We start from the raw sequence: 288,358 nt of genomic DNA on the forward strand, positions 1-288,358 counted from the left end.
ACAGCCACAATACATTGATAACATAGCTGAATACAATATTGAAATAAATGTTACAAAAGCGTGGCAAGTTTTAAAATGTCAGCTCTGAGTGATGGTGCATTTCCCATATATTTGCATCTGTACCCCCAAATTTCACAACTCGGTCTGTGTTTATCCTCACCAGGTTAAGGTGTATGTCTCACTTAGGTCAGGGCAGGAGCTGTTGTGCCTTTTTTTTTTTTTTTTGCGGTACGCGGGCCTCTCTCTCACTGTTGTGGCCTCTCCCGCTGCGTAGCACAGGCTCCAGACGCGCAGGCCCAGCGGCCACGGCCCACAGGCCCAGCCACTCCGCGGCATGTGGGATCCTCCCGGACCGGGGCACGAACCCGTGTCCCCTGCATCGGCAGGCGGACCCTCAACCACTGCGCCACCAGGGAAGCCCTGTTGTGCCTTTTTGCAGACCCAGACTTTCAAGAGCAAGTGTTGAACCCAGGCATTCCACGGAGCATGTTGGCAACACCAGACTTTGCTTTGGTTCCTATTACTTGTGTGAGCTACCTGATCTCCCAGGGTTTGGGCTAGCACAAGGGGTATTTTGATATCCCTGCATGAGACCAGCAGGCAGTTTCTGTACATGTTTCCTTGGGGAGGGGGTTGGGGGAGATTCTAGAACTGATGTGCAGTCTTCCGACACACTGTCTGACAGAGCTGGAACCAAGATGGGATTCATAGTAACTTTTTTTCATCAAAGGTATTAACCGTCCAAGCAACAACCTGAATGCCTTTAGTTGACCACTTCTTCAAGTAGTTTGGGGATACAAAATCCTTTTGCATGAGGAAACCTGAAATTCCACACAGGTACCATAAGATATTACGTATGCTCCAAGCAAATGAAACATCTATTACCGCAAACATGGATTGTATCCAGAGAGTATCATAGTCCCATCTGCTGTATGGCTAAGGTTCCAAGGTCTGTGAGTTAAAGCCATTACTACACTGTCATCTGTTTGTCTCATAGATAACTTCTGGCAAGAAAGAGCAAATACTACTACTATTGTATAGTTGAGGAAATTCCGTACACATTTTCTTTAGAACATCAGTAGCCATATTTGCATGGCCTTTGACATCAAGGAAGACTGTGATGTTATGGTTCAGGCACTCTGCTCCAGCTTCCCTCAGGGCAGGGATCTTCTCATCAGGGAAATTATTCCTGAATCTGTGATCTACTGCAGGATTAAACTTTCTAATTTGTTCAAGTGTCAAATCACACATCGACCAGTCCCATCAGTCTACTTGTGCTATTGTATCTACTTGTATGTACTATTGTGCATTAAGATAGCAATCTCATCAGAAGTAAATGCAACATCCAACTGTTCTCTGACTCATTGTGACTGCCACTGCCAATGGCAGAAACTCGGTCCTGGGGCTTGAGCACCAGCAGAGCCCTGTGGGAGGGCACATGCTCAAGGCTGAAGAGGCGCAGCAGGAGATAGAGGCTGCCGGTGAAGAAGCAAGCAGTGAAGGGCTGCACGTCACCAGCCACAGCAGCAGCAGCGGGAAGAAGGACTCCTGGTCCTCTCACAGCCACATGCCTGTGACTATACCGGTGAGGATAGGAGTCCTGGATCCACTGGGCTCCTTGGACAGGCCAGAGCACAGGGATAAAGCACAAGACACTCACTGCAGCTTGCCCATTTACATTTTATTCCAGGATTTTTTTGATAAATCAAAAGTGTATAGGATTTTATAGAATTCATTGAGTATTACTTTTTAAAAGCTTACCTGTACTTTGATTTCAATTTACTAGTCATAAATGAAATATGCCCAGATTTCCCATTAAATTAATAAGAAGGCCACACATTAAAAAATTATTTCTATTTTAATAATAAAGTATATAATATGGACATGAAATGTAAATGCATACAAATTAAATAGATTATTATGTACATCAGTTAAATTGATTAGCATTTTGTTGATCAACAAATAATAGACTAAACTTGAAATAATTCTTCTTAGTTTGATAGGCTCAAGCAAAATTATTTCCTAAAAACAGTGTTTAAGATATAAGGGAATACACACAATAATATATCCATTCTTGTCGTTCATTCAGAGGCATTACATGTTGACAAACCTGCATATAAAAATAGAAAGCCTTTACCTTCCTTTTATATACTGTAATTTGGGGCTAATTTTTCAATAGGACAACATTTCTAGAACCTATGTAAAAAATATCTCTGTGCAGATAAAATTCTTTAATATTTATCCTTAGCAGGGACCTGCAATCTACGATATGATGTCTAACAGGATAATCCAGCCTAAATTCTACGTAATATAGTATTTGGTAGTTGGTATTTGTCAATGTGGGTAAAGAGGAGTGGTAGAAAGGGAAGTAAATATTCTTTCCTCACTAAGCCTAGAACATTAAAAAAAAAACATGATTGGGATAACAGAAAAGATAAACTCTTCTTATCCTGTTTTAGCATGTTTTAGGATTTCACTGACAGTATGGAGAAAAAAAGGGAAAGAATAGAAAGTTTTTTCCTTTTTCCATTGACTAAACTAGTTTCAGGGTCTACTGATCTCTCCCTGCCTTTGAACTCCTGGCTAAATCAGAAACCCAGAGTTCTGCTAACACCAGAACTTCAGCTATTCCTAGCTCTTGACTTAGTTGGTTATCTAAAACTCACAGGCATTTTCTCTTTTAGGTTACCTCAGAAAATCTTAATAATGTAGATAAAAATATTTTGAGTTATCAAAAGTCCTATTACTATTAACACTACTTTGTATTTCTATATAATATTCAATAGTGCTTTCACATATATCATTATATTTTTATCTTTACATTAATTTTGTGAAGTACCTAAAACTGGTGACATTACATTAATTTTATACTTAAAGAGACTGAAACAAACAAAAAAGAGACTGAAACAGAGAAGTTAAGTGAATGTCCCATAATCACTGAACCAAATAGTGAGAACTGGATTAGAACCAGTCTCCTATCTCGTAGTACAGGATGGTACTAATACAAATATCATACTTAAAATAATTTTCTACTTTATTTCATATCTACATATTTATCCATAACATTAATAGCAAAAATGTTTTTTTCAAATTGATAAAACAAAAGGCTTTAATTAGAAAACAATGCATTACCATTGTAGATTTTGGTGCCACTTCTACTGCAAATATGTCAAGTCCTCTGTTGTTTACACAGTTTTTACTCAGCTCGTTGTTGATGTGAATAATCACTTTATTATCTGACTATAAAAAAAAGATTTTATAAGTTGCTAGTCCTTTCTTTACTAAATACATACAAACAAAATGATAATTGCAAAACACTTTGCAAGTCTTGTGATAGAGATATTCACAGGGTTCTATAGAAACAAAGAAGACATTATAGAAACACAGAAACATTAGCTCAGACTGGGGTATCATGGAAGACCTTATGGAAGAAGTGATACTGGAGATAATATATCATTAATAACGATAGCCTCTAGGATGGATAGCAAACAAGAGAAAGCAGAATGAAGCTGATAAATAAGAGAAATGTAGGAGTCAAAGTATTCCCCTGCTAAAGAACCTGTAATCATTCTCTAATGACTACAAAGGGGCAATATAACATTAGACTACTTGGATTCATCTCTCATCTCTTCTACTACTTAGCTCTGCGACCTTCTGTAAATTATTTAACATCCCTGTGCACAAGTTTAACATCCCTGTGCACAAGTTTCCTTGTGTGTAAAATAGGAATAGTATAATACTTAGGAATAGGAAAATAGGAATAGTATAATACTTACGTCATTGGATTGTTGTGAGAAGTAAAAGCGTTAAAGTGCCTGGCACATGGTAAGCTCTAAAATATTATTATTACCTCATTTTGGTGAAGGGAAATTTAACTTTCCTTGAGGGAAAAGGAGGTGGAGGGTTGAGAAATGAAGGTAATAGAGCAGAGGAATTGGGGTAAAGTAGTGGCTCTCTTCCACCCTTTTAATTCTAATGAAACATAGAGGGCTCACACACACACAACCAAAACCAAACAAACAAGAAAACATAGAGGGCAGAAACAGAAACATGCTGGATCTTAGGAACCACTCTACAAAGTGTTATGATCCATTTGAAGACTGCAATCTACTGGCTGGGGAACCTATCTTATTTCATCAAGTCTAAACTCTTCTATCTTGTTTTCAAGATAACATATATAATCTGGACCCATTCAACCTATGTTATTTACCTTTCAAATACTTCTCCAAATAAAGCTCTCTGTTTCTGCAAAGGAGATATTCTCACTTTTTCGTCTATAGTTCACATTAACTCTTACTCATATTTCTCCTTACACTGTTTCTCCTGCTTCTAAAGGCTGCCTCTCTGCGTATCTAAATCCGAGTTATCCTTCAAATCCTATACACATGTTTAAATCCCACATCAGTTCCCTTCCCCCTAATCACAAACCCTTCCCCAACTTCTATAGTCCAAACTAACATCAAGTACAAGAGATACAAATACAGTTGAATTCCTATTGCACATACAAACAGTATTACGTAATTTAACACTTAACTGTTATTTCGAGAGTATTAATTTTGCCTTTACAACTAGCCCATAAACTCCTTGACAGCAGAGACCATGTTATACTTTCTAGTGGCCCCTATGGTGACCATGAGAGTTACATAATATATATTCACATTGACTCAATACTCAGCCAAATCTTAAGCACTTTAAGAAATTTATGACAGGCATAAAAATAATGTAAATCTCACCCAGGAACTAAAAGAAATAAGCCAACAGTTCTAAAAACCTAGCCATTTTGAGTAAGATTTTATAAAAATTTATAATTTCTAGAAAACTCAGTATATCTGACTTTAAGAATTTATGCGTGTATTCTCTTGACCAGCAATATCAATAGTAGCAAAGAAGATGGCCAAAAGCCAGAAATAATTGGCTTGATAAAAACAGGTCCTGGACAGTAGAATATATTTAATTAGATAAAATGATGATAATCTGTAGGATTTCTGATACTGCAAAGTTTGTATAAAACAGTTGGGCTAAATTCTTTTCTTTACTTTGTTTATATTTCTTTAACACATGATGTCCATTGTTTAAAATAGCTATGTATGTGTGAAGACTTTTAGTAACAAACTAAATAAAATACTTTGTACTCAGATTATGCTCTATCTTCACAGATCTCCAAATATTTAATTTTCATAATATTTTAATAGAAAAACAATTGTCTCATAAAGAAACACAAAAAATAAATATCTAATAAATAAAGTAAATATATACCTTAAAAATATATAAAAATTATCATGCCCAGTTTGAGTTAGAAACTCAAAAAGAGAAAAGAATAAATTGACTATTATAGATATTATTAATGTAATGGGGTATTTAATTACTATGCAAGAATAGGGTGAGAAAGAAGATGGAACATAGTAGCAAACATTGCTGTTATGAGGAGAACCACCTCATAACTGATACCTTGTTTTCAATAACTGATGTTATCCAGGTGTCACACTTATAAGTATGTACAATTATATTTTCATAGCCATCCATTACTTTGGCGTCGCCTTTGTTAAGAACAGATTTACAAATGGCCTTCTCAAGTTGCCCACTGCATGCCTCCATATGGACAGTTTTAATTCTTGGCTTGCATTTGTCTGCATAGATATCGATGACAAATGGGCATGCCTGAAATGAAAAATAAATCAAACCTTGTTTTAGCCTTTTGATAGAATTTAAATTATTTATTATTAATATGTTTATCATATGACTTAAGAACATACTTTCTAGCTTGTCCTTCTGATACACATTTATGAGGAAAATTTTAGTACTATGAATTGATTAATAAAAAAGCATGAAATTCTGATTTTTTGGTTGCATATTAACTGATAATGTTCATAGAAAAGGAAAGAAACCTCCTTTACGCCAACCCCTCCATTTGCTCTAAAGCTAACTCATGTCATGTTAGTTACTTATTTTCCTTTCCTAACTACAGAAAGACTACAGAAAGAATTCATCAACAGGCTCCAAAGAAATTTTGTGAAACTCAATACACGAATATACAGCACCAAAAATAACTAAGTGTAGAAAAATTAATTCACACAGTTTATAGTTAGTGTAAAAGCACCTTTAAAAATCTGAGATCTAAAGAGATTTTCTGCATTTGGAAATAGATTTTTCTAATGTCTACTCTTTAGTCTCTACCATAGCCTACAAGATACTGCACACGGTAGCCTCTCTATACAGCCCAGTCCCCTGCCTTGCAGGACATGTTCCAGTTACTCTGCTTTTTCATATCCTAGAACAAATAAAGCTCTTTCCTGTGTCAGGGATTTCATATGTAGTATTCTCACTGCTTAGAAGATTCATACCTTTTCACATATATATCTCATCCTCCTCTTTCAAGTTTAAGCTTAAGTGTCACTTCTGCAGAGAGAGTGGCTCTGGTCCCCCAATCTCCTTCACTCCCCCACTGTTCTCTACTTTGGCCACTGGCTTGTTCCCTTCAAAACACTTTTGAAATGATTTTATTAATTTTGCATTTAATCAGTCATCTTCCTTCATGGAATGTCCATGAGGGCAGAATTTTTGACTATTTTATTCATCACTGTGCCTCTTTATTACAAGCTTACTTTATGTAGGCATTAAAGTGTATTCGTTGAGTAAATGAATGAATTCACACACATTGATGATCAACTTTTTATTATGGGGACAAAAGATAAAAGTCTGAACTTAGTAGAACAATATACATTTTTATTTTTTTAAAAAAAGTTTAAAAACATTTAATGACTCCAACCTTTGGCAATAATAAAGTCACCTTTTTAAGAGATAGTAGTCTGAAAAATCACTGGAAAAGAAAGCAGAAGATCTGAGTTTGTAATTGGGTTTTGCCATTTACTAGCTTCGTGATCTGGGGAAGTCACTTCACTTCTATGAGGCTGGGTTTCTTCATTGAGAAGGTGGGGATAAACAGTATATATCCTGCCAAGAGTTGCTAGAAATATCTAATAGTAATATGTGTCAAAATATTTCACAATATAGAATTCTAAAAAAAATTGTAATAATTATGATTATGGCATTTTAAAGGTTTAATTTATTTTTTCAGTACTGAATAGATTCTGGTATTATTCTACCATTTTTCAAGTCTTGCTTATTTGTCTTATTCAACCAAAGAGTATCAATATTACATTCAGATATCACTGACTGTAAACATCTTAAAGTCTTTGTTAAAGACATATTCCCTAAAATTTTTAAATAAAATCTTACCTACTCTAAAAATGGTGCCCTTTAACCGTATTACTTTTTTCTGTTCATGGACTTGATCTTTTATTTACTTATCTTTTTTATCCTACTAAGTTAATATAGGAAGCATATAATAAGGAAGAAAACAATTCATTGTAAATTGGTAATTGTAAAAATATTAACAATATATAATAAGGAAGACGGGGAAGATTGTAATAAAAAAAACCTAGATTAAGGCATGCTACTAAAATTTTACACAAAGTGTGGCTCTTAGCTACCTGTTAGCCAAGATAAAAGTGAAAGAGAGTGTATTACATAGCTCTCAATATCTAAAAAAACGAAGGAAATTTTTCCCAGTTGTGAATTCCAAAAGGAATTTATACCATGAAATTCTTTTTTTAAAAAGAGAAGGAAAAAAAGGAAAATAACTAGGCATACGTTTTGCTTATCAACGTCCAATAAAGAACAAATGATTGTTATGGTGACATAGGGGCAATGCTCTTGCAGGAGGAATAATAAAGAAGTTATGCAGCTCTTTGAAAGAGGATCTGCCTTTATAAGTTGATAGAGACAGTGGATAACCTATAATTCTAAAACCGAATTAGGGGGTTTCATAAGAAAAAATAAAGTAAAAGTGACTGGCTGTGCCTGATTGTAGAGGAAAAAAATAAGACAAACTGAGAGTATATAGTAACTTATAGAATGCTTAAAATAAACTTTGGTTTACTAAAACCATTCAATTAATGAGATTTCAAAAAAACCTAAGCCCTTTCCTAAATCCTAACCTGTAACTGATACTTTGGTTAGTCTTTGTGACACAATACCTACTAATTTAATAGGTGGGATCAAAATATAGCTCATTTAGACGTTAGATTACTTACATAATATACGACTCAAGAAATTGCCAAAAAAACGGTTCCTGAATCCTTACGGGCAAAAGACTCTACAGACATATTCAAACCAATTAGAACACAGCTCATAAGATTTTAAATGGATTCTTCCTAGATTATCATAAATTTTTTTTTTTTTTACAAACATGAAAATGTTAGGTCATGCTCTAGGTATATTAACTCAGTAACATAGCACACATCAAAGAACCATTGCCTATCAAAGCTAATACCTTAACTGAACAAGCTCATTGTCTCAGAGCACTTACAGGTATCAGTCAAAACTAAATCAGTCCAAATACCTTCAGATTTTGTATGAATCCTTTAAATAAAATGTTATCACATGTGTATATCCCTATCATTAATGGAAGTATTCAATATTTTTATACCAATTAATTAATTATGAATTATTACTTTCTCCCTCTATTACCATCTGCTGATTCAATACTTTCAACCCAACAACTCTATAACCCTTACTGAATGAGGAGAATCTCCTCATTATGATTCTGTAAATCAAGAAGTATCCATACCCAGAAAAAAATTTTGGATGCTTCAATACCAAATCCTGACTTAATATTGTTTGTTGATGGGGTTATATTAAAAAAAATTAAAAGGACAATACCAGGCTTGACATAATAAGTAGCCTAGTCTCTTTTGTAAAATCTATTTCCTTACCATGAAATAGCTTAGCTCAAATGATTAAATTATGGCTCTCTCTAAGGCATATCAAATCACTAGAAGAAGAGAGTAAAATACACATACTAGCTAACAGCTAGTATGCTTTTAGAATAATTGACTTTTAAAAAATGTTATAGAAAAAAACAAGGTTTTTTTTGCACTTTCTCAAGTACTCTTTAAAAATGAACAACAAATACATGATTTGATACCTAAAGTAATTGCTATCATAAAGGAAGAGACAGTAAAAGAAGTTCTATAGAAGCTAATATCTATACTATAGATACCACAGAAATACTTTAGAAGTACTATACAAATACTTTTAACAGACCATTATATTAAACACACTACTCTGACTAAAGTCCTTATGTAAAAGCATTGTAAGAATAATAAAATAAAATCCATGGAAAAGTTCAAGGATTGCATTGTAGATATACAAACTTTGGCCTCCCAAATTCTGAAAAGAAACAATGGGTACAATCAGGGTATAAGAACAACGAGGATTAAGATCTGACAAAACCAAAATAGCCACCTGGACTACAAAAATAAAGGATAAAATCCTCTGTGAAACAATTCATTCCAATAGGGACAAACTGGCTATAATATCAAACACTAAGGAAAGAACCTTCCTAGGATGATGAAGGATAAAGTCGGTCCATGCTTTATTTGTAACTAAATTAACCTAAAAAAATTGAGGGACATGAACTGAGACTATGCTCTAAGACTCTGGGCATGTCCAAATTGAATTTATACAGTTGCCTCTCCTGCCATGGTTTCTGAATATGTCGTACTAATAATAGCACCTTTCTTTTCAGAATGGATCAAAATATTTCCCTGTTGAAAGGTCACAACCATCATGACTGCCTAGGACATTCCAAATTACTGATCCCGTGACAAGGGACACATTTAACTGGAACAATTATTCATAAATTTGGATTATGTACTCAAAAACATTTTTGTCTTTATCGTTCCCAAATCTCTGGGAAAACGATAAGGGCCTTAACAGAATTAGAAAGACACATCCTTTAAAGATCCTAAAGTGAGGTTTGCCAGAGAACCTCCAGAAGCCAGCAGTACACAGAATTAACTGCTAACCCAGAAACCTTTCAATAAGCACATGACCATATGAAGTAAGAAGCTTCCTCTTGAGACCACTGGAGCAAGATTCTTCTATAGGTTACAGTCTTCTTTGAACACTCTTGTTTATTCATAGCTTTCCTCTTTACTGATTTAAGGGTATATATGTCTGACTTAGCCTATCATGTTCTCCTTATTAGTAATACTGACTTTCCTAAGTCTAGGCTTTAAGGAAAATATGTTTGAACTATGAGAAATAAAAATGCAATATTTATTATTAGTCACAGCACCAAGAAACACCAAGAAACAATATACCTACAATCCCACAAAGGATGATTACATGACTTGTGCAGCTTCTATGTGGAAATCAGACTATTTAATGCCAACCCAGAACCAAGGTAAATTATTTTGTACAGCTATTAGTTAGGCCATTACAAGGGTATGACTCTCCAATACCCTCAGTGGGTTATATTTCCTGACATACACCCCAAAATAATAAAACCCTTTCTGCAAAAGACTTCTGAAGATAGTAAGCCGATTCGCAGCAGTTATGCCACTCCACATGATCATCAAAACATTGCTCCTTCATTTTGGTTGACACAGTAATTAATATAGCCTAAGCCCTGGGGGCACAACAAGCCAGTTGAGTTAAATTCTTTAACACAAACGGGTATAGATAATAAAAAAGCCTCGACTTTCTTTTGAACTATCAGGGAGGAGTCTGCACTAATGTTAATACTTCAGGTTGTACCTGGATTAACACTAGAAGTAAAACTAACTAAAACTACAAAAGGCTATAAAAAATAGACTTAAGGAGTCCTTGGGACTTTTCTTGGCCAAGTCTGGAAAATCTGGGGTCATGATTCTGGAGTGCCCTTCAGCCCTTTCTTATAATACTTCTAGTTGTACTTGTCTCAGAGTTTAACTGTTGTCCAGAATCTTAAAATGCTTCAGTAACTTAAAAAGTTACTTTCCCAACAGATGACTTAAAGGCAAAAACAGGATGAAATCATGATACATGCACAAACTGAAAATTAGATCTCCACAGAGGAAACCTCTTCAAAGAGAATCAACATCAGTGGTTGAGTGAATCGTTGATGGTTTTTTCTGCAGCCTTAGCTGGATGAAAATCAAAAGGAAAGACTGGGAATAAAAAAGTGCCCATAAACTTATGAAAAAACTGACTATTCTGTCATTATGGTAATGAGCAGTCATCAGAACTTGGTTTTTTCTTTAATATATATTTAATTTTTATAAGTAAAATAGTTAATATACAATGTTGTGCTAGATTCTTGTGTACAGCAAAGTGATTCAGTTATATACGTATGTATATATATAAACCCACAGATATGTACGTATATATTATATATATTTTTTTCATATTCTTTTCCGTTATAGTTTATTACAAGATATTGAATAGAATTCTTTGTTCTATACAGTAGGACCTTGCTGTTTATCTATTTTATATGCAGTGGTTTATCTATTTTATATATATAGTAGTTTGCTAACCCCAAACTCCTAATAATTTATCCCTACCCCCCTTTCCCCTTTGGTAACCGTAAGTTTTTGTTCTATGTCTGTGAATCTGTTTCTGTTTTGTAAATAAGTTCATTTGCATCATATTTTAGATTCCACATATAAGTGATATCATATAATATTTGTCTTTCTCTGTCTGACTTACTACACTTACTATGATAATCTATAGGTCCATCCACGTTGCTGCAAATGGCATTATTTCATTCTTTTTTATGGTTGAGTAGCATTCCATTGTGTGTGTGTGTGTGTGTGTGTGTGTGTGTGTATTCCATTGTGTGTATGTATGTATATACCACATCTTCTTCATTCATTCCTCTGTTGATGGATTTTTAGGTTTGCTTCCATGTCTTCGCTATTATAAACAGCACTGCTATGAACACTGGGGTGCATGTATCTTTTTGAATTAGAGTTTTCTCTGGATATGTGCCCAGGAGCACGATTGCTGGATCATATGGTAACTCTATTTTTAGTTTTTTAAGGAACCTCCACAGTTCTCCATAGTGTATGCACCAATTTACATTCCCACCAACAGTGTAGGAGGGTCCCTTTTCTCCACACGCTCTCCAGCGTTTATTATTTGCAGACTTTCTGATGATGGCCATTCTGACCAGTGTGAGGTGGTACCTCATTGTAGTTTTGATTTGCATTTCTCTAATAATTAGTGATGTGGAGCATCTTTTCATGTGTGTGTTGGCCATCTATATGTCTTCTTTGGAGAAATGTCTATTTAGGTCTCCTGTTTTTTGATTGCATTGCTTTTTTTTTTTTTTTGATATTGAGCTATATGAGCTGTTTGATATTTTGGAGATTAATCCCTTGTTGGTCACATCATTTGAAAATGTTTTATCCCAGTCCATAGGTTGTCTTTTCACTTTGTTTATGGCTTCCTTTGCTGTGCAAAGCTTTTAAGTTTAATTATGTCCCATTTATTAATTTTTGCTTTTGTCTCCATTACTCTAAGAGACGAATCAAAAAAAATATTGCTTCAATTTATGTCAAAGACTGTTCTGCCTATGTTTTCCTCTAGGAGTTTTATGGTGTCATGTCTTATATTTAAGTCTTTAAGCCATTTTGAGTTTATTTTTGTGTATGGTGTGAGGGAGTGCTCTAACTTCACTGATTTACATGCAGCTGTCCAGCTTTCCCAACACCACTTGCTGAAGAGACTGTCTTTTCTCCATTGTATATCCTTGTCTCCTTTGTCAAAGATTAATAGTCTGTAGGTGTGTTTGTTTATTTCTGGGCTTTCTATTCTGTTCCATTGATCCATATGTCTGTTTCTGTGCCAACACCATACTCTTTTGATTACTGTACCCTTGTAGTATTGTCAGAAGTCTGGGAGGATTATGCTTCCAGCTTTGTTTTTTCCTCAGGATTGTTTTGGCAATTCTGGGTCTTTTGTGATTCCATATAAATTTTAGGGTTATTTGTTCTATTTCTGTGAAAAATGTCATGAAAGGGATCTCATTAAGTCTACAGATTGCTTTGGGAAGTATGGCCATTTAAACAATATTAATTCTTCCAATCCAAGAGCATGGAATATCTTTCCATTTCTTTGAATCATCTTCACTTTCCTTTACCAATGTTTTATAGTTCTCAGCATATAAGTCTTTTACCTCCTTGGTCAGGTTTATTGCTAAGTATTTAATTATTTGATGTGATTTTAAAAGGGATTTTTTTTCACTTTCCTTTCTTATATTTCATTGTCAGTGTAAAGAAATGCAACAGATTTCTGTATGTTAATCTTGTATCCTGATACCTTGCTGAATTTGTTATCAGTTCTAGTAGTTTTTGCGTGGAGTCTTTAGGATTTTCTACATATAGTATCATGTCATCTACATATAATGACAATTTTACCTCTTCCCTTCCAATTTGGATACCTTTTGTTTCATTTTCTTGTCTGATTGCTGTGGCTAGGACTTCCAATACTATGCTGAAGAGAAGTGGTGAGAGTGGGCATCCTTGTCTTGTTCCAGATTTTAGTGGGAAGGCTTTCAGCTTTTATCATTGAATATTATGTTGGCTGTGGGTTTGTCATAAATAGCTTTTACAATGTTGAGATATGTTCCCTCTAACCACATTTTGGTAAGAGTTTTTTTATCATGAATGGATGTTGAATTTTATCAAATGCTTTTTCTGCATCTATTGTAATGATCACGTGCTTTGTCTTTGCTTTTGTTGATGTGGTGTACCACATTGATTGATTTGCGTATGTTGAACCATCCCTGTCGCCCTGGGATGAATATATTTGATCACAGTGTATGATCTTTTTTATGTGTTGTTAGAATTTTTGCCTCTATATTCATCAAAGATATTGGCCTGTAATTTTCTTTCTTGGTAGTGTCTGGTTTTGGTATCAGGGTGATGGTGGCTTCATAGAATGACTTTGGGAGTGTCCCTTCCTCTTCAACTTTTTGGAAGAGTTTGAGAAGGTTTGGTATAAGTTCTTCTTTGTATGTTTGGTAGAATTCCCCAGTGAAGCCATTGATTCTGGACTTTCGTTTGCAGGGAGTTTTTTTGTTTTTTTTTTTATAGATTCTATTTCACTTCTAGTGATTGGTCTGTTCAAATTACCTATTTCTTTTTGATTCAGTTTTGGTGGGCTTTATGCTTCTAAAAACTTGTCCATTTCTTCTTGGTTGTCCAATTTGTTGGCAAATAATTGTTCATAGTATACTCTTATGGTTTTTTGTATTTCTGCAGTATCAGCTGTTATTTCTCCTTTTTCATTTCTTATTTTGTTTACTTGGGTCCTCTCTCTTTTCTTCTTGGTTAGCCTGGCCAGAGGTTTGTTGATTTTTCTTACCCTTGCAAAAAGCCAGCTCTTCGTTTTATTGATTTTTCCTAATGTGTTTTGTCTCTATTTTATTTATTTACTCTCTGATCTTTATTATTTCCTTCCTTGTGTTGACCTTAATTTTTGTTTGTTCTTCTTTTTCTAAGAAGGTGGTAGGTGATAGGTTAAGTTGTTTATTTAATTCATTGTTGACCCATTGGTTTTTCAGTAGCATGTTGTTTAGTCTCCATGTAATCATTTTTTTCTCATTTCTCTTTCTGTGGTTGATTTCTAGTTTCATGCCATTGTGGTCAGAATAGATGCTTGAAATAATTTCTGTCCTCTTAAATTTGCTGAGACTTGTGTCCTAGTATACGGTCTATCCTAAAGAATGTTCCATATGCACTTGAAAAGAATGTGTATTCTGTTTTTTGGATGTAATGTCCTGAAAATAGCAATTAAGTCTAACTGGTCTATTATATCATTTAGGATCTCTGTTGCCTTATTGATTTTCTGTCTGGATGATCTGTTCATTGATATCAGTAGGGTGTTAAAGTCTTCTACAATTATTGTATTCCCATCAATTTTTCCCTTTATGTCTGTTAGTATTTGTTTTATGTATTTAGGTGCTCCTATATTGGGTGCATATATGTTAAAGGGTGTTATGTCCTCTTCTTGTATTGATCCTTTTATCATTATATAGTGTCCTTCTTTATCTTTCTTTATGGCCTTTATTTTACAGTCTCTTTCGTCTGAATATTGCTATCTACCCCTGCTTTCTTGTCATTTCAGTTTGCATGAAATATCTTTTTCCATCCCCTCACTTTCAATCTGTGTGCGTACTTCACCCTAAAGTGGGTCTCTTGTAGGCAGCATATTGTAGGCTCTTGTTTTATTATCCAACCTGCCACTCTATGTCTTTTGACTGGTGCATTTAGTCCATTGACATTTAAGGTAATTATTGATAGATATGCATTTACTGCCATTGTAAACCTTGTTTTCCAGTAGATTTTCAATTTCTTCTTTGTTCCTTTCTTTCTCTTTTTGCTTCTCCTTTGGTGGTTTGATGGTTTTCTTTTGTGTTATGCTTGAGTTCTTTTGTTTTTGTTTTTTGTGAATCTATTATATGTTTTTTGATTTGTGGTTACCCTGTTTTTCAAGTATGTTAACCCATTAGTATATCTAATTGCTTTAGACTGGTAGTCATATAGGCTCCAACACATTCTTAAAAAAAACCCCTAAATTTTCTTACTCCTCTCTGCCACATTTTATTTTGATGTCCTCTTTTTCATATTCATGTTTATGCTTTTGCTGTTCATTGTAGTTATCACTGCTTTCACAAAGAAACTGTTTTTCTGTGTAATGCCTGATTTGACTGTGATTTTCTCTTTCCTATAGATTCTTGTTTCTTTTCTATTTAGAGAAGACCATTCAATATTTCTTTTAGGATAGGTTTAGTATTGCTGTATTCTTTTAGTTTTTGCTTATCTGAAAAATTCATTATCTCTCCTTCTATTCTAAATGATAATTTTTCTGGGTAGAGTATCCTAGGTTGCAGGTTTTTCCCTTTCAGGACTTGGAATATGTCTTGCCACTCCCTTCTGGCCTGCAATGTTTCTGTAGAGAAATCAGCCTTTTGGGGCCTCCCTTGTAACTAACTCTTTATTTTTATCTTGCTGTTTTTAGAATCCGCTCTTTGTCTTTGAGGTTTGCCATTTTAATTATATAATATGTCTTGATATAGTTCTGTTTGGGCTTATCCTGTTTGGGACCCTCTGTGCTTCCTGTACCTGGATATGTTTCTTTCTTTAGGTTTGGGAATTTTTCAGCCAAAATTTCCTCAAATACATTTTCAATCTCTTTTTCTCTTTCTTTTTCTCCTGGGATCCCTATTATGCATAGATTGGCTTGCTTTATATTATCCTATAGGTCTCATATATTGCTTTCTTTCTTTCTTTTTTTTTTTTTTTTTTTGCTGTTTAGCTTTCTGTCTGCTGTTCTGGTTGGGTGATTTCCATTATTCTGTCTTCCAGATAACTTATTCGTTCTTCTGCATTACTTAGTTTGCTATTTACTGCCTTTACCTTGGCTTTCATCTCAGCAAGTGAGTTTTCTAATTTTAATTGGCTCCTCTTTTATAGTTTCTAGTTCCTTGTCACAGTGATCTGCATTTCTACCAATAGGCTTTCTTAATTCCTTCAGTGTTTGTTGTTGCTTTGTTTTGTTTATTTTGGCTGCACCATGAGGCTTGCAGGATCTCGGTTCCCTAACCAGGGATTGAACCCAGGCCGTGGCAGTGAAGTGCTGAATCCTAACCGCTAGACCACCAGGGAACTCCCCCTTCAGTGCTGTTATTACCTCCTCTTTGAACTTGGGATCTAGTAGACTGGAGAGGTCCGTTTCATTGTTTGTCCTTTCAGGGACTTTCTCTTGTTCTTTTCATTGGGAGTCGTTCCTCTGATTCTTCATTCTACTTATATTTCTCTGACTCTGAATTTAGGAGAAACAGGTATCTACTGTGGTCATGAAGGGCTGTTTTTATGTGGGAGTATTCCTGTGTAGCCTACATGAGTCTAATAGTTTTGGTGCGAGGGATGTTTTTAGTATGGATGCCTGCCACATTTTTCCTCAGTGTGTGCTGGCTGTTATCCCCTTGATAGGGGGTGTGATTGGACTTGTGGTGACCAAAGCCTTCACTGGTTGTTGAGCAGGGCCTCCTCTTTGCTCTGTGGCTGTCATAGCCCTGTCAGGGTCAAGGTCTGCTCTTCAGTTGTTGAAGTTAGAAGTCCCCAGATCCATTTCTGAGCTGTGGTGTGGGGTAGGTGGGGTTGAAGTACCTCTGCTGGGAGAGCCACTGAGTATTCCTCTGTGGGAGCTGTCCACAAGGTAGTGTGCTCTGGTGTCGTGTGTCAGTTGTTGTGTGCTCACAAAGTACACTGTTGTTGGCACTGCCCTCTGCCCCACCTCAGCCATGGGATTGCAGGCAATCAACCCGGATGTCCCTCAGGTACTGTGTTCATAGGCACCAGGACCCACAGTAGTCACATATAGTCGTGCCTCTGAACCCACTGTGGGGACTAGGGAATCAGCGCAGACCCTGGCCCTGCCTTCGCATGTGCGTGCCTGCAAAGCCCACAGCTGCTAACTCCAGACCTGCCCCAGCCATGGGAGCACCAGTAATCCTCACAGATGTCCCACAGGTGCTGAGCTTACAAAGGTGCTGGCAGCATACACCCACCAAAGTTGCAAAGCCTCTGGACAAGGCTCAGATTTCAGCCCGGCTTCTGAAGTCGAGCAGCCCCTGGAGATTGGCTCAGATTTCAGCTCTGCCTCTGCATGTGGGCAACTGCAGCTTGGTGCTCCCAGAGCTCATGGAGGTGGGGCTGCGCCTGCTGTGAGGTCACTGGAGAATGAGGCTGCTAGTGTAGGGCCCTGCCCCTCCCTTTGCATGCATTAACAACGGGGCTTCTATGGCGGACCTAGGCTTCATCCCGTGCACACCCCCATTTGCGGCCCAGGCCACACTCCAGCCCCTTTGGGCTGTCTCCATGCAGCCAACCCCAGTCCCCTCCCCAGGTCTGTCCACTGAAGCCCAAGTTTCAGCACCCAGTCACTGTGCACACCAACAGGTGCGCATCTCAGACTGGAGTGTTCAGCAAGGTGGCCAGGACCATCTGTGCTGTTCTCTTTCTGCTCTGCCTACTGCAAGCCTATTGCTGCACTCTCCTCTGAGCCTCTGAATCTCCCTTTCTGTCCCGGCTGATCTCCCAGCTGGTGAAGGGGGTTCCCAGGGTGAGGGAACCTTTTCTCTCTCACAGCTCCCTCCCAGGGGTACAGGTCCCATCCTGATTCCTTTTTATTTTTTCTTTCATCCTACCCAGTTACGTGGTGATCTTTCTTGGTTGTATGAGATCTGCCAGTGTCCAGTAGGTATTCTGTGAGAATTGCCCACATGTAAATGTATTTTTGATGTATTTGTGGGAGGAGGTGAGATCCACGTCCTTCTATTCTGCCATCTTGATCTCTCTCCCCAGAAACTTGTTTTAAAACTGTTCAGTTGATCTGCAACAACTCACTTCAATAAACACACTTTTGTAAGTCAGCCAGTGTTGGCTCCTTACTTTTGAAAGTCAAGCAATCACAGACAGACTCATGTAAATAAATATACCACTGAGTGCCAACCAGTCAACAGTCTCACCTGAGTAACCATGCTTCCCCAAAACACTTTATAAATAAGATGAACATTCTGCTTTGCATAGAGAAACTACACCTGACCAGATAGCTCTCCCTTGTAGTAAGCAATCAATTCATTTTTGTCCTTTTATTCCAGCTACTGAGTGGTGGTCTCATCATCCTTTGACATTTTCACTGTATAAATTTTTTTTTAAGCTTTGGAACGTTCAGTGATATGAATATATTACCTATTCAATAAAAAAAATAAAATTTAAATAAAAAGATCTTTATCTCAGAAATCCTTCTTGCCTATGACTTCAGAAGTCAATGACATCAGCAAATGTTATAAAATGTCTTAATTTGCTCTTAACTAATTCCTTTGTTAAGTGAAAGCATGTGTAGCAGACACAATATTATTCACAGATTAGATGCTGATTTTGCACCATGCTTAAAAATGTGATATTCACTAAATGTTAGGTTAAAGTAGGATGTAAAAAGTTACTGGAACTATTCACCTCTTATTAATAGAAATGGCAAAAAAAATTATAGAGAACTTCTTAGAAAACAAATTTATGAGGAATGTTAAATGATGTCAAAACTAGGAACTAAACCAAAGACTCAATACACCCAAAACTTAAAATTTGTTGGTGGTAGTGTTACCCTCTGAGGTTGATTTATTTATAGAAAGGACAGATACTATTTTTAATTTATAAACAAACGTATTGTTATCTAATTGTGTGGTCTAAAACTATTAAATCCTTTATTCTAAACTTTATTAAAGGACACAAAAAGATAAAATTTAAGAAATAGGCCTAATTTTTATTATTCCTCTGGTTTATTGTGAGTCTTATTCAACTTTTATACCTTACCATGTTAATAAATAATAATAATGAGAGCTAATACATACACAGTGCTTTCTATGAGCCAAGTGCTGCTCCAAGTGTTTTACAAATATTAACCCAAGGAGTACCTCTGTAAAAAGATCAGAATTCCAGTTCTCATCCAGACATATTCTCCTTATTATATGAGAGCCTTTATTCTATTAGGACAAAGAGTCTCTGAATAGAAATGAAATTTTAGCAACTCAAATAGCCATCGCCAATTAAGAAATATAATTTTTTATATTACCAGTCTTTTTCCTGCATATCATATGCTCAAACTCCTGTTGTTCCTGAATTACTTAAATGTTGGCAGTAACTAAATTTCAGGTAAGAACTTGTATAAACTAGCAGAAACATACTGTTGTACCCAGGATTCATTCACGTATTGAAGTTCAAGGATTTTAGAGCCCAACTCAAAAGTCCTGTGTCAGGAAAATGCTCATGGGGTAAAATATTATGTACATTAAACCCACTGAAAAACTTCAAGATTGTTTTACCTCTGTCAGTTCCAGAGCTTTATTGTAGCCCATTGAGTGTAGAGTTACCCAAAGGTCACGAGGATCTCCTTCTCCATCATTGGCTTCCATTAGATTCAGATCCATAAAGCCCTGTCTTGTTAGTTCATTCTTCTTTGTATCGAAATTCTCTGTCAAAACAACCAGAAGTTTCTTTCTTACATAATTTAAAAATTCATACACTTACTAAAATGTCTATTATATATTAGTATTCACAAATGTTTATTTTAAAGGAGCACTGTGAGCACTACAAAAGTGAAATAAGAATAACTCAAAACATGTTTGAGAGATACTGTTCTAATTTTCCACAACTCAGCATAAGCACTGTCACAGTGCATGATTTAGTTTTTCAACAAGATCTGAAGTCAAAAATAGTGCAAATATATTCCAAAATCAGAGGAAACTTTAATTTTTCTGGGTAAATTCCAACCTGCCTGCTTATCTAAAGTATATACTGACATATATTTCAAAAATTAGTATATGTGCTGCCAAAGCCAGTGCTGTATTTCAAAAATTAAAATGCTTCTTATATATTTGCTACTTAAACCCAAATGAATTTGATGTAATAGCCCCCAAACTACTGGTGTTTCAAAAGGGAAATGTGGATGGTGCCAGGTTTAAGGAGACTGCTATATTCTTAATTGCTTTAATTTTAACTGAATTGTCCACTGGTCCTTAAAAAACTGTTAGATAATGGGAACACTTTGAAGTCCACGAATGTCCCAGACAAATCTAAGTACCCATTTTAACATTGTTTATAAGCATAAATTCATGAAGAAATATCTAGATATATATAATTCCTGAATGTTTCTATAATATAGACAATAAACAGCTACTCATTTTAGATTACATTCTGTTAATTGTCCTACAACAAAGAAAGATCTTATTTTCCAACTCCCATCTGTAATATACCCAAGGAAAATGGGTACTCTTATTTGAGATATCTCTTTTGTACACATTACTGTGAGAAAAGAGGCAGAGACATAACTGCTTAAAACTGGTTGACTGATTAATAGTTTAAAATGTTTAGAGTTTGGAAAGTGACTCATAACTTTTGTAAGGAAAAAAAGTAAATGTAGATTAAATTAGATCATAGAAAGACATGGTAGCCACTAAAATGGAAGCTGGAGCTACTAAGTAGAAAAGCAAGATGAAAAAAATTAATATTTGATATATAATACAAAGAAATTATTACTTTCAAGAAAAATGTACCTAGATACTATGCTATAGAGACTATCAATAGTCTACTTTTAAAACTTAAAATGATCAATTCTCCATTAAGTTTTTAAAGTTTATTAAAACCCAACTTCAAGAATTACATTAAAGCTACAGTAAGCAAGACAGTGTGGTACTGGTGACAGATGAGACAAACAGATCAGTGGAATAGAGAACTCAGAAAATACTCATACAAATATATTCAACTGATATATGACAAGGGAACAAAGAGAATCAAAATATTATATCATTAAAGTTACAGGATGATTACATCCTCCTAAAAATAATACTCTATTATGGGTGTTATCAATCTTGTTAATTGAAGTATACTATTATAAATCAATATACATTTCTTGTTACTGATTACAGTATATAAACTGTCAGTTAAAAAGAGATGTATTTTTAAAAACCTTTATATTAATAATATTTCTACCTTACTTGCTGTTTAGATAAACAGACTTATCAGACTCCTCTCTGGCTCACTGACTGCCAAGCTTAGACCATTTCAAGAACCAGAGGATTAGGACACATTACTACCCCAGTGACAGCAACATGTGAGTTAATCTCTCTCCTGACTGCATTCTAGCCTCCTCAACTTCTTGTTCTGTGATCTATAGTTGGCTGTGGCTTTCTGGCTTTCCCCTTTGACCTTTTAGTCCTTGGCTTAAATATACAAGCTCTACCCTCTTCCCAGACTCCTCGCAAGTGACAACTGACTTCGCCTCGCTCTCAGTATTTTTCTTTGCCTATCTTAGCATTTTTGGCTTTTATACGTCCATCGATGGACTTTCTTAATTCAACTCAAATACAAAAAACAAAAGAATTCTTAACATATATAAACGACTTCCTGGAAACCTCTTAATTTTTAGTAAAACTCTAGCCTATTAGCTCTTTGCTGCCCTCTCCTGGGCACAGTTTGCATCTCTCAACCACTTCAGTCCCTTTGCTATCAGAGGTAAGACAAAGTTTTTTACATTCTAAGCTCCAAAGAACATAGAAATTATGATTAATTAATTCACATTTTCTTTTAACTTGAGTACTACACCAACTACCAATTTAAGGAAAATAAATGTTTAATTTTTTATGGTCTACAAACAATACTACTACTTTTAAACTGTCCCAATTGCTACAATATTCCATGGAGAAATTTGACATTTCACTTCTTAAGGATGAAAGGGTGTGTGTATGTATATATATATATGTTTTACATAACCATTAAGAAAACGAAAAGTGCTTACCTCTGCAGACAGCCCAAGCATCTTCATCACATTTCTCACCACTTGTTCTCAGTTCAAAAAAATTATATTCTTCAAGGCTGAGAAGACCATTTCCATCTAAATCAATTACTTCAAATATATCTGATAAAGTTGACCTAAAATTACAAAAAATAGCAAATTATTTGTCTCTAAGGCAACTAGACTGAAAAAGGTTTCTATGAGGATAACTTTCAAAAGGAAGTAATATAAAGGCATTAAACAATATTTGTAATGATCTTATCTACGAAACAGAAACAGATTCACAGACACAGAGAACAGACTTATGGTTGTCAAGGGAGAGGGAGAGTGGGGGAGGGTTGGATTGGGAGTTTGGGACTAGCAGATGCAAACTATTACATATAGAATGGATAAACAACAAGGTCCTATTGTATAGCACAGGGAACTATATTCAATATCCTATAATAAACCATAATGCAAAAGAATAAAATAAAAAACAATATTTGTGAATGATAAAATTAATGTATCCAAATATATATGTTACTCAGTCTAGTATTACATGACATAAACAAGTTTCCAAAGCAACCCCAGCATGTCAACATGTAGTAGGAACTCAGAGAGAAGTTCCCTTCTTCTTTTCTCCTTTGTCCATCTACTTTCTTCTTCCTCTCTACCTGCAGCCAGATCTTACTGTGTACATGTATGGTATGGGAGAACTACCCTATTTGGATTTCATATTTGATAGCTATCTAAGTTAATAGTGCAACTAGCAGGACCTATTTCTAGTGGATGAGAAATCAGTAGATACGCAACTAAAGTTGACTTGCCAAATGTATGGAACCCAGAAATGAATGGCAATCCCAGACCTATGAGTAGAAGGTCACTTTCAGATGCCTAGTGGATGAGTTGAGCTATTGATTAGAATGTGGGGTTGGGATTTGCAGCTAGCCAAAGGAAAGGATGGAAGACAGGCTACTGATATATATACAGTCTAGATGTTATAGCTCTTAACTTTAATAAACAAAACTTACCTAAATTCCTTTGTGAGAAATAATTCCCCTGTTTCATCTCTATGTACAAGTTGGGCTTCTTCTGTTATTGGTTTTATTTCTTTCTTTAGCCTGCAGCCAGTTGTGGAAGGAATTAACCAGTAAATTCCAGGTCCTAGTTCACCAGTCCACCCAAACATCTTTTCCAAAAGAATTTTAAAAACAAACAAACAAACAACCACCATGAGTCTTAATGACTTTTAATCTTTCTTATGAAAGGGAGCATTAGAAACAGTTTCTCTTTATACCAATATTCACCAATTCTATTATGGTTCTATCAATGTTTTATAGGCTTCAAAATCTTTTTGTTAATGGTAAGGCTAATAATATTAGATGTATTACTTTATATATTTTAAAAACAAATGCCTAAAACTGTAACAGGTTAGAAGTTATATAACTTCTAAATCTTCCCAATAATTCTCAAAAATGTTTTTTATGCAAATATTTCAACAGGAAGCAAAGAGAAAAATCTTAGAGGAATTTTTCTGGGTTATAGTTGCCTAATTTGATTCAAATATAAACATATGATTTGTAATTCAGATTGCTATGACACAACATAAAAATTAAATATATTTTAAAAGAGTTCACTATTTGTATGAATTAACCATATTTGTAAAAATACAATTATGTGGACAAAAGCACTGGAATTTTACTACTATTTATGTAATATGGACTATAAAACAAGAAGGCAGAGTCCCAGATAAACCTACCTTATACAAAATTCTTTTCCATCACAGGATATTTATAATGAGTGCCAAGACATTTGTATAGGAAAACATTTTATTCTCCTGTTCTATAAGAAAAAGCAAAATGGCATCCCTCTATGAACCTTCTAGGTGCTTTCTGGAGCCCAATGTCTTCCTATAAAACCTAGGGATTGTCTCTGTCCAATATATTAAACCTAAGCATTTCCTAGTCGTGTATAATATCTAAGCAAGTAGCCATTTGCCCTTCAGCACAGAATAACCCTAGGGAATTCTGTCTGGTATTGTGTCTAAAACTCCTTTCAAATCCCAGGTTTATTTTAGGTCATCCTGGGGACTCATATACAAAACAAAGTTGCTCATCCAAATTCTGGGTTCGGCCCTATTTCTACCCTCACAAGTCAGAGGAACCATAATCATCCTAAAGTGACCATGTCCTATTTTGATAAAAGAAGCAATCCTATAAAAGTGAGGGCCATTTTGAAAACTAAAGATTGACCAAACCCATCTTTTGGAAATCATAATCTTTTAGATTGGCCAGATGTTGACTGATATCCAGGAATGAAAAGCAGTTCTTGCTGTTTCCTAATATATGTTATCCCTTGAACCTCCCTTATCTCTACATATAAACTTGAACTGCCACAGTGGTTGGCAAATGGAAAGTCTTTCGTGGGCACAAAACTCTTCTTAAAGAAAATAATTGTGAAACTAAAACTAAAAATCCTTTGTAAATATGACATATTAAAGATAAACAGAGGCCTATAGGAAAGAGGTAAATAGAAACTCATTCAAATTTTATTATAGGCTTGCTATGTACTAACATTTTTATACATGTAATCTCGTAAGAAAGTAATTTTAAGCAAAACAAAGTGGGAAAGCTATTGTTTTAGACAATGCTTTATCTTGAATTTAACTTTGTAGTCAGTTTTGAAGAAGAGTTTAATCAAAACATTAACTGCTGTCATTTTATTTGTTTCTTGCCTATAACTATTCTTGTCTGTTGGAAGCCAACAATAAAGACTTTTATATAACATTCCATCAGGGAAATGTTTGTCTGTCGTTGGGCCTATATAAAGATTAAATATGATATTGCAGTAAGCCCTTGAATAGTATTATTCCTGTTATTGTGTAGCAGATATATTTTGTAGTCCTCATAAAACAAATAGCCACATTTATGTATCTGCCTCACATATTTGGCCTCTGAGTAAATATATAATTAGAAAAGATCAGAACAACCCCATGGGCAACATATAAAATCATTTGAAAGCATTTCTTCAGATCAATCTATTTTTGGACACTATGAGTCAAGCCTGAGGATAGTAATCTTGAAGTTTTTCTTTTTTGCAATAGTAGTATAAGTAAGACAAACATCTAGAGGAACTTTTTCAAAGCCTTGAATTGCTTGTATTTAGGGGAAAAAAATCCACTGGCATCAATCATTTTTATTGAGTATAACAAAAAAATATTCACATGTGCGGTATCAGGGCATTAGAAAAGAGGAAAGTGAAGTACAATGTCACACAACTTATAAGTTATGAAGCCAAAATGGCCAATCAATCCTCAATTTTTAAATCTCAGCAAATAAGAAAAAGTCCTTCACAATTAATAAAACATATGTAATATGAACAGTGATTACTGTATATACCTTAATTGGAAGGGAAGATAAAAAGTTTTAAAATATATAGAAAAACGATTATTTCCCTCAAACTTGAGGTCATACTATATTTTTAACTAAACATTAGAAAATAAATATGCATACCTCTCTATTTCGTAGTTCAGTAAAACACATGAGCTGTAGATTTGCTTGACTCTCATTTTCCTTAAGAATATACAAGGCAGTATCAACTGATAACCAAGGGGATGGTTTTCCTATAAACAAAAAAACCCAAACATCTTAAAATAAGCAATCACTACTTACTCTTTCCTATTTAAAAAAGTGGTGGTTTCTTTCCCATTCGGATTTCTTTTTTAGAAATACACATCCATTTTTATAAACATCATAGCATTTGCAATAAGGCATATACCTATACACAATGAAATTGTTAGAAACATTCTCTATATACACACTTTCTAAAAATCATAACTTTTCTTAAACTCATCAGAAAGCTAAGGTTGCAAGGCAACCATGTAGGCTGAAATCCAAGGACAAAAAACCCTTTCAAGAAGAGAGAAGATGCAAGCACTGGCTTACCTGTAAAGGAGCATAGGAGGAAGAGATGTTAGACATCATCTATATGCTGTTAACTCCAAAATTTGTATCTCCTGCTAGGACCTTTCCTCTGAACATTAGACCCATATACCCAACTGCCTATTTGACATTTCCACTTGGATTTCTATGTCTAAAACTGGCTTTCCCAAACATCTGAAAAAAAAAAAAAACTGTCCATCTATACTCTTTTCTATCTCAGATAAGAGTAACTCATTCCTTCCAGTTGCTAAAACCCCAAATCCTTGAATCATCTTTAACTTTTCCCTTCTCTCACGTATCATAACGAAGCCTCAGGAAATGCTATGGTTTGACCTTCAAAATATATCCAGAATCTCTACTTCTTATACCCTCTACAACCCAGTTCAAAGCAACACCAGTCCCCTCTTAGAATTCTGCAATAGAGTCCTAGCTGGACCCCTTGCTTTCTGTACCTTCAATCTGTTTTCAATACAGCAACCTGACTGCTCTTGTTAAAATATGTCAGATTATGTTCCATCTCTATTTAAAAATCCTCTAATGCAGTTGAAAGTTGGAAGAATGTTGCTTCCACCCTAACAATGAGAAAAAATGCATGAAATACAAAATTATAACATTTCTTGAACCTGTCAGAGCTGAGGTCACAGGACAACCAAGCAGCCTGAAATCCAAGGAAAGACAGACCCCTCCAAGAAGAGATGAGATGCAAGCACTGGCTTATTGGTGGTGGCGCACAGGAGAACGAGATGTCAGGTGTATAAGTGGAAGAAAAGAGAGAGCAGAAGAGATAAAGATGGAAAATTATCTAAAAATAATGAGACAACAAGCCATACATCTAAGAAACTCAGAGAGCCGTTAGTAGGATAAATACCAAAAAGATAAACACAAACAAACAAACAACCAAAAAATAAAAAACCTCCCCAAAAGTCAAAAACAGCATCAACAACAACAACAAAAAAAACCCCAAAACACCAAGACACATATTCAAGCTACTGAAAATCAAAGATGAAGAGAAAATCTTGATGGCAGCCTCCTAAGGGTTCCTCTTTTCTCTCAGAGTAAAAGTCCAAGTTCTCATTATGGCAAAAAACAAAACAAAACTGTACCTGATTTTTGTCTTTGTTTCTCCCTGTCTTCAGCCCCTACACTCTCTCCTTACTTACTTCAATATACCAAGTCTAGCCACCTTGTTCTTCTAACACCAAGCACACTCTCATCTCAGAGCCTCTGAACAGGATTCCCTCTACCTGTCACTTCCTCCACTCTTCACCCATCCCCTTCCACCAGCCCTACATCCACAAAACTTACTCCCTTGCCTCCTGTGGAAGACAGCAAAAATGGCCATCCCTCTCTGTATCCACAACCCCTTGCAATGTGACTTTGTAGCTCTTCCATCAAGATATCAAATCTATTTCTCCACCTTGTAAATCTGTACTTGCCTTTTGACTTGCTGTGCACAACAGAATGTAACAGAAGTAATGAGCTGGTTCTGAGCCCAGGCCTATGGTGCTTCTGCTTTCTCTCTTAGAGTCCTGTTATACCATAAGAACAAGTCCTTACTAACTTACTAGAGGGTAAGAGACTATAACTTACTAGAGGGTAAGAGACTATAAAAGGCTGAATCAAGTTGTCTCAGCTGAAACCCATACAAAGGAAAGGGCCCAGCCAAGATCAGTTAAAGCCAGCCACCAGCTAACCTGCAGCTGACCAAAGATGCATGAGTAAGCCCTATAGAGAAAAGCCAAGCCCAGCTCAGACCAAAAGAACTGCTCATAAGCAAACAAACGTTTAATTGTTTTAAGTCACTGAGTTTTGGGGTAGTTTGTTACACAGCAGTTGATAATTAATACACCTCTTTCAAAGTCTGCTCAAATGTCAACCTCTAATGAAGCATACACTAATACGCCCTTTCAATGGCAACTCATATTCCCTCGTATTCACAATGCCCCTTTTCCTCTACGTTTTTCCCATAGCACTTATCACTTTCTAACACACCATGTCATTTACTATTTATTATGGGGTTTTTTTTGTTTGTTTGTTTTGTTTTTTTGCGGTAGGCGGGCCTCTCACTGTTCTGGCCTCTCCCGTTGAAGAGCACAGGCTCCGGACACACAGGCTCAGCGGCCATGGCTCATGGGCCCAGCCGCTCCGCAGCATGTGGGATCTTCCCAGACCGGGGCACGAACCCGTGTCCCCTGCATCAGCAGGCGGACTCTCAACCACTGCGCCACCAGGGAATCCCCTACTATTTATTACGTTTATTATTTATTGTTTATTTCCTCCACTAGAATGTAAGTTCATAAGGGCAGGGATTTTGTATTTTTTGTACTCTGATGTATCTGTATCTTAAGCACCTAAAATGATACTTGGTTTATAAGGTCTTCAATAAATATTTGATAAATAAATGAAAAAAAATCTTCTTCATAAGAATACAGAGAATAAACAACTACATTGAATTTGCAGACCTATCTTGATACTTCTATCTGAAAAATGACTATTGTAATTGTCATTTAGAAGTATCAATTACCAGGGCTTCCCTGGTGGCGCAGTGGTTAAGAATCCACCTGCCAATGCAGGGGACATGGGTTCGAGCTCTGGTCCGGGAAGATCCCACATGCAGCAGAGCGATTAAGCCTGGGTGCCACAACTACTGAGTCTGCGCTCTAGAGCCCATGAGCCACAACTACTGAGCCCGCGTGCCATATCTACTGAAGTCCGCGCACCTAGAGCCCGTGCTTGGCAACAAGAGAAGCCACCGCAATGAGAAGCCAACGCACCTCAACGAAGAGTAGCTCCCGCTCGCCACACACCTAGAGCCTGTGCTCGGCAACAAGAGAAGCCACCACAATGAGAAGCCCACGCACCTCAACGAAGAGTAGCTCCCACTCGCCACAACTAGAGAAAGCCCGTGTGCAGCAACAAAGACCCAATGCAGCCATAAATAAATAAATTTATAAAAAAATTAAAAAATTATAAGTATCATTAATCAAATGTTGTAAGTGTCCTACAATATATACAGTGAAAACTTTCAGAATCTCTACTTTAAGATGGAAAAGTAATGTAAGTGGGGAAGAATCCTCTAGTAAGTAGATGTTTATATGTAAACATAATAAAAGAAAAATAAAGATTGATACTTAGAACAATAACATTAAAAGGATATCTAGGGAAAGCACCCATATAGCCATTTTCCACTAATTAAAAATTATGTAATAACCACTGTAGACACTAGGAAATTATTAATTTTTATCTAGCATTGATGTATAGAAAAAGAATATTACCACGGATATGAAAATTATTAATAAGGATTGTCTAAGTCATATGACATGGCACTTTGAAGGTATTCAAAAATACCTGCAGTTCATATTTGTCCCAAATTATGCTCCTATAGAAGTTGTCTCATGCATATTAATTTAAAAAATTGATAAATGGAAAAAGCTAAGGACTTATTAGCAGATAAAAAGTTAATTCTATGTCAAAAGGAAACCAGGTAACATTTTGTTCTCATTTTTAAATAAATTAAAAGAAAAATACTTTAAACATGTCCAAAACAATTTACTTTCTTTGCATAATATGACAACACAGTCAATGTACAAACGACTTTCTTTAAGTGTATTGCAATATGTAACCACATGTTTCTTAGGCAGATCATTTCCTTCACTAATTAGAACCACCAAATACATAAGTATTTTCAAAGTGGGCATAAATTGATATTTTTTAAAAAATACAGAAAATTTAAACTTGCCTTCAGCTTGACTCAGGTTTAATGGCTTAATTGTTAGATAAACCAGGGATCTCTGAGCTATTTGCATCCTATATTGATGACTAATGATTTCACCATCTTCTTCTAAGAAAAAGCAACCTTTTGATTGTACACATTGCCACTCCTGAAATGAAGGAAAACTTTTTTCAAACAATATTTATTACAAGTTTCCAGCATGCAGAGCAATGAGAAAAAACCTAGGGAACATATCAAAGAAATGTCAACTAGAGCCAGTGCCCTCCAGGAATTTGCAACATCATTAAGAGGCAGCATTTAGATTACAAAAAGTTAGGAAAAGATATAATGGAGAGGAGAAATATGAAAAATACAGGTCATGAGAGCTGGAAAAGTACTGAAACAAAGTAATAAATGAACATGCTGCTGCAATAATCAGGGTGAGATTAGTGCTTAGAGCATACTAAGAATGAAGAAGTAAAGATTGTTAAAACTGACATGTTGAAAGAAAAAGTGAAAGGACTTTATATTTAAAAGATAAAGTATAATAAACCAGAATAATTGTTTCAAGTCTAGGTAACTAAAGACTGAATTCATTTCACAGCTATAGCAAAATGCTGATAAATACCAGTTTTGAGAAAGACATCTCTATAAAATTAGCTCTACTATCTCTTGGTCTCAAATTCCTTCTCCTAGTTCCAAACCAACATGCTTACATGTGATCTCATAACTAGAACTTCATAACAGGTTTTACTTGAAGATGGCACTTTCTGCAGAAAGTAAAGGATTCTTTGTTGAAGGTATGAGAAATTGTTCCATTACCATAGATGTGAGCAAAAATATGCTTTCCACTTTATCATTAGTAGGCTTGCCTACCTATAAGACATATTTCTGTTCCACTCGTAATGGCTTCCAAAAATAGAATATTAATGAGGTTTTGAAGTGACTATATAAAGGATGATTTTGAAAAATTATCTGTTAGTATATTTAAATAATAAGCTCAAGGCTTTAATAATATTAAGATAACTGAAAAGGCATGCATTAGCTATGTAACAATAATATCAAAAATATTATTAATCCTGGGACTTCCCTGGTGGCACAGTAATTAAGACTCCACTCTCCCAATGCAGGGCACCTGGGTTCGATCTCTGGCCAGGGAACTGGATCCCACATGCATGCTGCAACTAAAAGTTCATGTGCCACAACTAAGGAGCCCACGTGCCGCAACTAAGGAGCCAGTGAGCTGCAACTAAAAGGAGCCCACCTGCTGCAACTAAGACCTGGCACAACCAAATAAATAAATATTTTTTTAAAAAATATTATTAATCCATTTTAGAAGGATTTACTATGGCACTGAAGAGTCAAGAACAAACATTATTTACATTGATATTGATATCTTACTCACATTTTTAAAGGCTAAACTATCTTATATACTTACACACCATTTTTCTACTATGTAAATTATAATTACATTTATATTTTATATTATTTTACTGGTACCAAAATACATTTAAAATTAGAAATTTAAAAATAAGGAAAAAAAGTCCCCATAGTTCTACCACCCTAGTTTGATTCTTATGTAATCATTCCTAATACTGACTTTATATAAAAACCTATTTTTTTACATTCTAATTAATATTATTTTATGTCCTGCCTTTTTCATTTAATGTTATATCTGAAACATTGTGCTATTGAAAAGGAACAAAGTTGAAGAACTCACATTTCCTGATTTTACTACAAAGCTACATTAATCAACACAGTGTGATACTGGCATAAAGACAAACATGTAGACCAATGGAACAGAAAAGATAAACCAGAAATAAACTCTCACAAATATGGTCAAATGATTTTCAACAAGGGTGCCAAGGCAATTCAAATTTCAACAAACGGGGCTGCGAAAACTGGATATCCCTGTGCAAAATAATCACTTTGAACCCTTACCTTATACCATAAACTAAAATTAACACAAAATGGATCTAAGACTTAAATGTAAGTACTAAAATTACAAAACTCTGAGAAGAAAACATAGGGCGAAAGCTTCATGACATAGATTTGGCAATGATTTCTTGGATATGACACTCCAAAAGCACAGGCAACAACAAAAATATATAGATAAACTGAATTCATCAAAATTAAAAAACCCGGGCTTCCCTGGTGGCACAGTCATTGAGAGTCTGCCTGCTGATGCAGGGGACGTGGGTTCGTGCCCCGGTCCAGGAAGATCCCACGTGCCGTGGAGCGGCTAGGCCCATGAGCCATGGCCGCTGAGCCTGCGCGTCCAGAGCCTGTGCTCTGCAACAGGAGAGGCCACAACAGTGAAAGGCCCGCGTAGCGCAAAAAAAAAAAAAAAAAAAATTAAAAACCTTTTGTGCATCAAAGGACACTATCAACACAGTGAAAAGGCAACCCACATAGTGGGAGAAAATATCTGCAAATCATATATCTGAAATGGAGTATTATCCAGATTATACTAAAAACTCCTGCAACTCAACAACAAGAAACCAAAAAAAAGAAACCAACTAAAAAATGACCATAGGGCTTGAACAGATATTTCTCCGAAGAAGATACACAGATGGCCAATAAGCATATGAAAAGATGCTCAGCATTATCATTAGAGAAATGCAAATCAGAACCACAATGAGTTACCACCTCATACCCCCTAGGATGTCTATTAAAAAAAAAACAGATAATAACAAGTGCTGACAAGGACGTGGAGAAATTGGAACACTTGTGCATTGCTCATAGGAATGTAAAGTGAAGAAGCCACTGTGGAAAAGGTTTGACAGTTCCTCCCCAAAAATTAAACATAGAATTACCATATGATCTAGCAATTCTACTTCTGGGTACATATCCAAAAGAACTGAAAGCAAAGACTCAAATATATAAAATGTCCATTGACAAATGAATGGATAAACAAAATATGGTATATACCTACAATGGGATATCATTCAGCTTTAAAAAGGAATGAAATTCTGACACATGCTACACATGGATGAACCTTGAGGACATATGCTAAGTGATGTATGCCAAAACAAAAGCAGAAGGACAAATATTGTATGCTTTCACTGATATGAGGTAGCTAGGATGGTTAAATTCAGAGACAGAAAGTAGAACGGCATTTGCCAGGAGCTGAGGGCAGGAGGAAATGAGGAGTTATTGTTTAATGGGTACAGTTTCAAGTGGAGATGATGAAAAAGTTCTGGACATGGATGGTGGTAGTAGTCTTACAACAACACAAATGTATTTAAGGCCACAGACTCATACATTTAAAAATGGTTAAAATGGTAAATTTTATGTTATGTGTATTTTAGCACGATAAAAGAAATTTTGCTAAGCAATATTCAAAATTTCAATTTAGCTGGTTCTTTTATTACCCATTGAGTTTGTATACCATTACTTACTTAACTATTTCTAAAGTGTTGGACATGTAGGTTATCAGTATAGATAATGCTAAAATGAATACTATTTTGTCTAAATGCTTTTCTTCTGATGAATATCCTTTAGAAGAATTTCTAAGCAAGAAGTATGTGGGGACTTCCCTGGTGGTGCAGTGGTTGGGATTCCGCCTGCCAATGCAGGGGACACAGGTTCAAGCCCTGGTCCGGGAAGATCCCACATGCCGTGGAGCAACTAAGCCCATGTGCCACAACTACTGAGCCTGCGCTCTGGAGCCCACGAGCCACAGCTGCTGAGCCCATGTGCCACAACTACTGAGGCCCACATGCCTAGAGCCTGTGCTCCGCAACAGGAGAGACCAGGGCAATGAGAGGCCTGTGCACCCCAGGGAAAAGTAGCCCCCACTTGCCACAACTAGAGGAAGTCCATGTGCAGCAACGAAGACCCAACGCAGCCAAAAATAAATAAAATAAAAATAAACAAACTTTTTAAAAAGTATGTGTATTTTTAAGGCTAATGACATATGTTCATACCGCTTTATAAAAGTGATGCAACTTTACAGTTGTGATAATTTGATAATTTGTTATTACCATAACTTGGTCAGTAGTGTTACCATTAAAAAATTGGTTAGTGGTTGGGGATGCTTTCTTAAGCTAGGTGTGAGTACATAAAATATTCATTATAGTATTCCATATATTTTTGTATATGGTATTGTTAATGATTTTTTACAATAATTTATATTAATGTAATAAAATATAATAAATTAAAATGGTATTGTAATGATTTTTGCATTAATTTCCCTAATTACTAGCAAGGTTGAACATTTCCCCATGTGTTTATAATTTTGTCTCCTTCTGTGTGAACTGCCTATTTATCCCTTATTGTCATAGATCTATTGTGGACTTGGTATTTTTCTTACATATTTTAATAAGTTATTTTGATTATTTTAGATATTAATCACCTTTGTAAACTTTGTTGCATGTATTTTCTCTATTTCCTTTAATTTTAGTTTTGGTTATTTTTCAATTATGTAAGTTTACCATTTTTATATTCATCTTTTCTTTAGAGATTTCTTCTTAAACTGAATTTTAAGAAATTATCATTATTGCTAAACTATTACTCAAGCTTTTAGTCAGTCATTAGTCACATGCACTGTCACACCTTTGGGGTCTAAAAGATATGTGTATTGGGCTTCCCTGGTGGTGCAGTGGTTGGGAGTCCACCTGCCGATGCAGGGGACACGGGTTCGTGCCCCGGTCCGGGAAGATCCCACATGCCGCGGAGCAGCTGGGCCCGTAAGCCATGCCTGCTGAGCGCGTCCGGACCCTGCGCTCCGCAACGGGAGAGGCCACAATAGTGAGAGGCCCACGTACCGCAAAAAAAAAAAAAAAAAAAAAAAGATATGTGTACTTTTAATTCTGAGAAATTAAAATGTGACCTTAAATTATTGGAATTCATCTTCACAAGTATATTGCCCATGACAGAAACAAGTCATTATACATGATATTTCAACAACATCCCTATAAGACAATATGGGGTAGATATAAATTAGTCATTTTAATAAACAGACAAATTGAGATACCCATAGATTATATGGGTTCAGAGTTATACAAGGAGTTTGTAGAAATATTAGGTGTAGAGTCTAAGACTTCTGGATCAAAGCTTTACCATTAAATCATGTTTCTAAAAGAAAATATACTCAAGGTACTAAATTCAAAATTTTTATAACACAATGAGGTTCAAAGTTGGGCTTGAGTCAAAAGTTCAACTGTTAATGATGAGTAAGAGTATGTACAGACTTTCATTTAGCCTCCCTGTAAATCTCTTGGATGGGAATGTATTATTGACTAACAACAGATGCTGGCATTATTTCAAAGCCAATTGTCCTGAACATAATCAACATGACCTTGGATGATGATGACTGCCACAGATAAGAAAGGAAAGATACAATCATATGGAATTTTGAGACAGTTTGAACTAAGATTCTGACATCAAACGGAAAACACTTAAACTGTTTTCCTTTCAATCAATTTTTAAAAAATAATTATTTATTTATTTATTTGGTTGCACCAGGTCTCAGTTGCAGCAGGCAGGCTCCTTAGTTGCAGCACGCATGGAATTTAATCTAATATAACTTATGAATATATTTTTTACATTTACCCAACTGGAATGGTAAAAGATACTAGTTTAGAATTACAGAATATTAAAGGTAGAAGTCTAAAAAGCAATTCAGTCAGACTTCTCTTTTGACTGATGAAACTCTGAAAAATAAAATGATATGCTTAATTCACAATCCTCGTTGATTGCAGAACCAGACCTGAACCTAAGTATCCTTACTTTCTCTCCAAACTACCAGCTATATTCAAAATTCTTTTTTTCCCCACATTTAAATATCTGCCATGATTTTTCTAAAGCTAATATTTTTAAAACTTCATGTTTATAAAATTATCATAAGTATGATAACTCATTATCATTCAGAATTATACATATACTGAAGTGTTAAGATAAACATAATTATTTGGTTTTCTTACTAAAAAAATGTAGATTTTAGTATCTAAAAAATTTCTTAAATTTGTATTGGAACCATGGGTATAGCAGCCTCCTACTCTCCGGTTAAAAAATGTTTAAATGAAACTAAAAAACAATGCATTTTGCCTGGTACACATAGTGAAAAGTACTTGTGGCATTTGGGAAACTCAAAAATGGAAGAGTTTCTCCATGTGCTTATGGTATCTCTGGATGATAGGAGATGCTTTATAAAATTTAGCTGGGGAGCGAATTAAGTATTTTTATTAGACGTCTTTCCTAAGTTCCAATTTTAGAAAAGGTACAGGTAGAAGGGAATTTACAAGTTTCTTTGAAAGACAATCACTCTGAGTACAACACATGGTTAATAAGGCTGGAAAATGGTAAGAAAACAGCTATTATTAAATAGAAGAAAACCTATATATTATATATATCAACCAAACTTCAATGTGATAATCAGTTTACTTTGAATATTAAATAACACCACTAGGAGAATTTGTAGCTCTCTTGTTTGAAAGGAAGAATTCAAATTCTTAAGATCTGTCAGAGTTATTAAACACACAATGCTTATTCAACCCCAAATTTACTTTAAAACAAATAGACTTTCAATCACACAGAGCTTTTTCTCTAGGACCTAGACTAAAATGTTATGAATTAAAAGGAAAAAAGTACTGACAAATTGGCTGGCTCATTCAAATAAATCAACTTGAAAGGATTATAGATTAAGTTGACAGTTTGAGTATTATGAGAAAAATGGAAGAAGGTTGAGTTTTTTAAAAATTCTTAGAATGATAGAGTAAGAAATTCCATGTATGATATAATTTTTGACAATATAAAGCAGAAATAAAATAGTAGCTTGTAATTCTTATATAGGGCATAAGGTGGTGCTATATTCTACCAATTCAAGTAAATTCATATAAAAGGAAAAAACTGTTAATTCATTTGTCATATACAAATATTATTTATTTTCATTCACAATGCATAAGGAAATGCTTAAAAGCATAAATTAAAAATAGTAAAGTTGAAAATTCTAGCTCTCAAAACTTAAATATATCAGTAAAGTTACATTTTTCTTAGAACACTGTAGAGAACATGATTTGTTTGACACACAACTCTGTATTATTAAAGTTTTAGGTGAGGTAGAATTATTAAGCAGTAGATCTGCCATAGACTTAGTCAAAGGAGGAACTTCTATGTCATCATTATCATCATCGTCATCACGTTGTTTTCTATAAAGATACCGTATGTCACGCTATTAGAAGGCTATTTACTTTTTGTTAAGTAGGTAAACAGACTGCTATTGAACTTTTTGTTATTAAAGAATTATAAACTGTACATACTTAAAAACTGTACATACTTAAAAACAGGAGGTAAAATAGATGATTTATAAGGGGAAAATTTGATATAGATTGCTCACCTAATTGACAATTTGAATTGATCAACATTTTGAAAATGAGAGACTTTTATAAGAAAATTACTATTTGGAGCCTTCACAAAAATTAAGTTAGACAACCATCTCAAGTCTAAAATGTTTATATTTGTATTGTTTTACATATATAGACATATATAACCTACATGTTACACAACATATTCACATATAACACATATGTTGTATTATATATATGTTACACAACACATATATATGTAAAATATATGTAGACATACTCTAACTAGGAATCTGGATATAGTATTGCATCTCTGGAGCTTACAACTCATGGCTTTCTCTAATTTTAGTCATGACTGGCAACTGAAGCTATATTTCTCTCAAAGAAAAATTTCTGACACTCCTTGTACATTATGAAACCTAAGTCAATAGAGAAAATTCAGGATTAAAAAAAGAATAGTGATACAGTACCTACATATGGTATACAGAAAGTAACACATGTATAATCCCTGTGAAGGTCGTACTTTCCTCTCATAATTCAGGTCTTTTACCATTTGTATAGATTTATGATTTAAAATCTGGCTTATGTGTACCCCATTACAATAATTTTCTAATTTCTGAAAAGACCTTTCTTTTCTGTCCCAATTCCATACTTCTCCACTCCACATGAAACTGAGGTACCCAAACTTGTTTAAAATAGATATAAAGTATTTGAAGAAAATTAATTTAATAATTCTTTTAGTAACTTATTCTATCAATCTCAATTAAAACAAATTATACAATAATTGTATTCCTAACCAAATACTTCTTAGAGTTGTTGTGAAACTTAAGAAATATATAAAATTTAAGAAATTTTAAAAAATAACTTCAAGGTAAAATGCAAACAAAGAACTGAACCCTGCTGAATAGCAAAAGGATCACAGATTTTTAAAAAAAATCATTTCAGCTCATCTAAGAAATATCAGCGAGTACAAACAGTGGGCAATATCAAGATCAGAAAAAGGACATAAAAAGGTAAGTAATACGAAAGCTATGAAGTATTTCTAAAAGACGTTAAATTTTATATGAAAGTCACAGAATTTACGAGTTGACAGTACACCATCTTCTTTTAATCATTAAATTCTCCTACTATCTTTTACCTAATTCCTAATTATCATCAGTACCCTTCCTTGCTCTTGATGTCTTAGATGCAAAACTTTAGTCTTTTGTTATACAATCACTATGGCCTACAGATTAATTTTGGTGTTGTCTATTAGAGTTGTCCCTTCCTTACTATGTTCAGGTACTACCCTTGGCCTAGCTGTACTTACTTTATATCTGAATAACTCTATCAGCCTCTCTATAGTCTCCCTAATTTGAAGTCTCCATATACAATATACAACAGTATAATAACTTTTCTTAAACTATACTTTCATCATGTTATTCCCACATAAAGATCTACAGTAATTTCTTAGTTCCATAATAATATTAATAACAACATTATTTATTAAAGTAAAACTATGTCCCTGGCATTGTGCTAAATTATTTATATATGTTAGATGATTTAAATCTTTCAAAAACACACTAAATATAATTATTCCCAATTTATAGATAAGGAAACTAAAACTCAGAGGGGCTGCTGACTAACTTACCAAAGGTCACACAGTTATTAAGTGATAAAGCTAAAAGTTAAACACAGGTCTGTCTATTCAAAGGTTTTAATCAGCACCTTAGAACAGTGCTTTGCACAAAGTAGTCATTCAATAAATATTTGTTGGTGTGGGAATTCCCTGGTGGTCCAGTGGTTAGGACTTCACGTTTTCACTGCTGAGGGCCCGAGTTCAATTCCTGGTCGGGGAACTAAGATCCCACAAGCCACACTGCTTGGTGCGGCCTAAATAAATAAATAAATATTTGTTGAATAAATGAAATGCTATACTAACTTGGTATATTGTTAATAATGAAATGAAAATTTTTATTTTTTTAATTCAGGGCCCATTACACTAAGCAAAATAGCTCGCATATGTTACCTTTTTAATGAATATTTGTTGAGCTGAACTAAATTAAAGGAACTGTACTGGTATGTACCCAATTAATAAGAGCATGAAACAGAGAAAAAGTTTTATTATGGCTTTAATATAACCCATATTAATATTCATTTATATTTTATAAAATTATATTTATTTACACTTTTGAATCGGGTAAGCAACAATTATTTAAGTTGATTTTATTAGTTAGCATTTAATTTAGTTGCAAAATACAGAAAGTTTCCACTGGTGGAAAATAATATTGTTGGAACACTAAATATTGTGTGTGAACATGTTGGACATGCACACCAAATTGCTTAGGGTGTATAGATTCCTAAACAGTCTGAACAAAATTCCTTGGAGATAATGTTTTAAAATTTTAATATAGAACAAATGTCACTGTCTAGCAATTTAAAGATATAAGGGACTTCAGAGTTCAATATCAAATACAGAGTTGTTATTTGAAACAAAAATGTAGCTCTTGAGAAAAATCAGTTCAGTTTTCTAACAGCAGTTATAGTATGTGGTCATAACCATTTTTCCCCCTAGGTACACATTTTTAATGTATCCTAGCAGTTTCCAGTTGATGTTTTATATGTCTGTAGCTATTATTTTCTGTTGAAAGAAAACTAGTAAAGGTTGAGTCTAGAAAGGGAAAACAAAGGAAGATCAATATTAACACTCTACAAATATTGACTTAGCAAAGTGACTTTGTTGTCTTTCTCTCAAAGGAACTGATATTGAATGAATGATTTATTTATAAGAAACACCTATGAAAAGTATTTGTTAAACAAAACCAAAAAATTGCTTGGCAAAGTACATAATTGCATAATCTATTCATCAAGTTCAAAAACTGAAGAGTCATCATTTTTAAACTGAAGACCATTTAATAATATTCTTATCCATCATTTTCACTTTAAATTTATTAAAACTGGCTTATAGGTAGAAATGCTACAATCCACAGAAAACCTCAAAGAATTACTTCATAAACTTTACTTGTTCTCTGTAAACACCAAAAAGTTATTAATAAACTTAATGTCAAATTTGTTTTCAGAAAAAGTCATACCTATTCATTTAAAATACTATACCTTTATTGAGTTTGGCTCAGTTAACTTTGAGTTTTGCTTACTACTAGCACCCATGGTAATTGTGAAAGAAACAGATGTTCTGAACTCTCTAGTTGTTGTCAGTGAAGAACTCCTGGTGTCTCCTGTAACAAGTAATAGTTATTCAGTCTCACATTATGAAAAGCTGTCAATAAGAAGTCTGTTTCTGAACACAGTGTAGTATGAAAGGACTATGTATTAATTTCATTCTCTTTGTTCTTCCTATTGAAATAAACTCAAAAGTTTTATATTTATCAGACTTTAATGGCTCCTAATTTCTGATCTACTAATAAGATTCTTTATTTCAATCTGTCATCTTTTAGCCTGAAATTTTACTTTTAATAAAATATAATGAGCAAAGCCAAGTCAAGTTCCATAATAAAATTTTACTTCAATAGATTTTTATAGCTAAGTGAGTCTAGAAACAGTAGCTAACAAAAGTTTGTTTTATCACTGATAAGCTAAGATGGAAAGAAAAATTTATCTGAATATGATCCTTAATTCTTGAACAAGAAAAGTAAATACCTTTATTTGAGAATGATTCCTGATCAGTTTTTCTTATGATGTTGGGTGATGGTTTTGGTACTGGTGATGGGTCCCTTTCAGGGGACCCTTCCATGTGGCTTCCAAACTGTTGACGCCTCAGTTTACTGTCAACCTCCAATTTTTCTAGCGTAGTTTTGAGACATTGTTCATTGGTTGTCATATATAATTTACAAAACTATAGGAAACAAGTACTCCAGTGGGTAAAACATTCAATCATACATTTGGGAGGAGAAAGAAAATGCACATTAGTAGGCAAGGGATAGACTGATAGATGAAATATATTTCCTATTGAACTAGGTTACTCATTTTATTTTCTTGAATCAGATTGACCACCCTCAAGTGACCTAGTGAAATGCAGCCATGATTCAATAAGGAGGCCATACCCTGAGTGAAAATAAAATGTTACACAAAGAAAGGTGATTTATTATTATTTTTTTACAAGACATGTGTAGACTTGCGTTTGTTCTAAATAATTTTTATGATTCTTCCACTCCAGAAGAGGCATATTCAAAGAGGAGTGTGTGTGTGTGTGTGTGTGTGTGTGTGTGTGTGTGTGTATGTGTGAGCACATGCATGTATTTTAACTTGGTTACATTATTTTTCAGGTAGTCATTCAGATTACAATTGTGGGACTGGAGAGATTAAATTTCAAGTACAATTAGTACTTAATATATAAATATATCATTGTCAATATTTAAAAGATGTGTGCGTTTAAAAATACTTCTATACAGTAAACAAATTTACATCAGTATGAGCTTATGTACCTTGATGTAGTCAAATTTGCCATCAGCATTTACGTCAGCCAAATTTATTATGGCATTTACCTCTTCTCGAGTCATCTTCTCACCTCTCTGGAAAAAAAAGATTTATTTTAAAGCAACATGTCTATCACTTTGTTATGCACGGGGAGAGTGGAAATTAATTTTAATCTTTTCTACAAGTAAATTTGAATATATGATTTCATTAAAAATCTCAGAATGAGTATTATGTCAAGCAAAAATGAACTTATTATATGAAATAAAATTTCACAATTTTCACAATTAAATTGTATAAAAGTGTGCTGAATTTCAGTTTACTAAATTTCAACAATATATATCATAGCTTCAGTAATAACTACTATTAAATTCAGAGTAACAATACTTTCTCATGCTGTACCAAGAAACAGAATGGTTTCTGAATCTCATTTATACTTTAGTTCTCTTTTACTTATCACATATGAACCTATCACTGATTTACAAAGAGTTCTGGCAGGAAAGAATTGCAAAGGAGCACAACACAGGCTCAATTTTATACTTTATCTTTTATTTATAAAGCACCTTTCATCCAGAAGGATCCTTAAGTACTTTACAAACAACATATATGTGATTCATTTCACTTGCCAGTGAAATAGTTATTTCTGATGTGGACTTTGGTAGCCAAAGCTCGATTCCAAGTTGTTCTGCAAAACATGCATATTACAAAACTGTTTCACAGATCTTACCTTTGTTAGAAGTTTATAAAGATCAGTGTGTAAAATAGAGCCATCATCATTTACATCTAATTGCTTAAATGATTTTAGCAATTCTGCTTTTGAAGTAGGTTTTTCCTTTCTTAAAATTAAACAAAAATCATCAAAATTCAGTTTGGCAGTTTGAGGAGTCCAATACTTATTAATGGTCTTTTGGGATGGATTTCTTCCTGCATGCTGAAGAGCTGCCCAATAAAACAAGTATTATTTGTTACAGTAACATTTGGAATTGGTATTTAAGTGCATTTTTAAAAAAATCATTATGTACTACAATATTATACGAAAGTACACACATACCAATACATTACCTTTGATGTTGATAATCTAGCGCTATCAATGTATGCCTAACTTTCAAAAATGACAATATACATATATGTTACCAGCTAAAGATTCTCAAATATATTAAAATGCCAGAATTAAATAGATTTTTCCTATTCTGAGAGTTGGTTCTCAACTTACATAGTTTAATTAACTGACAATATCTGAGTTACTTCATAAGAGTGCCTGGAGAAAAAAAAAGATCTAATAACAACCATTCACTTAATTGTTTTGAGGACATAGGAATAAAAAAAAGCATAAATTATTACTTTTTCTGGCTCAACAAATATCTTAATGAAATGAGTAAATCATTAGTTTGAGAATATCACTGACAACAAGTCATGATATTTAAAATGTTCATCACTGCCAGCTATTAGTTTCAAGAACATGAATCATGTCCCAAATGTCAAATACATGCACAAAATGTATCCTACTTGCAGTTACAGCCCTGCTAAAAATCAAGAATGTCAACAAACTTTGAGAGAACTCTATTATAGAGATGCAATGCTCAAATTACTTTTCATTTTTAACCAGAACATTTAAAAATAGTCCTATAACCAGTTATTTATAAGACATTCCTATTTTAAAAGCTATGCCCTTATAACTATGAGAAGCAAAGAATTACAATGTGAGAAAGGCTTTGTATATTTGCAGGTCATATCACACTAAAATATAATGGTTTTAAACAATTGTAGATATTCTGTACAGTTGAATAGGAGTAACTTGGTAATTTGCAAATAGACTAATCTCTTCATATTAAGGCTTTAATATCTTAACACTATCTAAAATGATGCAATAGTAAGTTTCCTAAGCACCACAGACAAAATTAACAGAATTTTAAAAGGTGTAACTGTCCTGAATTATACTACAAACTTCTATTATAAAACTTTATGTTGGATATTTCCAACTATCTTAGGTGAGATTTCACAAGATCTATGCATTGTCAATCACCATTAAAAACTGATAATCTAGATATTCTACAATTTAATGTAATAAGGAATAATATATAAAAAACAATTTAACTAAAGAAATATCCTCAAGGAAATAGAAACCAGATCAAGGCAATAAAATGCAGACATTTGTGAGTCCATTATATTGAACATTCATTGTACACAAGAATAATATGAGGTGACTTTTTATTTTTAAAGATATAAGCTTCTTGGTTCCTAAGAAGTTTTATAATCTAAATAGTAAGTCCACACCTTAAGTGTAAAGTTGCTACTGGTGGTCAAGATTTATGGTTAATAACATATTAGAAGTTAACTGACTAAGATGAATGTTCCCATCTTCCACATTATGCCAGTGCATTGTACCTAGATAACATAAACTTTGGCAAAGAAACAGAAACAAGATCATCAACTAGAGGTGACTCTCAGAGTTACCAAAAGTTACAGCTATAGCAATTGCCATCTTCCATTCACCTAGAAAGCCTTTGTGGAAATTTGTAACAGTGGAGATAACATGGCTTCTTAAATTTCCACACGTTTATTTTGGAAGTAAACAAAAGCCCTAATTACCATGTTGCCCAGGAATAAAAGATAAGTACTCTGCCTAGTGTATAAGTGGACAATTCCTTAATTCATCTATCAAGATAATCACAAAAAGGGCATATGTGTTTTAGGATTCCATCCCCAGTCAGCCTCCTCCCTTTAAAATCTGGGAATACAAGTAGGACCTAAATGAAGTTGTGATTTAAAGTCAAAAGTCCATGTGAAAAAAATGGTATTTTCTGTCCAGCTCTGGAAAAACAGATATGTAACTCTTTCCCACAAGTGGCAGCTCAAATGCTTGTTGCTATCTTCAATAACAAAATTTTTTAAACTATTTTTTAAATTACTGTTGTCTAAAAGAACAACTTTCTCAGAATAAAATTATTTTCCCCAAAACATGGTATTAACTAAACATTCCCATATCTAAGAAATAGGTACAATACTAACCAAACTTTAATCTTTAGTTTTAGAATTAGTTGGAGCCCATTATTAAGTCCAATAACAGTGAAAACACAATGTAATTGTAGATGTTTAAAGGTTTACACCAAAATACTGATCTTCTGCCAGGGTTTACTTTAAGCTTTGACATGAGTTTATAATACCTGTATTATTTGTAAGCTGGGAAAAAAAGGAACTCTAAAGTTCTCTTTGACTTTCCATTTCCAAATAAGCTAAAGTACTGCTTTATCCTATTTCAAAATGGAATGTCAAAGCACATGTATGTGCATAAGTGGCAGAAGGTTATAGATGAAAGGCATAAAAGTTTAAGAAAGAGAATCACTGGTTCACACAACCAGTTTTTTAAAATCTAGATTATCTGAAATCAATCATTACAATTTTACAAAGAATATTCCACCATAAAATCAAAAGTTGAAGAGATGAACACTGCATTATTGTCTTCCCAGATAATTCTATACGACTGATAACACCTTAGTAATACATACTCATTGATTTAAACTAAATGCCATAGTAGCAGAAAACATGCTAAACTTTTACACTTAGTAGATTCATGATCTCAACCAATATCCAAAAGAATAGAGAGAAAAAACTAAAATTATAGTTTATAATAAAATATAAATTTTAATCTTTTCAATTTTTATATTTCCCAAAATGGGTTTCCTCAAATAGATATCTTATTGCATACAAATCCAAGACACTGTTGCAAGAATATGTCAGATTTTTTATTTCAGGAAACTGCTTCTAAAGTTGGCAAAAAAACTCAGTTTTTCTACTCATAAAGTTATTAGCCTTGATGAAACCGACATGAGTATAGTATTATCTGGTATTGTTGTTTCCCACTTTCTTAAGACTAAAGACCTCTAAGTCATTTGACACACCTAGTAAGGACCAAATTCACTGGTTTGGGGGATATTTGCACCAGAAGGTTTAAAATATAATGGAAAACACAACCATACAAAATCTATGGGATGCAGAAAAAGCAGTTATTAGAGTAAAGTTCATAGCGATACAGGCCTTCCTCAAAAAAAAAGAAAAATCTCAAATAAACAACCTAAACTACCACTTAAAAGGATTAGAAAAAGAACAAACAAAACCTAAAGTCAGCAGAAGGAAGGAAGGAAGAAAGATCAGACAGGAAATAAATAAAACAGAGCTTAAAAAAAAAACAATAGAAAAAGTCGATAAAACCAAAAGCTGGTTTTTGAAAGGATAAACAAGACTGACAAACCTCTGGCCAGGCTCACCAGGAAGAGAGAACACAAATAAACAAAGTAAGAAATGAAAAAGGAGACATAAGAACTGATGCCACAGAAAAACAAAAATACCACACGGGAATAGTATGAAAAATCATATGCCAACAAATTTGCCAACCTAGAAGAAATGGACAAGTTTCTAGAAACATACAGCCCACCAAAATTAAATCAAGAAGAAATAGATAATTTGAACAGATGGATCACTAGAACTGAAATAGAATCTGTAATTTAAAAACTCCCTACCAACAAAAGTCCAGGACCAGATGGTTTCACAGGCAAATTCTACCAAACATACAAAGAAGAACTTATACTGATCCTTCTCAAACTCTTTCAAAACGTTGAAGAGGAGGGAACACTCCCAAGGTCATTCAATGAAGCCACCATCACCCTGATACCAAAACCAGACAAAGACACCACGAAATAAGAAAATTGCAGGCCAATACCTTTGATGAATATAGATGCAAAAATTCTCAACAAAATATTAGCAAACCAAATCCAACAATGCATAAAAAAGATCATACACCACAACCAAGTGGGATTCATCCCAAGTTCACAAGGATGGCTCAACATATGCAAATCAATCAATTTTGTTTATGATACACCACATAAACAAAAGAAAACTCAAAAACCACATCATCATCTCAATAGATGCAAAAAAAGCACTTGACAAAATCCAACATCCATTCATGATAAAAACTCTTACCAAAGTGGGTATAGAGGGAACATATCTCAAAATAGTAAAAGCTATATATGACAAACCCACAGCCAATATAATACTCAATGGTGAAAAATTAAAAGGCTTTCTGCTAAAATCTGGAACAAGACAAGGATGCCCACTCTCACAATTTCTCTCAACATAGTATTGGGAGTCCTAGCCACAGCAATCAGACAAGAAAAAGAAACAAAAGGTGTCCAAGTTGGAAGGGAAGAGGTAAAATTGTCATTATACGCAGATGATATGACACTATAGATAGAACACCCTAAAGACTCCACACAAAAACTACTAGAACTGATAAACAAATTCAGCAAGATAGCAGGATACAAGTTTAACATACAGAAACTGGTTGCATTTCTTTACACCAACAATGAAATATCAGAAAGGGAATGTAAAAAACAATACCTTTTAAAATCACAACTCAAAAAATAAAATATTAGGAATAAACCTCACCAAGGAGGTGAAAGATTTATATGTGATAAGTATAAAGCATTAATGAAGGAAATTGAAGATGATTCAAAGAAATGGAAGATATCCCATGCTCTCAGATTGCAAGAATTAACATTGTTAAAATGGCTATACTACCCAAAGCAATCTACAGATTTAATGTGATCCCTATCAAATTCCCATGACCTTTTCCACAGAACTAGAAAAAATAATCCTAAAATTCATATGGAACCATAAAAGACCCAGAATTGCCAAAGCAATGCTGAAGAAAAAAAACAAAGCAGGAGACATAGCCATCCCAGACCTCAGACAGAATACAAAGCTACAGTAATCAAAACAGTGTGGTACTGGTACAGAAACAGACATATGGACCAATGGAACAGAATGGAGAGCCCAAAAATAAACCCACACACCTATGGTCAATGAATCTTTGGCAAAGGAGGCAAGAATACACAATAGGAAAAAGATAGTCTCTTCAGCAAGTGGTGTTGGGAAAGTTGGACAGGTGCATGTAAATCAATGAAGTTAACACACCCTCTCACCATACACAAAAATAAACTCAAAATGGCTTAAAGACTTAAACATAAGACATGACTCCATAAAACTCCTAGAAGAGAACACAGGCAAAACATTCTCTGACATAAATTGTACCAATGTTTCCTTAGGTCAGTCTCCCAAGGCAATAGAAATAAAAACAAAAATAAACAAATGGGACCTAATCAAATTTACAAGCTTTTGCACAGCAAAGGAAACCACAAACAAAATGAAAAGACAACTCACAGAATAGGAGAAAATATTTGCAAATGATGCGACTGACAAGGGCTTAATTTCCAAAATATACAAACAGCTCATACAACTCAACAACGAAAAAACAAACCACCCAGGCTTCCCTGGTGGCGCAGTGGTTGAGAGTCCGCCTGCCGATGCAGGGGACACAGGTTCGTGACCCAGTCCAGGAAGATCCCACATGCCACTGATCGGCTGGGCCCGTGAGCCATGGCTGCTGAGCCTGCGCGTCCAGAGCCTGTGCTCCGCAACGGGAGAGGCCACAACAGTGAGAGGCCCGCGTACCGCAAAACAAAACAAAACAAAACAAACCACCCAATTGAGAAATGGGAAGAAGACCTAAAGAGACATTTCTACAAAGAAGAAATACAAATGGCCAATAGGCACATGAAAAGATGCTTCACATCACTAATTATTAGAGAACTTCAAATCAAAACTACAATGAGGTACCACCTCAGGCTGGTCAGAATGGCCATCATTAAACAAATAATAAATGTTGGAGAGGGTGTGGAGAAAAGGGAACCCTCCTACACTGTTGGTGGCAGTGTAAAGTTTGTGCAGCCACTGTGGAAAACAGTATGGAGGTTCCTCAGAGAACTAAAAATAGGGCTTCCCTGGTGGTGCAGTGGTTAAGAATCAACCTGCCAATGCACGAAACATGGGTTCAAGCCCTGGTCCAGGAAGATCCCACATGCCACAGAGCAACTAAGCCCGTGCGCCTAACTACTGGGCCTGTGCTCTAGAGCCTGCAAGCCACAACTACTGAGCCCACGTGCCACAACTACTGAAGCCTGCGCACCTAGAGCCCATACTCCGCAACAAGAGAAGCCACTGCAATGAGATGCACGCACAGTGCAACGAAGGGTAGCTCCCACTCACTGCAACCAGACAAAGCCTGTGTGCAGCAACAAAGACCCAACGCAGACAAAAATAAATAAATAAAATAAATAAATTTATTTTAAAAAAAGAAAACTGAGCTTCCCTGGTGTGGCAGTGGTTGAGAGTCCGCCTGCCGATGCAGGGGACCCGGGTTCGTGCCCCGGTCCGGGAAGATCCCACATGCCGCGGAGCGGCTGGGCGAGTGAGCCATGGCCACTGTGCCTGTGCGTCCGGAGCCTGTGCTCTGCAACGGGAGAGGCCACAACAGTGAGAGGCCCACGTACAGCCAAAAAAAAAAAAAAAAAAAGAAAACTAAAAATAGAATTACCATGTGATCCAGTAATCCCACTTCTGGGCATATATCTAGACAAAAACTATAATTCAAAAAGATACATGCACGCCTATGTTCATAGCAGCACTATTCACAGCAGCCAAGATATGAAACAACCTAAATGTTCATCGAAAGATGAATGGATAAAGAAGATGTGGTACATATAAACAATGGAATACTACTCAACCATAAAAAGAACAAAATAATGCCATTTGCAGCAACATGGATGCAACTAGAGATTATCATACTAAATGAGAAAGACAAATATATTATATCACTTATATATCATTATATGAATCTAAAATATGATACAAATGAACCTACTTATGAAACAGAAACAGAATCACAGACATAGAGAATAGACTGGTGCTTGCTAAGGGGGAGGAGGGTGGGAGAGGGTTGGATTGGGAGTTTGAGATTAGCAGTTGCAAACTGGTATATATAGAATAGATAGACAACAAGGTCCTACTGTATAGGGCAGGGAACTATATTCAATATCCTGTGATAAACCATAATGGAAAAGAATATGAAAAAGAATGTACATATATAACGGAGTCACTTAGCTGTACGGCAGTAATAAACACAACATTGTAATTCAACTCTACCTCAATAAAAAATAAAATAAAAAAATATAATGGAAAGAAGCAAAAAAAGATCAACTCTCTCGAGCCCTCACCCCTAAAGAACAGGACAAAACCCAAAATTCTTAATTTTCTTTTAAAGTTTCACTTATTTTCTAATACTACTCTTTTATAATCATTCAACTATATATATATATATATATATATATATATATATATATATATATATATATATATATATATTCCCTTTACATTTTCCCCAGTGTAGGTCAAATTCAGACTAGTAATTCAGTTGCCAGAAGTGTTTTAATTCTATCATTATAAATCTTAAAGTACCAACATAAGAATTTATGAATCTTAAAGTACCAAGATAAGAATTTTAAAAATAATTTTAAGCAAGTAATTGATGGAAGCTTTAAAAATACTAATCTAGTCTATTTGAACACTGAAAGTTTTATTTTGAACCTCTTAGACTATGTAGCTATATAAAATGGCACAATAGCATAAGGTAGTTCCACTGCTCAAGCTTAACTAAGAAATTGGAATGATTCAACAATGTAATTCTAATTGCAGTCTTTCTGATCTATTAACTTTCAACAAATAAGGCAAGCTACTTAAGTTAAAAAAAATTACCTAAGCAAAGTTGATCTTTAGAAATAATGTTATCTAAGCTGCTTTTGAAAACAGTTAAGTAGGCAGCTCTACAATTCATATAAAATATCTCCTCTTCAGTTAGTGGAAATTTCTTTGATCGAGGACTCTCTGAAAGCGTTGATTTCTGACTGGAGAAAGCTGCATCACTTCCTGGACTGATGGCCATTCTATTAGAAAATAATTTAAAATTTTATTTTAGTCAGTGTTAATCCTAAAATTCAAGTGTCACTTTACCTTTCAAACTGGGGCAAGGGGGAATCAAGACATCAAGGTTTTTATATGTGGAAAAAATATGTACATTATAATATGCATACAGTTATATTATCATATGTTAAGCTAGAATAAGCCTTTGGCAGTTGCTTTCTAAATATATATATAAGAGAGTCAAAAGAACAAAGCCAAAACAAAGGTGTAACATAAATACAAAAGAAGAATCACAGGGCAAAGGAAAAGCATTCATCTATTTTCTCAAAATTAGAGGACAGTCAGTTAAGACTCTTCATAGGATTGTAATGAGGATTAAGTAAATTAACACATGGGAAGCATATAGAACAGTGCCTGGCACATAATAAGTGCTAAATAAACTGTAGATAGAGTGAATCGCCACCATAATGAGAATTTGACTATAATGTGATTGGCAGTTGGCGTCCATCTCCACAGCAGCATCAACCAGGTCATTTCACTAACATCTCAGTAATTCAGCCCCACATTTTAAATGACTGAATTTAAAAAATCCAGTCATTTATAGCATTATCCTGAGGTTTTACTGTGTTCCATTACTACCAATAATAATGTTAATAATAATAATTTGGGGGGTTTATATAGCACCTCTGCTCATAAGAGCTTAAAAAACTGTCATACATCTTGATTTATACCTACTACAGTGGTCAGATATTTTTTGCCCATTTTACAGATAAGGAAATTGAGAGACAGAGAGTCATCCAGCTAATAGTAAGTAGCAAAAGGCAGCAAATTTCGATAACAGTTTCTTCGTTTTTTAATGTGAATGAAGGCTTCTTGTACAACAGTTACTATGAGGCCCTAAATTGTGCTGGAGGTCTAACAGCTTCCAACATTATTTTACCCAGCTCTGATTTCCAAAAATACATTCCAACCTAATAAATTGAATATTTCAAGTTTAACAATAAGACAACACAGGTAGGGTCCCCTTCAGGACTCATTGGATTCTTACTCAGGAGGCCTAAATCACTTGCACCTTCTTGAATTATATAGGTCTTTTACACTTGGGAAAAAAAGATAATAATCGCTTATCATGGATGAAGTACCCTATTTATAATACACAGACGGCCTGCCTGACACTTTCATCTTACACCACATTTAGAAGGACCCCGAAGGGATGTGGTGTCACAGTCTGGTTACTGCATATTGGTATCACTATAATTAAGCATCACAGTTTTAAACACATACGCATGCACACATCTCCTCACAAATGTGAAAGAAAACTGTTCCAATAAGTAAGGGAGAATGAACGTTCGTTTTGCAGCCAGCAATTTAAAAATGTAAATTTTTTTTTAAGAGTGTCCTCAAATGCTCTTTCCAAATAAGGTGACTCCCTCACGTGGAAATCCCATGGTTGAAATGTTCCAGAATGCTATTTTTTCCCTCTCTGTAACGAGAGACTAAACTGAAGCTTAAATATATAATTAAATATATAATTGCGCCCCTCAGGCTTGGAAACCTCCTGCATCTAAAACTCCAGCCCAAGACCAAGACAAGGGCCTAGAGAGTACATTGCAGCGAACCGCTCCATAAATAAGCAGTCGCACAATAGCAAGAAAAATAAACTGTTTACAAGCACCTAAGGCTTCTAAAGGGCCAAGGGAAAACAGCCATCCAGTCACCGTCCCTACATAGTAAAATACCTTCACAGCTTATCTCCGGCAACATCTATTTTTTTGTATTCCTCTGGGAATAAAACTGCATTTATATTTACATTTTTAAGTACAGACATGGAGCAAGTGTACGTATGACAGAGAGATAAAAGATGCAGGTGGCGAAAGGGAAGCCGAACAGTGACGAACGGAGCGGGCGAAGAGACAGACAGCGAGCTGCTTGCTACCTAACTGCAGGTCACAAACGAGGAAGCGCAGCCAATTCTCCTCACGGATTCCGCAACCCTCTCACAGCGGCCGGAAGGTCCTTGGCCTTCTTTTAATTACCATGGCAACTGCACCTCTCCGCTACCGGAAAGAAGATACGGAGTACCTACCCAAATGGTCCGGCTAGAAACCTAGGGATAGTTACTCCAGAGCTAACGGAGATGGCTCTGCCTCTCATCTATCGGGGGCCTTCTGGTCAGAGTCGTGAGAGAGTGTCCTGCATTGCCCTGGCAGGGCTGAGAGCTGTCCTAGGCGTAGACTCTCCTCCCCCCTTCCCGGCATACACTGGGATCCCTTGTAGCTGGGGGAGTGTTTCCGGCGGGCCGCGTGGAGTGTGGCACAGCGTCGAGTGACCGTTCGCCCGCGCTTTTCAGGCTTCAGTGTTTCTCTCCGAAGGTTCTCTGTTTTCGTAAGAGGTTGCTCAGTGGTTTTATCCAGCGACAGGGGTGCGTCCCTGAATGTCGAAATGCCGTAAGTATCTCCTCCCCGGGTGTTGCTGTGTTTGGGCCCCTCTGTGAGCAAGAAGAATAGATATTATGTAGCCCAATAACCTTTTCTCTTTTCCTAGTTTTTGTACTTTTTCTTTATCTTTTCCTCCGACAGTTCCTAGTGCTTGGTTCCCTCAACCTACGTCTGCTTCCCTTCCAGCCTTACTTATCCAGTAGTATTTCTCCACTTTAATTCTGATTCCACAAGGCTTCTGACAGATTTTATAGGCTGTGAGTTATATTTAGTGATGTATTGCTTGAAATAATTTCAAATATGGTTAACATACCGAGAATAGGACAGAGTAGACTGCATCACGCCGTATAATTTGATAAAGCCATTTAATGCCTAGATTAGTGTCGTGAGCTCATATAAACTTGTGGCAGAACTCATGGACCGGGTCCCAAGAGACCTGAACTCCAGCTCTCAAATGAGGCAGCATAGCCCATTCTGTAAAGAGCTATCCAACGTTGAGCGAATCGCTTAATTACCTCCGGGCTTCAGTTTTCTTGCTTATCACTGCCCAATAGAGACTTTTTTTTTTTTAAGCTCTGTAAAGAACTTTTTCTTTGGGGTGGGGGTGGGGATAATATATAACACATGAAATTCTCTGGCTGCCTCTTGTCCCCAGGCTGATTTAGGTACCCTCTCTTGCGTGCTTCTAGAGTAACTTATTTCTCCGTTACATTCAGGTTTGAGCAAATGCAAAGTAACACAGGGTGGGAGGAGGGACATCTGTATCAAATAGGAACTGACATGAAAGTGGAAAGATTTGCAGAAATAATAACCTACATTTGTTGAATGTTTAATTATGATTTGGGTACTGTGTTTAGCAATTTCCCTACATTTTCTCATTGAATCCTAAAAAGGACCTTGGGAGGTAGGCGCTGCTGTTATCTCTACTTTCCAGATTAGGGAACTCAGCACCTAATAACCTGTCCTACACATAGGTATCAATAAATATATGTTTCACTTATACCCTTAAAAGGTATGGATTATTAAAGAGGTTTTCCTTTCCCCAAAATGAAGCTAAAAGACTTGCCTCACTACTCTTGCACTAGAAAAATAACCCAGTTAGCACTTATACAAAGCTGTGAGGAAAGTGTAACAAAGTCCCTGCCAAATAGGAATACAATGGAAACTCATGTGTGTTTGCTTAACAAGTAGTGATACTTTCTGAACTATGCTCCTGTTCTGCTGTAGATAGTAGGGAACCCAAAAAAAACTGTTAAATGGGGACCTTTTGGACAACTGTTTTCTTAACATATTAACAGACACATGTTATATTAGGAGTGTCTGCAGTAATTTTGGCAATAAATACATAACTTTAAAGTTGAGGTTGACATCTTAAATATATAGCAACTTCACTGAGTTTATTTTGGCAAAGTGATATAAGACCAAATTAATGGTTAAATAATGCAAAAGTATTTTAGTAGAGGATCTCCACAATTGTTAGTAAACTTTTATTTTTCAATGTGGTTAAACTGCAGGGTCACAAATGGTGGTGCAAAAAGTCATCTTGGCAAGTTACATGTGAAAGTCGTATGGTTTTTAAGTGATGTTGAGATGTTGGCTTTTTGGTACTTGGTATTTTGGGTATTGGATTGTGTGATATATCTCTTTTCTAATTTCTTTAAACCTTGACAGGAAAAAAATATAATAAGTAACTGTGAAAATATACATGGCCTAAATTAATCTAAAATGAATAATAAACAACAAATGTCCAATACCAATAGAGTGGATGGATGAATCTTAAAAATATACTGGGTGAAAGAACCAATTTGTAGAAAACTACATATAGCATATTATCTTTATAAAGCTTAAGAACAAGCAAGAAAAACTTTAATTTGGGATTCTGTATGTATATGATAAGATTATTAAGGGCAGAAAAACAGGGAAATGATAAATACAAAATTTTGTTTAATGGTTGCCTTCTCGGGAAAGCAGACATAATAGAGAAGGAGCATACAGGTGTACCCATCCATATTGGTAATGATCTAGTTCTTAAATTGTGTGGTGAGTTTATGGGTGTTTATTTTCTTATTATGCTTCATAACTTGATCATTATACATGTATTCTTTAGTATGCATCAAATACTACCTAAAATGTTTTTAAAGGATTTAGAGATTACTTATCTTGAATTAAATTCTCAATAAGTATAGTTTTCTCTGCCTTCTCTTTGGTTCTGTAAGGCAGATGCTATCTTGGAACTGGGAAAACAAATGAATTGGATAAATGCTCTTCCTGGTTTCATTAGGCTAATCATCATCCCTTTCAAATTTGCTCCTCCTCTGTGTACATTATAAAATTAGTGGCATCATCATTTCTCTATCTAGGTTGAAACCTTAATTAAAAATTTTTTTATTTATTTTTTGCATTTTAAGACTTTGAAATGAGACAAACCAGGGTTTGAATCTTGGTTCTGCTACTTTACTAGCTGTGTGACCCTTAGATTGTTACTCAGTGAGTTCGTGGATTAGTGTAGTTACTCATTAAATAGTAATTGAATTATAAATTTGCTGCTTGTAAGAGATTTCATCTTTATAGACAAATTTCACACCATGTTTATATTTGCATAATACTAAAGTGAAACATACTTTTGTGATAGCTGTTTCTGTAAATAATCAAATCCCCTTCTAGTGCTTTTCCCCCCTTATATTTTTTCCTTTATAAAGATTCCTCGTATCACTTGCTTAATCTTTCTAATTAGTGTGAATTATCATGCTAATTCAGCCAAGGACATTCCATCTATTCCTGTAAGAGTTAATTTTATTCTGTTCCAAGCTATAGACTGAGTTAAGGTTATAAAGTTGGAATAGCTTTAGTGTTGGAGGAAACGGCTAACCGTATTCCTGTGGGGTCCATTCTGATGATGTATTCATAAAAATCTGGGAGTTTTCTGAGAGAACTTTAAAATACGTTTTATTTTCCTTGATAAAAGAAAATGAATATAAGAATATTCTGGGTCTGATAAGCTATTTTATTGCACCTATTTGGGTTTGTAGTCATGCTGATGATAGCGCCAAGTGCAATGATTTTTATTGTTGTGGGGGGTGAAGTGATGTGTCAGGTTAAGTAAAAGTTAACCATTTAATAAACACCCTTTGAATCATAGTAGATATTCAAAGTTCTATTAATTCATTTACTTTAAAATTATAAGTACATTTTAAAAGAAGATTGAAGTTGTTAGTACTTGCTATAAGTATGAAAAACATGAATTTTAAATACAATTCTTTCCTGCTTGTAAAAGTCAGCCGAAAATGTAAGGACAGAAATGAGGAAGCTATAATACAGCCTGGTAATAGTGACATGAAGGACTCCCCGCATATGGCAGACAAGAATCTCTCAGACTCTATCAGTCAAAAGCAACTTGAGGGCTTCCCTGGTGGCGCAGTGGTTGAGAGTACGCCTGCCGATGCAGGGGACGCGGGTTCGTGCCCTGGTCCGGGAAGATCCCACATGCTGCAGAGCGGCTGGACCCGTGAGCCATGGCCGGTGAGCCTGCGCGTCCGGAGCCAATGGGAGAGGCCACAACAGTGAGAGGCCCGCGTACTGCAAAAAAAAAAAAAAAAAAAAGCAACTTGAGCCTGCATAAATCATATTTTTTATTGCCTCCTTGGACTTGGAGGAAGTTAAATCTCAAGAGGTGAAACAAAAATAGCCAAAACCAGATCCGTAATCAGTAAGCACAGATGAAAGGCAGAGTACCCTGAATATAAATACTGATATCCATGTTGTGCTTGATAGACTAAGCCTTGGGCTATAGGCAAGGTAAGGAAGTTAAACTTGAGACTACATTTAAGCTGGGAAGGGAGCTGAAATGATCTCTAGTTGGTATGGATCCCTTGGCTAGTAGTGAAATTAAATGTACATCTTTGGAGGAAGCATCCTCTGTTTAGGCCCCTACTTTTTCACAGGTTAAGATCAACCGAATATCCAAAATCTAGATAAACAAGCATAAAAGGAAACAAACTACCATGAGTGAAAGTTAAAACACATAGTAATCAATGGATTTAGATCCCAAAGACTTTACAAAATGGAATTATCTGAGATACAATATGAAATAATTGAACAGAATACTTAAATAAAAAGTTGAATCACAAAAATTAGCAAGTAATGAGACTACCCAAAATGACCAGGCAAATTTTAAACTAGGATGATTAAAATGTTTAGAAACAAAAAATATATAATTGTTGAAATAAAAGCTCAGTAGATGGACTTACATGTCATAGTAGATTGTGTTGAACTGAACCTTCCATAGATAACAATTTTAAACTCTGGGCAAGATATTAAAAGTAACTTCTTGAAGGCACTGGAAAGCAACCATACTAGGCAGAAATTGGAGGGGAGTTGACCCTTGAAAGAAGAGAACTACAATGTGCAAAGTTTGCATTTATATTGTTTTACCCAAGGGCAGTCCATATGATGTAGTACAGCTAAACTCAACGAGAAAGCTCCAGTTTTACTTGTTTGAAGAGCTGGGTTAAGAGCTTGGGATTACCAGAATTGCTGGCAAGTAAAGGGAAAATCTTAAAAAGAGGGTAGCCCCAAAATCTGGTTATAAACTGCCAGAATCTTTGATGGATTCCTTAACTGCACATGGATTAGGGATTCTCCATGAAGCCTGGCAAGAAGCAACAGCTGGGATGCTGAAAGAATTGAACAGTGATTTCAGCTGCTGTCCATCACTGGGGAGACAGATTTTAGAGTCTGAGTTTATTCAAGTTAAATGCCTGCTAGAACAAAACAACACTGTTAAGAGTAAGAAAGCAGAATTCAGAGTCTCGATGTCACATCATCTACAATGTACAAGGTGCAATAAAATAATACCAGACAAGCAAAGAAACAAAATATGACTCGTTGAGAGAGAGTCAATTGAAATTGACCCCAAGATGACCTAGATTTTAGAATTAGCAGACAAAGACTTTAAAGCACCCACTATAAATATGTTCAAGAACTTAAAGGGAAAAAAATGGTCATAATGAAAGGACACATGGGGAATCTCAGAAGAGAAAAAGACGCAATGGAAATTCTGTATTTGAAAAGTACAATACGTAGAATGAAAATATTTACTGTGTGGGCTTTATAGTGCAAGAAAAGAACTTGAAGATAGAATAATAGAAATGATCTAATTGAAAAAATAAAATACAGAGCCTTAGTGACTTTTGGGACAATATCAAGTGGTCTAATATATGTAAGTGAGTCCTAGAAATAGAAGAGAATGGGAATGAAAAAATATATGTATTTTAAGAAATAATGGCTCCTAAATTTCTCACTTTTGCTGAAAAACATAAAGTACAGATCCAAGAAGCTCAGCAAACTCCAGTCGAGATAAAAAATATGTGTTTGTCTATGCACATGTACATATACATGCCATAGTCAAACTGATAAAAATTAAAAATGAAGTGAAAATCTTCAAAGCAGCCAGAGAAAATTGATGCTTTACCTGTAGGGGAAACTATTCAAATGAAAGCTGACTTCTCATCAGAAACCATGGAGGTCAGAAGACAGTAGAATGACATTTTAAGGTGCTAAAAGGAAAAAAACCTCAACCCAGAATTCTATATGTAGACACTTATCCTTCAAAATGAAGGTAAAATAAAGATATTATCAGATAAAAACAATATTTGTCACCAGCAGACCTGCATAGAAGAAATGCTAAAAAAAAAATTCTTTGAGCTGAAGGGAAATGATATCAAGTACAAATTTACATCTATTTGAAGAATACTGGGAATGGTAGATATGTGATAAGATATAAAAGACTATAGTTGTCCATCAGTATCTGTGGAGGATTGGTTCCAGGAGGCCCCACTTATACTAAAATCACACAGATTTTATGCTCAAGTCCCTTATATAAAATGGTATAGTACAATGAAAACAGTTGGTCCTCCGTATCCGAGGGTTTTCTCTCCACAGAGTCAACCAACCATGGATGGAAATCTTGATCCACAGATGTGAAACCCATGAATATGGAGGGTTGACTGTATATTTATCGAAAAAAAAATCTGTGTGTAAGTAGACCAGCACAGTTCAAACGCATGTTGTTCAAGGATCAACTGTGTATATTTTTTGCTTGTAACTTCTTGAATAGATGTGAGTGTTTAAAGCAAAACTTATAACACTTATTGTGGGTTTTATAACATGTATATGTATAACAGTATAGCACAAAGGACAGAGGAAATGGACAGTAACATTGTAAGATTCTTATATTTATGTAAAGTAGTATTGTATTAACTCTAAATGAACTGTGATGGGTTAAAAAGGCATGTTGTAATGCCCCAGAGTAACTAATAAAAAATACAAAGAAAAATAATACATAACCCCCAAAATACATAAAAAACAACAGAAGAATTGAGGTGCTATACTAAAAAATGTTTAATCAAAAGAAAGCAGGAAAGGAAGATCAGAGGACTAAAAAACAAATGAGACAGATAGAAAACAAGTAGCAAAATGTAGACCCAACTGTATAATGATTACATTAAGTTTAAGTGCAATAAAGACACCAACGAAAAGGTACAGAATATCAGACTGGATTTAAATATATATAGATTGACATATATATATGTTTATATGTATATATGTATATATCCCAACTCATTTAATCCTCATAACACTGATACCACCCTAACTGGATACCAAAATACAATAAAAGAATTATAAGAACATTGCTGACCAATGTATTTCATGAACATAGAATCAAAAATCCTCAGCAGAAGATTAGCAAATCTAATTCAGCAGTTGTAAAAGAGACAATACATCATGTCCAAGTAGGATTTATCCCAAGAACGCAGTTTTTTCAATATTTGAAAATCAATTATTGTTTTTAAAAGAATAAAAGATGGTCCTAATCGAAGATGCAGCTGCTTCTACATAACTGCTCTGGTCAAAAAGGATTCCAAAGTGACAGTTTTCCTTGATGATCACTGTTCTGTTTGCTGTAACTGATCTACAGCATTTCAGGAAAAGACAGTTCCCATTGTACCTGTCATTTCTCAGCTGTGCCAGCTGAAGATTGAGCTTTCTGGTGAGTGAGGACTCTGGGATCATGACAGTGATGGAACACAACAGCCTCAGGACCTGGTTGCCCCAAAGTTTTCCTGGCAGTGTCTGAACTGAAGAATCTTGAAGATACCAGCTTGTTGCTGGAGCCGTGCTTTAGAATAAGATTTGTCTTAAACTGTGATTGTGGCTCTACAGAGTTGGGAAAGAATCGCTATGGGAAGAGGCAAGCTAGGAGAGTACAGGCTCTGTTAGATGGAAACATTGACCTTTGTTGGGGTTTTTTTGCTAATATTGGTACTTGACATATAAATGACCAATAAAAGACTCCTGGTTGGGTGGATTGATAGATAGATAGGTGGATAGATAGGTACATACTAAAGAAGATCATATTAATAGTTCTACGAAGAACACACCCATTTATGATAAAATAAAAACTTAGCAAACTAGGATAGAAGGGAACTCCTTCCTATGAAAAACCTACAAATATCATACTCAGTATTGAACACTTTTTCTAAGATTAGGAACAAGGCAAGAATGCGCCCACTCACAACTTCTATTCAACAAAGCACTAAAAAAAAAGGAAATGCATAAATGTTGGAAAGGAGAAAGTAAAATTGATGATCTGCTGATGATATGATCATGAACATAGAATATCCTAAGGAAGCTGCAAAACAGTTATTAGAACTATTTAGCAAAGATGCAGAGCACAAAGTCAGTGTACAAAAATCAATTCTATTTCTACATGTTAGCAATGAACACCTGGAAAATGAAGCTTAAGTTTTTCCATTTATAATTATGTAAAAAAAAATATAATAAGTTTAACAGAAGACATGGAAGATTTCTACTGTGAAAATTACAAAATGTTGCTTAGAGAACATAAAGATTTAAATAAATAGGGGCATGTATGGATTGGAAGACTCTATATTAAAATGTTGGTTCTCTCCAATTGATATTTATTTTTTTAATAAATTTATTTATTTATTTATTTTTGGCTGCATTGGGTCTTTGTTGCTGCTTGTGGGCTTTCTCTACTTGCCGCGAGTGGGGGCTACTCTTCATTGCAGTGCGCAGGCTTCTGATTGGAATGGCTTCTCTTGTTGCAGAGCATGGGCTCTAGGCACACGGGTTTCAGTAGTTGTGGAACGTGGGCTCAGTAGTTGTGGCTTGCAAGCTCTAGAGCGCAGGCTCAGTAGTTGTAGTGCACGGGCTTAGTTGCTCTGCAGCATGTGGGATCTTCCTGGACCAGGGCTTGAACCTGTGTCCCCTGCAATGGCAGGCAGATTCTAAACCACTGCGCCACCAGGGAAGCCCTCCAATTGATCTTCAGATTCAATGCAATTCCTGTCAATCCTGGCAAACATTTTAAAGGAATAGAAAAACTGATTTCAAAAATTTTATAGAAAGGCTGAGGACTTACAGTAGTCCAAACAATCTTAAAAAAGAAGAATGAAGTTGGAGTACATAGACTAACTAGACTTAGTGTATGTACAAAGTATGTACACTACCTAGACTTAACTATACTATGTAAAGTGGCAATGAAATCAATGTGGTTTGGGCCTAATGGCAAATAGACAAAATGGAAAAGAATAAAAAGCCCAGAAGTAGAACCAAACCAAGTACCAAAGTAATTCAGTTGGGGAAAGAGAAATCTTTCCAACTGGTTCTGGAACACCATGTGGAAAAACAAACCAAACAACCTTGACTTCCACCTTATACCATATACAAAACTTAATTTGAGATGTAGCATAGTCTTAAATGTAACCAGTAAAATTTCTGGAAGGAAATACATGAGAATATTGTTACAACATGGGGTAGATAAAATTTCAGGCAAGGTACATAAAGCAACCATAAAGGAATAAAATTGATAAATCAGACTACATCTAATTTATATATTCTAAATATAAGTTTAGAATATATAAAGAACACTTGGGACTTTCCTGGTGGTCCAGTGATTAAGACTCTGTGCTTCCACTGCATGGGGCACAGATTCGATCTCTGGTCAGGGAACTAAGATCCCACATGCCGCGTGGAGTAGCCAAAAAAAAAAAAAAGAATATATGAAGAACTCTTACAACTCAACAGTAAAAAGATTAAAACCTTATTAAAATAGTGGTCCAAAGACTTGATCCAATACTTAATAAAAGAAGTTACGTGAATGGCAAATAAGCATTTTGTTAGACATCAGGGAAATACAAGTTAAAATTAAATTGAAATACTATATAACACCCAGTAAAATAGCTGTACAGTTGACCCTTGAACAACATGGATTTGAACTGTGAGTGTTCACTTACATGCCCACTCTTTTCAGTAAATGTGTCCTACAGTACTGCATAATCTGTGGTTGATTGAATCTGTGGATGTGGAACCAAAGATATAGAAGACCGAGTATAAAGTTGTGCATGGATTTTTTTTTTTTTGATGTGGACCATTTTTAAAGTCTTTATTGAATTTGTTACAATATTGCTTCTGTTTTATGTTTTGGCCTTTTGGCCACGAGGCATGAGGGATCCTAGCTTCCCAACCGGGGATCGAACCCACCCCGCTGCCCTCCGCCCACCCCCACCCCCACCCCAGCCCCACACCGGAAGGCAAAGTCCTAACCACTCGACCGCCAGGGAAGTCCCTATACGTGGATTTTTGACTGCAGGGGGTTCAGCACCCCTAACCCTCCACATTGTTCAAGAGTCAACTGTGTATTCATTATACATTTTGAGAATACTAGGTGAATAATGAATCTTAGTAAATAGATTTGCTTTGCACAGAAGTATGGGTTAGCACTTCTTCAACTAGTTTCTGTGTGCTCTACGCTTGAGAGAATAAGTTTATTGCAGATAACGTGAGCTAGGCTTTCACTGTAGGCTGAGGAATTTAAAATATGTTGCCTTTGCATTGGAGGTATCAATATGAAATCATGGATTTTTAAATATATGTATTAAACTCCAGGTAGATAGAAAAGTATGTGTGTGTGTTTTCTGTTCTAGCTCTGTCCCTTGCCTTTAAGCAATGACATAAGTATCAATGAACACACCTAGTGCTGAGATTTTGATTTATAAATGCCATTGTCCACTAAAAAGAACCAAGTTTCTTTAAAGCAAAAGCTAATTCCAGTGCTGGAGCAGAGAACATTTTGTGTGAGTGAGTGTGCATGTGCAAATAAGGAAATATAATGAAGTGCTCAAAGAATTACAGGTACATAAGGTACATTGGAGGCAGTGTGAAAGGGGAATGATCCAATTGCCAAATCTGGGACAATTAAGATCAACATAAATGGTAGGAATTGATTATAATCCATTGGATTAAATAAAATTCCATGATTCTATAGTGATATAAATAAATGAATAAAGAGGAGAGAAAGGAAAGCTATTCCTTGGAGTGGAATGCTAATTAATAAATATAAGTGATAGGATTAGAAAATCATCAATGGTTCTTTAAAAGTATTAGGACAAAGTTTGATAGGAAACAAGATATTTACATATAAGATTTCTTATATATTACATTGGAGAAAACTGGCAGATAACATCTTAATCAATGATCAAAATACATATCACTGATATTGTGAGAAACCAACATCATGTGCCTCAAGTTATCATGCTCTCAAAAGGATACAGCATCATTTTTGTAATACTTATGGCAAAAAACCCACATAGCCTCATCATGAGAAAATGTCAGATAAACCCAAATTGACAGATATTTCTACAAAGATAACTAGCCTGTGCTCTTGAAAAATGTCAAGGTCAAACAAAAGAAAGGTTGAGGAGGAGCTGTTCTAGGTAAGGGAGACTAAAGAGATGGGACAATAAAATGCAATGAGTGATCCAGGATTGGATCCTAGACTTGGCGGCAGGGGTGGGGGGATTGGCTATAAGGGGCATTTTTGGAGCAAGTTGTAAAATTTGAATATGGTCTCTTGATAGTAGTATTGTATCAATGATAAATTTCCTGATTTCGATCAATATGCAGAAATCAGTTGCATTTCTTTAGTAACCAACTACCAGAAAAACAAATTAAGAAAACAATTTTCTTTACAATTGCATCAAAAAAGAATAACATTCCTAGGAATAAATTTAACCAAGGAGGCAAAAGATCTGTACACTGAAGACTATAAGACATTGATAAAAGAAAATGAAGAAGACAGAAATAAACACAAAGATATTCCATTTTTATGGATTGGAAGGATTAACATTGTTAAAATGTCCATACTACCCAAAGCAGTCTATAGATTCAATGCAGTCCTTATCAAAATTCCAACAGTATTTTTCACAGAAATAGAACAAACAATCCTAAAATTTGTATGAAACCACAAAAGACCCTGAATAGCCAAAGCAGTCTTGAGAAAGAGCAAAGCAAAGTTTGAAAGCATCGTGCTGATTTCACACTATATTACAAAGTATAAAAAATCAAAACAGTATGGTATTCACATAAAAACAGGCACATAGATTAATGGAACAGAATAGTGACTCCAAAAATAAACCCACACATATTTGTCAATTAATTTACAACAAAGGAGCCAAGAATATACAATACAATATGAAGGACAGTCTCTTCAATAAATGGTGTTGGGAAAACTGACAGGCCAATGTAAAAGAATGAAACTGGACCCCTATCTTACACCATACACAAAAAATCAACTCAAAATGGATTAAAGACTTGAAGGTAATACCTAAGATCATAAACCTCTTGAAGAAAACATAAGCCATAAGCTCCTTAACACTGGTCTTGGCAATGATTTTTTGGATCTGACATCAAAAGCAAAGGCCATAGCAGCAAAAATAAGTGGGACTACATCAAAGCAAAAAGCTTCTGCACAGCAAAGGAAATCAACAAAATGAAAAGGCAGTCTACAGAATGGGAGAAAGTAATTGCAAATCGTGTATCTGATAAGGGATTAATACACAAAGAACTCATACAACTCAATAGCAAAAAAAAACCCCAAACAATCCAATTTAAAAACTGGGCAGAGCTGCTTGTAAATTTTGGAGATTAATCCTTTGTCAATTTAATCTGCAAAATTTACAAGCAGCTCATGCAGCTCAATATCAAAAAAACAAACAACCCAATCCAAAAATGGGCAGAAGACCTAAATAGACAGTTCTCCAAAGAGGATATACAGATTGCCAACAAACACATGAAAGAATGCTCAACATCATTAATCATTAGAGAAATGCAAATCAAAACTACAGTGAGATATCATCTCACACCAGTCAGAATGGCCATCATCAAAAAATCTACAAACAATAAATGCTGGCGAGGGTGTGGAAAGGGAACCCTCTTGCACTGTTGGTGGGAGTGTAAATTGATACAGCCACTGTGGAGAACAGTATGGAGGTTTCTTAAAAAACTAAAAATAGAGCTACCATACGACCCAGCAATCCCACTACTGGGCATATACCCTGAGAAAACCGTAATTCAAAAACAGTCATGTACCACAATGTTCATTGCAGCTCTATTTACAATAATCAGGACATGGAAGCAACCTAAGTGTCCATAGACAGATGAATGGATAAAGAAGATGTGGCACATATATATAGTGGAATATTACTCAGCCATAAAAAGAAATGAAATTGAGTTATTTGTAGTGAGGTGGATGGAGCTAGAGTCTGTCATACAAAGTGAAGTAAGTCAGAAAGAGAAAAACAAATACCGTATGGTAACGCATATATATGGAATCTAAAAAAAAAAAATAGTCATGAAGAACCTAGGGGCAAGACGGGAAAAAAGACGCAGAGAGTGGCATGGACATATATACACTACCAAATGTAAAATAGCTGGTGGAAAGCAGCCACATAGCACAGGGAGATCAGCTCGGTGCTTTGTGACCACCTAGAGGGGTAGGATAGGGAGGGTGGGAGGGAGGGAGATGCAAGAGGGAAGAGATATGAGGATATATGTATATGTATAGCTGATTCAGTTTGTTATAAAGCAGAGACTAACACACCATTGTAAAGCAATTATACTCCAATAAAAGTGTTAAAAAACCCCAAAAAACTGGGCAGAGGACCTGAATAGACATTTTTTCCAGAGAAGACATACAGATGGCTAACAGGTACGTGAAAAGGTGCTCAACGTCACTAATCAGCAAGGAAATGCAAATCAAAACCACAATGAGATGTCACCTCACACCTGTTAGAATGGCTCTTATCAAAAAAACAAGAGATAGCAAGTTCTGGTAAGGATATGGAGAAAGGGGAAGCCTGTGCAGTGTTGGTGGGAATGTAAACGGGTGCAGCCACTATGGAAAACAATAAGGAGGTTCCTCAAAATACAGAACTTCTATATGATCCAGAAACTCCACTTCTGGGTATTTATCTGAAGGAAATCAAAACATTAACAAAAGATACATGCACTCCCATGTTCATTACAGTATTATTTACAATAGCCAAATATCCACCAATGGATGAATGGATAAAGAAATATATATATATATATGTATACATACATATGGAATATTATTCAGCTATAACAAAGAAGAAAATCCTTCCATTTGCAATATGGATGGACCTTGAGGGTATTATGCTAAATGAAATAAGTCAGAAAGAAAAAGGTGAATACCATATGATCTCACTTATATTTGGAATCTTTAAAAAGAACAAACTCATAGAAAAGGAGATCAGACTTGTGTTTACCAGTGATGGGGGATAGGGAAGGAGGAATTAGAGGAAGGTGGCCAAAAGGTACAAACTTCTAGTTATGTAATAAATTAAGTCCTGGGGATGTAATGTACAGCAGGGTTACTATAGTTAATAATACTATATTGTATGTTTGAAAGTTGCTAAGAGATTAGATCTCAAAAGTTCTTATCACAAGAGAAAGAATCATAACTATGTGTGGTGATTGATGGATTTTACCTAGACTTACTATGATGATCATTTCACAATATATACATATATTGAATCATGTAGTACATCTGAAATTAATATTATATTTCAAAAACTTTTCCTGATTTTGATGATTGTATTGTGATTATGTAAGAGAATATCCTTGTTCTTAGAAAAACACACAAATATTTGTGGATAAAGGTATACAGTGTCTCCAACTTATTTTCAATGGATCATAAAAAAGATTTTGCATTGTATATGTATGTGTGTGTGTATGTTTCTATAGAGAATGATAGAGCAACTGGGACAAAATGTAAACAGGTATTAAGTCTGGGTAAAGGTTATCAAAAACTGTTATTCCTAGAATATTTTTTAACTTTAAAAATATGTAAAAATTAAAAGTTCCCCCAAAATACCCATCAAATTGTTTTAAAAAATGCTAATGGATGGATTAAACAGTAAATTACACACAATTAAAGAAAGAATTACACAACTAAAGATAGACCTGAAGAAATTGCCTGACAGCATAGAGATCAATGATAAGAAATAGATGTTTAGAGATGTGGAAAATGGAATAGAAAATCTAAAATTTCTTCTAGAGGGAGTCTCAGAAAGGTAGAATCAAGGAGAGCCAATATTTGGAGAAATTATGGCTTAGATTTTTCCAGAACTGATAAAACACAAATCCATATAAGAGACTGCCTTAGAGATAAGACAGTGTTAATATGACATCCTTTGGGAACTTGCATTTAAAGCACCTTAAATAGAATTGAAGGATTATAAAAAACGTAAGGAATTAAATATGTTCTTGAATTTAAGAGTTCAAGTTCTTGAATTCAAGAGTTCAAATATGTTCTTGAATTTAAGACTGATGTTTTAAGTAAAAAAAAATTAAATTGATTATTAATTTATATAATATAACACCTTTGTGCCAATCACTGTGTCGGGCTTTGGGGATTCAAATATGAACAGATGTTACACTCTCTAGTTTGCATTTTAGTGGGAGAGATAGTTCAACAAGTATTTTTAGAACTAATAATTTACCAGTTAACAGACAAGATGCTAATGATATAAATACATTAGTCTAGGGAGGAAATATACTATTGCAACTTGATAAGTTTAATGAGAAGAACATGTACAAGTATTATAGGTGTGGAATGGAAAAACCCTTAGTGCAATCTGGACAGTGTCAGGGAAAAATTAAATATGACTCTGCTGGAATCTCAGAGAAAAGGTCGACATCAGTGTTAGTTTATTATTGTTAATTTTTATGTTGTAAAATATTATACATACAAAAAGGTATATAAAATATCACCAGTCTACCACATTTAATTCTGATAAACCTGTTTAGCCCCTTTTAATAGAATCTTTTAAAAGACTTATTCATGTCCTTTATATATGTATGTGTGATGATACACATATGTATATGTTTCTCACAGAAGGTAATAGTAATGAATGTTTTATTAATGTTCATTTTTGAGAGTACCCATTTAAGAATGAAATGATCTTATGGCATTTCTCATTTTATTCAACCCAAAGAACATCTCACCTCCATCCATATATCTTCTGGGTTCAGTATTCCCAAATATATCCCTTTAGGTCTGTAAAAATTCTTTAGCTAATTCTTTATTAATCTTTTGATAAAGCAACTTTTGACACCATAAACGTGTTGCCCAATAACTGGTTAAGGTTTTGGCTAGTTTTATCATGAAGAATAACAAGATTAATCTTTTATTTAGTTGCTTTCACGTGGTGACCATATTTCTCCATGCAGTGGAGTAATAATCCCACTTACCCATGCTGTGTTAGTGAATTATTATGTGACCTCTGTCAGTGTTGAACACAAAAAAGCATAGGCTTGAATGAAAGGGAGAATGCAAAAGGATATAGGAGATTCTTCTCCCTTCTTTGCTCATTCCCATACATGGAATGGAAAATGTATCATTTTAGATTTCTCAATTTGTACCTAAAGAGTCACATGGGATGTGAATTTGGCCATTGCCTTTCATCAAAGGATTTCTAAGCATCTCATAAGCATATTCCATAATCCTCTAAAAACTGTTTGTGTAGTTGTAGCTGGCAATATTATTATCTCCATTATAGAGAGAAGTAAATGGAAGCACTGATATACTAAGTGATATTTTTATCTTCCATTCAGAAATTTACCACTGGTTTACAGGCCAGTATTATTTATCACCTTTATGAAGCTTAGTGAGATTATGTGATTTGCCCAACCTTAGGGGAAGATTTTGGCATAACATCAAGGCTCCTGAGTCTTATATGCCTTACTAATTTTATCTCCTCCCCACACACATACACTCTTACCCTCAGCTCTATTGAAAATCATATTTAATCCAATGTTTTAAAAGTCCTGTAAGGGATGAGGTATTACTATTAGTCATGATTGTGGTTACTTATGTGGGAGAAAGGAGGGGTGAACAAGATGGGACAAATGGAAGGTTTTGGGGGAGAGCTGGCAAACTTCTATTTCTTGATCCTGGGTGATGGTTACAAGGGTGGTTGCCGTATAATAATCCATTAAGCAATATATTTTTTAATATAAAAAAAAAAAGTCCTCTAAGGGAACCTCAAATCATGTTGCTTCATGAGTCTTGGAGGTGTCATTCCTGGTTCTTAATTAGGAATCAAATGATAGTTTATTTTTTGTAAAATAGTTTTTTTAATATTGTAACTGCTGTTATTAATGTTACATACTAAAACTCATGCACTTGTTCTGTTCTGATGAGTTAGAGAATCCTATTCAGGATACTACCATGTGGTAAGCTAAATAAAATAGTGGAAGATGGTCTTAGAGAGTAATATGGCTAATTCTACATGGTTACTTTCTTTTCTTTTCCTGTTGATATAAAACTACATATCTTTATCTTTCTTAAATTCTCACTAGCAATAATGCTGGTAGCAACCAGAATTTTGATCCCAGTGAAGCTAAACCTAGTACACCTAAGTGTACTAGGGGTACTGTAGTATTCAAATTGTGGGCACTGGTGTAAATTTGGGTTAAGTTGAAAGTGAGAAGTAACCTGTAGAGCAGCGGTCCCCAACCTTTTTGGCACCAGGAACCGGTTTCGTGGAAGACAGTTTTTCCACGGACCAGGGTGAGGGTGTGTGTGGGGGGATATGATGGTTCAGGCAGTAATGCAAGCGATGGGAAGCGGCAGATGAAGCTTCACTCACTTGCCCGCCACTGCCCACTTGTGCAGCCCAGTTCCTAACAGGCCTCAGACTGGTACCGGTCCATGGCCTGGGGGTTGGAGACCCCTGCCATAGAGATTATAAGGTTACCCATAAGAGGGAGGTAATTAGGTTATAATAGGTAGGTGCCCATTTAAAATTTATTTATTTATTTTTAATTGTGAAATATACATAGCATAAAATTTACCATTTTAAAGTATACAGTTCTGTGGCACTTAAGTTCAGGTAACCCTTGAGTAAATTGGGGATTTACTCTAGTTATAGTCCACCTATAACTTTACAGTCAGCATTCTGTATCCCTGGTACCGCATCCACGGATCCAACCAACTGCAGGTTGTGTAGTACTGTAGTATGTATTTCTTGAAAAAAAAAAACTCGAGAATAGGTGGACCCTTGCAGTTCAAATTCGTGTTGTTCAAGGGTCAACTGTACATTCACATCGTTGTACAACAATTACCATCGTCCAACTCCAAAACTTTTTTCATCTTGCAAAACTGAAACTTCCTATCCATTGAACAGTAACTCCCTATTCACCCCTCCTCCTAGCCCCTGGCAACTATCTTTCTATTTTCTTTTCTATAATATATATATACTTTTAATTTTTATTGGAGTATAGTTGCTTTACAATGTGTTAGTTTATACTGTACAGCAAAGTGAATCAGCTATACGTATACATATATCCCCTCTTTTTTGGATTTCCTTCTCATTTAGGTCACCACAGAGCACTGAGTTCCCTGTGCTATACAGTAGGTTCTCATTAGTTATCTATTTTATACATAGTATCAGTAATGTATATATGTCAGTCCCAATCTCCCAATTCATTCCACCACCCCCCCCCCGCTTCCCCCTTGGTATCCATACATAAATGTCTGTGTCTCTATTTCTGCTTTGTAAATAAGATCGTCTATACCAGTTTATTCAGATTCCATGTATACGCGTTAATATACAATATTTGTTTTTCCCTTTCTGACTTACTTCACTCTGTATGACAGTCCCTAGGTCCATCCATGTCTCTACAAATGACCCAATTTCGTTCCTTTTATGGCTGAGTAATATTCCACTGTATATGTGTACCACATCTTCTTTATCCATTCCTTTGTTGATGGACAGGTTGCTTCCATGTCCTGGCTATTGTAAATAGTACTGCAATGAACACTGGGGTGCATGACTGCTTTAAGCACCTCATTTGAGTGGAATTATATAGTATTTGTCCTTTTTTGCTTGGCTTATTTCACTTAGCATAATGTCTTCAAGGTTTATCCATGTTGTAGCATGTGGACTTTCTTTCCTTTGAAGGCTGAATAATATTCTCTTGTATGTGTATATACCAAATTTATTACTTATTCCTCTGTCCACAGACACTTGCATTGCTTTCACCTTTTGGCTATTGTGAATACTGCTGTTATGAACATGGGTGTACAAATATCTGTTTGTGTCCCTACTTTCAGTTCTTTTGGGTATATATATATTCATAAGCGGGATTACTGGATTATATGTTCATTCTAGGTTTAATTTTTTGAGGAACTGCCAAACTATTTCCATAGCAGCTGTACCATTTTACAGTCCCACAGGACAAGAGTTCCAGTTTCTCTATCCTGGCCAACACTTATTTTCTGGATTTTTTGATAGTAGCCATCCTGATGGTTGTAAAGTGGTATCTTGTGGTTCTGATTTGTGTGTCTGTGGTTCTGATTTGCATTTCCCTAATACTAGCGATGTTGAGCATCGTTTCTTGTGTTTACCAGCCATTTGTATATCTTCTTTGGAGAACTGTCAATTTGAGTTCTTTGCCTATTTGGGGGTGCCCATTTTTTTAAAATCAAGGTAGTAACCACAAGAGCTGCTATTACTTTACAGAACTACCAGAGATATATCACTTTTAATTGCTAACTAATACTGGTAGCAAATAAGTAAGAACTTTAGGAAAATATTTGTCCCACATATCTAATCAAGTTTTGCCTGTCCTTCCTTTGTGTGTTTCATCCGTCTCTTTCTCTCTGTTTCTGTTAACATCATCCTAATCCACTTAGCATCATCTATGCTACAGTTGTTTGTGAGTTTTTTAAAAAGGGTAAAAGCATTTAGTAGGTGCTTAATTTAATAACTGATATCTTGACACTGGGCCCAGTTCTACCAGAATGGTAAGAATAGATGGTCATAAATTTCTAGTAGGTTTGTTTTTCTTTACCTCTTTAGCTCCTCCCCCTCAATTCAACAAGGATTTATTATGAACAGGGTGTAAAATCTGAGTTTCTCTCACTCAAACTGTGTGATAGGGGGCAAATCACACTAAACTCTTCTCTATTGGATGACCTAAGTAATCTCTTAGGTTTCTCCTAGTCTTGTCTAGTAAATGTCTTTATGATTCTTGTAACTATTACCAGCTTTTGGATATTAGATGCCTGAATTATCTGAGAACCACATTACCCACAATAAATCATGTTTTTAGATTCTCACTAAACTGTTAGAGTGAGAGATAACAGTCTAACTCAGATCACTTTCTTATTTACTTTTACATATCTCCTTGGGCTTCTTAGATCAACCTAGGACCTAAACTGGAAACCTTTTAAATACAAATATTTAGTTTCTCTACGAATTAGCCATCACTAATAAAGCAAGAATATTTTGAATGGTTAATATCGGGGGTGGGGGTTATTTACTTCTAAAAAGTAGTATTGCATCTTAACAGCATTTAAAAACAAAGGCTGAAAAATGCTGTACTGTGTACTTTTAGTTTTTGATTTCTACTTTTGAAGTTTTATAAATACAAAAAACATCTCACACACCTGAATAGGGTAATATATATTCCAAAGCTAAATATAGTACTTTTTTTGATTAGCTGCCATTTTTGTTCATAACCTCTGTTCTCTTCTTGCTTCATTGAGAATTCACATTAAATTGATTTCAAGTGGACTTCTAAAAGATATGAGTAATTCTTTAAACCAATTTAGTTAATTTTAAGAAATAATGTTATGTGATAGGCTAATGTAGATATAATAGCAAAATTAAGTGAACTATTTTAGATAGATTAAATTTTTGTATTTAATATTTATTGCTGAGTAATTTTTATAAATTGTCCATCTCTTCTATTCCTGCTTCTGTCACTTGTTTGAAAGTCAGTAGTCACTTATTTATGTATAGTCATTTTCTAGGATCTATAAATTTTGTTTTGTTTTTTGTAGTACAACCTTTATAATAAAATTTGTTTGCTTTATGCTCAAATTTTCTAATATTTTAAATAACTTAATTTCTTTTTCTCAGAGATCGAGAAAGTACTTTTAACGTTGCATTTGTCACTGGGAAAACTAGTTTTAATTTATATTGACCTTTTTCTCCTTTGAGCATTTAGTCTGTGTTCAATAAAATGTTGATGACTGCTCTTTAGACGACAGCTGTACGAAATAAAGTATTATAAATATTCAGCTTTCCTTTCTAAGCATTGTCACCAACAGCTGGGCATCCAGTTTAGCAGAACAGATTTTGCACAGAGAGAGCCTGGCATGTTCCTGAATCAGTTTAGTGAAGGAGACAAAAAATAGTTTCTTATGGATTGGGGACTTATAAAGACATAGAGCATCTGTTCCTCAGTTAAGTCATAGTCTGGTAGCACTGAATCATGTTTAAAGCTAGAATAAGGTGCAAAACTTTTTCACCTTGCTCATACTTTTATTTTAATAGCTAGTGTATTATTTCTGCAAATAATATACTTTCAACATCTCCATTGAAGGTATGTAAATTATTTTCCTTTTATGTATAATTTTTGTTAGTGGTATTTTAAAACACACAAATATATTAATTTTTTACTAAGATTATTTTATAATATAACTTTAGTGTTTGAATTGTATAATGGTGCATATATATAAAACTACATATATAAAAATCCATCTAAATATTTAATTATGATTTCATCTTGATATATGCTATCAAAAAATCAGTTTCATCATTGTGAAAATTGCTTTCTTCATAGGTATTCTACTTTAGTTGGTGAAAGTAACTTAGAATCTTTGTTTATATAGATTACTCTTAAATACTTGGCTACTTAAAGCATATTAAATCTAAGATGTCTTTAACTATTTTGTTTGCAGTGTTAAAAGATCACTGAAATTGGATGATCTGTTAAAACCAAATGTAAGTATTTACTTATGAGTTTGTAATTGCATAATAAGATTGTGTTTTTAATTTTTTGACAGCTAATTTACCCTTATACTAAATGTAAAAAGTATCAAAAAAACCCACTGTGACATAATTGTTATTGGTACACCATTTTCTACATATAAAATTTGTAATCTAATATATGGAAATTCCTGGCCAGCTTGAGGTTTTTATTTAAAGGGCAAATTATTTGAAGCCTTAATGAAATAATTTAGTAGAAATTAATTCACTATTTGTAGAAAAAAAATGCTCTGCCACTTAAATGCAGATAAATAAAGATGGAACAGTGGCAGTGCTTTAATCTGCATTCTCTAATCTGCTAAAATGAAATAAAAGCATTAACAACATTTTTATATCAAAAAGGTAATTACCCCCTCAGCTACGCTGGCATGAATAAACAATTAAATACTAACACTGTAATAAATTTCACTGTGGTTGTCACAACAAGAATAAAATTGTACTGTTGCTATTACTTTTTGTAAATCTCATCATAGCACATTACCAATACCAGCATATCATGACATATGCTAGTTTATTATCTTTTCATTACCAATATTGGATCTAGATACAGACACTAATACTGGGATACTTATGGCCTTAGTAATCTTAAATGCAAGTAAATTGGTGAGAAAGTAAATTAAAACAAATAGCTAGTCAGTAAATGGGATCCTATGTGAGAATGCCATTTCAAGAAATGGGTTTTATATGGAATTTCTCTTCAGAAGACTCACTGGTATTTAACAATTTACCATTTTTAAAAATTCCTAGATGCTTTTTTTAAAAATTTAAACAAAGGTGGCAGAATACTGCAATGCCACTAAAAAAATCATTAGCAGTGTAATTAGCAATTTAGAACACTATTATCCAACTTGTTCTGTACAGAATGCAGCTGTGACTGTAATTTTGCATCTGTTTCTTTGGTCAGAATGGTATTTTGGTAGATGAGTAGTCCAGCTTGAAATGAAATACTGTTCTTTCCTGCCCCAAAACTGTTCTTTGGGAGGTGGTAACATCATTTGAATGGAAGAGAATGGCCATTTAGGAATTCATCCTTTTCATAAAGTACAGTTGTCGTCATGGCAAGCTTTCTATCCATTTTTTCTCCAGATTAGGATGTGTCAAGGTAGCCAGTGACACAGCTAATATCCTGTATTAGAAAAATACATTGTTATGTTTGGCCCAATTCTGTACCTTTAAACCAGTTGACTTAGCTTGGTACCACATGGCCACCAACTGCTAAATGCAGGTTCCTAGCATCCTAGCCTGGGCCTTCAACATTTCTGTTTTCTAACCTATTTCTAATATTTATTATTATTTCTGATATTTTCAGCTTTTGTATCTTGCCTCATAATTTGTTTGCAGCTCTTAGATCTGACAGCTTTGGCTCTGGTGCTAAATCTAGGCTTCTCTCTTTAGCTACATTTATGCTTCTATCCATTCCCAGTAACAGCTAAGCCCTGAAGCAGCCTGGTTCCCAAGAATCTGCCTACATGCCAGTGATCCCACTGAGGCTGCCTTAGTCCGTACAAAGGAAAATTACCTATAACTCTAAGAGCACCTAATTGCTGTGAAGCTATAGAGGAACTAGTAGTAACTTTGTGGTCATTTTGCCTTACCCATATGATGCTGAAGGAAGAAGGCTCTGGTGTCCAAGGAAAGGAGATGGCTTTTATATGCCAGTTGGTTGAAGTGGAGCCTGTTCATTCTAAACAACTGGTGTTTTCTCTCCCAGCAATAATTAGAACTACCAAATACCAGTGTTCCCAATGTGGCTACAGACCTTCATGGAGATTAATGCTCCATGATGTTAGGGCAAGTCTGCAAAAGTAATTTTCCTTATGATTCCCCTAATAGGGAAAACAGGGGTATGGATCATTCCCTGTTATCTTCCTTTAATATATATAGAGTATATACTATGAGTACCACTACTTGCTGAACCTCTCAAATTGTTGGGGGGTAATGAGTGATGAAGGTTTTGATTTATCATTACCTGCAATATTGGGGTTGCTGAAGTTATTGCCCTCCAAGCACTGTTTCTAGATGAATTTTCAGAAACAAAGTTGAATTATTTATTACAAACTGTTGCCAATGGCAGTCCAGATGAATTTATAGGGACAGCTGGCTACCTGGTTATATACCTAGCCAGCTTGACCTAATCTCTTTCAGGCTACTTCAGAGAAGGAATGGGAGAAGCAGATGCTGCAGATTGGGAAGGGAAGGAGCATATTTCCTACCAAGGCCAACTCAATAGGCATGCTGCTAGAATGAATGCAGTGCAAGTTTGGGGGAGGTTTGCTGATTTGGACATACATACCCAGTCGAAATTATTCCCTTACCGTTAGTAGGATAGTTCTAAGTCTGATTATTCCCATGGCCTAACCTTATCTCTCTGAGATAAGGCTTTTACTGACTCCTGAAATTAGAAAGAACTTGGGACTTCAGGGCATTAGGAAATATTATAGCTCATATTCTGTAGGCTTACTTATTGATTTGGCTCATCTGCTCCTTTTTCTCCCCCTCCCTCCCTCTTCTTCCCTTGCTTCCTTACCTTTTTATTATGGAAACTTTCAAACATACACAAAAGTAGAGACAATAATACAGTGAACTACCATGTAACCATCACCCAGCTTCAAAAATTATTAACATTTTGCTTCATCTATTTATATATATATATGTACACATATATTAATGTATATATGTGTGTATGTATCTGTATTTTTTTTCCTGGAATTTAGCAAATCCCAGACATGTTATTTCATCAGAATATTCTTCAGTATGCATTTCTAACAGATAATGACTTCTTTCATAACTATAGAGCCATTATCATACCTTACAAAATAAGAAGTAATTCCTTAATAAAATCTTTTTAAAATTATTATTTATTTATTTGGTTGTGCCAGGTCTTAGTTGTGGCTCATGGGCTCCTTAGTTGCAGTGCATGGGCTCCTTAGTTGTGGCATGCAAACTCTTAGTTGCGACATACGTGTGGGATCTAGTTCCCCGGCCAGGATCGAACCCGGGCCCCCTGCATTGGGAGCACAGAGTCTTTACCACTGCACCACCAGGGAAGTCCCAATAATATCTTTCACCCAGTTTATATTCACATTTCTATAGTTGCTTCAAAATGTCCTTTTACAGTTGGCTTATTAAAATCAGGATCCAAACAAGGTTTACACATTGTAGTGGTTCTTAAGAACCTTGAGAGTTTTTTTTCCCCCAACTCCTTTTAAATCTTTTAAAATCTCACTCTTTTTCTTGTAATTTATTTTTTGGAAAAAACTGAAATATTTTTTCCGTATTTCACATTCTAGATTTGGTTGATTGTTTTCTTGTGGTGTCCTTTAAGTGATTTCTCTAATCTTCATATTTCCTATAAAACTCATAGTTAAAACTAGAGGCTTGGTTAGATTGTGGTTCATATTTTGATAAGAATGCCTCATAGGTAGTCTGTGTAGTTCCTGTCTCATCACCTCAGGAGGCACAAAATGGTCTTGGTTTTACCAGCCTGATCCACCCATAATAAAATTCTCCGTCAATCTTTCTCCTAATTTTTTTTAAATGCCTTGATGATTATTTTATAGATTCCTTATTTCACTACAGTTATCAAATATTGATTCCTTTTTTTTTTACCTTTTGATTTTGGAGAATTTTGATTATGGAGAATGCACTGCCCATTACCCAGCTTCAGTAATTATCAACACAAGTCTAATCTTATTTCATTTATATTCCCACGCATACTTCAGTATCCCCCATACTAGATGATTTGAAGCAAATCTCAAACATCATCCATATCATCCTAAATACTTCAGTAATTATTTCTAAAAGATAGACTTTAAAAAAACTATAATAGTATTATCAGGGCTTCCCTGGTGGCGCAGTGGTTGAGAATCTGCCTGCCAATGCAGGGGACATGGGTTTGAGCCCTGGTCTGGGAAGATCCCACATGCCGCGGAGCAACTAGGCCCGTGAGCCACAACTACTGAGCCTGTGCATCTGGAGTTTGTGCTCCGCAACAAGAGAGGCCGCGACAGTGAGAGTCCTGCACACCGTGATGAAGAGTGGCCCCCGCTCGCCTCAACGAGAGAAAGCCCACACACGGAAACGAAGACCCAACACAGCCAAAAATAAATAAATAAATTTTTTTTTAAAAAAAGTATTATATCTCTCAGAATGAATTCCTTAATCATCAAATGGACATCTTTGTTCAAATTCCCAATTATCTCATACACTTTTTGACAGTTCAGTTCTCTTTTTTTAATTTTAGCGTTTTTTATTGAGATATAATTCATGTAATATAAAATTCATAATTTTAAAGTATACACCCGTGGTTTATTATATACTCATTACATTGTGCAGCCATCACCACTATCTGATTTTAGAACATTTCCATCACCCCAAAAAGAAATCCATACCTATTAGCAGTTAGTCTCAATTTCCTCCTCCCTACCCCCCCAGTCCCTGGCAACTAATAATTTACTTGCTGTCCTTATGGATTTGCCTATTCTGTACATATTATATAAATGGAATGGTACAATATGTGACTGACTTTCATTTAGCATAACATTTTCAGGGTTTATCCATGTTGTCACATGTAACAGTACTTTATTCCTTTTTATGGCTGAATCATATTCTTTTTATGGGTATATCACCTTCTGTTTATCCATTCCTCAGCTGAAGGACATTTGGGTTGTTTCCACTTTTTAACTATTATGAATAATGTTGTATATAACATTCTTGTACAATGTTTTGTATGAACATGTTTTCAGTTTTCTTGATTACATACCTAGGGGTGGAATTGGTGGGTCATACGGTAATTCTAACTTTTTGCAAAATTGCCAAACTCTTTTCTACAGCAGCTACACCATTTTACATTCCCACTATCAGTGTATGAGAGTTCCACTTTCTCCACATCCTCAACAACACTTGTTATTTTCTGAATTTTTGATTCTAGCCACCCTACTGGATGTGAAGTGCTATCTTATTGTGGTTTTAATTTGCATTTCCCTGATGATGTTGAACATCTTTCCATGTACTTATTGGCCATCTGTATATTTTTTTTGGAGAAATATCTGTTCACAACTTTTGCCCATATTTTAATTGGGTTGTCTTTTTACTGTTGAATTGTAAGAATTCTTTATACTGTTACCTTGTCAGATATATGTTTGCATATACTTTCATCAATTCTGTGTGTTGTCTTTTCACTTTCTTGATAGTATCCTTTGATACACAAAAGTCTTAAATTTTGATGAAGTCCAATTTACTTTTTCTTTGATTGCTTGTGCTTTTGGTGTCATATCTAAGAAACTGTTGTGCAGTCTATGGTAATGCAAACTTTCACTATGTTTCTTTCTAAGAGTTTTATAGTTTTAGCACTTACGTTACATTTAAGACCTTATTGAGTTCATTTTTGAACATGGTATGAGGTTAGGGGCATGTGGATAATCATTTGTCCTAGCATTGTTGAAAAGCTATTATTTCCCCCGTTGAATGGCCTTAGAACCCTTGTTGAAGATCAGTTGATTATAAATTCATGGATTTATTTCTGGACTGTCAAATCTATTCCATTTGGTTGTAGATCTGAACTTTTGCCACTACCATGCTGTGTTGATTACTATAAGTTTTCAAAAAGAAAGTTTTTAATTACTATAAATTTGAAATTAGGAAGTGTGAGTCCTCCAACTTTGTTCTTTTTCAAGATTGCTTCTGTTGTTCCATATGCCTTGCAATTCCTGGTGAATTTTAGGGTCACCTTCTCATTTCTGAAAAAGAAAAATTTATACTTTTGATAGGAATTACACTGAATCTGCCATTTTAAAATTAGTAATTCTTCTGAACCATGAACACAGGATCTATTTCTATTTATTTTGATTTTCTTTAATTTTTTTCAACAATGTTTTGTAGTTTTCAGTATACAAGTCTTATACTTTTGGGTTATATTTATTCCTCAGTGTTTTATTGTTTTTGGTGATAATGTAAATGGTTTTTTGTTTTTTTGTGTGTGGTACGTGGGCCTCTCACTCTTGTGGCCTCTCCCATTGCGGAGCACAAGCTCCGGACGCACAGGCTCAGCAGCTATGGCTCACGGGCCTAGCCGCTCCGCGGCATGTGGGATCTTCCCAGACCGGGGCACAAACCCGTGTCCCCTGCATTGGCAGGCGGACTCTCAACCACTGTGCCGCCAGGGAAGCCCTGTAAATGTTTTTATAATTTCCCTTTAGATCAGTCATTGCTAGTGTATAGATACACAGCTAATTTTTGTATATTGATCATGTATTGTGTAACTTTGCTGAACTCGTGTATTAGCTCTAATACTTTCTTATAGATTTTTTAGGGTATTCTATATATCAGATCATGTCATTTTTCTTTCCCATCGGATGCATTTTTTTCTTATTCTTGCTTATTGCCCTGGCTTGAACCTCCAGAACAATGTTGAGTAGAGTGGCAAGAACAGATATCATTGCCTTGTTCCTGATCTTAGGGGGAAAGCATCCAGTCTTTTACCATTAAATATGATGTTAGCTGTGAGTTTTTCCTAAATGCCCTCTGTCAGATTGAGACACTTCCCTTCTATTCCTAGTTTGATGATTATTTTTTATTATGAAAGAATTGTATTTTTGTCAAATGCTTTTTTGCATCTATTGAGATGATCGTGTGGGTTTTTTTCCTTTATTCTATTAATATGATGTATTATATTGATTGGTTTTTATATATTGAACCAACCTTGCTTTCACAGGATAAATCCCACTTGGTTGCAATATATAATTCTTATTTTTCTCTGGTTTCAGTTTGCAGGAATGTTGAGGATTTTTGCATCTGTATTCATAAGGGAGATTAGTCTGTAGTTTTCTTTTAAGGTGTTTGTCTGGTTCTGGTATCAGAGTAATGTGGTCTCATAGAATGCGTTAGGAAGTGTTCCCTGTTTTTGATAGAGTCTGAGAAGAATTGGTGTCAATTCTTCTTTAAATGTTGGTAGGATTCACCAGTGAAGCTCTCCAGTCCCACGCTTTTCTTTTTGACAAGTTTTCTGAATTGATCTAATCTCTTTACTTGCTATTGATGGATTCCAATTTTCCATTTCTTCATGATTCAGTCCTGGTAGGCTGTGTATTTTGGGGAATTTGTCCATTTCATCTAGATTATCTAATTTGTTGGTATACAGTTGTTCATAGTATCCCCTTATAATACCTTTTATCTCTCCAAGGTCAGCTGTAATATCCGCCCCCCATTCCTGATTTTAGTAATTTGATTCTCATTTCTTTCTTAGTCAGTCTAGATAAAGGTTTGTCAATTTTCTTTTCAAAGAAGCAACTTTTAGATTCATTGATCTTCTCTATTTTCTTATTTTACATTTCATTTGTTTTCTCTTTAATATTAGTATTTATTATTTCTTTTCTTCTGCTTCCTTTGGTTTTAGTTTGCTCTGGTTTCTTAAGGTGGAAGGATAAGTTATTGATTTGAGAGCTTTCTTCTTTCTTAATGTAAGTGTTTAACTTTCTCTCTGAGTACTGCTTTCTCTTCATCCCGTAAGTTTTTACATGTGTTGTGTTTCATTTTCATTCTCCTCAGAGTATTTCTAATTTCCCTTTTGATTGGTTATCTAGGAGTTTGTTAATTTCCATGTATTTTTGTATTTTCCAAATGTCCTTCTTTCTTTAATTTCTGATTTTATTCCATTGTGATTAGAAAACATTCTTTACATGATCCAAATCTTTTTAAATTTACTGAGATTTGTTTTATGGCCTAACATACCTTCTATCCTGGCTAATGTTACATATGTACTTGAAAAGAATGTGTATTCTGCTTTCGTTGGGTGGAGGGTTCGATAGATGTCTATTAGGTCTTATTGGTATATAGTGTTGTTCAAGTCTTCTGTTTCCTTGCTGATTTTCTGTCTAGTTGGTCTATCCATTGTTGAAAGTGGGACACTGAAGTTTCCAACTATTATGGTTGAATTTTCTATTTTTTCCCTCAATTCTGCCTGTTTTTGCTCCTTGTATTTTGGGGCTGTCTTGTTAGATGTGTATGTGTGTGTGTGTGTTTATAATTGTTATATCTTCTTTTTTTCAGTATCAGTAAGTCTTTATTCATTGTGTTTTCTTGGAGAAAAGAAGAGGAAGGGGAAAGGATCAGCATATAGCAGAAGTATATAGCAAAAGTATAGCAGAAAGGGAAGCAAGTATCCATTAAAACCATAAACACACACTGGTGATAGATTCACCAAAGCCCAAGGGAGCTCAGTCTTCTGTAGTTCAGGAATGAGAGGAGGGTATCAGGGAAAGAACAAACAGGTTCATGCTATCTTTCCCTCCTTATAAATTCAACAGTTAGCACAAAGCTTTGGTTTCTAGTGGTAAACATGGAGTTACATTTGTCCATCTCTTATTAAACATAAGTTTTGACTTAATTTTTTTGCATCTGCATAAAAGCTCCCGAGTGACTTGGATATATACATTCATCTTCCCTCTCTTGGTTTCCTACCCCATCTTTCTACATGAAAGCCCCCCATTGCTTCTCTCAATCTGTAATAGGAGATTAAGTAGGTTTGGTCCATCCATATGCCAGTGTAAGTGTTTTGCATGAATCTTATCAAGGAATAGTCTTGACTCACAAGGTTTGGCACAAGGGATGACATCTTCCTAACTTCTTCAGGTTTTTTTATACAAATCATTCAGGAGTTATGGAGACACTCAAGAATCTAATGAGTATGTCTGTGTAGTGTAGGAGTCAAGTTTTTAGGACAGAAGATCTGGTCTAAAATAGGAAATAGGGAAAGGAGAACAAAAAAAAAAAAGGATGATCTAAGTCTTTCCCTTTTTTTCAGCTTTATTGAGTTATAATTGACCAAAATATAAGATATTTAAAATGTACAATGTGATGATTTGATGTATATATTGTGAATACACACACACACACACACACACACACACACATCGTAAAAGGATTCCTCCCATCAAATTAATTAATGCATCCATCACTTCAAATTTTTCTTTTTTTCTTTTTCTTTTTTGGTGAGAACGTTTAAGTTCTACCCTTTTAGCAAATTTCAGTTACTGTATGATACAGTGTTATCAGTTATAGTCACCATGTTATACATTAGATTCTCAGATGTATTCATCTTATAACTGAAAGTTTGTACCCTTTATCAACCTCTTTTTATTTCCCCCATCCCCCAGCCACTAACAACCACTTTTTTACTCTCTATTTCTGTGAGTTGGACTTTATTTTTTTCCCCTATTAAGTGATACCATGCAGTGTTTGTCTTTCTGTCTCTGTCTTATTTCACTCAGCATAATGTCCTCCAGGTTCATCCATGTTGTCACTAATAACAGGATTTCCCACTTTAAGAAGAGTGGCCCTAAGATGATATTCCAGATCCCTTTGGCTGGTATACAGTCCTCTGAAAGATACTTTGTCTTTTTTGCTTTCAATACAAAAAGAAATTTGTAAACAATTAAAAACCCAGAAGAACATTTAGAAAGATCAATACATTGTATTTACATAGTCTGAGTGACCTAACGATCACCAAATCAGCAACTGTCCAGCTTTATAAATCTAAGACAAATAAAATGTTTAAATGGAAAATTAGCACATGAAAAAATGTTCAACATCATTAGTCATTGGAAATACAAATTAAAACCACAAAGGAATACCATTCCCACTCACTTGAATAGCTAAATAACAACAACAAAACAGAATGGCTTTAAAAATCAACCCTGGAATGTCTAAAACAACCTAAGGGTTGGTGAGGATGTGCAGCATTTGGAACTCTCATTTATTGATTGTAATTTAAAATGATACAAACACTTTAGAGAACTATTTAGCCTTTATTTTATATATAGAAAATAAATCTGTATCCATCCTATAGTCTGGCAATTCCATTCCTGGGCTTCCTAAATAAATAAAATCATATATCCACAAAAGACATATACAAAAATGTTCTTTAGCCCCTTAATTCGTAATAGCCCCAAACTGGAAATAACCCAAATGTCCTTCAACAGGAGATTAGAAAAACAAATTCTGGTACATTTATACAAAGGAATAGTAAAATTAAAAGGAACACAATCTTACCACTCACAACAACATAGATGATCTCAAAAACACATTGAAAAGAAGAAGCCAAACACAAGAGTTATGTATTTAATTTATATGAAGTTCAAGAATAGGCAAAAATAGCTATGGTTATAGGAATTAGAAAGTGGTTGCTTCTGGGCTGCAGAGTGGGAATTGAGTGGAAATGGGTACAAGGGAATCTTCTGGGATGACAGAAATGTTCTTCATCTTGGGTGGTGGTGGCATCAGTGTATATATACAGTTATCAGAACTCAGCAAGCCAGACAACTTAAGATCTGTGTATTTTATTGTAAGTAAATCATACTTCAATAAACAAAAATATATTTGAGGTAGGATTCACTTTCTATTCTGAAAAAATAGAAGGACATATGAAGGAATGATAATAGCCATGAAAATATATCTTTAAAAACTTATTGAAGACTACAGTGCAAGAGAGTAACAAAATGGTCATGTCTTTAATATTAAAATTAATATTTTAATGTCTTAAAATTGTGGAACAGTAGTGTGCACAAATAGAAACACCAGTGTATCAACTTTTTAGCCAATGTTTTATTTTTCCTGTTAAAATATTTTTATCAAAGTAAAATTTATAGATTGTGAAATTCACAGATCTTGAGTGTACAGTTCAATGAGTTTTAACAAATGTATATCCCTGGGTATCAAACACCCAATCAAGAAATAGAACATTGTCATCAGCACAGATCTAATATATTGGTTATATCCTTTCCCTGATGTCCCTGTAAGATCACGGGATAAGTGCAAAATGCTTTTGTTCTCTATAACTACCATTAGAAATAACAAAACCTAAATATTATTAGAGTCATTAAGGGTGATAATTGTGGCAACTGATAAAAAGTTAGTTGATATTTAGGACTCTTCTAGGAACCTTAGGCCCAAATCGTGACAAATCCCTGAGACAGCTAGTATTTAAAATTTTCTAATGTAAATTCTATAATAAGTACTAGTGATGTATAATACTGCCTTAGGTGAAACATTCCAATAACCTAATTAACCAGTATAAGATTATAAAGAATTGTCTCCCTTTAGCTACCCTAATTTTTCTTTTGCTTCTGGTTGTCCAAATACCTACAGTACCTGTATTTTTAAATATTTCAGTGTTAGCATAGTCTAGTAGTTCATAATAATAATAGCAGATCCATTATATCCCACATTTCATCCTGAAAGAACCCTTAGTTAGTACTTTCTAGACTATAATAGGTAAAAATATATAAAATACAGGTACCTTTTTGGTAGAATATGCTTTAAACAAGGTGATGAAGCAAGCTACAATTTGTGAAACATATTGAAGGAGAATGTCACATATATTTGAAATTTTGGAGAGAACATTGATTTCTTTTTTTCTGGGCAGAAAAATCAATGACCAAATTTTAGTTTTGCTAATGTACAAGGTTTGACCTTACAGAAAGTACAGTGGCATTTGGACTGATCCTAGACAGAATCTTTTTTTTTTTTTTAGTGTGGTATTAAATAATGTTGTCAATAAATATTACAAGCAGTTGTAAATTATTATAGAAAGTAGTTGTGACTTATCTGATTTCTATATCCTTATATTTTGTTTGCATCCTGAATTCTTTCCTTTCTCTAGCCAAATCTGTTCTTCTCACTTTTTCTTCCTCTATTTTTCTAAAGGACCTGGTAGGTAGCACTCATCATTGCTGAATGGAAAGAGTTCCAGACTTCTCAATTAGTAGCTCAGTCTTCTCTCAAATCCCAGTCTTCTTAACTCTTCCTTTTGTAGGAGACTAATAAGAAGACCAAGTCCTTCAACGTTTGGGCGTTGGCAGAATGGAAATTCTTAGGATTCTAGGATCACTTTTAAGCATCTTCAGAGTTTAAAAATTAGAGGACCTTGGTTAAACTTTGAGAGAAAAAGAACTTAAAGAAGTAAGACTATGCATTTGTGTGTATCAGTAGGCAGACATATAAAAATGCATTATTTACTGAAGAATATTTAGTGGGATAGTAGGAAAAGGTAGATTTTCTTTTTTCCCTCTAAGTACATTACGATTGTAGACATATATTTTCCTTTTTAATCAACACAGATAACCAAAAAAAAAAAAAGAAAGAAAGCAAAAGAGAAGACAGTATTTTTAAGGTGAGGGGGAAAAATTTATATATATATATATATATATATATATATATATACACACATATATATATATATACACACACACACACACACACACACACACACACGCGCGTGCGCACACACACACCAAGACTTATTTTACAAAAGCTAGAAAATTGTTTTCAAGGAGAAATGTATGATCTGCAGTTGCAATATTTAGATATTTGGCAATTGGAAAAATAATTTTTGGTGAAAATAGGAAAACAGATTGACATAAATGTACATTAGGGTAGTGACTTTCATTTCTTGTACATACACAGTGAAATATTTCTGGGCAATAAATTCTTAGAAAAGTGGGGTTGGATTGGATAAATGTCCAATAGTTTATGACTGAATACTTATAAGCAGCTGAAAACTCAAGATGGAGAGGTAATAATAACCACCTGTTAAAGAGACTTAAAACCCTTTCACCTTACAAAAAAGATTACTTTGAAGCTATAACTTGATATTGTAGTTTGATTTTTTTTAAATATTGGTTATATTTGTGGCTACTGTGGATACATAAAATAAAAAATATAATGCCTTTTTTCCCCCAATACAAAGAAGTATCTATCATTTAAAATCTTACCTGTAAAAAAAAAAAATTGATGCTATAGATTCTGGAACTAATACCAAGATTATTGAAAAAGGTGACATAGCCACTATTTCTGCCATGGTGTCTTGAAAATAAAGAATAGGTGACAATGGAGAATTATATAACTATTTCAAGTCAGCAGCCAAGCTAAAGTTTAATTCTACAGTGTTGGCAACATATCCTGAACCTTCAGACCTTTCCTTTATCCCTAAATCCACCCTGTGCTGTCTGTTTCACCTCTAGATTTCAGGTTTTTCATACCTTTTATTTTCAGTTATCTAAGCCTTACCCTTCCTCTTCACAAGAATCCTTCTGTGAGATTACTGCAGCCCACTTTGGTTTTCCCTCTTCTCTGAATTTCTGTAACAAGCATACTACCTTTAGCCCTGTCCTCTGCTGTTTATGAGGCCAGAGCAATTTGTTCTCTTCCTGTATACACATTAGTTAGCAAATGCTGGGTGATTAGTAAGCATTATAGAAAATACGTTTAAAAAGAATTCAGAAGAGCAAGCAATTAATAGTGTGATAATGGGTGTTTGGAGGAAGTGGATTATGAATGAGGCCCCAAACCAAAGAAAGACTAGCTGAGACCCAAATGTGCATAACCTAAGTGACTGGGACTAAAGGCGTCAGTTAATAATAGATGAATGAACCAGTGAACAAATGAGTATATTCTTTTTTTTTTTTTTTTTTTTTTTTTTTTGGGTATAAGGCCTCTCCCGTTGCGGAGCACAGGCTCTGAATGTGCAGGCTCAGTGGCCATGGCTCACGGGCCCAGCCGCTTCACGGCATGTGGGATCTTCCCGGACCGGGGCACGAACCCATGTCCCCTGCATCGGCAGGTGGACCCTCAACCACTGCGCCACCAGGGAAGCCCCAAATGAGTGTATTCTGAATAGAGTGGCCTGGCTAAGTTTACTGGGCTGTTTCTTTTAAATCATTCATTCATCATACATTTTTGAGTTCTATAGTACAAGGATGAAGTAATATGTATTTTCAGAAACTTAAATACTAATGGGGTATACAGAAATGTAATAAATTATTAGAATTTACTAACTCCAGTAAGAGGTATGAACAAGGTCTATGGGAACACAGAGGAGGAAGCTGCAGAGAGAATTGTGTAGAATAGATCAAATTCTCAAAGGCCTTAAATGCCATACTCAATTGTTTGAACATTCTTTTTGTTTTATCATTAAGATACTGTGTCAGAGCAACTTTGTGAAGGTTAAGGACACCACTAATCCTTCCTAGGGTTTCCCTGTGGGTCTTACTAAGAGACACTTCTGAGATTTTCTCTGGTCTAGGCCCATAATTATACTTCACGTTCAGCTAACAACAAATGTCAGGATGTAATTGGGAGAGTCAGCTATCTCTACTTGTTTGGAAATACCATCTCAGAATGTAGTAACCATTTAATGTTAAAATTTCATAAAATCAAATTGAGATGCCCTAATCAGTATGGAGACCAGGAAAATGTACATACCTTGAAATAACAGTGTTCACTTTGAAGATAATAATTGTGTATATTTAAAATCCGAAAAGAAAGATCAAGGAAAAGAGTATTAGTTTGAATTTTGCGAGTTTTTCAAATGTATTTCCAAAGATCTGTAACTAAACATAAGTATTTTTGTCCCAAATTAATATTTATTTCTAGTCATTTGATTCTTCAAAAATCACAAGGAAGATAAGTGTTACAGCCTATTCTCCAACAACTGGAACCTGTCAAATTAGCCCATTTGCTTCTCCCACAAGCTCTAAAGAACAAGAGAACAAAAATGGACCATCAGATGGTTAGTTGAAAATTCTTTTCCATTTATTGTGAGATTTTTCTAGTTATTGGTTAAATCAGAATTTTGATTTAATAATATGTGGATCTTGCTGCAGCTGATTTTTCTCTTTTTTCTTAAAGAATTCAACATAGAAAAGACTAGAATATAGGTAACACTTGGGACATAAATGTAAACTTTATAGGCAGTTATTTTAAAATGCTACTGCAGACTTTGTTCTCTTACTATCCCATCCATTAAATAGAAATTATGGCCTGACTGCCTTCAGCCACTATCAATTATAATGGTATAGCCCCTTAACAAGCTATCCATCATGTGCATAAATTAAAGGGCACATAATTCAGGTAATGCTACACTACAATTTAAGAATGATACTTCTGAATGTTATTTTTATCCATGTTATCCGTTTAGTTTTTCCACATTTCCTGTGTCTTTATAGCTTGCTTTTATTTATTATATTTCATCCTCTTTACTATTTTAAATGCATTTGCAAAAGGTTTTTAGAATTTTCCATTAGAGAGTAACCTAATTTTAATATGAAATTCTTTATTCTAAAATACTGTTAGTTTAATTTTGACCACACATATTTCTTATTCTCTGGTAGTTTATTTCTAAAATATTCATTTAAAAGATAGAAATCTAGGCGTGTCTCCTTCCTGACTGTCCTCTGTAGTTTGTCTGTGAGAACTGCTGATAGCAATATGTCTTCAGGAAATGCCAAAATTGGGCACCGTGCCCCCCAGTTCAAAGCAACTTCTGTAATGCCAGATGGTCAGTTCAAAGATATCAGCCTATCTGACTACAAAGGAAAATATGCTGTGTTCTTCTTTTACCCTCTTGACTTCACCTTTGTGTGCCCCACGGAGATCATTGCTTTCAATGATAGGGCAGAAGAATTTAAGAAACTCAACTGCCAAGTGATTCGTGCTTCTGTGGATTCGCACTTCTGAAACCTGGCATGGATCAACACACCCAAGAAACAAGGAGGACTAGGACCCATGAACATTCCCTTGATACCAGACCCCAAGCGCACCATTGCTTAGGACTATGGGGTCTTAAAAGCCGATAGAGGCATCTCATTCAGGGGCCTTTTTATTATTGATGATAAAGGTATCCTTCGACAGATCACCATAAATGACCTTCCTGTTGGCCGTTCTGTGGATGAGACACTGAGACTAGATCAGGCTTTCCAGTTTATTGACAAACATGGGAAAGTGTGCCCAGCTGGCTGGAAGCCTGGCAGTGATACCATCCAGCCTGATGTCCAGAAAAGCAAAGGATATTTCTCTAAGCAGAAGTGAGCACTGGGCCATTTTAGGGCCAGGCTGAAGTAGATGGCCATGAGAACAAAACCTCTTTTGTACTATTGTCATGCTAAAACACAAGATCTTACACTCAGCCCAGATGTGGTGTGGGACAGGACAGGCCTTTCCTGCAGCGGTTGGGGAGGCCAGCCTTTCTTCCTCTGGAGGGAATGGCCTGAGCTGTATTATGGGGCAGGCAAACTGATGTGTATAGTAGTAGGGTATCACTTTTGGTCTTCTGTAGTTTTATTAAACTTGAGCTGAGAAAAATAAAGATATAGAAATCTAGATTTCATAGGTTTAATTTTTAATATTGTAAAAGGTCATGAATCAGTGACATGTCAAGTTTTTATAATATAAAATATTAAATAGGTTTAAATTTAATAAAACACATTTTAGATATGCTGTGATTAGCCTGATTCATATTTACTATTTAATATTTGAGTGCTAAGCATGTACTAGAAACTACAGAGAAACAAAGAAGTCTCCTCATTTTACCTAATTTGTTGTAATGAAACCTATAATGAGATCTTAAACTTTTGAATGACTTTTATTTTACTTTAATCAGGTGCTTTTAATCTTAAAGCTATCACTACTAGGTTTGCTTTCACAAAAATATATGAAGATTTATGTGTTTTCTTCAAGCTCTATATAGTTCTGGGGGTTTTTTCATTTGCTTGATATATCTTTTGTTTAAAATTAAAAATTAGTGCCTTAGAGATAGAACATCTCTATCCTGGAATGTGAACAGATTTCAAGTGGATACATACTCAATTTCCATATTGAAATTAAATATGGACTTAAGGGAACATTTCTTTTGCCCATAAAAAGATTGGTCACGTGATCTCGGTTGACATTTAAGTGGATAATTATCACAGATTATAGTACTAGGTAAGCTCTTTTTTAAAAAGTCATATAGCAAGGGTTCCTGGGGTGCTGGTAATATTCTATTTCTATGTGATGGTTATGCGAGTTCACGCTATAATTATTCATTAAACTGCACATACGTGTTTTATGTACTCTTTGATATATAGATCACACATACAGAAATCTCAAAATAGAATTCTGTCTAGAATCTTATATCGGATTATGTCATTTGTAATCATTACATTGCTTTTCCTAATATGTCATCTTATATATGTTTTAGAAATAGGAAAGCCTGGGTCTTATAAAGTAATTTAAGTTCCAAATGAAGTCATAACTTCTGTTAACAATTCTCACTTTTTGAATATTGTACAAAACATAAGGTACAATTTAAATAAGCACTTTTACTTAAATAGCATTTTCAAGGACATTTTAGGTGCTACTCACTTCCCATCACACTTAGGATATATAAGTCAAAACTTTATCATGACTTTCAGGGCTATATGTCATCTAATACCTGACTACCTCACCTGCCTCATTTTCTGCTGCCCTTCCGATGTTTACAGTACTTTAGCCACTCTTACTTTCTGGCTATTTGTCAATCGTGCTGAGCCTGTTGCCTTCACAAGAACTGCACTTGCACTTTTCTCAATCTCGAATATTCTTCCTCCAGGTATTTATATGTACTTTCTATATTCATTTGAATCACATACTATGTGAACAGGTGACAATATTAACTTTAAATCTATTTATAATTATAAAAGGAAGAAAATGTGGTTCTAAGTCTTCCCTCTACTTAGACTCTACATGGCCCACAAATGGCGTGAATGCTTCCAGTTTATACATTTAATATACACACATACGGGGCATCTGCGCAGACAAATGGAAGTGTAGGTGACGGTCTGAGACAGCACCGCCAAGCTGGGAACCCGGGAGATGGCAGAGGCTGAGCCCAAGACCATGCAGGATCTCACCTCGGTGGTGCAGACATTCCTGCAACAGATGCAAGATAAATTTCAGACCATGTCTGACCAGATCATTGGAAGCATTGATGACATGAGCAGTCACATTGATGGCCTGGAGAAAAACATCGCAGACCTCATGACACAGGCCGGGATGGAAAAGCTGGACGGGGAAAGCAGGATTGCTGCCACACAGAAGACTTGAAGGTTGCTCATCTGCTCTGGAATCTGGAACACCCTTTTTACAAACCAAGAGAAGCCGGATAGCTTTTTGCAACTAACTACTCTGTGTAGACAGGTTTTATATTATAAAGTGTGCATTCTTCTTACCACATACTATAGAGTTGGTTTATAGAGTAATTTCCCTCCCCTGCCCCCCATGTTTCCTGAACATGGTAACTTCACGTCTTGGACCTTGGTCAGTTGTGCTATTAAACACTAAAACTTTGGCAGTTCCTGCACACAATTGTCAAATTTTTTAGTGTATTTTTGTGAAGTCATTTTTTTCCTATCATTCCCTTTGTAGTAGTTGCTGTTTGATAAAAGTTGCTGTGTAATTTTTTTATTGGACATAGGGTAGATCCTTGGTTATAATAAGATTTTGTGAAGTAAGGCATTGATAGTTAAGGTTCTTTGATCCTCAGAGTGACTGAGTAAACACCAAATAGTGTGTTGGTGATACTTTCCAAGTGGTTAAAAACATTTAACATTGTGTATTCAGAAATATCTGGCACTACTCTGTCGCCAAAACTCGGAATGGAACCACGATTTTATGTCTGAGTCCCTGAGGTCAGATGCTACAGTAACAAAGAGTGACCACAAGCCACTTTACGGTTAGCATTTTTAAATACAGACAATGACAGAGTTGTCTGATGTGATGAGGTTTTCAGCAGTTAGAGTTTTGCATGAGGTTTGAACCTTCAGTAGGACCTTACCTTGTCCATCTACAGCAGTTACCATAGGAAATCTGGCAGGACTTTACAACTAAGCTACTCCATCTTTTGAGCTAGTGGCTGGGAAGAGAAACAAAAAAAGAAAACAGACCATGTTAAATCCATGCCTACTAAATAACTAGCAGTAGGCTTGGGTTTTTAAGAAATACTGTTTCTTTAAACTGTTTCTTACCTAAATTCGAGGAGAGTAGTGGCTTTATAATTGATGATGGAAGACAGGGAAAATAACTCCTACGGCTCAGCCGTACAGTGTCAGGAGTGCTGAGCCCAGAGGCAGTGTTGATGGGAAGGAGACCCATGCAACTGTCACAGCAGGATGATTTTGTATAGAGAATATGGAAGAAGCTGAGGAATGGAACAGTGCTTTGGAGAGGGAAACCTGTAGTCAACACAGCATGATTTTTTCAAAGTTTCCTATGTCACTAGTCTTTATTGTTTGTACTGCAAATATATAATAATATTAAGGAATAATTTGTCCTATTTATAAATTATATGGGGAACACAGAGGAGTCGATTTCTTCTGGGATAAAATGAATTCCCCACTGTTATCACCGAGCTGCAGAAACTCCCTCACTGGGCCGGTAGGTTGTGCTGCAAGGTGTGGCCCTGAAAGCCCAGAGCCAGCTGGACTCAGGGACTGGGTGGAACCGCGTGCAAGATGCTTCCAAGCCTGGGAAATGGCAAGTGGACCATCAGGATGTAAGCAGTTGTCTTCCTTAAGTAACAGGAAGGTTTCAGAGAAAGCTCCCCTGACCAAAAATACCTGCCGTGAATAAAGGTGCCTGAAATCCTGCTTAAAAAAAAAAAAAAAAAAAAAAAAAGATACACACACACACACACTCTTATTTATTTATCATCATATATATTGATTACATTTATGTATGTTTGTGTGTGTGTATCATTATATTGCTATCCCCTCCCCTACCCCTTAGCAAATTTTTCCAAACTAGTATCCTTTTCAGAGGAGAGGAAAGATGGTAAAATTTTCTGTTCTTTTACTCCCAAGATTGCATCAGACTTATTTTTTAATAGTTGGGGTAGAAGGATAAACAACAAATTTGCATAGTCAAAGAGAGTACTTGTAAATTAGACAATAGATCTGTAAAGATCACCCAGACTGTAGCAGTGTAACAGCACAGAGAGATAAAGAGATGGAGTATATGATAAAACAGTAAAGAGAAATAATGGATAGAGTAAGATCCAACATATGTCAAATAGGAGTTCTACAAGGAGGAAATAGAATGGAGCAGAGGCAATAGCTAAGATATATGGACTATCGGCTTTTCATAATTGAGGAAAGACAGGAATTTCCAGATCAGACTGGCATGCTTCATCTGAGCAGGATGAAATAAAACAAATTAAAACAAATTCACACCTAATCGTATCATGGTAAAAATGCAGAACATCAAAGACAAAGAGAAAATTTTAATGACAGCTTGACAGTAGACTTCTCATCAGTATCTATGGGCTGCAGCAGGAAATGGAGTAATAATACCAACTGAAAGTCACAGCTGAACTTTTTATTCAGGAAGTAAGAATGAAGTAAAGGTATTTTCAGACAGTCTGAGAGAATTTACCATTCACAGATATTCCCTGAAAGGATTACTAAAGAATGTACTTCTGTAAGTACATGCTCATAATTGAGCCTCAAATAAAGGAATGAAATGCAAAGAGCAATGGTAAAACAAAGTAAATTAGCAAACATGTTGGTAGATCTATAAATCTAGTTATAAAACTGTGATTACAAATCTTGCTGACTATAAAGCAAAACAAAAACAACTTGATAGGGGGTTGAAAACAAATACTAATAGACCATAATAGCATGGGAGATATATGAGGAAGCAGAAAGGAATTAAAAATTTTAAGGTCCTTATAATTTTCAGGGAGCAGATGGAATATCTGTCACTTGACTTTTTAATGGTATTTTTGTTTACTTGCCTGTAAAATGGGAAAAATAATAATATCTACCTCAGGATTGTTGTGAGAATTAAAAGAATTAATGTACAAAAAAGACTTAGAACAGTGCCTGGCATATAGTAAGTGTTCAATACATATTTTAGCTATACTTTAAAATATTATTATTATACTTTAAGAAAAGACGTCAGATGATTTAATGTAAAAGGATAAAAAAACAGTGAATATTAGCTTTTTAAAAAAGCTAAGAGTTGTTACAAGAATATTAATATTAATATAGACCAAAATAGACTTTAAGACAAAAAGGCTTTATTGAAGGTAATACGAATTTTTACATAATGAGAGAAGGAAAGATTCACTACCAGAAAAAGGATCCTGACCTTTGTGCATCAAAAATAAAAACTCAAAACATGACGAAATAAGACAGGATTGCAAGGAGAAACTCACAAATCCCTAATCATCATAGGAGATTTTAAACTACCTCTTTCAGAAACTGATAAAATGGATAAAAAAAAATTAGGAAAGATACAGACAGTTTGTTTTTTATTGTCATTCAACCAATTTCTTTTCTTCCAGTTTTATTGAGCTATAATTGACATATAGCACTGTTTAAGTTTAAGGTGTGCAGCATAATGATTTGACTTACATACATCATGAAATGATTACCACAATAAGTTTAGTGAACATCCATCATTTCATATGGAAGCAAAATAAAAGAAAAAGGAAAAAAATTTTTTCCCTGTGATGGGAACTCTTAGGATTTCTCTCTTAACAATTTTCATATATAACATATCACAGTATTAATTATATTTATTGTGTTGTACATTACATCCCTAGCATTTATTTATCTTATAACTGAAGTTTGTACCTTTTGACTACCTTCATCTCATTCCTCCTCCCCGCTACCCTGTGCCTCTAGTAACCACAAATCTGATCTCTTTTTCTATGTGTTTGTTTGGTTTGGAGGTATAATTGACATACAACACTATGTTAGTTCCTGGTGTACAACATAGAGATTCGATATTTCTATACATCACATAATGATCACCACCATGAGTCTAGTTACGATCTATCACCATAAAAAAATATCACATTACTATTGATTATATTCCCAAAATGTACATTTCATGCCTGGGACTTACTTATTTTATAACTGGAAGTTTTTACTCTTAATCTCCCTCACCATTTTCTCTCATCCCTCCATTTCCCTCCCCTCTGGCAACCACCTGTTTGTTCTCTGTATCTATGACAGTTTCTGTTTTGTTACATTTGTTCATTTATTTGGTTTTTTAGATCCCACATATAAAAGAAATCATGACACTTGTCTTTCTTTCTCTGACTTAATTCACTTAGCATAATACCCTCTAGGTCCATTAATGTTGTCACAAGTGGCAGTTTCATTCTTTTTTAATGACTGAGTAATATTCCATTGTATATATATATACCACATTATCTGTTGATGAGCACTTATGTTGCTTTTCATATCTTGGCTATCATAAATAATGCTGCAGTGAACGTAGGGATGCATATATCCTTTCTAATTAGTGTTTTCATTTTCTTTGGATAAATACCCAGGAGTGGAATTGCTGGGTCATATGGTAGTTCTATTTTTACATTTTTGAGGAACCTTCACACTGTATTCCATAGTGGCTGCACCAATTTACATTCCCACTAACAGTGCACAAGGATTCTCTTTTCTCTACATCCTTGCCAACACTTGTTATTTCTTGTCTTTTTGATAATAGCCATTCTGACATGTATGAGGTGATTTTGATTTGCATTTCCCTGATGATTAGTCATGTTGAGCATCTTTTCATGTGCCTGCTGGCCATCTGTATGTCTTCTTTGGAAAAATGTCTGTTGAGATCCTCTGCCCATTTTTTAATCAGGTTGTTTGGTTTTTTGATGTTGAGTTGTATAAGTTCTTTATATATTTTGGATATTAACTCCTTACCAGGCATATCATTTGTAAATATCTTCTCCCATTCAGTAGGTGGCCTTTTTGTTGTGTTGATAGTTTGCTTCGCTATGCAAAACTTTTTTGGTTTGATGTAGTCCTGTTTATTTTTGCTTTTGTTTTCCTTGCCTGAGGAGATAATATCAAAAAAATATTACTTTTTTTTGTTTTGTTTTGCATATACATTCATTTGTATTATTTTTTTAGATTTGACTTATAAGTGATACCATACAGTATTTGAAATATTTTCATAGGCACTAAAGATCTTTCCAAGAATTTACTAAATCAGTATGCATTTAAACAGTCAGGTACTTTTACCTCTAAAATCGTATTTATTTTACTGTGATATCCTGAGGAACTCACTATTTTCTAGATATTAGTATCAACAATCCCTTGTTGTCAACTCTGAGACAAAAAAATAGGGGTTAAATAATGCAAGCTGGAAACTTTAATATACTTTGATTTTAAATATATATATATATATATATATATTTTTTTTTTTTTTTTTTTAAGGAACCAGTTGGTTGCTCTCGTGAAATCCCTTTTTTTTTTCAGCATCTTTATTGGAGTATAATTGCTTTACAATTGTGTTAGTTTCTGCTGTATAACAAAGTGAATCAGTTATACATATACATATATCCCCATATCCCCTCCCTCTTAAGTCTCCCTCCCACCCTCCCTATTCCACCCCACTAGGTGGTCACAAAGCACGGAGCTGATCTCCCTGTGCTATGCGGCTGCTTCCCACTAGCTGTCCGTTTTACATTTGGTAGTGTATATATGTCCATGCTACTCTCTCACTTCGTCCCAGCTTACCCTTCCCCCTCCCCACGTCCTCAAGTCCATTTTCTACGTCTGCATCTTTATTCCTGTCCTGCCCCTAGGTTCGTTAGAACCTTTTTTTTTTTTTTAGATTCCATATATATGTGTTAGCATACGATATTTGTTTTTCTCTTTCTGACTTACTTCACTGTATGACAGACTCTAGGTCCATCCACCTCACTACAAATAACTCAATTTTGTTTCTTTTTATGACTGAGTAATATTCCATTGTGTATATGTGCCACATCTTCTTTATCCATTCATCTGTCGATGGACACTTAGCTTGCTTCCATGTCCTGGCTGTTGTAAATAGTGCTGCAATATACATTGTGGTACATGACTCTTTTGTGTGTGTGTTGGCAGAGCCAGCTGAAGCTTTACTCTTGGATTGGCTTTTAGTTGGGGGTGTGAGCAAGATAGGGAGCCCCAGGCAGTTGACTTCCCCCGGGGTGGGCTAAGGACGGGGCTGAGCCTCAGGTCTCTGGTTCTGACACTCCCCCGCACAGCTCCTTCTTGCAGGAACAAGTGAGTGGGGAGGCTGAGAGGGATCGCAGGAGGCTTTCACTTGGTCAGGACGTCAGAGGACTCAGACACCAGCTTCCCATCATGGGTCTCAATCTTCTTCACAACCACAGTCTTAGAACTGGTACAGCTGAAGGAGCCAGAGCCCCCTCCAGAGCCCAAGCTGGACTGGTAGGAGCTCAGGCTGTAGTTGAGGCGAGGGGTCCCGTAGGCTGAGGTCAGTCCACCTGAATACCCACTGGTGGTCTTGGTGTGGATACTCATGTTCTGCATCCCAGACTCCAGCCGGCTCGCCTTGCCCTCCAGCAGCTTGTGGTAGGTGGCAATCTCCACGTCCAGGGCCAGCTTGATGTTCATCAGCTCCTGGTACTCACACAGCTGCTGTGCCATGTCCTGCGTGGCAGTTCTCACAGCAGCCTCCAGCTCAGCCAGCTTGGCCTGAGCATCCTTGATGGCCGGCTCACCACACTGCTCAGCATCAGCAATGGCAGCCTCCAGGGAAGCCCTCTGGCCTTTGAGGCCCTCAGTCTCAGCCTGGAGTCGGTTGATGTTCCGGTTCATCTCAGAAATCTCTGTCTTCGTGTGACGGAGGTCATCCCCGTGCTTCCCAGCCAATGTCTGCAGCTCCTCATACTTGATCTGGTACATGGTCTCAGCCTCGGCCTGGCTGCAGTTGGTGATATCCTCATACTGGGTCTTGACCTCGGCGATGATGCCGTCCAGGTCCAGAGAGTGGCTGTTGTCCATGGACAGCACCACGGAGGTGTCAGAAATCTGCGGCTGCATCTCCTCTCCATACAGTTGCCTGTAGAAGTTGATCTATTCAGTCAGCCCTTCCAGGTGGGACTCCAGCTCTACCTTGTTCATGTAAGCTTCATCCACATCCTTCTTGGTGATGACACATTCATTCTCCATGTCTGTGTGCTTTTGGATCTCTTCCTTGTACTTGGTCTTGAAGTCCTCCACCAGCCCCTGCATTTTGCCAAAATCCACCTCCAGCTTCAGCTTCACCTGGGCCACGGTTTCCAACTGATGCCAGAGGTTGTTGATGTAGCTTTCAAACACGTTGTCTGTGTTGCTCCGGGCTGTCTTCTGCTGCTGCAGGAGGTTCCATTTGGTCTCCAAAATCTTATTCTGCTGCTCCAGGTGTCGCACCTTGTCGATGAAGGAGGCAGATTTGTTGTTCAGAGTCTTGATCTGCTCCTTCTCCTGGGTGCGCATGGCCTAGATGTTAGGGTCCACCTCCAGCTTGAGGGGGCTCAGCAGGCCCTGGTTCACTGTGGCAGCTGTGATGCCCCCCAAACCCAGGGCCCCGCCATAACCTCGAGCCAGACTCATGCTGGTGCCCAGGCCACCCCGGAAGTTGCTGCTGCTGCCCACCCGGGAGAAGGCCGAGGAGCTGATGTGGGCACCGACCCACTGGTATAGGAGCGGCTGCTGAAGGACCGGGGGCTGGAGGTGGACACCTTGTAGAACTTCTGGGTCACCCTGATGGACATGGTGGAGGCTGGAGAGGAGGCGAGGAGGCCGAAGCAGACAGAGACTCGAGGAGTTGAGAAGCTGCTTCTCCCATGACTCTTTTTGAATTATGGTTTTCTCCAGGTATATGCCCAGTAGTGGGATTGCTGGGTCATATGGTAGTTCTATTTATAGTTTTTTAAGGAACCTCCACTGTTCTCCATAGTGACTGTATCAATTTACATTCCCACCAACAGTGCAAGAGGGTTCCCTTTTCTCCACACCCTCTCCAGCATTTATTGTTTGTAGATTTTTTGATGACAGCCATTCTGACTAGTGTGAGGTGATACCTCATTGTAGTTTTAATTTGCATTTCTCTAATGATTAGTGATGTTGAGCATCCTTTCATGTGTTTGTTGACAATCTGATATCTTCTTTGGAGAAGTGTCTGTTTAGGTCTTCTGCCCATTTTTGGATTGGGTTGTTTCTATTTTTGATATTGAGCTGCATAAGCTGCTTGTATATTTTGGAGATTAATCCTTTGTCAGTTGCTTCATTTGCAAATATTTTCTCCCATTCTGAGGGTTGTCTTTTCATCTTGTTTATGGTTTCCTTTGCTGTGCAAAAGCTTTGAAGTTTCATTAGGTCGCATTTGTTTATTTTTATTTCCATTTCTCTAGGAGTTGGGTCAAATAGGATGTTGCTGTGATTTATGTCATAGAGTGTTCTGCCTATATTTTCCTCTAAGAGTTTGATAGTGTCTGGCCTTACATTTAGGTCTTCAATCCATTTTGAGTTTATTTTTGTGTATGGTGTTAGGGAGTGTTCTAATTTTATTCTTTTACATGTAGCTGTCCAGTTTTCCCAGCACCACTGACTGAAGAGGCTGTCTTTTCTCCATTGTATATTCTTGCCTCCTTTATCAAAGATAAGGTGACCATGTGTGCATGGGTTTATCTCTGGGCTTTCTGTCCTGTTCCATTGATCTATATTTCTGTTTTTTGTGCCAGTACCATACTGTCTTGATTACTGTGCTTTGTAGTATAGTCTGAAGTCAGGGAGCCTGATTCCTCCAGCTCTGATTTTCTTTCTCAAGATTGCTTTGGCTATTTGGGGTCTTTTGTGTTTCCATACAAATTGTGAAATTTTTTATTCTAGTTCTGTGAAAAATGGTTTTGGTAGTTTGATAGGGATTGCATTGAAACTGTAGATTGCTTTGGGTAGTATAGTCATTTTCACAATGTTGATTCTTCCAGTCAAGTGGTATATCTCTTCATCTGTTTGTATCATCTTTAACTTATTTCATCAGTGTCTTACAGTTTTCTGAGTATAGGTCTTTTACCTTCTTAGGTAGGTTTATTCCTAGTTATTTTATTCTTTTTGTTGCAATGGTAAATGGGAGTGTTTCCTTAATTTCTCTTTCATATTTTTCATCATTAGTGTATAGGAATACAAGAGATTTCTGTGCATTAATTTTGTATCCTGCTCCTTTACCAAATCATTGATTAACTCTAGTAGTTTTCTGGTAGCATCTTTAGGATTCTCCATGTATAGTATCATGTCATCTGCAAACAGTGACAGTTTTACTTCTTCCTTTCCAATTTGGATTCCTTTTATTTCTTTTTCTTCTCTGATTGCTGTGGCTAAAACTTCCAAAACTGTGTTGTATAATAGAGGTAAGATTGGGCAACCTTGTCTTGTTCCTGATCTTAGTGGAAGTGGTTTCAGATTTACACCACTGAGAATGATGTTGGCCATGGATTTGTCATATATGGCCTTTGTTTTGTTGAGGTAAGTTCCCTCTATGCTTACTTTCTGGAGAGTTTTTATCATAAATGGGTGATGAATTTTGTAGAAAGCTTTTTCTATATCTATTGAGATTATCATATGGTTTTATCCTTCAATTTGTTAATATTGTGTATCACATTGATTGATTGGCCTATATTGAAGAATCCTTGCATTCCTGGGATAAACCCCACTTGATCATGGTGTATGATCCTTATACTGTGCTGTTGGATTCTCTTTGCTAGTATTTTATTGAGGATTTTTGCATCTATGTTTATCAGTGATATTGGCCTGTAGTTTTCTTTGTTTGTGAGATCTTTGTCTGGTTTTGGTATCAGGGTGATGGTGGCCTGGTAGAATTTGTTGGGGAGTGTTCCTCCCTTTGCTATATTTTGGAAGAGTTTGAGAAGGATAGGTGTTAGCTCTTCTCTAAACGTTTGATAGAATTTGCCTGTGAAGCCATCTGGTCCTGGGCTTTTGTTTGTTGGAAGATTTTTAATCACAGTTTCAATTTCAGTGATTGTGACTGGTCTGTTTATACTTTCTGTTTCTTCCTGATTCAGTCTCAGAAGGTTGTGGTTTTGTAAGAAATTGTCCATTTCTTCCAGGTCGTCCCTTTTATTGGCATATAGTTGCTTGTAGTAATCTCTCATGATCCTTTGTATTTCTGCAGTGTCAGTTGTTACTTCTCCTTTTTCATTTCTAATTCTGTTGATTTGAGTCTTCGCACTTTTCTTTTTGATGAGTCTGGCTAATGGTTTATCAATTTTGTTTATCTTCTCAAAGAACCAGCTCTTAGTTTTATTTATCTTTGCCATTGTTTCCTTCATTTCTTTTTCATTTATTTCGAATCTGATCTTTATGATTTCTTTCCTTCTAATAACTTTGGGGTTTTATTGTTCTTGTTTCTCTCATTGCTTTAGGTGTAAGGTTATATTGTTTATTTGAGATTTTTCTTGTTTCTTGAGGGAGGATTGTGCTGCTCTAAACTTCCCTATTAGAACTGCTTTTGCTGCATCCCATAGGTTTTGGATCATTGTGTTTTCATTGTCATTTGTTTCTAGATTTTTTTGTTTAGAACTTCATGTTTGTTAAAACCTTTTTTAAAAAATTTATTTTATTTTATTTATTTTAGGCTGTGTTGGGTCTTCGTTGCTACACGTGGGCTTTCTCTGGTTGCGACAAGCAGGATCTACTCTTCGTTGTGGTGTATGGGCTTCTCACTGCGGTGGCTTCTCTTGTTGCGGAGCACAGGCTCTAGTTGCACAGGCATCAGTAGCTGTGGCTCATGGGCTCAGTAGTTGTGGCTCGTGGGCTGTAGAGCACAGGCTCAGTAGTTGTGGAACACAGCACAGGCTTAGTTGCTCCACAGCATGTGGGATCTTCCCAGACCAGGGCTTGAACCCATGTCCCCTGCATTGGCAGGTGGATTCTTAACCACTGCACCACCAGGGAAGCCCTGTTTCTGGGTATTTTTTTATTTCCTCTTTGATTTCTTCAGTGATCTCTTGGTTATTTAGTAGTGTATTGTTTAGCCTCCATGTGTTTGTATTTTTTACCATTTTTTTCCTGTACTTGATATCTAGTCTCATAGCATTGTGGTTGGAAAATATACTTGATATGATTTCAATTTTCTTAAATTTACCAAGGCTTGATTTGTGACCCAAGATATCATCTATCCTGGAGAATGTTCCATGAGCACTTGAGAAGAAAGTGTATTCTGTTGGTTTTGGATGGAATGTCCTATAAATAAAAATAAAGTCCATCTTGTTTACTGTGTTATTTAAAGCTTGTGTTTCCGTATTTATTTTCATTTTGGATGATCTGTCCATTGGTGAAAGTGGGGTGTTATAGTCCCCCAGTATGATTGTGTTACTGTCGATTTCCCCTTCTGTAGCTGTTAGCATTTGCCTTATGTATTGAGGTGCTCCTATGTTGGGTGCATAAGTATTTACAATTGTTATATCATCTTCTTGGATTGATCCCTTGATCATTATGTAGTGTCCTTCTTTGTCTCTTCTAATAGTCTTTATTTTAAAGTCTATTTTGTCTGATATGAGAATTGCTGCTCCAGCTTTCTTTTGATTTCCATTTGCATGGAATATCTTTTTCCATTCCCTCACTTTCAGTCTGTATGTGTCCCTAGGTCTGAAGTGGGTCTCTTGTAGACAGCATGTATACAGGTCTTGTTTTTGTATCCATTCAGCCAGTCTGTGTCTTTTTGGTTAGAGCATTTAATCCATATACATTTATGGTAATTATCAATAAGTATGTTCCTATTACCATTTTCTTAATTGTTTGGGGTTTGTTATTGTAGGTCTTTTCCTTCTCTTGTGTTTCCTGCCTAGAGAAGTTCTTTTAGCATTTGTTGTAAAGCTGGTTGCTGGTGCTGAATTCTCTTAGCTTTTGCTTGTCTGTAAAGTTTTAATTTCTCCGTCAAATCTGAGATCCTTGCTGGGTAGAGTAATCTTGGTTGTAGGTTTTTCCCTTCCATCACTTTAAATATGTCCTGCCACTCCCTTCTGGCTTGTAGAGTTTCTGCTGGAAGATCAGCTGTTAACGTTATGCGGATTCCCTTGTATGTTATTTGTTGCTTTTCCCTTGCTGCTTTTAATAGTTTTTCTTTGTATTTAATTTTTGTTTTGTTTTGTTTATGCGGTATGTGGGCCTGTCACTGTTGTGGCCTCTCCCATTGCAGAGCACAGGCTCCGGACGCGCAGACTCAGCGCCCATGGCTCACGGTCCTAGCCGCTCCATGGCATGTGGGATCTTCCCGAACTGGGGCACGAACCCGTGTCCCCTGCATCAGCAGGCAGACTATCAACCACTGCGCCACCAGGGAAGCCCTGTATTTAATTTTTGATAACTTGATTAATAGGTGTTTTGGTGTGTTTCTCCTTGGATTTATCCTGTATGGGACTCTCTGTTTTCAACTATAATCTCTCTCAGTCCCTTTCTTTTTCCCTTCTTCTTCTGGGACCCCTAGAATTCGAATGTTTGTGCGTTTAATGTTGTCCCAGAGGTCTCTGACACTGTCCTCAATTCTTTTCATTTTTTTTCTTTATTCTGCTCTGCAGTAGTTATTTCTACTATTTTATCTTCCTGGTCACTTATCCATTCTTTTGCCTCAGTTATTCTGCTATTGATTCCTTCTAGAGAATTTTTAATTTCATTTATTTTGTTGTTCATCATTGTTTGTTTGCTCTTTAGTTCTTCTAGGTCCTTGTTAAACGTTTCTTGTATTTTCTCCATTCTATTTCCAAGATTTTGGTTCATCTTTACTATCATTACTCTGGATTCTTTTTCAGGTAGACTGCCTATTTCCTCTTCATTTGTTTGGTCTGGTGGATTTTTACCTTGCTCCTTCATCTGTGTATTTATTTTTCTGTCTTCTCATTTTGCTTAACTTACTGTGTTTGGGGTCTCCATTTTGCAGGCTTCAGGTTCTTAGTTCCCATTGTTTTTGGTGTCTGCCCCCAGTGGGTAAGGTTGGTTCAGTGGGTTGTGTAGGCTTCCTGGTGGAGGGGACTGGTTCTGGTGGATGAGGCTGGATCTTGTCTTTCTGGTGAGTAGGACTGCATCCAGTGGTATGTTTTGGAGTATCTGTGAACTTATTATGAGTTTAGGCAGCCTCTCTGCTAATGGGTGGGGTTGTGTTCCTGTCTTGCTAGTTGTTTGGCATGGGGTGTCCAGCACTGTAGCTTGCTGGTCATTGAGTGGAGCTGGGTCTTAGTGTTGAGATGGAGATCTCTGGGAGAGCTCTTGCCGATTGATATTATGTGTGGCTATGAGGTCTCTGATGGTCCAATGCCGTGAACTCGGCTCTCCCACCTCAGGGCTCGGGCCTGACACCCGGCCAGAGCACCAAGACCCTGTCATCAACATAGCTCAGAAGAAAGGGGAGGAAAAAAAAGAAAGTAAGAAAAAATAATTTTTTTAATGAAATAAAATAAAGTTACTAAAATTAAAATTTTTTTTAATTATTAAAATAAGAAAGGTAATTAAGAAAAAAGAAGAGAGCAGCAAAATCAGTAAACAAATCTACCAAAGATAACAAGTGCTGAAAACTAAGATAAACATAAAAATCAGAAACTAGTCAGTCACATACAGCAAACCCCAAGTCTGTAGTTGCTTCCAAAGTCCACTGCCTCAATTTTGGGATGATTTGTTGTCTATTCAGGTATTCCACAGAGGCAGGGTACATCAAGTTGATTGTGGAGATTTAATCCGCTACTCCTGAGGCTGAACAGAGAAATTTCCCTTTCTCTTCTTTGTTCGCACAGCTCCTAGGGTTCAGCTTTGGATTTGGCCCTGCCTCTGCATGTATGTCGCCCTCTGGCATCTGTTCTTTGCCCAGAAAGGAGGGGGTTAAAGGAGCAGCTGATTTGGGGGCTCTGGCTCACTCAGGCTGTGGGGAGGGAAGGGTACAGAATGTGTGGTGAGCCTGGGGTGGCAGAGGCCAGCATGACGCTGCAACAGCCCGAGGCATGCCATGTGTTCTCCTGGGGAAGTTGTCCCTGGATCATGGGATCCTGGCAGTGGTGGGCTGCACAGGCTCCCTGGGGCATGGGTGTGGATATTGACCTGTGCTTGCACATAGGATTCTTGGTGACTGCAGCAGCAGCGTTAGTGTCCGGGCTGTCCCTGGTGTCCGGGCTGATAGCCGTGGCTTGCACCTGTCTCTGAAGTTCATTTAGTCAGTGCTCCGAATCTCCTCTCCTTGCACACCCCGAAACAATGGTCTTTTGACTCTTAGGCAGTTCCAGACTTTTCCTGGACTCCCAGCTAGCTGTGTTGCACTAGCCCCCCTCAGGCTGTGTTCACACAGCCAACCCCAGTCCTCTCCCTGGGATCTGACCTCTGAAGCCGAAGCCGAAGGTCCCAGCCCCACCTGCCCTGGTGGGTGAGCAGACAAACCTCTTGGGCTGGTGAGTGCTGTCGGCATTGACCCTCTGTGCGGGAATCTCTCTGCTTTGCCCTCTGCACCCCTGTTGCTGTGCTCTCCTCCGTGGCTCCGAAGCTTACCCCTGGCACGCCCTGTCTCCGCCAGTGAAGGGGCTTCCTAGTGTGTGGAAACTTTTCCTCTTTCACAGCTCCCTGCCAGAGGTGCAGGTCTCGTCCCTATTCTTTTGTCTCTGTTTTTCCTTTTGCCCTACGCAGGTACGTGGGGAATTTCTTGCCTTTTGGGAAACTTGAGGTCTTCTGCCAGCGTTCAGTAGGTGTTCTGTAGGAGTTGTTCCACGTGTAGATGTATTTCTGATGTATTTGTGGGTAGAAAGATGATCTCCATGTCTTACTCCTCTACCATCTTGAGGGTCCCTCCTCATGAAAATATTTGATGAAAAACTAATGTATTTTAAACTAATTATATTATCAAAGTGGATTTATCTAGTTTTTCTTTTTAATATACCAAGCCTCAGTGGAAATTTTATTCAAAAGATTATTTCTTCTATATAATGTAATGATGAATAAAACATTAGGAGACTGGCAAATTTAAAAAAAACCTACCTATTGAAAAGTTATCCACAATAGTGAAAAAATTTTCTCGTAACAAATTTCAGGATACTTTTTCTTTACCTACTCTTCTTTCATTTGTCAACCCTTTTATTTTCTGTTGAAAAGTTGGTGATTTAAATTCTATTTAAAATTTGACAGTTTTTGCCTTAACTTTACGTTCTTTTTATTGCACACATATAGGAAAGAGGAAAAACTGGAATCACCTCAGTATAACCGAAAGAAAGGAATCTACTACAGAAGACAATGATGAGTAAGTTCGTTGTTGCTGAAATAATATACTCGTGTGTCTTAAAAGAAAAAGGTCATATTTGTTAAAGTGATGATTTAAGATAAATCATTTCTTTGCAGAAATGAATAGTTTATACCTGAGTAGAAGTATTTTTTCTTAAAGAAGTAAAATTCTTTATTTATGATGTGTTTTGCCATGTTCATATGATGGTGATATATGATACCTTTATTTTAATACCCATTTAGCCCAGTTTCCCCAGCCTATGCTTAAGAGACTAGCTTAGGGTAAAACTGAGGGAAACACCCTCTTTGGATTTACATGGATGGACAAGTAATACATTGTCTTGGAACATAATTGCTGGTTCAAGAGCTAGGAACACAGTGAAGCCAGCAGAGTAAGGAATCTAGAGGAACCTAGAAGGCTTATTGGCCATCAGTTATTTTCATATTGGCCTGTCAAGGGTGCCTTGAATGAAGTCATTATGTGTAAAAAGCTACTGCCTATGTATTCTGGGAAGAATATTTATATCTATCCACTGAGGCTGAAAAAATTGAAATAAGCAGAACAGGGGGTTCAAGTTTTAAAGTACTTCATATGTTCAGCTCATTTACCTTTCCAGCTGTATCTTCTGTGTGCCATACAATATGATGGATGGATGGGTAAAGATGAGGAAAATAAAACATCTACCCATTGGGAGCTTATGGTCTCATGTTGTAAGTTAATATGTCTACTCTAACTTAGAAATGGGTTATGGGTTATGTTTCGAAATGTTATTTATTTATTTATTTAAATTGAAGTATAGTTGATTTACAATGTTGTGTTAGTTTCAGGTGTACAGCAAAGCAATTGAATTTTACATACATATGTGTGTGTGTGTGTGTGTGTGTGTGTGTGTGTATATGTTATTACAACCTATAGGTTATTACAAGATATTGAATATAGTTCCCTGTGCTATACAGTAGGCCCTTGTTGTTTATTTTATATTGAGTAATGTGAATCTGTTAATCCCAAACTGCTAACTTATCCCTCCCTTCCCCCCACTTTTCTCTTGGTATCCATAAGTTTGTTTTCTATGTCTGTGAGTCTGTTTCTGTTTTGTAAGCAAGTTCATTTGTATCATGTTTTTTTAGATTCCACATATAAGTCATATCATATGATATTTGTATTTCTCTGTCTGACTTACTTTACTTAGTATCATCTCTAGGTCCTTTCATGTTGCTGCAAATGGCATTATTTCATTCTTTTTATGGCTGAGTAATATCCCATTGTGTATATACACCACACCTTTTTTATCCATTCATCTGTCAATGGACATTTAGGTTGCTTTGGTGTCTTGGCTATTGTAAATAGCACTGCAATGAACATTGGGGCGCATGTATCCTTTCAAACCATGTTTTTATCTGTATATATCTCCAGGAATGGGATTGCTAGATCATATGGTAGCTCCATTTTTAGTTTTTTAAGGAACCTCCATACTGTTCTCCATAGCAGCTATACCACTTTACATTCCCACCAACAGTGTAGGAGGGTCCCTTTTCTCCACACCCTCTCCAGCATTTATTACTTGTAGACTTTCTGATGATGGCCATTCTGACCGATGTGAGGTGCTTTCTCATTGTAGTTTTGATGTGCATTTCTCTAGTAATTAGCGATGTTGAGCATCTTTTCATGTGCCTCTTCGTCATCTGTATGTCTTCTTTGGAGAAATGTCTATTTAAGTCTTCTGCCCATTTTTTGATTGGGTTGTTTGTTTTTTTGTTATTGAGCCACATGAGCTCTTTGCAAATTTTGGAGACTAATCCCTTGTTGGTCGCATTGTTTGCAAATATTTTCTCCCATTCTGTGGGTTGTCTTTTCGTATTGCTTATGGTTTCCTTTGCTGTGCAAAAGCTTTTAGGTTTAATTAGGTCCCATTTGTTTAATTTAGTTTTTATTACCATTACACTAGGAGTCAGCTTGAAAAAGATACTGCTGCGATTTATGTCAAAGAGTGTTCTGCCTGTGTTTTCCTCTGTGAGTTTTATAGTATCCAGTCTTACATTTAGATCTTAAATACATTTTAGTTTTGTATATGGTGTTAGAGAATGTCCTAATTTCATCTTTTTACATGTAGTTGTTCGGTTTTCTCATCACCACTCATTGAAGAGACTGTCTTTTCTCCATTGTATATTCTTGCCTCCTTTGTTGTAGATTAATTGATCATAAGTGCGTGGGTTTATTTCTGGCCTCTCCTGTTCCATTGATCTGTGTGTCTGTTTTTGTGCCGGTACTATACTGTTTTGATGACTGTAGCTTTACAGTATAGCCTGAAGTCAGGGAGCCTGCTTCCTCCAGCTCCATTCTTTCTCAGGATTGTTTTGGCTCTTCAGAGTCTTTTGTGTTTCCATACAAATTTTTAAATTACTTGTTCTAGTTCTGTGAAAAATGCTATTGGTAATTTGATAGGGATTGCTCTGAATCTGTAGATTTCCTTGGGTAGTATGGTCATTTTAGCAATATTGAGTCTTCCAATCCAGGTGTACAGTATGTGTTTCTGTTTGTGTCATCTTCAGTTTCTTTCATCAGGGTCTTATTGTTTTTGGAGTACAGGTCTTTTTCCTCCTTTGGTAGGTTTATTCCTGGGTATTTTATTCTGTTGGATGTGCTGGTAAATGGGATTGTTTAATTTCTCTTTCGTTGTTAGTGTATAGAAATGCAACAAATTTCTGTATATTAATTTTGTATCCTGCAACTTTACCAATTTATTGATGAGCTCTAGTAGTTTTATGGTGGCATCTTTAGAATTTTCTAGGTATAGTATCATGTCATCTGTAAACAGTGACAGTTTTACTTCTTTTACTTCATTTCCAATTTGGATTACTTTTATTTGTTTTTCTTCTCTGATTGCTGTGGCTAGGACTTCCAAAATTATGTTGAATAAAAGTGGCAAGAGAGGGCATCCTTGTCTTCTTCCTGATCTTAGAGGAAATGCTTCCAGCTTTTCACTGTTGAGTATGATATTAGCTGTGGGTTTGTCATATGTGGCCTGTATTATGTTGAGGTATATTCCCTCTACGCCCACTTTCTGGAGAGTTTTTATCATAAATGGATGTTGAATTTTATCAAAAGCTTTTTCTGCATCTATTGAGATGATCACATGCTTTTTATTATTCATTTGTTAATGTGCTTCATGTTGATTGATTTGCTGATATTGAAAAATCCTTACATCCCTGGGATAAATTCCACTTGATCATGATGTATGATCCTTTTAATGTATCATTGGATTTGGTTTGCTCATATTTTGTTGAAGATATTTACATGTGTGTATTGGCATGTAATTTTCTTTTTTTGTGATATGTTTGTCTGGTTTTGGTATCAGAGTTACATTGACTTCATAGAATGAGTTCAGTAGTGTTCCTTCCTCTGCAATTTTTTGAATGGTTTCAAAAGGGTCAGTTTTAACTCTTGTCCAGATGTTTGGTAGAATTTGCCTATGAAGCCATCTGATCCTGGACTTTTGTTTTTTGGTAGTTTTTAAATTACTGTTTCAATTTCAGTAGTTGTGATTGGTCTGTTCATATTTTCTATTTCTTTCTGGTTCAATCTTGGGTCTGAGTGTTTTTTAAATCATTTGAGTGAACCTTAGAATGCATTTTCCATACAAATTGTGTTGTTATTTGAGGTTATAACCTCAAGTCAGGGCTACAAGTCTATTTTTTTCATAATGTAGGTGAAGTATAGTATTAATCAGTAGTAGTCTAGATAAAAAGATATGGAGAGTGCCACTTAGAGTACAGTAGGGACAAAGGGAAGAGTTTTCTCAAAGAGGTGTCCTTCTTTGACAGCTTCATCTATCACCTGTACCCCTTTATCTGTTTTTATAGCTGCTTTCCCTAGCCATACTCCCCCCAGTTCCAAATATTTTCATGTGCCCTATCCCACAGATATTTTTGTTGTCAATTACCATTCCTCCTTCCTCTAACCGAAGTTCCAGTTTCCTTGGTGAAACCAATCTCAACTAGATATTAAGTGAGAAGCATTATTTTTTTGTTTAACTCATTTAATATATTTTGAAAGAGACAGTAGATGTACATAATAAGAACTCAAACTGTACAAAGGGATATATAGAAAGCAAGTGGCAAGTAACAATTTTTGAATCACATATATAATCTTGTGTTTGAAAGCAGTTACCTGCTAAACCAAATTAATCTCTGATACAGTTATATGAAGTATAACAAACTTAGAAGTAAAAGTAGACAGGAAATGAGAAAGTATTTTTGGACAGTAGTGATACCATGTAAGCAAACCAGACTTACCTGTTGCTTTCCCCTGAATCAGCTCCACTCAAGCTATCCTAAGCTTTCATAGTGTTTTTCCTTTTTTCTTCTGAACCCATCAATCTGCTTACAGCTTGACATTTTTTTTAACTTTTTATTTTATATTGGAGTATAGTTGATTAACAATGCTGTGTTAGTACAACAGAGTGATTCAGTTATACATATACACAGTAGCTCCCATAGCAGTGAGCTTTCAAGTAGCAAGGGAGGAGCAAGAAACTTTGTTATGGGTCACTTAGGAATTTGCCAGTATTTATTTAATTTCCCTCAATATTTGTTTCTAAAGATCCCTGTTATTTATGTATATCACTCCATGACTTGGTGTTAGAATTAATGAATTTAAGTACAAGCCAAGATATCTTACAATGTATAAAAATTATGTGTTTCTGATTGTTTTTTTCCACCCATCATAAAATTACTCAGACCTAGTCAATAGAGCTGTTTTATTAGCTTTAGTAATAAGCTCTTTATTTATTCCATTTGTTTAGATTTGTTTTATTATTTTGTAAAACCATTCCAAAGACTTGGATTTTCTAAAACCTGAAATTAAACCGAACATTTTGTACTTTCAGATCAATTTTAAATGATTATAACATTTTATGTTTTGTTTTGGCAATTGCATTAGGTTGTGGTTTTCCAGAGAAACAGAACCAACAGCAAATGTACATACATATAGTAATATAATAATAACAATAAAAATTATTAATGATGTAATAATTATTAATTAATAATAGATTAATAATGAATTATATATACAATTACCTATATAGATAGATTTATTATGAGGAATTGACTCATACAATTATGGAGGTTAAGTCCTACCATGTACCATCAGCAAGCTGGAGGTCCAGGAAAGCCAGTGGTATAATTTCAGTCTAAGACTAAAGGCCTGATGACCAGGGAAGCCAATGGTGTAAAATCTCAGTTCAAGGGCAGAAGAGCAATATCCCAGCTAAAGCAGGCAAGCAGGGAACCCATCCTCCCTTCCTCTGCTTTTTCTTCTATTCAGACCCTCAGTGGATTGTATGATGCCCACCCACATTGGGGAAGGCAATTTACTGAGCCAGTATTAATTACTAAGACGGTTGCATAGCAGTGATTTTCTAATCCCATCATTCTTTTCAGTTAGCTGGCCTTTTTGAAAGTCATGAGTTCATAGTGATATAGTGTCTTTCCTTGCCTTCCCCCTTTCCATATTTGCACTCCTTTTCAAACAGTAGATCTCTGGCTTCTATTAGCAGCAGTCCATTTGCACACTTGCTTATTCCTACAGTATATACAAAATGGTTTCAAAATTCCTGCACTGATAAAAACAAACCTGCAAAAGCATTTTTGTTTGCATTCTTTTTTGTCTTTAGTTTGAAGGTATATAGTCAAATTACTGTGTTCAGAACTACTTGGATTAGTTCTCCATATGAACTACTTCCATATGAAGTAGTAAGGTTAGCTTGTTGATGTTTATATGCAATTTTGATATTTTTTTCTCATCCTTTTTTATTTTTGTTTTTTGACTGTGTAAAACAACTGATATGGTTCCAAAAGTCAAAACTTTACAAAACCTATACATAGAGATGTGTTACTATTCCCTGCTGCATTCCTTCTGTGTAGTCCCTATAAGTAACCAAATTAATTAGTTTCTGGTTTACCTTTCATATGTTTATTTTTATAAAATTAAGCCATTTCATTTATTTTATCTCATTTCTCTTCTTATACAAAGATGGCATACAATTTATACTCTTTCATACTTCGCTCTTTCCACTTACAAATATGTCCTGAAATCACTGCCTGTTAATCGACTTGGCAAGTTTTAAATGTAAGAATTCTCCAGCAGGAAAATATAGTTCCATGTTTTAAAATTTCCATGTAAATTTTTTTTCCCAGAAAACAAGCAATTAGTGACGTGTCAATAAAGCTCAATATGTCAATAAAATTTGTTTATAAATTAAACAAACACCTACACATTAATATTTCATGTGAACTTCTATATTCTTTATTCTCTAAAAGGAAAATATATAATTCACTGCCATTGGTTTTTCTTCCTCTTTGCAATTTTTGCTGCTGCTGGCACTGCTACAAAAAATGCAGTAATGGTGACTGTCCTTCTATAAAGTTTGTTTTCATATAATTGTAGGTTTGTCATTTTGAGAAGTAAAACATAGATCATGTGTACCTTTTTCCCACTTTCCTGACATGATAACATCTTCCAAAGCTGTAGTACAATATCAGAACCAGGAAATTGATGTTGATACAATGCACCAATCTTTGTTCAGTTTTCTAAATTTTACAATACATATTCATTTGTATATGTGTGTATATGTTCTGTGCAATTTTATCACATATGTAGGTTCACGTATCCACCACCACAGTCAAGATACAGAATAGTCCTGTCACCACAAGGATCCCTCCTGCTGTATAAAGTGTATTTTTAATCACTTTTATTTTATTTAATAAAATATTTTATTTATTTTATTTTATTCTCTTATAGGCAGAAGAGTAACTTTTATTTCTATACTAATCCAAATAAGACCTTTTTAAAAGTAATGTTACACCAGAAATGGGTTTTGTTTTTTGTTTTTTATCTATACAATTTAATTGTGGCAAGTAACCACATTTCAGAATTCTAATTTTCTCTTTACTGTATTTTAAGTATTTAATCAAAGAGCAAGAATACTGACTTATGGATCATTTTCTGCTTAAATGAGGGTCTCTGGGGGTAAGTTAGTTGAAAATGTTTATCAAAAGCTTAGGATGAAGATATAGTTATGCCTATATTCTGTAGGTGATCAAAGACTAAGAGGAAACCAGTATTTACTTTTATTTTCAACTGTTTAAAATTCTTGAAAGGAAAGAATGAAAACTTTCCTCCAAACATCAGTAACAAGACAACCATGGTCACTTTCCCCACTGGTATTCAATATTTTACTGAAAATTCTAGCCAGAGCAATTAGATAAGAAAAAGAATGAAAAGGCATCCAACTGGAAAAGAAGAAATAAAACTATCTCTATTTGCAGATGACATGATCCTATAGAGAGAGACTCCCGAAGAATGCACAAGAAACTGCTAGTATTAATAAACAAATTCAGCAAAATTACAGGGTATATGATCAACACACAAAAATCAATTGTGTTTCTATACACCTGCAGTAAACAATTTGAAAAGGAAATGAAGGAGGCAATTCTATTTACAGTAGCATTTAAAAGAATAAAATACCTAGGAATAAGTTTAACCAAAGAGGTGAAAGACTTGTACACTGGAAACTGCAAAGTATTGCTGAGAGAAATTAAAGAAGACCTAAATAAATGGAAAGACAGCCTGTGTTCATGGGCAGAAGATTTAATTTGTTAAGATGTCAATACCTCTACCCAAAGTGATCTACAGATTCAGTGTAATGCCTATCAAAATTCTACACCATGTACAAAAATTATTCAGTCATAAAAAGCAATGAGGTTCTGATACATGCTACAAACACAATGAACCTTGAAAGCATATTGTAAGTGAAATAAGCCAAATGCAAAAGGACAAACATTATACAATTCCAAGTATATGCAATATCTAGAATAGACAACTTCAAAGAGACAGAAAGTAGATCAGAGATTACCAGAGGCTAAGGGTTATTGCTTAATGTTACAGAGTTTCTGTTTGTGGTAATAGAATAGTTTTGAAAATAGATAGTAGTGATGGTTGTACGATGTTGTGAATGTAACTAGTACCACTGAATTGTACACTTTAAAATGATGAAAATGGCAAATCTTATATATATTTTGCCACAATAAGAAAAAAATTTTTCCATTTAAAACCAGCTACAGGGACTACTTGAATATGCATTGTCTGGCAAGAAAGCAGAGTAGAAGGATGTGAACTCACGCCTTCTTACAAAAACATCAAAATCACAACTAACTGCTGAACAACCATCAACAAAAAATGCTAGAACCTACCAAAAAAGATACCGTACATCCAAAGACAAAGAATATGCCACAACAAGATGGTAGGAAGGGCACAATCACGATAAAATCAAATTCTAAACCTTCCTGGTGGGTGACCCACAAACTGGAAAATAATTATACCACAGAAGTTCTCCCACAGGAGTGGAAGTCCTGAGCCCCACGTCAGGCTTCCCAGCCTGGGGGTCTGGCAACGGGAGGAGAATCTGGCTTTGAAGACCAGTGGGTTTTGATCGCAGGAATTCCACAGGACTGGGGGAAACAGAAATTCCACTCTTGGAGGGCACACACAAGGTCTCATGCACCAGGAGCCAGGGAAAAAAAGCAGTAACCTCATAAGAGACTGGGCCAGACCTACCTGCTAGTGTTGGAGTGTCTCCCGCCAAGGCGGGGGGTGACTGTAGCTCACTGCAGGGACAAAGACACTGGCAGCAGCAGTTCTGGCAAGTACATATTACCATGCGCCCTCCTGGAGGTCGCCATTTCCTCCCCAAGACCTAGCCCCACCCAACAGCCCATAGGTTCTAGTGCTGGGACACACTAGGCCATACAACCAACAGGGCAGGAACGTAGCCCCACCCACCAGCAGTCAGGCTGCTTAAAGTCTTCCTGAGCACGGCCCTGCCCACAAGAGGGCAAGAACCAATAAACCTACCTAAGGAGACAAAAGACATGTAGTCTGAAAGCTATAAGAAGCTGATGAAAGAAATCAAAGGTGGCATAAACAGATGGAAATATATACCACGTACTTGGATTGGAAGAATCGATATTGTCAAAATGATTATACTATCCAAGGCAATCTACAGATTCAGTGCAATCCCTATCAAATTACCAATAGCATTTTTCACAGAACTAGAATCAAAAAATCTTAAAATTTGTATGGAGACACAAAAGACCCTGAATAGCCAAAGCAATCTTTTTTTTTTTTTTTGTGGTACGTGGGCCTCTCACTGTTGTGGCCTCTCCCGTTGCGGAGCACAGGCTCCGGACGCGCAGGCCCAGCGGCCATGGCTCATGGGCCCAGCCGCTCCGCGGCATGTGGGATCCTCCCGGACCGGGGCACGAACCCGCGCCCCTCGCATCGGCAGGCGGACTCTCAACCACTGCACCACCAGGGAAGCCCCAAAGCAATCTTGAGAAAGAAAAACAGAGCTGGAGGAATCAGTCTCCCAGACTTCAGACTATACTACAAAGGTACAGTCATCAAAGCAGTATAGTACTAGCACAAAAACAGAAATATAGGTCAATGGAACAGGATAGAAAGCCCAGAAATAAACCACACACTTATAGTCGATTAATCTATGACAGAGGAGGCAAAACTATACAATGGAGGAAAGATAGTCTCTTCAATAAATGGTGCTGGGAAAACTGGACAGCAACATATAAAAAAATGAAATTAGGACATTCTCCAACACCATATACAAAAATAAACTCAAAATGAATTAAAGACCTAAATGTAAGACTGGGTACTATAAAACTCTTAGAGGAAAACATAGGCAGAACACTCTTTGACATAAATTGCAGCAATATCTTTTTTGAGCTGACTCCTAGTGTAATGGAAATAAAAACTAAAATAAACAAATGGGACCTAATTAAACCTAAAAGCTTTTTCACAGCAAAGGAAACCATAAACAATACGAAAAGACAACCCACAGAATGGGAGAAAATATTTGCAAACAATGCGACCAACAAAAGATTGTCTCCAAAATTTACAAAGAGCTCATGTGGCTCAATAACAAAACAAACAACCCAATCAAAAAATGGGCAGAAGACCTAAATAGACATTTCTTCAAAGAAGACATACAGATGACCAAGAGACACATTAAAAGATGCTCAACATCGCTAATACTAGAGAAATGCACATCAAAACTACAATGAGAAATCACCTCACACTGGTCAGAATGGCCATCATCAGAAAGTCTACAAGTAATAAATGCTGGAGAGGGTGTGGAGAAAAGGAACCCTCCTACACTGTTGGTGGGAATGTAAAGTGGTACAGCTGCTATGGAGAACAGTATAGAGGTTCCTTAAAAAACTAAAAATAGAGCTACCATATGATCTAGCAATCCCACTCCTGGGCATATATCCAGAGAAGAACATGGTTTGAAAGGATACATGCGCCACAGTGTTCATTGCAGTGCTATTTACAATAGCCAAGACACGGAAGCAACCTAAATGTCCATTGACAGATGAATGGATAAAGTAGGTGTGGTACATATATACAATGGAATATTACTCAGCCATTAAAAAGAATGAAATAATGCCATTTGCAGCAACATGGATGGACCTGGAGATTATCATACTAAGTGAAGTAAGTCAGACAGAGAAAGACAAGTATCATATGAAATTGCTGATATGCAGAAACTAAAAAAAAATGATACAAATGAACTTATTTATAAAACAGAAACAGACTCACAGACCTAGAGAGAGAACTTATGGTTACCAGGGCAGAAGGATAGGAGGGAGGGATAGATTGGGAATTTGAGACTGACATGTACACACTGCTATATTTAAAATGGATAACCTTGGTCAGCTAATCTATGACAGAGTAGGCAAGGATATACAATGGAGAAAAGACAGTCTCTTCAGTAAGTGGTGCTGGGAAAACTGGATGGCTACATGTAAAAGAATGAAATTAGAACACTCCCTAACACCATACACAAAAATAAACTCAAAATGGATTAGAGAACTAAATGTAAGACCAGACACTATATGTAAGACACTAAATGTAAGACCAGACACTAAATGTAAGACACTAAATGTAAGACCAGACACTATAAAACTCTTAGAGGAAAATATAGGAAGAATACTCTTTGACATAAATCACAGCAAGATATTTTTGGATCCACCTCCTAGAGTAATGGAAATAAAAACAAAAATAAACAAATGGGACCTAATGAAACTTCAAAGCTTTTGCACAGCAAAGGAAACCATAAACAAGACGAAAAGACAGCCCTCAGAATGGGAGAAAATATTTGCAATCGAATCAATGGACAAAGGATTAATCTTCAAAATATATAAATAGCTCATGCAGCTCAATATTAAAAAAACAAACAACCCAATCCAAAAATGGGCAGAAGACCTAAATAGACGTTTCTCCAAAGCAGACAGCACATGAAAAGCTGCTCAACATCACTAATTATTAGAGAAATGCAAATCAAAACTACAGTGAGGGGCTTCCCTGGTGGCTCAGTGGTTGAGAGTCCTCCTGCTGATGAAGGGGACACGGGTTCGTTCCCCGGTCCGGGAGGATCCCACGTGCCACAGAGTGGCTGGGCCCGTGAGCCATGGCCGCTGAGCCTGCACGTCCAGAGCCTGTGCTCCGCAATGGGAGAGGCCACAGCAGTGAGAGGCCCACGTACCAAAAAAAAAAAAAAAAAAAAATCTACAGTGAGGTAGGCTTCCCTGGTGGTGCAATGGTTAAGAATCCACCTGCCAATGCAGGGGACATGGGTTCAAGCCCTAGTCTGGGAAGATCCCACATGCCGCGGAGCAACTAAGCCCAGGCGCCACAACTCCTGAGCCTGCACTCTAGAGCCCGCGAGCCACAGCTACTGAAGCCCACACGCCTAGAGCCTGTGCTCCGCAACAAGAGAAGCCACCACAATGAGAAGCCTGTGCATGGCAACAAAGAGTAGCCCCCGCTCGCCGCAACTAGAGAAAACCCACGCACAGCAACAAAGACCCAAAGCAGCCAAAAATAAATTAAATAAATAAATAAATTTATAAAAAACAAACAAAACTACAATGAGGTATCACCTCACACCAGTTAGAATGGGCATCATCAGAAAATCTACAAACAACAAATGCTGGAGAGGGTGTGGAGAAAAGGGAACCATCTTGCACTGTTGGTGGGAATGTAAATTGATACAGCCACTATGAAGAACAGTATGGAGGTTCCTTAAAAAACTAAAAATAGAATGACCATATGACCCAGCAATCCCACTACTGGGCATATACCCAGAGAAAACCATAATTCAAAAAGACACATGCACCCCAATGTTTATTGCAGCACTGTTTACAATAGCCAGGTCGTGGAAGCAACCTAAATGCCCATTGACAGACGAATGGATAAAGATGATGTGGTACATATATACAGTGGAATATTACTCAGCCATAAAAAGGAACGAAATTGGGTCATTTGTTGCGACATGGTTGGATCTAGAGACCGTCATACAGAGTGAAGTAAGTCAGAAAGAGAAAAACAAATATTGTATATTAGCACATATATGTGGAACCTAGAAAAATGGTACAGGTGAATTGGCTTGCAGGGCAGAAATTGAGACACAGATGTAGAGAACAAACAAACGTATGGACACCAAGGGGGGAAAGCGGTGGGGGTGGGGGTGTGATGAATTGGGCGATTGGGATTGACATGTATACACTGATGTGTATAAAGTGGATGACTAATAAGAACCTGCTGTATAAAAATGTAAATAAAATTTAAAAATTAAAAATAAAATAGATAACCCACCAGGACCTACTGTATAGCACAGGGAACTCTGCTCAGTATTCTGTAATAACCTAAATGGGAAAAGAATTTGAAAAAGAATAGATGCATGTGTATGTATAACTGAATCACTTTGCTGTAAACCTGAAACTAACACAACATTGTTAATCAACTATACTCCAAAATAAAATTTAAAAAGAGAAAAACAGCTACAGGAACAGCTAAAGAAAACCTTCCTGAGAAAGCTTTTGCGAATATAATGGAATAAATAGACCTAAATACAGGAAAAAAATTCTTTTGATAAGAAATGTCCAATTTTTTATATTGTCTAGATTTTTTATTTAACCAGTCTTTCTTCAGAGAAAAATGCCATTAATTAATTTTGATGTGCATAAGAATCTCCTGGAAAACGTATTTCTAGGCCCCATCTAGTGATATTCTTGATTAGTAGATCTTGAATGCAGCCTATTTTTTAAAAAGTTGTATCTTTACCAGTCTCACCAAGGAATTTTGATGCCAGTGGTGAGTTACACTTTGGGAAATATTATTATAAACATAGGTCAGAAACACCTCAGTTCAGCATCTTTTCATGTGCCAGTTGGACATCTGTGTCTTCTTTGAAAAAATGTCTATTCAGCTTCTCTGCTCATTTTTTAATCAGTTTTTTGTTGTTATTGAGTTATATGCATTCTTTATATATTTTGGATATTAACCCCTTATTGAATATATGATTTACAAATATCTTCTCACATTCAGTAGGCTGCATTTTCATTTTGTTGATGGTTTCCTTTGGTGTGCAGAAGCTTTTTAGTTTGATGTAGTCCCATTGATGTATTTTTGCTTTTGTTTCCCTTGCCAGAGAAGATATATCTAGAAAGATATTGCTAAGACCGATGTCAAAAGAGTATACTGTCTAATACACAGTTGGTGGGAATGTAAATTGGTGTAGCCACTTTGGAAAACAGTATGGCGATTCCTCAGAAAATTAAGAATAGGACTACCATAGGATCCAGTTATCCCATTTCTGAGTATTTAACCAAAGAATACAAAAATACTAGTTAAAAAAAATATATGCACCCTTATGTTCATTACAGCATTATTTTACAGTAGCCAAGCTATAGAAATAACTTAAGTGCCCATCAGTGGATGAATGGATAAAGAAGATGTGGCATAGCATATATATATATATACAATGGAATACTACTCAGCCATAAAATAAAAAGATGAAGTCTTGCCATTTGTGATAACATGGATGGACCTTGAGGGTATATGGTAAGTGAAATAAGTCAGAGAAAGACAAATACAACATGATTTCACTCATATGTGGAATATAAAAGACAGAGAAACAAAAAACCAGAATAAATGAACTAAACAAAACAAACATGTAGATACAGAGAACAGAGTAGTGGTTACCAGAAGGGAGGGACAGAGGGAGGGCAAAATGGATAAAGGGAATCAACTGTATGGTGACAGATGGAAACTAAATTTTTGGTGGTAAGCACACTGTAGTGAATACAGAAGTGGAAGTATAAGGTTGTACACATGAAACATATAATTTTATAAACCAATATTACCTCAAAATAAAGAGAAAAAAAACCACCTGGGTTCAAGTCCTGACTGTGCTCCTTATTGTGTACCCTTGAATAATTAAATAATTTATTTGTGCTTCAGTTTCCATACCAATAAAATGGAGATAATATTTACCACAGAGAGTTGCTTTTTTGTTATTGTTGTTTTAATTTATTTACTTTTATTTATTTTTGGCTGTGTTGGGTCTTCGTTGCTACGCGTGGGCTTTCTCTAGTTAGGGTGAGCAGGGGCTACTTTTCGTTGCAGTTTGAGGGCTTCTCATTGCAGTGGCTTCTCGTTGCGGAGCATGGGCTCTAGGCGTGCTGGCTTCAGTAGTTGTGGCTTGTGGACTCTATAGTTGTGGCTCGCGGGCTCTAGAGCACAGGCTTAGTAGTTGTGGTGCACGGGCTTAGTTGCTCCACGGCATGTGGGATCTTCCCGGACCAGAGTTCGAACCCGTGTCCCCTGCATTGGCAGGCGGATTCTTAACCACTGCACCACCAGGGAAGTCCCCAGAGAGTTGTTTTAAAGATTAAACAGGATACAGCTTGTAAAGTAATAAATACAATGCCTTGTATTTGGAAAGAACTCAAAAAATGTTAGCAATATATTTCATTTTTATAATCCAGCTATCATCATCCAAAATAATTTAGATGAATAGAGTTAGGTAAGTAGAGGTTCAGTGATGGATTAACCTTTTTCTGTATAAGACATTTTTTTAACATCTTTATTGGAGTATAATTGCTTTACAATGGTGTGTTAGTTTCTGCTTTATAACAAAGTGAATCAGCTATACATATATCCCCACATCTCCTCCCTCTTGCGTCTCCCTCCCACCCTCCCTATCCCACCCCTCTAGGTGGTCACAAAGCACCCACCTGATCTCCCTGTGCTATTCAGCTGCTTCCCACTAGTTATCTATTTTACATTTGGTAGTGTATATATAATATTGTGAGAATGAAGAAAAACTTGTTCATTAAACTTATTGTGGTAATCGTTTCATTATGTAGGAAGGTCAAATCATTATGCTGTACACCTTATACTTAAATAGTGCTGCATGTCAGTTATATCTCAATAAAATTGAAAGAAAAATTAAAATAAATTTTATAAAAAGAAAATCTTGAGGATTTTATCCCTGTTATGTACATGCAGTTCTCAGGTTTCTTGAGATTTTATAAAAATACAGTCTCTTATGGGTAGTGACTTTCAGTTAAGTTTTTAGTAATGGAATTAATTAAGAGTTCACTTGTGGCCTTTGAGAGTATAGTGTTAGTAGAGGAGTAAGGCAGAAATCTGAATATTTGAATTTAATTTCAGGATGGAGGAAGTGGAGATTGATCTAGACCATTATTTTGAGCAATGGTTTGTAAAAGAGAGAATATTCATTAAGTAAAAGAGTTAAAAGCATCAGGGGCCCAGCAAAATCATATATGTACTTGTAATATTGACCAACAGTAGTGCTGTAAGTTTTCTCTAGCACTCACAGCTTGGGCCAGGAATGAAGAAAACAAATAGGTAGGAAATCCAGGATTACATATTAGACACCCATGTGTGTGGCAGAAGGTTAAGGGATTGAGAAAATTTTCTTATTCTTCAAGTTTTTTCCAGCTTAATTGAAGTATAATTGGCAAATAAAATATATATATTTAAAGTGTATAACATGATGATTTGATATATGTATACATTGTGAAATAATTATGACAGTAAGGTTAATTAACATATTTACCATCTCACATAGTTACCTTGTTTTCTTGGTGGTGAGAATGCTTAAGATCTACTCTTCTTATCAATTTGAAGTATACAATATAGTATTTTTTAACTATAGCTACCGTGCTGTACATGAGATCCCCAGAACTTATTCATCTTATAAATGAAGACTTGTACACTTTGACCAGCATCTCCCTGTTTCCGCCACCCAGCTTTCTCAGTGATGCAACAAACATGAACTATGAAGTCTATGATTAGAAGGACGTAAAAGAAAGAAAAAAATAAAAGATGAGCATATTTCACTTGGATCTAGGAATGGATCTTTAATGGACTAGGTCTTTTTTATTTTATTCATTGATCCATCAGATAATATCTACCATACTACAGACACCATGCTAGGTAACTTGGTTTATAACGTAAACAAGTAGAGCCTGTCCTTGCCTTCATGGAACTTACAGTCTGGTGAGGAAGACAGATGCCAAACAATTGGAAGTTACAGAAAGGGGGAAATCAGGATCTTTAAAGACCATTATGGCTTTTAGACGTTTCTCCTCTTCTCTCACTACACCCACAGTGCCTGCACAGTTAATACAGTAGGCACCATGAGTCGCATGCCAGGGAATCTTGAAGACATTAGTGGGCTCCTTTCCTATCTCCTTTGCCTCCCTTCTTCCACATCTAGAATGGCACAGCAACAGCTGAGTTAATGCTTGCTAACCACCTGTATCAGCAATTTTTAGTCAGACCCACCAATTTAACGATAGTTTCTCCTTATTCTTTTAGTTCTCCCCTCAGAATATATCTGAGGAACTTTATGGAGAAAAGGAAAATGATGAAGCTAAATTTGAAGGTAAGAATGGAAAATAATTGAAAGCAGTCAAGATGGGAAAAAAACAGAATTGGAGCAGAATGATAGTTTTGAAAGTTACATTACATATGACTTGCTTGAAACTGAAGAAATTTCTGTGGAAGAAATTTAAAGTATAATTAATGGATACATCCCTCCATGGATTTTATGTGGTCGAAGCATCTAATTTCAGTTGTTCTTCAGAATAATAAGACTTTCTCTTTGGGGAAAATGAGAGAACTCTGAATTTCACAGTGAGACTTTTCTAGGCAAACTGGAAAAGGCACCGAAAACCCTGAGTTTTTGGCATGTGGCTTTCTCAAGAGAAAAAGAGATATTCATAGTGAACATACCATAAGGATCTGCCCTGACGTAAGGCAGTCTGGCAAAAACATGTCAAAACGTGAACAACTTTCTGTTGTGCAGGAGCAACTGGATCATAGTTTCTTTTTAAAGGTATCTTAGAGGACTAACCCAGACACTTTAAAAATACCCGTTGGTAAAAAAAGATGATGCTGGACTTTTACTCTATTGACAAACAAAAAAAGATTCATTCAAGGAGGACCAAGATTTCAGATTTCTCAAGTTGTACTACAGTGGTCTTTGGCCATAATATAGGATGTGATCAAATCTTATAAGGATGCCATGAAGCTGGCAGCAGTCACTAGATATCGGGATGCAGTACCCATCAACATCTGCATAGCTTGCAATGGTCATTATAAGATGAAGGATTTGATCCAATTTAGTCCAGCCAGAGGTAAATCTGTTTAAGAAAGGAGTAGTGTTCTATAAAATCTGAACGGCACCTACTGATGACACTTTCACTCACCAACTTGAAAGAGGGAGCAACAATAACTTGGAAATTTTGTAACAAATGTATTCTGCAGGCAGGAATAAAAGATGGTTGGTTTTCAGAAATAAGTAAATTAGTGAAGGGACATCGAGATGATATTAAAGCAAACAGTGATGCTGTCTTAAGGCAACAAAGTACAGTTTGAACCATCCATTGAAAATATAGAAAATGCTATTAGCAGCAATAAAAATCCAGTCTCCAGCACAAATGGGATTAAATATAAAAATTGCCGTTTTGTCTAGGATGAAGACAGTGGCAACCATTTTTCTCCCAAAAGCTGCTCAGCAAGTAGTTTATCTCCAAAGATTATGAAGCCGTGTCCACTGAGTCAGAAGATGTAGAAATGGAGAACACACTTCCTGAATTTCTCAAAATTTAACAGTTGGATGACAGTTTTAAAACCGTTCTGTGAATTTGTTTGCAACCGAGATGGGAAAAGGAGTTGATTTCACCTAGGAAGAAGTAAAAGGACGAGGAGGAGGAAAGGAAAGGAAATTAAAATAAAAATTACAAGGGTGATGGAGTGTCCACTACTCTACTTGGTCCTGCAGTGGAGGCAAGTTTCCCTGCAAAAGTAGCTTAGGCATGTGAAGAATATCTTGATAGTCAGAGAATTGATACTCAGTCCAAAAACTCCAAGGTTACAAACAGTTTGCTTAGCTGCTGGATAACTATCTTAACTTGGGAGAGAGATTTACTAATAGGATTGTTGGGGATGCTACATAGCACAGCTCCTGGGGGCACCATTCACATCTTACTCTATCTGAACAGAGCTCCTTTGAGTTATTCAAGATGGCAATCCTGCAGGACCCAGCCCTTCCCACACAATTCCCTGAGGGTAGACAGGGAACAGCATCAGTTCCTTAAGGTATGATAAGACAGTGTGGAGAGGCTCTGCCCCTCCAATCCTCCCAGGAAAGGGATGCAAGGAAAAGAGCCCCTAGGACTCCTCCTCATAGCAGAGTAGCTTAATTGCCTCAGCTTTGCACTTCTGAAGCACTTAGTAGGCTTACGTATAATATAGGGGAAGCTGGAGGTTCCCAGCCCTGGGTGGGAGTCACTTAAGTCGTCTTGCTCCTTCAGGCTTTTGGAGCTCAACTGGAGGAGCTGGAATCCTTTTATGATACTCTGTCACAAACTGAGGTTCCAGTGGTGAGCAGTTGAGGCCTCAGACAGATAGATGACTTCTAATTTAAAATGCGTAATAATAAAGGAAAATTTTTAAGGAAAGAATATGACCTGTAATTCCACTGTCCTCACATAATTTTTAGCTTTTGCATAATGCTTTCTCTCCATTCCTTGTTGTATACTTAGATATATATTTTACTTAGTTGAAACATACTGTTCAAGGACTTCCCTGGTGGCACAGTGGTTAAGAATCCGCCTTCCAATGCAGGGGACACGGGTTTGAGCCCTCGGCCAGGAAGATCCCACATGCCACGGGGCAACTAAGCCCGTGCACCACAACTACTGAGCCTGTGCTCTAGAGCCTGCGAGCCACAACTACTGAGCCCTCATGCCACAACTACTGAAGCCTGTGCGCCTAGAGCCCGTGCTCCGCAACAAGAGAAGCCACTGCAATGAGAAGCCCGCACACCGCAACGAAGAGCAGCCCCCGCTTGCCGCAACTAGAGAAAGCCCACGTGCAGCAACGAAGGCCCAATGCAGCAAAAAATTAATTAAAAAAAGAAAAACATACTGTTCATATTCATTGTGTATGTACATTTAACATCACATTTGTCTTATTTTTTAATAGCACACAAATGTTAATGGATAACACTGATGTGATTTTGAAAAGCATTTAAAGAGAATATCTAGTTTTTCTCATAAAATCGATAGTATAGATTTGTGCTCTCCGAAACAGTAGTCACTAGCCAGCCACACATGGCTAATGAGCATTTGAAATGTGACTATTCTGAAATGAGCTGTGCTATGCGTGTAAAGTATACACTGAATTTTGAAAAAAAAAAGTAAGTATAAAATATCTCGAATAATTTTTATACTGATTACATGTTGAAATGGTAATACCTTGGATATATTGAGTTAAATATATCATTAAAATTAAGTTCACCTATTTCTTTTTACTTCTTTTAATGTGGCTACTAGAAAATTTTTAATTACATATGTGGCTTGCATATATTTTTGTTAGACTGCACTGGTATAGATTATCATACACAGCTATGAGATCTTAAAATTGAAAAAGAAACTAAAATTGCAGCCATAAGGAAATGGTTAAATCATCTTTGGTGTATTCACTAGATACAATATTGTGCAGCTTTTAAAATTATAGACACATGAATATGTGTGTGTTTGTGTGTGTGTAATGTTATATTAAGGCAAGAAAGTGTGGTATAAAGTTATAAAAATATTTTAAAAACCTAAGATTTTTCCAGAATGCTAATATGCTAACTAGAGATATGTTTAGAAGGAAGGTAGAATTACAAAGTGAAGTTTTCTTTGTTTTCAAATTTAAAAGAGTGCCTTTGTGTCTTTGTCACATTGAGATATATTAAAGCTAAAACACTTGGTTTTTTATTAAAGAAGATCACTGGGTAACACTGATTCATAGGCTTAGATCTAGGTCAATAAGGAGATGGGGGTGTATTAGTTTTCTCAAAGTGGTATGGGGGAGAAAGGACAAGCCAGCTATATCTTCTCTCCCACTGCAAAGTGGGAATGAGAAAGTGAAACACCAAAGGACAGGATGGTTGGTAAAATATACTGTTTGTAAAGGAATGAAAGCATGAAGGAGGAGCATTTACATCTTTTACCACTTTGAAAAATATAAAGAAAAGGATTAGAAAACTGAATCAAAGATGCTTTCAAAAGAATTAAAGCTCTGAAAGTGCCTGATCTTGCTGAATACTTTTTTCTTCATTCATAGATTCATGGTGTTGCTATCTAAAGTTGAGAAATCATCAGACGAATTCATGGAAATAATGCAAAATTTAAGTAATATACAGGTTTGCTTTTTTTGGCATATAATTTTTCATATTCTATTACCCTATTTGAAAAAGAATAGGAGAATCCAGTCCCAGAAAGAACTTACAGGGGATATGTTCAATTTACTTTTCATGGGAACTTCTTTTCATGTATGAACATTAATTAACCATAATATTTTAGTAATATCTGGCTTCTTCACATTTAAAAGTAAATTTATTAATTATGTTTAGTCTTTTTAGTTAATGAATTGTTTTTATTCAGGTATTTTAAGGCTTGCAGTAGTTAACCTAACAGAAAAAGTTAAATTTCATTATCATAGAGTTTAAGTTTTTCATATGAAGGAAGCAGTATACTGTATTTTCACTAGACTTGTCAGTAGTATTATATTTGTAGAGAACTTAACTCATTTAAGATGACTTTCTTTTAGGCTTTGGAGGACAGTAGAGAGCTTGAAAATCTCATTGGTATCTCCCATACATCAGGTGTCTTAAAAAGAGAAATGCAGAAAACAAAAGACCTACGTAAGAGAAATTTATGAGTTTTTGATCGTGTCTCTCTATTACTTGTTTGCAAACTTAGAACAGGAAGCCACATATCTTTTGCCAGGATATGTTATTTCAGTGATTCTTCTTGAATGTGAAGGGAAAGAATGTACCTTGGTAACTGGTATTAGGCTTTTTTTTAATGCAGTTCTCATTCTTTACAAAAGATATAAGGTATTGCATTTTATACTTGATATTTATAAGTATGTATTGCTTGAAATTATTTCTTATGAAGTTTCTTCCAAAATGAGAAATTATTTAATATTCTGTATTAATTTTTAATGTGAGATTTTTTTTCCTTTAGTGACAAAAGTAACAAAACAAAAACTATTTGAAAAGAAGAATTCAGGACTTCCCAACAAAGGTGAGAGTTGTGTTTTAATTTATTACATAAAGAGATCCTTTCATCTCATTTTACCATTTCAACCAATTATCATGGGCCCTTTTTTTAAAAGACCACGAATCTCATTTGAAAAACATTATATTGCATTTAGCAAAAGACCGTGTCTGGTAAGATCAGCTTCCCTGATGACTGAACTTTTGAAATACAATTTCCAGTTCAAGAGTTAAATTTTTTCTTCTATTAAAAGTTCTTTTTGAGAATACAGACAAATGGGACAACAATGCATTAATATATGGCAGCTTTTAATGGTGAATTAGAAAGATCCACAAAACATAAAAAGTTACTTTGTAACCAGTGTTCTGAAAACTTTCAGATTATTAATGACATTTGATCTACTGTGAACTCACACCTTGGGGCATTTCACAGTATGGGAAACTAAATTAGCAGATTTTAAGTTCTCATAACACATGCACATTCATACCTCAGTAAGCAAAATACTATAAAATATTAAAACCATTAGACCAACTTAAGAGGGATGATTTTAATATTACTGACATGAGTGCCATTTGGCAATCTCTGCAGATAGAGGTAGCCCTGAAGTGGATAGCCATGTTTTAGTCTACCATTTTTGAGTACCAATGACTACCATTTGTTGAGGACTAATAATTACTGTGTTCCCAATACTAGAATCAGCAGATCATGACAACAACCCTGCAAGATAGCTATTATTGTCATTATAGGTAAGCAGCAAAGACACAGAAAAATATTAAGTAACTTGCCCAAAGACACTGCTACTTAAGTGTCAGAGCAGGGATTCCAACTAAAGACCAGTCTTACTCAAAAAGTATGGTCTTTGCATTTTTCCATGTTGTCTCTTCCTAAAACAAATGAATCATCCAGTCATCCCTGCTCTCAGATTCAAACATAAGGCATAACTGAAACTGGTTCAACCATTCTAGTATGTTAGTCTGTGTTTAGGATCTTTAACAAAGCCAGCAATGAGTTTGCAGTGGAAAGAGCTAGATTCCCTGCTGGTCAGTTCCAAAGGCCAACTGGGTCATGGCAGGGCAGCAGCCATGGAAAAACTCCTCCAAAACTCATGTGGGAAAGGAACTGAGCAGGCTTCCTGAGCCATTCAGTTGGGCAGCTAACTCCCATTAGGGTCCATAGAATTTAAGAGCATGAAGGCAGCTCTTTCCTTAGAAAAGGCTTGAGATCTCTTCTGATGCTGTGTAACTGGATTATAATGTGTAACTGGTTTTCAGTGGTTTTAATCTCTACTAACTTGACAAGTTTTAGAGGATCATAATGGGAAATTGGAATATTTATTATTTCCCAACTAGAGGAAATCTTTCTTCTATATATTCTGTGGCAATGGTGTAATTTTTTTTTAATCTGTAATTTCCTAGAATTAATTAGAATTAGGCTTTACATTAGGCTTGTGAGGAAGGGAAAATTGTAGAACAAATAGGTGAACTGTCACTGCTAATAATTAATGGGAAAAAATTTCCCAAAAGTATTGTTTCCTTCCCTAAACATTGATTAAGACATTAAAGTTATTTCCACATGTTAAAACAGTCATCTCCTTTCAGTTATCCAGTACATACTGATTCTTTGTGTGTGTCTGCATGATCGCCTTAAAACCATTTTCTAGTATTTTAGGCATTAAAACTGACTTGCCCATTACCAGGTGTTCCCTAAGAACTGAGTGTTCATGCATAGAGGAGATTCTATCACTAAATCATGCTTTAAAGTTTCTAATAAGCATTGATTATTTGTTGTGGTTTAAATGAAAACTGAGCTAAGATATATTAAATATATAATATTTATATAAATTATATAGAAATATATATATGAAAATATATGTCATTTTCCATTTCTGTTTCTTGGCAAGAGCTACATTAGCTCTTAATATTTACTGAGGTATTCAAATCTTCATTAGTGTATCAACTTATTTTTTAAAGTAATATTGCCTGAAAAATAGATTGAATTTTTTAATTTGAATTTGAGCTAAATATTTTTACGGAATACTTTTCCCTGTTTTTTTCTCTGGTTCCTAATATGTGTATTTTTTAATATTAGTGGGATTTTTTTTTTTCGGTTAAAGGTGATGGACACCAAACACATGCATGTTATATGTAAATTTCTTTGCTAAGTTAACTTTCACCCCCTTCTATTCATACATTTATAATTTAAGAGGGCTTTGTTAGTTTTTTTGACAGTTCAAACTATTTGCTTTATATATTCCTTATTTGGGGATCTAGCCTTCATCTTTTTATAAAAATTTCTAATTAATCTTTTCTTTTACTATGCTGTTACCCAGAATTATTTAAATTTTAAAATGTTTTGAGAATCTCCATAATATTAGAAACTATATAGTCACAAATTACATAATATAAAAATCAGCCCTATGTTTTGGATTTGTTTTATTAGGTAATTATGAAAATGAAAATAAACAGATTACTTGTTTCACTATCAAAAGAATGTCCTTCAGGGCTTCCCTGGTGGCACAGTGGTTGAGAGTCCGCCTGCTGATGCAGGGGACATGGGTTCATGCCCCGGTCCAGGAAGATCCCACATGCTGCGGAGCGGCTGGGCCCGTGAGCCATGGCCGCTGGGCCTGCGCTTCCGGAGCCTGTGCTCCGCGGGAGAGGCCACGGCAGTAAGAGGCCCACGTACTGCAAAAAAAAAAAAAAAAAAAAAAAAAGAATGTCCTTCAGATTCTTATCAAATTTTCCCAGAATAGTTAAAATACACAATAACAGAAGAATTCCAACATTTATGCTGTCATTGCACCTTTGAATTGGTCCTTTAGTTCTGTTTATTTTATTTCATTTCAGTGCTTGTTTGTTTAGCATCAGTTGCAGTCTTTATTACAGGCAGAGAAGTATAATTGTAAAGATAAGACTCTAGTGTTTTAATTAAATAGACATCTGACACACATTCTAAGGCTTTATATAAACTATTCCAGGGAAATTTAAAATATACACAGTAACATGAAAAGGTACACTGAGATTTTCATAGTTTTCAGAACTGGACCTTACACATTAGGGAATGCCTTGATAGAGCATATGAATAAAGAGGACCTCCTTTGCTAACTACAAATTTCCTAAACAAAGGAAGGCTTCTTTCTTTTTTCAGTTACTTAGGAAGTAAGCCTAACTTCACTTTCCTTAATAATATTGGCTTTATGACTATTAGAAAAATAATGAAATGAAAGGTTCTTTTTCTGTTATATTTGGATGTGAATTTTCAAAATTATTTTTAATTTGTTATACTGAAGATTTAAAACATATGACCATTCAATGGGTTGATACAGATGGAATGTCACATTATCATCACATGGGAAGGCATGAAATTTATTTACTTTGCATAATCAACCCCTACATAAAACAACTTGATACAAATATTCCTGAGACAATAGATGGCATTATATTGTACTTGGTATTTTCATTTTTTCTGGAGATATTAGAAAATACCAGCATTGTTTGTCTGTGACTAGTACTTCCAGTAAACAAAATGTTTTTTAAAAGAATGTAAGCAAATTATAGAGCAGTTGCCAAGATATGAAATCTAGACACTTAAGATATGAAATCTAGACACTTAGCTTCAGTCCAAAACATATTTTATCTGTTTTGAGAATAATTGTGTAGGTTGAAGTATGCATAATTTAAATGAAATGTAACCATCTGAACTTTACATTGTTCAAAAAAGTTGATTGTTTCAGCTGTTTATAATACAAAATATTTCAGAATTTCTAGCTCTGGCCTTAAAAAGAAAAAAGCACAAACTATCATGTTCTGGCTTTCTTTAGCTAACTTACTGTCTTCTTGCATTGTAAAATTCATCTTGGTTATAGGATTTTGAAGTTTTCAAATTCTTGGACCACAGGACAAATTTTAAACTCCTTCTGTTCTAAGACTATAAAATAGTTTGATATTGCCTTTTCATTCTAACCACCCACTGAAGTATTTTTTAGCTTAAAAATATGTTGTTCTTTCCCCCACTCAGTCTTGAAAAAGTATTCATCATATTAGCTAAATAATTTTACTCCTAGAAAACTTCTACCCTTTTTTTTCTGTTATATCTTAACATTAAGCAATATCTTTTTTCAAACAAATACTCCAATATTAAAAGCACTGAGGTTTAGACATGATGAATTTTAGGAGAAACAACAAAAATTCCCCTATGCTTTAACATTCTTATGTTTATGTTAACACTCTTATGTTTATCACCAGATAAACATTAGTTTATCTGGAGATAAAAAATAGAGATGTTAGTTTTGGTGACACAAATACACATTAATGTACAACTGTAGTCCTCAGCTCTTTATAAGGATTCAGTTGTCACATATGCTGTATGTGGGTCATACCTTTTCCTATTAATAAATGTTCATGCTTTTGCTTTACACTATTCATCACTTTTAGAGCTACATTTCGACTGCTTACTTGAGATTTGTCTAGGATTTAAGGAAAAACAAACTGGTTTATTACTTTTCAAAGCCTTTTAAATAATTTCTTCCAAGATTTAATTTTTTTTATACTTTACTAGAAGTATGATGCTTTTATCTTTTAAATAATTAGGTAAAATAATTTAAACCATAGATTTTAACTCATTTAATAGCAATTATGTGTTTAAGAGGTGTAAATATAGTAAATAACTTGCTATCAGGCATTACAAATATCCGGGTGCTCTGTATGTGCTGATGACAACAAAATTGAAACGAAAGACAGTAATAATTCTGACTGGTTTTCTCTGCAGAAGATATTGATTATTTGTGTGTGGTGAGAGATTTGGAAAATTCAATTAAAGGAGTTGTGCAAAGGTTTCATAAATTTTCCTTCTACAGCGTGTACACAGACATTGTTGCGTATTAAATCAATGCAGCACTTCACAATATATTTTCTTTGAAACATAAAAATAAATAACATTTAAACAGTTCTGCTTACTACAGAAACAAATTTTATTTTCTGTGAAGCATTTAGTCATGTGCTATCACTGACTCATACACATTTGCCAGCTGTAACAAATTTTATAGACATTTTCTCCAGAGACATATTTCATATACTATGAATTTTTAAATGAGCAAATGGTGAAGAAGGGATGTCAGCAATATAAAAATTGATCAGTTAAAAGATAAAAGCATAAGTAAAGAGATTTGTATGGTAGTCTTAATAGGTTTTATTAAATAAAAATACTATAAAAAGACAGTAATGAACAGACTGAAGACTAACTGTTCTTGAGGTGGAGAAAAATTATTCTGGCACATTTAGTAGGAATCGGTTTTATGTCACCTGACAGGTGAACATTTTTTTCCCATTTTAACTCTTAGGGTAGTCAGAAAAGCTCCTCAAAGTGTTAGATAAATTCTCTAAGTGGTTTTTGTATTTTAAACACATGTATATAATAATAAAGCAGATATTTATAGTGTTATATAACTAATTATGTAGTTAAAAGCAGGACTTGGGCAATCAGTACATATTAGGTGTTTTTCTTACTCCAGCTCAGACCTCACATAGGCAGAAAGTAGTCTTTTTCATTCACACTGTTCATACCATATGCTTCAGTCCTCTGGAATCTCTCTCTCTCTCAGGACGCCAGGCTTCTCTACTACTTCTCTCTCTGCCTGGATTGTACTTGCTTCCTTCTTTGTCTAGCAAACTCCTGCTCATTCCTTAAGGTCAGCCTTCAGTGTCACATCATTTGAAACTCTCCCCAGCTCGCCTAGGTAAAAGGCTAAGTTGCTTCATCTTCTAGGCTTCTACAACACTTGTCTGAATGATTATAAATGTATCATGTGATAGTGTATTGTAATTGTCTGGTTACAGGGCTCTCTCTGGGCTTCTCCTTGGCAAACAAACAAAAGTCTTATCTCTATACTATAGTCCCGGAGTTTAGTATAGAACCTGGATAGAAGGTCCATAATGCATATTCAGTGAATGAATAAAAACAAATGGCCACTCTTAAGAATTTTTTAAAGGAATTATTTAGATATTTTCAAATACTTATAAATTGCTATTTCCTTACATGCCTCATTCATTTAATATTTATTGAATGCCTACTAGGAGCCAGGCACTATTCTAGCACTGGGGATACACTAATAAACAAGACAGACATAGTCCTGCCCTCAGGATTATAGAACCTAGCACAAAAGATGAATAATTATAATAAAACATAAGCACACATTATAATAATGTTTCTTGGCAGTTTTCATCCTAAATTTTTAAATGTACGTTCTGAAACAGAATCAGGCAAATCTGTAGGCTGTTGAAACAAGAATTTATAGCCCCAAAGCTGTTATTTATAATGTAAAATAAAACTTTATGTGTAGGTTCTTTAATTTCATTCTAAGCATTTATTCTGCATCATTACTATGACAACTTACTTTGCACTGTTTTCTGAAAAAAAAAGTCTTTTTTCTTTCATATAGAATTAATTATATGATCTTGATAGCTATGAATTCCTTAAAACCATTTTAAACCGAGGTACTGTTTCACCTTTATAATTAGGTTTAGCCTTGTTAGATTTCACTGTTTATTTTCCAGGTGGAAACATTTTAATTATATTATCAAACTTGGTATTGTCTGTCTGTAAAGAAAATAGGGACATTAGTTGAAAGTATATTTTATCTATTCTTATAAATAATAGGAAGGCAGTCTAACAAGATCTGTGAGTTAGGGGCTGTTGAAAGAGAACACTGTTGAGCTTACCGGGCTAGCTTTCAGAGAGGGCATATTTTTTAGTGAATATAAAGAGGGCCCTTAATTGAGTACCTTTAGTAAAAATAGCTAACTAAATAGTGAGAGGTAGGTTATAGTTTCTATAGGGCACATCTGACTGAACAAAGACATAACAAGTCAGTGAATTTGGAAATGTGCTGAATTAAGTAAATAATTACATATTAATTAGTTGTACCTTTCCTTCAAAACAATTCCTGTGGATTCAGCAATACAAGTAAAAATGATATATTTATAAATAGCTTACTATAACATATTAGCTAGAAGCATTATGAGTCATGATGTAACATTAGTGTTTAGTGTACCTGCAACTGAAGGTTCACAGTAAAAACTAGCATTATCCCAGACTTAGTGGCATCAATATTAAGATTCTTAGAAGCTAACCAGATGTTGCCTGTTTTCTCTCAGAAAAAAATTAATGCAAAAAAAGAATTCTATACTGAAAATACGTTTCTTTGGAAATGGTATCTCAAGTGATTAATATTATCTTCTTAACTAGCTGTTTTTAAAATATTTGCAAAGCATCTTCTACAGAAAATTGTATCACTTTCACTCCTTAAAATGTTCATTCTGTATTATACAATAAATAATAGCTTATAATAATAGCTAACATTTATTGAGCACTTTCAATGACGGACACTGTTATAAGCACTTTATACGCATCCCATTTAACCTTCACAACAACTTATGTGAAGTAGATAGTTATTATCTTTATTTTACAGGTAAGGAAGCTGAGACACAGAGGTTAAGTACCTTGTACGAGAATCACTTAAGGGACAGAGCCAGTATACTAACCAGAGTAGTCTGGTGCCAGAGCCTGTGCTCTTGCCCACTACGTGGTAGTAATCAGTGAATGTCAGGTTTCATGACTGCTCAAAGGTTTTAGATCCTATTAAGCTTTACGTATACAATATATATACAAATGCATACATTCATTCATTATAGGGTAAAATGTTTTATACAATTTCTGACCTATGGAAATCCAGCAGCAAACTATTAGATCGTTGTCATAAATACACAGTTATATACACACATAAATATTCACAGTCATACATTTGGCAAATGAATATACACATTTAATATATGACAGTCTCATTAATGAACTTTTGGGAAACTTAAGAGTACTGAGAATAGCTTTGTGTTCATGGATTCTAGTAAACATCATCACATGTTAGGGATGTTTTTCAGTCTTTATTTTGAGTAGTACCTTCAAAAAACTTGAAAGAATTAAGGTTGACCTACTAGTCAACTTCCCTTTTAGTGGGAAGCAACAGAGAGAAATAACAGTGAAATGTACTTGACTACCTTTGAGACATTTCCCTGGGTTTTTGATCATGTTTTCTTCTCACCTTGGGTGCTTTCCTCATGATCTCATCCATTCCTTGACTTTAGTTCTCACCTTAGTGTATAAGTCACCCTCCTCCTGAGCTGTAAACAATCTCAGCTCCCATACATTATTCCCCTAATATGCTGATTTCATCCCCCCCTCATATTATCCCTCATTTTATCTTTCTAGGGATTACATTCATCCAGTGATAAGGCTGAAAACCTTACAATTCTGTCTGATCCAGTTGTCCCCACATCCAAACTGCTGCCAAGGCATATCACTTCCCAAAACGTTTACTTCTTCCCATGTCCACTGCGCTGGTTTATTCCTTCGTTACCTCTCATCCAGGTTATCTGCATCCTCACTGTAACCTGCCTCTCTGCTCTTTGATCTCGTTTCCCTACAGCCTGTCCTGCTCCTGAACAAATTATGCTTTCGAAGGTATCACTCCACCATATTCATAGTAAAATCCAAATGTATACCATCATTCAGAACTCTTCCCTGATCTGACCCCAGCTTACCTTTCTAATTTGTCTTTGTGCCTCAGTCACTCCAGATTATTTGCCATTCATACCTAGACACATTCCTCAGAAAGCACCTTTCTCATTTCCTTATCTTTGTTCTTGTCTCCTCTACTTGGCATACCTTTTCCCCCATCATCAAAATGTTACCTGTCTTTCAAAACCTGCTTATAACTTACCTTACACAAGGCTTCCTTAGATCCCTCTCTTCCATGTTCTTTTATACATTTGTCACAGCTGCCTAACTGGTATGACTAAGGGAGGATATTAAACTCCCTGATCTTGTCCTATGCCCTAGAAACCTCTGACAGTCACAATGCCCCTGACACCACTGTGGCCAGATTCCCTGTCTGCACATCACTTCTGCCCTCTGTCACACTTCAGTTATTATTCCTCCTGACCTATATTATTCATTGGGGGTAAGCACCCCATATGCATTCGCTCCCAGAGCCTTTAGAAAATGGAGCCTTTATAAAATAATGTTACAATAAGAGAGACTGCATAAGGGAGACAGCAACCCATAGGCCACAGACAGTATGAAGACCAGCAAAAGAGGCGGAGAAAGCATGATTTGGGCTAATGTCGACGAGCGATATTGAGATACATTTCCTAGAAACAGGGTAAATAAATCACTTGGTTAACAAAAGTGTGAGGGTTAGTATAAACAAAGCACTTTGCTTAATGCCAACCTAGTATTCAAGCTAAGGATATAAGATTCATATTATATACATGAAATAATAATAATATAAGGCAAGCTATGATAAGTGATACAAGTTCAGACCCTTCTTCTTTCTAGGATTCTGTACAATAGCAAGTACAAAAAAAGATTATGAATCCAACGAGGATCAAAGTGTCAACTTGATTAGTGGAGGAATTAACCTCCAACATGGCAGGCCCTCTGGTAGAAGGTTGGGGTAACTAATGTGGACTAAGGCAGAAGTGGAACCTCCCCTCTCCCATACTGAATCTAGATCTTGAATCCCATATGCTCTCCTGAACCTGAGGAGAAAGCTGGATCCTTGAAATAGACGCAAGTCCACGTGTGTCTATAACAGTAAAGACCACAGACCTACCTTACATGCTTGGTTGCAGAAGAGAGAGAGAAAATGGGCTGGTCTCCTTACAACATGAAATTACAAAGCATGAAGGCCAGCTGGACTTGAGAGTAGACAGACGGTGAAGGGGAAGCTGAATAGTGGGGAAGAAGAGTGTGTGTAAGAATAGTGGCCGAATATGACTGGTAAAATGTGGACTACTGTTCGGGACTTCAGTCAAATTTGTCACTTTTCCATGGGCTGTAGGGAGCAGAATAGTTGACAGAAATTTCTTCCTCTTCAGACTGAGGAGAGTAAACATTCTTTCCCACTCTAAGTACGAAATGAAGAATAAGCAGTAGTATAGGAATACACAACATAGACCGCCTTTAGGATAGAGTGATTAGGTCATTATTTAAGGGTTCATGATTTTAAAATCAGTTTTAGTTATTCCACTGTACATAATCTCTAACAGAGGGCCATCCAAGACCCTAGTAATAGAAATGTTTGTATTTTACTAGGAAGCTGGAATTTGAAAAATGGGTAATGTTGATGGGCTGTGTAAACATACTAGGCAGAGATAACAGCATGAAGAAAAAAGGCAGAGAAGCAGAATGATTGAACAGTAGATTCCAGATATATCATTGACAGTTATGATCACCAGGCTAATAAATTAGCTCAGACTTTATTCATTAGGCGGAAATGGACCAGTGAAGATTATTAAGGAAGTAACAATCCAAAATATGCTTTAGAAAGAATATAATTGCTATATAAAGGATGAATTCTGTCAAAATACTACTCATGAACTGCATCAGTGTATGTAAATTTCTTTTCATTTGTGTTCTGAGATCTTCATCTCCAGAACCAGTAAGACAGTGTAGAGAAAACAAACATGCTGCTGTTCCTTACTCTTGTGCTATGATATACATCACATTGATCGAAGTACTGATTTTTGCTGGATCCTAAATTTGGCCTCAGAATCTTTCTCAACACAACTGTCCTGGCAGCCATGATCAACTGATGAGACTTCTTTGCAGGGCCTGGCATTGTAACAGAGAATGGGATTTGGATTAGATGCCCAGCACCAGCTCTACTACCTACTTTAGCTAGTGGCCTTAAACAAGGCACTCGGTTCCCAAAACCTTAATTATAAAATGGGACCGATGCTGTTTACCTTGTGGATTATATAAAATAGCTTAGGGAATTCCCTGGTGGTCCTGTGGTTAGGACTTGGCACTTTCACTGCCAGGGCCCCGGTTCAGTCCCTGGTCAGGGAACTAAGATCCTGCAAGCTGCGCGGTGTGGCAAAAAAAACAAAAATAAAATAAAAGTCAAATTAATTAATTAGCTTAATTAGTACCTTTCCCACAGTAACTTTTTAATAAATGGCAGTCTTCCTTTCCTCCACAGTATTATCATTAGTTCTGATAACTGTGTATCAATAACCTATAAGGATATTAAGTGAACCCTAGGATGCTTAAAATCTTCTACTAGTATTCAGATCAGACTCAGCTCATGAGTTGGCAAAAGTTGGTTGTCAAGTTGGCAACCTATCTACTTGTAGGACAAGAAGAATATAGGTGGACTGTCATGAATAGGGAAATATAGGGGCCCACCATGTATTACTTATTCATAGCTGCCAATATAAGCAAGGAAGGGATATTTAAGGAAGTAAAGGGTCCACATGCCCTATGGGAATATATGCCATCAGTTGCCATTGGGTGCTTTTTTCAAAGGCTTCCTTCCTCTCACACAAGTGTCCTAAGGCCAAATAGACAAGAACTTCTATCACCACTAGGAGTCCCCAGAGGGACATACTCTGAATAGGAATGTCAGTAAAGACTCTTTTTTGCGGGGGCAGCTGTTGGAGGAAACACCTGCTGAAAGGCACTGAAGGCTTATAGACAAAAGGCATGTAAAATTTGGTGTTTTCATTAGGTCATGTTGGAGTTTTAGAACCCTCTCGAAGTATCTCAAATCCATCTTCACATAAAGTGAAGAGTGCTATGTCAGAGTAGTCATATTGACAATTATTTGTGAAGGTGAATCTCGCTTTGAAGACTCAAAAATAAGTAAATGAGAGATGACCAGTACCTAACTAAACTAGGTACCAAATTACATAGTAAACGGGTGTTTAAATCATTTCTTAAATCATGTATGAGATGCATGTTAATTTGGAAACTAATTCTTGATGATTTAATAAGCATCTTTTTTATCCTGCAGGCATTTAGAAGAAATGCACTCACTATGAAAACGCCAACTTCTGTATCTGCCTGATCATATTTAAAGGAACAGAAGAAATGTTTGTAATTAATCTGCCCAATAAATACCAGATCATAGCACAGGCAGGTGCATGTCTAGATAAAATTTCTTGCAGCTAATTTAAACTTTCTACACGCACCAGTAGATAATCTCAACGTAAATAATACATTTCTTCTTGACCCTTTAAAGTAAGCCAACACGTAGAAGAGGATCTTGACTTATATTTTGTATCTCATATGCTTCTATATACTTTTAGCATTTGTGGATAGACTTAATAAAGCATTAATAAAAATGGCAGAGCTTTGGTAGAGCTATATATTTTAAAACTCAGATTAAATCTAATAGTGGTATTAGGTACCAGTTTTCCCATTTAAAGCTCCAGATGTGTATTTATTAGATTCTTTTGAAAGCTTTTAAAATTTGTAAGTTTATTTTAGCTATCTCAGGGATGAGTCTTCATTATATTCTAGTTATTCTTATGCTTGTAGAGAAAAAGTATTTTCAAACTTTTAAAATTTCCACATCTCCTTTTATAAAATATTGGAATGTATTTTTCAGTATAGACTTTTAAATATGAAGTTGTTTTTAAACTGAACTACACAGACTCTACTGAATTTAAAGAAAAGACATATCTCATGGAGCAATATGAGATCCCCTCCAAATTACTTTGAAGCATTATTTTAAATTTTTAATTTTCTAGTTTTTTTTTGTATCATTTGTGCTGTCACAAAATAAAGGGGAAGAGAGAATCACAGAATTGATAGCACGTTTTTTTAAACCTTATATACTTTTCTTTGACCATTTCCACAGGGAAAAAAAATGCTATTCCCTTGTATAATATCTTATACAAACTGTCTTGACAAAATTTGTGTAAGGTATTACCATGTCATTTAATTCACTGTATCATGAAAATAAAAATACTATGAAAAATTTGAAACAAAATTTTTAACAAATTAAGGTTGAAAATAACTAATTTTCCATTTACAGAAATTTCAGATTCACCTCTTAAAATGAAAATGAGTTATTTTTTAAAAACTATTCATTGAAATGATACTAAACAGTAACTCAATAAAACTAATTGCCTTCACTAGTGATTTTATTGGTACTACTTAAATAAGGTTTTTAGAGAATCTGCTAAATATTAAGGATACTTTGTGATACAGTGCTAATAGAACATTGCCTAAAATATACCAAAAAGGATAATTCCTTTGTGCTCTACCATTGAAAACTTACCTTAGAATGTAAGCCAAAACATATAAAGAAACCTACATTAGTCAGGAAATAAAGGGTTAAGAAGTAGATTGGTTTCATATGTAATCCAAGTTATGTAGCTATTTGCTTAATGCTATTAAATCAGTTACTGTATGTTTGACCTCTTGATATACTAAGCTTTTGCCTTTCAGAACAGCTGGGTCGGCTAAGAATCCCTTCCCAGTTCTGTTCATTGTAGATCAGATGACTCTCGCTTTATCACCCTTGGAGGCCACATGAAGGACAAAGCAGAAAGATCCACACACAAAACTAATGTTTATATGGGCAGGGGGACGGGGGGGGGGGGGGGGGGGGGGGGCAGAAGGCGTGGGATACACTTGGCCCTGATCTTCCAATGAACATAACAGAAGAGAGAGACCAATTGAGACTTGAAACCATTGTGTTACTCCAACCATTATTTAGTTACATCCTATCCATCTCTTACTCTCTTTCCCTTGAACAGAGAGGCTCCTTTGGCTGCCTTGACTTTTGTAAATGTTTCACTCACTTAGTTGTGTTTTATCATTTGGACAGAATGCTACATCGGGGATTTTTCTCCCCTCCCTAAGGCTTCAAGACAAAATGACTTCTGTTGCCTCATATTTGATACATGAACATACACCCTGTTCTCTTCATTTTAAGACGCATACCTAAGTTTATTGGCAACAAAGAAAACTGCATTTTTCAGAAACAGCCCTTCCCTCTAAAATGAACTGGAAAATAACAGATCATTTTTTGACAGGTATATCAGTGAATAAAGTGAGAAGTCTTTAATTTTTTTGTATAAGCTAAATATCTTTATATTAAAATACCCCTGTAATCCTGAATATAGCTGAGAGAAATGCTTTGGAATTGCCTATTTCTGATCTTAATTCATCACTGGACATTTTTGTTATTTTGGTACTTAATCCCTCAAAGTTCAAAGTGGACTGTTCTTAAACCGGTTTCTAATAGATATGAGATCCTTGACTTATGAGATAATTGCTACAAGTCTCCATTAAAGCTACAGTGTAACTCCATATGACTAGATTAAATCATCTGGAAATGTATTTTTATTTAGAATTCACCTATAAGATACCTTGAATATGGGTGCATTCCATTTTACTAATGTTTAAATAATACTTTCATTTTCAAATAATGTTTCTCTACTCCAGCTATTTAGAAGTTGTCAGAACTTCCTCATCATTGAATTAAATCAACATCCTGTATTAAATGCAAGTTTTCTATTACAAAAAATAAAAAAGACGACACCAGCCAGCCAAGATGCTGACATTTGGGCACAGTGATTACAGATGGTGACCATGGACAGCGATGTTCCTGCTGATTCGGCAGCGATTCAAGGCTGCTTTTCTGTGCTGACCTGCCCTTTGAGTCTTTATGCACATTTGCTTTGAGAAGGAAATACTTCTTGATTTTTTGCTTTGTCTAAACCCACTTCCTTTATCAGACTTAAAAACATATACCTTGTTGCATCAGCCTGTAGGTGTCCGTGTCTAGAACCAAATTTTCTTTGAGTATATGTGTTTGGCTTGCATTGTTTTAAAATATACCACCACTTAGTTATTATGCTTTAATGGCTTATTAAAGAAATATATTCATTAAAAACATGGGTTGATGGGGAAATGGTTATTTTTATTACAGAGACTGAAGAAAACATATCTTTACATGAGAATCTACAACATGGCTACAATAAATTATTTTTACCAACTGAATACTATAGTAAAGATGGGCTTCTTCTAATATAGAGTGATATATAGTTATTAACAGGGCTACGTTAACATGAAGCATGATATGGATCAATGCATATGGCATTGGTAACCTTGAACCATGTCATAACAAAGAAAAACAGAAGGATGAACCCAGTATAAGGCCACTTAACTTAAACAGAATGATCCTGAAAGTTTAGAACTAATGATCATAAGTAATTAAAAAGACTTCATTCAAACCACTTAGATTTAAATTTAGGAAAATTCATTGTTTAATTGCATTCAGGGAAATCAAGAGTTCTTGGAAATAAATAAGAACACAGTTTAATCTCTGCCTTGCTAAAAAAATTCAAATTTGCACAGGTAATGAGGCATGTTCAAACTTTAAATAGTTTAAATTGCCTTCTCATAGTAATATAAAAGATTATCACAAATTTAATCCCTGAGATATAATTTCTAAAGCATTCTAAACTGTAAAGAAAACTAAATCTGAATACCAAAATTAGTGATTTCCTTCAAAAATAAGGGGCTAAATTCTCCCATTAAACTCACTATATTTGCAGATTTTTTTCAAGACAACAAATTACAGAGTACATTTCCTAAGTAAACACTGAGATTAAGGACATGTTTCTCTTATTTTCCCATTTGAATAATAACTGTGAATTTAATAAAACTACAATATTTCTTGGCCACCCAGTAGTTAGAAAATAAAAGCCTCCATTGCTCTGGTCCCCATATACATTTATTTTGTGTAGACAACAATGACTTTTCACCATCTCCTTTCCTATAATTCCATGATTCTCAAAATGATCATTTCTTTTTATACACGGCAAAAATTTCACAAAAGCTTGTAGCACTATTAACATTTTCACATTTCTTTGGGCATATAGCTAGTTGATTTTCTTCTGATTTCTTCCGTTTTTGGAATCCCACATGATTATAATGTTGAAGTATACCAAGAAGAACAGGAAGTTTAAGCAGGATACAAAACACACCAATACAGAAAATAAGTCCGGTAGTTTCTGAGGAGGATCCAGTGTGACAGTCATCAGTGTCAGAAGGACCATAGTGATTACTGAGATAAGAAACTATAAGGAGGGAAAAAAAATGTTACTGCATAGGATAAAAGATAACATTTAAGTGTACTGGTAACATTGATTTATAGTTGTAAATGAGCAGAATTGAAGGGGAGAGCTGGGGGTTCAGTCTCTTCTACTAATGAATCTCAACCTCGGCTGTATGGAAGAGTCATCTGGGGGTTTTAAAAAAATCTCAATCCTCAGACCACATCCCAGACCAATTAAATCAGAGCTTCTGGGGTAGGCTCTCCAAGTGATTCCCATGTGTAGCCAAAACCTGAGAACCCCTATCTAATACTTCTTATCACCCAAGCACTGAAAAAAGGTATCTGAAATAGATAATATTGCTAGTCAGGGTTAAATTCATGGCATGCTCCAGGGTCCTACAGGATCTAAAATTCTAAGTTAATCTAAGAATTCATCTATGAAAAAGTTTTCTACAGAAAATGCAAAATTACATTTCATATTCACTGAACACACTCAGTGAGCCAGTGCTATAGTAAAGCATGGTGGGGCACGTGAAAGAAAATGTCCTCTGGCCTCGAAGAGCTTCCAATTTAGGGGAATGAATGAAATAAAATCACAGAGTCACAGTTTATTAAATGCCAAGATGAGCAGTAGACATAATTACTGCATTTACTGTAATTGTGCAGCAGTCAGTTTCCTTCTCTAGACCAGCACACCGCACCATAGAACTTTCTACAATGATGGAAATGTTCTATATCTGTGTACTCCAAAAGAGTAGCTGCTAACCACATAACGGCTACTGAGCATTTGAAATATGCCTGCTGTAACTGAGGAGCTGAATTTTTAACTTTACTAAGCTTAAATCCACGTGTGTCTAGTGTCTACCATATTGGACAATATAGCTGTAGACTGTGAAACAAGGACCAGCCAGACAAGGACATGGAAGCTGCTTAAGTAAATGTAGAAAACAAGCAGTGAGAAACAGTAGTGACTTCCATGAAGGAAGTGGGACATAAATGGAACCCTGAAAGATGCTTTAATGGCTAGATTATGACAGAATTGGTAAGACCTGTAAAGAGAGTAATGCAGTGATCATTCCAGATGGAAGAATGGGAAGGATGGAAGCCAAAAAGGCTTACAAACAGGTATAAATAGGCTGCAAATATCCTCCAAAGGGAAAATATGAGTCAATCTTAGTGAGGAATGAAAATGTCTGAAGTGAAATCATCAAAAGTTTCAAACTTAAGAAATATGGGACTGAATGAAATGTCATGATACTATGATCCTGAATCAGTGTCAAACTCCAGCCATTACCCCATTTGTCTGCTCCTGTTTAGAAAAAAGTTTCCTAAAAGAGTTAACTATAACTTGCTGTGTCCAATTCTCCCTTTCATTAGTGAACCTGCACCAACTAGGCTTTCACTCCAATCACTCCAATGAAAGATCCATGATGACCTCCACTAAACTAAACCCAGTGGTCAATTCTTATTGCCTTATTTGATCTCTCAGCAGCATTTGAAATAATACATCACTGCCATCTTGAAACCCTTCCTTTGGCTTCCATGACATCATACTCTCCTGGTTTCCTCCCACCTCACTAGTTAATCTTTCTCAGACAACTTCGCTGGTTCCTTCTCAATGTATGATCACACCTTTGGTGAGCTCATCCAGTGATGACTTTAGTCACAGTGACTTTAGTCACCGTCTATATACTGAAGACTCAAATTACTGTCTCCAGCCTGGACCTCTCCCCTAAACTCCAGACTCATATATCCAAGTTCTCCTTAAAATCTCCACTTGGGTATCTAATAAGCACCTAAAAGTAAGTGTGTATGTGTGTGTGTGTGTATATATATATATATATATATATATATATATGTATGTATGTATATAAACTATCCTCAATAAGATTAACAATTGACTTATCAGAAAATATGGATGCCACAAGACAGTAGGATGGACGATATTCAAATTGCTAAAAGAAATACCCTTCAAAACTGAAGGGGAAATTAACAAAACAAAGTCAATACATTTGAAAATACTGAAATAATACAAAGTATGTTCTCTAAGTACATTAGAATTAAATTAGAATAGAAAAACATGAAGTAGTCAAGGAAATTCCCAAATATTTGGAAACTGAACAACAAATGCCTAAATAATTCATGAGCCAAAGAAGAAATCAGAAGAAATGGACTATATTTTTAACTAAATTAAAAAACATATATTTCAAAGTTTATGGAATACTGCTTAAGAATGGCACAGGGGTTATATATGGGTTTGAATGACTATATAAAAATGGAAGAAAGGTCTAAAATCAACCACCTGAACTTTAAGAAACTAGATAAAAAAGTAAACCAGGGACTTCCCTGGTGGTCCGCCGGTTGAGACTCTGCACTCCCAATGCAGGGGACCCAGGTTCGATCCCTGGTCAGGGAACTAGATCCCACGTGCCACAACTAAGAGTCCACATGTTGCAACTGAAGATCCTGCATGCCGCAACTAAAGATCCCACATACCCCACACACCACAACAAAGATCCCACGTGCCACAGCTAAGACCCAGCGCAGGCAAATACATAAATATTTTTTTAAAAAAGAGTAAACCAAACCCAAGCATGAAAAAGGGTATATAAAAAAGGGTATATAAAAGGGTATATAAAAAGGGTATATAAAATCAGTGACATAGAAAACAGAAAAACGAGAGAAAATCAATGACCAAAAGTTGGTTCTGCAAAAATATCAATGAAACTATCAAAATTTAGCTAGACTAACCAAGGCCAAGAGAGAAGGTACAAATTTCCCAAGTCAGGAATGAAAAAGGAACATCACTCCTTACCATACATAAAAATAAAAAGGATTATAAGGGAATATTATGAACAACTGTATGCCAACAAATTAGATAACATAGATGAAATGGACAAATTCTTAGACACACCACTGAAATTGTGTCAAGAAATACAGAAAGTCTGAATAGACCTATAACAAGAGATTGAATTAATCATTTTTAATTGAAGTACAGTTGATTTACAATATTGTTAGTTTCAGGTGTAGAGCAAAGAGATTCAGTTATATATATTTTTTTCAGATTCTTTTCCATTATAGGTTATTACAAGACATTGAATATAGCTCCCTGTGCTGTACAGTAAATCCTTGTTGCTCCTCTATTTTATGTATGGTAGTTTGTATCTGTTAATGCCATACTCCTATTTTATCCCTCTCTCCTGAATTAGTCATCTTTAAGATCCCACGAAGAAAGGTCCAGGAACAGGCGGATGGCTTCGCTGGTAAATTATACCAAATGTTTCTAGAACTAATACCAGTCCTTCGTAAACTCTTCCAAAAAGTAGAAAAGGAACACTTCCTAACTCATTCAATGAGGCAAGTACTAAGCCTGATTTACAAAACCATACGAAGACATCACAAAAAGAAAACTACAGACCAATATCCCCTATGAATATAAGATGCAAACGTCTTCTACAAAATACTAGCAAACCCGAGCAAGTGGCATATAAGTAAGGTTATATACCATGATCAAGTGCAACTTATCCCAAGAATGCAAGGTTAGTTCAATATACAAAAATCAATCAATGTAATATACCATATTGATAGAATAAAGGAAAACAACACATAATATCGTTAGACACAGGAAAAGCATTTGACAAAATCCAACAGCTTTTCATGAAAAAACATTCAAACTAGGAACAGAAGAGAACTCCCTAACCAAATAAAGGCCATCTATAAAAATCCCACAACTACATCATAGTTAATGTTGAAAGACTGGATGATTTCCCCTAAAATCTGAAGAAACGAAGATATCCACTCTTGCCAGTTGTAGTCAACACTGTACTGGAGCTGTCTAGCCAGGTAATTAAGCAAGGAAAAGAAATAAAAGGCATCCAGTTTTAAAGGGAAGACATAAAACTATCATGATTTACAGATGACATGATCTTGTATATAGAAGATCATAAGGAATTCACTAAAAACTTATAGTACAGAATACAAGTTCAGAATAAAAAAATCAATTGTATTTTTATGCAGTAGCAATGAACATTATGAAAACAAAATTAAGAAAATTCCACTTACAAAAGCATCGTAAAGAATAAAATACTTAGAAATGAATTTAACAAAAGAAGTGCGAGACCTGTACATTGAAAACTACAGAACATTGTTGAAGGAAATTAAAGAATAAATAAATGGAAATACATCCTATGTTCATAGGTTTGGAAGACTAAATCTTGCTAAGATGGCAATACTCCACAAATTTAAATACATATTCAAAGCAACCCCTATCAAAATCTCAGCTTGTTTTTCGGAGAAATTGATGAGCTGATCCTAAAAAGAATATGGAAATGCAAGGGACACAATAGCTAAAACAATCTTGAAAATGAATTAGTTAGAGGACTAATTTTTTAGAGGACTAAGAGGACTCAATTTTCAATCCCAAAACTAACTATAAAACCACAGTAATCAAGACTGTGGTAGCAGCATAAGGATAATATAGATCAGTGAAATAGAATTGAGAGTCCAGAAATAAACCCTTACGTTTAGGATCTGTTGATTTTCTACAAGGGTGCAAACACAATTCATTGGTGCTGGAACAACTGAATAAAGTTGGACTCCTACCTCATACCATACACAAAAATTAATTCGAAATGAATCAATGTCCTAAAGAGAATTAAAATTATAAAACTCTTAAAAAAAACATCAGAGTAAATCTTCATGACCTTTGGTTATATACAGATTCTGAGATATGACACCAAAAGCACAAACAACAAAAGAAATACTAGATATATTAAACTTCATAAAAATGAAAACGTTTGTGCTACAAACAATACCATCAAGAAAGTCAAAGAGCAACCCACAGAATGGGGGACAATATTTGCAATTTAGTAAGAGACCTGTATCAAGAATGTATAGAGAACTCTTACAATTCAAAAAAAAAAAAGACAACTAAAAATGAACAAAGGATGGGAATTCCCTGGCATCCCAGTGGTTAGGACTCCATGCTCTCAATGCCAAGGGCCTGGGTTCAATCCCTGGTTGGGGAGGTAAGGTGCTACCACCCGTGCAGTGTGGCCAAAAAAAAAAAAAAAAAAAAAAATGGGAGACGGACTTGAATAGGCATTTCTCCGAAGAAATTACAAAAAGATACTCAAAAAAAAAAAAAAAAGATACTCAATATCATTAGTCACTAGGGAGTCACTAGGGAAATGCAAAAACCACAATGAGATACCATTTCACACCCACTTTGTATGGCTATAATAATGGAGGGGTATAATAAAAAAAAAGCCAATAACCAGTGCTGTCAAGGATGTGGAGAAATTGGAATCCTCATATATTGCTGGGGGGAATGTAGAATCATGCAGCACTTTGGAAGACAGGCAGTTTCTCAAAATGTTAAACACAGAATTACCACTCCTAGGTATATACTTGAAGGAAATGAAAACATATGTGCACTGGTAAACTTAATACACAAATCTTCAGGGCAGCATTATTTATAACAGCCAAACAGTGGAAGCAAGCATCTACTGAAGAACAGATAAACAAAATGTGGTATATCCATATAATGGAATTGGCAATAAAAGGAATGAAGTATTGATACGTGCTACCACACAGATGAAAATCAAAAATGTGCTAAGTGGAAGAGGCCAGTCATCAAAGACAACATTGTGTATGATTCCATGTTACAGACTGAACTGTGTCCCCACAAAATTCATATGTTGAAGCCCTAAGCCCCAATGTGACTGCATTTAGAGATGAGATTAAATTAAGGTTAAATGAAGTCCTAAGGCTGGGGCCCTAATCTGATAGGACTGATGTCCTTATAAGAAGAGAAAAAGACACCAAAGAATTCTCTCTCTCTACACACACACACACACACACACACACACACACACACACACACAAGGCCATATGAGGAGACGGCAAGGTCACCTACAAATCAGGAAGACAGGCCTCACCAGAAACCAATGCTGATGTCACCCTGATCTTGGACTTCTAGCCTCCAGAATTGTGAGAAAATAAATTTCTGTTGTTTAAGCTATCTGATGTGGTATTTTGCTATATCAGCCCTAAGGGACTAATGCATTCCATTTATAAGAAATGTCCAAATAGGCAAATCTATGGAGACTGAAAGTAATTGGGTGGCTGTCCAAGGCTGAGGTTAGGGGTGAGGGTGGAATGGGAAATGACTGCTAAAGGACACAGGGTTTCTTTTTGGGGTGATGGAAAATAATCTAAAACTAGGTTAGGAGGATGGTTGTAAAACTCTGTGTACATACTTAAAACACGGAGTTGCATGCTTTAAATGGGTGAATTTTATGGGAATTATATCTCAAAAATGCTATAAAAGAAAAAAGATATTATAATAACTTTTTTAAAATAGTATCTTAAAAACTGAACAACTTACCAAATGTTGTATAATTCTGGGAAGAAATGTAAAACATGGAAAATATTTCCTAACAGAAATGGAAAAGGATTTCAACTGCAGTTCTTCTTCAGAAGTCTTTTCAAATATTGAAAAGGAGGTTGCACAAGCTATGAAAAATGCTATCACTGTCACAACTGAGGGCATTAGGAGTTCATCCTTCAATAGAAGAGGCAGCATACTATATGGGAAAACAGAAAAAACGTTAAAAAGAGAATTGTCAATTCAAACCATAATCACTTTGTAAAAAAGTTTTAAATGAGTTTATAAGTACTACACTGAAAATATTATACTGGAAATTGGTTTGACTCACCTAAATGTTGACACAAGTAAAAACCAAGTAGACATAAAAGGAATTTCCCTTAAAACTAAGCAGACTGGTCTAAAATGACAAAGAAAAATATGTTAATCTTAGAGAATATAATTTCAGTGCTTACATGTAAAAATATGAATACATTTTACCTGTCTGATTTTTGAGGTAGTAAGAAAAACACACATACACACACACACACACACACACAAAATACTCCATAGGGACTACTGATTCAGTTTTTTATAACTATCAATGCCAACTAAATGAATCTAGACACAGAGAAGGTGTCAACTCCTCATAATAACTGGAAAACTTCCAGTATCCATTAATGAAACATTTTTTCCCTATCATACAAACGCAGCTCAAAGAAAGGATCAAACAGAACTGAACATTCAGAGAAAAAGAGCTTTTTCACATATTTCATCCTACTTGGTAAACATGAATATCCTACTTGGTACAGTGGTTTTCAAACTTCTTTTTTATGATCTTCCATATGACATAATGCTCAGCTAAGTTAAAAACTAAAAGACAGGATCATCATCTGCCACTGCAGAGAGGACAACAGAGGCAAGGAAGAATTATAAACGGTTGATGATGGTAGAATAAAAGAAAAAAGGACAAAATGAGTAGGAAGAGGCTACATGAAAAGAACAATAGTGTAGGAAGAGGAAGCATAACACCAGTAGATGGAACCACTGGCTTTATCAGAAAGCTGTGTAGGGTCATAGGTCCAAGCTCTGTGACCTCCTTGGTACTACCCCAGGTTGCATTACCTTCTGGATTCAACTGTGGCAATGCTCCAAAAGAAGGGTCTAGTCAGAAGACTTAAGTCCTACCTAGTCCCATCCCTGCCACTTACTTACTGTTTGACTTTGAACAAATGATTAATTTAACCTTTTTCTTATGTGTAAATGGAAATAATAACAATACCTTGGATTGTTAAGTAGTTGAAAGAACTCTTCTGTGAGTATTATCTAGTGTTTATTTTTTAGTAAAACAAGAATAAAATGGTGGTAGTTGTTGAATAATTATTTTTGTTGTTATTATTATTGGTCTCCTTATTTTAAAAGGTTTAAGTATTCTCCTTTCTTAGAAGGATGACTCTTCCTCATGTCAGCTAGAGTACGAGATGGGAGGCCTAGGTTTATAAACTGATTGAAAACTACTGCACTAAAAGAAAATACTAGAGGACTTTCAATTTCATTGCTTTATGCTTTTATAATTGGAATGTATTTTTGTTAATTACAAGCACACAGTAGGTGTTCAATAAACATTATTTTCTGTTTCTAGGTCTTAATTCTTTCCCACTTAATCATTCGGTATTCATTTACTGAACATAAGCATTTATTGAAAATGTAGTATGTAAAAGCACTGCTCTGAAAGGAATGCAGTGATGAATGTAACTCAGCCCTTAACTTCTAGGTACTTAATATTTATAATCAAGCTGCAAAATCGCCTACAACCTCAACCTCTTCTCTGAACCCTTCCTTTCACCACCTTGTTCAAAACAAATCCTGGTTCTCTCCCGCTAAGGAAAATGCTGCCCCTCTGCCCTGTCCATTGTGCCTGTTCTGCTATTGTTTCCACAGCCTTCAAACAATTTAAAGGCCCTGAGAAGGGACATAACCTCTTTGCTCTTCATCAGTACTTCCACACTACTCTCCCTCTCCCCACCTTAACAATTTCCAGCTTTGAATCTCCTGTCATCTGGCTGTATATCCCCTATTATTCCTCATCTTTGTTATCATCCACCAGCCTCAAGGATCACTTCACTCATTACTCAATAATTTCAACTTCTTACACACTGTCACTGTCTACAACCCTACTCATCTCAATTCTTGGCAATTTTAACGTACACATAGATGATCTTCCAACACCCAGACCTCTCATTTGCTGGAACTCTTCTCTTCTAGTGATCTCATCTTCAGTCCTGCACTTAGGGTAATATGCTAGACTGTAAGCCCTCCATAATCACAACTCATCAGTTGCATTCTGACTACTATCTCCTACCTTTTCAGTACTCCAACAATCCCCCCCAAGACCTTCGATCCACTGTTCCTAGCACATTTTCACTTTGCCTATTTTAATGGCCTTTTCCCTTCTTACCCAGGTTAAATTCTAAGATCAATCATAATCACTCCCATGTATTCAATCTCAAATCCCAAGCAAATGAGTTATCCTCACTAGACAAAACCATAAACCTGGAAATACCCAACTCTCCACCTGCACTTACTCTGGCCTTACTGAGCAACTGCTCTGGAGGAAAACATTTACCCGCACTAACTATTCTCACTTTAAATACATGATCATGATATTCAAGTGTCCAGCAATTAGTATATATTTCCCTAGTCTGTTCATACTCTGTGTCTCCTTACAAAGATAATTCCACCTTCTCCTCTCTTCTCATATTCCGAACAGCTCTAACCCACTCTTTCCTAATGACTTTGTCCTCCATTTCAATAAGAAAACTAAAGCAATTAAAAGAGAACTTTCACAGATGTCACCATCACATCTACTCTCTTCCCAGCATCTGTACTGATACAGTGTGTTCCCTCTTTTTATTAAGATGAATGATTCATGCATCTGTCCACAGCCAATCCTTCCATTTGTGCTCTAGATCCTACTCCACCTCTGTCTCTGAAGGACACTGCTCCAGCAACTCTTACCTCTCCTGTATCATCAATGTTCCCTCTTACTGACCATTCCCATGCCATTATCTCTCCTATCTGAAAACAAATAACAAACCTCTTTGACCCCACTTTCTCTACCAGTTATTGCTTAATTTCTCTGCTCTCCTTTTTGGCAAAACTCATCTAAAGAACTGCCTACCTATCTCACACCATATACAAAACAACTCAAAATGGATCAAAAACCTAAATATAAGAGTTAAATCCATAAGTTCTTAGAAGAAATATGAGGGTAAATATTACCTTGGATTTGGCAATAGTTTGTTAGATACAACATCAAAAGCACAAGCAACAAAAGAAAGAATAAATTGGATTTCATCAAATTAAAAATTCTGTGCATCAAAGAACACTATCAAGAAAATCCAAAGAATGGAAGAAAGTATTTGTTAATCATATATCTGATAAAGGTTTAATATTCAGAATATATAAAGAACTTCTAAAACTCAACAAGAAAGAGAAACAACCACTTAAAAATTGGACAAAGGATTTAAGTATTAGGCATTTCTCTGAAGAAGATATACATATTGCCAACAAGGACATAAAAAGATGCTCAACATCATTAGTCTTTAGAGAAACGCAAATGAGAACCAGAATGAGATACTACTTCACACCTACTAGGATGGCAAAAACAATAACAGACAATAACAAGTGCTGACAAGGATGCAGAGAAATTGGAACACTTATAATTACTGGTGACAATATAAAATGGGATAGCTACTGTGGAAATTAGTTTGGTGGTTCCACAGTAAGTTTACAGAATTATTATATGACCCAGAAATTCCACTCCTGGAGACCCAAGAGAACTGAAAACAAGTGTTCAAACAAAAACGTATACATGAATGTTCATAGTGGCACTATTCCCAATAGCCAAAAGGTGAAAACAACTCAAAATGTCCATCAACTGATGCATGGACAAACAAAATGTAGTATATCCATATGATGCAATATTATTCAGGCATAAAAATGAAGTACCAATACATAGTACAACATGGATGAACTCTGAAAATATTATGCTAAGTGAAACAGGTCAGAAACAAAAGGCCACATATTTTATGAGTCCATTTATATGAAATATCCAAATCAGGCAAATCCACAGAGACAAAGTAGATTAGTGGTTACAAGGATTAGGGGAAGGGGAGAACGGGGAATGACTGCTTACTGGGTACGGGGTTTCCTTCTAGGGTGACGAAAATATTCTGTAAGTAGACAGTGGTGGTGGTTATACAACATTGTGAATGTACTAATAGTGTATTTCACCATTTTATATATATATATAATATACTTAAATATATATATATATATATATATATTTTAAAGAATCATCTATACTTATCTTCAATTCTTCTCTTCTCATTATGTCTTAAACCCACCCCAGTCAGGCTCTTCCCTGCATCACTCTACCAACACTAGCCTTTTCTAAGTGACCTAGAAAAGTCACTTTTCATCAGTGACTTCCATTTCACTATGGCAAATAGTCTATTCTTAACCCTCATCTTATTTGACCTATTAACAGCATCTGATACAACTGATCACATCATGTCCTTTTTTCCCCAGTTTTATTGAGATGTAACTGACGTATAACATTGCACAATGTGAACAAAGTGTACAATGTGATGATATAGGTATATATTGCAAAATGATTACCACAATAAGGTTCATTAACACATCCATCAACTTAAAGTTACCTTTTGTGTGTGTGTGTGCCCTTGTGTGTGTCTGTGGTGACAACTTTTAAGATCTACTCTCCTGGCAACTTTCAAGTATACAATACAGTAAGTCCCCTACATACGAACAAGTTCCACAGTGAGAGCGCGTTTGTAGTCCGATTTGTTTGTTAGGTCCAACAAAGTTAGCCTAGGTACCCAACTAACACAATCGGCTATATAGTACCATACTATAATAGGTTTATAATACTTTTCACACAAATAATACATTAAAAAAACACAAAAAATAAGGAAAATATTTTTAATCTTACAGTACAGTACCTTGAAAAGTACAGTAGTACAGTACAACAGCCGGCATCCAGGGGCTGGCATCGAGTGAACAGGCAAGAAGAGTTACTGACTGGAGGAGGGAGAAAAGGTGGGAGATGGTAGAGCTGAAGGATCGTCAGCAACAGGAGACAGAGGGCAAGCTGCAATTTCACTCACACGTGACGCTGAAGGAATGCACATTCGCATCCTTGAAAGTTCGCAACTTGAAGGTTCGTATGTAGGGGACTTGTTAACTTTTGCTAACTACAGCCAGCTACAGTGTATGCTGCACATTAGATCCCCAGAACTTATTCATCTCATAACTGTAAGTTTGTACTCTTTAACCACCTTCACCCATTTCCCCGCCACCCCAACTCAGGCAACCACCAACTTACTCTGTTCCTGTGAGTTTAGTTTCGATGCTTCTATGTCTTAACATTCCTCATTTAAGTGAGCTCATACAGTATTTGTCTTTCTCTCTGTCTGACTTACTTCATTTAGCATAATGCCCTCAAGGTTCATCCATGTTGTTGCAAATGTCCTTCCATTTTTTTTCTTTGGCCGCGCCACAGCATGGCAGTGGGATCTTGCTTCCCCAACCAGGGATTGGAACTGTGCCCCCTGCAGTGGAACCGTGGAGTCTTAACCACTGGAGGAAGGAAGTCCCCAGGATTTCCTTCCTTTTCTATGGCTGAATCATATTCCTTTGTGTGTGTTGGAGGGGGGAGTAATACGCCACTTTCTGTATTCATCTGTTGACAGGCACTTCCATGTTTCCATGTCTCAGCTGTTGCAAGTAATGCTGTGAAGAACTAGGGGGTAAAGATGTCTCTTCAAGACAGTAATTTCATTTACTTCAGAAACATTGCTGGGTCATATGGTAGCTCTATTTTTAATTTTCTGAAAAACCTCCATACTGTTTTCCATAGTGACTGCGCCAATTTACATTCCCACCAGTAGTGCACAGGGTTCTCTTTTCTCCACATCCTCATCAGCACTTGTTATCTCTTGTCTTTTTTTTTTATAAATTTATTGATTGATTGATTGATTTTTGGCTGCGTTGGGTCTTTGTTGCTGTGTGTGGGCTTTCTCTAGTTGCGCGAGTGGGGGCTACTCTTCGTTGCGGTATGCGGGCTTCTCATTGCGGTGGCTTCTCTTGTTGCAGAGCACGGGCTTTAGGCATGCAGGCTTCAGTAGCTGTGGCACTTGGGCTCAGCAGTTGTGGCTCACAGGCTCTAGAGCACAGGCTTAGTAGTTGTGGCGCACGGGCTTAGTTGCTCCGTGGCATGTGGGATCTTCTCAGATCAGCGCTTGAACCCATGTCCTCTGTATTGGCAGGCAGATTCTTAACCACTGCACCACCAGGGAAGTCCCTCTTGTCCTTTTGATAAGAGCCATTCTAACAGGTGTGAGGTGATATCTCACTGTGGTTTTGATTTGCATTTCCCCAATGATTAGTGATGTTGAGCACCTTCTCATGTACCTGTTGGCCATCTGTATGCCTTCTTTAGAAAAATATCTATTCAGGTCCTTTGGATTATTTGTTTTTTCTACTACTGAGTTGTGTAAGTTCATTATATATTTTGGATAATTAACCCTTTATCAGATACATGATTTACAAATATTTTCTGCCATTCCACAGGTTGCCTTTTCTTTTTTTTTTTCCTTTTTTTTTTTTTTTTTTTTTGCGTTATGCGGGCCTCTCACTGTGGTGGCCTCTCCCATTGCGGAGCACAGGCTCCGGACACACAGGCTCAGGGGCCATGGCTCACGGGCCCAGCCACTCCGCAGCATGTGGGATCCTCCCGGACCGGGGCACGAACCCGTGTCCCCTGTATCGGCAGGTGGACTCTCAACCACTGCACCACCAGGGAAGCCCGCCTCTTAATATTGTGTGGCCCAGAACTCAGTCTCTGGTATTCTTCTCTGTCTATACTCACTTCCTTGGTTATCTCATCTAGTCTCATGACTTTAAATGTCATCTCTACTGAGAAATTACTAATTTTATGTCTCTGGCTCAGTCTCTCTCTGGACTCCACTCATATATCCAACCCAGACTTGTATTTAAATACTAACTCAACACCTCCACTTGATGTCCAAAGACACGTCCAACACTGAACTTGGGAACCTCCCACCTTGTTCACATCTAGTGTAATCCTGCTCCACTTGCAGTCTTCCCCATTTCAGTCAATGGCCACTCCATCCTTCCCGTTCCAGGCCAAAATCCATGAACACACCTTTGATTTTTCTCTTTCTCTCACATGCTGTATCCAAATCATTGGGAAACATTCAGGCTCTAGTGACCACTTCTCACCTCTTCCACTATTACGATCTTGGTCCCCATCGCCACCATCTCTCAACCTGGATAATGGTGATTGCCTTCTAAATGGTCTCTGTGTTTTCTACCCTTGCTCTGTACAATCTGTTCTTGACCTGCCACCAGAATGATCATTTTATTTTTTAACAGCTTTATTGAGGTATAACTGATATACAATTAACTATACATATTTAACATGGATAATTTGATAAGCAAAGTGATCCTTTTAAAACATCAAGTCACGGGACTTCCTTGGTGGTGCAGTGGTTCAGAATCCGCCTGCCAATGCAGGGGACACACGTTTCAATCCCTGGTCCAGGAAGATCCCACATGCTGTGGAGCTACTAAGCCCGCACGCCACAACTACTGAGCCCACGTGACACAACTACTGAAGCCCGCGCACCCTGGAGCCCGTGCTCTGCAACAAAGAGAAGCCACCTTAATGAGAAGTCCATGCACCGCAACAAAGAGTAGCCCCTGCTCGCTGCAACTAGAGAGAAATCCTGTGTGCAGCAACAAAGACCCAACGCAGCCAAAAATAAAAAATAAACAAACAAAAAAAAAAATACATCAAGTCAGATCATGCGTCTTCCTCAAAATCCTTCCATGGCTCCCCGTTTCCTTCAGAATAAAAGCCAAAGTTCCCAATATGGCCTACAAGATCCTATATAATTTACATGCCTGTTACCTCTTTAACTTCACCTCCTATTACTTCCTACATTGACCACTGCACTCTGGCCACACTGGCCATTCTGTTGTTCCCTAAACATATCAGTCATACTCCCATCTTAGGGCCTTGGCACTGGCTGTCTAGAATGTTATTCTCCCAGATATCTACTTGGCTAACCCTCACCTCCTCCAGTCCACTCAAGTATCTCCTCAACAAGGCCTACCTTGACATCCTTGTTTAAAACTGCAACCTGCACTTACTCCTGTAACCCCAGCTCCAGTACTCCCAACTTCCCTTATCCTCTTTTATGTATCCTTCATGACTTTTATTACCTGCTAACACATTATTTAATTTCTTATTTTTATTTAATTATTAGTGTCTGATCTTGAGAATGAAAGCTAAGAAAGTAGGGATTTTTGTCTGTTTTGTTCACAGATATATCCCAGGTGCATAGAACAGTATCTGGCAAATAGTAGGCCCTCAATAAATATTTATTGGGTGAAATATTTGTTTAATGATAGCTTAGCTGGAACCAGGTCAAGAGGAACTTTAAAATATTTGATCAAAATTATATTAAAGTCATGCACTGTTATGAATAATCTAGGTACAGTTGTAGAGTATGAACTTCCAGAAATTCAGGGCCCACGAGCTAATCTGAATGGTCAGATTATAGGTCACTCACTGATCGAGCTCCTTTCTCTGGAGTAGGAATCCTGGGGAAGATTATACATGTTTGAAAGCAATACCTCTCCACAGTTCCATCCCCTGGCACTAGGGATTTGCATAGGGTCAGCCTAGCCTCACATAACAGTGGTCAGATCTAACTCAAGTTTAGACTTCAGGGGATGAAATTAAGCTGCCCTCCCAGTCTGCAATGGTACGAGACTATTTTTTTCGGAGGAAAGAAGGCTTCCCCATAGGCCAGCCCCACCTACTATAAAGCTCTGCACTAAGGTTTTAGTTCAAAGCTCCACCTAATAAAAGCAATACACCCTTCCATTTGTCATTAGTCATTTCATACATGCATCTTCCACAGGAACCTAGCAAACACAGGGTGAGGGGTGTGGCAGGCATGGGTGGGACTGATCTTGGGCAGGATTCAAGTATTCCAATGTGTTCTGGGCAAATACTATTTTAATATTGGGATAATATACCCCCAACTGCCACTCAATTTCTATGAAGAACAGGAAAAAATTTTAATGCTCCTAAAAAAAAGGAGTGTGGTTAGGGATTGCCAATAGGGTCTAAACAAAGGTTTTGACAGAAGAACTAAAAAGGAGGCAACATATAAAAGCCTCTAAAGAGGTTGATGGAGAGAACAGGCCATTGAATAGATGTGGAAATGAATGAAATGAAAAAGGCAAAGAAGACACACAGGCTCCAACCTAAGTAGAGCCTCTTTGGAAGACAGTTTTTATTAGCATATAGAAAATATAAATGAAAAAAATAGGAAGAAATAAGATATCAGAAATTATTCCATAAAATTTCATCAGTTTAAAATATATCATAAAGAAGTAAAATTGTAAGAGATCATCATTCTGGAAAACATGTGATTTTATGAAATAATTTTATGAAATTATGTAACATTTGCATAGTTTTGATTTGCACTTAGGTGATTAAATGTAAGTAATAAATCTATTTACATATTATAAACACATCACAATAAACAAATAAAATATACTTGAAACATTTTTACTTACAATGATACCAAAAGAATGGACTTTTCATGTACTTGGAAAGAAAATAGAAAGAATGACAGTGCACAGCTAACCTTAAGGAAAAAGGGGACAAAATCAGATATAACAACTTACAAAATATAATATCAATTTAATTATGAATCTGACTAAAAATCATTTCAAGTAAAATTTTAAAGTTTAATATAGCTTGTAGCTAGAAGGAAAATATATACACAACTCTAATGTGCATAATATTTTATTCAAATTTAATAATCAAAATATTTTGAAAAATAATTATTATAAGGCTATACCTAACCATCTACAACAAGTTCATTGAGTCTCAGTTATTAATAACAAAACTACTATATAATCCAGACACGACAATCATACCTTCATCCTCCCTTGGAAACTCTGACAATTTAAATTAAAAAGCATGAAGGACAAGTAAGTCAAAATCTAAAACTGGCAAAGTAAATCCATTTTAGTGTTTTTAAAATGTGCACTTCAATAAAATATATTCAATGTTCTATAAAGTAATCACTTGCTATTTGGGATTTTAAATTAATAATGACTTAGATCTATTTTCAGGAGTTTATATTCTGCATATTAGACATTTATCTATATACATCCAATCTAGTTAGTTGCTCAAACAAAAAACCTGGATCACTATCTTGTACATGCTATACATCCAATCCATCAGCAAACCCTATCTACACCGTCTCCCAAATACAATATCCACTGACTTCTCTCCACTCCCCTCTGCTGATGGTGGCAGAGGAGTGGTCTAAGCCACGCCCACCTTTCTGCTGGGCCACTGCAATAACCTCCCAACTGGTAACGCTCCTGCCCCCGACAATCCATTCTCCATTTAGCCACCATATCAGATCATGTAATTTCCCTGTTTAAAATCCTCCAATAGCTTCCCATTACACTTAGAATAAAATCCAAACTCCTACATAATCTGGGTCCCGCCTTCCTCTTCCAGTCTTTCTTACTGTCTCCCTCACTCATTTCACACCAGCCACTTCATATTTGTCCCTTTAATGCTTTGAACATGCCAAATGTGTTCCTGCCTGGAGAAAAAACTTGCTTTTGTCAAGTCAGAGCCCAAATCTTCTTGTAATTGGTTCCTTCTGATCAATCAATCATTCAGTTCCAGGATGAAATGTCACTTCCCTAGAGAGGCTTTCCCTTACTCAATCTGAAGTAGTACCCCCCTAACCAAACCCCACCAGCCCTCTTTTCACATAATACTATTTTCTTCATAATCCTCATCACTCCCAGATATTTTCCTGTTAACGGATTTATTTTGTTTATTGTTCTTCTCCTGCCACTAGCATGAATGTCCCCCAATTAAGAGAGCAGGGATATTAGCTGTCATTCATTTATATGCCAATTCCTAGAAGAGGACCTGACACATTAGAGGGCACTTAATAAATACTACTTGAAAAGATATAGATAAAAGTAACTTTGCTGCTATAGATATATTAGTATTCATACTATCAATTACCTTAATTATAGACCTATATTAAGAAATAATTCAATCTAAATTGAAAGGAAAAAAAAACTTTAAAATAATTACAATGGGAAATGTTTTAAAGCTCTCAGAAGTATTCAATAAGAATTTAAAACATTATCAACAAAAATAAGTCATTAATATGTCTTTTCTATTTTTTAAACACAATGTCTGGTATTAAAACACAACAAACTAAATAAAATTAGGAAGTTAAGAGAAAGAAAATGCTTTTTCTGCTTTAGAATCCTAAAAGTAATCATCTCTAACACTGCTAGTTACCGAAACTCTGAAATTCCATTCCATCATCTTTGAAATATACCTTTATTTAGCATGATAAATAACCATTTTACATAAGCTTGCAAATATTTCAAGTTAGGGCTACTGAAGACGTCAAAATATTACTAACCACATCCCTCCTATTCTAAACATTCTACAGAATATTAACTATAGATGACTTACTATGCTCAGAGTTCATTCACAGAATGAAACAACAGACATCATCAATAAAAAGGTAACTTTAAAAAAGAGGAACATGAATCTTTTTGCACTGTGGAACCGATAAGCACTTTTGAAATATTTGACTGACATGCTCTGTTCTGGCTTGTTTTTAGAATGCAATATAAATAAGTGGCAGTCCCAGAATTGAAACCCCAATTTCTAAAATGTTGTCCCTTTAGGGAATTTCCTGGCAGTTCAGTGATTAGGACTCCGTACTTTCACTGCCGAGGGCCTGGGTTCAATCCCTGGTGAGGGGAACTAAGATCTCGCAAGCTGCGTGGCATGGCCAAAAATTTTTTTTAAATAATAAAAAATAAAAGGTTGTCCCTTTATAAGTCCACTAAGACTGACTGTTTTCATAAACTAACTCTTCTTGATATTTTAAAAGGATATCCTTTAAATGTCATTTTATAGACCAAGGTACACAGGAACAAATTCTAAATACCACAGAAATACAACCAGGAGGAATCTGTAAACCCACGCAGAGAAACCCTAAAATATAAAATATATACCCGATCCATGTTCCAACTGATGCAAGTCATGTTCCTAAAACAGAGATCTGTTCCCGCTCCTTCTCCAAAATCTTTTTTGCTCCTCTAGCACACAAATCAGACTCCAAATTTTTCAGCCCAGCATCCAAGCTCTTACATAATTTGATTCTTTCTGACTCTTCTCTCTCACTATATCCTCTCCTAACCTCAACACACACATACCCACGTAAAAGTTACACAAATTTCATTGGTTAATAGCTGTTCCCAGATCATTCCCTATCCCCTCCCACATCTGTACCTTCAAGCTCTTCCTCCTGTCTCGAACTCTCCTGTTACATAACCACCTATTCCAAATCTTGCCCAGCTTTCAAAATTTGGCTCTGATCCCACTTGCTTTAAGAAATAGGCTAAAATCTGCCCTCAAAGCAATATCTCCTTTTCCCACACTATCACAGCACTCCATTGTACCTGACAGAACTTAATACCGTCTGCTTTAGAGCATAATAATTTAAACATGTCTATCACCACTGTTTTCTTCTTTGTATTCCCTCACTGACCACCACAAAGAAATTAAATAGTTGTTGAATTAAACTGAAAGATTCTGATTGCTCAGCCTAGTGCAAAACAGCACCTAAGTATGTCAGACACTCAGTGTTTGCCAAATAAATGAATGTCTTATGTCTCAATCCAATAATCCTGTTCAAAGCAGGAAAATAATTATCTGTATTTTTAAAGGATCAATTGCAGCAAGAATTAAGTATCTAAAGTAATGAGAAACTTACCAGAGTAAATCTGAATCCTCTGGGAGAGGGGTGAAGTGTCAATTTTATACATGCAGGAAGCAGGCTCAAAAATGTAAAACAAAAGCTAAAAAATTAATAAAAATTAGACATTTGTTTTCTTTATAAAGGTATATAGCTAAAACAAAGAAACAATTTTTTAATGTAAGGGTCACATTACTTATCAACTTAAGCTGATTTCAAATTAAAGTTTTTTATGTATTAAATAATAAATTCAAGACCAAATAACATTTTAATAAAATCCATACACTGAAATATGTACACACTTTAATATATACATGATTATATAAAATAGAACAAAATATTATAGAACTAAATATTGCTTATGTTTTTTTAGTATTTAGTATCAATTATGGAAAAGATACAAAGATAGTTAAAAGTCAATTATCAAACAAGAAAACATAACCAGGTATAAAGAGACAATGCTATATTTGTAACACAAACATTCATAAAAGTTACTCACAAGAGAACCTCTCTGGCCCTCAATTTCACAAAAGTTGATTATCTGATTTTCAAGCCCATGACAAATCAGAAAGAACAAGCTAGAAAGAGAGTGGGAAGCTGCTAGAGCTTCTCCTTGTGATGGTTGATGGGCAAGGAGGAAAAAAGAACTCAACGAGCAGAGGAGTCTGGAGCCACTTAGTACCAAGGCAAACAGTCTTTGAAAGCCCTGAAAACAAGTATTATAATGCAAAACAATAACTAATTTTCCCACTTGAGGAGGCTTTGTGGCTTCAGCTCGACTAGTCTGCTTCCTGTTACGGTGGGCTACAAAGGATACTCTCCAACCAAAAGAACTGGAGGAAAGAGAAAGGCAGCACACACACACATACACACACCTCCCAGTTATTCAAACACTAATGTTGGTGCTGCTGTGAAGAGATCTGCAGATGTAATTAAAGTCCCTATTCAATTGATTTTAAGTTAATCAAAAGGGTGTGGCCTTGGGTGGTGCCTGAATCACCTGGAAGCCCTTTAAAAGGCTTAGGCCTTCCCTGAGATCAGACTCCAAACAGCAGTGGGGTCAGTACAGCTCTTCCTTCCCTCTAGATTGCCCCTCCTGAATGTCTGTCTTATGGACTGGCATTCAGTTTGCTTAGCCAGTCCCCCACAATTGTATAAGCCAATTCCTCATAATAAATTCACACACACATACACACACACAGTGATCTCCTACTCATTCTCCTTCTCTGGTCGACCCTGACTGATACAGTGCTGAAAATTATGACTCTTCAATGTTATGTTAAATCATGTTTAATATACTGTTTAAGGAAGACGGAAGTAGGTAACAGTAACTTTCACATAAAATGTTTCAAATAAAAAAGTTCTGTTATACAGAGCAATGAGTTTACATTATGTGGAATATTCACTAATGAAGACTACCTTACTCCCTATGATGCCAGATAAATGAGGTATTGCCACGACACTTTTAGAGTAGCTTATAAAACACTATATACAAACTTGGTGTCTCTTACCTGATCATTAACTGGATGTGATGTGGCAAAATATCCCTGATCTTCAGAAAGACACTGAAGGTGCACCAAATATTGGCTACTTTATCCTTAAAAGAAATTTGTTAGTTTTACATTCTAGTATAATTGAAAGAAATATTAAACTCCATGAAGTACAGCCCATAATTTCTAAATAGGTAAACTTTGGGGTCATGAGAAGCACTTGTTCACAATTTCATAACTAAGTTGATTAAACTCTCTAAGGAACACATACACACACATTTTTCGCAATAGGAGGTGATCTAGCCAACCATAATTTAGATGCGCCCAAGAAATACTTAATATTTTTCGAAGAGCAGCACATTATTCCTAAATACTGAAGTTATTCATCTTTGGAAATTAGTTTCTAAGAAATCTTTACTTCATTTAATGTAGAACACATATTGTTTGACCCATTTTACCACACACCTGAAATCAGAGTAATCTATTAGCTAATCTCCAAAATATACAAACAGCTCATGGAGCTCAATATCAAAAAAACAAACAACCCAATTAAAAAATGGGCAGAAGACCTAAACAGACATTTCACCAAAGAAGACATACAGATGGCCAAGAGGCACATGAAAAGATGCTCAACATCACTAATTATTACAGAAATGCAAATCAAAACTACAATGAGGTTATCACCTCACACCAGTCAGAATGGCCATCATCAAGAAACCTAAAAACAGTAAATGCTAGAGAGGGTGTGGAGAAAAGGGAAACCTCTTGCACTGTTGGTGGGAATGTAAATTGATACAGCCACTGCGGAGAACAGTATGGAGGTTCCTTAAAAAACTAAAAGTAGAACTACCATATGACCCAGCAATCCCACTACTGGGCATATACCCAGAGAAGACCATAATTCAAAAGAACACATGTGCCGCGGAGCGGCTGGGCCCGTGAGCCATGGCCGCTGAGCCTGCGTGTCTGGAGCCTGTGCTTTGCAACGGGAGAGGCGCCAGCAGTGAGAGGCCCACGTACCGCAAAAAAAGAACACATGTACCCCAATGTTCATTGCAGCACTATTTACAGTAGCCAGGACATGGAAACAACCTAAATATCCAATGACAGATGAATGGATAAAGAAGATACATATATACAATGGAGTATTACTCAGCTATAAAAAGGAATGAAGTTGCATCATTTGTAAAGATGTGGATGGACCTAGAGTCTGTCATACAGAGTGAAGTAAGCCAGAAAGAAAAACAAATACTGTATATTAACACATATATGTGGAATCTAGAAAAATGGTACAGATGAAACTATTTGCAGGGCAGGAATAGAGACACAGACATAGAGAATGGACATGTGGACACAGAGGGGAAGGGGAGGGACAAATTGGGAGATTAGGATTGACATATATACACTACCATGGGTAAAACAGATAGCTAGTGGGAATATGCTATAAAGCACAGGAAGCTCAGCTCAGTGCTCTGTGACGACCCAGATAGGTGGGATTGTGGGGAGAGTGGGAAAGAGGTACAAGAGGGAGGGGATACAGGTATACATATAGCTGACTCACTTCATTGTGCAACAGAAACTAACACAACATTGTAAAGCAATTATACTCCAATTAAAAACAAATAAATAAAAAGAAAGTAACTATCACCGGCAACTGTACCATCCTACTTCCCTCTGTCGGGCCAATGAAATTGCTCTTCAGATTTTGAGGGCAACAAGTGAGTGAAGGTAACCAACAGCACCATCAAAAGTGTATGACACTCATTTTTATACTTATCATGATAAATACCATTTCTGAAATACTAGGTTAGCCAAAAAGTTCGTTTGGCTTTTCTGTAAAATATTATGGAAAACCCTGAACAAACTTTTTGGCCAACCCAAAAGAAGGCAAGGCAAATAACCAGGCAGCTTACATGGAGAACTAAACTCTTCTTTATATAGGTATTAAGGTGAGAGGATATATAAAGAAGTTAGGAGCACAATTCTCAAAGTTCAAATTACAGCTCTGCCATGCAAAAGCTATATGAATCTCTGACCTCAGTTTTCTGATCTGTAAAGTGGGTATAACAGCTACTTCAGCACTATGGTTAAGGATCAAATAAAATTACATGTGAAGTGCCTGGTACCTAGTAAGAAAGTGGTGGTGATAGCAATAGTGGTTATTTATGATTATCAGTACTATCACTATCATCATCCCCATTGACATACACGGCACACATTTCTGTTCCTTCACAACACCAAATTCTTTCTTAGCCTCTTTCAAAATGCTGGTTCCATCCTCCCACAGATCCACTGAAAGATACTCTATAGCATTTCATATACTCAAAAACTAGAAAGATATATATGCTTTTCCAATTCTTTTTAAAAGAAATATTTATTCAAAAGCAAATTATCTATAAATATGTTGTCTCTGTCTAACTTTATTAAAAGACCTTTTTGTTTCAGAAAAATGGTTTAATTTAATTACTAACTCTAAATCAAATTATCCATGCAATAAAAATTTAACAAGAGTGATTAAGCTGGCATTAAATGAAATGAAATGAATGATTCTCATTAAAAATTACTATGGATGAAAGCTATATACCTCATAAGGAATTATGAGATCTTTCTGAAGCAAACATGATTATTAGTTTAATAAATAATTTCCTAGGACTAAAAAAAGAATATAAACCAAAAAAACCCCACAAAGCTGTTACCTTTGTAGCTGCAACTTCTCATGCTGTCTTTCATTATGAACCCTATTCATTAGAAAAATGTATAACTGAATTATGGATCTCAGGATGACATAAATATTACCTATTTGTACAATGTACTGGAAAATGCCAGATGAGCTACAGCTTATGTACCAGATTAAATAACTGGCAAGGAATGACTGCAGGAGAGCAGCTGAAGTGCTTCTACATGAAATCCCCAAAGGTCACAGGGAAGGTACTGTAACAGAAAGGAGCGAGAGAAGTTTTTAAACATGCCTCAAATAATCCACGATCAACTGGGAAGAGTCTTCTTAGAACTTGCAGGGTTTGTTCCCTTTCTGTAAAGAATGGCAGCCAGCAGAGAATGAAGGAAGCCACAACAGTACAAGCCAGTTTAATCAACAACACAAACCTAGAACAAAAACAAAGGGAACTGGTAAGATAGGGAGAGGTTAGTAATTCTGAGAAATCAATCTGCATCTCATTACTATAAATATAATAAATGCAAATGTATAGTAATGCATAGTAAAAATGTATAGTAAAAATCTATGCCACCGATACGGGTTTAAGATGAGAGTCTACTTAAATCAGAGTTAAGAAATTCACAGCTATTAAGATGTGCAATTCCCCAACAAGAAGACTATCACCATCCTTCTTAACATTTAACTTAGATGCCATTCCTATGCAGCTATGAAGAAAAATGTCAAATTGGGATGTATTTCTAATAAGTATATAATGTAATATGCTCTAAAGGGATGAAATCCTACAGCAATGTTCTAACAAGCCAATTCACATTACCTCCAGTAAATATACATCGGTCAAAATATTTCTCTAGTTAGGAAGATTTAAAATACAATAATATAGAACATGACTTGATCTCTCTTTCCATTTACTCCATAGCCACCAACACATTAATGAGAAATCACCAGAAGGCAAAGGTAAGTATGCCAAATAAATTATCTGAAGTAATTTTTTGAATTCTGTTGTTTAAAAGACACTCACCCTTTTCCTTTGAGGCCTTTCTTAAAACACTTGCCAAGTAAAAAACAAAAAAATGGCAAGGAGTGGTAAAGTTCCATCTGCTTATAATTTATAGCTAAGCAAAACGCCAGGGACCCCAGCAGGTCCCAGTCGTAAGATACTCCAAGAACACCCCACAAGGCAAAGCCAAGACTCACAGAATTATATATGTTCCTGTGTCAAGGAATTATCTCAATAATTAAAAGAGATAGATTTTGCATTTTATAGAACATTTTTCTTATGTGATTTTGTAATGATACATTATAATGAAAACGATTTCTAAATAAAAGCTGAAAAGTATTGAATTGATAAACAAATTTGAAATTATATGTAGTGCCTTCAAATACATTAAATCTACTACTAAACAGAGCAACTGATTTGTTTAGGTTTAAAAGAGCTCTAAATAGTTAACACATAGCTTTGTTTTCTGCTAGGCTATTTCACAATATTACTATAACACATACCGAAATCAATGCTCCAAAAGTTAAAAAAAAAAAAACACCAAACTTACTGATATCACTATTTTTCCTCTATAATATGCATCAATAATATAAATTAATATATGTGCTTGATTAGAAACTAATAACACTTATATGAAAACAATATCACAACTAGATTTTCAGTTGAAACCGGTGAGCTGAGTACTCATGTTTACCTCCTCTCCTTCCTGAGACCCCCTTAAAATGATAGGGAATTTTTTTAAGTATAAATTCACAGCCATAAAGGGAACAGGAAGACGCATTACAAGAGATGAAGATTTCAACACATTTCTAGAAGATGGAAAGAGGACAGAGAAGTGGCAACAAATAAACTAGAAGAAGCCACAGCTCAGTGAATACACAGAGGAAGCTCAGGCTAGCAAGGAGCCAATCCACCCTACAAGCCCCAGAGAACTGTGGAAACAAGCAGGTTGGAGTGCTTGAGTATGTTGAAGAGAAAACAAGAGGATGCACTGAAAACTCCTAGATGGAGATGTCAAATCCCACCTCACTCCTTTGCAAAGATTATCTGGCAGCCAAAACATTTAGGTTTAAAAGGAGGAATACAAAAGAAGGAACAAAAGAAGGAATATTTCTCCAAAGAAATGGAATAAACTATCTGAGCAACTAGTGTAGAAGTCAACACTATAGTGCAAATTCCTCCACATTGTGACATTTAAGGATCCCAGAGTACTGGCCAGAATCCTGCCATGTACCCTATAGTGGACCAAATGTATAGAAAGCTCACATGCAGCTTTCTCTTCTGCCTTATTCTTAGAATAAATACACCAGGATCAAATAGACATATAAGGAACACCTATGACAGCAAAAGGACCAAAGTGAAGAGGAGAAAAGACTGACCCCTAGAAGAATGGAAATAATTCAGGGAACAGTGCGGGAAAAAAAGAGTAAACTGAAATTTAAGATATTAAATGCTTAACAGAACAAATGAAATTTAATAGAAGTGTTACTCATAAAGCAAGACAATCTTCAAAACTATAAAACAAAATGACAAAGAGATGCTCAAGATGGAGCTGAAAGATCTAATATCTGTCTAATAAGCTCAAGAAAGAAGGGAGAGAATTATCAAAAAAAATAATTTATGAGAATTTCCCAGAACTGAAGAACATGAGTCTTCAAAATGAATGACCCATAGTTTCCAAAACAACTGTCAAAAATACCTTTGCCCAAACAAATCGTTATAAAACTTCAGAGCCCGAAAAGTAACAAATAGGAACAACAAAAGCAGCAGCAGCAGTAACAGTTAGTAATAGCGATAAATACTTATGTAGTGCTTAGTACCTCCCAAGTATTCCTTTAAATGCTTTACAAATATGAATTCATTTAATTCTCAAAAAGCTTAAAAAGTAAGGGTTAATATCATCTCCATTTTACAAATGAGGAAAGTAAAGTAAACAGTGGTTAAAAAAAGGTGTCCCTACAAAATGACATAATCCCCAAAGCTTCCAGAGTTTGATTCAAATCACAGAGAAGATACCACTACGAATTTACCAGAATGGTTAAAAGGAAAATAACTGACAACTGGTGAAGGTGAACACCTGGGACTCCTACACCATTGCTAACAGGAGTATTAACTGGTAGATCATGCTTAAAAACCATATGGGAATATCTAAAATTAAGCAAGTGCACACCCTATAATTCAGCAATTCCACTCATAAGAAATATATTTACATGTGTACAAAGAGATATTTACAAGAAAGGTCAAAGCAACATAGTCATCATAGCCAAAACCTGGAAACACTCCAATGTCTATCTAATAAAATCATGTGTATTCATGCAATAGAATATTATAAAGCAATGAAAGAGAACGAACTACAGCTACATATAACTACACGAATAACTCACAAACAGAATGTTGAACCAAAACAACCAAGCACAAAGGAATACCTACTGTGTTGTCTTTTTTTTTTTTTTTTTTTTTTGCGGTACGCAGGCCTCTCACTGTTGTGGACTCTCCCGTTGCGGAGCACAGGCTCTGGACGCGCAGGCTCAGCGGCCATGGCTCACGGGCCCAGCCGCTCCGCGGCATGTGGGATCTTCCCGGACCGGGGCACGAACCCGTGTCCCCTGCATCGGCAGGCGGACTCTCAACCACTGCGCCACCAGGGAAGCCCTGTGTTGTCTTTTTCATAGAAAGGTCAAAAAAGGGGGAGAACCAAACTATAGTACTAGCAGTCAGTTACGTGGCTATCTTTGAGAAAGGAGGAGGGAGAACTACTTGGGATGCGTACAGGTGTGGTTTTGGATACTGGCAATGTTCTATTTCTCGACATAGGTAATAGCCAATTCATTTACATTTTGTGTACTTCTCTGTATGAGAATATTTCAAAGTAAACATAGTATTAAAAAAATCTTGTAGGGCTTCCCTGGTGGCGCAGTGGCTGGGAGTCCGCCTGCCGATGCAGGGGACACGGTTTCGTGCCCCGGTCCGGGAAGATCCCACATGCCGTGGAGCGGCTGGGCCCGTGAGCCATGGCCGCTGAGCCTGCGCATCCGGAGCCTGTGCTCCGCAACGGGAGAGGCCACAACAGTGAGAGGCCCGCGTACCGCAAAAAATAAAAAAAAAAACTTGTAAACAACTTTTTTCTTTTCTTTATTATCAGTGTTCTTGATATTATCAAACTATCTAAAAGCCATGATCCTATAATGCCAAAAAAAAGGTCTCAATTAGGAAAGAGGACTGAATAAAAAATATGATGGAAGTAACTACCTATTTGAATATTTTTGCAAGTCCTTTGACAGATACACATTTTAATTTTATAAGTAAAACAGATTGGCACCAAAAGGAAAAAATATTAATTAAGCAATCATGGTGTGGATTATTTATTTTCCTTTGGGACAGATAGTAATATTTAATACATTAGAAGACAAACTGGAGAGCCATGTACAGATTTTATCAACTTTCCTCTATAATTTGTTTATTTGAATGTTCCTTATTTTAGGTATCAAAAATTACGCACATAAAATCCACATAGATTTATTCAATTTTAGTTTCCTAAAGCTCCCAGCTACCACTATCTGTTAGAGAAACATTTTGTTTTAAAACTCAAAAACTGGAAGACTGTTTTTGTCAGCAGCAGAAAACATTTACAAAAGATAGAAAATGTTTCACCTTTTCAGAATTAGCTCCAGAACAGCTGATCAGTTACCAACATTCTGTTCCCAATCCAAACAGTTGTGAAAAAACATTGCTACTTTTAATTTGTACTTTACCCTTCAACTAAACCCTTGCTGAAGAGATTCTTTTACCATTTTAAAAATGGTTTATATAAGCAAGAACCCTAGTAAATAAGACATAACTAGATGACAACATTATACAAACTGAGCCTAGATTTCATGATATGCATCTGACTTCATTTCTAAATTAGTAAAGGATACTGAAAATGTCCATAGTCGATAAGAATAAGGCCTGGATACAGCAATATGCATAATGCATTAGCAATCTGTAAAGAAAATTATTGTGAAATAAGAAAGTAATCTGTTACTTGAATCAAACCGGGTAAAAGTGTAGTTTCATTTAACACAGTAGCAAATGTTCCCCTCTTACCTTCTATTTATCAAAATACTCCATTTTTATAAAGCAACTCTTTAAACACTAAAGTCTTCATGGAAGTGACATAGTATACTTCAGTAAAAAGGAAAAAAATCCCTAAAAGGTGTTTGTCTGAGAAAGCACTTTTAGATATATAAATCAGATAAATTAATCTAATGATTAATCTATATAAAATGACCAAAGAGAATAGTCATGGGACTTCCGTGGTGGCTCAGTGTTTAAGAATCAGCCTGCCAGTGCAGGGGACACGGCTTCGAGCCCTGGTGCAGGAAGATCCCACATGCTGCGGAGCAACTAAGCCCGTGCGCCACAACTCCCGAGCTTACACTCTAGAGCCCACAAGCCACAACTGCTGAGCCCATGAGCCACAACTATACTGAGCCTGCACACTTAGAGCCCAAGAGCCACAACTACTGAGCCTGCACACCTAGAGCCCGTGCTCTGCAACAAAGTGAAGCCACCACAATGAGAAGCCCGCACACTGCAACGAAGAGTAGCCCCCGCTCACCGCAACTAGAGAAAGCCTGCACGCAGCAACAAAGACCCAACGCAGCCAATAAATAATAAATAAATAAAATTCTAACACAAACCGTTTGATTTTTTTTAAAAAAAGAGCATATTTGTTAACTGTGAATATGAGAATATATCGCAACTTTTCAAAATGACTTTCAGTTGTCATTCTCACAAGCCAACTCAAAATTCAGATTTACCAGTTAAGCAATAAATTTAGCATGCTGTGCAATTCAGCAGTATATAACTTCTAAAATTCAGTGCATCTTATTACTATATTTGGACATTAAAATAATTACTCTAAGATAAGTTAATGTTTCTAAATGAAAATTGACAGAAGATATACTGTTCCCTATTATCTATTCCCAAAAGCATGACTTCCTTAAGCTCTACACTTAATAGTTAAGGCAATAAAACATTTCAGAGATGAAATGTCAGGTTACTTCAAAACATACCTTTTTCTTAGTTGAGATTTCTTTTAAACAACAGCAGTACAAAACCACTGCAGGTATGTAAATCAGCAAATCAGCAATTAACACTGAAAAAACAAGCAAATGATTTTATGCGTTGAGTCCATCAGGGTCTACTATAACCTATTAACAGCCTTCCTCCAACCCGGAGTGGGAATTCTATTAACACGAGGTTCCTACCCACGCTGGACAAGTCCTTTCCATGTTGAGCACTTTCCATTCCCTTCACCTGTGCCTAACTTCAACTGATACAGTACTAGAGTCTCTTAATTTTCTCTAACAAATTCACATATTAAATCAATTAGCTGTATCTAAAACCAGTTCTCTCTTTGCTCTGACTTGGACATAAAAATTAAGAATACTCAAAGCAAGGGAAGGAAACTTTTATTTTCCCCTCAATATCTGTATACTCCAAATTTTCTGATGTGAACAATACCTCAAATGTGGAGATGCATAGGAGAATCTTTTTTAATGTGAATATTTATAAAAATTCATAAATTTTTACTAATTAATGCCTACAAAGAGCTTGATAGGTCCAGGTGAGGAGGAAACTGAAAAAAAGTGGGGAAAAAAATAAAGCAATTCATAATTCTGAATGTTCAGTCCTTTTAGAACAAAGAAAAACTAATATATTAAGTTCTTCAACAGTACAACATAGCTATCCAAAAAGCCTATTTTTTTCTTGTACCACACATATATATTTGTGCACAATAAGATAAGTGATAGTAAACTGTCAGTGTTAGATGCATGCAATCCTATTTTCAGCTCCAGATGCCACATTTTAGATGACACTGACAAACTGTAACATATTTGAAGGAGCACAACCGGAGGCCTCAAAACCATAATCACATTCAAGAAACTGGTCGTCTAAGAAACAGCTAAAGTATTTACGAATGTTCAACCTCGAGAAGGGATGACTTCAAATGTCTGGAGGGTGTTAGATATATAAAGGATCGGACTTGTTCTATGTAGCCCAAGGAAACAGAACCTAAAATGACTAGTGAAGGTTCAATATAAGAAGGAAATTTCTAATGACTGGGGCTCTCTGAAAATAGAATAGGGTCTCTAAAGGCTGTAAGTTCCCTGCAGATACAGGTATTGGCTCAGAAGCTAAATATCATGTGGTGAGTATGTGGTTCAAAAAGGATTAAAGCATTGGGAAGAGGGAGTGGTGTGGGAGAGGGAAAGACAGGCAATACAGGTTATCTCTTGGGCCTGATATTCCATGACTTGATGAATAGTAAAGAGAAGAAACCCTGACTAGATTTAGACTAATTAAAGAAAAGACCCAGGCTAGCATTAAAGCCTAAGTCTTGTAAAGCTTTTAAAGAAATTTAAGCTTATTACTTTCAACTTTTAAACGGCACACAATAAATGCTCAATAAACATTTGTTGTAAGGATTAATTTAGCAACACTGCAAAGCAATACAATATATGACATACAGCTGTAATTCACTGTAAAAGTGAAAGGGATTTATTAAAGCAACAGCCTAAACAAATAAAACTTTAATTTAGAGCTAACCAACTTCAGGTGAGCTATTAATATTAGCCTCACTTTACTAGGCCTCAGTTTCCTCAGCTTAAAGTAAGGATAACAACAGTATTTACCTCATTTGCGTGTCCAAATTATTAAGAGAGATAATAGTAAATGTAAAGCACCCAGAATTATTAGTTTCTACCCTTTCGTTTTTTAGCTTACATATACATTTGCTCACATATTATACATATATATGCATATTTCTAGTTACACAACTATAAAAGTAAGGACAATAATAGAAACTGTCATCAGTTCAAAAAAAATTTTAATCAAATTTTACACTCAATGCCTATTGCTCTTTTACCTGTTGCACGCATGAAGAGCTTATGTGCCTGACTCTCATATCCACGTGATGTATGGAGAGCAATCCAGTCTGGATTTATAAACTTTGCCCTGCAAATCAAACATATGTACATGCACTTTATTCCCCATTACTTTTAGCAATAAGGACATCTGAGGACATATGAATCTATTTTGAGAAGTTGCCATTGCTCCTATAAAGCAATGGAGTTAAGGCTTAAGCTTTACTCTTTGTATTTAACCATGTGAAACTGACTAACGCTATCAGAATCTGCCATGCTTATCTTCCAACAAACCCATGTAGCGTGTTAACTAAAAGCCCTACCTTCATGATTCTTCCAGTGTGAAAACAATCTGATGTCACATTTCATTTATTAAACATATACTTTGTAAAGAGCAATACACTAATATTGACAAGAGGATCATAGTTTTATAATCTTTTCAGTTATCATAATAGGCTACAATAAATAGCTATTAATCATAAATCATTGCATAAAACTGAACATAATTATTAAAGATAAATTAAGTTTTCAATCATATTACATTCTCCAGAACACTGCAAAGTATATCTGATTATCCTGAAGTTTGGAAACTTATTTTTAATCCAGGATGCTAATTTTTACAAAATAGAACAAATAAAATGAGTTCAGAAGATAATGTGAAGAAGTTCCTCAAATTTCTGCTGATACACTTCAAGTCTGAATTGGAATACCAGGACAGAGTAGAACTGGTTCTCCACTAAATAGAAGCACCTAATCTTCCATAAACCATTCCAGTTCTGTAAAAGAAAAAGGAATTCCAATCCCGATCTTAAATCATAAGTGAAACACTACGGTACTTCTGGTTTCTTACTTGACAGGTTAGTCAGAATACCATTTAGACCTTTATTTCTCATTTACTTTGGGTCATTCCAGGAAAAAAGCTTTTCTATGCACAACTAACCATATTAGATGTATTTCTCAGTAATCCATGCGTAGTTGGTAACATCTCTACTTCAAAACAAAGCTAGATTTTTGCATCTCTTTCTAGACTTTCCTCCAAAAAAATTATGAAAATAGTCAAACTCTGATAAACTTTCCTATAATCCAATTATAAAGGTATGGTGCTCTACAAACCATAATACAATAATAGCTACAAACGATTTCTTCTCTATTCAACAAACTCTTCCTTACTACATCTGCTAAGGGCATAAATATTTAAAGTTATGTTAAGGAAGAAAAACTTACACATATGCACATAAAAGACTATGATAAGCTGTAAGAGGTGGATAGTCCAATCCCCAATACTGTAAGTTGTTATCACTGCCGTTAAAATACCTGAAGAAAAAGGAAAAAGAAAGCACCATTCCAACAATCAATATTCAAGAAATACTTATATTTAACATCTCACTTCATTTAACTTAATTAACATGAAAAAATGTTATACAAGGTTAAAAAAAATTCATCTAAACTTCTCCCCTCTCCTAAAAATTTTTGTGAACTCACAATTAAAAGTTGTTATTGAGTAGTGTGACTAAATAATTTATTGTCTAAACCAAGGTACTCTTAAGAAAGAAGCTGTAAATAATTAAGCCATAACAATAGAGGCAAACCAAGATTCTCACAGGCAAACCGGAACTTGTTATCACTCTACTATTAGTAAACTTAATGACCAACACTTATACAAAAGAAAATATGCAACAGAAAGAGAATTTGCTTCTGACAGTCTAAAAAATTAAAGAAACAATATGAAATAACAATTTAAATAAAAAATCAATGTCAAAGACGACGTAAAGATTTGGTTTACAAAGAAAGAAATATTGCATGAAACAGGTATGCTTTTCTGAATAACACTTTGAACACAATTCAACCAACATGTAATGAGAGCCTATTACATGCAAAATTCTGTGAATTAAGGAAGAAAGCTAGATCTAATGTTCATAACTTAACAGACTCCTCTAACTGCTCAGAATGGGAAGGAACGAAATTATATTCAAGAGTGTTATCATTAACTTCAAAATGTAATTTTTTCTAACATATCATGGGTATTTTTGCTTTTTACAAAAAAAAAACTTTAATTTAAAATAGTTCCAGGACTTCCCTGGTGGCACAGTGGTTAAGAATCCACCTGCCAATGCAGGGGACATGGGTTCGAGCCCTGGTCCAGGAAGATCCCACATGCCATGGAGCAACTAAGCCTGTGCACCACAACTACTGAGCCTGCGCTCTAGAGCCCACGAGCCACAACTATTGAGTCTGCGTGCCACAACTACTGAAGCCTGCGCGCCTAGAAACCGTGCTCCGCAACGAGAAGCCACTGCAATCAGAAGCGCACACACTGCAACGAAGAGAAGCCCTCGCCCATCACAACTAGAGAAAGCCCGTGCGCAGCAATGAAGACCCAACACAGCCAAAAAAAATTTTTATTAATAATAAATAAAATTTAAAAATAAATAAATAGCTCCAAACTTAAAAGTTTCAAGAACAGTTCAAAGAGCTTCTGTACATCAAATGTAAAAATTTATTTAACAAAAGACACCATAAGAAAAATTCAAAGACAAGAACAGGAAGAAGCTATTTATTTTATACATATACACACACCAAAAACTGATTAAAATATAGAATACTATTGTATACTGTTGAATACTGTGGCAGACAGACTTTAAGGTCATTCCCATGAACCCATCTCCTGGTGTTCCTGCCTTAAGTGTGTACAATCAATCCCCTCCCCTCAAGTGTGGGCAAGACCTGTGACTTGCTTGTAAACAACAAAATACAACAAACGTGATAGGATGGTCACGCCTGTGCTTATGTTTTATGTATATGTAAGATTCCATCTTGCTGGCTAAGCTACAGAGACTCCCTTTCACTGACTTGGAAGAATCAAGCTGTCATGTTTTAGTAAGTGGGCATACTGGAGAAGCCACATGGCAAGAAACTGCAAGTAGACCCTAGGAAATAAGGGTAGCTTCCAACAAGAAACCAAAGCCCTTAGTCTTGTAAATGCAAGGAAATTAATTCTGCCAATAACTTGAGGGAACTTGGAAACAGTTCCTTCCCCAGTTGAGCCTCTGATAAGACTGCAGCCTCAGATGACAACTAGACTGCAACCTCCTGAGACCCTCCCTGATCATAATATTGAACTAAGCTGTGCCCAGACTTCTAACCTAAAGAAACTACAATAATAAATGTGTGTTTAAGTAAGTACCATTTATGGTCACTTGTTAACACAGCATAGAAAATTAATGTAATTGTTTATTTTAAAATCATATAAATCATTACAAAAAAGATCAGCAATCCATCAGAAACATGGGGGAAATATATAAATATGCAAATTTGAGAAAAAATATGATGGTCAGTAAATATATTAAAAGATAACAACACAAGTACTCAAGGAAATGGAAATTTTAGAAGTCTAGTGTTAATTGTTATTATTAAATATTGGTAAGGATATATGGAAAGAGATATTCTTGTGTTGGTATCCATTAAAACTGGCTACTTTAGAGATTCCACTTCTAGGAATCTACCTAGGAAAAACACGTACACATGTACACAGGAGAAATGTACTTTATCATTCACCTACTAAAAGATATTTAGAGTGTTTCAGGCTTCTCATAATTATAAACAATGCTGAAATAAAGTCATTCCCACAATTCCTGACTTATAAACCTGTGATTTTTTTTAAAAAGCAACATGCTCGGGCTTCCCTGGTGGCGCAGTGGTTGAGAGTCCACCTGCCGATGCAGGGGACACGGGTTTGTGCCCCGGTCCGGGAGGATCCCACATGCCACGGAGCGGCTGGGCCTGTGAGCCATGGCCGCTGAGCCTGCGCGTCCGGAGCCTGTGCTCCGCAATGGCAGAGGCCACAACAGTGAGAGGCCCGCGTACTGCAAAAAAAATAAAAATAAAAAAAATAAGGTATTCCTATTATTCCTGCCTTGAATATGGTTGTACAAAGTCACAGTGCTGATAGCCCTGGCAGTCATCTATTGATCATGGGGTGAAAAGCCTCAGGCTGAAAAGCCAACATGCCAAGAAGAATGAATGAAAGAGAAGAAAAATGGAAAAGCCTGAGTCTTTGATTGCTATTATTTTTTAAATATTTATTTGGCTGTGCTGAGTCTTAGTTGCAGCACGCAGGATCTTCGTTGAGGCATGTAGGCTCTAGTTCCCTGACCAGGGATCGAACCCAGGCCCCCTGCATTGGGAGTGCGGAGTCTTGACCACTGGACCACCAGGGAAGTCCCTTAATTGCTATCATTGAGCCAGTTTACCAGGCCTGCAAAGACCTACTTATTAAGTTAATTATTTTATTGCTTAAACTACTATTACTTAGGCTTTCTACTACTTGATGCCAAAAGTACTCCTGACTTCACACATAAGGAATTGTCATTATAAAATTAAAGAAAAAAAGTTCAACTTTCCTCTATTACTTATAGCTATGTGTATTGACATGGAATAAATGTTTAAATTTAGAATTATAAAACTGACTTTTTTTTTTACAAATTTATTTATTTATTTATTTTTGGTGCATTGTGTCTTCGTTGCAGTGCACAGGCTTCTCACTGCGGTGGCTTCTCTTGTTGTGGAGCACAGTCTCTAGGCACGTGGGCTTCAGTAGTTGTGGCAGATGGGCTCAGTAGTTGTGGCTCTCAGGCTCTAGAGTGCAGGCTCAATAGTTGTGGTGCATGGGCTTAGCTGCTCCGCAGCATGTGGGATCTTCCCGGACCAGGGCTCGAACCTGTGTCCCCTGCGTTGGCAGGCAGATTCTTAACCACTGTGCCCCCAGTAAAGTCCCAAAACTGACATTTTAAAAGTTTACCTCATAGATCCTGATTTCACATTTTAGACAACTTTGTCACTTGAAAGTTTTGAGTACACTATGGCTAACTTTCTAGATGAAGACAGAAAGATTTCACTCTTCGAAAAAAAAATTTTTAATATTAATTTATTTGGCTGCGCGGCATTTTAAGTTGCCGCATGCGGTATCTTTAGTTGCGGCATGCAGGATTTTTAGTTGTGGCATGTGGGCTCTTAGTTGCATCATGTGGGATCTAGTTCCCTGACCAGGGATTGAACCGGGGCCCCCTGCATTGGGAGCACGGAGTCTTAACCAGTGGACCACCAGGGAAGTCCCCACTCTTGGAAAACTGAAGTTAAATGAGAAACCATTCCTCAGCCACATTGCTAGGTAACAATAATGGTAAACTAACCAAGTTTGACAAAATTAGCCAAAAAATTCAGAATATTAGAAATGTTATTTCCAATATAGATTTATATCCACTGTTGATAACAGTGAACCTGTCCCAAGGATATATTTTCTGTTTTATAAACTGTGTCATTGAGATATATCTTTTTCAATGATAGTCATTATCAATCATACAGCAATGAACTTCAAACTAGGGGGAAAAAAAGAAATCACACCATTTAAACATTAGAACTTGGCACTTTCACTGCCATGGCCTAGGTTCAGTACCGGATCAGGGAACTAAGACCCCACAAGCTGCGCAGTGAGGTCAAGTAAATAAATAAACAAACATGCACACACCTATTAAAAAAAAAGAATAGTATCAAATATTCAGCTGACCTCTATTTTAAATACTCCAAACTTGGACTAGGGTACAGCCAACCTATTAATAGAGAGTTTAATATGAAGTTCTTGTATGTAACTCTCTCAGAAAGGAGTTATATAAAAGCAGTGACCAGGGCTTCCCTGGTGGCGCAGTGGTTGAGAGTCCGCCTGCCGACGCAGGGGACGCGGGTTCGTGCCCCAGGGGTCCCGCATGCCGCGGAGTGGCTGGGCCCGTGAGCCATGGCCGCTGGGCCTGTGTGTCTGGAACCTGTGCTCCACGGCGGGAGAGGCCACGGCGGTGAGAGGCCCACGTGCCGCAAAAAAAAAAAAAGCAGTGACCAAAGCAATCAACAGAACAATATAAACAGTTTGTATAGCCAGGTTTAATCAATAATCTACCAGGCACCTAATAAGTAAAAAAATACTGTCATCAATTGTTATCAGAATGTGTTCAACAAAAATGACAGTGCATGGATTTCTGTGAGATATAACTACAGCTAACATTTATTGAGAACTCATTACACTTCAGGCACTGATCTAAAGTGCTTTAAATGAATCATTTTAGTCAATCCTCACAATAACCCAGTGAAATATGTATTCTATTATTTCCATTCTATGAGTGATAAAACTGTGGCAGAGATAGTTAAATAACTTGCAAAAGCTCACACTGCTAGTAAAGGGTACAAGCCTTGATCTGAAGTCTGGCAGTCTGACTCTAGCCCTACACTCTTCACCACTAAGCTACTGCTTTTTTTTCATCTCATACATTCCTTACAGGAGGAAGCTTTGCGAAACCTCCAGAAGAAATACTCTTAGTCCATAAACTTCCACCGTTTATGTCCTGAGGAGCTTCCATGGCATACAGTGTCCTATCCTCAAAGTTCTAGTTCAGCACCAGATTCCAGCTGGTAACTAAATATATGGGTAACTTTCAGGAGGATGAAATTTCAAAATGAACCGACAATACACAGGGTAATATATGTGACATCAGTATACAGGAAGATGAGGATTCTGAAGATGAAGAAATAGCATATTTTCCTTTTAAGTATCTTCAAATAATCTACATTAACTGACCGATAAACAATAAAATCAAGTTAAAATTATCCATACCATTGTTTGATCGGTAAATTAATAGTAATCTCCTGCCAGTGTCTCTGAGCTTCATAATCACCAAACATAGGGGGCTTTCCAGCACCTAAGATGAAAGGTAAAAAAAGCAAAATAAAAATACACTTTAGTATATCAGTGATTTTATTTCCTTATGAAATAAAATCCTTATGAAATTTTTCTAAATTATAGAGATAGTATAGGTGGAGGAAAAGAACACAGAAGTTACCTAAAAAGTCAGAGAGATGAGGTCTGAATCCTAGCACTGCTAGCACACTGAGTGACTGTGTAACCCTGAGCAAATGACTTAACCTCCCTAAGCCTCAGTACATTAAAAACAGAATCAATACTGTCACCTAAAGGACTGTTGGAATAAAGAAAATAATGAACATAAAATAACCTGTATAGTACCTGGCACACATAAACATTCAATAAAGATTGTTAACATTAATTAGTTATTAACATCAGTTTTTTTTTTTTTTTGGCCATGCCACGTGGCACGTGGGATCTTAGTTCCCCAACCAGGGATCAGACCTGCACCCCCTGCATTGCAAGCACAGAGTCTTAACCACTGGACCACCAGGGAAGTCCCTTAATTAGTTTTTAATTAATTAGTTGATAATACTAATCATAAGATATCCAAGTTTATTTTTACTTCATGAGAAAGACTGTCAACTATACTGTCCAATAAGTATCATAAAACAATAATAATAACAAATGTCTATACTTTACCAAGGACTTTTACAAGCTAAATATAAATAACTTAAGGTCAAGTACAGAACCAAAAACGGACTATATATTGCAAAGACATTGGTTAGGTCAGGCTTTGATGTCAAATGAGTTATATAAAAACTACCACGGGCTTCCCTGGTGGCACAGTGGCTGAGAGTCCGCCTGCCGATGCAGGGGACACGGGTTCGTGCCCCGATCTGGGAAGATCCCACGTGCCGCGGAGCGGCTGGGACCGTGAGCCATGGCCACTGAGGCTGCGCGTCCGGAATCTGTGCTCCGCAACGGGAGAGGCCACAACAGTGAGAGGCCCGCGTACCGCAAAAAAAAAAAAACAAAAACAAAAATCAAACAAAAACTGCCACTTTATAGTTTTTTTTTTACTTCAAAATTACAAATAAGGGATAATGGATCTTTAATAACTAACAATTGACAGTGTCTACTACATACCAAATACAACAATGGAGCAGTTATTATTATCATCCCCACTTTACAGCTAGCAAAACAGAGGCAATGGTCACCCAGGTAATGAATAGCAGAGTCTGGACTGGAACCCAGGCAGACTGGCTCCATAATCCATGTTCTGGGCTCCTACTGTGTATTGCCTCACAACTTGGTTAAGGTAGGTTGTTAACCTTAAATCATTTTAAATGATATAAAGGTAATTCCATTTAGTAAATAGTAAACAACCACTATTTAGCTAGCAGTTGACTACAAAACTGTGAGAAGGCCCAAATAGGTACACTACAGACACAGGTTTCTTAATGAGCAAGTGAAAATCACATATAGTCAAATATATTCATTAATCCATTGGGAAGGTGTGCCACATTGGTGAATGATATGTTATCAATCACCGAACTCTAACCCAGACGTCCTCCAGCGTTAGAACACTACATTAAGTAGATTTTTTGCATTTAACAGCTGTATTATTCCACTATTCTTTAAATGCTAGCATCTCCACCCAAGGAGATACTCCCAAGTATGAGATAATCATGGGAAAAGCAGATTAACATCTCCAAAGCACATACACATTGAGTGACTGCCGCAAAACATTACCCACAGTACAGGCACATGTATACACACACACAAACCTACCGCTGTCTCTCTCTTAGAAAGTACCATATCTTATTCATTTTTGCATTCTCAGGATGTAACTGTACCTAGCAGATTCTCAGTGAATGATGATGTAGGAAGGATGTCAATATTATCAGTATGATATAGCAAGGATTTTTAGTTCAAAAAGATTTGAATTTTTGAGTCCCTGATTTTCCACTTACTGAATGTGCAACACTAAGCAGTTTGTGATGGCAGACCAATTAATTATGCGAAGGCTACTTTAACACAATGCCCATATACTGGTTCTTGTCTCAAAACATCTTTAAGTTACTATCTGGCATTTTGAAATTCCAAGCCTCTGCTCATGCTGCTTACTTCCTCTCCCTATTCAGACACCTCTTTTATCAACTCGTATCCAACCTTTAAGAACCATCCCAACTGCCAAATTCTCCACAAAACCTTCCCTTGTAAATTAAAAACATACTGATCATTAATTATTGACTTCTTAGAACTAATCTTTATTAAGGGCAAACTACAGACATCATATTTATACATATTATTTTATTATTCATTACAGTAAGTCTAACAAGCAAGTGTTGAAATACTTATTTTCTTCATATTAGGCTAGGGATTGTCAGAGTGATTAAGGAAAAAGAATTATTAGCAACTGCAGTAGTGAAAACTTTATTAAGTACTTAAGAGCAAAATAAAATGCCAAGAGCTTTAGATGTAACTCATTTGATCTGCAACCTATGATTTTACCAGCATTTTACTGATGAGGAGACTGAGACCCTGAAATTTTAAAATAACTTGCCCAGTGTCACACAGCCAATAAGACACAGCTAGTAACATTCAAACCCACCGGCGTTAAATCTCAATACCTGTGTCCTTGTCAGAGAGTAAACAGTAGAGCCATGATTTGAATAGGAAAAAGAAGACAATAGCCATAACAAGAAATAAATACCAAACTTGAAATATATCAATTGTTTAGTGAATTGAAAACCCATTACCACAGTATCTCAGAGCTATATCTCCTCCTTCTGTTTAATAAACAGCATGTGAAAAAATGTAGAAATCAAAATAGTTAAGTCAAGTAGATTTTAAAAAGGAAAAAAAAATTATTGACTTCTCATAATACTTATATTTTCAGTATCATATATTTTGTCACATGATTATACTATTTTCTAATAGCTACCCAAATAAGAATTTTAATTCCAGTGGACATAGAATGTGATTTTTCCAGAGTTCACAGGAAACATATTGCTAGGCATATAGTACATACTTTCAGTTAAAACTTGCTCAGTTAACTGAACAGGAGGGGGGGATTAACTTACAATTTTTTTAAAGAAGGAAAATAATTTCCCACTGAATTAACTGCATCTTTACGCGTGCACTTCATAGATGTGTGTGTGCTGTGGGGGTAGTTTCTCTTTTCGGTGATACAGCTGCTATCTACAGGGAGAAAGGAATTGATTTTTATTTTTTTTCTTTTGCTTTTGTTTGCTTTTTTAGCCCACTGGGATAGCCCACTGGGATAATACCTATACAGTGGGCACAGGAAACTACTTAAGTCATAGAGGATCTTAAGTAGTTTTTAGCCCACTGGGATAATACCTATACAGTGGGCACAGGAAACTACTTAAGTCATAGAGGATCTTAAGTAGTTTCCTACACCTGAAAAAATCCAACTATCTGGATTTTCTGAAATTGCTCTAGACTTGGGGTCAGTGTGGAAGAATTTATTACCATTCTCTAACAAAGAGAAGAGTGGATAATGACTCTCTTCAGGGTTGAGAAACTAAGTTTCTATCCAGAGTCTGACCTACTTCAGTAAATGCAGCTGACACTGGCTATGAAATTAGTACTTAAGTTTTTAAAACTGCTAAAGTGCCCTTAAAGCAACCCAGAAGACCAACCCAACTGTACCTATGGGAGCTTCACTTGGGAAGGGCAAAATGGATTCCTTCTACTGTGATTAATTCTACAAATTCATTTACATGAGATTCAGAATTACATAAAGAAAACGTATTAATGTACATTTACAAAGCTTCAATTTTGTCTCATTCTTAGGAAAATGGGCTTAAGCACCACTTAAATGTTCATTTTATTAATTGCTGAACTATTCAGAACTATGTTAGAATTTAAAAAACAAGTAGTTTCTTTGATAACAATACACACTAATTGCCTTTACATTGAAACTTTAAACATTCTAAGGGAAGAGAATTTGGTTAAAATTTTCCATAATAATCCCCCTTTTATATATTCTTAGTGAGTGAGAAGAAACATTACAAATAACAATGGGTAAGCTGAGAAACTATACAGTATGTGCATTTCAAAAGAAGAAATAACGGACTAATACTAACCAAGCTCACCTGAGCTTCCTCACTCCAGTGCTTCCTAATTACAATCTTAAAACAAGAAAAACAGAAAGCAAACTAAAATAAGCATGTTAAAAGCAAATTATAACCAAAATAAGTATTTTAATTAATAGAGGGAAAAAAATCTCAACGGAGTCACAGATGTTACACTCATTCAGTAATCCTCCCAGCCTCCTCTGATATAGTAGAAGTTCGTCACACGTGAACACTAAATGTCACACTGTTTACGATGGAGTTGAGAACTCTGACAGAATCACCATTTTTCTTAGTATTTAGCATTTTTATTTTTCTTATCTGAAAAATGACAAAAATATGTAACAACCACCTACAAAAGATGCTACAAATATTTTAATATGCAATAACAATACTCCTCTTACATAGTGATCCAAAAATACTCTTGTTCTGTTGACTTTCTTAGAAGACAATTTAAGGGTTAAGGTTTAACTTTTTTGTTTTTGAAGTATAGTTGATCTACAATGAGGTGTTAGTTTCAGGTATACAGCAAAGTGATTCACTTATACATACATATATATCTATGCTTTTAAAAATTCTTTTCCCTTATAGATTATTACAAGATATTTAGTATAGGTCCCTGTGCTATACAGTACATCCTTGTTGGTTATCTATTTTATATATATATAGTAGTGTGTATGTTAATCCCAAACTCCTAATTTATCCCTCCTCTCCCTTTCCCCTTTGGTAACCACAAATTTGTTTTCTATGTCTGTGAGTCTATTTCTGTTTTATAAGTAAGTTCATTTGTATCATTTTTTTTAGATTCCATATACAAGCAATATCATGATATTTGTCTGTCAGGCTTACTTCACTTAGTACGATAATCTCTAGGTCCATCCATATTGCTACAAACAGCATTATTTCATTCTTTTTTTGACTGAGTAATAGTCTATTGTACATATTCTTTAACCATTCATCTGTCAATGGACATTTAGGTTCCTTCCATCGTATATACTACTGCAATGAACACTGCAGTGCATGTATCTTTTCAAATTATAGTTTTCGCCAGATATATGCCCAGGAGTGGGATCGCTGGATCATACAGTAACTCTATTTTTAGTTTTTTAAGTAAACTCTATACTGTTAAGAGTAAGGTCTAAAATAAGTAACAGGACTTTCCTGGTGGCGCAGTGGTTAAGAATCCGCCTGCCAATGCAGGGGACACAGGTTTGAGCCCTGCTCCGGGAAGATCTCATATGCCACAGAGCAACTAAGCCCGTGTGCCACAACTACTGAGCCTGCACTCTAGAGTCCATGAGCCACAACTACTGAGCCTGCATGTCACAACTACTGAAGCCCGTGCACCTAGAGCCCACGCTCTGCAACAAGAGAAGCCACCGCAAGGAGAAGCCCGCACACCATAACGAAGAGTAGACCCCGCTCGCAGCAACTAGAGAAAGCCCGCAGCAGCAACGAAGACCCAACACAGCCAAAAATAAATAAATAAATAAATAAATAAAATAAGTAACAGGAGTCCTGTTTTCAGATGAGGGAAGTAACTGAGTAAACTCAGACTTCAGGAGAGAAATGTTAGAATAAGTAATGTATGTAAGCCACAGGGATAGAAAAGTATTATATATGCATGCTGTCCTCTACTTGATTCCCATTAAGCATTTGATTATGTACACTAGTAATACTGAAATGGTGTGATTTTTTTAAATTATTTAACTCTATACCCTGATATTAATTTAACTTTCTCTTGAGATAAAGAGTGCAAAAAAATAATATATCTGTCAAAATTAGAAGACTAAAGGAAAATTAGAAGACATGGGATTGCAAACTAAATAATGATCAGGAGTAATACAGCCTGAAGTAAGAAAAGGGTATTTGTCTCTCTCTTTCTGACTTACTTCACTCTGTATGACAGACTCTAGGTCTATCCACCTCACTACAAATAGCTCAATTTCGTCTCTTTTTATGGCTGCATAATATTCCATTGTATATATGTCCCACATCTTCTTTATCCATTCATCCGATGATGGACACTTAGGTTGTTTCCATCTCTGGGCTATTGTAAATAGAGCTGCAATGGAATGACTATCCAAAGGACCAGTTATGGATTGAAAGCAAAGGTAACACAAATTCCATATTTCATATGACAACTTTTAACTGGGCTTTTCCTCAGCACTCCTTTATCCCATTCCAGCTACCAATTAACTCCCTCCTTCCATTCACTAACAACTTCCTAAAAGTTGCTATGTCCACTTATTAACTCCCATTTAGTCCATTATGGTCTGGTAGTTAGGAAGCTCACAATGGCATCCTAGTGATCCTTTGTCTATTTTAAATTTTCATTCTACTTGACATGTCTAGAACTTGACACTGTTGGCCAGTCCTTATTTCTTAAAATTCTCTAATTCCCCAGCTTCCAGGATAATAACTTCTCTGGGCTCTAATGTTACATGATTTCTTCTCAGTCTCCGTTAATCATTACCCCTTCTCCGTGAAGATGATCAGTGGTTAAACCCGTTTTCTTCTGTACTACAGATGCTCCCAACTCTGTGGCTTCAACCATCATCTCTATCAACCTTTTGTAAAAATCAGAATAACCTGTGGAGCTTTAAGAAATACAGATGAAACTAGTTTCCAGCAACATGGCACACTCAGAAGGTCAGAAAAACACCTCCAATACAGGAAAAGTATGTATTTTTTAATTATTTATTTTATATATTATACATGTACAATTTTAATATATGGCTGAATCAGCAGCAAAATAAGAGAATTCCTTAGAGGCCAGAAACAACAAAAAAAGCATAGACCCAGAAGAGTAAGCATTTGTCCTGAGGGAATCCAGTGATCTTTGGTGGCCTATACCCTAGGTACTGAAAAGCTCTATGCCATAAGTAAGGAGGCAAAGCCTGAGTACTTGAACAAGTAGGAATTCAATGTCAGAAAAATCTCTACTAGGATTAAAAATATGAAGCCTCTGAGGAGATGGTGAAGATAGTATTTATCTCTGCCTTGGCTCTTGGTATTACAGGAAAAAAGAAGTCTCCCAAAAATTCCTAACCATAAGCCTGCACTCACCCAGTTTGGGGCCTGAATTTACATCAAGTATTTGCCAAAGGAATCTTAAGATGAGAATTCACTTTGACTTTTGTTAAAAGTGCCCCAGGTGCCTGGGAGGAGGCAACCCAAACCCTCTGTGGAGAAATACACAGTAAACTGAGGCCTCAAAGAATTCCCACAGATAAAAGTTCTAAGTCACATGAGCTCACAATTTTAAAAAATCACTAAACTCATGAAGAAACAAAATAACATAAGCAAGAGTCAACAACAAACTATGAAATCAGACTGCAGGTATTAGAATTTTCTGATAGGTAATATAAAATAAGCATGTTTAGTATGTTTAAAGATATAAGAGAAGACATTAAGAGTATGTTGAAGAACAAGAGATCTTCAGAAATGATCAAAAAGATCTGAAAAGGAAACAGGTAGAAGTTCTGGAAATTAAAAATATAATAGTTGAAATTTGAAAACTCAATAGACAGGTTAAAAAAAAACAGATTAAACACAGCTAAAGAGAAAAGTAATGAACAGGAAGACAGATCTGATGATTATACAGAAAGCAGTATGAAGAAACTATGAGAAGGGAAAGACAAGCAATTATGAGGTATAGAGAGAATGAAAAGACCCAACATAGTTTGAACAAGGAGAATAGAAATGAGAGAGATGCAATATCTGAAGAGATAACAAAATTATGAAGTCAATGAGGTGAAGAAACTGTTGTCTATTTTATTCTCTGCTATATCACCTACCCTTGGCATAAAGTGAGTGTCCTACACACACCTGCTGAATGGTTAAAAGAACAAAGATATAACATATATCTAACCAGAGTTCTACAAGGAAGAAAAAGTATGAAAAGAGACGGTTGGCTGAGCAGTTTCTAAACAGACACAAGGTACCATTCCTTAGAGCCAGAAATCCCAAAAAATCCTAAGATAAAATTTTTAATATTCACATGTAGATATACCATAGTGAAATTGCAGCAAGAGAGAAAAGACAAATCACCTACTAAGGAATAACAATTAAAATGACAGCTGATGTCTGAACATAAGCAACAGAAACTAAAAAACAATGAGAGAAGATTTTCAAAGTATTAACAGAAAATAACTGTCAATACAGAATTCCATACCCAGAAAAACTTAACAAAGAGCAAAATAAAGGTATTTTCAGACAAAAATGGAGTTTGCCAGCAACAGACTCTCACTAAAAAAAAAAATACCTCCCAAAAAATACCTCCCAGGAAGAAAGAAAATGATCTCAAAGGAAGATGTACTATGTAAGAAGGAAGGGTAAAAAGAAAATGAGGGTAAAACTGGGTAACTATAAATTGTATAAAATAACAGTGACTAACATCTAAAATCATGAAAGAACTGAAATCCTAGGCAATAATACCGTTTTAATTTGAGGCAGGAGGTGAAGATCTGTAACTAGAGTTAAAACATTCTAAGGTCCTAGTGTTGTTCAAAAAGAGGATATAAATACAAATTTTAGGTTTTGTTAAGTTAAATATGTATGTGAAAATCTCCAGAGTAAGCCCTGAAAGAACAAAATAAAGTATAGCTTCCAAATCAGTAGGGGAGAGAAAATGGAATTAGGGAGGGGAATTGGTTAGACATATTTAAATCACAGGGATTCAGAGGTAGAGGGTAAGAGAACAGATATACCAAGCAAAAATTAACCTAAAGAAAACTAGTAAAGCTATATTAATTTTACAGGAAATAGACTTTAAGACAAAAGCATTACTGTAAATAAACAGGGACATGACAATGTCATGAAATTCAAGTCACAAGGAAAAATATTCTAAATCACCTAATAATATAGATTCAAAATATTCCAACAAAAATTGACAGAACTACAAAAAGAAACTGCAGCTCTCTCAATAACTGGTAGATCAAATGGGCAAAAATCAGTAAGAATATAAAAAATTTGAATCAAAACAACTGATATTAAGTAAATGGATATATGCAGACTATTAAACTGGAGAATATATATTTTAAACCAAAAACAATTCCAGTCTTGAGTACTATTCCAGATTTTAGGAAAGAGGGTATACTCCCTAATTCATTTTATGTGGCTAGCACACCCTTGATAACAAATCTGACAAAGGCATTTTAAGGAAGTAAAATTGCAGGCCAATTTTATTTGTAAGCATGGATGCTAAAATCATAAAAAATTAATAAGCCAAATCTATCAATATACTTTAAAAAAAGATAATATAACACAAATAGAGTTATTCTAGGAATGCAAGGTTGGTGCAATGCTAGAAAGAACAAAAACATACTCAATGGTATATTAAAAGCATCTATTAAAATTAGGAACAAGAGAAAGAAGCCAGAATCACTACTTCTATTCAACACTGTAATAAGGTCCTAGAATTAAGAAGACAAGAAAAAGGAAATAAAAAGGGTAGGAAGTAGAAAAGAAGAAATAATACTGTCATTATTCATAGATCACTTTATTTTACACAGAAGATCCAAAAAATACTTCAGAGAAATTATTAGAATTACAAGTTTAGGAAAGTTACCAAATATTAAAAAATAAACCACATTTTTATACCCCTGGAAAAAGCATTTAGAAAAGCAATTTTTTAAAAGATACCATCTACAATGGTGAGGAAGAAAAGATATTTAAGACACCTAGGAATACATCTAAGAAAGGATGTATAAGACTTTCATGTAGAAAATATAAAATTTTGTTGAAAGACATTAAAGAAGACAAATAAATGGAGAAGCATACCATCTTAATGAATCAGAAGCCCTACCTACTATGGTAATGATTGTCAATTCCACCCAAATTAATCAATAGTATAGAATATAATTCCAGTCAAAATCCCAACAGGGACTAACACACCATTGTAAAGCAATTATACCCCAATAAAGATGTTAAAAAAAAAAAAAAAAAAAAAATCCCAACAGGGTTTTTCATAGGACTTTAACAATCTGATTTTTAAAAAAGACATATATGGGGAATTCCCTGATGGTCCAGTGGTTGTGACTTGGCGCTTTCACTGCCATTCAATCCCTGGTCAGGGAACTAAGATCCCATCAGCCCAAAAAAAGGACACGTGTGTACTAGCTTTCTATTGCTGCATAACAATTATTACAAAATTAGCAGCTTAAAACAATATTCTTTTGTAAACTAATAGTTCTACAGGTCAGAAGTCTGGGTGGGCATAACTTGGTTCTCTGTTCAGGGCTCACAAGGCCAAAATACGGTGTCAGCCAGTCTAGACGCTTACCTGGAGGCCTGGGGAAAGAATTCAGTTCCAAGTTCATTCAGGCGATTGGCTGCAGGTCTGAGGTCGCTGAATCTTGCTGGGGGCTACTCTCTGCAACTAGAGGTCACTCCTATTCCTTATCACATGGCCCCCTCCATTGTCAAACCAGAAAAAGTGCTGAGTCCTTACGATCTGAATCTCTCCAGGGTTCTCTTCTACTGTCAACTGGAGCAAGTTCTCTGCTTTTAAGGTCTCATGTGATTACAGTGGGCAAACCTGGATAATCCAATGCAATCTATCTTAAAGTCAATTATGTCATATGACATAACATAATCACTCCCAAATAGATCTCATCATTTTCACAGGTTCTGGGGATTAAGGCAGAACATCTTTGGGGGACCATTTAAGAAATTCTTCCTACTACAATATGAAAGAGAAAAGCCCAGAATAGCTCAGACACCAGTGAAGTGGAACTATCAGGTGGGAGAACTTGCCTCACAACATATCAAGACAAGGTAAAATTATAGTAATAAGACATGGCAGTGATGAAACAATGGATCAGAATGGAGAGCCAGAAACAGACCCTTGTGTGTATGAAAACCTGATATAGACAGAGCTGGTAGTGCAGATTTATGGGAAAGGATGGACTATTCAATAAACGAGCTGAAACAACTGTTTTTATCCATGTGAAAAAAAAAATTTTTAATGGTTCCCTAACTCACATGTTATACATAAAGTTCAGTTCTAAGGAGATAAAGACTTAAACAGGAAGGACAAATCTTACTTTTTTTTTTTTTTTTTTTGTGGGCCACTTAACACGGCTTGCAGGATCTTAGTTCCCTGACCAGGGATTGAACCCACGCCCTCAGCATTGAAAGCGCAGAGTCCTAACCACTGGACCGCCAGGGAATTTCCAAATCTTACAATTTTTAGAAGAAAATTTTAGAAAAATATCTTTGTGACCCAGAAGTAGGGAAGGATTTCTTAAAGATACAAAAGCACAAATCGTAAAGGAAAAAGATTGGTAAATTTCATTATTTTAAAGTCAAAAATTCTTGTTCACCAAAAGACACTGTAAAGTGTGAAAAGATAAGCCATTACCTGGGAGAAGATATCTGCAACTTGTACAAAGGTTAGCTTCCAGAATACAGAACACATAGGAAAAAAACAAAAGACAAAATATAGAATACATAAGAAGAAAACTAATATAAATGTACAAATGACATAAGCAAATATCACAGAGAAGGAAATACAAATGACTAATAAACACAAAAGTATGCTCAATCTTTTAGAAATGAAATTCAAAATAAATAAATGAATTCAGCAATGAAGGAAATTAAAATTAAAATCACAATAAAATATCATTTCACACACTCCAGCCTGGCAAAAATTCAGAAGTTTAACACTACCAAATGCTGTGAAGAATGTGGAGTAATAGGAACCCTCCCACTTGGGAAGTGCCTCAATACTAGAAAGGCTCAGAATGGACCATCTACATAAAATTGACTCTAGGAATTGGCACAAATGATTTCTGGTTCATCTCTTGCACTTGCTTTGTTCTAGCTCTGAGGTTAGGCATGAGCTTAAAGAGAAATTGGACAAAATACGATCTGTCTACTTTGATTCTAGCCAAGAAAAAGAAGTCCTGCTATTGGCCCTGCCAAGGTCACCACCAGGCTGCATTTGGAGTATGAAGCTAGAAACTAACTCTAATAACAAAGTGTTCTCTGTGACCAGCTGAAGATGGATTTATGTGTTCCTGTGCCCCCAGACAAAGTGCATCTCCCAAAATTCCCGCTTTTTTATATGACTAAAATGCACCCAAATCTTAACATAACCAAAAGAGAATTCATTACCTTCCCCCACTGAATCTGCCCTACCTCTCAGTTTTCAGTCTCAGTATCTCTAAACTTAGAAACCAGACTCATTCTCAAACTCTTCCTTCTTATTTATCCTTGCATACAATTAGTCATTAAATTTTGCTGATTTTTACCTAATATGGCTCTCAAATTTAGTCACTTAGTCCAGGCCCTCATCATCCCTTTCCAAGACCACTGAAACCAGCTATGCATAACAACTTCAAATAAGCATTATAAACATACATGAGGCCACTGCACATAGATGCTACCATCAGTCTCTACACGTTCTACTCCAAACACCATGCTGCCTCTAAAGCTGTCTTCGTAAAAAACAAATCTGATTATGTGAATTCCCGGCTTAAAAACCTCTATTGCCCAAAAGATAAATCCCTCACACGTTACTTCAGCTCACAGTCTGCCTCAAATTTATTTCTGCCACCCCATCTCTTACTGTTCCACTTACCGTGCACCCTGTATTCCAGTCACACCTACATCCTCACCAAACCTCAAAGAACTCTAATCCCTTGGTCATGCTATTTCCTCTTACTGGAGTACTCTCCTCACCTCCTTTTCTGCCTAGTAAAATTCTTCCCTCCTTTTTAGAACAAACTTTAATGTTATACAGCAAATCCCCTACACACTAATGAGTTCCATTCCGAGAGCACGTTCGTTAAGTCCAACAAAGTTAGCCTAGGTACCCAACTAACACAATCGGCTATATAGTACTGTGCTGTAATAGGTATAATACTTTTCACACAAATAATACATAAAAAGCAAACGAACACAAAAAATAAAGAAAACATTTTTAATCTTACAGTACAGCACCTTGAAAAGTACAGTAGTACAGTACAACAGCCGGCATACAGGGGCTGGCATCGAGTGAACAGGCAAGAAGAGTCACTGACTGGAGGACGGAGGGGAGGTGGGAGATGGTAGAGCTGAAGGATCGTCAGTGATAGGAGACAGAGGGCAAGCTGCAATTTCACTCAGCCCTTACGTTGACGGCACAGGTTCTGGTTCCTTGCTGGATTCAATTCTACCTACCCTCTTGAAGAAACAATCCAGTGATGTCTGGGCAGTAGCTCTTTTTTTCTCGTCATAGATGACACGGTAGCACTGAATTGCATTCTGAATGGCTGTTGCAACCTTCGTGTACCATTCTACGTTCAGGTTCTGTGCCTCAAAACTAACTGCCTCCTCAAATAAAGAAAATCCCCTTGCCACTTCCTGCGTCGTGAATCTCTTCGGTGCTTCAGTTACTTCTTCTTCCTCTTGTCTCTCTCCGTCCTTTCTCTGGGCCTCCAATTCCTGGCACTTCTTAGCAGTACCAGCTATGTCACTGCTGCTTTTACACTTGCTTCTGGACATCCTGGGCTTGAAATAAAGATACTGTACTACTGTACTCTATACAGTACTGTACGGTAAAGTACACAAAAGCACAACCATTTGTAGAGGATGCACACACGTGACAAGGTACGCCAGTCACGTAAACTAATTTACATGATTGGACAGGAGAACACACGTCCACATCTTTGAAAGTTCACAATTTGAAGGTTCGTATGTAGGGAACTTACTGCATTCTAAGCCTTTCTCATCTGAATTAGAAGTCCCCTGTGCTCCCAGTCTACTTTGTTTATACCACACTATATTTTAATGCAATATATACCTACATGTCTGCCCTACCCACTAGACTGTGAACTTCTCTAGGGAAGTAAAAGTGTGATTCTAAGACCCAATTACAACATTTCAGGGGGGGGGTTCCCACACACATCCAGCAAGCAATTCTCTGGACACCACCTGGATATCCGATATCTCAACTAAATTCTGACACTATCTACCTGGAGATAGCATTAGATCCTATAAGTTATGGGTTCAGTCCTACAAGACTGCATCCCACACCCCACACCCACTTCAGACACCACTGTCAAGACCCATGGCCTACAGGTTGCAGGTTGCCCCCTCCAACTCAGGGTGTCAATGGCAAATCCAGGTTATCACACGTACTTTTGACTGACAGGCTATAGATCAGAGGTACCCACAATCTCCTCTTTAGGTTCGATCAATTTGCTAGAGTGGCTCACAGAACTCAGAGAAACATTTTTCTTAACTAGATTACTGGTTTATTATAAAAGGATGTAAGTTGGGAACAGCCAGATGGAAGAGATGCATAGAGCAAGATGTGGGGAAAGGAGAGCAGAGCTTCCATGCCCTCTCCAGGCATGCCACTCTACCCGCATCTCCACGTGTTCACCAACCCAGAAACTCTCCAAATCCAGTCCTTTTGGGTTTTAATAGAGGCTTCATTACATAAGCATAACTAATTAAATCACTGGCCATAGGCAATGATTCAATCTCTAACCCTTCCCCTCCCCTCCCCAGAAATCAGGGGGTGGGATTGAAAGTTCCCACCCTCTAAGCATAAGGTTGGTTTGCCTAGCAACCAGCCTCCATCCTTAAGTGGGGGACCCAAAGCCACCTCATTAACATAACAAAAAACAACTTTATCATCTCACTTAGAAAATTCCAGCAGTTTTAGGAGCTCTGTGCCAAAACCACAGATGAAGACCAAATATATATGTCTTATTATGAATCACAATATCACAGGTACATACCATGTATTATTCTTGGTCACCCTAAAGACCAGACCTAAAGATATGATCACCAGCAAGACCTATTATTGCTGCACAGCAGACACTCGGTAAATATTTTGGAGTTAAATGATCTGATGTCAGGATCAAATGAGAAAACAGTTAAGAACCACTAATGTGCTGATTATATTCCTACATTACTAAAAATAAAGCACAATCCATACATATTACCTCAATCCTCACAACAACTCTGTTAAAGTACATATTAATATTCATACTTTGTAGAAGAGGTACACAAGGTTCATGAAGATTAAGAACCTTCTCCAAGATCAGGCAGCCAACAGGTGAAAGGACTAAGATTTGAACCCAAGTCTATGGCTGCATTCAAGTGATTTTACTTCCTCAATATTCCTTAAATTCATTTCTCCATCTTTCAACTAACTGCCTTAGTTCAAGACTTCTTTCTCAGAGGCCAGAGAGCAGAGTTAAAGCACTGACTCTGGAATAAAATGTAACTATATTTGAGTCCCAGTTGTCATTTATTGGTTGTCTCATTTTCCACTTGTAAATTAGAGATAATACCTATCTTCAGTGGTGTGGTATTAAGGAAAATGCTCAGTGTCTAGCATTTGGTAAATACTTAAAAAAGAGTAGCTCTTACTTCTATTATTAAGATTGTCTCATTTGTCTCTTTACACCCAACCTTCTTGCTACAATCATTTTTTATTACAATGAAAGTTATTTTTCTAAGACACAAATAATTTCCCGAGCTAACTGTATAGCCAAACCTCTAGCCATCCCTCCCCATCCTTTTCATTCCTTCTTTTTATGCTATCCAATACCAAACACTTCTAACCATGCTCTCATGCCATCTACCACGTCTTTGCACATGTTCTGCTGTCTAGAATATCTTCCCCATTTCATTTGCCTAGCAAATTCCAACTCATCCTTCAAACCTTGAACTCAAAAATCATCTTCTCTGAAAAGTTTTCTCCAGTGCATCCTGATCACTCATTTCTCTATGTTACCTTTGAACCTCACACATACTTCAACATTATAATTATCACATTGTATTGTGACTACTTATCTACTAAAATGTGGACTCTTTAAGTACTGGATCCGTTAAATATTTAAGTATTCACCTGGAATTTCTAGCACTTAGCATAATGCCTGGAACATGAGAAGTATTAAATAAATACTCACAAGGTTAAATTTAATCACATCCCCAGCCTCCAGGACCACACTCCATCAATTCCTCCTCCTTTTCTCTCACATCGTCCCCAATCTTATTCTCCACTGATCTCTTCCTTTCAATGTAGTAACATGCCTTCTCTACCCTAAACAAACAAAAAAGCCTCTTTTGATTCTGCTCCCCCTTTGAAGTACTAGCTCATTTCTCTCTTCAATGCCTAATAGATAATTGTTTCTCAACCTGTCATCTTCCCAGTTAAAACACATCTTTGTTTTATCATTATCACAAAGCCCATGCTTCTATTTAGCTCTTATACAAATTCTATTTATTAGAATTAGATGCTTAAGTGTATTTTCTTGACTACACCAATAAAACCTAAAATTCTTCTCTGTCCCGGTCAGAAGACTATAAACTATTACCAAAAACTAAAAACCTCAAAAAACAAACAAGAAAAATGATTCAAAAAATTATTTACCTATCTTAAACGACAAATGCATTACCTGAGTAAGAATTAAGAGAAACTGTCCACCGTACTGTTAGTCCTAGTAAGACAACAGCTGTCATCAAGTAGCATTTCTCCATATTTCTTCTCGAATTTAGGGAGAGGAAAAATACCAGGACCAATGCTGGAATACTTTTAACACGCAGTCAATCACTTCTTTTCTCGATCAGAGAAATGTTATCAATTCTTTGGAATCAGGAATTTGAGAGGATTTTAAGTGATGCTTTGTTTCCAGTCAAATACTGATTTTTATGTCTATGAAGAAGTAGCCTGCAGAAAAAAAGACAAAAGATACCAAGAGTTAGCTGAGCATAGTACCTACAACAACAAACCCATTAAACCAAGTAGAAAGATGGAGAAGTGGGGGAAGCGGAGGCGGGGAATCGAGGAAAGGGGATAATTTTAAGTTCCTTATCCCCTAGTCCTCTAGTTGGGAAATGTACCTCAAAATGTAGCTCTCCCTATTAAATGTGACTCAATATATCTAAAGATATAGTAAGGATCTGCTCTCACAAGGAAATATTTCTGAGTGAAGAAAAACAACATAGATAGTAGGTCAGTTCTAAACAGAGAATTTTTACCTACAGGTAAAAACAAGACCACAAAGATAAACAAAGGGGTGATTTTACCTTTGGTGTAGACAGAAAGAGGACTTTTATCTTTATATTCAGCTTGAGAAAATCTTCCACTAAAGTAATTTATGTAGTTTGATTTTTCTTTTCTTCCAAAATATAGTTGAACTAACTACACCTACTTTCCATTCTAGAGAATGAACCTTTGTCAGAATCAATAAGAATAGCCCCAACTCTTAAGAGAAAATACAAAAGCAGTAAAATATAATTAACCACTTACATGCTTCATTTTTTTTTACTTTTTCCCTATTGGGTCGGGGTTCTAAAAGTTCAAAGATTTGAAAAATCATGGGCCGTTTTAACCACAGGATATAATTTAATTTACATATATTCAGAAAAATGCAATTAATATATAAATGAAAATTTTAGGGAAAAATTGGCATATTCTACCTACAGGTCAAAAAAGTATTTTCTTACTTAAAAATAGCAAGGGACAACTCTAGAACTAATAAGTCTAGCATGTCAATCAGGTAGAATGACTCAAAGCATTTAATAAGGCTATGTGACTATATTATTCAAATTTGGTTTATGTAAATTCCCTTTTTCTTTCCTCCCTCCTACTGCATCCACCTTTGATCATTCCACTGTTCATTAGAAATTCCAACACAGAGGCAAGGTAGGAGGAAAAATTAAAATTAAATCACTTTCCAATGTTGATTTCAGGTTTGACACAGTTTATAGGCCATTTATAAACTTTTCAAATCCTTTTTTAGTCTAACTCGAAAAGCCCCTTTTAACAACGCATTGCACTATATATTTCAGAATTGCAATACAACACTCTATTTTCTGCTGAGATATCAAGTTTAAAATTGACTTTACAAATGCTAATTCCTGGATTTAAAAATACAGCTTAACTAATATTCCATCTTGGAAATTTAAATCACTAATACAAACAAGTTAAATCAATAATCCACAACATGTAATAATCATAATAAACTTTAAAAGAACATAATGCTTAACTAATAACATGCTGATCAAGTTTTTTTGTCTTTTGGCTGCACCGCGTGGCTTGCGGGATCTCAGTTCCCCAACCAGGGATTGAACCCAGGCCCCCCAGTGAAAGCAAGGAATCCTAACCACTAGGCCACCACGGAACTTTTCTGATCAAGTTTGTTAAAAGCACAAAGATGGGCCTTCCCTGGTGGTGCAGTGGTTAGGAGTCCACCTGCCAATGCAGGGGACATGGGTTCGAGCCCTGGTCTGGGAAGATCCCACATGCCACGGACCAGCTGAGCCCGTGCACCACAACTACTGAGCCTGCGCTCTAGAGCCCGCAAGCCACAACGACTGAAGCCTGTGTGCCTAGAGCCCATGCTCTGCAACAAGAGAAGCCACCTCAGTGAGAAGCCTGCACACCTGAACAACAACAAAAAAAGAGTAGCCCCAAGTAGAGGAAGCCAGCGCACAGCAACAAAGACCCAACACAGCCAAAAATAAACAAATAAATTAAAAAATAAAAAAAATTTAAAAATTAAAAAGCACAAAGGTGGAACAGCTGGCAGATGAAAGAATCATATCCAAAAAGATTTGGACAACATCTATGATGGACCAAATCTAACTCCAGAAATCATTACAGGGATAAATTCAAATAAATTCAAAGTTCTGCACTTAAATGAGAAAAAACCAACAAAAATCAACTGCTTGAGTATTTAAAGGGAGGCAACAAATAACAGATGATAATTATCAGTTCTGTATGGATCCAGAACTGATGACCAATATTATATTAAATATTAGAAAAACTTTTCTAACAACTAGAGCCGTCCAAAAATTAAATGAGCTTCTTCTTGAGAAAGGAGTTTCTCTTTGAAAGGTTCAAGCAGAAGCTAAGCAACAACCTGAAAAGAATATTTTAGAGAGGAGAACAGATAACTAATTTCTAAACTGTGTTTTAAATCTGATTTTTGGATGCATATTATGTATCTGAATTAATATAAATCCTGACAATACAAAAGATGATTTCGTCTCCCAACATGTCCTAATCCCCAGTAAGTGACAAGTATTGCCACTTTTGTAGGGTTTCTTTAATGAGTAAAATGGGTAGGCCTTCACATCCTCCACAAGTGGCTCATGTTAGAAACTGAAGGACATCAAAAACATCTCTTCCTGGGCTTCCCTGGTGGCGCAGTGGTTGAGAGCACGCCTGCCAATGCAGGGGACACGGGTTCGTGCCCCGGTCCGGGAAGATCCCATATGCCGCGGAGCGGCTAGGCGCGTGAGCCACGGCCACTGAGCCTGCGCGTCTGGAGCCTGTGCTCCACAACGGGAGAGGCCACAACAGTGAGAGGCCCGCGTACCACAAAAAACAAAAAACATCTCTTCCTGGCCTAATATATTACGCTTAGAATAAAATCCAAGTACCTCAGCCATAAGATCCTGCCTACCTCTCCAATTTCATCTCCTCCCACTTTCCCACAAGGTCTTCCCTCTTTCTAGAACCTGCCCATTTCATTCATACCTCAGTTCCTTTCCAATTCTATTCCCTTTGCTTGGAATGCTCTTAAGTCAGCTCACTGGCCAATCTTTTGTCATTCATCTTATACCTCAAGCCATCCCCTCAGAAAGTTCATCCCTGACCACCCTTACTAAGGTTTCCACTTCTTACTGTTTGTACCGTTACCTTCTTTTATTTTCTTCCTAATTCTTTTCACTATCAGAAATTATATTTTCACACAACATGAAACAATCTCACAAACATAATCTTGAGTTTAAAAAGCTAGACACCAAAGAATGCACACCATATGGTTCCATTTACAAAAGGCTCATAAATAGGCAAAACTAATCTGTGGCGTTAGAAATCAGGAAAGAGGTTACCTTTGGGGAGGAAAGGTCTCCAGGAAGGTCTTCTGAGAAGACGCTGTGAATGTTGCTTCCTGATTTGAGTGGTGGTTAAAAGATGTGTTTACTTAATGATAAATCAACTAGTTACAATTTATGATTTGTGTACAGTATTTTCTTGTACATGTTATATTCCAATTAAAAAGTATAAAGGAAATTACATTTATTTGCCAACTAGAATATAAGCTCCAGGCAAGGAGGGATTCTCCTACCTTAGTCGTGGCTGGGTTCCCTGCGCTTAGAACAATGTTGGCAGAAAGCAGGTACTCATAAAGTATTATATTTGCTGAATGGAGATCTTCGTGTGTGAAGGGAAGTACCTAATTTTACTGAGCCCTTTATGGTCAAAGATATTCTGTGAGACTTTTAACCGATCTCTTCTCTTTGAACAGTAAAAAGGGTTATTACTTTTCCCATCTGTAAAGCAAAGCACAGTAACTTCCTAACCCATCCTCGCGCGACGAAGTTGCCACGCGGGCAGCAGAGGAGTTTTCCGTCCTACTTTGCCCCGAGGGTGCGTCTGGACAGAAAAAAAAAAGTCTGCCGTCCACGTCCCAGGGCTGAACTTGCTCCTTTCAGCCTGAAAGGTGCCTCCCCCAGGTGGACACCACAGCCAGGGACTACTGCTATCCCAGGTGAGCACGTCTCGCCAAAGGGACCCCTCCTGATGTGTCTCTCTCTTTCTCCGGCGGGCCAGACCCTCAGGACCGCAGGAACAAGGGTGCCAAGCCGCTCCAGCCCAGGGTCCCCCCACCATCACCGCGTCCCCCAGCCGACTCCCAAGCGAGCCTGCGGGCTGGTCTGCGGAGGCCTCGCGTGCCGTTCCTCTGAGCGAAGCGGTGCCGGGAGCCGGGCCGCCAGCCCCAGTCTCTCCCCACCCCGGCCGCGCGCCCCAGAACAGCAGTGACCCGACCCCTTACCCCGCCGCCCGCGGAACGCGGGGATTCGCGCCGCTGCGGGTCCCAGGAAGGCGCCTGCGCGCTCGCCACCGCGGTGGAGTGCCCTGCCGGCCTTCCTTCCGCGTCCGCGTGCTCGCGCGCCGCCCGCGTGCCCTGCGCGGGAGCGAGCCCGTCGAGCGTGAGGGGAGGGGCGGGGAAAAGGCGCGGAGAGGAGGCGGCCGGCTTTGGAGGCGGAGTCCCAGCGGCTGGAACCCGAGAGGCCTGGTGTCCGGGTGAGGCTTGGGGCAGGTGGAAAGCCCCTTGCTCTTCTTTCCTGGGATCGGGGCCAAGGCCTGAAAGGCTGCTTAGTCCACGGATTCCTGTCAGGGGCGCGTCCTGGCTCGCTTCCCACAGTGAACAGCCCCATGGCTAGTCCTGCTTTACTTTCCTCAGGCTACATGCCTGCGAAGAAGAAGGTATTAAGGCTGGGAAGTCAATTCATGGAAGAAAGAGTATTGAACGTACAGCCATTTTTTTTTTTTTTTTTTTGCGGTACGCGGGCCTCTCACTGTTGTGGCCTCTCCCGTCGCGGAGCACAGGCTCCGGACGCGCAGGGTCAGCGGCCATGGCTCACGGGCCCAGCCGCTCCGCGGCACGCGGCATCTTCCCGGACCGGGGCACGAACCCGCGTCCTCTGCATCGGCAGGCGGACTCTCAACCACTACGCCACCAGGGAAGTCCCAAAAATCATGTTTTATTAAATCTAATTGGCTCTGTCAGTTGTAAGAAGCACCACTATTTTATGCACCACTGAGAAACAAAAGTTACCATCTAAACTTCCTATGATTGTAAAACACATATAATTTCAGAAATATCAATACATGATAAAAGATGTATCTTCAAATGATTACAGTTGGTATCAGTCTCCTTTCTGCCTCCCAACCCAATAGCTTCTGACACAGTATTTAGAACAAAGTTGATGCTTAAAATGTTCATTGAATAAATAGTGGAAGGAACGTCAAAGCCTCTAATTCATACCTGAACTACCCCACCATTACATTTATATACCTACTCCTGCTCTTTCCCTCCACTAGGTACTACCACCTCTGAATGTCCAGTGCCTATATATAACAGATGCTCAGTAAATGCGTTTTGAATGAGGTCATTAGGGTAGAACCAAATTCTTTATGACTGTTATCCTTATAAGATGAGGAAATTTGGCGACGGACATGCCCACGCGCAGAGGACAATGTGAAGACATGGAGAAGATGGCAGTCTACAAGCCAAGGAGCGAAGTCTCAGAAGAAACCAACCCCGCTGACACCTTGATCTCAGACTTCTAGCCTCCAGAAGTATGAGAGTATACATTTCTGTTGTTTAAGCCACCCAGTCTCTGGTTTTCTGTGTGGCAGCCCTAACAAATCAGTACATACCTTATCAAAGGTACTCTGAATACTCAATGTACTAGGCAAACTTCCTCACACAAATCATACTTTTATAGTAGTTTCTAGTCCCGTCCCCAGATCACTTCCACTTATTAAGAAAACAAACCCTTTTCTATATCAAGCCCAGCACTTCCCTGATTCTAGGTGAAAACCATTCATCTGATCATAGCTGTTTTCTGAAATAATTTTTTCTTCTCTGTACATCTTCCTCAATTGACCCTTATATGTCATTTGCCATTCTTCTGAAATCTCCAGGTTTCATCATACCTTTGCCTACTCCGGGGAATAAGTCCACCTAAGCAGCATAGAGTTAGAGTGAACCTCCAAATTTCCATGTAGCCATTGGCAAAATAGTCTTGTCTTTTATATGCTAAAAGTTGTTCATATCCAATTCACTTGATCCTCACAATAACCCTGAGAATGGTAGAACAGGTATTATTATCCTTTTTGGACATACAAGAAAACTTGACATCAACATTTCCCAATGTTCCACAGAACTGTCATTCAGTGTGATACCTATTGTCAAAGAAAAAAAAAGGTAAAAGAAAAGTATGGGGACCATCTTTTGATACAGAGATAAGTTTGAAAACAATGGGTTACACAAATCTAAAAAAGGATTCTTTACTCCAGGTTTTCTCAGAGGCTTTTGTGTGTTATTGTAAGTCATGACTCTCTAAGAGAATACAGAATTTTCAGACATTAACCATGAAATCCTATCCCCACACCCCAACCCCACTCTGACATCCCACCCTACAGAGTGGTTCATGAAACACACTTTTTGGAAATGCTGGTTTGAGACCTGGTGTAATTTCCCTAAGAAATACAGCAAATAGATGTCAGGACTATACTTAAACATGAATCTTAGTTACTTTCATTCATTTTCAAGTCATTTTCATTTTTTGCACCCCTAAAAAAAGACAAAATATTGATGAAGACTGTCCTTAGTATGATTATGAACTTTGAAAATTAATTATAAAACAAAATTAAGTGGAAAAAAATAAATCCCCCAAAACCAGAAATAGAATGAAACAAATTTGGATACAATGTGTAACCAGTTGGTGGCTCAACTACACAGAGAATAAATGTTCCAAGTGACTTTATTATTTCTTCCTTTTGGCCATGCTGCGTGGCTTGAGGGATCTTAGTTCCCCAACCAGAGATCGAACACGGGCCCCCAGCAGTGGAAGTGTGGAGTCCTAACCACTGGACCACTAGGGAATTCCCCCAAGTGACTTTAAAACACTGTAATTTAATGATGTATCCCAAGTGCAATATACCCTAAGAAAAAAAAGATCTGTTAAAAAAAATTAAATGATTGTTGTTAATAACTCATGTTGTTAGCATTAGGATTAGTGTGATTATTCTAAGACTACTGTATGTGTAAAGTGGGGTAAAGAAAATGAAGATTTATGTGGTATTCAGACTCTACCATCCTGGTATTTTGATACCAGGATTCTTGGTGTGGGAAAGGAGTAAAAGGTGTAAGATAGAAGTTAAGTATCAATATGAACTTATGATTTATTTTACCTAATTACTGAAGAGAAAAAAGGGAGGGAAAGGGAGGGAGGGAGGGAGGAAATATTTCCTAGCTCTTTTTACTGAAAAGACTAAAAACAAAGTCCAATTCAATAACAATGAGCATCCTTAGCATACAGACTGTAGTCTTGAAACACCATTTCTACTAAAAAGGAAAGGGAGATCACAGGAGAAGTAGCTAATTACAGGTTTGGAAAAGAAATACATAAAAATAAATCTGGAAACTTTTGTTCACCAGGTATCAAGGAAACTATCAAAGACTACTAGGGTCAATGTCAGAAAGACTCCAGAGCCACCTTGAAGAGACTCCCGAGGGCCACGGATGGGACACACTGAGCATCAGTAAGCATAATAACTGCAATGGATTGAAACACATCAAACGTGAATTGTCTGTCACATTGTCCATGCGCTCGTAAAGATACTTTAAAAAAAGAAAACGTCACCAGTGGAGGAAGCTAGCAAACCACTCATTATTTTGAAAACTGGTAAATAAAGAAAAAGAATCAAGTAGTTATTCTGTCTTTGTTATATAAATTATTCCGGTGGGTAGCCAAATAGTTGATACGGGAAAGATTCTCTTTATAGAGTATTCAACTTACCTTTCTCTTCCCTCTCCCTTTCCTTCCTCTCCCTTCCCTTCCCTCTCCCTTTTTACACACACACACACACACACACACACGCACACGCACACGCACACGCACAGAATCACCCTTGTTTCAAACCACCAAATAGCCTTATAGATGAGATGAAATGTTTTGGAAACTTCAGAAACTAAGCCCCTATTTGAAAGAGACCAAAGTGGAATCAACATAAAACTGCATTATCTGCTGTGAAAGTATAATTATTTAAATTTCTTTACTGCTTAAATGAAGCTAATCAGGCTCATCTATAATTACTTATGGATATATTCATTTATTCAACAAATAGTTTTTGAATAAATAACCTGCCCTTAAGGTGTTTATAGACCAGTATTGTAGACAGCCCAGGAGAATATAAATTATTGTTATTTTTGCTGTCAATTTCAGATGCCACTTGGAATTACTCTCATACAAATACAGATTTTTCAACTGTATATATGTACATAATCATACATATAATTTTGTCAATTTGGGCCATAAAATAAATAATACACGTTCCTGCCATATAGTTGGAATGGTGTTACTGTCACAGAATCTAGGAACAATTCTAAGAACATCATTTTTATATCTTTATTTTTATCCAGATGTTATTTAAATAAGACAGAAGAAATAGAAATGTATAAAGGTCCACAGGTATAATTTGGTATGGAAGTCGAAGCTTTATAAACTCATAAGATTTTAAAATTCTGTTTTTAAAAGTTATTAAAATATAGGATGGTGCTTATGTCTTTACAGATAAAAAGAGATCTTTAATGTGGCAATGCAATATATTCATGGGTTCATGGACCCCCACACCTTCAAGGAGTGTCATAAATCTACATCTCTCTCAGTCCAGGACTTTGAATTTAAATTTAAATATATGACATAACTTAGCCCAACATATTTTGGAGAATTACAAACATCTATAATTTCCAATAATGAGAAACACTGATGGGCCGATGTTTAAGCAGATTTGTAAAGCCAATGTGATAACACAAATGCAATTTTATTACTTTATCTTCAGTGTCTTTCACAACTGAGTGGACTGTCACACTCTATTATGTGGCCCACAGATCCACTGGCTAGAGCTATCATGGTACTTGTCTAAAATGGTCTTTGAAAATGAAAATTTGGGCTAAATATAAAGGAGGCAACCTGCCAGTAAGAACTATTCAAACCAAAAAGTCTCCCCAAGGGAAATGATAAGAACTCCGTTTTAAAATCATATAAATCAAGATGGTAGGAGGTTCCAACTTGTAAATTTTACAGTAAATACATCAAGATGTAAAGTCAGATTTTTAAGTAAATTTTTATTTGTAGTAAAGAATGAAAGTCCATACCAGAAAAACAGGTAAGTCACAAAATAAAGCCTTGCTTCCTAGCTTTTGCTCACCAATTTTTTTAAAAAGATTACCAAACTAAAAAAGAGCTCTGAGGAGAGGGGCAGGACCCAAAATACATAGGATGTGATTTTTTTTTTTAATCACCATTTTGTTTTACAGTGGGTTTTGGGTTTGGTTTTAATGAGAAAGGGATGGCAGATATTGTCAGTAGTAGCACTCTGCCTCTAGGAACTTGGATTTAAAAATCTAAATGAGATAACACATGTGCCCAATAATAGTAGCTACTACATAAATCACCTGAATGATTCTCATAAAATGAAGGGAAGAACCTAGGTGCTTTGATGGTGTGAAGGAAAATAATCCTTTCTGGATATGCAGTGAAGGCAGGTTTGGAAAAAACTATCTATAAAAAGTTATTTCCTATAATTGATGGAGTTAGTTTTCTGGAATAAGAGCTGAACTGAACAGAACTAAACTATTATTGAATCCACAGTAGTCAGTTCATAACCTCTGGGTGCCCTTTCTCCTCCTCTAGGATTTCTTTCAGGATCTGGAGAAGAGGGCTAGGAAAAGGAAAACATTCTCTCCCTTCAGTTGACACCTGCAACCCAAGAACATATGATAAGAAAAATTAAAAACAAACAAACAAAAAACAGCCGCAAGTTTTTCCCAAAACCCCTATACAAAGCTGTAGTAGAGTATCATTGTGTTTACTATCCAAATAATGGAGCTCTTGTTCTTTATAATTGTTCTTGGGAAAGACTGGAACTATTGCATTACCATAGGTATGCATTTGGGCTGATTGCGAGGTTGGGGCCAGAGAGTACTAAATCCTATTCAAATAAATGAGGGGGCTGGAGAAGAAATGTGTGAACAGTGATTCTCCAAAATAGACCCCAGTGAAGTGCAATTACGATTTATCAGATACCCTGCCTTTTCCTCTCCATAGACTTCTACAGAACACTGTGGTTTAAATGAAATGCACCAAGGCTGGTATCTAGTTACATTAAGCCCTAATTTGACTCCTTGGTTTGTTCTCTGGGGGAAGCTTTCCTGTCTGTGTATACTTCTCTTCCCAAATGAATTTTCCCTAGAGGCATCAGGGAAGTGGAAAGTCTTTCTCTGGAGGCTCCTTTTTTAATTTTTGCCTTACTTTTTGTGAAATACTCAGTTCCTTTAAGCCATTTCACAGTGTAAGATTTAATTACCTTCTGGTTTGCTTTTTTCCTGGGCTCTCCTTGGTGTTACCGATTTGATCAAAACCACCAAGCAGAGATTTTTATCGAGTCCTAAAACCTAAGACATCCAGATCAAATTTTGGAAAACTTTGTGTTCTTAATAAACTTCTCTACTTTCTCAGCACGCTTATCTTACATTGAATTAATAAAGTTTTGGTAGTTGTTTAAATAGATTAAACGTCACACTTTAAATAGAAAGAGAAGGCTCTGCCTAACTGACCTATTTTTCATCTGTGATTTAGAAAAAGGTGAGATTAGCATGGATATTGCATTTTCAAGGACCTCACCACTATTAAATAGACTGTTAAGTGCATTTTATGGCTGAAGAGTCTGTTCCCAGTTCAGTCTACAAGACGTGCTAAGTTCATCTCTACCTGCTACATTGAACATTCACTGACTAAAATACTTTCTGTGGATGTAATACCTATGCTCTGTATCTTTTAAGTATATAACTCTTAATATTTTAGGACTAGTAAAACATAACTCAATAAAAGTCCCAAGAATATGTGTTGTCCCTCAAGAAAAATACAGTGTTCTTATTTATCCAATGATATACATCCTGTGCTCCATTAGCTGCTGCATATCATAAGGTGACCAGATGTTGAAAAAATAACATAGGCACTCATAAAATGAGACTCCAAGTCTTATTTAAACCAAAAAAGCAACAATAACTGGTTAAAACTGCATCCTCACATCAACTCAACTTGTTCTCAGGATTTCAAGGCTCTGAAAGGAGTAGTTTATGGGCTTCTAATGAACAGAAATATTTTACCACTCATTCTTACTGCAACTTGGGCCACCTTGAGCATTTTTCTCTTGTTGTCTTTTAAGGAACTTCTGCCTGGCTGTTTGCCTTTTTATTTAGGTGATCTTTGAACACAAAAGAAAATGTCAATGAATGAACATAAGATAAACCTTTAATATAAAAATTAAAAATACTTACATAGGGCTTCCCTATGTGGCGCAGTGGTTGAGAGTCCGCCTGCCGATGCAGGGGACACGGGTTCGTGCCCCGGTCCAGGAGGATCCCACATGCCGTGGAGCGGCTGGGCCCGTGAGCCATGGCCGCTGAGCCTGTGCGTCTGGAGCCTATGCTCTGCAGCGGGAGAGGCCACAACAGTGAGAGGCCCGCGTACCGCCAAAAAAAAAAAAAACAACTTACATAAATTAAGAAGTTATCTTCCTGTGTCTCCCCCTCTTTCATCAAAGTTTACAATCTATTGTACTGTGTTAGCAAACCCAAAAAGAAGTAAGTCTGTTAATGGAGAATTCTGTTAGAAAGGCTACTTACCTGCTTTTCCTTCTGTGGCATGCCAGAACTTTGATTTTAATTGTTCGGTAGACTCCATCTAATCCAGATATCCATACGTAATAATGATTACAGGGATTCTTCAATTCAGAACTTTATGTACCCCAAAAATCCCCTTATAGGGAAAAAATGGCTATCTGTTCTGAGGGTTCCCAATAACCCAGACATGCATCTTAAGCACTTAAACCTTTTAAATTCCCCAACTTCCACTTCCTGTGAAGAAATTCTATTAACCACTCTATATATAGAAAAAGTTTCTTTTGGTTCTTCTTCCTTTCTGCCACAAATGATATAGCCTTTACCACTCTGCCCAGCTGGCATTACTTCAATTGTTCTGCTATATTCTTATTCCACTTTGCTAATATCTCCCTTACAGCATCTAATTCATTCCTCTTTGTGTTATAGTTAGCTATATACATGTTTGCCCCCAACAAGAAGTTAAGCTTCTTAAGAGGAGATTAAATACCTTATTCTATTTTATATTCTTTACAATTGTCAGCACAGTATTTTGAATTAGTGGGTTCACAATAAACATTTTGCTAAATTAATTAAAAATTCATTAACCAACCAATTAATAATAAAGATTACATTAATTAAAGACTAAGCAGAGCTGTTAGAGAACACTTAAATTCCCAGTGGAATCAACAAGAATAACTTGAATATACTTGACAGTACATTTGGTTTTTTGTTTGTTTTTTAATTTATTTATTTATTTTTGGCTGCATTGGGTCTTCGTTGCTGCACGTGGGCTTTCTCTAGTTGTGGCGAGCAGGGGCTACTCTTTCTTGCAGTGCATGGGCTTCTCATTGTGGTAACTTCTCTTTGATGCAGAGCATGGGCTCTAGGCACGTTGGCTTCAGTAGTTGTGGCATGCGAGCTCAGTAGTTGTGGCTCACAGGCTCTAGAGCGCAGGCTCAGTAGTGGTGGCGCTGGGGCTTAGTAGCTCCGTGGCATGGGGGATCTTCCTGACCCAGGGCTCGAACCCGTGTCCCCTGCATTGGCAGGTGGATTCTTAACCACTCTGCCACCAGGGAAGTCCCAGTACATTTGTTTTTAAAAATATCCCAAGAGGAAAAATCATCTAGACCCATTTGAACATTTCATAAAGCAATTTTAACCAAGTTATTTATGACTTGGTGAATTATTTATTCTACAGATACACTAAGGTTATGTTTCTTAAAAAAAAAAAATGGAGCAATGAGACTAGATAACCTAGATAATTCAAATTCCCATTTTACTTTTCTCAGAATTGTTTCTTGGATTCTTTCTTTAGTCTTTTCCTTTGCTTGGTTGAGCTATAAACTTTAAAGTTCTTAAGTATAAAAGCAGTAGAGCTATGTTGTCAGGTTCTCTAGAACAAAGATCACTAATAAGCTTTGTTTGCAAAAAGAAATTCTATTGTGGAATTAAGAGTACACGCCTGGAAGTCAGAGACCTGGTTCTACTCCTGGTGCTGTTACTATGTTATCTTATCCAAAATACTTTACCTTTCTGACCACAGTTTCCTTTTTTATACAATTAGACGGTTTTTATACTAATCTCCAAAGTTCCACCAAATTATTAAAATACTCTAAATTTATTACAAATAGCATTGATACTTATTTTTTTATTGAAGTATAGTTGATTTACAATATTGTGTTAGTTTCAGGTTGTACAGCAAAGTGACTATATATATATAGTCTCCTGTGCTATACAGTAAATCCTTGTTGTCTATTTCATATACAGTAGTGTGTATCTGTTAATCCTATACTCCCAATTTATCCCTTCCGCCGCGTCCCCTGTGGTAACCATAAGTTTGTTTTCTATGTCTGTCAGTCTCTTTCTGTTTTGCAGAAAAGTTCATTCGTACTGTTTTTTAGATTCCATATATAAGTGATATCATATGATATTTCTCTTTTCTGACTTACTTCATTTAGTATGATAACCTCTAGGTTCATCCATATTGCTACAGATGGCATTATTTCATTCTTTTTATGGCTGAGTAATATTCCATTATATATATGTACCACATCTTCTTTATCCATTCATATGTTGATGGACACTTAGGTTTCTTCCATGTCTTGGCTATTGTAAATAGTGCTGCTATGAACATTGGGGTCCATGTATCTTTCTGAATTAGAGTTTTCTCTGGATATATGCCCAGGAGTGGGATTGCTAGATCATATGGTAACTCTATTTTTAGTTTTTAAGGAACCTCCAAACTGTTTTCCATAGTGGTTGCACCAATTTACATTCCCACCAACAGTGTAGGAGGGCTCCCTTTTCTCCACATGCTCTCCAGCATTTACTATTTGTAGACTTTTTGATGGTGGCCATTCTGAGTGGTGTGAGGTGATATCTCATTGTAGTTTTGATTTGCATTTCTCTAACAATTTGTGATGTTGAGCATCTTTTCATGTATTTGTTAGCCATCTGTGTGTCTTCTTTGGAGAAATGTCTATTTAGGTCTTCTGCCCATTTTTTTGATTGGGTTGTTTGTTTTTTTGATATTGAGTTGCATGAGCTGTTTGTATATTTTGGAAATTAATCCCTTGTCAGTCACATCGTTTGCAATTATTTTCTTCCAGTCTGTAGGTTGTCTTTTCATTTAGTTTATGGTTTCCTCTGCTGTGCAAAAGCTCATACATTTGATTAGGTCCCACTTGTTTACATACTTATTTTTTTAATTAAGTAGCCTTTTATTGGAAAGAGTAATATGTGTGTGTGGTAGATTAAAATTGGCCACAAATTCTTCGATGCTCCTCCCTGTAAGAGATAGAGTCTATTTCCTCAGTCCTTGAAGCTGGGCTGGCCATGTGACTTTCTTTGACTAACAGAATATGGCAGAAGTGTTGTGTGAGTTCCTGTGAGTCTAGGCCTCAAGAGGCCTTGCAACTTCAGCTCTTGCTCTCCTTGAACACAGGCATCATGTCAAGAAGCTGAGGCTGACCTGCTAGAGGCAGATGGCACACATGACAGCCAGCATCCACAGCCAGACACCTAAATGAGTCCACGTTAAATCATAACGTGGACTTGTCCAATCACCAGACTCCTGCAGCCACATGACCAAGAGAAGACCAGGAGAACTACCTGGTGAGCCCAGCCCTAACTTGCTCACCCTTAGAATTGTTACGAAAGAAAATGGGTGTTTAGTCACTAAGTTTTGAAGTGATTTGTTATATATAGCAATAGATAACTAGTATAATACCACCAGTTAAAAAAAAAATCAGAGGGCTTACCTGGTGGCGCAGTGGTTGGGAGTCCGCCTGCCGATGCAGGGGACGCAGGTTCGTGCCCCGGTCCAGGAGGATCCCACGTGCCGCGGAGCAGCTGGGTCCGTGAGCCACGGCCGCTGAGCCTGTGCGTCCGGAGCCTGTGCTCCGCGACGGCAGAGGCCACAGGAGTGAGAGGCCCGCATAACGCCAAAAAAAAAAAAAAAAAATCAGAACAAGCAAAAATATGTCTTCCTTCCTCCCAAAAGCCTGAGTTCCCATCCCCAGAGACAAAGTCCCCACAATGGGAACATATTCTGCACACTGCTCTGCATCTTGCTTGATTCCTTTAATATAATATGGAATTTATATCAGCCATATAAATAGCATTGGAGCATTCCATTATATGGATAATATAGCATAATTCACTTAACCAGTCCCCTTCAGATAGACATTTAGGCAGTTTCTGCTTTTTTGTTATTTACAAACATTGATACAATGATCATCTTTGTGCATATACATCTATGCATACATGTATACCTATATTTCTTTAGGAGGTGGGGATGGGGATCGAGGATGGTACTCCCTCACTCAGATATGTGGAAAGTCCACACCAACAAACAAACTTCTATCCAACAGGCAGGACTAGTAAGGCAATCCTACTGTCCAGTCAATGCCAATGAGGGTGATCCCTACTAAAGCCAACTTTTTTTTTTTTTTTTTTTTAGCTTTTATCGCTCTGTCAAAGTCACTCTGTTGTTCTCAGTGCTGTGTGTTTCTTCTGGTATACCACAGCAGGCTTCTGAACTTTTGTCAAAAGCTGCAGTTGCCATATACTTTGCCCAGACATCCATTGTATGCCAGGGAGTCTATCTAAGCTTCTGGCTATAATCACCAATCTCATCACTGCCTCTCACTGAGGAAAGCCTGTCCCCACAAGAGAACTATCAAGCAGGTAAACACTGATAAAAATCATACCTAGATTTCTCTGCATTATATCCCTCATAGGATACTTGATTTTGCCTCTCTTTCCCCACTCCACTCCAGCTCTCACCTTCTTTTGTGCTTTCTAGGGCCCTTCTTCTGACTAAGTTTTCAGCTTTCACTCGTTCTTACAGTTTTGGAGCAGGCTTGACCCTCTCCACAAATGCCTGATGGGAAGAATCCACTTATGAAGAACACAGGCTTCCCGTGCTCTGGTTCAAGGCACACACCGGTACTCTCCAGCCAAAGGCTCTCAAATGCTCTCCATTATCATTTTCCAAAAATACTTGAACCTCGGATTATGAGAAGACCAGTTTCTGAGACACTCCATCACTGTGCCTCAGGCTGCTGTGGGTGAATGACACACAGCACATAGGACCAAGATTTTCCCATGGCCCTTGCTCCCAGATGAAAGGCACCTTCAATCATATGCTCCCAGGTTCTACACCCCAACATAACCTCTTATGCTTTCATTAATAATGAACTGAACCGGGCTTCCCTGATGGCACAGGGAAGTGGTTGAGAGTCCGCCTGCCGATGCAGAGGACGCAGGTTCGTGCCCCGGTCCAGGAGGCTCCCACATGCCACGGAGCGGCTGGGCCCGTGAGCCATGGCCGCTGAGCCTGCGCGTCCAGAGCCTGTGCTCCGCAGTGGGAGAGGCCACAGCAGTGAGAGGCCCGCGTACCGCAAAAAAATAAAATAAAATAATGAAGAACCCATCTACAAAACGAATGAAGCTGGAAAGTGAGATACTTTCCTACCCTCCCTTGCAGGTACAAGTAGCCATTGTGTCCAAGTTCTGGTCAGTGATGTGTATGGGGAAGTCAGCTGGTAGGGCATCTGTGAACGTTTTTTCCTTTTCTAACAAAGGGGATAAATGCAGTGTGCTCTGCCCTTCTAGGTCCTATCTCTTCTTCCTGCATTAAATACAAAAATACCTGGAGCTCTGACAGCCATTTTGCAACCATGGGTGATGTATTAATTTTCTATTGCCAAATTACCACAAACTTAGTAGCTTAAAAAAAAGACAAATTTATTATATTACAGTTCTAGAAGTTAGATCTTTGCCACCTTTTAAAAGCTGCCTGCATTCCTTGGCTCACAGCCCCTTCCTCCATCTTCAAAATCAGCAGCATAATAGCTTCAAATCTCTGTTTCTCTGACCTCTGCTTCTTTCAACACATTTCCTTCTCTGACTCTGACTCTCTTGCCTCCCTCTTATAAGGACCATTGTTTACATTAGACCTACCTGGATAAACCAGATTACTCTTCCCATCTCAAGATTCTTAACTAAATCACATCTACAAAGTCCCTTTGGCCATCAAAAGTTATATATTCATAGGTTTTGAGTATATGGATGTGGACATCTTTGGGGAGTTTTTATTCTCTCTACCAAAAGTAATATGCATAATGACCAAAAGCTGAAGATGATAAAACAGAAAGATAGAAGAGCCCACATGCTTGATGACGTTACAGAATCACAGTACCAGTCCTGGGCTGTATACCTCTACGTAGTAAAATGTCTTCATTGCTTAAGTCACCATTAATTGGGTTTTCATTTTCTTGCAACTGAACACATTCTAACTGGTACATTGTTTTCATTGTGCAAGATTTAACGTGATTCCTGGGCAGATTCTTCCACATAGAACAAGATGGCCACCAGTAGCTTCAAGATTACCTTTTACCAACTTCGCAGCCTAGATGGAAAGAGAGAATCTCTCTCACATTAGGTCCAGAAAAAGATCTGGCCTGACTCTCACTGTCCTAAATTGAGCCAGGCCTGGGCCACATACCAACTCATGGAGCAGAGATATGGGGTCAGCCCCACCAGAACCTCAAGAACTGAGAATAAAGAAGGGGAACTTTCACAAAGGAGAACTGGGGCTTTGCTACTAGAAAATCAGCAAATAGATGCTGGGCAGCAAAAGCAACTGAAGATTACTAGAGAAGGTGATACATAAAGCGTTCTTTTCTTGAGCACTTACTATATTCCAGACACCAGGCTAAGCCATTTTTTTTTCATTTAAAAAACAGTTACTGAGCACCTACTACATGCTAGGCAGGAGAAAAAGAAAGATATGGTTCCTGTTCCCAAGGCAGTTAATATTTGAAGAGTTTACAAGTATTATCTCATTTAATCCTTTCAACCACAATATGACATAGGTATTTTATTTATCCCTACCTAATAGATTAAAACATAAAATGCCATATAGCATAGAGTGCTTAAGTGACTTGCTCATGGTAGTGAGTGGCAGAGCTGGAATTCAAGGTTTATCTCGGAAGCCTAGCCCTAATCTAATATACATGCTGCAAGTATAGATGAGAAGTAAGCTGAAAGGGGATAACACTGCCCCTAGTGACCTACAGGACCAGGGCTGTTCCAGGGAATGCTGAGGACCCAGACAAGGTACTTCAGTCAAGTTAAAATGGATATCAAGGGCTGGTAGAGAAAAACATATGTGAAAGAAGGAAGACAGACCCCTGTAGCCTGCAGGAGTGAAAGGGAACTTGGGGACCAATTATATATTTCATTTCATTTTTTACATAAATGAGACCTCATCCTCGCTCTTTGCTCCATTTTCACCCCCTATAGTCATTAACTAATAGAACCCAAGAGTTGGAAGACGAGTTATAGAGCTTCTAGTCAAAAGCTCTTCATAACCCAGATGGCAGCCAAAGTCTCCCTGCCTCTTAAGACCAAGCAAAATGGACTCAAACTTCCACTCCACCTGCTATGGAATATCGAATGCCCTTCCCAACATCACTGAAAAAACCTAGGTACTCATCCTCATGGAAGCTGCTTCTGGCTCTAACTACTTTGTCTTCCAAGTTGTTGGTCTCTATATTGTTGCTTCTCCTTCATTGCAGCCTTGTCATCAATTCAGATGTGTAATTCAACCCAATTAATACACTAATCTCCTGCACGTCATTTTCTACTAATGAAAAAACTGAGACATGAAGAGGTTAAAAGACTTACACCAAATCGTTCAGTTGATGAGGGGCAGGCCTGGGCCAAGATGTCAGGCCTTCTTTCTACTTCATCATTCTGCTCCATCAGGCACCTTTGTGTAGGGCAGAATGGGAAAAGAAAACTTGGATGACTGTTGCCTCACCCTTATGACCTCATGTAACTTTATCTCCCAGATACCCTGTCTCCAAATACAGTCATTTTGAGGTTACAACTTAACACATGAATGTTGAATGGGATACAGTGCAGTCCACAGCATGACCTCATTAAAAGTTAGGAAAAAACCAATGTGTCAGCCATAAAAAGGAACGAAATTGGGTCATCTGTAGAGACGTGGATGGATCTAGAGACTGTCATAAAGAGTGAAGTCAGAAAAACAAATATCGCATATTAACACATGTATGTGGAACCTAGAAAAATGGTACAGATGAACTGGTTTGCAGGGCAGAAATAGAGACACAGATGTAGGACATCTGTGTATGGACAGATGGACGTATGGACACCAAGGGGAGAAAGTGGCGGCGGGGAGGGGTGGGGGTGGTGGGATGAATTGGGAGATTGGGATTGACATGTATACACTAATATATATAAAATAGATAATTAATAACAACCTGCTGCATAAAAAATAAATAAAATAAAATCCGAAAAAAAACAGTCTGTCATCTCAGAAAAACAATTTCACCTGCCTTCTCAACTCTTAATGAAGTCTTAATTATGAAAATAATTAGCGATAAACTCTTTTTTCATTAATAGGGCAAAAGAACTTGCAAATCACCTAACAATCCTTGAGTGCCTAGTATGTGCCAGGTACTGTTACAAACACCTTACATATATTAACTAAATTCATCCTCACACCACCTTATTAGGTAGATACTATTTCAATTCCCGTTTTGCAGATGAAGAAATGGAACCTGCCTAATATCACACAGCTAGTAAGAGGCAAGGCTACGATTCAAACTCAAATAGTCTGGCTCTAAGCCTGTGCTCTTAATTCTAACTCAACATAGCTTATACTTATTATAGTCATTTCCAATTTATTTATGTTGTAAATAAACATGGTTATACAAAAACAACTGGAAAATAATACGTATGAATTATATTGTATAGCTTATTCACGTAAAGTGCTTAGAACTAATTCTCAATTAAAAAGGAAAAATAGAATTGAAAATTATAGCCAACTCAAGTCAGTAGTGCACGAATAAAGCATCCCTCCTAAAAATTTGGGGAGTTCCAGCTATCTACTTATGTCATATATAATGGAAACACTGAAATATTGCCGAGTCTTGCCTTTATTCGTAGAATACTAAATTAGAGTCCTCAATGTACCCTAACAACACTTAATTTTTTTGGTAAATATCAAGTACAATTGGAAACAGAAGACCACCCCCAACTAGGATGACCAACTGTCCCAGTTTGCCTAGGACTGTTCCTCTCTTCTAGTCCAGGAAATTTGTAATTCATTTTGTAAATATCAAGTATAGTTGAAAACAGAAGATTCACTCCCCTCCCCAACTAGAATGACCAACTGTCCTGGTTTGCCTGGGGCTGTCCTTGAGTTCTCTTCTAGTCCAGAAAATTTGCATCTCCTCTGGAACCAGAAACAACTGTACTCATCCAAACACGTTTTTCGCTTTTTTTGTTTTGCCACATCTTTGGGTTTTGGTGCTCAAAAGCTAAATATTTAACATTTTGTTTCTTATGGTTTCCTTTTCCTGTGGCAGTGGATGATATCCTAGTTTGAACTGGAGAGAGGGATGGGATTTAAAAATAAAAGATTACATCTCAGGAGTCCAAAAAATATTAACAGGAAACAAAATTCTCATCCACAGGGACATTTATCCCAACTCTGGAATCAGCCTGGCTTGGGGAAGGTCCCATTTACCCCCATCAGCTTCTCCCTGGTTGCTTCTCCTCTCTCCTCTTCAAGGCTAAGAAAGTTTATACAATTTGGCCAGCTGTGAGTCTTTACCTATTGTTCCAAAATCAAATGTTAATGATGTAAATTTCCCCCACCCCCCCCAGTACTTTGATTTTTGACAGGCAAGGAGCCCAGTTTCTTTCCAAAAGCCTTCCTTCCTTTTTGCCATCAACTTCAAAATGTCTGTTTTAAAACTCAAAACTAAGCAGACACTTTTTCCCTCTGAATTTTTTTCTGCTATAACAAATAATAACAGCTAATATACCATATATTTAATAATAATGGTACTACCCCATGGACTTTAGGTGGTACCAAAATGGAAGAGAATCATTTTTTTTTTTTGCGGTAAGTGGGCCTCTCACTGTTGTGGCCTCTCCCGTTGCGGAGCACAGACTCCGGACGCGCAGGCCCAGCGGCCGTGACTCACAGGCCTAGCCGTTCCACGGCATGTGGGATCTTCCCGGACTGGGGCACGAACCCGTGTCCTCTGCATCAGCAGGCTGACTCTCAACCACTGTGCCACCAGGGAAGCCCAGTGGAAGAGAATTAGATGCTGACATTGTCTAACAGGAGTTAGTACCCTACAAGTGTTTGCTGGCCAAGCACTGTTGTAAGCACTTCGCATGTATTCTCACAGCAACTTCATGAGATAGGTACTATTATTATCCTCTTATTCCAGATGAAGACACTAAGTAACAGTAAGGTTACACAGTCACATGACTAGTAAGTGGCAGGGATGTATTTCAAGCAGTCAGGATTCAGATCCATTCTCTATGCCACACTGCTTCTGCCTCTGAGAGGAAATAGAGGAGTTGCAGGAAATGTCAAGGAAAGAATCAGTGGTTGGCATTTCTGAATATTGCTGCAACACTCTCCTTGAAATGCATCAGAAAAGTAAAATGGAATGATGGATGGATCAAGAATGAATGGCTGGATCAACTACATGATGGAGCAAGTGTATTAAAATGTTAATGGTAAAATGATGAGTATACAGGTGTTTATTGCAAAAGTCTTTCAACTTTTCTGTATGCTTGAAATTTTCCATGGCAAAATGTTGAACATCTCCCCCAAATAACTGCAGCACATTTGTACCCTAAGAAGGGCAGCTCAGGTGCTTCTGTCTTTTTTTAAAATTCTACTCTATCCAGCACCCCATTACATATGACAGCACATATTTTATTGCTAAATTGTATAGGATAGGCAAAGTGACTCTGAAATAAGAGCAAGCACAGCAGGCTAGCCTGAAGACCTCAAGGAAGAAGTCTAAAAGTGTCCCTAAGGAATGTCGCTGTGAGTCACATTGCTATAGATTGTGACAAGTAGAGATAAAAGACTAAATTATTATGTTTAGCCTAGAGAATCAACCAGTAGAAAGCCCCTGTGAAGACAATCAGTAAATCAACATCTTTAAGGAGGGAAGTTAGAAGCTGAATGCAAATTATTTGCAAATTTTAGATTGTATCTTTGGGTTACTAGTATTAATATAATAATAAGAAAAGTTAACATTTGTTGAATGCTTATTGTATACCAAGGACTATTCTAAACATTTTACATGTATTAACTTATTTAATCCTCTCACCAACTCTAGGAGGGTAGGTACTATTATTGTCCCCGATTTACAGATAAGGTAACTAAGCCACAGAGAGTTTAAGTAACCTGCACAAGGTAACACAGCTGAAAAGTAATGCAGCCAGAGTTTGAAATTAGGCAATCTCATTTCCACACTTGTGACCTTAACCACTCACTCCCTTATACTGTCTCTTGTTAGGGTTTTAAGCGGTTAATTCATAACCCTTCTCTTTCCTACCTAAATTTAAAACCAACTGAGAAGTAGACACAGGAATCAGAGATAAGAAGTACTAGCTTTATTTCTAATGAAATCTAAATTAAATGATGTGCAACCAAATGGACTTGCTTATAGTTGCTGAACTAGTCAGACTTTCCTACCCAGTCATAGGAAGTACTAAACAGTTGCAGACCTCAACCACAAGCACAGAGCATGTTCTATGTTCTGCTAAGGTCATGGCATGGCAGAGGCTGAAAGCCAGAAGGCATCCTCTCTGTGAGCAAGCAAGTCTAAAATGCGCAGGAGTGGGGCTGATTCACAAATGCCTGGTTCATTCTTCTAAACTCACCAATGAGAGAAGTCATCCTCCCTCCCTCAGGAGAGGAGGGAGTTAGAGGGAAAGGCTCACATGTCCTCTAGTAAAAAGTCCTTCCCATGGAAACATATTGAATAGGAAATAAGTATTTTCTCACCTAGCACTTCTTAGTTATTAAATTCAGCAATATGAGAAGGGAAAAAAAAATTGGTTATACACACATACACACACACACACACACACACACACACACACACACACACACACACACACACACACACAAGTAATGTGGAGGCATCCCAGAAAGTGTACAAAATATTTGAAATTGCAGAGCCTTAGGAGAGCCTAGAAGGATAGAAATCCAAGAGGAAAAACTCCTCCCAAAGCAGTATCTAATTGAGATAATCTACTTGAAGAAGGAAACACATTTCCTGGCAGGTGGTAAGTGGTCAACTCATCTTCTTAGCTCCTATCCTTATTATTATTATTGTGCTTATTGTTCTGTACTCAACCACAATTCACTTCTGTATGCAACACAGAATAAAACCATTTAAGTGGATTCCTGGCCAAGTTTTGTCCAGAGAAAAGAAACATTTTACATTTTATAGCACTGTGAATTTTGCAAAGCACTTTAACATATATTATCTCATTTGATTCCCAGAACAGCCCTGGTAAGGCAGGTATTACAATGGAAATTGCATTTTGTCCAGGAGCTAAAGTAACATGTAAGGTAAAAAAAAATCAAATATAATAAAAATTAGTCACAAACTCCCTTCAATTTGCCCTTACAGTATAGAAGCATACCATCGCTCCCTTAATCTAATTGTCAGCTTTTCCACTGTTGGAACAGGTTGATACCTCTTTGGTTGAACTCTAGATGTAAGAACTTGCTTGTGTTTAGAGTCCATGTTGTACAAAAATATAAGGGCAGTGTATTTAACCATAGAGATGTCATCCCATTTTCTGTAGCAAGATGCTTACATTGTAAAATGCATAAGGGAATGGAGACTAACTGCATCCAGCAACTTCATGCCACCCTTTCTTCATTTCCCTCTGTCCATGCCCACTGAATGGAATTCATGGCAACTTCACATTTAAATGATTTTTTATTCTCTCTTTTGCCTTTTTTCTCTCCGTCTCTGTTTCTTTCTCATACTTTTAAAGTGATGTTTGGTTTAACTTAAGCTAAATAGACATAGAATGTCCCCACTAGATTATCATAATCTGAGGTTTACAGTTTCAAGTAACTTAGCCAAAATCATCAGGCAGCAAAAGTCAATCAGCTGACTTCTACCCCATCTTCTTTTAACTATGCAACATCACATCCTCCCATTAACCAGACAGTATAACTGAGGTAGTCTTTACAAGCTGAAAATTAGGTATTTGCCTGATCAGATACAATCTAGGCAGATAGTAACTTCTTTTAGTATAATCTTAGTGTAGATATAGAAAAATGTTAAAATTAGTCTACCTAGACCAGAGCTCAGCAAAGACATAAGGCACATGTCCTTGCTCTTGTGAAAGTGCTATCATATCTTTAATGACTATTGTCAAGACCTCTCATCCACAAGACTGAAAAATACCCTGAAAGTGAAAAAGTGATTTGCCAAGTGGCACTACAGAGTAAATTGTTTCACATTTGTTAAGTTGTGAGAACACAAAAATGATACCTAGCTCACACAGATGGAAGGGGCAGTGGTATCAGCAATGTCATTTTAAAATATGAAATGTGACAACCGTGGGTATATAATATCAGAGAAAAAAAAAAGCTAGCCTCATGAAAATATGACTGCTATTAAGTCAGCAAAACTGTAAAGTAATAATAGCCACCAGTGTTGAGCACTCCAAATGCATTATCATAGTAAATCTTCATATTATGTTTCCCATTTCATAGATAAGAAAACTGAGATTCAGAGAGGCCAAATACCTTTGATCAAAATCATTTCAGAAGTGACAGAGCCAGGATTTGATTGACTGTAGGACTATCAGATCCAAAGCCCATGCTCTTTCCAGATAATTATTCTGCGTCTCAAACCCTCCCTAGAATTTTGAAAATACAGTATAGCTATCTCTTACACAGTAAGTTTTTAGCTCTTATAATTTAATACTTTTTTTCTCACACTTCATCTCATTTATGCAAGAATATTTAAAAGCAATAGATAAATAAATGTAACCCATTAAGACTTCCCTGGTGGTCCAGTACTTAAGACTTTGCACTTCCACTGCAGGGGGCACGGGTTCGATCCCTGGTCGGGAAACTAAGATCCCAAGTGACACACTGTGCGGCCAAAAAAAAAAAAGTAACCCATTAAGTATATATATTGAATATTCTGTACTAGAATATGGTTCCCAAAGTAGAGAGCAGATTCGCTCAGTCTCCTGTGGGGCTTCTTCACTTTATTCATGGGGCCCCATGGGTGGTGGTGGTAGAGGAGGGTGATTCAGTCTCCTCCCCTAAACTACAATATACACTATCAATATCAGAGGGCAGGAGTCATCAAACTGCCGGAGGCTTGAACGACAGATACCTTGGAATATCAGATATCTTAAATCAAGACAAAAGTGAAATTAAGGTTTAAAAAAAAATCTCTAAATGTTTAAATAGTTACTGAAAAATATCTGTTACCGGAAATGTTGAAATGATAGTTATAATAGTATAATTCCTCTGTTTCCTTTCTTTCTCTCAGCTAAATTTTCAATAGTAGTCTTTACAGAGAAAGACAAATACTGTATGATATCACTTATATTTGGAATCTAAAAAATACAACAAACTAGTGAATATAACTAAAAAGAAACAGACTCACAGATAAAAAGAACAAAGTTAGTGGTTACCAGTGGGGAGAGGGAAGGGGGGGCAATACAGGAGTACAGGATTAAGTACACACTATTATGTATAAAATAATCTACAAGAAGGGACTTCCCTGATCATCCAGTGGTTAAGACTTCCCCTTCCAATGCAGGGGGTGTGGGTTTGAACCCTGGTTGGGGAGCTAAGATCCCACATGCCTCGAGGCCAAAAAACCAAAGCACATAAGACAGAAGCAAAATTGTAACAAATTCAATAAAGACTTTAAAAATGGTCCACATCAAAAAAATCTTAAAAAAAAAAAAAACCAAGGGGAATTCCCTGGTGGTCCAGTGGCTAAGACTCCTTGCTCCCAATACAGGGGGCCTGGGTTCCATCCCTAGTCAGGGAACTAGATTCCACATGCTGCAACTAAAAGATCCCGCATGCCACAACTAAGACCCAGCTCAGCCAAATTAAAAGAAAAGAAAAAAAAAAAGCTACAAGGATATATTGTATAACACAGGAAAAATATAGCCAATATTCTATAATAAAAAAAAAATAGTGGTCTTTATGTGGGCAGACTCCATCAGATACTTCCAAGTTCAATGTCAGGCCTAGGACTAAGAATTAGCCTTGTCCTTTAATCCAATCTGTTAACTCTTATACTCGATTCCCTCCAGCAGCAAGAGCAACTTTTATCATAAAATCATAATTCCTGATGTATGTGGAAAGGTGATGCTGTTGAAGTACCATCAATAAAGCAGATGTTTCACAGTGGTTGTGATTAATTTGTGTTCTTTTTTTTTTTTTTTTTTTTGTGCTGATCTTGATACCACCTTGCTCTTGTAACCAACATTTACATTTGTAAAATGGTAGAATTTGAGAGATGGTTTACTGATATAATCTGTAACAATGGCAAAGAAAGAAGCTAACTGAGCTATATAAAGACTAAATCAGTAAATCAACTATACTTCAGTAATAATAAAAAAAAACCCACCTAAATCAATAGGGACCACACAAACTAGATATAAATTTGCAAAAAAAAAAAATGCATTAAGTGTATAACACTAAAGAGCATATTATCTTGATCCCAATTGGAGGGCAATGACAAAATAATCTGGGATTTACTTTCTTCTTCTCTATATTAAATACTAGAATCTGTATGAATATCTTTCAGGGAAGCCATCAAAGGTCCTAGTTTCGTATGGTGAATGGTTTGGATAACTGACAGGTGAGAGATTAACGTTTATGCCAATGTTCACAGCAATGAAGGATAAATTATATAACTGTTTAAGCTTTTAAAAATGCTTTTTTTTTTTTTTCTCATTAAAAGAAAGAATGAGATTCTGACAACTATCCCACAAAAATTTTACCACCAGTATAGTCTGAACCCAACCCTGGGAGAGGTGGTAAATAACTAGGGATCTCCAAATAGATCTCAGAGCAGGCCCTGTAGACAGCCCTGGAACATGTATACTGAATACAGAATCCTGATACTTTCTCAAAGCTATAGCTTTTGCTCAGTTTTCTCCACAAACAGTAGTCTTAACATAGAGGCCAAACCACGTTGAATTCTTTGTGTGTCAAGATAAAGAAACCCAACACACGACAATATAACATCTTTAGTATTGAAATCTAAGCAAATGACTCTCAAATTCTCTATACTTTACTAAGGAAATAAAAGTTCTATAAAAGAAAGACACTCTAACAAATAAAGCTGCCCCTGCGTGCAATGGATGTTTTGTGAGGTAGCGATTCCTCTTCTACTGGGAGAACTGAAGCAGAGGCTGGCTGAAACCCCTGAGGTACTCTAGAGGAGTTTTCTTCATTAGGCTGGAGGGGGAACTGTCTTCTGGTACTTTAGGCTAGGCCAAGGAGTTTTCAACTAATTTCACAGTGGCAGAAAAAATATCGCAGAAAATCCAATTATATTATGAACGTTGAAATGTGTTATACTTTTTAAATCTCTAATAAATGCTTTTTAAATTCCTTCATTAAAAAATTAACACGGTGTTTATAAAAGCATTTATTATAAAAAGGGGGGACTGAAGGAAAGGAATGGGAAGAAAACAGTCCCCCAAACTCGAGAAGAACCTCATTCGATCAATAAGCACCTTCAAGATTCCTCATCCCCACTCCCATGGTCCTAGTCTGTCTTTTACTAGACAAATACTTTTGATCGTCCCCTTTGTGCTCAGCAATGTTAGACGGTAAGGAGCTCACAGAGCATCGTAGACAACGGCTCACTAGTTGGCACCGTGGGCTCCAAGAAGGCGCAAGTGACCTGAGCTGGGAGGCTCAGGAAGGCTTCCCGGAGGAGGCGGTGCCTCCCAGATGGAGCTTGAAAGCAAAGAGAAAATTTAAGGTTTGGGGTTGCTAGGTTGCTGTGATCCCCGGCATGCGCCTCTTGCTAGGGTAACGGCGAAAATGTGTTGTTGGTCTTTTGGAGAAAACTGAGTCTCGCTTACCATCTGTCGAGAGGAGAGAGTGGAAGGAATGGAGGGAGGAAAAGAACCAAAGCTCCCTTCTTCGATAAGACGTGCACTGCAGCTCCTGTTGCCGGATCCCGGGAAGGAGCGTTCCAAATGCCCGCTCCGCTGAAGCGGGAGCAGCTGGGCGGTGATGGCGGAGAGGAGACTTCTTGCCACGCGTTGGCGGCCAGGCGAACAGGCCCAAGTCGAGGGGCACTCCCGTCCCAAGACCCTGGCCTTGTCGCCCGAGTTCTCACGACCCTCCTTAAGGCTGTGGCTTAACTAGAACCTAGTAGCGCTGTCCCTGATTCCCCAGAGATCCTGGGTTGGGGAGTCTCGGCCGCCCTGGTTCACACCGCGGAGATTTGTTCCCGTCGGGAGCTTACCCAGCGCGGGCCCCGGGGCGCCGCGGGAGCGGGTGTAGTTTTACGGATGGGTTTCCTCCCTAAGCAATTCAAATTCTCTACCCCCCCCCCAACCCCGGCCCCCTGCATCACCCCCAGGCAGAGGGAGCTGGAGTCCCGCAGGCCAAGCCCTAGTGGCTGGCGCAAAGGTGGACCCGGAGTGGGAGGGGGTGGAGACGCCCATGGAGGCCGACTCCCGACACCCGGGCGTTGAGGCTGGACCTCTGACCCTCGGGGTGAGCGGAGCTTCGGGCCTGGATTTCCCTTCTTCGTTCTTCCCCTCCCAAATCCTGAGGCAAGAAGGAGATCTAGCCGTCGGTCCCCGGAGAACCGCTCAGCCCTGGGCGAGCAGAGCGGCGAGGCCCGGGCGGGTTGGGGCGGATCGGGCGCCCAGGGCCGCGGGGCCACCCACGGGCTAGGTCTTGGTCTTCCGCGAGCTGAGTCCCGCTCGGCCCAGTATTTCTCTGCGTTTGTCTTTTTTTTTTTTTTTCTCTCCACTCTTCCCAACCTTCTTTGCCCCACTGTTCGCTTTTTTTTTCTTTCCTCAAGGGGGGCATCCTTCCTGGGTAGAGAACAATTTTTCCTCCGCTGAGTATTTCCATGGCTTATCCTTGGGCCGCTGAGTGACCTTGGGGAAGTCACTGAACTTTCAGGAACTGTGTGAAAAGAGGGAAGGGTGCTCTCTAGGGCTGTTTTTCTGAAGATGCCTCCGAAATTTAGCCCCAGAGGACTCAAGGGAATGAAGGTGTTCCCTCTCCCTCCCCATCTCACCACTGATAGGACGGAGCTGTGTGCATAAGCACAAAATCATCTGAAAAAGGAGGGCTTTTGGTACGAGTTTTATATTAAAATAAGGGAGGTGACTAACTTAATTCTTATTTTGAAAAATTCGGATGTAAGACACCCTATTGGGAAATAAAAATAAGGTGATGTTTTCTACGACTCCTTCGCTGATTTTGCAACATTTATTTCCAAATTTTGTTCTGCATACTCGCCCCCCTTGTCTGGTGCTGCCCTCGGGGAGCAAAGAATGGCTGGTACATTCCTGAGAGGGCAAGGGGAGGGTGTAGTGATGGTTAAGAGAGAAGTTGGCTCTGGGTGTAACTATGCCAACTGTTGGAGGGAGGCAAAGGGAGGGTGGTCTTTTACGCGGGTCTGAGATCTGGTTGCCTTTAATTCGCCCTGAGACTGCGTGTTGCGTTAATGGGCATCTGTCAGCGGAGGGCTCAGGTTTCCCCACTTGCCTCGGGCAGTGGAAGCAAAGGGGCAAAAAGCAAAGTAGACCACTCAACCAGAAAGAAATATGCCAGGCCTCTGGAGCAGGGGGTGCGGACACAGAGTTAGTGGGCACCACCGGCTTCTCCTAAGGCCCAGGGCTGGGCTGAAGGACTCAAGACCAGGAGGAGACCCCACCTTTGAAAAACCCCTTCTGATTAGACTCTCTTTTGCTCCATCCTTTCAGATAGCAAGGGACTGGAATAGGTTATGCAACCCCTCATAGAAAAACCCGTTTTTTTATACCTAAAATCTAGTTGTTCAAAACCAAGCCAAACACTGCAAGTGTTTGTAACAGAGTTGTTTGTCTTTCTAGAAGCCATTAACAAACAAATTAACTCCTTACATCCCCTTAGGTCTCTACAGTTTATAAAACATTTTTCACTGAAACCAACTCACCTAATCCTGCAAGCCCAAGTGACAAATAGACTCCTCATTCTCATTGTAGAGGCAAGGGAATGGAGAGAAAGAAACCAAGCAGTTTGTCCAAGGTCACAGTCAGGAAGTACCCATTCCCTGATCGGGACGCCTCCCCGCCTCTGGAAGGCATGTCTCATTCCACTGCTTCCTGTCATTCCCTCCCATGAAATAGACACACACACAACCGCCACGCGACCTGGGCACTCTGAGAACACCTTCCAGCCTCCCCATTCACCTCCCAGAGAGGAGTTCATTTACTAATTATGCTGCAGTTTGCAGCATGTGTCTAACAGACACATGGCTCTGGAACTGGCTTTCCTTCACATTATAGTCTCTTCAGTACAGTTCTTCAAGGAACCCACGTTAAAACGTGCGCGCACACACACACCAGCCTTTCATAGTCCCCTCACTGACAAGACTCGTCCTATAAACCATATAAAATAAATAACCTCAAACATAACTCTTAATTGCTTCCAAGTCCATGTTTCCCCATCACTAAACTTTATTGCTTCCCAATCTTTAGGGCAAACTTCCCTCGGGACTTTGTCCCTTCCAGGAGAGAGGCCGAGAAAAACAGTTTTTCCGAGATTCGACCTGGGTGTCCCAGGACGGGAGGATGAGCACAAGAAGGGTGTCAGTGTGCTCAGAGCCTGGGAGGGAAGCAGAGGTCTCTCAGGGTTGGGAGTGGACCCTCGGAGACAAAACGCGGAAGTTTTCCATCTGCTCGTCGCCCCCTACAGGCCACGTCCGCCATCGCAGCAAGAGCCCTGCAGAGCCCGTGCGTGTATTCTAGCCTTCGTTCGCCTTTCCCTGGACCTCCGAATCCACCCTCCATTCCTGAGGGACTGAGTACCGGGACCCCACTCAGGGACTTCGTCCAGGGGATACTCTAAGGGCCACAGGCCTTGGAACTGGATGGACTTTCTAGAAATGAATGCCGGAAGAAGTGGAAACCAGTTTAAATTCGTGTGTAGCCGAAAGCTAAAATCCTCCCCATAAAAAATAACCCGTTTCTTCTTTTTATTACAAATAAATCTGCCTAAGTGAAATAAAAAGCCGATATCAGTCGTGTTGTCTTTAAATCTCAGTGTAAAAGGAGATTTCAGTGCCTTTCCTCGCTGCTGCCCGCGTCCGCTCATATCAAATGTGGGTTTCAAGCCCTCCCTTCCCCAAATGCTTGCGTTCATTATATACAATATTTGCATTTTTTCCTTCTGTTCTAAGCTTTCGTGGTTTAACAAGCTTAAACCGAAAAGAGCTTTTCAGCTGAGCTATGGCTAGGCCTATCTATCTCCCTGACATCTGCCGGGACTTTAAACAGCCGCTGGTCGGTTTGGGGTCTGCGTCTAAGAGTCTCCTACCCTCCAAGAAATAAAGGAGGGGGACCATCTTCAGGCTCTAGTTCAAGGTTGATAAGTGTCTGGAAGGAAAGTTGCCGGAGGATCTCTCCTCCACACTCCACCGCCTAATGCATCGGGGGAGTGGGGTGGGAAGCTCTGCGAATCTCAAGCGGCAGCTTGTGGCCGAGTGTCACGCTGCGGGCGCAGGCTCGGCCGGTATTGCTGCTATGCGCGGAAATATGAGCGAGTAATTTTATAAGTAACAAAGGATCAGGGATGGAATGAGGCCCCTGTTATCCAATGTCATTTAGAAGCCTTGGATCAGCAGCTTCTTGAGGCTAAAAGTGAATTCAAGAAGCCCTGCCTTTCCCTTTTCCCAGGGGTGTCAGCTAAATTTAGAAATAACCTCTATGTGTTTGCACAAATCATGTACCATTTGCTGTTTGTGTAAAAACCGATTAGCCAGACACAACTGTGAAACAACTTGTTACTTTTATAGCTGCAACACACAAACAAATTTAGATCCGTTTATTTTTCCTTGTAAAAAGAGATTAGAAGGGACCCACCCGGAGACTGTGTGGTCCATAATCTCTTCTCCGTGAAGGTAACTGTTGCTCCTCTCGGTGGCGGTTGATTATCAAGTTCTTGTTTATCAGGTTAAACGATCTCACCCCCGGCAGCTTGTTTTATTTTAGGACTCTGATCCAGAAGGAATGTTTACTCAGGACACAATAATGTTTACTGTTTACCAGGAAGACCGATTCGGTTTTTGCGAAGAAGGGTCTTTTAAAGCGACTCCCTAGCCCACGCCGACAGCAGGGAAATAAGGCTCGGATCAGCAGCCGGGAGGCATCTCCGCGACCAGGGAGGCGAGGTGGACGCCAGCGCCAGGGACTGGCGGTGTTTTGCAAACAGCACGCGCATAGGGCCAAGCTGACAGTACTGCTGTCCGCTCCAGTTTAAAAAAGTGATTTCGCATACGTAATTGTAACAGCTAAATTAATTAAGAAATAATTAGAATTGATGCCATTTGAGAATATGTTATTGGTGATGGGAACCGGCTTCCCGCGTCTAGATGTTTCATTTCTACCTTAATACTTAAGGTTGCAACAGCTGAAATGCACATTAAAAATAATCCGCAAGGACATCTCCCCATTCCTGCTCTGTGATCTCGCATTTCACACTAAACTAGCCTAAGGTATTTTTAAAAAGGTTAAAAAACGGGGTGATGTGCATCTGTTTTTCAAAGGATATTAAGGCCACTATTTCTTGGCCTTCCGAAAAGCTGCGGGTTGGAGGAGGCATCTACAGGAATCCTTCAGAAATCCAAATTATGTTGTGACTACTATCACAGAAAAGAGGTACCTGATTTGAAAATATTATGAAAGAATAAAACAACTATGTATCATCTATCAGGTTAATATAGGTAATACAACTCCACTGCAAAATTTAAAATGCCATACATATATTTAAAAAGTTAATTGAGTTTATTACCATTTCCACTTAGGGGATGAAAATAAACAGTTTGAAAAATCAAGGCTTTAAATGTTAAAATGAGGGAGATGTTTGGAATTAACATTCTTTTGAAAGGATAATTGAAACGACTAAGAATTCTCATTTGAGAAGTTTTCATTGTGAAAGATAAAGTCTTGTATTTAAAAAATATTTAAATTGTGCTGATGTTTAGAATTAGGTTGGTTTTTTTAAATGGCAGCTTACTTTATCTTCAGAAATATCTAGTCATTTTGATTTAATGAATTGATAGGAAGGAGATCACCACCAACATCCCGATTTTATATGAAAACTAAAAGAAAATATTAATACAATTTAAATTAGGTATATTCTTTCTCCAATTAAAATTTCTTACACCCAAATTCTGAATTAGCAAAGTTTGAAAAGGTCATTCCTTGAAACTCCTCTAATATCTGGGAAAAATAAAATGCAAATACTATTTTAAAATCTTGTCATTTATCTCAGACACCTAAATAAAACACTAGGCTGAGCCTTTAAAAATTTTATTTACAAAGTTGTGTACAACACGATGGAATAACATTTAGAATACCATATATATTCATTCATATATAAACAGACTTTTATAATAGAATGACACTTTTCGCCTTGTGAAAATTTTTTAATATTTAAAATCTCCCAACATCTCTATACATTTTTTTCTCACATAAAACTGCGGAGAGTGAACCTTCAGAAAAAATGAAAGTTCAGAGCTCTAAATCTACTGAATTTGTTTTTTTCTTAAAAAAATAAAAACCCCAAAAGGAAAGTCAATAATTTTTATACAAATATATACAAAGAATTTCCCTCCCATCCCCAAGGTACTGAGAGCAGGTGCCGTCGGGGTACATTTTCGGAAATTCGGTTTTCGGTTTTACCTGTACGGAAAGCTATTCCCCGCGGGTGCGCGGTGAGAGTTTGCTCCGCCAGCCTAGGTATGCAGGACCGGGGGGAGGCCGCCGAAAGTCGGTGTCGACGGGTTGGAGGGAGGAAATGGAAGAGAGGCAAAGTCCAGGATTGGGCAGGGGGGCCAGGAGCGGGGCGGGGCGCGCAGCTTGCAAATGCAGCCGACGCTCGAGGCCGCCGCCGGGCCCAGCATCCCGGCCACCGGCACGTCCCTATTGAGCGGGCCACTTGGCCTGCGCTGCGGCGGCGGCAGCGGCGGCGGCCGAGGCTGCAGGCTGCAGAAACTGTCCAGAGAGCGGCACGCTCAGGATGGGCGCGATGGTCGCCGTCGTCCGACTCAGAGAGAGAGGCTGATGCGTGGCTATGAGCGCTGCTGACTGCACGGTCCCGGGCGGCCGCAGAAAGGACTGCGCCGCCCCGCCGCCCCCGCTACCCCCGGTGCCCCCAGTTACCCCGGCGCCCCCAGCCGAGCCCCCGGGCGCTGCGGGGCCCCCACCGATGATGTTCTCGATGCTGAACGACGGTCGCGCACTCGGCTCGGACTTAATGAGCGACGCCGTGGTGCCAGCGGTGCCCGCCGTGCCGGCGGCGGCCGCGGCGGCGCCCAAACTGTTGAGCTGCAGCTGCAGGCCCGGGCCGAGCTGCGAGCCGAACGCGGCCGCTTTGCGGCCCAACTCGCCCGAGGGCAGCAGCGGCACGGCGGGCGGCAGCACGGGTGCCACCGGCGGCAGAGCGTACGGGTACTGGAGCGCCGCGGCCGCCGCCGCGGCTGCCGCAGCAGCAGGGTGCGAGTAGGCGCCGGCCGCGGCCGCAGGGTGCAGGCCGTAGGGGCGGCCGTAGGGCCCCGCGGCGCCGGCCGCCGCCGCCAGGCTGTAGGCGCCGAAGCTCTGCATCATGAGCGCCGTCTGCTCACGCAGGTGCTCCTGCTGGTGGCGCTTGAAGCGTTTCCGGCGCCGCAGGAAGCTGCCGTTGTCGAACATGTCCTCGGACTGCGGGTCCAGGGTCCAGTAGTTGCCCTTCCCCGGGTTGCCCGGTTCACGGGGGATCTTGACGAAGCAGTCGTTGAGCGAGAGATTGTGGCGGATGCTGTTCTGCCAGGCGGGGAACTTCTCCCGGTAGTAGGGGAAGCGGTTGCTGATGAACTCGCAGATGCCACTCAGGGTCAGCTTCTTCTGCGGGCTCTGCAGGATAGCCATAGTGATGAGCGCGATGTACGAGTAGGGCGGCTTCACCAGGCTGTTCTTGGGCTTGTTCGGAGCCAGGCCTCCCGCCGCACCGCTGCCCGAGCCAGGCCCGCCACCGCTCCCGCCGCTCTCCTCGCCGCCAACGCCGCCCTTGCAGCCGTCGGCCTCGGACGCGCCCGCCTCGCCCCCTGGCCCGGCCCCGGCTCCAGCGGCCTCCTTGGGCAGTGCCAGGGGCTGCTGGTGCGGCGGCTGAGGCTGCCCATGGTGGGGGGCCGCCAGCGTCACCTCGTCCGCCTCGTCCAGGCGCAGCTCGGGCGGCCCCGCGGGGCTATCGCAGCCCGCGTCGCTGTCCTTCTCCTCCAGCCCGTCATCGCCCTCGCCCACCACATCGATGTCCACGTCCTCGGCCGTCAGCACCGTCTGGCCGGACATGTCGCTGGCGCTGCCGCCGCCGGAGAGGGTCATCCCTCCTCGGGGTTGGTGGCGGCGGCGGGGAAGGAGCGGTGCGCGATGGGCGTCTTCAGGGGCTGTCGCCAACCTCAGAAAAGGGGTTTTGGGCGCCCCCGAAAGATGGGGGATTGGGAGAGGGGAGGGGGGCGTAGGTGGTTCGGGGCCCTCCGGGCTTGGCTCACACTCGGCGGCCCGGCATCGCGCGGAGCGGGCTCTGCCGTCCGCCCCCAGTGGCAGCGCTCTGCAAACTCCAGCTGTCCCTGGCGCTCGGTACTAGGCGCTCGCTGCCGCTGCCAGCCCCGGCGGCTTCTCCACGCCGCGCCCCCTCACTTCGCCCGCCTTTCTCTGCCCCTGGCCCGGGCGTGGGGAGCAGGAGCAGTGCTGGCGGGCGCGGGACGCCGGGCGCCGAGCAGCTCGGGAGGGCGCGGGCAGGGGCAACGGGGGGAGGGGGTGTCAGGGACGCTGAAGCCCCCGTAGTCGAAAGTCGCGTTTTAAGGACTGGCCTGATAGATTACTTTCTACTTAAAGATCCAGCGGGAGGCGGGGCCACGTGACCGTGCGTGACGTCAGGGCCGCCGCCGAGCCGGCCAAACTCAAGTTGGTTGAGAGAATTGTCAACAAAGGGACGAGGGACGCGCAACTCTGCGCCGCACCGTGCGCCAGCATCCCGCGGGTCCCGAGGGCGCCCCGGTCCGCCCTGAGACCCCACCTTGGGCTGCAGCCCGGCGCGGGGGTCGAGGGAGCCTGTGGGTGTGAGTGCGGATGGGTGCGTGTGAACGAGTGAGGGTGTGGGCCTGTGAGCGTCCGCCGAACCCCGAGGCTCCGCTGCCCTGCCCTACCCGCCCCCTCTCCCTTCTCCCCCATTTGCCAACGCTCCCTAGGCAAGGGCTGGGCGTAGAACATAGGACAAGATTCCCATCCCGTTGTTATTATTATTTTTTTAAAGAAAAACTTAGTAGTCTCTGTTTTGTTTTTTGTTTGATTCTTTTTAGCTCTAAAGAGTAAGGGCTGCGCCCCGGCTCTGTCTTGCTAATTAGACTTAAGAGCCCCTCCTGCCTCAGTGCTTGGTCGGCGGAGACACCTACTGAGGGGAGGCGCTCCTCCTCCCCGTAAAGTCAAACCACCCGGTCCTGCCTTCGCTTTCCAGGCTCGATGTGGGCGTGTTTATATGTATATATATATATATATATTTTTTTTTTTCCCGCTCGGCCACAGCAGCATCAGTTGGGGTTCCCGAAGGTCAGAAAATGGCTATTGATTAATCTATTAGAATAGTTACCGAGAGAAATAAAAAAGACGTAAAATAACAGGGAACCTATAAATAAAGAAGCCCTAACTAGCTGCTCGGAGTTGTTAAACGACTTAGCATGTGAAAAAGTCGGAAATGAGGCGCTGGGGAAGGAGCCGGGATTGTCAGCGGCCTGGGTAAGTCGAGTGGGGCCGGGAAGAGGCTTCGGGCCTCTAGGTTAGACGCCGCGCCCAGGTTGCGAGGGCAGACAACGCGGGGAGCGGGTGGTGTGACTTCGCAGGCGCCCAGGCCCAGCCTCCTGGGAGCGGGGCCGGCCCCGAGCTTGCCAGCGGGCTAGGCTCTCACTGCTGCTAACTAACGTGGATTCTTTTTCCTCAGGGCATAAACAAACCCTCCAAGATTTAACTTCCTCAGAAACCGGCAACAGAGGAGGTGGAGGAGGATGCGGCCAGTGAGCACCGAGTTTCTTTGGCAAGGAAAGTCAGTGATGGTAGGAAAGACTGTGGGCATTTAACTGGGATTGGCGGGGGCGCAAACCTACCCGAGTGCGTTGCATTGCTGGGGCGCGTGGACCTCGCACTTCAAAATAGTGCTCCTGACCGGGTGAATCCGCGATGGGCCGCCTCTTCCCCTCCCGCATTTTTAGGCAGCCTCCTTGCGAGCCGCGAGTGCCTACCGGGTGTGGCGGGCTCTTGGAACCCAAGCCCAGTCTGGCCGCTGAGGCCTGCGAGGGGAATGCAGGCCTCACCAGAAGGAGCACAAGGGCAGATGGTCCGAGAGAAAAATTTACAGAAGACACTAAGAAACATACATTTCCTGGCGAACAGTAGTACTTCTGATTCCCTGTCTGTCTCTCACCTACGACCCCCCTCTTTCCTTAGCCTAGACACACACGTAAACTTTCTTCATTATAGGCAGTGCGACACACAGATTGACTTTAATTTTCATTAGATAATTTCCCGGTTAAAACACTAGCACGTTGGATCCCCACTTCGCAGGATGTTTCTGGTTGAAGCTGGGGCAGTTACTCCAACTTGAGACGCCCACGAAACTCCAAGGTTTTTCTGTATCTAAATGAAACCCCGATTGCACCTGACCCTAAAATGCATCTGGGTTCATTTCCGCAGCTGCACCGCTTTGTGGCCCGCAGGCTCCGAACCGTTTACAATACCACCTAGACAGCTTCCAGCGAAACCGACCGGAGCGGCGAGCTGGCTGCCCACCGATCCCCCCGGCAGCGTTGGTCCCGGCTGCAACTGTCCCAGTAAACCAATAATTACAAAAGGAAGGTCGGAAGGACACGAAAAAGAAAGCGAAATTCGCAAATTCACAAATTCCTTTTGCTCAGCTTCGGTTGTAGAGCCCCAGAGGCAGGCGCGGGCCGCAGCAGGAGCCCTACCGCAGCCTAGGAGGCTGGGCCCGCGTGGACGCGTGCGCGCGCGTGTGTGTGTGTGCGTGCAGGAGGGTGACGGCTCCAGGGGCTGCCCTCCGCAGTGTTCTTGAAGTATCCTCCAAATGAGCCTAATTTCGATTTCTTTGCCCGTCAGGGCTGGCTCTCAGGACTCCCTCGGCGCCGCTGTTTCTGCCTCTCAGCCTCCCTCGGCCAAGACCTGGCCCAATCCGTCCATTCCCCGGTGTCTCTGGAACCTCCCTGGGGGAAGGGGTGGGAGGTGAACAGCTCCCAGCCGCCAGTTCCATTTGTTGCGCTTTTATTCTTCGACACAATAAAAGTCAAATTAATTGATTCATACCATTAATTACGGGGCGTAGCGTGAAAAGCAACGCTTCCCCTCGGTTAGCGATCTATTGTGCTAATCTCTTGTTCAATCAGTGTTACCATCTGATGCCGGGTCTGGCCCTTACAGAAACTTTTCGACTCGATTAGCTAAATGATGAGACGTGCGGGACCTACTGGCTGCGGCCCCGACGTCCTGCACCCGTGCGGGCCCAACGGCTGAATATCGATTTCCAGCGGAGGCGGCGGATTTTCCCGCGACCTCTCTAGGCTAGGGAGCCGGCCGCCCTTTCCTCCTTCCCGGCGGACAGTAGCGCCGCGCAACCTCCCGTTGTTGGAAGGAGGCTAAGCGGCAGCCCAGGTGGGAGGCAGGAAGGTTCCCGCTGCCATCGCCGCGGGACGCCGCCAGGGCGGAAGGACCCGAGCCAGACGAGGTGCAGGGTCCTGTCCTAGGCCGACTAGATTCCGGGCTGAGTAAAGCCTGTTTGCCGCGTAATCTCAGCTTGCAGCTAAAAGCCCACAGGTCGTCAGTTACCGCCAAACTTTAGAAAAGACAGAGATGGGAGAAGTGAGACGGATACAGAAAGACAGGGAAACATTTGTGGGGGGAAGAAAGATGTGATAGAGGGAACGGAAATATTAGTGGGGGGGGAAGGAAAGAGAAATGTGGATAAACATTTTCTGAGTCTCAGAGGGTTACTGGGGAGGTAGAATGAAAACACACAAGCACAAACAATTACTATGAGTGAGAGTGACTACTTGGGTCACAACAAGCAAACTTCCCCGGAGGGATTTAAAGAAGATGGCAGCCAGCTGTCTCACCTGTTCAAATGTTTGAAACGTTTCAGCCAAAGAGAATGTAATGAGGCTCCCTCCGTTTCTCCTGGGGCGGGCAGAGTCCGTGGTACCCAGCTGCGGAAGCCGCCAAGAGCGAGGCCGTTGGGGGCGGGGGTTGGTAGTGGTGGTGGAGCGGACCGAGGTTCTAGCAACAGGAAACAGGAAAAGTGGAGTTCGGATCGATTGGAAGGAAATTGAGACGTCTGGGGGAGGGGAGATTTAGAATGTGTGTCCTGGGGGGTGAGATGGGGGTGGGGGAGACATAGTGGATGGAACAGTTTATGACGGAGAAGGGGAAATTAATTACAATTCAATTTGGGTTCTTAAGTGGTCAACACAGGACAAGGGGCACGGTCAGAGTCTGCGGAAGGCTGCAATGGCCCACCTACCCCTCACCAGGCCCAAGCGAACCCAGGTGCCCTCTTCCGACTCCTTTAAGTCAGAGACTATGCCAATGGTTTGAATAAATCGTTGGCCCGAGGTGAGATAAATCTTTACGCCCGCGCGCGTGTGCGCTTTTCTTGCAATACGGGGAGAAAGGACCACGTTCAGCGCAGTGAGGGGCGCGACTCCCACAGAGAGCAGCCACCCTCCCTCTGCTGCAGGGGAAACAAAACGTGGGTGGAGCCCATCTGGAATATACCCCTCTCTTCACCCCGCAAAAACCAAAGTCGGCTCTTTCTTGACAATCTTCACAGATGTGTGAAACTATTATCAGCCTCGGCCTGGATGGCCGCCACCAAGGGAGGTGGGAAGGGGTGAGATGATATCCGGGTCCCCAACGCATCCAAGTTATTTCTATTTCCACCCTTGTATACCTTTCCAGATCTCTTTGGGTTGCGGGAAAAAAGATTAATTTAATGTACATGCATCTCAAAACTTCATTTATTTACAAGGTGTCCGCCACTCAAGGCCCATGCCAAGAAGTGCCTTGTAATGGCGAGAGACCAAAGGGAAAGGAAGAGAGAGGGAGAGAGGATGGCTTCGAATTTATTTATATTGGAAATGTATAAACATCCATTCTGTAAAAGGCAACACGTTTAATTAACGATGAGAGAGCAGTTAGGGGCAGAAAGCTAGTAAAATTGTGTGATAAATTTATGGCATTGTTAGCGTGCTTTTAATTATGGCTATTATGTTAATTATTTCACATTAGCATGGAGTTATCAGCAGCATGTCAGATTTAATCAAAACGAGCCTTTCTCTCGAAAATTGTTCTTTTCATCCGCGAGGAGAAAGGTCCTGGGCAGGATTGGGATTTAAAAATGACTTGGCATTGAAAGCTCGAGTCTTCTCGACCCGGTTTGGTGCGATGCGGCCAGGCCCGGCTGTCCGCTGGGTCCCTCCAGGCTACCGGCAGCTCGCGGAGGAGCCGAGGGCTGGGTTTTTAGGAATTCACCATTTTCACCCCCTTCGGAGCCGACACTTCATCATATGGGATCATTCTGTCAAACAATATGATGCCGCTCATTTTTATCTGTCCCTCTTTACAAAACCCCCATTCAGCCCAACGAGGAGCAACAAAAGCCTCGGAGCGGCGCGGCGGCCGCTGGCGACCACAGCCTCCCAGGCGCGCGGGGAAGAAAGGCGAGAGGGGCCGAGGAGAGCCGGCAGCGGGCGCGCGCCCCTCGCCGCCCGAGGGAACGCGGCTTGGCAAGGCCCCCGCGCCCAGGTGGCGGGTCCTCGGGTGTGGCCCGGGCGGGACCTCTCCCGAGCCGGCACCCGCCCTCGGCCTCCCCGCGGGCGCCCGGCGGAAGTGCCTTTCCGTCCTCGAGAGCGACTTGCCCACCCAGGCCACATCGATTTCTCAATCACTGCGGATCGATTTATTGGGAGCAAATAAATAGCCCGTTTTGAAAACGTTTCAATTGTTGCCTTGATGGTTGGGGCGCTGACGCGGGAGGGAGCGCAGGGCCGAGGGCCTCGCGCAGGAAGGTCCTTCTGGGAACGTGGGGGGCGCGAAGGCCCGAGCGCCACTCGCCGCAGAAGCCTCGTGTGTGCGTGCGCGGCCGCCGCCGCACGTCCCCCACACTTGGATCTCCGGCGACGCCCCGGCCTCCTCGAGGGTTCGGCTTCCTCCGCTCGCGCTCAGCTCCCCCTGGCGGCGGGGCGAGCGGGAGTTCAGCGCCCAGCCTTTACACCTCGTGACATCCAGGCAAGTTCGCCGGGGTTCTGAGTCCTTCAAAAGTTTCCCCTCAGGCCACCGAGCGACCCTGAGTCTAGTCCCCGGGGCCCGCGGCGGGTGGAGGTTCTCAGGCCCTGGGCAGCTCGCGCCCACCCCGCTGGCCTTCCGGCCCGGGCCCGCGGACGCTGCTGCCTCCTCGCCCCGGCCCCGGAGCGGCCTTCCTGCGCAAGACCACTCAGGCCCCCGCCCTTCCCGGGACTGGGCTGTGGACTGGCCAGCTGTTGCCCTATTTTTAGAGCCATTCCATTCGCGCGGTTATATTTAACTCGATCCACTCCTCCGAGGAGGTCGCTAGGACATCGAATTCTCTACATCGCAGCTTGGGCCCGCCTGCCTAGCCTCAGTGGCAGGTTGGAAAACCCCTGCTTAAGAATCTTTGACATCTCCGGAGCTTGGCTAGGAGAGGCAGGTTGTGAGGGCTGGTTCTAGAAGCAGTCGCCATCGCGCCTGCACACACACTGCGAAGAGGGTCAGTCTTGGGTGGGGGAGGGGAGTGTGGAGGAGGATTGGGTCCCAAGGGAAGGATTGTCTGCGGGGAGTATTGGGTCCATTTCCTACTTATGCATGAGCCAGAGCACCCAGGTGACCTGGAAGACGTCTTACAACTCTGTCCTTCAGAAAGGTTATGATTTTTGTATTCATGCAGGAATCCTCTCTCTTCCCTCCTCCTGAACAAGGTCAACAGGATACTTAAATTTAAACTGGCTCCTCAGTTTCAGCCTAGTCTTCCCTCGGCAAAATCTCAAGAAGACTATGCCACTGGCCCAGGCACATCCCAGGGAAGGGACCCATTTGGATAACATAGAAACACCATCATAATACATACCTTTTCTCTCAGAAGGGCAAAGTGAATTTACAAGAAAAAAAAAAGTAGAAGTCACATACTAAATGTACACATACAGATGTGAGAAGACCTGGGATATTAAATGCACTTTTAAAATTTAAATTCTTCTCCTTCTAACACTTTTAAAGAAAGGACTTTCTTAACCTTGGGTCCAAAGCAGATATTTCTGGCTGCCTCTTTTTGTAGATCTCCGTACACTGTACGGGAGAAGGATGGAAGTCATACAGCGGAATTTAGTGGGAGAGGATGCTCTAGCCAAGCACTCTCCGTCTGGGGGGGGAGGCGTGCTGGCAGCGTTCAATAAATATTGGTTCAGTACCTGAAATCAGTAAGACACAGCCTCACTCTGATGAGTGACTTATTAAAGAAAGTTTGTAGTTAAAATGTGGTATAATTAATTGCATAAATATTTATCATAGAATGTTACAGGAGTTCAGAGTAGACACACCTAACTCTGCCTGGAAAAGAGGGGTGTGTGAAGGTTTCCCAAAGGAAATAAAGTCTGAGCTGTCTTGAATGATGAGTTAACTGCTGTTAGGTGGATGAAGGGAGGAACCGAGTTCTTGGCAGAGAACCCAGCGAGCCAAGACACAGAGGTATGCAATACAAGAGGAGGAGCTAATCGTTTAATAATTGGAGAGGGCGGGTAGCTGGAGTTGATGCTGTAGAGGCAGACAAGAGTGAAATCATGAAGATTCCTGAATATTGTGCTAAAGAGCCTGAAGTTGATAAGGAGCCACTGAAGGGTTTTAACGTTATGATTGGCATGATCAGAGTGAAATTTTGCAACAATCTTTTGGGGCCATGTGAAGGATAAACTAGAGGGAGTAAGACTGGAGGTAGTAAAGAGGCTATTTCAGTTATCTCAGTAAGAGGTGATGAAGACATGACTTAAAGGCAGTGGGACTAGAGAAGAGGGGATGAATTGGAGAAAGATTTAGAAAGTAAATTTGATAGTACTAAGTGTCTGATTAATAAGGGAGAAGGAGTTCACAGTAACTCTCACACAGGAAATTTGGGCGTCTGGAGGAAATGTTGGTATGGAGATGGAGGAACTCTCTAGTCGCTTGCTCCTCAGCCATCCACATGATTACCCAAGTTATCTCCTTAAATATCAGTCAGAGCATGCCAATCACTTCCCAGATCAAAAACCCCATTGTTTATAGAAGAAAATTCAAACTCTTTCAGAAAGCATTTCAGGTGTGCCATGATCTGGCTCCAGCTTAGCTTCTAGTTTCATTTCACCCCATGCTGTAGCCCCATGGGACTGTATTCCATTCCCAGGACATACTATGAACTCCATTATATACCAGTTGTGTGACCTTGAGCACATCCCTTAGACTTCTTTGTGCCTTATTTCCTCATCTGTAAAATGGAGATAATAGTACCTTCTTTATGGGATTGTTGTAAGGATTAAGTATACCCAAAACACTTAGAACTGGGTTTGACACATAGTTTTAAGAATCACTCCAAAAAACTTTTTTTTTTAATGAATTGTGTCTTTGCGATGCATTTTCCTGTTTTCTTTTTTTTCCTTAATTAATTTATTTTTGGCCTCGTTGGGTCTTCTTTGCGGTGCGCAGGCTTCTCATTGAGGAGCACGGGCTCTAGGCACACGGGTTTCAGTAGTTGTGGCACACGGGCTCAGTAGTTGTGGCTCGCAGGCTCTAGAGTGAAGGCTCAGTAGTTGTGGTGCACGGGCTTAGTTGCTCCACAGGATGTGGGATCTTCCTGGTAGGGACTGAACCCGTGTTCTCTGCATTGGCAGGCGGATTCTTAACCACTGCGCCACGAGAGAAGTCTGCCTTTTCCTGTTTTCTGATTGAGAGACATAGTCCCAGCCTTCTTGGAGCTTTCAGTTTAGTTGTGAAGAGTAAGAGAAGAGACACTGTAAGCCCTTGAAGGTAGAGATTGAGCGGCTTAGATTATTATTATTTTTTGATCTTGAAAGTGACTGTTGTAGAATTTTGAGCAAGGAAGTGATGTGACTGGATATGTGTTTTAGCAATATCACTCTATCATTGATGGGGAGAATGGACTGAACACAGAAGTTGATGAGTTCAGTTTTGCACATACTGAATTTGAGGTGCTGGTGGAATTTCAGAGTTGACATAATTAGTAGGAGATAGGAATCTAGAGCAGTGCTGTCTAATGGAAATATAATGTGAGCTACAAATGTGAGTTATGTATGTACTTTTATATATGTTAGTTAGGTCTGTCTAACAGCTAAATTTAGAAAAGTAAACAAACAGGTAAGTTGATTTTTTTAATGATACATTTTATTTAACCCAATATACCTGAAAATATTGTCATTTAAGTATACACAATGTATATAAAAGTTATTGAGATATTTTCTATTCATTTTTTTCTAAGTCTTTCAAGTATGATGTATATTTTATCCTTACAGCCATCTCAGTTTGAACTAGCCACATTTCAACTGCTCCATGGCCACAAGTGGTTAATGGCTATCATATTGGATAGCTCAGGTCTAGAGCTTAAGAGAGAAGTTGGGACTACAAATTAAGACTTAGGAGTCATCAGCTTTCGTGTGATAGTTCAGGCAATGAGAGTGTGTAAGCTCAGCAAATGGGAGTGTGTGCAATGAGCAAAAGGCCAAGGGAATATCAGAGAGGGGAGAAGGAAGAAGAGCCCATAAAAGAAAGTGAAAAAATAAATAGAGCTTAAATTGGAGCAAGTATGATCATGGGAAGCAAGGAAGAGGGACTTTTGAGAAGATAAAAGTTGTCAACAAGGTCAAGTGTTTCTGAGATGTAGTTTTATTATGTGTAGTTGTTATATGGATATTATTATAAGTGTTTGGCCTTCTCTGATAGGAATTATTCAAATTCCGGCAAGGCAGTTATTGAAAGTAGATACCATTTCTTCATTCTGTGCACAGTTGCAAAATGTTATTGTTTGATTTCATTAAAACATGCATATCGCCTCTTTCTATGAACTTGTGCCACAGTCACAGTGACCAAAATGGTCATTGCTCCTTGCCTGGAACGGTTCCAGTTTAAGCCTACTTTTCACGTATAATTATATCTAGGGCCTATTTTATTCTCAGAAGTGTCCCAGTTTGGATAATAAAGTATTTGGTCACCCCATACATGGTAGACGTAACTTTCAACACTTAGAGTATACTCAAGCTGTCCAGGAGGTTTTCTACTGATGGATAGAGAGGTGCTTAAAACAAATATAGGTGCCACTAACTATAGTTTCCATTGCCTCCCAGTTAGATCGGGGGTTCTCTTTGCACTCTCCTGAGGTTTTCTGAAGGGAAACTAAAGCAGCATAACCTGCCAAGTAGGACTGTGACTGAATTTTCTTTGTGACCCAAAATAAATCTATACATTCCCATCCCATCCACACCTCCAGGATGATGTAAGTGATTTTATTAAGTACTTGCTTTGTGCTAGGTGCTCTCTTATGTACTTTACATGTATTTATTTAATCCTTATAACAGTCTTGTGAGGACGAACAGTAATTATTCCCATTTTACAAATGAGGAAGGTCACTCGGCCAGGATTTGAAGGCAGTTTGGCTCTTAACCACTACACTGCACTGCCCTCTAATATCATCTTTCTTTTCATCTGCCCCTTCTTTCCCTTCCTCATCCCCAATGGCTTTCTTACTGTCACCCACAACTGAATTAAACCGTTCAATGGGGGCATATTGATTAAATGCCTCTATAATATTATTATTAATCATTTGAATTATGGAAGACGATGCACAAAGAACAGAGGTCTTTATTATCTAGTCGTTACTGCGGAGTTTGATATTTTGCTCTTTTCTGGGATGAAGATATGTATCAACCATTTTGTGCTATTTTCTTTTAAAAGAGACCCTAATACTTTCTTGGTAACTGGTTTTGAGAATGTCTCAGAACAGGTAGTCTTTAGGAAAAAAATATTATAGAACTTTTCATAACAACACCATGAATTATTATCTATCACTACATTCTCCCCAAATTCAGAAGCTTAAAATAGTAAATATTTATTTTCTCATAGTTTCTGTGGATCAGGAATTCAGAAGGGGCATAGCTTGGTGATTCGTGTTCTGTATCTGCCGTGAGGCTGCAGATAAGCTGTTGACTGGGCTGCATTCATACGAAGACTTGACTGGGGCTTACTCACATGGCTGTTTGCAGGAAGCCTCAGTTCCTTGCCTTGGAAACCTCTTCATAGGACGCTTATGTCATGGCAGGTGGGTCCCCAGAGCAAGTGATATAAGAGAAAAAGAAAGGCAGAAGCCACAAGGTCTTTTATGATCTAGCCTCATCATATGCTGTCACTTCTGCTGAGTCTATTGGTCACACAGAACAATGCTGATTCAGCGTAGGAGTGCACTATTTTAAGGATGTGAATACCAGAATGTGGGGATTGTTGGGGACCATCTTGGAGGTCTGCTACCACAATTCACTCTCTGCTCCCTGATTCATGTTGCTCCCATATGCAAAATGTACTTTCTTCTTCCCGAAGTTCCTAAAAGTCTCATTCCATTAGAGCATCACCACAGAATTCAGAATCTCATCATATAAGTCAGGTGTAGATGACTTCTCAGATGTAGTTCCACAGGCTCCTTGACTACAGTTCCTCTTTCTCAGAATGCTTGTGAACCAAAGAGCCAAATTATCTTCCTCCACATACACTCAGTGTAGGATAGGCATAGGATAACTGCTATACAGACATTCTTCTTCAAAAGGGGGGAATAGGGAGTCACACAAGAGTCACTGGTCTAGAGCAATTCTGATATTCAGTTATGCACAGGTCGACATTTCCTAGATTAGGGCTCAATGTCTGAAAATAATCCTTTATGGCTCTTGGCATCACCTTCTGGGTTCTTATTTCTACCCTCCAAGTTATCTTTCCTTTCTCATGAAGGATAGCACACGTTTGCAGCTGAAGTTTCTTAACCTGCTTAGTTTTCTTAACCTGCTTGCTGCTTGTAGAATTTGGGGGGATCCAAAGAGCTCTTTTCGTTTTGTACTGTTTGCTTAGTCCAATCCAGTGATGTTTCTGACAATATATTTCTCTTCTGATGAGACTGGGCACGTTCAGGGTGGTGCGGGCGTAGACTCTTCTGCTAATATAATTCTCCAGGTATCTCTGTCATCCTCCCGGCCATGTATATTGATAAACATGAACCCCATTCCAGGGGGGTGAAACTTGATTGACTTAATCCCGCTATGATGGTTTCATCCACCTTGCCAAAGATGGATGAAGACATGGTAAAGTGATACCATTCTGTCCAATGAGAAACAAGGGGAAGATTGTCTAGGGGCTTCCAGGAAAGGTTTTCCTTGCTGACAAAACGATCTCTAAGGAAGGAAATGTTCCTCTTCTTCTGCTAGGCGTATGTCTGCATGATACTTGCAGTTGTCATCTTTTACTCTTGAGTTTGGCAGAAGAAAACAATGGGAAGCACTTAGATTCTTCATTATATAATTGAGCAACTGAATTAATCAAGGACAGAAAAATGAATTTTCTTTATTTTTAAACCAGTTGCTAGTTGTGGTCATGAATTTACAGTGAAACCCAATCAGCATGGCTGTGTGGTTGTTTGTTTATTTGTTGGTTTTGTTTTTTGGACCAATTGTTCAGGTGAAGGCTGGAGAAAAGGTTTTGGTGATTATGTGTTTGCTAAGTACAGTGTGTGTACTCTTCAAGGGAGTGACTGTATAATTATGGCTCTCTCTCTTTCCCTTTTACTCTCCCTTTACCCTTTTACTAGCCCCCGTACTCTCCTATCTTTTTCCTTTTCCTCTTCCTATTTTCCCTCCTCCTTTCTCCTCCTCTTCCTCCTGCCTAGGTAGCTTCCTGATTCTCAGTCTTCTGTGAGCTACCATTTACATGTATGAATTGTCTTACTCAATCCTCATAACAACCCTGTCTAGCAGGTACTGATTAATATTCCCATTTTCTAATCGAGGCATTAGATTAAGCAACTTGTTCATGGGTATGTAGCACCAGCTCAAGCCTATATGATTCCAAAGTCTGTGTTTTAACCAGTATGCAGGAGTAAAAGGAACTCTTCTAAAGAAAGACCATTCACTAGCTCTCAGTGTTAAACTAGTTGAGTTCATATATCTACCCAGTGGATAAGATAAACAGAAAACTGTGGTCAAGCCCTCTAATTCTTGTGGGAGCCAATATTGTACATTTAATCAAAATTTCAGTGTTTATTGTCCTTTAAAACAAAGGAGGTTAAACCTCAAAGTTTAAAACAAGATCAAGATTCTAATTTCTCTAACTAGTTCCAGCCTACGAAATGAGCTGGTTCCCCAGACAACCTGATTACTTTGCCGCTTTTAGGTAGCTAGACAGAAGGAAAATGTCAGTCCAGAGCCTCTCACCCACCCTTACCTGTAATGAGCTGCTAAAAGGGTGGCAACAACTTCTGATATTTATCTTTTTTTCCAGAGTATTTTATACCAAACCATGGCCAAGAGATCATTCTATGAGGCCTAAGGAAATGAATCTTTGTGTATTAGCTTAGATAACTTTACGTTTTTATTTTTTAGAATTCACATTCTTTTTTCTTTTTTTTTTGATTGAGGGCAATTGCTTTTTTAAAATTAATTAATTAATTAATGGCAGCGTTTGGTGTTTGTTGCTGCGCGCAGGCTTTCTCTAGTTGCGTCTAGCGGGGGTTTCTCTTGTTGCGAAGCGCGGGCTACAGACGGGTGGGCTTCAGTAGTTGTGGCACACAGGCTTAGTTGTTCCGCGACATGTGGGATCTTTCCCGACCAGGGATCGAACCCATGTCCCCTGCATTGGCAGGCAGATTCTTAACCACCGCACCACTAGGGAAGTCCCTAGATAACTTTACTTTTAGTATCTTGATTTTACAGTTGTTTAAAGGGAGTCATATTTAGTTTTGACATGTCTCTTTCTTTTTCAGGAATAGGAAATTGGTCTCAAAAAAGCCCTGAAATTTGTCTCTGGTAGTCTTATCAGTCTGTAACTCCTTGGGACTTCTTAGGAATTCAAAAATTTTTGAACACAGTACCTTAAAGAGAAAACAGTTTTCTTTGAGCTGTGATTTGGGTGTTGTATAGAGAAAGTGATCTTTAGTTTGGAGATGGGCAGTCCTCTTGTCCTCCTATAGATCTGTGGTGATAACTCACCAAGAGCCCTGATGCTCCCAGGGCATTTACAGTTTTTGAATATTCACTCCTATGTATTTAAAAGACTTAGAGAAAAACAGCTATACTTACTCTTTTATTATGTTAATCTAATTTACATACTGACTGGAATTGTTTATGTAGGGGATTTTGACTGTGGTTTTGTTTGCCTAAGGAAGAAAACTTGGTAGCAATTTTGTCATGCAATATTTACAGTCTGCATTGCTGTATATATTGGGGGAATCTTGCTAAAATATTGCATGACAGAAAATTTCAATAAGCATGTTTAAATGAATTCTAAGAAACCAGACAGAAAGGAAATATGTCTCTGTGGTTCTGAAACATTTATCTCCCTGGGTGGAAAAGGGTAGGGGTAAGCCTTTTAATGATAGATTGTCCAAGAGAAAAATGTACATTAATCTGTGGTTTAATGTGTTCCCTAAATGTCTTAATTGCTTTTAAAGCCATGTAAATAAATAACATTCAAAGGGTGTGAATTAATATCCTAAGAAATGACTTTCCTGATATAGGGGCTCCTATTTCAAATAATATTTATAAGGCACCACAAATAATTTTTCAGTCCAGAATTAAGAAGCCTGAGGTTGGGAAACCTGAATTTACCAACTGTTAAGGTAGGAACATTTGTTTGTTTTGTTTTGTTTTGTTTTACAATGAGGTTAATCCTTGCCTTAGGTATTCAATTGTTATTTTATAAAGGAAGGAAGGATCAACTCTCCCTGGGAGGGGACAAAGGATCTTGGATTGTTAAATCTTCATGGTAATTACAGTACTTTAAAGCTAGGAATTGAACGTGAAGATAAACTCAGCATGCCTTTAGTTTTATTTCTGAACAGAACATTTTAGGTCTAAGAGAGAGAAGTTAAGGTTTGTTTTAAATGAGCACCAATTTTCTGAATTAAAAGTGAGTGCATTCTCATCATAATGCTTCTCACTCTCCCCTTAAATGATTAAAACAAAAATCTATAAGCTGATTACCATTTTGGAGAAGTTTTAGTATTGAACTTTCTTTGATTTATAAAATTCAGCTTCTTCTCTCACTTTTGCACCTACAAGTGACCCCTCCCCTTACTCCTCCCCAACATATGAAGATTCCTTGGTATTTTTATCTTTGACTCATGGTAAGAAATACATGTCCTCGTATATAAATACATGTAACTAGATTCATATACATACATGAAACACACGTTTCATAGAATGAAATTAACACTATGTGTATTGTACTATGATTTTTTTTTCCTATTCTGGGAAAAAAGATGCTTGATATAACCCACAAAATTGATTTCATGGCCCACTAATGAGTTGCAACCAGGAGTTTGATAAAACACTATCTAGACTCTAGAGAAGTAATTGAATTGAAGAAGCACATTCTTTGGTTTTTTTTTGTTTTTTTTACTTTTCTTGGTGTCCATACGTAAGTTCTCTACATCTGTGTCTCTATTTCTGCCTTGCAAACAGGTTCATTTATACGATTTTTCTAGATTCCACATATATGCGTTAATAGACGATATTTGTTTTTCTCTTTCTGACTTACTTCACTCTCTGACAGTCTCTAGGTCCATCCACATCTCTACAAATGACCCAGTTTCGTTCCTTTTTATGACTGAGTAATATTCCATTGTATATATATGTACCACATCTTCTTTATCCATTTGTCTGTCAGTGGGCATTTAGGTTGCTTCCATGACCTGGCTATTGTATATAGTGCTTCAGTGAACATTGGGGTGCATGTGTCTTTTTGAATTATGGTTTTCTCTGGGTATATGCCCAGTAGTGCGATTGCTGGGTCATATGGTAATTCTATTTTTAGTTTTTTAAGGAACCTCCATACTGTTCTCCATAGTGGCTGTATCAACTTACATTCCCACCAACAGTGCAAGAGGGTTCCCTTTTCTCCACACCCTCTCCAGCATTTGTTGTTTGTAGATTTTCTGATGATGCCCATTCTGATTGGTGTAGTTTTGATTTGCATTTCTCTAATAATTAGTGTTGTTGAGCAGCTTTTCATGTGCCTCTTGGACATCTGTATGTCTTCTTTGGAGAAATGTCTATTTAGGTCTTCTGCCCATTTTTGGATTGGGTTTTTTTTTTTAATATTGAGCTGCATGAGTTGTTTATATATTTTGGAGATTGATCCTTTGTCCGATTATTCATTTGCAAATATTTTTTCCCATTCTGAGGGTTGTCTTGTCTTGCTTATGGTTTCCTTTGCTGTGCAAAAGCTTTTAAGTTTCATTAGATCCCATTTGTTTATTTTGTTTTTATTTCCATTACTCTAGGAGGTGGATCAAAAAAATATCTTGCTGTGATGTATGTCAAAGAGTGTTCTTCCTGTGTTTTCCTCTAAGAGTTTCTGGTCTTACATTTAGGTCTTTAATCCATTTTGAGTTTATTTTTGGTATGGTGTTAGGGAGTGTTTTAATTTCATTCTTTTACATGTAGCTGTCCACTTCTCCCCACACCACTTATTGAAGAGACTGTCTTTTCTCCATTGTATATCCTTGCCTCCTTTGTCATAGACTAGTTGACCATAGGTGCCTGGGTTTACTTCTGGACTTTCTATCCTGTTCCATTGACCTGTATTTCTGTTTTTGTGCCAGTACCATATTGTCTTGATTACTACAGCTTTGCAGTATAGTCTGAAGTCCAGGAGCCTGATTCCTCCAGCTCCATTTTTTTACCTCAAGATTTCTTTGGCTGTTCGGGGTCTTTTGTGTTTCCATACAAATTATAAGATATTTTGTTCTAGTTCTGTAAAAAATGCCATTGGTAATTTGATAGGGATTGCACAGAATCTGTAGATTGCTTTAGGTAGTATAGTCATTTTCACAGTATTGATTCTTCCAATCCAAGAACGTGGTATATCTCTCCATCTGTTTGTGTGATCTTTGATTTCTTTCATCAGTGTCTTATAGATTTCTGAGTACAGGTCTTTTACCTCCTTAGGTAGGTTTATTCCTAGGTATCTTATTCTTTTTGTTGCAGTGGTGAATGGGATTGTTTCCTTAATTTCTCTTTCTGATCTTTTGTTGTTAGTGTATAGGAATGCAAGAGATTTCTGTGCATTAATTTTGTATCCTGCAACTTTACCAAATTCATTGATTAGCTCTAATAATTTTCTGGTGGCATCTTTAGGATAATTTATGTATAGTATACTGTCATATGCAAACAGTGACAGTTTTACTTCTTCTTTTCCAATTTGTATTCCTTTTATTTCTTTTTCTTCTCTGGTTGCCATGGCTAGGACTTCCAAAACTATGTTGAATAACAGTGGCAAGAGTGGACATCCTTGTCTTGTTCCTGATCTTAGAGGAAATGCTTTCAGTTTTTCACCATTGAGAATAATGTTTGCTATGGGTTTGTCATATATGGCCTTTATTATGTTGAGGTAGGTTCCCTCTATGCCCACTTTCTGGAGAGTTTTTATTATAAATGGGCGTTGAATTCTGTCAGAAGCTTTTTCTGCATCTGTTGAGATAACCATATGGTTTTTCTCCTTCAATTTGTTAATATGGTGTATCACGTTGATTGATTTGCATACATTGAAGAATCCTTGCATCCCATGGATAAATCCCACTTGATCATGGTGTATGATCCTTTTAATGTGTTGTTGGATTCTGTTTGCTCGTATTTTGTTGAGGATTTTTGCATCTATGTTCATCAGTGATATTGCTCTGTAATTTTCTTTTTTTGTAGTATCTTTGTCTGGTTTTGGAATCAGGGTAATGGTGGCCTCATAGAATGAGTTTCAGAGTGTTCCTTCCTCTGCAATTTTTTGGAAGAGTTTGAGAAGGATGGGTGTTAACTCTTCTCTAAATGTTTAATAGATTTCATCTGTGAAGCCATCTGGTCCTGGACTTTTGTTTGTTGGAAGATTTTTAATCCCAGTTTCAATTTCATTACTTGTGATTGGTCTGTTCTTATTTTCTATTTCTTCCTGGTTCAGTCTTGGAAGGTTATACCTTTCTAAGAATTTGTCCATTTCTTCCAGATTGTCCATTTTATGGGCATAGAGTTGCTTGTAGCAGTCTCTCATGATGCTTTGTATTTCTTCAGTGCCTGGTAAAACTTCTCCTTTTTCATTTCTAATTTTATTTGAGTCCTCTCCCTCTCATGTTTTCCTTCATATTATAGCATTTATTTCTTCCTTACATTGTATTCAGACCTGGGATCTTACAGGTTGAAAGATGGAAAGACAGCTTTTATCATTGCTAGCTTCAGGAGTGGAAGAAGTTGTAGCTAGGAACTATCTCATAGAATAACCTGTTAACAGAATGAAACAGCTGTAACTTGGGTTATGACTATTGGATCCTTGCTGGGTACACTTTAAGCCTGTTGTAGAGTTGGTCTTTTATTTTAGATGTACTCAATTCATGTGACAGATGGATCTACGGACTTGCTTTTTTAAGCATAGTGTATGGCTATTTAAAAGAATTCCTTTGAAAAAATTTACAAATTTTCTAATATCCTTTTGCATTACAGCAAATAATATTAGAATGTCAACTCCAGGAAGGCAGGGAGTTTTGTCCATTTTATTCATGGATATATCCCTGACTCCTAGCACACTGCCTGGCACAAGCTGGTGTCCAGTAAATATTTGTTTAATGAATCTCAACATGGTGTTTCCTAAAGATTTCTCCGGCCTTGACATACCTGTCTCCATATAGCGTGGAAAGTTATACACAACGTTGTTGGTTAGCGTTCCTTATCATGTGTTTTCTAGAAGACACTTTGTGCCAAGATCACATTTAAAAAATAACTTCAGTGCAGTTTATGGCATGCCAATTGTACATTAATAAAGCTGTTTACAAAACAAAATAAAAAACTCAAAAAATAACCTCTTTGGTGTAAAATTGTTTCTAGAAGACCCTTGAGCCAAGATCACATTTTAAAAATAACCTCATTAATGTAAAATTGTTGCTTTAAGTGAAACAAATGAGAAACAAACAACCAATGGGAGACAAGAAATTCTAACATAAATAATATCAACCTTTTATTGAATACTTAATAGCTAAGTAGGGAGGGAGGAATTTTGTCATTCAGTTCTCACAATTCAGAGAAGTAAATACTATTTTTAGTCCCTTTTTTGAAGAAATTGAGGTTTAGAGGGCCTAAGGAAATTACTCAAGGTGACACAGCTAGTAAGCAGTTAAAAATGGAATTTGAACCCAGGTCTAGTGTTTTAATCATTATAGTATTTGAGCTTGAAGGTTATTTAGACAGTGAAGTCACCTTATACAATTCAGTTTGAAATTGTATATTTGGCATGTATTTGGCATTTTATTTGTTTATTCATTCATTCATTCATTCAAGCAAACGAGTTGAGAACCTACTTTATAACAGGTATTATGTATACAGTGGTAACCATACTATCTACAGTTGGTTCCTGCTCTCATGACCATAGGATCTGATAGAGCAGACAGATAATATAGACAAGTTCAGAAACAAAAAAGTATAAATTGTGATGAAGGAGGAAACAAAGTGTTATGATAGAAAATAGTAGTAGCTGGGAAACCCTGTGGTGACATTTTAAGATAGAGTTGCCTGGTTGGTCTTTTAAGCTAAGATTCGAAGGATGAGGAACCAGTCTATGTAAGAGTTTTGGGGTAGCTGGTGGGTGATGAGGAGGGAAGGGGGGGTGAGCACTGTGTTCCAGGTGGCAGAATGACCCAAATGGCAGAATGACCCAAATGGCAAGAGCCCTGAGGCAAAAAAAAGTTTGGCTATTTAGACAGGAGCTTTTTGTGGAAGAGGGACAGGAAATGCAGCTGGAGAAGTTGGCCAGGGCCAGATCATACAGGGTCTTATAGGTCATGGAAAGGAGTTTGGATTTTGTTACACATACAAAAAGGGATAGCCATTCTCAGATCAGTCCTGTTAACAGTAACATAATGAGAGGTTCTTAGTTGGAATACTTGGATTGCATCAAATGAAATTTCAAGATCTAATTAATTAACATGTATTACCTTAACTACTGTGTATCCCTTTACTATTATCCAGCCTTCTAACACCGTTTTCAAGAGTGCATGTGTTTTCTTTGGTAATTTTCCTTTTGGAAATGGCCAGCATTTTATTTTAATTTCTCTACTCTCTATCCCATAATACACTGATTGGCTTTTAGAAAGCGTGTGTTGAAGTCGTACTAAGTGACTCAGATATGGATCCTAACCTAACGAACTTGCAGAGTAGCAGCAGAGTTAAGATACATAAAATACTATAAAGGAGAATGTGTTAAGTGGGCAAAAAGATACCAGTAAAGTACTCCTGGGAGTTCAGAAAAGAGATTTCTTTTAGCTCTGGGGGATTCAGGGGGCGGAGTGAGGGGGATTAAGAGAGAGACTTCCTGAAGGAGGTAGCATTTGCTCCCTGTTTTGAAAGGATAAGTGAGATTTAAACATTAGGAAGTTAAGGGCAAAAAATCCTGTTAAAAGTTCCAAGTATAAATGAGTGCCTGTGTGTTTAGCGTGATCCTTAGTACATTGCGGATCCTCAATTTGATATGATTGTCACCAGACCCTTGGGAGGCATCCAGGACTAAAATAGTTAGAAAGTGTTATGCAGTAGGATTGAAGTTCATAGCCCTCTGCAGGAAATTATCTGTAGATCCAGCCAGGGCTCGTTTGTCTTGACTTTCTCAGCTGCTTAAATTTATTAACAAATTATATGGAGGCCTAAAGAATTAGAGAGGCAGTTTTAAAAGAGCATTGGATGGGGAGACGAAGAATCCAATCTTGTTCTATTGCTATCTTGATGTGGGATCTGTTTCTTTGTCTGTAAAATGGAAAATGATGATTCTGTTCCTTCTGCCCCCTTCCTATGAAGGCAGAGATGACTATGAACGGTGATGAAAAAGCTCAGAAGAAAGATACTGCATAAATTACATCAATGAAAACAACAATTAAGAAAGCACTATGATGCAAAATGACATTGTTTAAACTTCTAGGCAGAAGGCTTTGTATAGAACCACGGGGTAATTTGAAATTCTCTCTTCTTTATTTTGAATAAGATATCTCAGTTAGGAAGTTAAAAGAAGACTAGAGATATTTAAATTTGCGGCTAAGTGTGGTCAATTCAGAAGGCATTTTATATGGCTGTCCTGACTAACTGGGTGGGGAGGGTGCGGGTGGTGTCCTTTGATAAAATGTGGAAGTGAAACACTAAACCCAGCACCAGTTTAAAAAGCGGCATTCACAGTAGCTTCAGGATACACTTGTATCAATTACAGTCAAAACATAAAAAATATTTGGAATAAGGCTGAAGATGCTGTACAGAGAAGGATTTCTTAGAAAAGAGGGGTTTCTTGAAAACTAAGGTGCAACCTTGTTATATTTTATTCTGAATGCCGTCGCTGTATAATATATATTGAAAAAAAATCTAAAATTGAAGAATGGTAAAATACATTGTGGTGAAACATTTATTATATCTATCAACCTCCCAATTCTCTCCAGCTTAATATATTTAAATAATTATGATTACTACTTGAAGGAGATTATTCTTTCTGATCTTAATTTGAAGCAATTCTGATTTTAAATACTAAGAAGACAAAAGGAAACTAAGACTTTTAGTTAATGAATAAAGCTATTTCCTAGAGAATTAAAAAAAACTCTCAATACATTTTAACCTTTCAAAATCAGAGCAATACCATCAACTATATATTTGACTTATATATTATTTAATGATTTATAATATATTTTTCAAAGAAAATATTTTGAATGAAACCTTAACTTTTACATGTTAATTTATAAGTAAACCCTAATCCCAAATCAGGGTTTCTAGAGGTTATGTTCTAGTATGTAAAATATTTAGAAAGGTTTAAAAAAATGTATGTTGAAAATACCTCTCTTTTGTCTTTTACACCAAAGTTTTAATATGAAACCGGGTTGAAAGTGGACTGATGTTATGAGAATGAGAAAATAGGCTTTCTTGGAGATGGCATATCAAGAAATGGTTAGCTTTGTATGGTGCAGAATTTTACGTAAGTACTCAAGGCCAGCTTTAAGATACAACATTAACGATACCAATTATATAAATGTTTTCACACTTCTAAACATATTTCTCTACGTTATAACAAAACTTTCCTTATCCTATATATATGTGTATGTATGAGTCTGTGTATATACATGTTTTAAATCTTGCTTATTATTTTGGGCCAAATAAATCCTTAAAACGGGTACAATAGCTGATAATTAAGAGCTATTGGTAATGTTTTTTGATTATTGTAAATAATGAATATTATAATTTAAATGCTTTTTTTTTCTTCCCCCTCTACGTTTTCTTTGTGGTACCATGTATCATTTCCAAGTTCTGTTCTGTAAAGTACTCCAAAATAATTATGAAGTATTGTTACAAAATTAATGTTATAGTTAACCATCAGAAGAAAATCAGTCCCATCATTTTACACTCACATCTAACTTTTGACCCCTAATTAGTATTGGCTTGATTATCCACTTTTCTACAACTTTCTCTTGGAGGCTATTGTCTAAAATAAGAGCCAGCTTCAAATAATGACAGCTTCTTACCCTTAAGGCCGATCAAAAGAACGTGCTTTAGTCTGCAAAGGCCTTTTCAAACAGGATTCTAAAAACGTTTTGTGCATTTGAAAATAAACATATAACTTCCCAATGTTAACTCTCAGAGGGACAACACTCATCTGGAAAGAGAGCAGCTTTACGTAACGCTGCTTTTCTCTGTGTCTGAAATATTATCCATATGGATATAATGCATCTTACTGGAATTTAAGTAGAACTCCTCACCCCCGAGTTCTGTGAGCTGTTATATACTCTTGGCTATTGAACTCTTGGGATATCTGAACCCTGGTCATCGATTCTTGTTCTCAGAGCTCTTTATCCTGCTGTCCTGAGTCGAGTGTTTTGAAACGGGTGTACTCCGCTGAGGTCTCCCTCTGCTGCTTATCCTGTGTTCTGGCAAATCTGTCTTGGCTGACAAAAGATATACATGAATAGTATTTTGTTACAAAGTCTCAAAGGAAGGGTATCATACTGGGTATTAAAATGCATTTTTAAGGCAGCTTGAGGTTGTCTTCAAGTGCAGGGTGGAGGTAAGAGAGTAAGGAACAGCCAGAGGCCTTTAAGGATTGGTGGAGCTCTTTGACGTTATGAAGGGCATTATAAACATCACTGAGGTCTCGCAGGATTGATAGATAGTTGTAGGAGAGGTAGCAGAGGATACCTGTTACCTAAGGGATGTAGTGACTTCAGGGGATTTGAAGAGAACAATTGTTGACTTACAAAGCATCTCCACAGGGGCTATGCTAAAACAACTACATATAGGCCGATTTAGTTTGCACACCTATCTCAGGAATGCAACTCACCGCCCCCCACCCCCAGCCTGCCACCAGGACTAAACAGGATATTCATGCAATTAACCTTTACTTTGGCATAAAAATCTAATAATATTCTGTGATGTAGAGTGGGGTAGGTACCCAGATTTGCTATTTTTCTCAACATTAAGGGCAGTATATAATTTATTCTTTCTTTTGCTTTGGTTATTTAATATAGTAGTCTCCTAAGTGGAGGAAGGTGTAACCAAGGGAGATGAAGAATTCTGAGAGATGAGAGTAGGAATTGTACAATACAGAGGGTTTCTGGGGACTTTGTTTTTTGGTTTGCTTCCAGTTTACTGTGAGGTTATTGCAGTTAGCATTTGTTGGGTTAAGTTAATTTATAGATTATATTATGTAGTTAAATTAAAATAACCTGACAGGGCTTCCCTGGTGGCACAGTGGTTGAGAGTCTGCCTGCTAATGCAGGGGACACGGGTTCGAGCCCTGGTCTGGGAAGATCCCCACATGCCATGGAGCAACTAGGCCCATGAGCCACAACTACTGAGCCTACGTGTCTGGAGCCTGTGCTCTGCAACAAGAGAGGCCGCGATAGTGAGAGGCCCACGCATCGCGATGAAGAGTGGCCCCCGCTTGCCACAACTAGAGAAAGCCCTCGCACAGAAACAAAGACCCAACACAGCAAAATAAATACATTAATTAATAAACTCCTACCCCCAACATCTTAAAAAAAAAACAAAACCTGACAAATTGTACATATAATTTAAGCATGAAAAGATTCCTGAAAAGAAACTTTGAAGATATTGCTAATGATAAAATTGTAGTACCGACTTTTCTCCCCTCCTAGTAGTGGTCTTTCTCAGCCACTTTACAAGATAAAAATAATTATGATCTAATTAGAACTCTGCTCCAACACATTACAAAATAAAAGCAATACATTGGTAGTCTAATTGGAGCTGACAATAAATTGGCCAAAGAACTTTTTATCAAGAAAGAGTTTTTGAAATATGGATTTATATTCACTATTGTTAATGGTAAACTTCATCCTAAATGTGTATTATGCTTTGAGAGTAATAATTCAAAAAATCTTTAAATAGCACTTGTCATAGGGCAGGCACTGTTCTACATGTGTGCATGTACATCAGTGAAGCAGATACGGATGCTTGTTCTAGTGGAGCTTAACTTTCTATCAAGACAATAAAAGATAACACCATTGATATATTACCTTAGAAAGAAATAAGTGTTAAGGAGAAGAGGAACAGGGTAAAGGAATTAGGAGTGCTAGGGGTAGGGCACTGGTACAACTTTATACAGGGTTGTCATGGTAGGCCTTAAAGTGACATTTGAACGGAGACTTGAAGAAGATGTATAATTGTTATGCTATGCTCCTAAGACATCTGCATGCCATGAATTCTTTATTTTATTTATTTATTTAATTTATCTATTTGGTTGCATTGTGTCTTAGTTGTGGCAGGCAGGCTTCTTAGTTGTGGCCTGCCGGCTCCTTAGTTGTGGCATGTGAACTCTTAGTTGTGGCATGCATGTGGGATCTAGTTCCCAGACCAGGGATTGAACCCGGGCCCCTGCATTGGGAGTGCGGAGTCTTAACCACTGTGCCACCAGGGAAGTCCCTCCATGAGTTCTTTAAATTGGGATTTATTTATAGTTATGGAAGATAATATTATGAATATGCTGGGTCCGTACTGTGTACTAGCTTCAATAGCAATATAGAAAAAAGAGAGACTAACATTTATTAAATGACTATTTGGGCTAGGTACTGATTACATTATTTTATATAATCCTGTAAGGCAAATATCATCAGTCCCATTTTATAACTGAGGCTTAGGGGTACCAAGTACCTTGTTTATGATCACACAGCTAAGTAGGTGATAGAGCTGGTGCTGGACATTAATTCCTAATCTTGCTCTCTGTTACAGTACCAGGCCCTGCAAAAAGTTTCATCAGTTGATCACAGCTGGTAGGAGAATTATGTTGAGAAAGATTCTGAGGCCAAATCTAAGAGCCAACAAAAAGAAATACTTTGACCAATGTTTACATATATATATATGTATTTATCTCTACACTGCCATGCTAGTTCTTGAGATAAATATCTCAAAAACAAATGAAAGTCAATTTAAATATAATGATGTAGTTTACAAGTAGTATTTTGAAAGGATCTTTATTTCTTATATGAATCATTTTTTTTTCTAAAACATGACACTTCCCTAATAACCTTTTATACTCTACCAGTGAATAAACTGTTATCAATATGGCCCCTATCTACCTTCCCATAATTCTACTTCTCTGACTTGTTTGTTGGTGTGGTTTTTTCTGTCTAGCATGCTTACACAATCCATTAAAATTACCCATATTTCAAATTACAGCTTCCTAGTAAAATAGAATGCTTCTGTTATTAGGAATGCCTACACAGAGACAAGTGTGTCGGAGATAATGTAGAAAAAATAAATGTACTATATTATGGGGCATAAAATTTTTAAATTTTTAGTTAAACATTTAATAGAGATGGTATAATATAGTGGTTATTGTTAGAGACCATGGAGTCAACCATGCACTACCTAACTAAGTGTATGTTCTGGAAAAAATTACTTAAACTCTATGAAATTTCAGTTTCTTCATCTCAGTAGCATCAGATTCTTGGGTATTTATTAGAATTTGCTTTGTAGTCCAGTATCTGGTATTTATTTATTTTTAAATGTTCCATATGTGCTTGAAAAGAAAGTGTTTTCTATAACAATTGAATTCAGAGTTCTGTCATTAGCTCAAGCATATAAATTGTGTTGTTCAGAATGTCTATAGCTACACACATCTGTATCATTGCTGGGAGAAGTGAGTTAGAATTTAATATCATAATGGTAGGGTTGGCAGTACTTCTCTGCATTTTTACTTTCTGTATTTTAAGGCCATGTTTTTAGGTGCGTATAAATTCAGAATTGTTAGAGCTACCTGGTGAATTTATCTTTTTGTTGTTACGTAGAGATTCTCTTTTGTGCCTATGCATATTTGCTTTAAAGTCTATCTTAACTGATATTAATAATCTATATCAACTTTCTTTTGGTAAGAATTGGAGTGGAATAACTTTTCCACTCCTTTACTTTAAACCTTTCTGTGATATTTTCTTATGTTTTAGGTTTTTCTCTTATAAATATACATGTAAAGTTCTGTTTTATTAATTCAATATGAATTTCTGTTTTTTTTACTGGCAAATTTAGTTGATTTATATTAATTGCAGTTTTTGATATTTATGGTCATCATCTCATTTCCTGCTTTATAGTTACCTAAGCTTTTCTTTGTTCCTTCTCCTTGCCTCAATCTTTTTCTGGTCTCTATTGCTTTGCTTAAGTTTTCTGTATTCTTTTTCTTTCCTTGCTGTTGCTTTGGAAGTTATATATTCAGTTCTCCTTTACTGGTTACCTATACATTTTATTGAAATTTTTATTGTGAAATATTTTATATATACAAAAGAATATATGTAATGTACATATACATCATAAAAAACAATAAAATGAACAACTGTATAACCAACACACAGGTTTAAAAAAAAAAAGAATGTCAACAACTCATTTGAAGCATTCAATGAACTATCTCCTACAATCTTTGCCAGAGATAATTACAATCCTGAGTTTTTAAAACTGTATTTACATTGCTCTTTTAAAAATACTTTTATTGTGTATATTACACACACAACACCCACGAACACACATGCATTTTACATGTTTATGAACTTAAGCAGAATCATACTGTATGTATTCTTTTGCAAATGGCTCTTTTCCCCTCTACATTATGCATTACATTTGTGAGGTTTATCTGGGTTGGTATGCACCCTTCTAATTCGTTCACTTTATAATCTTAAATTTTCCTGATCAATCTGGCTAGAGGTTTATCAATTTTACTGATTTTCTCCAAGAACCATCTTTTAGTTTCATTGATTTTCTGTATTGTTTTTTATTTGTTTAGATCCTTATTACTTCCTTTTTGGCTTATTTTTGGTTTAATTTGCTCTTTTTTTTTCCTAGCTGAAGTCATTGGTTTGAAATCTTTCTTCTTTTTTAATATAGATGTTTTAATGCTATAAATTTTCCTTTGAGTATGATTTAGCAGCATCCCACAGATTTTGATATGCTGTATTTTCAATTTTATATAGTTGAAAACACTTTCTAATTTCTTTTTTGATGTCTTCTTTGACCCATGGGTTATTTAGAAGTTTAGTCTCCCAGTGGTTGCAGATTTTCTACATGTCCTTTTGTTACTGATTTCTAATTTAATTCCATTGTGGTTACTTTGTATGACTTGAATATTTTTAAATATATGAAGACATTTATTGCTGAGAATATGGTCTCTATCATAGTAAATGTTCTATGTACACTTGAAAACAATGTGTATTCTGCTGTTGTTGGATGGAGCGTTCTATAAATGTTAATTAGATCAGATAGGTTGATAGTGTTTTTCGAGTCTTCTGTATATTTGCTGATTTTCTTTCTAGTTATTCTATCAAGTTTGATAGAAGGATATTGAAATCTCTGATAAAGATTGTAGACTTATTTACTTCTTGCCGTTCAATCAGATTTTTCTTCATATATTCTGATGCTTAGTTATTAGGTTCATAAACTTAGGATTTCTAACTTCTTAATGAATTGACCCCTTTATCTTTATGAGATAATTTTCTTTACCCCTGGTAATAGTTTTGTTCTGAAATCTATTTTGATATTAATATAGGCCCTCCAGCTTTTTTTTTTTTTTTTTTTAATGGCCATGACACATGGCATGCAGGATCTTAGTTCCCCAACCAGAGATTGAACCCATGCCTCCTGCAGTGGAAGCGTGGAGTCTTAGCCACTGGACAGCCAGGGAAGTCCCAGCCCCTCCAGCTTTTCACTACTATTAGGATAGAATAACTTTTCCTATTCTTGTACTTTTAACCTATTTATATCTTTATATTCAAAATGGGTTTTTTGTAGGCAGCATATAGTTGGGTTTGCTTTTTTACCCAATTTGGTAACCTACACCTTTTAACTGGGAGTTTTTATACCATTTACATTTAATGTGATTATTTATAATGATTAGGTTTAAATCTACCAGCTTGCTACTTGTTTGATCTTTCTTTGTTCTCCTTTTCCCCCTTTGCTGCCTTCTTTTGGATTGGTGTTTTTATGGTTAAATTTTTAGAATTATCTTATTAGTTATAATTTCCTCTTTATTTTAGTGTTTGATTTAGAAGGTATAGTGTTCATCTTTAATTTATAACAGTTTATTTCAAGTTACACTCATATTTAGTATAAGCACCTTATATTTGTATATTAGTATATTTCCATTGCTCCCCTCCCAGCCTTTGTGCTGATGTCATACATTTCACTTTTACATGTTATACACCCCATACCACATTGTTACTATTTTTATTTATATTTTAATGGGATTTAAATAAGAAAAAAAACGTATATTTACTCACATAGTTATCATTTCTGATGCTCTTTATTTATCTGTTGAGTAGGTCCATATTTCTATCTAGTATGATTTTCCTTTTCCCTAAAGGACATTTCTTTAACATTTCTTGTGGTGCAAATCTGCTCGTGATGAATTCTTTCAGATTTTCTATGTTTGAAATAGTCCTTATTTCACCTTCATTTTTAAAAAGCTTTTTTGAGGTATGATTCACATACATAATTCATGCATTTAAAGTGTAAATTCAGGACTTCCCTGGTAGCACAGTGGTTAAGAATCTGCCTGCCAATGCAGGGGACATGGGTTCGATCCCTGGTCTGGGAAGATCCCACACGCTGTGGAGCAACTAAGCCTGTGTGCCACAACTACTGAGCCTGTGCTCTAGAGCCCGCAAGCCACAACTACTGAGCCCACGTGCTGCAACTACTGAAGCCCATGCACCTAGAGCCTGTGCTCTGCAACAAGAGAAGCCACTGCAATGAGAAGCCCATGCACCACAATGAAGAATAGCCCCTGCTCACTGCAACTAGAGAAAAACCTGTGCACAGCAATGAAGACCCAATGCAGCCAAAAATAAATAAAATTAAATCTTAAAAAAAAAAAAGTGTACGGTTCAACAGTTTTTAGTATCTTCACAATTATGTGCAACTATTACCACAGTCAATTTTAGAATATTTTCATCACCTGAAGAGCCCTGATATTCTTTTTTTTTTTTCCTTTTTTGGCTGCACTACACAGCTTGTGGAATCTCAGTTCCCTGACCAGGGACTGAACCTGGGCCATGGCAGTGAAAGCCCAGAAGCCTAACCACTAGACCACCAGGGACTCACCAAAACTGGTATTCCTTAGCTGTCACTCTCCAGCCCTCTGTTTCCCCCCTCCCCAAGCCCTAAGTAACCACAACACTTTTCTGTCTCTATAGATTTCCTTATTCTAGACTTTAATATGAATGGGATCATGTAGCATGTAGTCTTTTGTAACTGGCTTTTTTCACTTAGCATAATATTTTCAGGGTTCTTCTATAATGCAGTATGTATCAGTACGTTATTTCTTTTTATGGCAGAGTAATATTCCATTGTATGGATACACTATACCTTGTTTATTTATTCATCCATTGGTGGACATTTGGATTGTTTCCACCTTTTGGCTATTATGAATGTTCACCTTCATTTCTGAAAGATATTTTCCCTGTTTATAGGATAGTAGTTCGATAGTTTTTTCTTTCAGTACTTTATAGATGTTTTTCTGCTGGCTTCTTGATTACATTTGCTCTGATGAGTAAATCTGCAGTTATTTTATCCTCATCCTCTGAGTAATGTGACTTTTTTCTCTAGCTGCTTTTAAGATTTTCTCTTTATCACTGATTTTGAGTAATTTATTATAATCTGCCTCGGTGTACTTTATATTTATATGCTTAGGGTTTGTTGAAGTTCTTGGATTTGTGGGTTTATAGTTTTCATCAAATCTGGAAATTTTTTAGCCAGTATTTCTTCAAATATTTTTTCTATCGCTCCCTTTTTTAGAGATTCCAGTTACAAATATACTAGGTCACTTGAAGTTGTTACACAACTTATTGATATTATTTCCTTCCTTCTTTCCTTCCTTCCGTCTCTCTCACTCTCTCTCTTTCTTTCAAGTATTTTTTCTGTGTTTACTGTTGAATAATTTCTATTGCTGTGTCTTCAAGTTCACTGGTGATTTCTTCAGCAATGCCTAATCTGATGTTAATCTCATCCAATACAATTTTCATTTCAGATATTGCAGTTTTTAATCTCTAGAAGTTTGATTTGTTTTTTTTAGTACCTTTAATGTCTCTACTTAACATGTTTAACATTTTCTCTAGCCTTTTGAATATATGAAATGCAGTTATAATAACTCTTTTAATGTTCTTATCTAATAATTCTAACATCTATATTAGTTCTGGGTTGGTTTTGGTTGATTGATTTTTCCTCATTTTGACACACATGTATACTTTAAACATGCATATTTGGCTTAATAATGTCAATATTAATCAATATGTCTAACTCCCTTTCAAATAATAAAGGGACCATAGAACACTTTTAGTCATTCTCTTCCATTGCACATGTGATTGTGATGTACTTTTTGTTCCACTTTGATTGTAAATTAGCAGTATTATTTTTGTTTTGTATCATCAATTCCTCTTCACTGTTACCCACATATTTACCAGTTTCTTTGTCCCTCATTGTTTTTTTGAATTTCTCTTAAAGTTTTGGGTTTGATTTTTCTTCTTTTTTGTAATATGTATTAAATAATTCTTTAAATGAGGATTTATTTGAAATATATTGTCAAAGTCTTTGTCTAATGATAATATCTCTACTATGTTCTCATTTAAAAATCATAATTTAGCTGATTATAGAATTCTGCATTCACAGATATTTTTCCTTGATCTTTTGAATATATTATTCAATTTCTTCTGGCTTCTCTTTATGCTGCTGAGAAGTCTGTTTTCAGCTTAGTTATTTTTCCTTTGTGAATAACTTATGTTTCTTTCTGGCTATTCTGAAGATATTTCTGTTTATCTTTGGTGTTCTGTGGTTTCTTACACTCTGCTAATTGTGTCTTTAATTTCACTTATCCTGTTTGAGACTCATTGTGTCTTGAGTGCATCAATTCTGAAAAAATCTTGTCTACTGTATTTTTAAAGTTATTAAAGAATTGAGATATAATTCACATACCATAAAATTCACCCTTTAAAATGTATATACAATTCAGTGATTTTTAGTATGTTCACAAAGTTGTGCAACCATCATCACTTTCTAATTCCAGAACATTTTTATTGCCTGGAAGTGAAACCCCATATCCATTAGCAATCACTCTCCATTCCTTTCTCTCTCCAGCCCTGGCATCTGGTAATTTACTTTTTGTCCCTGTGGACTTGTCTATGTGCCTATTCTAGACATTCCTTATAATTGTAATCATATAGTATGTGGCATTTTGTGTCTGGCTTCTTTCATTTTGTATAATGTTTTAAATGTTCATCCATGTTATAACATGTATCAGAACTTCATTCCTTTTTGTGGAAAAATAATATTCCCATGTATGGATATAACACATTTTGTTCATTCATCAGTTGATGGCATTTGAGTTGTTTCCACTTTTTGGCTATAGTGAATAATACTGCTATGGATATCCATGTACAAGTTTTTGTGCAGACACAAAACACACTATGTTTAACTTTCTGAAGAATTGCCAAACTGTTTTCCAAAGTGGTTGCACTATTTCAGTAGCCATAATCTCTTGAATATTGCCTTTCTCCTATTCTACCCTCTCCCTTCTTATGGAACTCTCATCAGAGATATGTTGGAGTTTTTTATTTTATATTCCATGTCTCTTTACATTTTCCCAGTTTTTAGCTTTTTGTGCTTCATTCCTCAGATCTGTCTTCCAGTTCATTAATTCTTTTATTCAACTGGTTTAATCTTTCATTCAACCCTTTTCTTGAGTTTTCACTTTAAAGAGTTTAATTTTTTATTTCTGAAAGTACTAACATTTAACAAAAAAGTTGTATAGTTTTATTTTCCTCCTTAATCAATTTATTCTTTTTCATAGTACCTTCTTTTTGATGGCTTTATTCCTTTTTCCATATTCTCTTTCATAATGTTTTATTTCAAGTTCTTGGATGTGGACTCTTGCTCAATGTGGATTGTTTTCTCACATATTTTGTTGTGAGATTACCTTTATTGAGGCTTTTTTTGCTTTTGCTTCTACAGTTGCTTCAGAGAGATCACCAATCATAGCTCAGTCATTGTGTTAACTTCTCAATTTGAGGCTTCCTAAATCATGCATATTATATTCATTTTATCCCCAAGTTTATGAGAGGCACAGGCCTGAAATTTTGAATTTAGGGGGAAGGGTTTTTCCTCCAACTTAAAGCTGAAAAGAGATAGACAAGCTCCTTTCTCACCTTGTCCTGGTAAACATATTTCCTTTCTAGTTCATCTCTTACCAGAAAGAGCTGCCATTTGAGGGTCTTGGCTTTATCTAAGGATTCTTAGCTCCTCATGTACACCCAAATCCTCATTTCTTTTTAGGTTACTGGGACCAAGTTTTCTCCAAGGCAATTAAAGCTCCACCCTACCTTACCTCTTCATTTTGGGCACCTAGGATGGATGGAGTTTTTCCTCCCTCCCTTCCTTCCTTCTCAGTCATACTTTAAAAATAATGTTTATTTTATTTTTTCTAGCATTTCTATGTCTTTGTACTGGATGGTTAATTTTGGATATCTTAGATCATTGTATTATCAGAAGTCTCAGTTTCCTCACCATTAATGTGGGGAAAGTAATTTATTTACTTAAGAGCATTTTTAGAATTAAATGAGATAATATATATAAAGTGCTAAGGTTAGTGCCTGATATGTAAGTGCTCAATAAATGTTAGTTATTACAATTTTTAATTAATACTGATTGAGAAGCCCTAGATAAGAATGCAAATCCACATAAGGAAAATTACTCAAATGAATTTAAAAATTAATATTTTGGCTTCCTCTTAGGATGTAATGTTGCTTCATTTAAAAGTTTGCTCCCGGGCTTCCCTGGTGGCGCAGTGGTTGAGAGTCCACCTGCCGATGCAGGGGACACGGGTTCATGCCCCAGTCCGGGAAGATCCCACATGCAGTAGAGCGGCTGGGCCCATGAGCCATGGCCGCTGAGCCTGCGCGTCTGGAGCCTGTGCTCCGCAACGGGAGAGGCCACAGCAGTGACAGGCCCGCGTACTGAAAAAAAAAAAAAAAAAAAAAAAAAAGTTTGCTCCCTCCCTCTTTTCCGGTTATTGTGGCACGAGGCACTATGAACTGCAAAGTCTCCCGAGACACCCTCTATGGAAGCAGCACGGGAAGTCCTGCACAGTAACCAGCGCAAGCGCCAGATGTTTTTGGAGACGGTGGAGCTTCAGATCAGCCTGAAGAGCTATGACCCTCAGAAGGACAAACACTTCTCGGGCACTGTCAGGCTTAAGTCCACTCCCCTCCCCAAGTTCTCCATATGGGTTCTGGGGGACCAGCAGCATTGTGATGAGGCCAAGGCTGTGGATATCCACCACATGGACATAGAGGCTCTGAAGAAACTCAACAAGAATAAGAAACTGGTCAAGAAGCTGGCCAAGAAGTATGATGCCTTTTTGGCTTCAGAATTTCTGATCAAGCAGATCCCATGAATCTGGGCCCAGATCTGAATAAGGCTGGCAAGTTCCCTTCCTTGCTGACCCACAATGAGAACATGATGGCCAAAGTTGATGAAGTGAAGTACACGATCAAGTTCCAGATGAAGAAGTGCTGTGTCTGGCAGTGGCTGTTGGCCACGTGAAGATGACAGATGATGAGCTTGTGTACAACATCCACTTAGCTGTCAACTTCCTGGTGTCATTGCTCAAGAAAAATTGGCGGAATGGCGGGACTTTGTACATTAAGAGTGCCATGGGCAAGCCCCAGCGCCTGTACTAAGGCACAGCTTAATAAACCATACTCCCACCATTAAAATGTGAACATACAAAACTTACTGCTTGAATATATATGATTTTGTATTATATATCCTGAGTGTCTCACCTCATTTTTATCCTACTCTACTTAGCATGTGGGTGGTCAGGGAAGAGTCTTTATTGATATTTGATGCCTGATTCATTTGGTATGTATATTTTTTTCATTTTACAGATGCATTTCAATTCATCATAAGGTGGCTTATATTATAAACGTGTTTATACTTTATTAAAATATTTACATTAAGCTGACATAAAACTAGATAATTTGAAATTCATTTTATTGAGAAAAAATTAATCTCTCAGTCTTGTTCTAAAATATTTATTTTCCACAAAATATGCACTTTGAAAAACATTGCATAGGTTATTAACAGGCTATCTGGTTTATTTCCACTTAGGAATATAATTCATTGAAAAGAAAGGCATATCTGATTAAAATGCTGTGTGGAAGTGACCTTTTCCATGTTCTTAAAAGAGAGGAATGATGGAAGAAAAAAAAAATAATGTTTTTAATCTGAGTTTTTATGAGATCTTGAAATGGATGCCATTCTTTCTATTTTCTCTCTGTAACAGATATTGTGTTTCTGATTCTGTGTGTGTGTGTGTGTGTGTGTGTGTGTGTGTGTGTGTGTGGTCTCACTTTTGTTAATGTGTCTTCATTTCTCAGTGAAGTGAAAGCTGACCTAGAACCGTGGTCACTCCTGTGTCAAAGTTGCAACAACTGTGGTCACTGAGCAATTACCATGGCAATCTGACTGGTCCTGAAGGGTTAGTTGTGTTAGAACAAGATCTAAAATAATCTGTGGAAGGGAATGAACTGATGATTCAAACTGCAGTGTAATTTGATCTTGTGTCTGTATTTAACCAAAAGAACCAAATTTGTAAACAGATACCTTACTCTGCAGAAGGATAAAAATCCTAGAAAACATTTAAATGCTCTTTGTTTCACTCAGTTGCTTTTTCTTGACAATTTTATTTTAATACTGAAATATTGATAGAGCCCTAAGAAAGACATAGAGGATTGTATGGTGTCTATGTCCAAGTAAAACGCTTTTCTTTTGGAACCATTAAACTTTTTTGAACTGGTATACAAATAAAAAATGTTATTTTTTTCTTTTTTTAAACATGAGATCCTAAAATATTTAAGAGGTGCTTACCTGATACAGATTATTAAAATACAGAAGAAGAATTGAAAGAGTGACAAAGTGTGTAGCAGTAGGACGTGTGTTTTCATTCTTTTTTTTCCAGAGGGATAATAGATTTGTACTGATCCATTTACCTTCTCTCATTTGCTCACATCTATTGTTCAGCTGTGAGATTTTTGGCTGGAGTCAGTACACAGCTGGAAGCCAATGAATATCCTGCCTTTTTCCAAACTGTTCTTTGTTTGTTGCTTTATCCTCGTTCTTTCACTTATTCAGCATCTACTGAGCACCTGTTCTATACCAGGCACTTTGGTAGGTGGTAGAGGGTCCTTATTGAACAAGACAATCAGGGCTCCCTTGATGAGTGTCTAGTCCTGGACAGGTTTTCCCCTCTTTTGCTCTCTTTTCTTTCATTCATGCATTTTCCTGTCCTTTTCTTTCTCGACCCTTTCTTTTTCTTACTTTTATTCTTTCCCTCATTTTCTTACTTCTTTCCCATTCTTTCTTTGGAAATTGTTAAAGGGCTTCCCTTTCTATTTCAGACTTGTCTAAGATCAATAGATGAGACTTCTTTCTTTGCACTGCACTCTTTTCCCATGGGAATTCAGGGACATGCATAACTTTTGGCCTGACTTAGCTGTGTCAGTACCTCCTCTGAGGAAAATTGGTTGCCAGCTGATGAGGGTATCATTTCCTCTACTGCCATGGAATCATACTCCTCTGCCTTTCATCAAGCTGCCAAACTTTGTGAAGAGTGAATCCTTTGGGGAAAGACATCTTCCTGTATCTGTCTACAAGCAATCGTTAATTTTTGTTAAAACCATTTTTTTAAAATTGGTTTTTATAGCCACGTACCTAAATTTATCTCCAATTTGGTTCCATTGGTCACAGAATAGTTTTACCTTACTGGCTGAGTATTTTCATTTCTGCTGAGCTTCCCACAGTGAATATCAGAGAGCATTTTCCAGCAGTATTTTTGTGAAGGGGTAGGGTGGATAAAGCCCTAACATAAATTCCGATATGGCCTTTGTCCTGTTGCTTCCTGACACAATGTAGTAAGAAATCAATGCAGTTAGAGTCACAAATGACAGTAGATAAGGATAAGCAAGCTGGGTTCATCTGAAAGCACAAATGAATCAGAATTATAGGATTTATTTTAGCCCTGGAAGAGTTTTTTTTTTTTTTTTTTCTTCCTTTTCTTTTTTTTTTTGCGGTACACGGGCCTCTCACTGCTGTGGCCTCTCCCGTTGTGGAGCACAGGCTCCGGACGCGCAGGCTCAGCGGCCATGGCTCACGGGCCCAGCCGCTCCGCGGCATGTGGGATCTTCCCAGACCGGGGCACGAACCCGTGTCCCCTGCATCGGCAGGTGGACTCTCAACCACTGCGCCACCAGGGAAGCCCCTGGAAGAGTTTTTCTGATCCACTTCTGCCTCTTTAAAGTTGAAGAGCAGAGATGTCAAGTGACTTGCTAGAGATCACACAGCAAGTTAATAATAGAGCTGGAGCTAGAACTCAGGTCTCAATTCCCAGTTTTCCTTTTACCTGGCAGGATATAGGAAGTAGGGTATAGGGAAAATTATCTTTTGGGGGAGAGGGAGATTTATTGTTTGTTGGAGGAGGATTTGTCAAATCCACAGGTTTCAGACTTTTGTACTCTTCAGCTGAGAATCAATCTAGTTTCATATGATCCTTGTGTAACTAGCTAAGATGTGGAAAAGAGCTGGTATAAAAATTAAGTGCTGTCCACTGAATATCCAGTCTGTGTCTGTTAACTTCTATATCCATGGGTGGGGTTCATTTTTATGTCTTGGTTATTGATGTTGCTTATTGTGTAGGAGAAATGTGATTTTCCCCCAACCTCAAGTGCTGCAGTTGTAGGTGAAGTTGGGGAAATGAATATGTTTTTGGTGAGTTGTTTTGATGGAGAAGTTTAAACCTGAATAAGGAGTCAGAACCCCAAGTTCATCCACTTACTTACTTTATTATTTGAGGTGGTTTAGTAGAGTTTAATCTCAGTTCTGAGGAAGTCATTTGGACTCTGGCTTTCCATCTTCTGAACAACTAAGAATCATTTCTTCCCCGCTCCATTGGTGTGGATATTCATTTTTATTGCTGTGGTAGCCAGGCTCCAAGATGGTCCCCAATGATCCCTTACCTCCTGGCAGTCATGGTCTTGTATAGTCCCCTCCCGTGTTGCATCAGAGTTTGTCTGTGTGACCATCAGAATACGGCAGACATAATGTTATATCACTTTTGAGGCTACCTCATAGAAGACATTGTGGCTTCTGCCCTGTACCTCTTGTATCCCTCACTCTGGGGAAGCCAGCTGCTAGTTATGAGGATGCTAGGACAGCCCTATAAGAGGTCCATGTGGCATGGAACCGAGGCTTTCTATCAAAAACCAGTGAGGAACTGGTTGAGGTCTTCTGCCAATCCCTATGTGAGTGAGCCGTCTTTGAAGGATGTTTCAGCTCTGGTCAACCCTTCAGATGACTGTAGCACCAGCTGATTGCTTGACTGCAACCTAACAAGAGACCCTGAACCAGAAGCACCCACCTGAGCCACACTCAGATTCCTGATTCCAGAAACCATGTGGGATAATAAATGCTTGTTGTTTTAAGCTGCTAAATTTGGGGGATAGTTTGTTACACAGCAATAGATAACTAATATAATTTACAAGACAGAAGTTGAACATTCTCAATTTAAAGGTAATCATAATAACAATAGATGTAGATATTTTTATTATGAGATGAGATGTTTTTATTTGACTTAGAAACAAAAACTATATGAATACTTGGCCTATCTTCAGTATTTTCATTTTAAACAGGAAACTGAAGAACAATTAAATGATGTAGTTATTGGAGGGAGTGGTGGTAGCTAAGAATTGAAACATACTTTTCTTTTTTCACTTCTCTTTAAAATATTGCTCTATTAAAATACTAAGTAAAGACTAAGTCCAAAATGACACCAACAAATTCAAAAGAGAGAGGTATGTTTGAGGAAACTTCCATTTAAGGAGAAGTTTACTGAGCGCTATTGTGTTTCCTTGTTTTTGTTTTGTTTTGGATTGAAGTATAGTTGACTTACAATGTTTCAGGTGTACAGCAAAGTGATTCAGTTATACACGTGTATATATTCTTCAGATTCTTTTCCATTATAGGTTATTACAAGATATTAAATATAGTTCCCTGTGGTATACAGTAGGTCCTTTTTATCTTTTTTTTTTTTTTGCGGTACGCGGGCCTCTCACTGTTGTGGCCTCTCCCGTTGTGGAGCACAGGCTCCGGACGCGCAGGCTCGGCGGCCATGGGTCACGGGCCTAGCCGCTCCACGGCATGTGGGATCCTCCCGGACCGGGGCATGAACCTATGTCCCCTGCATCGGCAGGCGGACTCTCAACCACTGCACCACCAGGGAAGCCCTTATCTATTTAATATATAGTAGTGTGTTTCTGTCAATCCTGAATTCCTAAGTTATCCCTCCCCCACCTTCCCCTTTGGTAACCATAAGTTTGTTTTCTATGTCTGAGCCTATTTCTGTTTTGCAAATAAGTTCATTTGTATCATTAAAAATATATTTATTTATTATTTATTTATTTTGGTGTGCTGGGTCTTAGTTGCGGCACACGGGATCTTTAGTTAGGGCATGCGGACTTCTCAGTTGCAGCATGTGGACTCTTAGTTGCAGCATGCAGGCTTCTTAGTTGTGGCACGCATGCGGGATCTCGTTCCCCAACCAGAGATCAAACCTGGGCCCCCTGCGTTGGTAGCGTGTAGTCTTACCCACTGGACCACAAGGGAAGTTCCTCATTTGTATCATTTTTAAGATTCCACATACATGTAACATCATATGATATTTGTCTTTCTCTGACTTACTTCACTTAGTATGATAATCTCTGTGTTCATCCATGTTGCTGCAATGGCATTACTTCATTGTTTTTATGGCTGAGTAGTATTCCATTTTGTGTATATGTGTATATATATATATATATTCTTCATCTTCTTTATCCATTCATCTATCAATGGACATTTACATTGGAAAGCTATTGTTTTAATATTAAATCATCTCAAGTGGTCTGAGTCATTTTATCTTTACACACAGGTTAATTATGCCATCTTCAGTTAATCAACTTGGAGAGGGTTTCAATGGATCATTTAACTCAGGCCTAGATATGAATATTTTTGATCAATTCAGCAAATGTTTGTCAAGGACACCACTGCTAGCCAGAGAATACATAGATAAACAAGATATCTCTGCCCATGAATGGTTTATAGGTTAGTGGCAGGGCGAGTAATTTCAGTAGTGGGGGAAGAGTTCTGATACAGGTATTCACAGAAAACATGCAGCATATAGAGGAGGAGAACCTAAGTCAGCATGGGACGACAAATGACTTTCTCAAAGTTGCACAGCTGCTTTGTAGCATTTTGAATCCATCTTGGCTGTTTTCTAGACACAAGGGGTAATAACAAGACTGTATGCTGCCTGCCTATTAACTTTCATGTATTGATAAGGTCTCTGTTTTTCTACAGAGACCCTTTCCACCACATTCATTCACTGAGATATTATTCAAACCTCTTTTTAAAAAGAACTTCCAAAAAACTAAATAAAAAGAACTTCCTTTTGGGCTTCCCTGGTGGCGCAGTGGTTGAGAATCTGCCTGCCAGTGCAGGGGACACGGGTTCGAGCCTTGGTCTGGGAAGATCCCACATGCTGCGGAGCAACTGGGCCCGTGAGCCACAACTACTGAGCCTGCGTGTCAGGAGCCTGTGCTCCGCAACAAGAGAGGCCGCGACAGTGAGAGGCCCGCGCACCGCGGTGAAGAGTGGCCCCTGCTCACCTCAACTAGAGAAAGCCCTTGCACAGAAACGAAGACCCAACACAGCCAAAACTAAAATAATTAATTAATTTTTAAAAAAAAGAACTTCCTTTTTCTTTCAACCAGGATAAATAGAATGAAACAGAGACACTAAGAAAAAGAAACAGTAAAATGCAAAACAAAACCCAGGAAGTATAGAAGTGTTGGAAACATGAATTAGGAGACTGAACTACATAATGTAAAACCGTAAGAATAAAACATTTAGGGTGTGGGACTCTGAAAAAATTCATTAAACAAATCTCCTTAGTGATTTGTCACAATTATTTTAGCTACTGGTCAGTAAGGAATTTGTGGCAAAGTGCTGATTGGACTGGAAGGAAAGATTGCACCTGTGGATCAATTTGGTAGAATCTGGAACTTAATTCTTTTAGTTTGAACAAGCAAGTTTCAGACATTGTAGAGCCAAGGGAACTTCCAACAGTCTTTCATGAATGAAGCAGTATGAATGAACAGACCTTTCATGACTTCATTTTGAACTCTGCCTGCAGACCAGAGGTCAGCAGTCCCTTGGATCCCAGGAGGCTGCACAATGCCTGGAGGTCCTGGTGGTGCTGGTAACTGGTGCTGTGGAGCAGGCGGGGGTAAAAGAGAAAAGGACGAGGGGCAAAAGACAAAAAGAAAGGGACTGGAAGAAGTGAAGAAGGCGAGAACGAAAAGAGAAGGAAAAGGAAGAATTAATAACTATGGTTTGTTAAGCACTGCTAGCCACTGTGCTAAGTGCTTTGCAAACTTTCTTCCAATCCTTACAACAGCTCTATGAAGTTAGTGTTGGTAATACCTCTGTTTTACTGATCAGGGTACTGAGGCGCAAGTGAGGTCATTTGCCAAAAGTCATACAGTTGGTAAGTAGCGAGCTGTGATTTGAACTCAGGACTATCTGACTCCCAAATCTAGCACTTCTAACCATGATGCCATGAAGGAAATATATTCTCCTACTGCAGTGTGAAAGAGGGCCACTACAAACAACCACCTGGGCTGTTCTCTGGCTGGCCCTTGGGGTTTTTTTTTGGTTTTTGTTTTTGTAGACAAGTCTTTAACAGAACGAAGATCCTTTAATTGGATTTGCCTGTTATCCAATATTGCACACCACATCCCATGCTGTGCTTCAGTTCCCTACATGAATCAGTTAGAACCTTTCCATTTAGTCTAATGAACCCTAATTCAGACAAAGGTAACTGTCACCTTTTGTTTCATCCTGTGCTTTTATTTTTCAAGTACCAGAGCCGACCTCTGAACTCAATCTGCACTTGCCTATTGATGCATAAATATCTATAATATCACAGTAAATTAAATTCTGTTTTAAAGGGTTTCTATTTAACAATCTGTCAGGACTTTCACAGCATTTGATTTCTGGTCGCCTCTGTCCAGTGACAGGTTTATCTCAATATGGCTTGATTAATGAAATCTTTTATTTGGTGTAAGCAAACCTATTATTACCATAATCTCTTAATGCTTGCTTAGGCAACATTGGGGTCTGGTGGCAGGGACTCTCAAAACTTCTGGCTTCTTTAGCTCCCCCAGAACACTGGGTGAGATTAACGGGTGGGAGACCCATGCCCTCCTAATGGGGATCATGGTAATGTTAGTGTCAGCTGAATGATATAGTACTCTGTCTCAGAGGCTTGGCCAAACTCCCTTTTAACCTCTGGGGTTTAAGAAATGCTTTTGACTTCATGTCAACAGATCCGCCTTTCTCTCCTTTGCTACCTTGTCCTTGCATGCCAGTCATCGGGGGGCGTGGCTAACATCTCCCTCGGGAGCTGAGAAATTGCAACGTGCCTTGTTGTAGCTGAGAAGTGGGATGAAGTCTAAAATAAAAGAATGTATTGAAAAAGAGTGTCTTAATGAAGCCAAGGGGCCAGGCACTAATAGCTCTTAAGAAACAGAAATGACTTTATGATGGATATTCCACAAGCAACCTTTTCAGAAAAGAAGAGTGCAACTGAATTATGTTTTGTTCCTAACAAGTACTTACCTCGGAGAGGAGCTGCCATTACTGCTGGATTATCTTCTTTGTGTCCTACATGCTTCCAAAACACTGGAAAAAGAATGTCTTGGATTTCACATAGACTCAACGTTGTCACTCTGTTTTACTTTGCTATTAAATATTTACTAACGTTAAAAGTGAGACATTGGAAATAAAATCAGAAATTTGTTTGTGCTGCAGAAATTCTTTTCTCTGCAGTTGTCCTATCTAATATTTTCTGCACTGGTAAAATGATAGGCTTCTGCCATATATTATACTGTTCTTTATTTGTACCCCTGTCCACCTCTAATGCTCAAACATCTCATACTTTTTTTTCTTTTTTTTTTCAGTTTGTGGTCATTGTGGTTTTAAGCACAATAAAATCCACCTGGAGAGTTTGCTATGTTTTCTAAACTCCCTGAAGTAGGAAGGAGAACAAGGTAATATTAATAAATATCATTCAGGAGCCTAATAAATAATCAAATAAAGTCAGATAAAAGAAACAAGTGCATCTGTTATTTAAAAAGAGCATTATGATAGTTAATGTTCTTTGTTAAGACTTGAATATTCAAAGGGAAAATAACCTCTGAAAACAGCAGAAAAAAGTATTTTGTTTATCTAATGACCATACCAGCTTGATTGTTAATTTGATTCCTTGAGTTTGCAATTTGTTATTAAATTTATATGCTTATATAGACTTTAAAATACAAGAGTTTTCTTTCTGGAGTTTTAGCAGTGAAAAGGAAACATTATAGGAATTATTTCTTTTAAAGGGGTAACATCAGATTTTTATTATCAGTTTAGCTTTAATTGGATTAATTGTAATCATACTGAAAAAATAAAGTATAATTTAACTGTACTTTCAAAATTAGATATATGGTTTAAGAATATCCATTCAATAAAATAAGGAAGTAGAGAACCTAGTTTAATTTAAAGTGATGCTGCAAGTCAAATAATTTTCAATGACATAATTAATAATAAGGATCTTGTGTTCTGTTTGAAAAATATGAACATTTTTGTTCATTAAAAGTGTTCTTTTGCAAGAAAATACAGAAATCTCTTAATGAGATACTGAGTGGAGGATTATTACAATTCTCCAACATGTTTCTAGTTTTTAGTTTATTTTACATCATGCTTTTTAACCTTCAACAACAAATATTGTTGTACCATGAAGACAGCAAATCCAAACAATTACATATGTAGTCCAAAGGCATACACAAGAAAATCAATATTTGCCATCTTTGCAACTCCCTCTTTGCAGTAGTGTTCAATAGCTCTTATTCATTATCCACTTATACCTCTTTCAGATTCGCCTTTGTCACTAGAAACCCATTTTTTTTTTCTCCTTTGACTTCCACATAACTTCTTTGCCCTGTACTTTTACAGATGCCTTCTGGCTATAAATACTAATGAAATCTCTTTGCTTAATTCAATTTTGCTGGTACACTTACAGTTATGACCTAACTTTCCCACGAGAGAGACTGATTGAACATTCCACTACCTTATGGATGGGAGCAAACATTCTTACAGAACTGGACTGACAATTTCCATAATTATAGAATTCACAGCCTAATGACCTTAAAAAACAATAAAAAGATCTCTTGTTAATTCCCTTTCTGTTACTGACATTCAAGATATTTCATTTTTCACGGGACAACAAATTTACTTTTTTATTTTCCAAAGAGCAGTCTATCCTTTCCCCCCAGATTAAATTTTCTGAATATTGAAGTATTCCATTGAATATTTAGCATTTCTTTGTCTTTTAAAAGTTAGAATATTTATGATCCTTAGAATGCATTTGACTGATTTATAGCAATCAATTGTAAGAGTACGTTTTCAAATAACCCTTTTAAAAATGAAGAATAGAATAATTAAAAAGATCACAAGTCCTCCCTTGCATATAATTATTTCATTATTTCATTACAGTGCAGAAATTATTTTTGCTGACTGTGAGCAATTTTAATTGAGCGAGATCTGTGTTAATATACGATAGCAAGCAGTTCTTCCTACGAAATAAGATCACTAATTGCCTAAATTTTTATTCAGTACAGTGAGTCTTATGAGTCACATTGCAATATAAACCTAATCACTAGGTAGAGTGGCTACAATACCTTTTGTGTAGTGTAGATATCCTAAAAGCATAACCTGCCTGCTAATTTATTCCTTCAACAGGTTTATTGCTTTATTAAGCATTTGTTTTATAGAAAATTCTTATTCTATCTAGTTATCACAGAAGAACTATGATAATGAAACATTAAAATTCAGACTTGAAGTATACTAAAGCCAGCATAGATAAGCAAAACTAAAACATAGCACCTTTGATTCTTCCTAAAAACCAGAATGCTCAGCACCCTAGCATATATTCTGGAAGCTTTTGGCTTACAAATAAAGAATAGAAATCTCGAGTGTTGCAAGATAGCATGCTATAAAGTGAAGTGAAATTAAGTGTTGATAATAGCCATTTTCTTGCAAAAATTTAACATTCATCATAAACGGTATAGTATCCTTGGCATATCAAAATATTTTATACATATCTAAGATATCTTCTTAATAAATATTTTACGTATATTTGTTGCTGTGGGAGAATGTATAAATAATAATAAAATTCGTCAGAACCACTGTCTTAACAACATAAGCTGTTCCGATAAAATTTGAATAAACAGTTTAAAAAGCATGTTTTCATGTATAGTTTAGTATTGAATATGCTGTTGCTGATTTAACTTAGACCTTAAGTGAAAGGTACAGTATTTGAGTGTATTCTTAGTTTAAATATAATTTTTGAAAGTGAAAACAAAATACTTGAAAAACTCTATGATATTTATTAGTAATTCATTTATTCATTCAGTAAATATTTATTAATAATTTATAATTAATTTATCAATAATTCTAATTTACAAATACTATTTTCCTGCTCCCAAGGCAAGTGCTAACATTTTTGCCTTCTTTGCTTGGATTCCAGTATGTTCATTTGATGCTAAAAGGAGAAGTTGACCAGATTGGTATTTAGTTGACCAATGTGGAAGTTACAGAGTTGTTTACAATCTTTTCCAGATTCCAATATTTAATGTGTCAGTGATGGCTAAAACCTTTTGGAAATCTCTAAGAAATCAGTTACTATTATGAATAGGAGAGTTTTTGTACTTGGATCTTTTTTAGCAGAGATCGAGAGAGTTGTGTGTGTTGTGGAGGATAAAATAAACTGTTGGCTGTAGAAGCCTTTCTCACGGTGAAGAAATTTCATTGTAGTGCAGTGTGCAGTCAATGTGATCTAGAAGAATAAGAACTAGAGCACATGGAACTGATATAATATTGTACGATAAATATACTTCAGTTAAAAACAAAAACAAGGGCTTCCCTGGTGGTGCAGTGGTTAAGAATCCACCTGCCAGTGCAGGGGACACGGGTTCGAGCCCTGGTCCGAGAAGATCCCACATGCCGCGGAGCAACGAAGCCCGTGAGCCACAACTACTGAAGCCCACGTGCCTAGAGCCCATGCACTGCAACGAAGAGTAGCCCTCGCTTGCCTCAACTAGAGAAGGACTGTGCACAGCAACAAAGACCCAACACGGTCAAAAATAAAATAAATAAATTTATAAAAAAACAAAACTAGACTGTCCAGAGTCCTGGGTTCTGCTACTGCTGCAACCTAGCTTTAAGACTTTGGGCAAGTCTTGAAACTTCTCTGGACCTTAGTTTCCAGATCTGGAAAATGTGGATAATAATCCTTACCTTGCCGCCTCATGGGGATGCTGTCATGATAAATAGTAGCTTCCTTGTTTGTAAAATGTGAGTTGCAAATTAGACAGTTCTTAATATGGGGGTGTTCCAAGAATCCCCTTGGAACTATGCAAATTTGTGTGTATATCTTTCTGGGTATGAGGTCTGTAGTTTTTGTCAGATTCTCAAATGGGCAAGTGACCTGAAGAAGGTTAGGAAACACTAGATTTGAGAATCTCTAACACCCTTTCTACTCTTAAATTCAAATTCCATTCTCCCTCTATGAATAATATATATGAAAGCACTTTGAAAGACTGCTAAACAAATGCAAAGTATCATTCTCCATCTCCCTTTATGGATCTAGTCTATGTAAAAATCATAGCCATACTTGAAAAGGTGATATTATATTATGTTGCATGGGTTATTGAATAAACATATTGCCTGAGGGAATCCTTCAAATACAAGGTTCAGTATTAGACCCCTAGGAGAATTGCAGTATCATAGACTCAGAGAAAATAGAAGGCAATCTAGGTGAGAGTGCAAAAATATTTCAATATAGGTTCAGTGTAGCTTAGTGAGCAAGCTTTAAAAGAGTAATTAAGCTAGGATGAGGCTTTTTGATCTTGTTCTCATCTAGATTATGACACTTATAGCTGCGTCTCAATTTCTTCCTCTCTAAAATGATTTTAGTAATTCATACCTCACAGGATTTGGGGAAGATTAAGTTAGCTAGTTAGATTAGTTTAGTTAGCATAAGTGAAGTTGTTTTTAGCTAACTGTACAGCAATACGTCAAAGCAATGGTATGAATTCTCCATTCAAAGGAGGAAAATACCACTGTTAAGGATTCCCTGAGAATAAAGACAGAGACCTACTAGAGAATGGACTTGAGGATATGGGGAGGGGGAAGGGTAAGCTGTGACAAAGTGAGAGAGTGGCATGGACATATATATACTACCAAATGTAAAATAGATAGCTAGTGGGAAGCAGCCACATAGCACAGGGAGATCATCTGGGTGCTTTGTGACCACCTAGAGGGTTGGGATAGGTAGGGTGGGAGGGAGGGAGATGCAAGAGGGAAGAGATATGGGAACATATGTATATGTATAACTGATTCACTTTGTTATAAAGCAGAAACGAACACACCATTGTAAAACAATTATACTCCAATAAAGATGTTAAAAAAAAAGGATTCCCTGATTTTTTTTTATTGTTTTATGACTTTATTTTGTCTTGCTACGTATTTAATGACAGGTGTGAAATCAGAAGTAAAATGTAACAATTAAGATACCTTGTGGCTTCCCTGGTGGCGCAGTGGTTGAGAGTCCGCCTGCCGATGCAGGGGACACGGGTTCGTGCCCCGGTCCGGGAGGATCCCACATGCCGCGGAGCGGCTGGGCCCGTGAGCCATGGGCGCTGAGCCTGTGCGTCCGGAGCCTGTGCTCCGCAACGGGAGAGGCCACAATGGTGAGAGGCCTGCGTACCGCAAAAAAAAAAAAAAAAAAAAAAAAAAAAAAGATACCTTGTAATTTATTCTTCTGGGTTTTTCCAGCCTCTTTTTGATACTTTAAAAAGGAGCGATCATTTGTCTCTTTAAAGTTCCATCTAAAATTATGTTAATTTCATGACTTATCAGTAATTTTTAGTTTTCCACATATAATTAGCAAAAACATAGCTATACAAAACATTAAGAATATCTTTAAAGAATTGCTTTAAAACAAAATACCATTGTGCTATAGTTAAAAGACTGTGCAAATAGTTTTTTTTTTTTAAACATCTTTATTGGAGTATAATTGCTTTACAATGGTGTGTTAGTTTCTGCTTTATAGCAAAGTGAATCAGCTATACATATACATATCTCCTCCCTCTTGCGTCTCCCTCTCATCCTCCCTATCCCACCCCTCTAGGTGGTCACAAAGCACCGAGCTGATCTCCCTGTGCTATGCAGCTGCTTCCCACTAGCTATCTGTTTTACATTTGGTAGGGTATGTATGTCCATGCCACTCTCTCACTTCATCCCAGCTTACCCTTCCCCCTCCCCGTGACCTCAAGTCCATTCTCTAGTAGGTCTGTGTCTTTATTCCTGTCCTGCCCCTAGGTTCTTCAGAACCATTTGCAAATAATTTTTTAAAGAGTACTTAGGGACTTCCCTGGTGACGCAGTGGTTGGGAATCTGCCTGCCAGTGCAGGGGACACGGGTTCGAGCCCTGGTCCGGGAAGATCCCACATGCTGTGGAGCAGCTAAGCCCAGGCGCCACAGCTATGGAGCCTGCGCTCTGCAGCCCGCGAGCTCACAGCTGCTGAGCCCACATGCCACAACTAAAGCCCGCGCGCACCTAGAGCCTGTGCTCCGCAACAAGAGGAGCCCCCACTCTCTGCAACTAGAGAAAGCCTGCACGCAGCAATGAAGACCCAACGCAGCCAAAGTTAAAAATAAATAAATAAATAAAGTTATTTTAAAGAGTACTTAGGAAAAAATTAGGGAAAGGGAATTTTTTTTTCTTTCTTATCTCTAAAATGAGGGGAGTTGAAATTGTCTTATTTCTTTTGTTTGTTTGCTTTTTGTCTTTTTTTTGTTTGTTTTAAATTGGGATATAGGTGATTTACAATGTTGTGCTAGTTTCAGGTGTACAGAAAAGTGAATCAGTTATACATATACATATATCCACTTTGTTTTTTAGAGTCTTTTCCCCATAGGTCATTACAGAGTATTGAGTAGAGTTCCTTGTGCTATACAGTATCCTTATTAGTTGTCTATCTTATATATAGTATAGTAGTTTGTATATAAAGATTTCCTGATTATGGAGGGGAGGCAGGTTGGGGAGGGCACACTGAGTTAGAGTACCCTTAAGCACAGTGAAAGAAATTTAGTGCATATGAAGAATGTTTTTCATATGAGAAATAGTTGACATGGGTCTCAGTTTACCTCTTCCTTTCTAGATTTGCATCAGAATGGAGTGAAAAGAGCATTTGGTTCTAGAATTTGTTTGCTTTCTTACTAAGAGTGAGTGTGAGTTCCTAGATAGAAGGCAGAGATGGGATCTTATGCATTTTTGTATTCACAGCCCAATGCAGGTACTCAATAAAGTCTATTCACTGAATGCCCTTGGTCTGGTTACTTTCCCTAAGCGATTGTTTCCTCTATTTGTAATAACAATACTACTACTAATAAAAACTGGCTACCATTTATTGAGTACTCTGTACAAAGTACTTTACATGTTACTTTGTTCTAGCCTCACAAAAATCCTGTGAAATATTATCTCCATTTTAAAGGTGAGGATTCTGAAGTTCACAGAAGTGACTTCCTTAAGACCATAGCCAACCACCTTACCAATTTATTGGATTATGTAATGTACTTGATTGTGCTCTGAACATCATTTAGGCTTCATAGATGTCATGCTCCTGCTGCTCTTTTACTTTTTGTTGCATCAGCTGCTCTAGTTTCAAAGATTTTTGCCTTATTGACAGCTTCCTCACGGAACCAAAAGGGCGCTTTGATAGAAGACTTAAGGTACATTGCATCCCTGAAATGCAGATTTGGTGATGACAGGAAATGTTGTCGCTAGGTCCTATTTGATTGGGCTAGATGCACCTATTTTGATACCAAGTAACTGCTGCTGAGAGCTGAGAGAGAGAGGGAATGAAGAAGAGGAGCCAGGAATGTTTGAAGAATAAGGCCCTTTATAAATATTCCACCTGGAGCTCCTCCCACCACCTTGACGTTAAAATAGTTTAAGATAAGGAACACCAAAGTAGTTCAGACGTAAAGCTAAGATTCAAGGTTGGACTATCATCAGCCTTAACTGATGAGTGCAAAAGCAGTAATGTCTGTGGGACCAGAACGTGAGTGTGCTCAGAATCTCTGGTTTCTGTGGAGCTGCGATTCATATTCACTATAACATACAAAGTTGAGATACTTTAAAACTTCATAGCATAACAAAGACAGATTTATATAGAAGAGTAGCATTTCCCACCTGTCACTGGAGGAGTGGTAAAGTCAAGTTAAAAGAAAACTGCTGATTATCATGGAGAATTATGTTTTATTTCTGACAACTATATTTCTCCTGATTTTGAAAATATCCTTTTGTGGAGCAATTTGATTTTGTGCAATTTTTTTCTGCTTAAAAAATTTACTAGGCGACCCGGAAGAGGAATTTGATCATTTATCACACATCTAGACATTCACTAATAATGACGAAAGATTTGTTGGTTGTCTCGTTTATCTGAGAGAGAGATGAAGCACGCCATAAGAGAGGGTGGGGACTCTGGGCTCAGTGCCCAGGATTTTTCTTTCCTATTTGGATCACTGTGTTTGCTGGAATATTTAATTAATCCCACTCTTGGAGTAATGCTTATTGCTGAGGGCCATTGCTGAACTGAAATATTAAACCATATGCAATATATCTTCAATAAAATTTAGATTTAAAAGTCCCTAAATGATGTATGTATTTGACAGTCCTTAATGAAAACTGACTAAAGGAATTTCAGAGAATGAATAGGCTTAATAGTAACAATTCTTTTCATTCATGTGGAAGTTCAAAATTATAAAATTAAACAAAAGGAATTAACACAACATTTGGGGTAGGAGTGTACCAATTCTTGGATATATAATTTGTTTTATTGTTGTTGTTAAATATTTGGCTTTTTTACTATATCGCTAGTGAAGACCTTTCCTGAAGTTCTTTAAGACCAGTTCTTTTTGGAATACAGTTTAGCCATGGTTAGAACATCAGGGGACTCTCTGATAATTCTCTTTTGAGTAATTCAATACATAGCATGATTTTCTCTTATTATTGAACCGATGCCTCAGCAAAGGGTTGGAAGAATTCTGCTGTTTGTAGCGAAAATCTTGTGCCAAGAGCATTAACCTTGAAGTTCTACACACTTTGCAGGTCAGGCAATTACCACAGTTATCCTATTTACCTATTTAAGGATGTGGCAAGGAGAGCTCCCCAAAAATGGACTGATAAATGTGGGTGGAGGGAAAAAATCACTTTCTTTTGTGAAAGGATAGATCCAGAATTGTAATGATGGAAAGAATTCTAAGATTCAGTTAAAATGTCTCTTGAACAGGTCGGAAGAGAAAAATAATATGACATATTGGAGCGTGCCTGTGCAGTCAAGGGGATAGAAAATTTGAAATGAGACAGTACTTAAGAATTTGATCAAATCCAGTGGTTTTCAAATTTTGTAAAGCCTTGAGTTCCTTTGTTCAAACCAAATCTCATATACTTAATATGTAAAGCAGGTTTAAGGGGAGCTACTCTCCTTGAAGCCAAAGAGGTTCCACCTGTTCATATGCTTCCCCTTTTTCCTTCCTTCTGAGCACAGTTTTAAAATCATCTAATCCAACTCTTCCATTTGAAAAATGTGAACATTCATTTCCAAGAGGAGTGGATCGACTTACCCAAGGTTATATAACTAAAAAGTGTCAGGGCTGAGTCCCAGACTGTGCTTTGCTCATTACAGACTTTCGCAGACACTCTTTCTGCTTCTTGCTTGGAACTCTGGGAAGAAAGCCACACTCTCTACTAGAATACTAGTCATGTGGTCAGGAGTTTTGAAGACAGGTGGGGAATATGGATCACAAATACTATTCTCCCAGTCCTAGAGCTCAACCATTCATAGGACAGGTATTTATCGATTGTCTATTATGTGCAAGTCATGGCTTGAGGCTACAAAGGAAGTGCAGAATTCCAGAATAGAGGAAGAAACCGTATCTTTACTATTCTTTGCCTTCTATTTTCTCCTTAAAAATATGAACAAAGTGATCATTTAGAGAATACATATTGTACGTTCACCATAGTATTTCCGGGTGTAGACTCTGAAGTCAGACTGCCTAGTTTTGAAGTCTGGCCCTGACACTTGCCTTGGGTAAATTAATTAATTTCTCAGCACCTCAGTTTTCTCATCTATAAAGTAGGGATAATAAATTACTTGCATCATGGAATTGTCATGAGGATGAAATACATATTTATATATAACTTAGAATAGTACCTAGCACATAATAAATACCAGGCAAGTCTTAGCTATGATTGTGATTATGATCATTGTCATATCTTATGTCACTCACAGTGATGATTCAAAATCATTGTTTTGGTTTTGTACTTCTTGTGTATATTTTAAAACAAATCATTTGGAAATTATATTATTAATACCTAAGTTACCAAAGCATTGTCAATTCAATTTATTCATTTCTTATTTTATAAAATGATATGGTTAACTTCTATATATTTGTATTATATAAGTTTGGGCTGCAATAACAAAGCATTATAGACTGAGTGGCTTATAAACAACAGGAATTTCTCAGTTCTGGAGGCTAGAAGTCTAAGATCAGAGTGCCAGCATGGTCAGAATCTGGTAAGGGTCCTCTTCTGGGTTGCAGGCTGCTACTTCTCACTGTATCCTTCACGTGGAGGAAAGAGCAGAGAGCAGGAGCAAGCTCTCATGTCTTTTCTTATAAGGGCACTAATCCTATTCATGAGGGCTCCACACTCATGACCTGTTACCTCCCAAAGGCCCCACCTCCCAACACCACCATCACATTGGGCAGTAGAATTTCAACATATGAATTTGGGGGGAACACAAACATTCAGTCCATAACAATACTCTACGTTTAGTGATAGTTCTTACAGTATATATAATATATACAGTATGATATATTTCACTTACTCATGACTCCTAAGTTGCTTTATACATCTTAAATGGGAATCTTGATAAATAGAAATATATGGCACTCGCCAGCGATAACCTTATACCATTACTTATTTTTTTTTCAATACATGTGCTATCTCTTCAAACAAAAAGTAAGACTATGGGCACAGACAATGACATATGTATCTCTTCATGTTTCTAGAGTTTAACCTTGTACCTTGCAGATAGAAGGCCATCCAAAGCTGTCTGCTGTGTCATGAATTCTACTGTTAATGACAACATCTCTTCTCAATTTCAGTTTTTCTTTTCTAATTTTAAACTGTCAGCCTAATTATAATATCTTCTGTACTAATTTTTCTTTGTTCCGCTGGTCCTAAGGTTCATAAATTTGTTGAACCATGAATAAAAGCAAAAAGCTAGCACATGTGGGTAAGAGCCATATGCATTGCTTTAATGAATAGTCATCGTGACATACGGAGGAGGAGTGCCTGATTAATTATTGGGTTTGATGGAGTTGCTTCCTGCCTGAACGAGTCAGTCCAGGGGCCAATTTATAGTGGCAAAATCCTGTGATGAGCTGGTCTGACCGATAAACAGAGTAAATAAATGAACCAAGTTGATTCAGTAGCCCAGATGATTTGCTAGATTAGCATGAAAATATTACACTGCTTCTTAAGAAGATTTGTATACTTTTTGGAAGTATGTAGAATCTCGTGGTGAAATCCCATTTACACATGTTTTTAGTAATTTAATAAATTTCTTCAGCACATATAAAGCAAATATTTTTGCTCCTTTAGAGCCAGTGGTGCAAACTGTGAGTCATGTTAATAGACAGTCAAATGAACAGGTGATTTTTAGACTTTTTAAAGTAATAAAAATCGTGTGTATTTAGGTAAACAAATTAAAATCCCACGGGATATAAAGAGAAACTAAATGTCTTCTTCCTGCCACTCCTAACTCCCTAGTACTTATTTCTGAGCAATGAACAGTATTACTCATTTTTTGGACATTATTCCAGATTTTTTTTTATGTATCTACATAAGCAGGACCAAATTTACCTATCTTCTTGCAATTTGCTTTGTTCCCTTTACAGCATATCATAGACTTATATCCATATCAGAACATATAGATCTACCTTATTAAAACATAATTGTGCAGTGTT

General features: G+C 37.4%; 4 protein-coding genes, 1 non-coding gene and 5 pseudogenes across 20 annotated transcripts; 5 read left to right on the plus strand and 5 right to left on the minus strand.

Annotated features, from left to right (window-relative positions):
* Positions 1-520: 520 nt before the first annotated feature.
* Positions 521-1,790, minus strand: LOC101318725 (glycerophosphodiester phosphodiesterase 1 pseudogene; annotated as a pseudogene).
* A 49-nt stretch (positions 1,791-1,839) lies between these two features.
* Positions 1,840-52,608, minus strand: EFCAB7 (EF-hand calcium binding domain 7). Of its 5 annotated transcripts, XM_019919653.3 has the most exons (14): positions 52,429-52,599; positions 50,178-50,365; positions 42,259-42,470; positions 41,543-41,629; positions 40,758-40,953; positions 40,215-40,336; positions 29,842-29,983; positions 25,674-25,783; positions 23,193-23,350; positions 22,186-22,319; positions 19,715-19,863; positions 5,449-5,658; positions 3,133-3,240; positions 1,840-2,110 (listed from the first exon to the last, which is right to left on the minus strand). In XM_019919653.3, exons 1-14 carry the CDS (start codon positions 52,494-52,496, stop codon positions 2,036-2,038), a joined length of 1,959 nt encoding a protein of 652 aa, XP_019775212.1. In that variant the 5' UTR covers positions 52,497-52,599; the 3' UTR covers positions 1,840-2,035. The 5 variants fall into 5 exon arrangements, with proteins under 5 accessions (XP_019775212.1, XP_019775211.1, XP_019775213.1 ...); XM_019919652.3 differs by having other exon boundaries at positions 1,840-3,240; positions 52,429-52,601; XM_019919654.3 differs by lacking the exon at positions 52,429-52,599 and adding an exon at positions 52,279-52,390 and having other exon boundaries at positions 1,840-3,240.
* A 1-nt stretch (position 52,609) lies between these two features.
* On the plus strand, positions 52,610-143,210 carry ITGB3BP (integrin subunit beta 3 binding protein). Of its 3 annotated transcripts, none has more exons than XM_019919666.3 (8): positions 52,620-52,789; positions 73,920-73,962; positions 88,435-88,570; positions 106,806-106,875; positions 127,423-127,501; positions 127,909-128,002; positions 128,328-128,387; positions 140,209-140,542. In XM_019919666.3, the coding sequence occupies exons 1-8, from the start codon at positions 52,785-52,787 to the stop codon at positions 140,214-140,216; spliced, it is 495 nt and encodes a 164-aa protein (XP_019775225.1). In that variant the 5' UTR covers positions 52,620-52,784; the 3' UTR covers positions 140,217-140,542. The 3 variants fall into 3 exon arrangements, with proteins under 3 accessions (XP_073645038.1, XP_019775225.1, XP_019775224.1); XM_019919665.3 differs by lacking the exon at positions 140,209-140,542 and adding an exon at positions 142,653-143,210 and having other exon boundaries at positions 52,632-52,789; XM_073788937.1 differs by lacking the exons at positions 127,423-127,501; positions 127,909-128,002; positions 128,328-128,387; positions 140,209-140,542 and adding exons at positions 123,622-123,688; positions 124,781-125,928 and having other exon boundaries at positions 52,610-52,789.
* On the plus strand, positions 59,642-59,776 carry LOC117309808 (small nucleolar RNA SNORA16B/SNORA16A family). The gene has a single exon (XR_004524105.1). It is a non-coding gene; the product is annotated as a small nucleolar RNA SNORA16B/SNORA16A family (small nucleolar RNA).
* Positions 89,234-90,145, plus strand: LOC109547363 (peroxiredoxin-1 pseudogene; annotated as a pseudogene).
* LOC101318141 (heat shock factor-binding protein 1 pseudogene) lies at positions 91,657-91,917 on the plus strand (annotated as a pseudogene).
* Positions 97,831-99,364, minus strand: LOC101317858 (keratin, type II cytoskeletal 8 pseudogene; annotated as a pseudogene).
* On the minus strand, positions 130,763-203,355 carry ALG6 (ALG6 alpha-1,3-glucosyltransferase). Of its 10 annotated transcripts, XM_073788899.1 has the most exons (17): positions 203,241-203,355; positions 198,852-199,123; positions 186,460-186,504; positions 185,431-185,548; positions 182,315-182,399; positions 176,881-176,970; positions 175,659-175,747; positions 173,803-173,885; positions 172,663-172,727; positions 168,767-168,952; positions 168,041-168,176; positions 165,093-165,178; positions 163,600-163,684; positions 160,337-160,407; positions 150,990-151,058; positions 150,659-150,857; positions 130,764-131,044 (listed from the first exon to the last, which is right to left on the minus strand). In XM_073788899.1, exons 5-17 carry the CDS (start codon positions 182,380-182,382, stop codon positions 130,796-130,798), a joined length of 1,476 nt encoding a protein of 491 aa, XP_073645000.1. In that variant the 5' UTR covers positions 182,383-182,399; positions 185,431-185,548; positions 186,460-186,504; positions 198,852-199,123; positions 203,241-203,355; the 3' UTR covers positions 130,764-130,795. The 10 variants fall into 10 exon arrangements, with proteins under 10 accessions (XP_073644980.1, XP_073644981.1, XP_073645000.1 ...); XM_073788879.1 differs by lacking the exons at positions 185,431-185,548; positions 186,460-186,504 and adding an exon at positions 193,814-193,849 and having other exon boundaries at positions 130,763-131,044; XM_073788880.1 differs by lacking the exons at positions 185,431-185,548; positions 186,460-186,504; positions 203,241-203,355 and adding exons at positions 193,814-193,849; positions 202,533-203,182 and having other exon boundaries at positions 130,763-131,044.
* Positions 203,356-232,555: 29,200 nt separating this feature from the next.
* Positions 232,556-234,953, minus strand: FOXD3 (forkhead box D3). The gene has a single exon (XM_019919218.3). The coding sequence runs from the start codon at positions 234,609-234,611 to the stop codon at positions 233,175-233,177; it is 1,437 nt and encodes a 478-aa protein (XP_019774777.1). The 5' UTR covers positions 234,612-234,953; the 3' UTR covers positions 232,556-233,174.
* Positions 234,954-268,153: 33,200 nt separating this feature from the next.
* LOC101337693 (large ribosomal subunit protein uL1 pseudogene) lies at positions 268,154-268,806 on the plus strand (annotated as a pseudogene).
* The last annotated feature ends 19,552 nt before the right edge of the window (positions 268,807-288,358 follow it).

Source organism: Tursiops truncatus, chromosome 1 (genome assembly GCF_011762595.2).
Source record: "Tursiops truncatus isolate mTurTru1 chromosome 1, mTurTru1.mat.Y, whole genome shotgun sequence".
In the NCBI taxonomy this organism is placed as follows: Eukaryota; Metazoa; Chordata; class Mammalia; order Artiodactyla; family Delphinidae; genus Tursiops; species Tursiops truncatus.

Bases quoted from the DNA above. Each gene is read 5' to 3' on its own strand.
- EFCAB7 (XM_019919652.3), bottom strand. From the start codon at position 52,496: ATGAGAGGCAGAGCCATCTCCGTTAGCTCTGGAGTAACTATCCCTAGG. The intron at 23,351-25,673 runs GTATGCATATTT...CTTTTGGAAAAG, and splicing joins CTGAACTACGAAATAGAGAG to ATGTTTGGGTGGACTGGTGA. The intron at 19,864-22,185 runs GTAAGCACTTTT...TTGTTTTGACAG, and splicing joins TGCTTGGGCTGTCTGCAGAG to AGAATTTCGATACAAAGAAG.
- ITGB3BP (XM_019919666.3), top strand. The intron at 127,502-127,908 runs GTTTGCTTTTTT...ACTTTCTTTTAG, and splicing joins AAAATTTAAGTAATATACAG to GCTTTGGAGGACAGTAGAGA. The intron at 128,003-128,327 runs GTAAGAGAAATT...TTTTTCCTTTAG, and splicing joins GCAGAAAACAAAAGACCTAC to TGACAAAAGTAACAAAACAA.
- ALG6 (XM_073788879.1), bottom strand. From the start codon at position 198,933: ATGGAGAAATGCTACTTGATGACAGCTGTTGTCTTACTAGGACTAACA. The intron at 175,748-176,880 runs GTAAGTTTTTCT...TTTGATTTGCAG, and splicing joins AGTCTTTTATGTGCATATGT to GGCAAAGTTTATAAATCCAG. The intron at 168,177-168,766 runs GTGAGTGTCTTT...TTTTTGTTCTAG, and splicing joins AAAGGCCTCAAAGGAAAAGG to GTTTGTGTTGTTGATTAAAC.
- FOXD3 (XM_019919218.3), bottom strand. From the start codon at position 234,611: ATGACCCTCTCCGGCGGCGGCAGCGCCAGCGACATGTCCGGCCAGACG.